At 42.8% G+C, this 279786-nt stretch overlaps 5 protein-coding genes and 1 pseudogene across 13 annotated transcripts; 3 read left to right on the top strand and 3 right to left on the bottom strand.

Annotated features, from left to right (window-relative positions):
- Positions 1-50110: 50110 nt before the first annotated feature.
- LOC135508441 (platelet-activating factor receptor-like) lies at positions 50111-108209 on the bottom strand. 2 transcript variants are annotated; one of them, XM_064928626.1, is made up of 3 exons: positions 108041-108209; positions 68968-69049; positions 50111-53992 (listed from the first exon to the last, which is right to left on the bottom strand). In XM_064928626.1, the coding sequence occupies exon 3, from the start codon at positions 53948-53950 to the stop codon at positions 52826-52828; it is 1125 nt and encodes a 374-aa protein (XP_064784698.1). In that variant the 5' UTR covers positions 53951-53992; positions 68968-69049; positions 108041-108209; the 3' UTR covers positions 50111-52825. The 2 variants fall into 2 exon arrangements, with proteins under 2 accessions (XP_064784698.1, XP_064784697.1); XM_064928625.1 differs by lacking the exons at positions 68968-69049; positions 108041-108209 and adding an exon at positions 55889-56174.
- On the top strand, positions 82108-85463 carry LOC135508440 (uncharacterized). Of its 6 annotated transcripts, none has more exons than XM_064928620.1 (7): positions 82108-82249; positions 82616-82681; positions 82813-82887; positions 83742-84038; positions 84481-84627; positions 84838-84865; positions 85001-85463. In XM_064928620.1, exons 1-7 carry the CDS (start codon positions 82207-82209, stop codon positions 85128-85130), a joined length of 786 nt encoding a protein of 261 aa, XP_064784692.1. In that variant the 5' UTR covers positions 82108-82206; the 3' UTR covers positions 85131-85463. The 6 variants fall into 6 exon arrangements, 5 of the variants coding, with proteins under 5 accessions (XP_064784692.1, XP_064784696.1, XP_064784693.1 ...); XM_064928624.1 differs by having other exon boundaries at positions 82109-82249; positions 82813-82891; positions 83742-83930; positions 84485-84627; XM_064928621.1 differs by having other exon boundaries at positions 82110-82249; positions 82616-82891; positions 83742-83879.
- Positions 90419-91598, bottom strand: LOC135507427 (platelet-activating factor receptor-like; annotated as a pseudogene).
- Positions 108210-121720: 13511 nt separating the features above from the next.
- LOC135508439 (leucine zipper protein 1-like) lies at positions 121721-184830 on the top strand. 3 transcript variants are annotated; one of them, XM_064928618.1, is made up of 5 exons: positions 121721-121955; positions 144519-144609; positions 166448-169662; positions 178210-178484; positions 184069-184830. In XM_064928618.1, the coding sequence occupies exons 3-4, from the start codon at positions 166681-166683 to the stop codon at positions 178441-178443; spliced, it is 3216 nt and encodes a 1071-aa protein (XP_064784690.1). In that variant the 5' UTR covers positions 121721-121955; positions 144519-144609; positions 166448-166680; the 3' UTR covers positions 178444-178484; positions 184069-184830. The 3 variants fall into 3 exon arrangements, with proteins under 3 accessions (XP_064784690.1, XP_064784688.1, XP_064784689.1); XM_064928617.1 differs by lacking the exons at positions 121721-121955; positions 144519-144609 and adding exons at positions 121982-122280; positions 142175-142684; XM_064928616.1 differs by lacking the exon at positions 144519-144609.
- An 8008-nt stretch (positions 184831-192838) lies between these two features.
- kdm1a (lysine (K)-specific demethylase 1a) lies at positions 192839-219328 on the bottom strand. The gene is given in 22 exon segments (XM_064928615.1): positions 192839-193928; positions 196225-196371; positions 196635-196762; positions 198712-198826; positions 203528-203604; positions 203607-203714; positions 203826-203958; positions 204510-204621; positions 206221-206294; positions 207884-208018; positions 208156-208246; positions 209162-209304; positions 209687-209704; positions 210699-210793; positions 211575-211656; positions 211943-212049; positions 216381-216552; positions 216849-216982; positions 217104-217269; positions 217508-217807; positions 218371-218422; positions 219259-219328. Coding segments are annotated over 21 exon segments (2568 nt in total). The 5' UTR covers positions 218416-218422; positions 219259-219328; the 3' UTR covers positions 192839-193742.
- A 1034-nt stretch (positions 219329-220362) lies between these two features.
- tmem30b (transmembrane protein 30B) lies at positions 220363-231716 on the top strand. The gene is made up of 8 exons (XM_064928613.1): positions 220363-220518; positions 228200-228392; positions 228770-228877; positions 228986-229093; positions 229192-229282; positions 229404-229541; positions 229974-230180; positions 230835-231716. The coding sequence occupies exons 2-8, from the start codon at positions 228204-228206 to the stop codon at positions 231011-231013; spliced, it is 1020 nt and encodes a 339-aa protein (XP_064784685.1). The 5' UTR covers positions 220363-220518; positions 228200-228203; the 3' UTR covers positions 231014-231716.
- The last annotated feature ends 48070 nt before the right edge of the window (positions 231717-279786 follow it).

The raw sequence follows: 279786 nt of genomic DNA, 5'->3' as shown, positions 1-279786 counted from the left end.
AAGATCACTGTAGTATAACAACAGGAGATAAGATCACTATAGTATAACAACAGGAGATAAATCATGCAGCAATCTGTAATCTGTAATCTGTTCAGGGCCCGTGATGCAGGCCATCTTTAATCTGTTCAGGGCCCGTGATACAGGCCATCTGTAATCTGTTCAGGGCCCGTGATGCAGGCCGTCTGTCATCTGAAGGTTATATTCCGTAGCGCTGGTCGGTAATTTGTTTCTGCTCTGTGAAGGGACAGTATCAGTAGTCCCTGACATCTGGTCGCCAGGATGGGCACAACGCATGTCAGCACCCACACTCAATGCGAGCCAGCCAGGGATGATGTCCTGAGCTGGATGGATGAGTTGGATGAGCTGGATGGATGAGTTGGATGGGTGCACACACACAAATGCACATGCACATGCATACACGCATGCAAACACTCACACTCAAACGCATTCAAAGACACTCTACCCAATCACACATGCACGTACAGATGTAAGAACTTAATTTGAGCCTGTTTGCTACAGCAGGAAATTAATCCAGTGGGTGAAAAGGGTTAATATCAGGGGATAACTTTATCTATGTATTTCCAGATATATTACATTTTATTATACAAAAAAAAAGTATAAACGCAGGATGCAACAATTTCAATAATTTTACTGAGTGTAAATCAGTGAATTGAGATAAATTCATTAGGCACTAATCTATGAATTTCACATGACTGGGCAGGGGTGCAGCCATGGGTGGTTCTGGGAAGGCATAGGGCCACACCCACTTGGGAGCCAGGCCCAGATAATCAGAATTAGTTTTTTTTTCCCCACAAAGGACTTTATTACAGACAGAAATACTCCTCAGTTTCATCTGGGGGCTGGTCTCAGACGAATGAAGAAGCCAGATGTGGAGGTCCTGGACTGGTGTGATGTGGAGGTCCTGGACTGGTGTGATGTGGAGGTCCTGGACTGGTGTGATGTGGAGGTCCTGGACTGGTGTGATGTGGAGGTCCTGGACTGGTGTGATGTGGAGGTCCTGGACTGGTGTGATGTGGAGGTCCTGGACTGGTGTGATGTGGAGGTCCTGGACTGGTGTGATGTGGAGGTCCTGGACTGGTGTGATGTGGAGGTCCTGGACTGGTGTGATGTTACTGGACATGGTCTGCGGTTGTGAGGCTGGTTGGACGTACTGCCAAATTCTCTAAAACAACGGAGGTGGCTTATGGTTGAGAATTAACATTAAATTCTCTGGCAACAGCTCTGGTGGACATTCCTGCAGTCAGCATCCCAATTGCACGCTCCCTCAAAACTTCAGACATTGGTGGTATTGTGTCGTGTAGCAAACTGAGCATATAGTGCTTTTATTGTCCCCAGCACAATGCTCACTACCAGGGATGTAAACTAACTTGTGCACAATACTTGAGAGAAATAAGCTTTTGGTGCATTTGGAAAATGTCTGGGAACTTTCATTTCAGCTCATGAAACATGGGACCAACACTTCACATGTTGTGTTTATATTTTTGTTCAATAGAACTTCACAGAGCTTGATCAAATCTGCAAAGAAGAATGGGAGAAAATCCCCACATCCAGATGTACAAAGCTGATACAGACATGCCCAAGACGAATCAAAGCTGATACAGATATACCCAAGACGACATAAAGCTGATACAGATATACCCAAGATGACTCAAAGCTGATACAGACATACCCAAGACGACATAAAGCTGATACAGATATACCCAAGACGACATAAAGCTGATACAGACATACCCAAGACGACATAAAGCTGATACAGATATACCCAAGACGACTCAAAGCTGATACAGACATACCCAAAACGAATCAAAGCTGATACAGATATACCCAAGACGACATAAAGCTGATACAGACATGCCCAAGACGAATCAAAGCTGATACAGATATACCCAAGACGACATAAAGCTGATACAGATATACCCAAGACGACTCAAAGCTGATACAGACATACCCAAGATGACTCAAAGCTGATACAGACATACCCAAGATGACATAAAGCTGATACAGACATACCCAAGATGACTCAAAGCTGATACAGACATGCCCAAGACGACATAAAGCTGATACAGACATACCCAAGACGAATCAAAGCTGATACAGACATACCCAAGACAACTCAAAGCTGATACAGACATGCCCAAGACGACATAAAGCTGATACAGACATACCCAAGACGAATCAAAGCTGATACAGACATACCCAAGACGACTCAAAGCTGATACAGACATGCCCAAGACGACATAAAGCTGATACAGACATACCCAAGACGAATCAAAGCTGATACAGACATACCCAAGACGAATCAAAGCTGATACAGACATACCCAAGACGAATCAAAGCTGATACAGACATACCCAAGATGACTCAAAGCTGATACAGACATACCCAAGATGACTCAAGGCTGATACAGACATACCCAAGTCGACTCAAAGCTGATACAGACATACCCAAGATGACTCAAAGCTGATACAGACATACCCAAGATGACTCAAAGCTGATACAGACATACCCAAGGCAACGCAAAGCTGTAATCGCTGCCAAAGGTGCTTCTACAAAGTATTGACTCCGGGTGCGAATACTTTTTAAAATTAGATATTTCTGCATTTTATTTTCAATACATTTGCAAAAATGTCTAAAAACATCTATTTCCTTTGTCATTTTGGGGTATTGTGTGTAAATGGTGAGAATTGTTTTTATTTAATCCATTTTGAATTCAGGCTGTAACAGAACAGAATGTGGAATAAGTCAAGGGGATGAATACCTTCTGAAGGCACTGTATAAGGATTAGTCGTGCTCCAGATACACATGTTCTTCATTTAAAATACGGAGCCAGGATATTCTCAGTAATGGGACAGTTTCTACATGCATCAATCTGGACCTCAGAAATCTCCCTTCTACTGTATGAGTCCAGGGAGATATCTGGGGTGAGATACATCTAAGACACACATCTGATGCACTTTGCACCCACTTACATATTTGATGAATATTCTGACTCAAATCTATGCCCTTATACTTAGGCATGAAGGAAGTCACATACTCACATATTTTCAGTAATGTACCATATCTTTAGTCATTACCTGATCATTTATGTATCCGTATAATTAAAAAAAAAATCTTAATTTGAATGGCTATCCTTACATGATATGTAATATTCATCCTCGTACTGTATGTGTGGTAGCATTAGCGGGAAACAACTGGATTCCATTCAAAGCAACACCCCACCAGGGAACCTTAAACCTCCAAGCATTAGACTGCCTGACTAGACAGCTGGGGAAGAGAAATTAGGAAACGTGGGATTGTCTCGCAATCCCTTCACAGCATCCCTCGTAGCTGCATGCAGAGAAAGAGAGTGAGAGAGAGAGAGAGAGAGAGAGAGAGAGAGAGAGAGAGAGAGAGAGAGAGAGAGAGAGAGAGAGAGAGACAGAGCGAAAGAGAGAGAGAGAGAGAGAGAGAGCGAAAGAGAGAGAGAGAGAGAGAGAGAGAGAGAGAGAGAGAAAGAGAGAGAGAGACAGAGAGAGAGAGACAGAGAGACAGAGAGAGAGAGATACAGAGAGAGAGATACAGAGAGAGAGATACAGAGAGAGAGAGATACAGAGAGAGATGCAGAGTGGGGAGAGGAGGAAGGGAGAGAGAGGAAGAGAGCTACAGAGGGGGAGAGATACAGAGATGCAGAGGGGGAGAGAGGGGGGAGAGATACAGAGGGGGAGAGATACAGAGGGGGAGAGATACAGAGGGGAGAGAGAGAGGGGGAGAGATACAGAGGGGGAGAGAGGGGGAGAGATACAGAGGGGGGAGGGAGAGAGAGAGAGAGAGAGAGAGAGAGAGAGAGAGAGAGAGAGAGAGAGAGAGAGAGAGAGAGAGATGATATTGACGGTATTTTAAATTAAATATACAGACCACAAATTCAATTTGGCTATACTCAAACTCTTCAACATTATCCTCACTACAGGTATTTTCCCCGATATTTGGAACCAGGGATTGATCACACCAATCTATAAAAATGGAGACAAATTTGACCTAAATAATTACAGAGGCATTTGCATTCACACCAACTTGGGGAATATTCTCTGCAGTATTATAAATAGCAGACTACATAATTGTCTTGACAAACACAACGTCCTGAGCAGAAACCAGATTGGATTTCTAAAAGATTATCGTACAACAGACCACATTTACAGCCTCCACACTCTAGTTGATAAACAAGTAAACCCAAACAAAGGCAACATCTACTCGTGTTTTGTAGATTTCAAGAAAGCATTTGATTAAATTTGGCACGAAGATGTTTTTTATGAACTAATAGAAAGTGGTATTGGAGGGAAAACATATGATTTTATTAAATCAATGTACTCCAAAAACAAATGTGAGGTTAAAATTGGCAACAAGCAAACAGACTTCTTCTCTCAGGGATGGGGAGTGAAATAGGGCTGCCCAATAAGTCCAACACTATTTAACATCTACATTAATGAATTGGCAAAAACATTAGAAGAATCGGCAGCAGCTGGTATCACCCTACACAACACTGAAATCAAGTGTCTGCTGTATGCAGATGACCTAACCCCTCTTTAGTGGGAGACAGCAGCACCTAGATCGTCTTCACAGGTTCTGTCTGACCTGGGCTCTGGCCGTTAACCTAAAAAAAACAAATATAATGATATTCAAAAAAAGGTCCGGAAATAAGGATGACAAATATAAATTCTATTTGGACACAGTTCTATCAGAACACACCAAAAACTACACAAATATAGGACTAAATATCAGCAACACAGGTAGCTTTCACATGGCTGTGAATGAGCTGAGAGACAAAGCAAGAAGAGCATTCTATGCCATTAAAAGGAACATCAAAATCGAAATTCCAATTAGAATCTGGCTCAACATTTTTCAATCAGTTATAGAACCAATTGCTCTATATGGCAGTGAAGTATGGGGTCCAGTCTCTAATAATGAATTTATCAAATGGGACAAACATCCAATTGAAATACTGCATGCAGAGTTTTGCAAGACTGTATTGCAAGTGTAAAGAAAAACTCCAAATAACGCATGTAGAGCAGAATTTGGCCAATACCCCCTCCTCTATCGAATAGAAAAAAGAGCCATCAAATTTTACAACCATCAAAAAACAAGTGACACCAAAACATTCCATCACACAGCTCTACAATGTCAAGAGATGAAACAAGAGAAGAGTCCCCTCAGCCAGCTGGTTCTGAGGCTCAGTTCACCAACCCAAACCAACCCCATAGAGCCTCAGGACAGCACTCAGAAAATCTGGCCCAAAACAAAAAGAAAAATATATCACCTATTGGAAAGACACCACAAAAAAATCTAAATAAACTTAAATGCTATTTGGCTCTAAACAAACAGTACATGGTGGCAGACTATCTGACCACTGTGACTGATAGAAAACTGAGGAAAACATTGACTAGGTACAGACTCAGTGAGCACTGTCTGGCTATAGAGACCGGTCGTCCAGACAAACCTGGCTGCCCAGAGAGGACAGGCTGTGCTTACTCTGCTCCAGGGGAGAGGTAGAGACAGAGCTGCATTTCCTATTACACTGTGACAAATACTCAGACCTAAGAGAATATTTCTTTCACAAAATTATAATTCACTACAAAGAATTTGAAACTATAAAAGATGAAGAAAAACTCAAATATTTTTGGGGTGGAAAGCCAAAATGTGCAGTTTTGGCAGCCAAATATGTGTCCTCCTGCCACAACTGAGGGACAGCCAGTGAAAAGTGCAAAGTAATGTCGATAATTTTTCCCATCTTGTTTTGTTTTGTCTTTCATACCACATCATGTGTCTTCTCAGTCATGTTGACACTGGTCTACTACCATTGGTTTAATGTATTGTCATTCTCATTAATATTGTTGTTGTAGTTGTTGTTAATTGTCACACCCTGACCATAGTTTACTTTGTATGTTTCTATGTTTTGGTTGGTCAGGGTGTGATCTGAGTGGGCATTCTATGTTGGATGTCTTGTTTGTCTATTTCTATGTCTGGCCTGATATGGTTCTCAGTCAGAGGCAGGTGTTAGTCATTGTCTCTGATAGGGAACCATATTTAGGTAGCCTGTGTTTCACTGTGTGTTTGTGGGTGATTGTTCCTGTCTCTGTGTTTATTGTCACCAGATAGGCTGTATAGGTTTTCACGGTCCGTTTGTTGGTTTTTTGTATTGTTAGTTTTCTTCATTATTAAACATGTCTCAAGAATACCACGCTGCATTTTGGTCCGCTTCTCCTTCACCAGACGAGAATCGTTACAGTTAATGGTAATCCCATGTCCTACTATTATTATTATTATATCTGTTGGTCCCACCATTTATTTATATATAAATATCTATTTGTATTTTTTTTTTTTTTGATATGTATAGTAATAATGAACTTGCCATGTCAATAAAGTCAATTGAATTGAATTGAGAGAGATACAGAGGAGGAGAAAGGAAGAGAGCGAGCGAGAAAGTATAAAACACACCTAAACGAATCCAAATCCAAAAGGGATGGAGTAAAGAATGCTAGCAGCCGTTGTACAAGGCTCCTGACCAATAGTGCTATTTTGTGGGGGGGGTTTTGTTGCGCTGATCGTAACTTTTTTTGTACATAATATTTACGCCATCGTTTTCTATGACCGAAAAGATATTCTGGACATCAGAACAGCTACAATGCCTTCAGAAAGTCTCTGAGAGCTTTACACACCTGGATTGTACAATATTTTCCCATTATTATTTTCTAAATTCCTCCAGCTCTGTCAAATCGGTTGTTCATCATTACTAGACAAAAATGTTCAAGTCTTGCCATAGATTTTCAAGTAGATTTAAGTCAAAACTGTAACTAGGCCACTCAGGAACATTCACTGTCTTCTTGGTAAGCAACTCCACTGTAGATTTGGCTTATGTTTTAGGTTATTGTCCTGATAAAGGTGAATTAATCTTACAGTGTCTGCTGGAAAGCAGACTGAACCAGGTTTTCCTCTAGAATTTTGCCTGTACTTAGCTCCATTCCGATAATTTTTTATCCTGACAAACTCGGAGTCCTTAACCTCTTGAAACTCCCCATCCCGGATCCGGGATCGTGACTAAAGCCTCAGGCTCATTAGCATAACGCAACGTTAACGATTTCTGAAAATCGCAAATAAAATTAAAATAATGCGTTTGCTCTCAAGCTTAGCCTTTTCTTAACAACACTGTCATCTCAGATTTTCAAAATATGCTTTTGAACCATAGAAATTGACTAATTTGTGTAAGAGTATGCAAAGCTAGCATAGCATTTTGTGTAGCATGTAGCACGCAACATTTTCACAAAAACCAGATAACCAAATAAATAAAATCATTTACCTTTGAAGAGCTTCTGATGTTTTCAATGAGGAGACTCTCAGTTACACACCAAATGCGCAGTGTTTCCTGAAAGCGTCTGTGTGTAGGAGAAATCGTTCCGTTTTCTACATTGCGCCTGGCTACTGAAACGAACCGAAAATGCAGTCACCTACAACGTAAAACTTTTTCCGGATTAACTACATAATATCGACCGAAACATGGCAAACGTTGTTTGGAATCAGTCCTCAAGGTGTTTTTTCACATATCTCTTCATTGACATGCAGTTCGTGGAAGCTTGCTTTACTCTCTGTATTGTTTGGAAAAATACTGGCAGGTGACTTTTGCGCACCAATTTCGGCGCAGGACACCGGGCGGACACGTGGTAAATGTGGTCTCTTATGGTCAATCTTCCAATGATCTGCCTACAAATACGTCACAATGCTGCAGACACCTTGGGGAAACGACAGAAAGGGCAGACTCATTCCTCTTGCGTTCACAGCCATATAAGGAGATCATGACAAACAGAGCCTCAACAATCCTTGTCATTTCCTGGATGCCATCTCATCTTGGTTTTGCCTGAAGCTCACGTAAAAGGGCACGCACAGAGAAGATCTTTGTATTTCTGGACACGTCAGAGTGATTTCTTTCGAACAGAAGCAATTATATGCATAGTCGAGCATCTTTTTGTGACAAAATATCTTGTTTAAAACGGGAACGTTTTCATCCAAAAATGAAATTGCGCCCCTAGAGTTCCAAAAGGTTAATGTCTACAACATACCCATAACATGATGCAGCCACCACTATGCTTGAAAATATGGAGTGGTACTCTGTGTTGTATTGGATTTTCCTCAAACATAACACTTCGTATTGAAGACAAAAAGTTAATTGCTTACCACATTTTTTGCAGTATTACTTTAGTGCCTTGTTGCAAACAGGATCCATGTTTTTGATTATTTTTATTCTGTACAGGCTTCCTTCTCTTCACTCTGTCAATTAGGTTAGTATTGTGGAGTAACTACAATGTTGTTGATCCATCCTTAGGTTTCTCATATCACAACCATTAAACTCTGTAACTGTTTTAAAGTCACCATTGGCCTTCCTCTCCGACAACTGAGTTAGGAAGGAGGTCTGTATCTTTGTAGTGACTGGGTGTATTGATACACCATCCAAAGTGTAATTAATAAGGGATATGTAAGGGATATGTCTGCTTTTTTACCCATCTACCAATAGGTGACCTTCTTTGTGAGACATTGGAAAATCTCCCTGGTCTTTGTGGTTAGATCTGTGTTTGGAATTCACTGCTCGACCTTAGAGATAATTGTATGTGTGGGGTACAGAGATGATGTACTCATTCAAAAATCATGTTAAACACTGCTATTGCACACAAAGTCAATGCAACTTCTTAATAAGCACATTTTTACTCCTGGACTTATTTAGGCCATAACAAAGGGTTCAATACTTACTGACTCAAGACATTTCAGCTTTTAATTGTATATGAATTTGTAAACATTTAGAATTGGCTAAATGAATACACCTCTGATCACCCACACACACAGTTAACTTTCGTAGCAGACACATACAAAGAACATCATCACTTTACTCCTTGCATAATTCTTTCTCGCTTCTACACACTCTCCTCCTCTCACCCTTTTCCCTTCACTTGTGAAATTCAGTGCACAACACAACAGCTGTCTGTGACCAGGAGGAAAACAAATCCAAGTTAAACATTCATACCATAACCGTTAACTGGCACCATTAACATTCATACCATAACCGTTAACTGACACCATTAACCTCTTGAAACTCCCCATCCCGGATCCGGGATTGTGACTAAGCCTCAGGCTCATTAGCATAACGCAACGTTAACGATTTCTGAAAATCGCAAATAAAATTAAAATAATGCGTTTGCTCTCAAGCTTAGCCTTTTCTTAACAACACTGTCATCTCAGATTTTCAAAATATGCTTTTGAACCATAGAAATTGACTAATTTGTGTAAGAGTATGCAAAGCTAGCATAGCATTTTGTGTAGCATGTAGCACGCAACATTTTCACAAAAGCCAGATAACCAAATAAATAAAATCATTTACCTTTGAAGAGCTTCTGATGTTTTCAATGAGGAGACTCCCAGCCACATACCAAATGCGCAGTGTTTCCTGAAAGCGTCTGTGTGTAGGAGAAATCGTTCCGTTTTCTACATCGCGCCTGGCTACCGAAACGAACCGAAAATGCAGTCACCTACAACGTGAAACTTTTTCCGGATTAACTACATAATATCGACCGAAACATGGCAAACGTTGTTTGGAATCAATCCTCAAGGTGTTTTTTCACATATCTCTTCATTGACATGCAGTTCTTGGAAGCTTGCTTCTCTGTCTGTGCCCCATGGAAAAATACTGGCAGGTGACTTTTGCGCACCAATTTCGGCGCAGGACACCGGGCGGACACGTGGTAAATGTGGTCTCTTATGGTCAATCTTCCAACGATCTGCCTACAAATACGTCACAATGCTGCAGACACCTTGGGGAAACGACAGAAAGGGCAGACTCATTCCTCTTGCGTTCACAGCCATATAAGGAGATCATGAAAGACAGAGCCTCAAAAATCCTTGTCATTTCCTGGATGCCAAGTCATCTTGGTTTTGCCTGAAGCTCACGTTAAAGGGCACGCACAGAGAAGATATTTGTATTTCTGGACACGTCAGAGTGTTTTCTTTCGAACAGTAGCAATTATATGCATAGTCGAGCATCTTTTTGTGACAAAATATCTTGTTTAAAACGGGAATGTTTTTCTTCCAAAAATGAAATAGCGCCACCATAAGCGCCACCATAAGTGTAAGAGGTTAACATTCATACCATAACCGTTTACTGCCACACACAGGCTACATCATTGTCAATGTCACCATATTAGCTAACTTCATAGTCAACATAGCTACTAGAACTAACGTGTTAGTAAACCCGCTACAATCACACAGTACAGTGTACAGCATCCGTTTAGCAGTTACACCGGCAAGCCCTGGTGGGAGTACATTTATAAAACTAAAAGCTTACCTTGACTTGGAAGAGTTCCAGTGTTGAATAGCTTTTGCCAGCTAGCTAACATAAATAGCATTCCTCCCTGTTTGAGCTGGGTGTTTGAGTAGGCTAGCTTAGTGAAACTGAAAGTGAACAAAATACAACGCAATAAAGCTAACACTCTCACTCTCTGCTGCTTCTCCTTCATTTTTTAATTCATTAACTTGTTCAAAAACTGTTCAACAATGGTCTTTCTCTCTCTTTGAGTCAACTAGTCACCACATGTTATGCTCTGCAGTGTTAGCTAGCTGTAGCTTATGCTTTCAGTACTAGATTCATTCCCTGATCCTTTGATTAGGTGGACAACAAGTCAGTTCATTCTGCAAGATAGGTTGGAGGACACTCTCCAGAAGTCGTCAGATTTACTGTGTAAGTCTATGTAAGGGGTTGAGAACCATGAGCCTCCTAGGTATTGTATTGAAGTCAATGTACACAGGGTAGGATGGTCAATAGCTGTCCTCTGCTTACATCATGGTGCTACCCCAGAGTGCTGTTGAGGCTACTGTAGACCTTCATTGCAAAACAGTGTTTTAATCAGTTATTTGGTGACGTGAATATACAGTATTTAGTATAGTTTTATCTAAAAAGGATAACTTTTAAAACATTTTATTATTTACATTCGTATGAAATTCACTGAGTAGGATGGTGTCCCCCTTCCTCCTCTGAGGAGCCTCCACTGGTGTAGATGAAGGGGGGGGGGGGGACAGGTTAACCCCTAGAGTCAATTGACAAACCGGTGCATCAAACTAACTAACATAATAAAACAATCCCCAACAACATCTGTCAGTTTAAGCGAGACGTGTTTTTTTTTGCATCAGATGCATCTCAATCTTCTGTGTCACGTCTCCGTCTGCGGTGAAAGGTGAAAGGTGAAAGGTGAAAGGTACAGAGGTGTTTGTCAGACCATGAGACGTCCCGAAAACCATTCTTCTCACAACAACGTCTGTGGCGTCTGAACGTTTGACCTACAAAACTATACACTAATTGAGACTCACAAACACAATAGTGTTATCCGTTTTAGTCTACGATACTCACAAGCGTCTCAGGAATCCTCTGAAGGTAATCGGTGCTGGTTTAAACAGATGTTGGTTTGGTGCCAAACCAAAAAGAGGATAAATATGTGTAAAAAAAAAATAAAAATTCCTGAGCTTTCTCCGAGATAATGGAAAAACACTTCAAGACCTTGTCTCTGATTATACATTTTTGACTCTCTTTTTTTTTGCAATTTATGAATGCGTTACTCAACGTTTCTTTGGGCTATAGTAATGGCCAAATGCAATCATTTTTTAATACCTTAAAGGGGTCCTAAAATGTTTAATCAAATAGATATATAATCCATACTATGACCATCTTAAAACAATTCCAGATGTCAACGTAGAACCCCCCCCCCCCCCCCAATAGCCTAGACTTTAAAGAATTAAAGAATTAAGCCTTGAAACAATTGATGTTTATGTGTGCCATTCCGAGGGTGAATGAGCAAGATGAAAGATTTAAGTGTCTTTGAACGGGGGATATGATAGTAGGTGCCAGGCTCACCGGTTTGTGGGGGGTGGGGGAGGGGGGGTTTGCAACGCAATATTAAGTATACTCAGTGTAAATACGCTCACACACACAAAACACACACACACACTCATGTTGACGCCACACACATGCATGCATATTGATGCTACACACACACACACACACACACACACACACAAACAGACACACACACACACACACGCACACACACACCAACAGACACACTGTGATACTCTACACACACACACACAAACAGACACATTGTGACACACACACACACACACACACACACACACACACACACACACACACACACACACACACAAACAGACACACTGTGACACTTCACACACAATGCAACAACTCTGTTTATTATCTATCCTGATTGCCTAGTCACTTTTATCCCTACCTACAGGTACATAATACCTCAATTACCTCAACTACTTCGTATCCCCGCACATTGATTCGGTACTGGTAATCTTTCAGAGTCTTCAACCCTCCTGTTGTGTTCGTTTCAAGTTAATTCATTCTGTGATTCCGGTCCAAAATGACCGTCCCGTTATAGCTGATTATAAATCCATAATAATACATATATTATCACCTAATGTTGTGTTACATCTTTTTCTCAACTTAAAGTTCTTAAAGTTTTGAACTTCTATTTGCTATTTATGAACTGTAGGCCTCGTTGACCTGAGCTCATACAACTCGTTTTTGAGTTTAAAAAAAGCAGAATGTATGGATTATTTAGACTATAACAAATAGTCAGATGAAACATATTGTGCTTTTGATGATAATCTACTTTGTGTCAAAGTTAAACAAGGAATCTCTCCTCCTCACCAGTGTCATGATCAAAGATATGATCAAGAGCTTCACATACAGTATATTGTTTGGTCATTGTGCTGCTACAGAATGAATTGTGAGAAAGGCTTCAAAAAAACTTTATATACCAGAGCTGCAAGAAAAGTTATATATATTATTGAAACAATGTTGCGACTGTTTGTGAGAATGCCAACACGTGTGGTTCCCATGGGGGAAAGATTCTATTGGGGAAAGGTTCCCGTGGGGGTTGCCATGGAAGCCAAGAAGGGGAGTGAGGTGTGTGTGTGTGTGTGTGTGTGTGTGTGTGTGTGTGTGTGTGTGTGTGTGTGTGTGTGTGTGTGTGTGTGTGTGTGTGTGTGTGTGTGTGTGTGTGTGTGTGTGTGTGTGTGTGTGTGTGTTCAAACACACATGCATGTGGGGGTCTGGGAGAGGAAGTGTGTCCATCTGATGAATGGGAATGTGCCTGAACTCAGTTTAATACACTAATTGTAGTCTCATCCATTCATTTCTAATGACTGAACACCACAGGTGTACAAAAGTTAAATTAAACACCCGAAATGTAATGAAAATTACGATTCAAATTGCGATTGCGAAAATTGCGATTCAAAACCAAACAGTTGAACATAGCTCATGGGCATTTAGAAGTTATATTCTTGAAAAATCAATAATTTAAAAATAACAAAACGGATGTACCAATCATGTATTGGTCCCTATCTTTCCTGGCCTTTTATCCAGGTAATCACCATAATGCATTTTATTTTTGTAATAGCCAAATAACTATTACACCCGCGGGTATAATGCTCGCAAAAAAATGTATGCTTGAGAGATAGAACAGCTATTCAACTGTAAACTAATAATATCAAGCTGAAGGTGTACACAGTCATAGGAGCACAAGAGGGTGGTATTTGGAGCATCAGAGGGTGGTATTTGGAGCACAAGAGGGTGGTATTTGGAGCACCAGAAGGTGGTATTTGGAGCTCCAGGGGTGGTATTAGGAGCACCAGAGGGTGGTATTTGGAGCACCAGAGGGTGGTATTTGGAGCACCAGAGGGTGGTATTTGGGGCACCAGAGGGTGGTATTTGGAGCACCAGAGGGTGGTAGTAGGAGCACCAGAGGGTGGTATTAGGAGCACCAGAGGGTGGTATTTGGAGCACCAGAGGGTGGTATTTGGAGCACCAGAGGGTGGTATTAGGAGCACCAGAGGGTGGTATTTGGAGCACCAGAGGGTGGTATTTGGAGCACCAGAGGGTGGTATTTGGAGCACCAGAGGGTGGTATTAGGAGCACCAGAGGGTGGTATTAGGAGCACCAGAGGGTGGTATTTGGAGCACAAGAGGGTGGTTTGGAGCACCAGAGGGTGGTATTTGGAGCACCAGGGGTGGTATTAGGAGCACCAGGGGTGGTATTAGGAGCACCAGAGGGTGGTATTTGGAGCACCAGAGGGTGGTATTAGGAGCACCAGAGGGTGGTATTAGGAGTACCAGAGGGTGGTATTTGGAGCACCAGAGGGTGGTATTTGGAGCACCAGAGGGTGGTATTTGGAGCACCAGAGGGTGGTATTAGGAGCACCAGAGGGTGGTATTTGGAGCACCAGAGGGTGGTATTAGGAGCACCAGAGGGTGGTATTAGGAGTACCAGAGGGTGGTATTTGGAGCACAAGAGGGTGGTATTTGGAGCACCAGAGGGTGGTATTTGGAGCACCAGGGGTGGTATTTGGATGCGCTGCTCACACAGTGCTCAATTTATTAATTCATTATATGGAGATAAAGTCGTACCCACCTCTAGATGCTTACTCTACAGACTTTAGTTATTTATTCAACCCTTATTTTAACCAGGAAATACCCTAGAGGTTGGAAACACCTTTAATGAGCGTGACCTGAGAGTTAAATCTTTAAAATATATATAATACATGTAATATATCTAAACCAAATGATGTCGTCAAAAATGGATAGAACATATGTATTGTATTTCCAGTATTCTATTATATCAGAGACAGACAATACAATACCAGAAAGACACAATACGACAACCGAGAGAAACAATACGACACCCGAGATACACAATACGACACCAGAGAGACACAATACGACACCAGAGAGACACAATACGAAACAAGAGAGACACAATACGACACCAGAGAAACACTATACGACACCAGAGAAACACAATACGACACCAGAGAGACACAATACGACACCAGAGAGACACAATACGACACCAGAGAGACACAATACGACACCAGAGATACACAATACGACACCAGAGAGACACAATACGACACCAGAGAGACACAATACGACACCAGAGAGACACAATACGACACCAGAGAGACACAATACGACACCAGAGAGACACAATATGACACCAGAGAGACACAATACGACACCAGAGAGACACAATACGACACTAGAGAGACACAATACGACACCAGAGAGACACAATACGACACCAGAGAGACACAATACAACACCAGAGAGACACAATACGACACCAGAGCAACACAATACGACACTAGAGAGACACAATACGACACCAGAGAGACACAATACGACACCAGAGATACACAATACGACACTAGAGAGACACAATACGACACCAGAGAGACACAATACGACACTAGAGAGACACAATACGACACAATACGACACCAGAGAGACACAATACGACACCAGAGAGACACAATACGACACTAGAGAGACACAATACGACACCAGAGAGACACAATACGACACTAGAGAGACACAATACGACACCAGAGAGACACAATACGACAACAGAGAAACACTATACGACAACAGAGAGACACAATATGACACCAGAGAGACACAATACGACACCAAAGATACACAATATGACACCAGAGATACACAATACGACACCAGAGAGACACAATACGACACCAGAGAAACACAATACGACACCAGAGAGACACAATACGACAACAAAGATACACAATATGACACCAGAGAGACACAATACGACACCAGAGAGACACAATACGACACCAGAGAAACACAATACGACACCAGAGAGACACAATACTACACCAGAGAGACACAATACGACACCAGAGCGACACAATACGACACCAGAGAGACACAATACGACACCAGAGATACACAATACGGCACTAGAGAGACACAATACGACACCAGAGAGACACAATACGACACCAGAGCGACACAATACGACACCAGAGAGACACAATACGACACTAGAGAGACACAATACGACACAATACGACACCAGAGACACAATACGACACCAGAGAGACACTATAAGACACCAGAGAGACACAATACGACACCAGAGAGACACAATACGACACCAGAGATAAACAATACGACACTAGAGATACACAATACGACACCAGAGATACACAATACGACACGAGAGATACACAATACGACACTAGAGAGACACAATACGACAAAATAGAGACAGACAATACAATACCAGAGAGACACAATACGACACCAGAGAGACACAATACAATACCAGAGAGACACAATACAACACCAGAGATACACAATACGACACCAGAGAGACACAATACAATACCAGAGAGACACAATACGACACCAGAGATACACAATACGACACTAGAGAGACACAATACGACACCAGAGAAACACAATACGACACTAGAGAGACACAATACGACACCAGAGAGACACAATACGACACCAGAGAGACACAATACGACACCAGAGATACACAATACGACACCAGAGAGACACAATACGACACTAGAGAGACACAATACGACACCAGAGAGACACAATACGACACTAGAGAGACACAATACGACACCAGAGAGACACAATACGACACCAGAGAGACACAATACGACACCAGAGAGACACAATACGACACCAGAGATACACAATACGACACTAGAGACAAACAATACAATACCAGAGAGACACAATACGACACCAGAGAGACACAATACGACACCAGAGATACACAATACGACACCAGAGAGACACAATACTACACCAGAGAGACACAATACGACACCAGAGAAACACAATACTACACCAGAGAGACACAATACGACACCAGAGCGATACAATACGACACCAGAGAGACACAATACGACACCAGAGATACACAATACGACACTAGAGAGACACAATACGACACCAGAGATACACAATACGGCACCAGAGAGACACAATACGACACCAGAGATACACAATACGGCACTAGAGAGACACAATACGACACCAGAGAGACACAATACGACACCAGAGCGACACAATACGACACCAGAGAGACACAATACGACACTAGAGAGACACAATACGACACAATACGACACCAGAGAGACACAATACGACACCAGAGAGACACAATACGACACCAGAGATACACAATACGACACTAGAGATACACAATACGACACCAGAGATACACAATACGACACGAGAGATACACAATACGACACTAGAGAGACACAATACGACAAAATAGAGACAGACAATACAATACCAGAGAGACACAATACGACACCAGAGAGACACAATACAATACCAGAGAGACACAATACAACACCAGAGATACACAATACGACACCAGAGAGACACAATACAATACCAGAGAGACACAATACGACACCAGAGATACACAATACGACACTAGAGAGACACAATACGACACCAGAGAAACACAATACGACACTAGAGAGACACAATACGACACCAGAGAGACACAATACGACACCAGAGAGACACAATACGACACCAGAGATACACAATACGACACCAGAGAGACACAATACGACACTAGAGAGACACAATACGACACCAGAGAGACACAATACGACACTAGAGAGACACAATACGACACCAGAGAGACACAATACGACACCAGAGAGACACAATACGACACCAGAGAGACACAATACGACACCAGAGATACACAATACGACACTAGAGACAAACAATACAATACCAGAGAGACACAATACGACACCAGAGAGACACAATACGACACCAGAGATACACAATACGACAACAGAGATACACAATACGACACCAGAGAGACACAATACGACACCAGAGATACACAATACGACACTAGAGAGACACAATACGACACCAGAGAGACACAATACGACACCAGAGAGACACAATACGACACCAGAGAGACACAATACGACACCAGAGAGACACAATACGGCACCAGAGATACACAATATGACACTAGAGATACACAATACGACACCAGAGATACACAATACGACACCAGAGAGACACAATACGACACTAGAGATACACAATACGACACCAGAGATACACAATACGACACCAGAGATACACAATACGACACTAGAGACAAACAATACAATACCAGAGAGACACAATACGACACCAGAGAGACACAATACGACACCAGAGATACACAATATGACACCAGAGATACACAATACGACACCAGAGACACAATACGACACCAGAGAGACACAGTACGACACCAGAGATACACAATACGACACTAGAGAGACACAATACGACAAAATAGAGACAGACAATACAATAGCAGAGACAGACAATACAATACCAGAGATAGACCGTATGATGCAAGAGAGACACAAAACATACTGAGCCTTTGTTAACCTTTGCTGTCTTTCCCTGGTGAACTTGAGTAACTCAGAAGCCCATACAGTGTCCATATTGGACAGGTAGGAATCTCAGCCAATAGGAGATGTGTGTGCTCTTTATTCTGCCACTTATTGCTGATCGGGTAACTGTCTATATTGATGAGGATAGGGCACCACCTAGTGGCCAAATCCATACGATTCTAGAAAAGGGTGGTTAATTACCTGTGTTGTCTTAAGTTGTCCTTTGTAGAACACATCACTGTGGAGACATAGACATGGCTCTCTCAGAATGACTTGGTGAGCTTGGAAATACCCTACAGTCAATGGTTTAACTGAAATGACATTCAAAAATGCCTAGTAAGAAATCTAAAACAGAAGCAGAAAGATGAAGCCATTGAGAAGTTATCATTGCATGTGAGTCTTGTTCTTTAAGTTGAAGTAAGTAAGTAAGGCTTGTCTGAACCAGAATGGTCCATTTCCTGTAGCATGAGCTTGATGTACACCTCCTGAAGAGAATGCTAGTCTATCACATGACCTTAGGACCAATCCAATACCAAGCAGAGAGGTATCATGTCCCAAATTTAGACTTTGTCATGACAACTGGTAGTTGGACCACCAACCTTCCAAATGCAGGGCAGACACTCTCACCACAAGGCCACTGGTCTGGTTTCTTCTTTTAGTTCCTACCCCTAAAGAGACCCACAGACATATTTTTGTGCATTCTTTCATAAATATTTAATCTTGAACATATTACTATGTTGACTAAACAGGTCAAGAGGTTCCACTGAATGATGTGATCCGACCTACTCATGTCATGGGAGGGGACAGAGCTACCGGAGCAACGCAGAACACATCACGTTTCCATTTGCAGAGCTCACACAGTGGATGCATTCCCATGGAATTTATTTATCCATTCTTAGCTGCAGCATAAATAGAAGTTGCACTTAGGCCTATTTACAATGAGCTAGTTGAGTTTCCATGAGTTTATGAGAACCCATTCACACCAGCAGCATACCACCCTGCATACCACTGCTGGCTTGCTTCTGAAGCTAAGCAGGGTTGGTCCTGGTCAGTTCCTGGATGGGAGACCAGATGCTGCTGGAAGTGGTATTGGAGGACAAGTAGGAGGCACTCTTTCCTCTGGTCTAAAAAAAAATGTCCCAGTGATTGACACTGCCCTGTGTAGGTTGCTATCTTTCAGATGGGATGTTAAACACTCTCTAAGGTCATTAAAGATCCCATGGCACTTATTGTAGGGGTGTTAACCCTGGTGTCCTGGCTAAATTTCCAATCTGCCCCTCAAACCATCACAGTCACCTAATAATCCCCAGTTTACAATTGGCTCATTCATCCCCCTCCTATATCAATTCAACAGGTTGTTGCTGCAAATGAGAATGTGTTCCCAGTCAATGTACCTGGTAAAATAATGACAAAAAAATATTTTTTCACATTTTCATGCTGCGATAGGAACTACATATTAACAGGGAACCATCCCCATGACAACAGAACTATTTACAGCCGGCCACTGGGACCATGGAGAGACAGTCAGAGACCTCTGGGTGAAATGTGGTAGTGGCTGACAGTGTGGTCCCCATAGCAACAGCCAGGACTGTTGTAGGTAGGAAGCAGGCAACGTAACGTCAGTGGCACAGACAGAACCATTTCAACCTTGGAGGGAAGACAGTCTCACACACAAACACACGTTTAAATTGAATATTATTAAAGAATCAACAGCTATAAATAATTCATTTAAAAGTAAAAAAATGTGATATACCGATTCCGGATTTCCCCTTCAAAAGGAAGCATGACAATGCAGATACAGGGGAGATAAGAATTACCATCTTTCAAATCTCTCACATTGGAAACATCTGCTTTTTTTATTTTCATAAAATCTCCAGTACAAGTGGCCCTGTACCATGTGGTAGGGGAAGAAGCACACCACGAACACCCCCACCACAGCGCAGCGTCTGCAGGACCCTTCACCCCCCGGGGCTTGGATGATTTGGAACCCCGAGTCTGGGTAGGGGACTGAGTGAGCAGGGCGCGGGAGATGAGCAGGTTACAGACTACTACGAGGAAGAAGACCAAGATGAAGCAACCCCCGTGCTAGGTGCTCAAGACCAAGGCTTTTTTTTTATTATTGTTTAATGACCGGCTATTGTTCAGCACCCAATTAAAAGGCTCCAACAGTGATAAAACAATCTGACTATATGCACCATATCAATTTTATCTAACCATCTAGTCTTGTGGCTTGGAACTGAGTTTATATAGCTATCGTGCTATCATTTATAGCAGCTCCTGTTCCCTGTACAACGTCTGCTGATTACACTAGAAAAACAGGAAGGAACAGCAGTGATGAAATTGAAGTCGCAAGTCAGTCACAAGACCAAAGTGTAAGATGCATTGTAAGATAAAATGTACAGTACATCTGAAATGTGAAAACAAAGAATCAATGGTCCAGATTTTTTAAAGCATTGATTATAGCTGGCACAGTGGCCAGGACAAATCCCTACAGGAAGGAAATCTAGAGGGGAACCATACTCTGGGTGGGGCTGTGTGGTGGTGCATCTGTTCATGTGATGTGTCTGAATGAACATGAGGCTACATAGCAGAGTGCATGTTCTGCACTGTGTTCATTGTTAGGTGTGGGTGTGATGGAATGAAGCATCCTGAGGATGTGGTTACTAACAACAGTATTAGCATTAGACACAATATCTACAATACCATGTCATCTAGAGATTTAAACCTTCAGCTGCTGCTGTTCGCTATGGAGCCGCTGGCTCACATTCTTGCACTCCAACATAGAAATGTGTGTGATGGCTGTTTCCGAGCATCCTTCGCCCCTCCCCACCTTTTTCAGATTGTCCTTGATGTACATGCGGAACTTCCTGGTGGCGAAGCAGTACACCACAGGGTCCAGGAGGCAGTTGAGCCCCATCACCATCAAGGTGACCTGGTGGGCGTCGTTAAGCCACTGCCTGGTCCGCTGGCCCCAGTCCATTCTTCCCCAGCCCAGGTGGAAAGTTGTAAGTTCCTTGGTGTACATATCAACCAACAAACTGGTCTACGTACACGCAACAGCACCACTTCAACCTCAGGAGGCTGAAAAAATGTGTCTCACTAACTTTTACAGGTGCACAAACGAGAGCATCCTGTCGGGCTGTATCACCGCATGGTATGGCAACTGCACCGCCCACAAACGGAGGTTTCTCCAGAGGGTTGTCAGGTCTGCACAACACATCACCGGGGGCAAACTACCTGCCCTCCAGGACCCCTACAACACCCGCATTCACAGGAAGGCAAAAAGGTAATGAAGGACAATAAGAACCCGAGCCACTACCTGTTCACTCCGCTTCCATCCAGAAGGTGAGGTCTGTACAGGTGCATCAGAGCTGGGACAGAGAGATTGAAAAACAGCTTTAATCTCAAGGCCATCAGATTGTTAAACAGCAACCACTAGCACAGAGAGTCGACTGCCTACCCACAGACTTGATATCATTGGCCAATTTAATAAATGGAACACTAGTCACTTTAATAATGCCACTTTAATAATGTTTACAGTTGAAGTCAGAAGTTAACGTACACATTAGCCAAATACATTTAAACTCCGTTTTTCACAATTCCAGACATTTAATACTAGTAGAAAATGCCCATTAGGTCAGTTAGGATCACAACTTTATTGAAAGAATATGAAATATCAGAATAATAGTAGAGAGAATTTGATATTTTAGCTTGAATTTATTTCATCACATTCCCAGTGGGTCAGAAGTTTGCATACACTCAATTAGTATTTGGTAGCATTGCCTTTAAAATGTTTAACGTGGGTCAAACATTTCGGGTAGCCTTCCACAAGCTTCCCACAATAAGTTGGGTGAATTTTGGCCAATTCCTCCTGACAGAGCTGGTGTAACTGAGTCTGGTCTTTTGGCCTTCTTGCTCGCAGCAACACGCTTTTTCAGTTCTGCTCACAAATTTTCTATCGGATTGAGGTCAGGGCTTTGTGATGGCCACTCCAATACCTTGCCTTTGTTGTCCTTAAGCCATTTTGCAACCACTTTGGAAGTTTGCTTGGGGTCATTGTCCATTTGGAAGACCCATTTGCAACCAAGATTTAACTTCCTGACTGAGGTCTTGAGATGTTGCTTCAATATATCCATATAATTTTCCTACTTCATGATGTGAAGTGCACCAGTCACTCCTACACAAAATCGCCCCCACAACATGATGCTGCCACCCCCGTGCTTCACGGTTGGGATGGTGCTCTTCTTCTTGCAAGCCTCCCCCTTTTTCCTCCAAACATAAAGATGGTCATTATAGCCAAACAGTACTATTTTTGTTTCACCAGACCAGAGGACATTTCTCCAAAAAGTACGATCTTTGTCCCCATGTGCAGTTGCAAACCGTAGTCTGGCTTTTTTATGGCGGTTTTGGAGCAGTGGCTTCTTCCTTGCTGAGCGACCTTTCAGGTTATGTCGATATAGGACTCTCTTTACTGTAGATATAGATACTTTAGTACCTGTTTCCTCCAGCATCTTCACAAGGTCATTTGCTGTTGCTATGGGATTGATTTGCACTTTTCGCACCAAAGTACGTTCATCTCTAGGAGACAGAACGCGTCTCCTTCCTGAGCGGTATGACAGCTGTGTGGTCCCATGGTGTTTATACTTGCATACTATTGTTTGTATAGATTCATGTTTTACAAGGCGTTAGAAATTGCTCCCAAAGATGAACCAGATTTATGGGGGTCTACATTTTTTTGTCTGAGTTCTTGGCTGATTTCTCTTGATTTTCCTATGATGTCATGCAAAGCGGCACTGAGTTTGAAGGTATGCCTTGAAATACATCCACGGGCCCAATTGACTCAAATTATGTCAACTAGCCTAACAGAAGCTTCTAAAGCCATGACATAATTTTCGAGATTTTTACGAGCTGTTTAAAGGCACAGTCATCTTAGTGTATATAAACTTCTGACCCACTGTAATTGTAATACAGTGAATTATATGTGAAGTAATTTGTCTTTAAAAAATTGTTGAAAAAATGACTTGTGTCATGCACAAAGCAGATGTCTTAACCGACTTGCCAAAACTATAGTTTGTTAACAAGACATTTGTGGAGTGGTTGAAAAACAAGTTTTAATGACTCCAACCTAAGTGTATGTAAACTTCCGACTTCAACTGTATATACTGTATACTGTGTCCTTCACTATCTTTTCTTTACTATCTATTGCATCTTAGCCGCTCTGTCAATGCTCATCCATATATTTTATACTTATATATTCTCATCCAATTCCTTTACTAGACTGTGTGTATTAGGTTTGTTGTGGAATTGTTAGATATTACCTGTTAAATATTGCTGCACTGTCGGATCTAGAAGCTTAAGCACTTCACTACACTCACAACAACATCTGCTAACAATGTGTATATGACCAATAACATTTTATTTTATTTTATTTGACAATGTGAGAGGGACCATCCCAGTACATTACCTTTTCTTTTGGTACATTGTCACTATCACACCACCATTACCACACATCATCGTCATCAGCTCAGTTCTCTACTAATGGAACAAATCTCATTATCGTTCATCATTTCCTCAAACTGAGCTGTTCTCCATCTTGGGCTGAGAGGAAGCTAAATGTGTTGGACTCATATGAGAAATAAGGTGGATGTTGTGATTGATGAGTAGATTACCAGTCATGGGGAAGTAGACAATATAGACTGTGTGGGACGGGCTTTGTTGCTGCTGCATTCAGGACAGAGATGTTGCTGTAAGCCTGGACAGCAGACTGGGATAGAGATTGATTGAATATGTCTGTAAACACACCATCCAGCTGGTCTGTGCGGGCTCTTAGGACGCAGCAAGTGATGCCATCTGGGCCGGCAGCCTGGTTAACACGATGGTTAACACGATTAAATGTTTTACTCACGTTGGCCACGGAGAAGGAGAGTCCACAGTCTTTGGTAGCAGGAGGGATTGGTGGCACTGTATGGTCCTCAGAATGTGCAAAGAAGTTGTTTAATTTGTCTGTGAGCAAGATATCAATGTCTGCGACGGGGCTGGTTATCTTTCTGTATTCCGTGATTGACTGCAGACCCTGCCATATACGTCTTGTGTTTGAAGAGTTGAATTGCGACTCCACTTTGTCTATAAAGTGACACTTTGCTTGTTTGATTGCCTTACGGAGGGAATAACTACACTGTTTGTATTCGGTCATGTTTCCAGTCGCCATGCCATGATTAAATGCGGTGGCACATGCTTTCAGTTTTGCAGGAAAGCTGTCATCAATCCATGATGTCTGGTTCGGGAAGGTTTTAATAGTCACAGTAGGTACAACATCTCCTTATAAACTCATTCACTGAGTCAGCATATACGTCAATGCTATTGTCTGAGGCCACCCGGAACATATCCCAGTCCACGTGATCGAAGCAATCTTGAAGCGTGTAATCCGATTGGTCAGACCAGCATTGGATAGACATGTTTTAGTTTCTGCCTATAGGAGGGGAGCAACAATATGGAGACATGGTCAGATTTGCCAAAAGGAGGGGAGGGCCTTGTATGCGTTCCGGATGTTAGAGTAGCAGTGGTCGAAAGTGTTACTCGCTCGTGTACTGCAATCGATATGCTCAGAGAATTTAGGTTGCCTTGTTCTCAGATTAGCTTTGTTAAAATTCCCAGCTACTATAAATGCAGCCTCGGGATATATGGTTTCCAGTTTACATAAAGTCCAGTGAAGTTCCTTGATGGCCGTCTTGGTATCCGCTTACGGGGGGATATACACGGCTGTGACGATAACCGAGGAGAGTTCTCCTGGGAGATAATACGGTCGGCATTTGATTGTGAGGAATTCTAGGTCAGGTGAACAAAAGGACTTGAGTTCTTGTATGTTGTTACAATTACACCATGAGCCGTTAATCATGAAACATACATCCCTGCCCTTCTTCTTACCAGGGAGATGTTTGTTCCTGTTGGTGTGATGCACTGAAAATCCTGTTGGTTGTACGAACTCCAACGCCATGTCTCCAGCTAGCCATGTCTCCGTGAAACAGAGTATGTTACAATCCCGGATATCTCTTTGGAAAGCAACTCTTGCCCCGATTTTGTCGACTTTGTTAACCTGTTGCTTTGCGCAATCCCAGATCCGGGATTCTATTTATAGCCTCAAGCTCATTAGCATAACGCAACGTTAACTATTCATGAAAATCGGAAATGAAATAAATATATTTGCTCTCAAGCTTAGACTTTTGTTAACAACACTGTCATCTCAGATTTTCAAAATATGCTTTTCAACCATAGCTAAACAAGCATTTGTGTAAGAGTATTGATTGCTAACATAGCTATAAGCCTAGAATTCAGCCAGCAACATTTTCACAAAAACAAGAAAATCATTCAAATAAAATAATTTACCTTTGAAGAACTTCAGATGTTTTCAATGAGGAGACTCTCAGTTAGATAGCAAATGTTCAGTTTTTCAAAAAAATATTATTTGTGTAGGACAAATCGCTCCGTTTTGTTCACGTTTGGCTATGAAAAAAACCTGTATCCAGTTATAGCCTCAAGCTCATTAGCATAACGTAACGTTAACGATTTCTGAAAATCGCAAATAAAATGAAAATAATGCACCTGCTCTCAAGCTTAGCCTTCTCTTAACACTGTCATCTCAGATTATCAAAATATGCTTTTGAACCATAGCAATTCACTAATTTGTTTAAGAGTATGCTAAGCTAGCTTAGCATTTTGAGTAGCATTTAGCACGCAACATTTACACAAAAACCAGATAACCAAATAAATAAAATCATTTACCTTTGAAGAGCTTCGGATGTTTTCAATGAGGAGACTCTCAGTTACATAGCAAATGTTCAGTTTTTCCTGAAAGAATCTTTGTGTAGGAGAAATCGCTCCGTTTTGTACATCACATTTGGCTACCGAAAACGAACCGAAAATTCAGTCACCAACAACGTCAAACTTTTTCCGAATTAACTCCATAATATCGACCGAAACATGGCAAACGTTGTTTGGAATCCATCCTCAAGGTGTTTTTTCACATATCTCTTCATTGATATATCGTTCGTGGAAGCCTGCTTTCTCCTCTGAATTCCATGGAAAAATACTTGCAGCTGAGGTTTGCGCACCAATTTCGGCGCAGGACACCGGGCAGACACCTGGTAAATGTGGTCTCTTATGGTCAATCTTCCAATGATATGCCTACAAATACGTCACAATGCTGCAGACACCTTGGGGAAACGACAGAAAGGGCAGGCTGATTCCTCTCGCGTTCACAGCCATATAAGGAGACAATGGAAAACAGAGCCTCAAAAATCCTGCTGATTTCCTGGATGCCGTTTCAACTTGGTTTTGCCTGTAGCTCACGTTCTAGGGCACGCACAGAGAATATCTTTGCAGTTCTGGAAACGTCATAGTGTTTTCTTTCCAAAGCTATCAATTATATGCATAGTCGAGCATCTTTTTGTGACAAAATATTGCGCTTAAAACGGGCACGTCTTTTTATCCAAAAATTATATAGCGCCCCTAGAGTTTCAAGAGGTTAACTTGGGACTGGACACTAGCGAGTAATATCCTCGGAAGCGGTGGGTGGTGTGCGCACATCTGAAGCCTCACTAGAAGACTGCTCCGGCACCCTCTCCTCCGAAGGCGTTGTTTTGGGTCGGCCTCTGGAACCAGTTCAAATGCCCTGGGAAGTGCAGACAGAGGATCCGCTTTGGGAAAGTTGTATTCCTGGTCGTAGTGCTGGTTGTGCTGGTTAGTTGACGTCTCTCTGATATCCAATAGTTCTTCCCGGCTGTATGTAATAACATTTAAGGTTTTCTGGGCTAACAATGTAAGATATAATACATAAAAACAAAATACTGCACAGTTTCCTAAGGACTTGAGCTTAGCTGCCATCTGTATCGGCAGCATATTATGCCATTATTCTGTTTTTATAACTTTGGATTGCATGTATCAATTGTTTTATGTTGTCAAACCCTGCTGTTCAATGTATGTATCAATATTTGATGCACATCAGTACTTTATAGCATAGGTTTGTAAAGCTTAAGATTTTAGTGTAAGCCTTTGGCACATCAATACAGTTCATTTGACTGTTCCTCCTCTCCCCTTAGGCAGTGTGTATGCAGGAGTGGCAGGGTTGGTGCTGGTTGTCCTTGCTGGGGTCTTACTGCCCTTGTTGCTGCTGTGGCTCTGGAGGCAGCGGGCCAAAGAGAAGGCCGGTCAAGAGACCTTGGCCACCAATAGTGCACCGGCCAAAGGTGAGTGACACTGTCAAGTGTACTGCACTGTATCAACAGTTCTACCAAGTCTTCAGCTATACTGCAGTTATAATTATAACATGTTGGCTACTGTAGTTACAGGAAGTAATGTGTAGGACTCTAGTAGGTTTCTGAAAAGCCTACAATGTTCATTCAGACATTGTGAGTGTTGGTTTGATGTACTGTGATGTATTTTCCATGTACTTCCAGGATATACTGGACCTGCAAAAGCACCAAAGTAAGAGCATGATGAACAAATTATATGTGCGTGTTTTACATTTGTCTTCCTGTGTATGAGATTATAATTAGCTGATCACTATGTTGATCACATGTCTGCTGTCACCACCAAGGGGAGGAGTCAGGCCCAGGCTGGGAATGAGGGAGAAGTCTACATGAACTGTTGTGAAATCAACCAAGCCTACAGGGACCTGTACCCCACCTACATGACAGGGGATGATACCTACGCCACCTTGGGATGATTGTTATACCTTGTCATGAGAGAGGGTGATGGGACTTAACCAAGGACAGGAACAACATATGCATATGTGACATGAATGTAAAACTAAAATAACCTGCTTGATAAACCACATACTGAAGATAACAGAATAGTTAAATCCTCCTTTGCTCATTGTAAAACACTGTGGGGCAGTTTCCCAGACACAGATTAGTCCTGGACAGATGAAACTCTTTCAAGAGATACTCTATTGACCATGCTTTTTCATCCAGGACTATGTTTAATCTGTGTCTGAGGAACTGTCCTTAAGAGAGTTAGATTGTTTAATATTTAAAGAGAAGCTAGACTTGATCTCTAAAAAGTAAAGAGGTTTGAAAAAAGTCTTCTTTTTCTTGTTTGTCTGCATTCATCCACTCTGTATCACATCCGGCCATGAATGGGAGTCCAATAGGGCAGCACACAATTGGACCAGCGTTGTCCGGGTGTGGCCGGGGTAGGCCGTCATTGTAAATAAGAATTTGTTCTTAACTAACTTGCCAAGTTAAATAAAGGTTCAATTTAAAAACACATATAAAAAAAATGTGCTGATGTGATATTTCTCAGGAATCTTTTAATGGAAGCTTTGAATTAAAAAAATATTGTGAAACAAAAAACAGGCATTTCAATAACAATATACACTACCGTTCAAAAGAAATAGAATAGAAATGTCCTTGTTTTTGAAAGAAAAGCCAATTTTATGTCCCTTAAAATGACATCAAATTGATCAGAAACACAGTGTGGACATTGTTAATGTTGTAAATGACTATTGAGACTGGAAATGGTTGATGTTTAATGGAATATCTACTTAGGTGTACAGAGGCCCATTATCAGCAACCGTCACTCCTGTGTTCAAATGCCACGTTGTGTTAGCTAATCCAAGTTTATAATTTTCAAAGGATAATTGATCATTAGAATACCCTTTTGCAATATGTTAGCACAACTGAAAACTTTTGTCCTGATTAAAGAAGCAATAAAACTGTCCTTTTTTGGACTAGTTGGACACGCCTCACAAGTCCTCAACTGACAGCTTCATTAAATAGTACCCGTAAAACAACCAGTCTCAACGTCAACAATGAAGAGGTGACTCCAGGATGCTGGCCTTGTAGGCAGAGTTGCAAAGAAAAACCCATATCTCAGACTGGCCAATAAAAAGAAAAGATGGGCAAAAGAACACAGACACTGGACAGAGGAACTCTGCCTAGAAGGCCAGCATCCTGGAGTCGACTCTTCACTGTTGACGTTGAGACTGGACAGAGGAACTCTGCCTAGAAGGCCAGCAGCCCAGAGTCGCCTCTTCACTGTTGACGTTGAGACTGGTGTTTTGCGGGTACTATTTATTGAAGCTGCCAGTTGAGGGCTTGTGAGTTGTCTGTTTCTCAAGCTAGACACGAATGTACTTGTCCTCTTGCTCAGTTGTGCACTGGGGCCTCCCCACTCCTCTTTATATTCTGGTTAGAGACAGTTTGCGCTGTTCTGTGAAGAAAGTAGTACACAGGTTTGTACGAGATATTCCGTTTCTTGGCAATTTCTCGCATGGAATATCCTTCATTTCTCAGAACAAGAATATTATTTGTTTATTATTATTTTTTAATATTTATTATTTGTTTCTGGCCATTTTGAGCCTGTAATCAAACCCACAAATGCTGATGCTCCAGATACTCAACTAGTCTAAAGAAGGCCAGTATTATTGCTTCTTTAATCAGAACAACAGTTTTCAGCTGTGCTAACATAATTGCATAAGGGTTTTCAAATGATCAATTAGCCTTTAAAAATGATCAACTTGGATTAGCTGACACAACGTGCCGTTGGAACACAGGACTGATGACTGCTCATAATATGTAGATATTCCATAAAAAAATCTGCCGTTTCCAGCTACAATAGTCATTTACAACATTACCAATGTCTACACTGTATTTCAAATCAACTTGATGTTATTTTAATGGATTAAAAATGAGCTTTTCTTTCAAAAACAAGGACATTTCTAAGTGACCCCAAACTTTTGAACTGTAATGTATCTGTTAAATCATATTTATTGAGAATGCAGTACAGCGTATTACACAATATGTTTTGAATGCATCACACACATAGAGTTACAGTTACTGCAACATTTACACCAGAGGTCTATTAGCTTCATAACCGCCACGTCTCTGTTAATACTTCAGTAGCTGGAGGTTGAGAAGTCATCAAGTTCATCACATGGTTACCAGCCTCTTAAAAAGGGCAGTGAAATATATTATTCCCTCATTCTGTGCAATAAGTAGCTGTAACAATAATATCACTAACATTTCAACTATCCACTAGCACTTAACCCTAATCTTAAACATAACCCTTATCCTAACCTTAACCCTTAAGCTAACACTTATTCTAACCAGAAGCGTAACCTTAGCAAGCAATTTCTTATCAACAGATAGTTTATTCATAGTATGTACAGAATCTCTAGATGGGATATCCAGACTGTCCAAATAAAGTGTCACCCAAAGTACTTTTTGCCTCACAGTATTTCATTTGCAATCTTACAAAAATTGCAAAACGTATACAATTTCACATCATACCACATGTGAGAGTAGGCTAAAATAATCTGTAGGCTAAAATCAACGCAATCCTTGCATAGCTCATTTGGCAATTGCAGTTTCATTTCATTACAAAGGTTAGCTTTTCCCAAAATGCATGAACTTTACGGAGAGCCAGCATCCTAAAAAGCTCATTGTTATTAATATGTATCCATATTAGGTGCTCAAGAACAAGGATTTATTTTATTCCTTGCTCACGCCCAGCTATTGTTCAGCACCCAATTTAGAAGGCTCCAACAGTGGTAGGACTATTGTTTGTTAAGGGCTTGTAAGTAAGCAATTCACTGTATGGTCTACCTACACCTGTTGCATTCAGTGCATGTGATATTTAAAATGTAATTTGATATCCATTTTATCTAAGGATCTAGTCTAGTGGCTTGGGACTGAGTTTGTAGAGCTATTTTGCAATCCTTTATAGAAACATCTGCTTATCTTCTCTGATTACACTAGAAGAACAGGAAGAAACATGATTAAATTGAAGTCACAATAACAAAGTGTGAGATACAATGTAGAGTATGTGAAAACAAAGAATCAATGGTCCAAAGCTTCTTTAAAGCACTGATTATAGCTGGCACAGTGGCCAGGACAAATCCCTACAGGAAGGAAATCTAGAGGGGAACCATACTCTGGGTGGGGCTGTGTGGTGGTGCATCTGTTCATGTGATGTGTCTGAATGAACATGAGGCTACATAGCAGAGTGCATGTTCTGCACTGTGTTCTTTGTTAGGTGTGGGTGTGATGGAATGAAGCATCCTGAGGATGTGGTTACTAACAACAGTATTAGCATTAGACACAATATCTACAATACCATGTCATCTAGAGATTTAAACCTTCAGCTGCTGCTGTTCGCTATGGAGCCGCTGGCTCACATTCTTGCACTCCACCATAGAAATGTGTGTGATGGCTGTTTCCGAGCATCCTTCGCCCCTCCCCACCTTTTTCAGATTGTCCTTGATGTACAGGCGGAACTTCCTGGTTGCGAAGCAGTACACCACAGGGTCCAGGAGGCAGTTGAGCCCGATCAGCATCAAGGTGACCTGGTGGGCGTCGTTAAGCCACTGCCTGGTCCGCTGGCCCCAGTCCATTCTCCCTCAGCCCTCCTTGATCTCCAGTACAGCCAGAGTCCAGGGGGCAGTTGAGCCCCATCAGCATCAAGGTGAACTGGTGGGCGTCGTTAAGCCACTGCCTGGTACGCTGGCCCCAGTCCATTCTGCCTCAGCCCTCCTTGATCTCCAGTACAGCCAGAGTCCAGGAGGCAGTTGAGCCCCATCAGCATCAAGGTGACCTGGTGGGCGTCGTTAAGCCACTGCCTGGTCCGCTGGCCCCAGTCCATTCTGCCTCAGCCCTCCTTGATCTCCAGTACAGCCAGAGTCCAGGAGGCAGTTGAGCCCCATCAGCATCAAGGTGACCTGGTGGGCGTCGTTAAGCCACTGCCTGGTCCGCTGGCCCCAGTCCATTCTGCCTCAGCCCTCCTTGATCTCCAGTACAGCCAGAGTCCAGGGGGCAGTTGAGCCCCATCAGCATCAAGGTGAACTGGTGGGCGTCGTTAAGCCACTGCCTGGTCCGCTGGCCCCAGTCCATTCTGCCTCAGCCCTCCTTGATCTCCAGTACAGCCAGAGTCCAGGAGGCAGTTGAGCCCCATCAGCATCAAGGTGACCTGGTGGGTGTCGTTAAGCCACTGCCTGGTCCGCTGGCCCCAGTCCATTCTGCCTCAGCCCTCCTTGATCTCCAGTACAGCCAGAGTCCAGGAGGCAGTTGAGCCCCATCAGCATCAAGGTGACCTGGTGGGCGTCGTTAAGCCACTGCCTGGTCCGCTGGCCCCAGTCCATTCTGCCTCAGCCCTCCTTGATATCCAGTACAGCCAGAGTCCAGGAGGCAGTTGAGCCCCATCAGCATCAAGGTGACCTGGTGGGCGTCGTTAAGCCACTGCCTGGTCCGCTGGCCCCAGTCCATTCTGCCTCAGCCCTCCTTGATCTCCAGTACAGCCAGAGTCCAGGAGGCAGTTGAGCCCCATCAGCATCGAGGTGACCTGGTGGGCGTCGTTAAGCCACTGCCTGGTCCGCTGGCCCCAGTCCATTCTTCCCCAGCCCAGGTGGAAAGTTGTAAGTTCCTTGGTTTACATATCAACCAACAAACTGGTCTACGTACACGCAACAGCACCACTTCAACCTCAGGAGGCTGAAAAAATGTGTCTCACTAACTTTTACAGGTGCACAAACGAGAGCATCCTGTCGGGCTGTATCACCGCATGGTATGGCAACTGCACCGCCCACAAACGGAGGTTTCTCCAGAGGGTTGTCAGGTCTGCACAACACATCACCGGGGCAAACTACCTGCCCTCCAGGACCCCTACAACACCCGCATTCACAGGAAGGCAAAAAAGGTAATGAAGGACAATAAGAACCCGAGCCACTACCTGTTCACTCCGCTTCCATCCAGAAGGTGAGGTCTGTACAGGTGCATCAGAGCTGGGACAGAGAGATTGAAAAACAGCTTTAATCTCAAGGCCATCAGATTGTTAAACAGCAACCACTAGCACAGAGAGTCGACTGCCTACCCACAGACTTGATATCATTGGCCAATTTAATAAATGGAACACTAGTCACTTTAATAATGCCACTTTAATAATGTTTACAGTTGAAGTCAGAAGTTAACGTACACATTAGCCAAATACATTTAAACCCCGTTTTTCACAATTCCAGACATTTAATACTAGTAGAAAATGCCCATTAGGTCAGTTAGGATCACAACTTTATTGAAAGAATATGAAATATCAGAATAATAGTAGAGAGAATTTGATATTTTAGCTTGAATTTATTTCATCACATTCCCAGTGGGTCAGAAGTTTGCATACACTCAATTAGTATTTGGTAGCATTGCCACTAAAATGTTTAACTTGGGTCAAACATTTCGGGTAGCCTTCCACAAGCTTCCCACAATAAGTTGGGTGAATTTTGGCCAATTCCTCCTGACAGAGCTGGTGTAACTGAGTCTGGTCTTTTGGCCTTCTTGCTCGCAGCAACACGCTTTTTCAGTTCTGCTCACAAATTTTCTATCGGATTGAGGTCAGGGCTTTGTGATGGCCACTCCAATACCTTGCCTTTGTTGTCCTTAAGCCATTTTGCAACCACTTTGGAAGTTTGCTTGGGGTCATTGTCCATTTGGAAGACCCATTTGCAACCAAGATTTAACTTCCTGACTGAGGTCTTGAGATGTTGCTTCAATATATCCATATAATTTTCCTACTTCATGATGTGAAGTGCACCAGTCACTCCTACACAAAATCGCCCCCACAACATGATGCTGCCACCCCCGTGCTTCACGGTTGGGATGGTGCTCTTCTTCTTGCAAGCCTCCCCCTTTTTCCTCCAAACATAACACTGGTCATTATAGCCAAACAGTACTATTTTTGTTTCACCAGACCAGAGGACATTTCTCCAAAAAGTACGATCTTTGTCCCCATGTGCAGTTGCAAACCGTAGTCTGGCTTTTTTATGGCGGTTTTGGAGCAGTGGCTTCTTCCTTGCTGAGCGACCTTTCAGGTTATGTCGATATAGGACTCTCTTTACTGTAGATATAGATACTTTAGTACCTGTTTCCTCCAGCATCTTCACAAGGTCATTTGCTGTTGCTATGGGATTGATTTGCACTTTTCGCACCAAAGTACGTTCATCTCTAGGAGACAGAACGCGTCTCCTTCCTGAGCGGTATGACAGCTGCGTGGTCCCATGGTGTTTATACTTGCATACTATTGTTTGTATAAATTCATGTTTTACAAGGCGTTAGAAATTGCTCCCAAGGATGAACCAGATTTATGGGGGTCTACATTTTTTTGTCTGAGTTCTTGGCTGATTTCTCTTGATTTTCCTATGATGTCATGCAAAGCGGCACTGAGTTTGAAGGTATGCCTTGAAATACATCCACGGGCCCAATTGACTCAAATTATGTCAACTAGCCTAACAGAAGCTTCTAAAGCCATGACATAATTTTCGCGATTTTTACGAGCTGTTTAAAGGCACAGTCAACTTAGTGTATATAAACTACTGACCCACTGTAATTGTAATACAGTGAATTATATGTGAAGTAATTTGTCTTTAAAAAATTGTTGAAAAAATGACTTGTGTCATGCACAAAGCAGATGTCTTAACCGACTTGCCAAAACTATAGTTTGTTAACAAGACATTTGTGGAGTGGTTGAAAAACAAGTTTTAATGACTCCAACCTAAGTGTATGTAAACTTCCGACTTCAACTGTATATACTGTATACTGTGTCCTTCACTATCTTTTCTTTACTATCTATTGCATCTTAGCCGCTCTGTCACTGCTCATCCATATATTTTATACTTATATATTCTCATCCAATTCCTTTACTAGACTGTGTGTATTAGGTTTGTTGTGGAATTGTTAGATATTACCTGTTAAATATTGCTGCACTGTCGGATCTAGAAGCTTAAGCACTTCACTACACTCACAACAACATCTGCTAACAATGTGTATATGACCAATAACATTTTATTTTATTTTATTTGACAATGTGAGAGGGACCATCCCAGTACATTACCTTTTCTTTTGGTACATTGTCACTATCACACCACCATTACCACACATCATCGTCATCAGCTCAGTTCTCTACTAATGGAACAAATCTCATTATCGTTCATCATTTCCTCAAACTGAGCTGTTCTCCATCTTGGGCTGAGAGGAAGCTAAATGTGTTGGACTCATATGAGAAATAAGGTGGATGTTGTGATTGATGAGTAGATTACCAGTCATGGGGAAGTAGACAATATAGACTGTGTGGGACGGGCTTTGTTGCTGCTGCATTCAGGACAGAGATGTTGCTGTAAGCCTGGACAGCAGACTGGGATAGAGATTGATTGAATATGTCTGTAAACACACCATCCAGCTGGTCTGTGCGGGCTCTTAGGACGCAGCAAGTGATGCCATCTGGGCCGGCAGCCTGGTTAACACGATGGTTAACACGATTAAATGTTTTACTCACGTTGGCCACGGAGAAGGAGAGTCCACAGTCTTTGGTAGCAGGAGGGATTGGTGGCACTGTATGGTCCTCAGAATGTGCAAAGAAGTTGTTTAATTTGTCTGTGAGCAAGATATCAATGTCTGCGACGGGGCTGGTTATCTTTCTGTAATCCGTGATTGACTGCAGACCCTGCCATATACGTCTTGTGTTTGAAGAGTTGAATTGCGACTCCACTTTGTCTATAAAGTGACACTTTGCTTGTTTGATTGCCTTACGGAGGGAATAACTACACTGTTTGTATTCGGTCATGTTTCCAGTCGCCATGCCATGATTAAATGCGGTGGCACATGCTTTCAGTTTTGCAGGAAAGCTGTCATCAATCCATGATGTCTGGTTCGGGAAGGTTTTAATAGTCACAGTAGGTACAACATCTCCTTATAAACTCATTCACTGAGTCAGCATATACGTCAATGCTATTGTCTGAGGCCACCCGGAACATATCCCAGTCCACGTGATCGAAGCAATCTTGAAGCGTGTAATCCGATTGGTCAGACCAGCATTGGATAGACATGTTTTAGTTTCTGCCTATAGGAGGGGAGCAACAATATGGAGACATGGTCAGATTTGCCAAAAGGAGGGGAGGGCCTTGTATGCGTTCCGGATGTTAGAGTAGCAGTGGTCGAAAGTGTTACTCGCTCGTGTACTGCAATCGATATGCTCAGAGAATTTAGGTTGCCTTGTTCTCAGATTAGCTTTGTTAAAATTCCCAGCTACTATAAATGCAGCCTCGGGATATATGGTTTCCAGTTTACATAAAGTCCAGTGAAGTTCCTTGATGGCCGTCTTGGTATCCGCTTACGGGGGGATATACACGGCTGTGACGATAACCGAGGAGAGTTCTCCTGGGAGATAATACGGTCGGCATTTGATTGTGAGGAATTCTAGGTCAGGTGAACAAAAGGACTTGAGTTCTTGTATGTTGTTACAATTACACCATGAGCCGTTAATCATGAAACATACATCCCTGCCCTTCTTCTTACCAGGGAGATGTTTGTTCCTGTTGGTGTGATGCACTGAAAATCCTGTTGGTTGTACGAACTCCAACGCCATGTCTCCAGCTAGCCATGTCTCCGTGAAACAGAGTATGTTACAATCCCGGATATCTCTTTGGAAAGCAACTCTTGCCCCGATTTTGTCGACTTTGTTAACCTGTTGCTTTGCGCAATCCCGGATCCGGGATTCTATTTATAGCCTCAAGCTCATTAGCATAACGCAACGTTAACTATTCATGAAAATCGGAAATGAAATAAATATATTTGCTCTCAAGCTTAGACTTTTGTTAACAACACTGTCATCTCAGATTTTCAAAATATGCTTTTCAACCATAGCTAAACAAGCATTTGTGTAAGAGTATTGATTGCTAACATAGCTATAAGCCTAGAATTCAGCCAGCAACATTTTCACAAAAACAAGAAAATCATTCAAATAAAATCATTTACCTTTGAAGAACTTCAGATGTTTTCAATGAGGAGACTCTCAGTTAGATAGCAAATGTTCAGTTTTTCAAAAAATATTATTTGTGTAGGACAAATCGCTCCGTTTTGTTCACGTTTGGCTATGAAAAAAACCTGTATCCAGTTATAGCCTCAAGCTCATTAGCATAACGTAACGTTAACGATTTCTGAAAATCGCAAATAAAATGAAAATAATGCACCTGCTCTCAAGCTTAGCCTTCTCTTAACAACACTGTCATCTCAGATTTTCAAAATATGCTTTTGAACCATAGCAATTCACTAATTTGTTTAAGAGTATGCTAAGCTAGCTTAGCATTTTGAGTAGCATTTAGCACGCAACATTTACACAAAAACCAGATAACCAAATAAATAAAATCATTTACCTTTGAAGAGCTTCGGATGTTTTCAATGAGGAGACTCTCAGTTACATAGCAAATGTTCAGTTTTTCCTGAAAGAATCTTTGTGTAGGAGAAATCGCTCCGTTTTGTACATCACATTTGGCTACCGAAACGAACCGAAAATTCAGTCACCAACAACGTCAAACTTTTTCCGAATTAACTCCATAATATCGACCGAAACATGGCAAACGTTGTTTGGAATCCATCCTCAAGGTGTTTTTTCACATATCTCTTCATTGATATATCGTTCGTGGAAGCCTGCTTTCTCCTCTGAATTCCATGGAAAAATACTTGCAGCTGAGGTTTGCGCACCAATTTCGGCGCAGGACACCGGGCAGACACCTGGTAAATGTGGTCTCTTATGGTCAATCTTCCAATGATATGCCTACAAATACGTCACAATGCTGCAGACACCTTGGGGAAACGACAGAAAGGGCAGGCTGATTCCTCTCGCATTCACAGCCATATAAGGAGACAATGGAAAACAGAGCCTCAAAAATCCTGCTGATTTCCTGGATGCCGTTTCAACTTGGTTTTGCCTGTAGCTCACGTTCTAGGGCACGCACAGAGAATATCTTTGCAGTTCTGGAAACGTCATAGTGTTTTCTTTCCAAAGCTATCAATTATATGCATAGTCGAGCATCTTTTTGTGACAAAATATTGCGCTTAAAACGGGCACGTCTTTTTATCCAAAAATGATATAGCGCCCCTAGAGTTTCAAGAGGTTAACTTGGGACTGGACACTAGCGAGTAATATCCTCGGAAGCGGTGGGTGGTGTGCGCACATATGAAGCCTCACTAGAAGACCGCTCCGGCACCCTCTCCTCCGAAGGCGTTGTTTTGGGTCGGCCTCTGGAACCAGTTCAAATGCCCTGGGAAGTGCAGACAGAGGATCCGCTTTGGGAAAGTTGTATTCCTGGTCGTAGTGCTGGTTGTGCTGGTTAGTTGACGTCTCTCTGATATCCAATAGTTCTTCCCAGCTGTATGTAATAACATTTAAGGTTTTCTGGGCTAACAATGTAAGATATAATACATAAAAACAAAATACTGCACAGTTTCCTAAGGACTTGAGCTTAGCTGCCATCTGTATCGGCAGCATATTATGCCATTATTCTGTTTTTATAACTTTGGATTGCATGTATCAATTGTTTTATGTTGTCAAACCCTGCTGTTCAATGTATGTATCAATATTTGATGCACATCAGTACTTTATAGCATAGGTTTGTAAAGCTTAAGATTTTAGTGTAAGCCTTTGGCACATCAATACAGTTCATTTGACTGTTCCTCCTCTCCCCTTAGGCAGTGTGTATGCAGGAGTGGCAGGGTTGGTGCTGGTTGTCCTTGCTGGGGTCTTACTGCCCTTGTTGCTGCTGTGGCTCTGGAGGCAGCGGGCCAAAGAGAAGGCCGGTCAAGAGACCTTGGCCACCAATAGTGCACCGGCCAAAGGTGAGTGACACTGTCAAGTGTACTGCACTGTATCAACAGTTCTACCAAGTCTTCAGCTATACTGCAGTTATAATTATAACATGTTGGCTACTGTAGTTACAGGAAGTAATGTGTAGGACTCTAGTAGGTTTCTGAAAAGCCTACAATGTTCATTCAGACATTGTGAGTGTTGGTTTGATGTACTGTGATGTATTTTCCATGTACTTCCAGGATATACTGGACCTGCAAAAGCACCAAAGTAAGAGCATGATGAACAAATTATATGTGCGTGTTTTACATTTGTCTTCCTGTGTATGAGATTATAATTAGCTGATCACTATGTTGATCACATGTCTGCTGTCACCACCAAGGGGAGGAGTCAGGCCCAGGCTGGGAATGAGGGAGAAGTCTACATGAACTGTTGTGAAATCAACCAAGCCTACAGGGACCTGTACCCCACCTACATGACAGGGGATGATACCTACGCCACCTTGGGATGATTGTTATACCTTGTCATGAGAGAGGGTGATGGGACTTAACCAAGGACAGGAACAACATATGCATATGTGACATGAATGTAAAACTAAAATAACCTGCTTGATAAACCACATACTGAAGATAACAGAATAGTTAAATCCTCCTTTGCTCATTGTAAAACACTGTGGGGCAGTTTCCCAGACACAGATTAGTCCTGGACAGATGAAACTCTTTCAAGAGATACTCTATTGAACATGATTTTTCATCCAGGACTAGGTTTAATCTGTGTCAGAGAAACTGTCCTTAAGAGAGTTAGATTGTTTAATATTTAAAGAGAAGCTAGACTTGATCTCTAAAAAGTAAAGAGGTTTGAAAAGTCTTCTTTTTCTTGTTTGTCTGCATTCATCCACTCTGTATCACATCCGGCCATGAATGGGAGTCCAATAGGGCAGCACACAATTGGACCAGCGTTGTCCGGGTTTGGCCGGGGTAGGCCGTCATTGTAAATAAGAATTTGTTCTTAACTAACTTGCCAAGTTAAATAAAGGTTCAATTTAAAAACACATATAAAAAAAATGTGCTGATGTGATATTTCTCAGGAATCTTTTAATGGAAGCTTTGAATTAAAAAAATATTGTGAAACAAAAAACAGGCATTTCAATAACAATATACACTACCGTTCAAAAGAAATAGAATAGAAATGTCCTTGTTTTTGAAAGAAAAGCCAACTTTATGTCCCTTAAAATGACATCAAATTGATCAGAAACACAGTGTGGACATTGTTAATGTTGTAAATGACTTTTGAGACTGGAAATGGTTGATGTTTAATGGAATATCTACTTAGGTGTACAGAGGCCCATTATCAGCAACCGTCACTCCTGTGTTCAAATGCCACGTTGTGTTAGCTAATCCAAGTTTATAATTTTCAAAGGATAATTGTTCATTAGAATACCCTTTTGCAATATGTTAGCACAACTGAAAACTGTTGTCCTGATTAAAGAAGCAATAAAACTGTCCTTTTTTGGACTAGTTGGACACGCCTCACAAGTCCTCAACTGACAGCTTCATTAAATAGTACCCGTAAAACAACCAGTCTCAACGTCAACAATGAAGAGGTGACTCCAGGATGCTGGCCTTGTAGGCAGAGTTGCAAAGAAAAACCCATATCTCAGACTGGCCAATAAAAAGAAAAGATGGGCAAAAGAACACAGACACTGGACAGAGGAACTCTGCCTAGAAGGCCAGCATCCTGGAGTCGCCTCTTCACTGTTGACGTTGAGACTGGACAGAGGAACTCTGCCTAGAAGGCCAGCAGCCCAGAGTCGCCTCTTCACTGTTGACGTTGAGACTGGTGTTTTGCGGGTACTATTTATTGAAGCTGCCAGTTGAGGGCTTGTGAGTTGTCTGTTTCTCAAGCTAGACACGAATGTACTTGTCCTCTTGCTCAGTTGTGCACTGGGGCCTCCCCACTCCTCTTTATATTCTGTAGTACACAGGTTTGTACGAGATATTCCGTTTCTTGGCAATTTCTCGCATGGAATATCCTTCATTTCTCAGAACAAGAATATTATTTGTTTATTATTATTTTTTATTATTTGTTATTTGTTTCTGGCCATTTTGAGCCTGTAATCAAACCCACAAATGCTGATGCTCCAGATACTCAACTAGTCTAAAGAAGGCCAGTTTTATTGCTTCTTTAATCAGAACAACAGTTTTTAGCTGTGCTAACATAATTGCATAAGGGTTTTCTAATGATCAATTAGCCTTTAAAAATGATTAACTTGGATTAGCTGACACAACGTGCCGTTGGAACACAGGACTGATGACTGCTCATAATATGTAGATATTCCATAAAAAATCTGCCGTTTCCAGCTACAATAGTCATTTACAACATTACCAATGTCTACACTGTATTTCAAATCAACTTGATGTTATTTTAATGGATTAAAAATGAGCTTTTCTTTCAAAAACAAGGACATTTCTAAGTGACCCCAAACTTTTGAACTGTAATGTATCTGTTAAATCATATTTATTGAGAATGCAGTACAGCGTATTACACAATATGTTTTGAATGCATCACACACATAGAGTTACAGTTACTGCAACATTTACACCAGAGGTCTATTAGCTTCATAACCGCCACGTCTCTGTTAATACTTCAGTAGCTGGAGGTTGAGAAGTCATCAAGTTCATCACATGGTTACCAGCCTCTTAAAAAGGGCAGTGAAATATATTATTCCCTCATTCTGTGCAATAAGTAGCTGTAACAATAATATCACTAACATTTCAACTATCCACTAGCACTTAACCCTAATCTTAAACATAACCCTTCTTACAAAATCTTACAAAAATTGCAAAACGTATACAATTTCACATCATACCACATGTGAGAGTAGGCTAAAATAATCTGTAGGCTAAAATCAACGCAATCCTTGCATAGCTCATTTGGCAATTGCAGTTTCATTTCATTACAAAGGTTAGCTTTTCCCAAAATGCATGAACTTTACGGAGAGCCAGCATCCTAAAAAGCTCATTGTTATTAATATGTGTCCATATTAGGTGCTCAAGAACAAGGATTTATTTTATTCCTTGCTCACGACCAGCTATTGTTCAGCACCCAATTTAGAAGGCTCCAACAGTGGTAGGACTATTGTTTGTTAAGGGCTTGTAAGTAAGCAATTCACTGTAAGGTCTACCTACACCTGTTGCATTCAGTGCATGTGATATTTAAAATGTAATTTGATATCCATTTTATCTAAGGATCTAGTCTAGTGGCTTGGGACTGAGTTTGTAGAGCTATTTTGCAATCCTTTATAGAAACATCTGCTTATCTTCTCTGATTACACTAAAAGAACAGGAAGAAACGTGATTAAATTGAAGTCACGATAACAAAGTGTGAGATACAATGTACAGTACATCTGAAATGTGAAAACAAATCAATGGTCCAAATATTCTTTAAAGCACTGATTATAGCTGGCACAGTGGCCAGGACAAATTCCTTCCATTTAGGAAATCTAGAGGGGAACCATACTCTGGGTGGGGCTGTGTGGTGGTGCATCTGTTCATGTGATGTGTCTGAATGAACATGAGGCTACATAGCAGAGTGCATGTTCTGCACTGTGTTCTTTGTTAGGTGTGGGTGTGATGGAATGAAGCATCCTGAGGATGTGGTTACTAACAACAGTATTAGCATTAGACACAATATCTACAATACCATGTCATCTAGAGATTTAAACCTTCAGCTACTGCTGTTCGCTATGGAGCCGCTGGCTCACATTCTTGCACTCCACCATAGAAATGTGTGTGATGGCTGTTTCCGAGCATCCTTCGCCCCTCCCCACCTTTTTCAGATTGTCCTTGATGTACAGGCGGAACTTCCTGGTTGCGAAGCAGTACACCACAGGGTCCAGGAGGCAGTTGAGCCCCATCAGCATCAAGGTGACCTGGTGGGCGTCGTTAAGCCACTGCCTGGTCCGCTGGCCCCAGTCCATTCTCCCTCAGCCCTCCTTGATCTCCAGTACAGCCAGAGTCCAGGGGGCAGTTGAGCCCCATCAGCATCAAGGTGACCTGGTGGGCATCGTTAAGCCACTGCCTGGTCCGCTGGCCCCAGTCCATTCTGCCTCAGCCCTCCTTGATCTCCAGTACAGCCAGAGTCCAGGAGGCAGTTGAGCCCCATCAGCATCAAGGTGACCTGGTGGGCGTCGTTAAGCCACTGCCTGGTCCGCTGGCCCCAGTCCATTCTGCCTCAGCCCTCCTTGATCTCCAGTACAGCCAGAGTCCAGGAGGCAGTTGAGCCCCATCAGCATCAAGGTGACCTGGTGGGCGTCGTTAAGCCACTGCCTGGTCCGCTGGCCCCAGTCCATTCTGCCTCAGCCCTCCTTGATCTCCAGTACAGCCAGAGTCCAGGAGGCAGTTGAGCCCCATCAGCATCAAGGTGACCTGGTGGGCGTCGTTAAGCCACTGCCTGGTCCGCTGGCCCCAGTCCATTCTGCCTCAGCCCTCCTTGATCTCCAGTACAGCCAGAGTCCAGGAGGCAGTTGAGCCCCATCAGCATCAAGGTGACCTGGTGGGCGTCGTTAAGCCACTGCCTGGTCCGCTGGCCCCAGTCCATTCTGCCTCAGCCCTCCTTGATCTCCAGTACAGCCAGAGTCCAGGGGGCAGTTGAGCCCCATCAGCATCAAGGTGAACTGGTGGGCGTCGTTAAGCCACTGCCTGGTCCGCTGGCCCCAGTCCATTCTGCCTCAGCCCTCCTTGATCTCCAGTACAGCCAGAGTCCAGGAGGCAGTTGAGCCCCATCAGCATCAAGGTGACCTGGTGGGTGTCGTTAAGCCACTGCCTGGTCCGCTGGCCCCAGTCCATTCTGCCTCAGCCCTCCTTGATCTCCAGTACAGCCAGAGTCCAGGAGGCAGTTGAGCCCCATCAGCATCAAGGTGACCTGGTGGGCGTCGTTAAGCCACTGCCTGGTCCGCTGGCCCCAGTCCATTCTGCCTCAGCCCTCCTTGATATCCAGTACAGCCAGAGTCCAGGAGGCAGTTGAGCCCCATCAGCATCAAGGTGACCTGGTGGGCGTCGTTAAGCCACTGCCTGGTCCGCTGGCCCCAGTCCATTCTGCCTCAGCCCTCCTTGATCTCCAGTACAGCCAGAGTCCAGGAGGCAGTTGAGCCCCATCAGCATCGAGGTGACCTGGTGGGCGTTGTTAAGCCACTGCCTGGTCCGCTGGCCCCAGTCCATTCTTCCCCAGCCCAGGTGGAAAGTTGTAAGTTCCTTGGTGTACATATCAACCAACAAACTGGTCTACGTACACGCAACAGCACCACTTCAACCTCAGGAGGCTGAAAAAATGTGTCTCACTAACTTTTACAGGTGCACAAACGAGAGCATCCTGTCGGGCTGTATCACCGCATGGTATGGCAACTGCACCGCCCACAAACGGAGGTTTCTCCAGAGGGTTGTCAGGTCTGCACAACACATCACCGGGGGCAAACTACCTGCCCTCCAGGACCCCTACAACACCCGCATTCACAGGAAGGCAAAAAAGGTAATGAAGGACAATAAGAACCCGAGCCACTACCTGTTCACTCCGCTTCCATCCAGAAGGTGAGGTCTGTACAGGTGCATCAGAGCTGGGACAGAGAGATTGAAAAACAGCTTTAATCTCAAGGCCATCAGATTGTTAAACAGCAACCACTAGCACAGAGAGTCGACTGCCTACCCACAGACTTGATATCATTGGCCAATTTAATAAATGGAACACTAGTCACTTTAATAATGCCACTTTAATAATGTTTACAGTTGAAGTCAGAAGTTAACGTACTCATTAGCCAAATACATTTAAACTCCGTTTTTCACAATTCCAGACATTTAATACTAGTAGAAAATGCCCATTAGGTCAGTTAGGATCACAACTTTATTGAAAGAACATGAAATATCAGAATAATAGTAGAGAGAATTTGATCATTTAGCTTGAATTTATTTCATCACATTCCCAGTGGGTCAGAAGTTTGCATACACTCAATTAGTATTTGGTAGCATTGCTTTTAAAATGTTTAACTTGGGTCAAACATTTTGGGTAGCCTTCCACAAGCTTCCCACAATAAGTTGGGTGAATTTTGGCCAATTCCTCCTGACAGAGCTGGTCTAACTGAGTCTGGTCTTTTGGCCTCCTTGCTCGCAGCAACACGCTTTTTCAGTTCTGCTCACAAATTTTCTATCGGATTGAGGTCAGGGCTTTGTGATGGCCACTCCAATACCTTGCCTTTGTTGTCCTTAAGCCATTTTGCAACCACTTTGGAAGTTTGCTTGGGGTCATTGTCCATTTGGAAGACCCATTTGCAACCAAGATTTAACTTCCTGACTGAGGTCTTGAGATGTTGCTTCAATATATCCATATAATTTTCCTACTTCATGATGTGAAGTGCACCAGTCACTCCTACACAAAATCGCCCCCACAACATGATGCTGCCACCCCCGTGCTTCACGGTTGGGATGGTGCTCTTCTTCTTGCAAGCCTCCCCCTTTTTCCTCCAAACATAAAGATGGTCATTATAGCCAAACAGTTCTATTTTTGTTTCACCAGACCAGAGGACATTTCTCCAAAAAGTACGATCTTTGTCCCCATGTGCAGTTGCAAACCGTAGTCTGGCTTTTTTATGGCGGTTTTGGAGCAGTGGCTTCTTCCTTGCTGAGCGACCTTTCAAGTTATGTCGATATAGGACTCTCTTTACTGTAGATATAGATACTTTAGTACCTGTTTCCTCCAGCATCTTCACAAGGTCATTTGCTGTTGCTATGGGATTGATTTGCACTTTTCGCACCAAAGTACGTTCATCTCTAGGAGACAGAACGCGTCTCCTTCCTGAGCGGTATGACAGCTGTGTGGTCCCATGGTGTTTATACTTGCATACTATTGTTTGTATAGATTCATGTTTTACAAGGCGTTAGAAATTGCTCCCAAGGATGAACCAGATTTATGGGGATCTACATTTTTTTGTCTGAGTTCTTGGCTGATTTCTCTTGATTTTCCTATGATGTCATGCAAAGCGGCACTGAGTTTGAAGGTATGCCTTGAAATACATCCACGGGCCCAATTGACTCAAATTATGTCAACTAGCCTAACAGAAGCTTCTAAAGCCATGACATAATTTTCGCGATTTTTACGAGCTGTTTAAAGGCACAGTCAACTTAGTGTATATAAACTTCTGACCCACTGTAATTGAAATACAGTGAATTATATGTGAAGTAATTTGTCTTTAAAAAATTGTTGGAAAAATGACTTGTGTCATGCACAAAGCAGATGTCTTAACCGACTTGCCAAAACTATAGTTTGTTAACAAGACATTTGTGGAGTGGTTGAAAAACAAGTTTTAATGACTCCAACCTAAGTGTATGTAAACTTCCGACTTCAACTGTATATACTGTATACTGTGTCCTTCACTATCTTTTCTTTACTATCTATTGCATCTTAGCCGCTCTGTCACTGCTCATCCATATATTTTATACTTATATATTCTCATCCAATTCCTTTACTAGACTGTGTGTATTAGGTTTGTTGTGGAATTGTTAGATATTACCTGTTAAATATTGCTGCACTGTCGGATCTAGAAGCTTAAGCACTTCACTACACTCACAACAACATCTGCTAACAATGTGTATATGACCAATAACATTTTATTTTATTTTATTTGACAATGTGAGAGGGACCATCCCAGTACATTACCTTTTCTTTTGGTACATTGTCACTATCACACCACCATTACCACACATCATCGTCATCAGCTCAGTTCTCTACTAATGGAACAAATCTCATTATCGTTCATCATTTCCTCAAACTGAGCTGTTCTCCATCTTGGGCTGAGAGGAAGATAAATGTGTTGGACTCATATGAGAAATAAGGTGGATGTTGTGATTGATGAGTAGATTACCAGTCATGGGGAAGTAGACAATATAGACTGTGTGGGACGGGCTTTGTTGCTGCTGCATTCAGGACAGAGATGTTGCTGTAAGCCTGGACAGCAGACTGGGATAGAGATTGATTGAATATGTCTGTAAACACACCATCCAGCTGGTCTGTGCGGGCTCTTAGGACGCAGCAAGTGATGCCATCTGGGCCGGCAGCCTGGTTAACACGATGGTTAACACGATTAAATGTTTTACTCACGTTGGCCACGGAGAAGGAGAGTCCACAGTCTTTGGTAGCAGGAGGGATTGGTGGCACTGTATGGTCCTCAGAATGTGCAAAGAAGTTGTTTAATTTGTCTGTGAGCAAGATATCAATGTCTGCGACGGGGCTGGTTATCTTTCTGTAATCCGTGATTGACTGCAGACCCTGCCATATACGTCTTGTGTTTGAAGAGTTGAATTGCGACTCCACTTTGTCTATAAAGTGACACTTTGCTTGTTTGATTGCCTTACGGAGGGAATAACTACACTGTTTGTATTCGGTCATGTTTCCAGTCGCCATGCCATGATTAAATGCGGTGGCACATGCTTTCAGTTTTGCAGGAAAGCTGTCATCAATCCATGATGTCTGGTTCGGGAAGGTTTTAATAGTCACAGTAGGTACAACATCTCCTTATAAACTCATTCACTGAGTCAGCATATACGTCAATGCTATTGTCTGAGGCCACCCGGAACATATCCCAGTCCACGTGATCGAAGCAATCTTGAAGCGTGTAATCCGATTGGTCAGACCAGCATTGGATAGACATGTTTTAGTTTCTGCCTATAGGAGGGGAGCAACAATATGGAGACATGGTCAGATTTGCCAAAAGGAGGGGAGGGCCTTGTATGCGTTGCGGATGTTAGAGTAGCAGTGGTCGAAAGTGTTACTCGCTCGTGTACTGCAATCGATATGCTCAGAGAATTTAGGTTGCCTTGTTCTCAGATTAGCTTTGTTAAAATTCCCAGCTACTATAAATGCAGCCTCGGGATATATGGTTTCCAGTTTACATAAAGTCCAGTGAAGTTCCTTGATGGCCGACTTGGTATCCGCTTACGGGGGGATATACACGGCTGTGACGATAACCGAGGAGAGTTCTCCTGGGAGATAATACGGTCGGCATTTGATTGTGAGGAATTCTAGGTCAGGTGAACAAAAGGACTTGAGTTATTGTATGTTGTTACAATTACACCATGAGCCGTTAATCATGAAACATACATCCCTGCCCTTCTTCTTACCAGGGAGATGTTTGTTCCTGTTGGTGTGATGCACTGAAAATCCTGTTGGTTGTACGAACTCCAACGCCATGTCTCCAGCTAGCCATGTCTCCGTGAAACAGAGTATGTTACAATCCCGGATATCTCTTTGGAAAGCAACTCTTGCCCCGATTTTGTCGACATTGTTAACTTGGGACTGGACACTAGCGAGTAATATCCTCGGAAGCGGTGGGTGGTGTGCGCACATATGAAGCCTCACTAGAAGACCGCTCCGGCACCCTCTCCTCCAAAGGCGTTGTTTTGGGTCGGCCTCTGGAAGCAGTTCAAATGCCCTGGGAAGTGCAGACAGAGGATCCGCTTTGGGAAAGTTGTATTCCTGGTCGTAGTGCTGGTTGTGCTGGTTAGTTGACGTCTCTCTGATATCCAATAGTTCTTCCCGGCTGTATGTAATAACATTTAAGGTTTTCTGGGCTAACAATGTAAGGTATAATACATAAAAACAAAATACTGCACAGTTTCCTAAGGACTTGAGCTTAGCTGCCATCTGTATCGGCGCCATCTTATGTCATTATTCTGTTTTTATAACTTTGGATTGCATTTATCAATAGTTTTATGTTGTCAAACCCTGCTGTTCAATGTATGTATCAATATTTGATGCACATTAGTACTTTATAGCATAGGTTTGTAAAGCTTAAGATTTTAGTGTAAGCCTGTGGCACATCAATGTCAATACAGTTCATTTGACTGTTCCTCCTCTCCCCTTAGGCAGTGTGTATGCAGGAGTGGCAGGGTTGGTGCTGGTTGTCCTTGCCGGGGTCTTACTGCCCTTGTTGCTGCTGTGGCTCTGGAGGCATCGGGCCAAAGAGAAGGCCGGTCAAGAGACCTTGGCCACCAATAGTGCACAGGCCAAAGGTGAGTGACACTGTCAAGTGTACTGCACTGTATCAACAGTTCTACCAAGTCTTCAGCTATACTGCAGTTATAATTATAACATGTTGGCTACTGTAGTTACAGGAAGTAATGTGTAGGACTCTAGTAGGTTTCTGAAAAGTCTACAATGTTCATTCAGACATTGTGAGTGTTGGTTTGATGTACTGTGATGTATTTTCCATGTACTTCCAAAGTAAGAGCATGATGAACAAATTATATGTGTGTGTTTTACATTTGTCTTCCTGTGTATGAGATTATAATTAGCTGATCACTATGTTGATCACATGTCTGCTGTCACCACCAAGGGGAGGAGTCAGTTCCAGGCTGGGGATGAGGGAGAAGTCTACATGAACTGTTGTGAAATCAACCAAGCCTACAACGACCTGTACCCCACCTACATGACAGGGGATGATTCCTACGCCACCTTGGGATGATTGTTATACCTTGTCATGAGAGAGGGTGATGGGACTTAACCAAGGACAGGAACAACATATGCATATGTGACATGAATGTAAAACTAAAATAACCTGCTTGATAAACCACATACTGAAGATAACAGAATAGTTAAATCCTCCTTTGCTCATTGTAAAACACTGTGGGGCAGTTTCCCAGACACAGATTAGTCCTGGACAGATGAAACTCTTTCAAGAGATACTCTATTGAACATGATTTTTCATCCAGGACTAGGTTTAATCTGTGTCAGAGAAACTGTCCTTAAGAGAGTTAGATTGTTTAATATTTAAAGAGAAGCTAGACTTGATCTCTAAAAAGTAGAGGTTTGAAAAGTCTTCTTTTTCTTGTTTGTCTGCATTCATCCACTCTGTATCACATCCGGCCATGAATGGGAGTCCAATAGGGCAGCACACAATTGGACCAGCGTTGTCCGGGTTTGGCCGGGGTAGGCCGTCATTGTAAATAAGAATTTGTTCTTAACTAACTTGCCAAGTTAAATAAAGGTTCAATTTAAAAACACATATAAAAAAAATGTGCTGATGTGATATTTCTCAGGAATCTTTTAATGGAAGCTTTGAATTAAAAAAATATTGTGAAACAAAAAACAGGCATTTCAATAACAATATACACTACCGTTCAAAAGAAATAGAATAGAAATGTCCTTGTTTTTGAAAGAAAAGCCAACTTTATGTCCCTTAAAATGACATCAAATTGATCAGAAACACAGTGTGGACATTGTTAATGTTGTAAATGACTATTGAGACTAGAAATGGTTGATGTTTAATGGAATATCTACTTAGGTGTACAGAGGCCCATTATCAGCAACCGTCACTCCTGTGTTCAAATGCCACATTGTGTTAGCTAATCCAAGTTTATAATTTTCAAAGGATAATTGATCATTAGAATACCCTTTTGCAATATGTTAGCACAACTGAAAACTGTTGTCCTGATTAAAGAAGCAATAAAACTGTCCTTTTTTGGACTAGTTGGACACGCCTCACAAGTCCTCAACTGACAGCTTCATTAAATAGTACCCGTAAAACAACCAGTCTCAACGTCAACAATGAAGAGGTGACTCCAGGATGCTGGCCTTGTAGGCAGAGTTGCAAAGAAAAACCCATATCTCAGACTGGCCAATAAAAAGAAAAGATGGGCAAAAGAACACAGACACTGGACAGAGGAACTCTGCCTAGAAGGCCAGCAGCCCAGAGTCGCCTCTTCACTGTTGACGTTGAGACTGGTGTTTTGCGGGTACTATTTATTGAAGCTGCCAGTTGAGGGCTTGTGAGTTGTCTGTTTCTCAAGCTAGACACGAATGTACTTGTCCTCTTGCTCAGTTGTGCACTGGGGCCTCCCCACTCCTCTTTATATTCTGGTTAGAGACAGTTTGCGCTGTTCTGTGAAGAAAGTAGTACACAGGTTTGTACGAGATATTCCGTTTCTTGGCAATTTCTCGCATGGAATATCCTTCATTTCTCAGAACAAGAATATTATTTGTTTATTATTATTTTTTAATATTTATTATTTGTTTCTGGCCATTTTGAGCCTGTAATCAAACCCACAAATGCTGATGCTCCAGATACTCAACTAGTCTAAAGAAGGCCAGTATTATTGCTTCTTTAATCAGAACAACAGTTTTCAGCTGTGCTAACATAATTGCATAAGGGTTTTCAAATGATCAATTAGCCTTTAAAAATGATCAACTTGGATTAGCTGACACAACGTGCCGTTGGAACACAGGACTGATGACTGCTCATAATATGTAGATATTCCATAAAAAAATCTGCCGTTTCCAGCTACAATAGTCATTTACAACATTACCAATGTCTACACTGTATTTCAAATCAACTTGATGTTATTTTAATGGATTAAAAATGAGCTTTTCTTTCAAAAACAAGGACATTTCTAAGTGACCCCAAAGTTTTGAACTGTAATGTATCTGTTAAATCATATTTATTGAGAATGCAGTACAGCGTATTACACAATATGTTTTGAATGCATCACACACATAGAGTTACAGTTACTGCAACATTTACACCAGAGGTCTATTAGCTTCATAACCGCCACGTCTCTGTTAATACTTCAGTAGCTGGAGGTTGAGAAGTCATCAAGTTCATCACATGGTTACCAGCCTCTTAAAAAGGGCAGTGAAATATATTATTCCCTCATTCTGTGCAATAAGTAGCTGTAACAATAATATCACTAACATTTCAACTATCCACTAGCATTTAACCCTAATCTTAAACATAACCCTTATCCTAACCTTAACCCTTAAGCTAACACTTATTCTAACCAGAAGCGTAACCTTAGCAAGCAATTTCTTATCAACAGATAGTTTATTCATAGTATGTACAGAATCTCTAGATGGGATATCCAGACTGTCCAAATAAAGTGTCACCCAAAGTACTTTTTGCCTCACAGTATTTCATTTGCAATCTTACAAAAATTGCAAAACGTATACAATTTCACATCATACCACATGTGAGAGTAGGCTAAAATAATCTGTAGGCTAAAATCAACGCAATCCTTGCATAGCTCATTTGGCAATTGCAGTTTCATTTCATTACAAAGGTTAGCTTTTCCCAAAATGCATGAACTTTACGGAGAGCCAGCATCCTAAAAAGCTCATTGTTATTAATATGTGTCCATATTAGGTGCTCAGGAACAAGGATTTATTTTATTCCTTGCTCACGACCAGCTATTGTTCAGCACCCAAGTTAGATGGCTCCAACAGTGGTAGGACTATTGTTTGTTAAGGGCTTGTAAGTAAGCAATTCACTGTAAGGTCTACCTACACCTGTTGCATTCAGTGCATGTGATATTTAAAATGTAATTTGATATCCATTTTATCTAAGGATCTAGTCTAGTGGCTTGGGACTGAGTTTGTAGAGCTATTTTGCAATCCTTTATAGAAACATCTGCTTATCTTCTCTGATTACACTAGAAGAACAGGAAGAAACGTGATTAAATTGAAGTCACAATAACAAAGTGTGAGATACAATGTAGAGTATGTGAAAACAAAGAATCAATGGTCCAAAGCTTCTTTAAAGCACTGATTATAGCTGGCACAGTGGCCAGGACAAATCCCTACAGGAAGGAAATCTAGAGGGGAACCATACTCTGGGTGGGGCTGTGTGGTGGTGCATCTGTTCATGTGATGTGTCTGAATGAACATGAGGCTACATAGCAGAGTGCATGTTCTGCACTGTGTTCATTGTTAGGTGTGGGTGTGATGGAATGAAGCATCCTGAGGATGTGGTTACTAACAACAGTATTAGCATTAGATACAATATCTACAATACCATGTCATCTAGAGATTTAAACCTTCAGCTGCTGCTGTTCGCTATGGAGCCGCTGGCTCACATTCTTGCACTCCACCATAGAAATGTGTGTGATGGCTGTTTCCGAGCATCCTTTGCCCCTCATCACCTTTTTCAGATTGTCCTTGATGTACAGGCGGAACTTCCTGGTGGCGAAGCAGTACACCACAGGGTCCAGGAGGCAGTTGAGCCCCATCAGCATCAAGGTGACCTGGTGGGCGTCGTTAAGCCACTGCCTGGTCCGTTGGCCCCAGTCCATTCTGCCCCAGCCCTCCTTGATATCCAGTACAGCCAGAGTCCAGGGGCCCTGGACCACGTGGTGGGGGAGGAAGCACACCACAAACACCCCCACCACGGCACACAGCATCTGCAGGGCCTGGCCCTTCACCCCCCGGAGCTGGGATGAACTGGAGCCCCGATGCTGGGTAGGGGACTGGGTGAGCAGGGCACGGGCGATGAGCAGGTTACAGATTAATACGAGGAAGAAGACCAAGATGAAGCACCCCACGATGATGAGGTGGGTGGTGGCCACAGTCCGCTTCTCGTCGTCAGTCTTGTCATGGTAGCCCTCAAAGCAGCGCGCCTCGTTGCCGTCGTCCACCTGGATGCCCGTCTCCAAGAGGTACGGCACGGACATGGACAGAGTGAGCGCCCAGATGACCGCTGTGATGGCCACCCCGCGGCGCCAATGGTTAGACGAGGCGGCATCCAGCGGGCGCGTGATGGCCCAGTAACGGTTGACGCTGATGGCGGCGAGGAAGAGGATGGAGCAGTAGGTGTTGATGAAAAAGAACGCGCCGGTGACGCGGCACAGGAAGTCGCCGTAGCGCCAGTCACCGCGGTGGTAGTAGTAGCCAATCCAGAAGGGGAGGGCGCACACGAAGAGCAGGTCGGCAACAGTCAGGTTGGCCATGTAGATGCGGATCTCATTCATGGCCTTGGCGTTGCGCAGGCGCTGCAGCACGAACAGCACGTAACTGTTGGCTATCAGACCAAGGACGAACACAACACCGTAAAACACTGGGAAGAGGGTGTAACGGAACTCAGAGTCCAGAAAGGTTATTTTACCGACTGTCGATATGTTCACTGTCGTGTTCACTGTCATGTCCTCTTGCATCCCCATGGTCGACTCCACTGTTGGTTCTGCTAAAGCAAGCAACTCCCTCTGTCAGAAAAATATTTCATATTAGACTCATATTTCAAGAATCACTCTGTCATGTTCACTTTGGTACAACTGTAGTCAGTAGGAGGACTCTGGACATGTCTATTTTCACTGTCAGGTGAAATGAATAGCTATATCCCTATCCAGTCTGTGCAGTTGTTGATTCACTGAATCCATATTTGAGAGTTTCACAACTTACTGTAAAATCTAAATAAAATACAGTTGTATCTATAGAAACCATAAAACACACATCAACTATGACACATACAGGAAGTGTCTTACAACACTTGTGTCACCAGCCTATTCTGGTTTGCTATTAAGCAGCAATACATGCTTGTCAGACATTTCCGACTTGCTGATTCATTGAACGCGACTAGAATGTGAACATGGTAACTGCGCTTTGTTTATGGTGATTGCTGTTTGATGACCATATTTCCAGTCACATCTAGACTGATGTCATTAGTATAGCAGACAATAACAAAAGGAGTGCCACTTTATATTAACAACAAATGAGGCTATAAATCTTTATAGAGATTTTATGAAGTCTTCATCAACCCTACTTGATGGCTTTACATTGCATTTATTAGCAAAGTCATGTAAACGGTGCTACATAAGAGATGATATGATACAACATTCCCGGGGCCACCAATACATCAAATGTATGACTGTAAAACACACATGACTGTAAGTCACTTTGGATAAAAACGTCTGCTTAATGGCATATATTATATTATCTTATATACATTTCTATATTATTATATGACATGACATGATATCTTAACTGGTGCTTTGCCAAATGTGATATAACTATTTTGTCACCCTAGTGACATTCACTTAGGAATGGGAAGCCACTGAGACCAAGCGGAAAGGGAGATTGAACTGAATTTACCCTGGCCAGTTCCATATTATGGGATTCCCACATTCTGGATGAACTACGTCACTAAAAATGGTCCTGGTTACAGTAAATTCCACACTATTTTCAAGAAAAAGGACAATAAATACTTAATATGTGAAATATTCACACTCATTCATACTTGAAATGAAAAAGAAGCCAGTTACAGCCCTAGATTAGAATAGGTTAGAATATAATATATGTTTCCAGCGGGAACCTCCATTGTGTCATGTCTGATAAGATAAATAAAAAGAATAGAGTATAGTAAACTTACAACAGCAACATTAACACATGACCAGTGGTGTAAAGTAACTAAGTAAAAATACTTTGAAGTACTACTTAAGTCATTTTTGGGGGGTATCTGTACTTTAATTTACTATTTATAGTTTTTACAACTTTTAATCCACAACATTCCTAAAGAAAATATGTACTTTTTACTCACATACATTTTTTCCTGACACCCAAAATACTTGTTCCATTTCGAATGCTCAGGCAGGACAGCATTATGGAAAATTCATGCACATATCAATAATGCATTTTCATCTCTACTGCCTCTGACCTGACTGACTGGACATGCTCCTCTCTTCCTCTATTGTTCCCGCATATCGTTTTTTAATAGGAAAACGCTTTATAGCGTTTCTCTACAAACAATAGTGGGACCTTATTTTTCATAAAACATATCTACCGCTTCTTAGATGTGCTTTCAATGAGAATGACAGATCGGTAACTCTATAACTCTATAACTATGATCTATAAGTATGTGAATTTGTTTGGTTAGCTCAAGAATTTACATATTGCAGCTTTAACTCTGGCTCTAGTAGAGACTCATTACTAATGCAATGAAAGATGTTAGACGTGTACATTTGTTTAAACTTTGAAACAATAAATATTTATAAACATTTTCACAGGTAGGCTAATAAAGAAATGCAAAACATATTTGACATTTCAAGCAAAAAGTTAATGTGGATCCTAGAATTTGCTAAATGTACTAAAACATTTGCGCTTACCCGAGCGCGTGGCTCCTTCCTCGTTTCGTTCTGTATTTCTGTGTGTGTTCTAGATAAACGCTATTAGGTTATCTTGAAACCAGCGTATGTTAGGCTACATCGTAAACAGATCTATAGCCCAATACATGTGCGCGAATATACATACTACAATAACGTTTCTAGAAACAATGTGAACTCCTGAAATGAATCGACCATGAAGAACTGATGCGTGCGTCTGACAACTTGACATACTCGTTGAGCTACCTGCTATGTGGGGTGATAAGAGACGTATTTAAGCCTAGGCAACAGTACCACAATGTGGCTGTTACCTAGCATTGAACGTCTGACTGACATGACATAATACCAACACCTTACTAACATCTGAGTGCCGCCTGTGTTAATGAATGCCATAATGTACCTAGTTTTAATATATATATATATTCAATCTCAAACATAAATGTTAGAAACGTACAATTTTTCCCATGCAAGCACACATTCCCGAAGTAGCCACTTTGAGCTATGGTGTAGCCTACGGCTTGTGTATTTCCTGTTATCGACAATGGCCTAGAAAAGATTATGTCCAATCTATAGGTATTTGTCTTTCTTTCAACACCTCATGGTATGGTATGTTATCTTATCTCGCTGAATACAGATCTAAATGTTGTTAACAGTTCCCAGTAGTACATCAGACAACCAATAAGAGTTGTGTCCATGGCTTTCAGTTGAAAAGAGGAGTTCATAGGCGCTATTTGGAATCCTTGGGATGTCCATTCAGTCAAACAGAGGATTTAGTTTAGGACGTGTTAGTTTAGGACGTCCCAAGGAATCCGGAGAGCAGTGACCGTTCATAGAGAGAGAGACTGGCATGGTATCTGAGAGCTCGGTGACGACACAGACATTTTTTTTTTTTTATTTACAAACGGCAGAAGCGATTTTTGAGTGTACTTGAGATGTACTTGCTATCTCTGGGAGTATGTTAATGACGGATTTTCAGCTGTTGAACTATGGTAATGTCGAACTCATTTCTAAATCTCTTTCTTTTAGTCACGATGTGAGGAGCCAGGGCAACCAATCAGCTTCACTGCAGCTGCTCAACCCACCACCCTCACTGTTCTCCCTCCACAAGTAACCACATCCTCTTCTCCACAACACTAAAAATGACTGTACATATACCCCTGTACCCATATATGTCCAAGTAAAGACATTAGAAAATGGCAAAGCAGATAGTGATGAGAGAGAGCATACAGTATGAAAATAAAGACCACTTGGGATCTAAAATGAGTGTGGGGTGCCTTGTGTCTGTCTCCTTTTTGTCCATTTGAGGATATTGCAGTCACCCCTGGTGGAGGTTCTTGGAACACTGCGATTTAAGGCTGAGCAGAGCTTGATGACAACCTTCAAAGGTGGTGGTGCTATTTTGCATGTCATCTTGAATACCAGGCAGATGTTTGAGTACAGAATCAAATGGTGTAAACTTAACAGGCTAAACTTGTTGAGTACACTCTTTGAGAAAGGGGTTCCAACAGGGTTCTTTGGCTGTCACCAGTGGGGAGAACTTTTTGGTTCCATGTAGAACCCTCTGTGGAATGGAGCCCAAAACGGTTCTACCTGGACACAGAAGGGGTTCTAACCAAAAAGGGTTCTCCTATGGGGACAGCGAAAGAATCCTGTTAGTTTTTAGATAGCACCGTTTTATCTGAGTGTAGGCCTACTGTATATTGTTAGTTTTTAGATGGCACCGTTTTAACTGAGTGTAGGCCTACTGTATATTGTTTGTTTTTAGATGGCACCGTTTTATCTGAGTGGAGGCCTACTGTATATTGTTAGTTTTTAGATAGCACCATTTTATCTGAGTGTAGGACAACTGTATATTGCAGTGGTGGTTACGTGGTTTTCTGTAAAAAAACATACATTCTTTGGTGGTGGTGAGTTTGCTAGCAGGCAAAGTCACCTTCTATGTGTGCTGAGGCATGTGTGACCACTCAACATTGACAGGACCAACAAAAAAGACATGCTTGGAGCTCCCGAGTGTTGTAGCAAGTGGTGCAGCGAGTGGTGCAGCGAGTGGTGCAACAAGTGGTGCAGCGAGTGGTGCAGCGAGTGGTGCAACGAGTGGTGCAGCGAGTGGTGCAACAAGTGGTGCAGCGAGTGGTGCAGCAAGTGGTGCAACGAGTGGTGCAGCGAGTGGTGCAGTGAGCGGTGCAACGAGTGGTGCAGCGAGTGGTGCGGCGAGTGGTGAAACAAGTGGTGCAACAAGTGGTGCAACGAGTGGTGCAGCGGTCAAAGTTTCAACTGTTTTAACTGCGGCTATGGAACCCTGACCTGTTCACCAGACGTGCTACCTGTCCCAGACCTGCTGTTTTCAACTCTCTAGAGACAGCAGGAGCAGTAGAGATACTCTGAATGATTGACTATGAAAAGCCAACTGACATTTACACCTGAAGTGCTGACCTGTTGCACCCTCTACAACCACTGTGGTTATAATTATTTGACCCTACTAGTCATCTATGAATATGTGAACATCTTGGCCATGTTCTGTTATAATCTCCACCCGGCTCAGCCAGAAGAGGACTGGCAAACTCTCATAGCCTGGTTCCTCTCGAGGTTTCTTCCTAGGTTTTGGCCTTTCTAGGGAGTTTTTCCTAGCCACTGTACTTCTACACCTGCATTGCTTGCTGTTTGGGGTTTTAGGCTGGGTTTCTGTACAGCACTTTGTGATATCAGCTGATGTAAGAAGAGCTTTATAAATACATTTGATTGATTGATTGATTGATCTCAGTACTAGAGGCTTCCCTACAGACTCTGGTTCGTTTCCAGGTTGTATCACAACCGGCTGTGATTGGGGGACCCATAGGGCAGCGCACAATTGGCCCAGCGTCATCCGGGTTAGGGTTTGGCTGGGGTAGGTCGTCATTTTAAATAAGAATTTGTCCTAAACTGACTTCCCTAGTCAAATAAAGGCTAAATAAAAAACATGCTAAATTTATTGAGGCAAGCAGACCAGAGATGTCAAGGTGGTACTCAAGCATATGCCATGTGTATATGTGACACACACGTATGTATGGTCATATTTTTTATGTTTTATTTTGTTTATTCTGCCTCCCAGGTATTTGCATTTAATGTATGTACAGTTGAAGTCAGAAGTTTACTTACACCTTAGCCAAATACATTTAAACTCAGTTTTTCACAATTCCTGACACTTAATCCTAGTAAAAAAAAATCACTGTCTTAGGTCAGTTAGGATCACCGCGCTATTTTAAGAATGTGAAATGTCAGAATAATAGTAGAGAGAATGATTTATTTCAGCTTTTATTTAATTCATCACATTCCCAGTGGGTCAGACGTTTACGTACACTCAATCAGTATTTGGTAGCACTGCGTTTAAATTGTTTTGGGTAGCCTTCCACAAGCTTCCCACAATAATTTGGGTGAATTTTGGCACATTCCTCCTGACAGAGCTGGTGTAACTGAGTCAGGTTTGTAGGCCTCCTTGCTCGCACACGCTTTCAGTTCTGCCCAATGTTCTATAGGATTGAGGTCAGGGCTTTGTGATGGCCACTTCAATACTTTGACTTTGTTGTCCTTAAGCCATTTTGCCACAACTTTGGAAGTTTGCTTGGGGTCATTGTTAATTTGGAACACGCATCTGCGACCAAGCTTTAGCTTTAACTTCCTGATTGATGCCTTGAGATGTTGCTTCAATATATCCAAATAATTTTCTTTCCTCCTGATGCCTATTTTGTGAAGAGCACCAGTCCCTACTGCAGCAAAGCACCCCCACAACATGATGCTGCCACCCCTACAACATGATGCTGCCACCCCTGTGCTTCACGATTGGGATGGTGTTCTTCGGCTTGCAAGCCTCCCCCTTTTTCCTCCAAACATAACAATGATCATTATGGCCAAACAGTTCTATTTTTGTTTCATCAGAACAGAGGGCATTTCTCCAAAAAGTACAAACCTTGTCCCCAAGTGCATTTGCAAACCATATTCTGACTTTTTTATGGCGTTTTGGAGCGGTGGATTCTACCTTGCTGAGCGGCCTTTCAGGTTATGTCGATATAGGACTCGTTTTACTGTGGATATTGATACTTCTGCACCTGTTTCTTCCAGCATCTTCATAAGGTCCTTTGCTGTTGTTTTGGGATTGATTTTCACTTTTTGTACCAAAGTACGTTCATCTCTAGGAGACAGAACGCATCTCCTTCCTGAGCGGTATGACAGCTGCGGGGTCCCAGGGTGTTTATACTTGCATACTATTGTTTGTACAGATGAATTTGGTACCTTCAGGCGTTTGGAAATGGCTCCCAAGGATGAACCAGACTTTTTATGAGATCTTGGCTGATTTCTTTTTATTTTCCCATGATGTCAAGCAAAGAAGCACTGAATTTGAAGGTTGGCATTGAAATACATCCACAGGTACACCTCCAATTGACTTAAATGATATCAATTGGCATATCAGAAGCTTCTAACGCCATAGCATAATTTTCCGGAATTTTCCAAGCTGTTTAAAGCAACAGTCAACTTAGTGTATGTAAACTTCTGACCCACTGGAATAATGATACAGTGAATGTTGCGACTCTAGGGGCAGTATTTTCATTTTTGGAGAAAAAAAAATCCCGTTTTAAAAGGGATATTTTGTCAGGACAAGATGCTAGAATATGCATATAATTGACAGCTTTGGATAGAAAACACTCAAATGTTTCCAAAAATGTAAAGATATTGTCTGTGAGTAAAACAGAACTGATGTTGCAGACAAAAGCCTGAGAAAAAAATCCAACCCGGAAGTGCCCCATATTTTGAAAGCGCTGCGTTCCAATGAGTCCCTATTGAGCTGTGAATGCCCTATCAACCAGTTTACGCTTTCTACGTATTCCCCAAGGTGTCTACAGTATTGTGAGGTAGTTTTACGTATTTATGTTGAAGAATAGCCGTAGGCGGCTACATTGCGTAAGTGGTCACCTGATGGCTCCCAGGGTGACTCTCGTGTAAAATACAGAGGTAGCCATTACTCCAATCGGTCCTACTGAAAAACTAATTATGGATTATGGATATTATGGAGCTAATTTGGAATATTTTTCGCAGTATTCGTGACTGCAATTTCCGGGTGATTTCTCAGCCAAACGTGAAGAACAAACGGAGCTATTTCACCTACAAAAATAATATTTTGGGAAAAAAATTTACTTTGGCTATCTACCTGGGAGTCTCGTGAGTGAAAACATCTGAAGTTCATCAAAGGTAAACCATTTAATTTGATTGCTTTTCTGATTTTCGTGACAAGTTTGCCTGCTGCTAGCAAGGCGTAATGCTATGCTAGTCTATGATAAACTTACACAAATGCGTGTCTAGCTTTGGCTGTAAAGCATATTTTGAAAATCTGAGATGACAAGGTGATTAACAAAAGGCTAAGCTGTGTTCCAATATATTTCACTTGTGATTTTCATGAATAGGAAGATTTTCTAGGAAGATTTATGTCCGTTGCGTTATGCTAATTAGTGTCAGGCGATGATTATGCTCCCGGACCTGGGATGGGGAGTCACAAGAAGATTTATAAGTGAAATAATCTGTCTCTAAACAATTGTTGGAAAAATTACTTGTGTCATGCACAAAGTAGATGTCCTAACCGACTTGCCAAAACTATAGTTTGCTAATAAGAAATGTGTGGAGTGGTTGAAAAACGAGTTTTAATGACTCCAACGTAAGTGTACGTAAACTTCCGACTTCAACTGTATATCATTACTGCCGCTAGGGGAGCTGTGTCATCAACGGAGTGTGTTAGTGATATCTTTGACATTCCTCTTCTTGATTCTTGGAGAATGACTATGGTGAGACATTTCTACATCTCCATTTCTCCATCTCTCAAGTGCAATATGACTCAAATTATTGAGGTAACATGGTTAATTACGTAGTCCATGGGTTTGATGATGTTTGAAGGCAGTTGAAGGGAGTGAAAAACTGGTTGCTATTTTCCCTATTGTATGTTAATGGAGGTTGTAAATGGATTACATGAAAGAGAAGTGATTAACATGCCGTCCGAACCTTTTGTACTTTTTTTCAACAGATTATATCCAATTTGTTTTATTTTCTATGAACAAAGGCTCAGTTTACTTTAGGCAATATATGTAAATATGTGATGTCACAATAAAATGTGTTAATGTTAATATTTGTAAGAAAATAGCGTTTAATAGTTCGCTAACTTGATGCTAAACAAATGTAGCTTCACTAAGCGCTAGTTAGCGCTAGCTTAGTTGGTTTTAGTCAATGTCATCTTACATGTTAGTGGTTAATAAGGTAATGGTTGTAGCTTTGTTTCGCATAGGCGTCCAGTAATTTAGAGTTTTTTTCTAAATTGACACTGATAGTACAGTGAGTTATAGATCATGTGATTGTGTAGCTGTATGGTGACTCCACGTTTGGATGAATGGACCAATGGGACTGCCATGGGCAAGTTGCTTGATGGGTACCAGGAATGGTGGAATGACAATCTGAAGGTAATTATCTTTGCACAACACAGCAGTGTCCAGGCCTCTAGAGTACTCACCCTATCACCTGCTTTACGGAGGGAAGCCGCAGCAGTTTACTGACATAAACAATGCAATTGTATATAACATTATTGCATACACTGTAGTATAAAAAATATAATTGCATTTATTATCTATAATCAATCAAGGTGAGACTGAACATGGACAAGGCGCATGAGAAAAAGGAGAGCCACCGGAGAAGAATCAAGGGGACCAAGTGCATCGACCGACATCCGGGCGAATGACTTGACTTGGAAGAAGGACAAAAGGAAGGCGAGACCTGGGAAAGCTTGGTGCTCCTAGCTGGGGTCACCATCCGTTAAGGTGGTGACCCCAGTACCCACACTGGCTGAGGGGTTTCTCCAAATAGTCAATCTCAAGGCTAACCACTGGGTCACGTTACGTAACCGCCACTTCCAGCTGCATGAAAGACTATTGAGAGTAAATATTAGTTCATAGGCGAGCTGTAGCTCCCCCCACCGGTGATGTGGAGCAAAGCATGCTGGGCGACACTTAAAGTAACACGTGACGCGTAACACATTTAGACCTTTTTAATAAAGGCCTTTTTAAGGCATTCATGGTAAGATCATTCATAATAAACTTACACGCAAACTGACACATGACGTGTCAGTGACACGTTATGCGATGTGAACACTACATGAACACTACATCTACATAACCTGTATGTGTCACTTGATGTGAACGCGTCAGTAGTTTGCCTTAGAAACAAACTTGTCTCCATTGACAGTCCATGTTAATTTATGGCGGTATTTTATGGCGCTATGAAGGTGACTTGGTGAGAGGTATCAGTAGCTTCACAAGGCTTTAATTATGGCATGAATCACCCCCCATAAATCAAGAGGTTTGAACAAGCATCAACTTCAATGAAAAAACCCAAGTATTGTTCACGTGCTGTACGTGCACCCCTGGTGGTATTTAGAATTGAACAACTAAGGATCCTAAGTTACGGTGGATAGGGGTTGTTATCTTTAGAAAATAACAGAAAGGCCTGCACACTATTAGGCTTATACTACTACAGTAATTACCACCTTTTAATATGGAATCCTTAATTGGTGAAACTGCCACATCCATTTGGGCTATTAGAACAACAAATAACTTTGTCTTCCCTGTAGCGCACAGCATTGAGATTGCATGCATTGACAACAAGCTCAGTCCGATGATGCTGTGACACACCGCCCCAGACCATGACGGACCCTCCACCTCCAAATCGATCCTGCTCCAGAGTACAGGCCTCGGTGTATCGCTCATTCCTTCAACGATAAACGCAAATCCAACCATCACCCCTGGTGAGACAAAACCGTGATTCGTCAGTGAAGAGCACTTTTTTACCAGTCCTGTTTGGTCCAGCGGCGGTGGGTTTGCGCCCATAGGCGACGTTGTTTCCGGTGATGTCTGGTGAGGACCTGCCTTACAACAGGCCTACAAGCCCTCAGTCCAGCCTCTCTCAGCCTATTGCGGACAGTCTGAGCACTGATAGAGGGATTGTGCGTTCCTGGTGTAACTCGGGCAGTTGTTGTTGCCATCCTGTACCTGTCCCGCAGGTGTGATGTTCGGATGTAACGATCCTGTGCAGGTGTTGTTACACGTGGTCTGCCACTGGGAGGACGATCAGCTGTCTGTCCTGTCTCCTTGTATCTCTGTCTTAAGTGTCTCACAGTACGGACATTGCAATTTATTGCCCTGGCCACATCTGCAGTCCTCATGCCTCCTTGCAGCATGCATAAGGCACGTTCACACAGATGAGCAGGGACCCTGGGCATCTTTCTTTTGGTGTTTAACAGAGTCAGTAGAAAGGCCTCTTTAGTGTCCTAACCTGTCATAACTGTGACCTTAATTGCCTACCGTCTGTAAGCTGTTAGTGTCTTAACGACCATTCCACAGGTGCAAGTTCATTAATCGTTTACGGTTCATTGAACATGCATGGATTTTTATGAAATATCTTTGAAAGACAGGGTCCTGAAAAAGGGATGTTTATTTTTTTTTATAGTTTATATAAGGTCACACACACAGTTGTCCTTGAGTGACTCACACAAGTCAACAAAGTCTGTTTTTTTAACATCCATTGCAAATTAAAGTTCCTCAGTATTTGAAAAATTGTTCCAACACTCCCGGCCTCGATAATCACCAAGCCTCTGTGTGAACGAACAAAATATCATGATCTGATGATCCCCTATATACAGCTGTCTGTCCCAAGCTAACTTGCACAGGAAACTCTGAGGGTCTGGAATAGGCTCGTTGATACCATGTTGCAAGTTCACTAGGGACAGCTTCAGCCAAAACCAGTGATGATTTGATACAATGTTGCACTTCTCTAGCAATATATCAAGCGAAGACTGAGAGAAATATTTGGTTTTTACCTGCTTTGTTTAATATGGTGTGACTCTAGATAGAGATAACATGAGGAATAGAATAGACATGTTATTGTTTCTAATCATCTTTGCTTCTGAGAAACCTGGTCACGTGGCCAAAGACAAAGAGTCTTTGAGAGTGACTGCAGCTCTTCAGTCCACCCTGTTCTTATTGTATCTTTCAAGGGAATAACTTTGTGGAGATATGAAGAGAACCGAGTCTGGCTTGAGAAAAGGGCATAACGGAACTGGCGTTATCACTTGTTTGTGCATTATGATCTCACACACCCGATAGTTTATGATGCCCTGCTCTACCGGGAGGGGTGGTACCATCCATGACAGTATTTTTAGGTCTACTGTATAAGAGTTCTGCATTTTCGGTATTGTTGAACTCTCGGTCCTACACTCAAGAGTGTGTGGCCGACCAGCTTCATTATTGCAATTCTTATTAAATGACTGTTTGAAGAAATGACAATAAGTCTCTCTCACTTGTTAGAATTTCCATGACAAGACATATAGAAAGGGAGGCAGACAGGCGGAGTGGAGAGATGGTTGTGATTGAAACAGTGGCGACCCATCATTCAGGGCAGTTGGGGCAGAGCCCCACTTGTTTTGAGCCCCATATTTTTTGCACAAAAATATGTATATATATTTTTTGATTTTTTTTTTGGGGGGGGCTTGCCTGTTTTGCATGTTATTTTGGCATTAATACATGTTACATATCAGTTTGTAAACAATGTAAAAATATATATATACGTATCATTGAATTAAAAAAGCAGCATACAAACAGGCAGCTCCAAAATGCAGGTGTTTCAGCCTAGCTCAGTGCTTTCTGTGGTGTGGGGCAGGCCAGCAGAAAATAGGAGCATTGCTCCGTGATTGGCTCAGTATTGCACCGTGATTGTCTCAGATTTCTGTCACTCATGGCCCTCTATGTCACCTGCCTTTAGTAAGGGGAGACATCAAGAAAGTGAGCCCTCTTGTGTCCTGCCATAGACTTAGATTAGAAGTCCCCTTCCAAGAAGTCTCAAGGTCATCGGCCACAACAATGACGTCAAATCACGTTATATGTACAGTTGCTTTGATTGGACTTTTCATGTCAACATCTTACTTTCATAATCTTAGCTAGCAGTCATCATCATGATTCATGAATCAAGTCTACTGACAAATGATGAAATGAGAAATGATGAAGAGAAAATACAGATAAAACGTATCGGTGCTCATCGGCCATTGGACATAAACATTACACAACAATTTGGAGATCGCAAATTCAAAGGACTCGGTAATAGTGGCTAACTGCAAGCATTGCATCTGGGAAAATACATTTTGAACGGTCATTCAACTTGGAATTGTAAATCCGGCATCTTTCTCTTTGATGACAAAATTTGCCCGCGAAGGACTGCCGCACCACTTTCCTGTTCAAACACATCACAACAACCGAGTCCAAAAATGTCTTATGCTGCTTCATAAATTACGTTTGTGGGCACCACAAAACAAAACATGGGTTTGCCCCACCAAGATTTACATGCTAAAATTGCCACTAGACTGAAAAAAAACTGAATTTCAACAAGATATTCTACAGTTTTTATTTGTCGGGTTTAGGCCTAAGTATTTTTAATCAAGAATCATATCACCTCCACCCTACCTGTCACCTTAGACCCACACCAATTTGCTTACCGCCCCAATAGGTCCACAGATGACGCAATCGCCATCACACTGTACACTGCCCTATCCCATCTGGACAAGAGGAATATCTATGTAAGAATGCTGTTCATCGACGACAGCTCAGCATTTAACACCATAGTACCCTCCAAACTGATCATTAAGCTTGAGACCCTGGGTCTCGACACCGCCCTGTGCAACTGGGTCCTGGACTTCCTGACAGGCCGCCCCCAGGTGATGAAGATAGGAAACAACATCTCCACTCCGCTGATCCTCAACACTGGGGCCCCACAAGGGTGCGTTCTGAGCCCTCTCCTGTACTCCCTGTTTACCCACGACTGCGTGGCCGTGAACGCCTCCAACACAATCATCAGGTTTGCAGACGACAATACAGTGGTAGGCTTGATAACCAACAACGACGAGACAGCCGACAGGGAGTAGATGAGGGCCCTCGGAGTGTGGTGTCAGGAAAATAACCTCTCACTCAATGTCAGCAAAACAAAAGAGATGATTGTGGACTTCAGGAAACAACAAAGGGAGCACCCCCATCCACATCGACGGGACAGAAGTGGAGAAGGTGGAAGGTTTTAAGTCCCTCTGTGTACATATCACCGACAAACTGATATGGTCCACACACACAGACAGTGTGGTAAATAAGGCTCAACAGTGCCTTTTCAACTCCAGGAGGCTGAAGAAATGTGGCTTGTCACCGAAAACCCTCACTAACTTTTACAGGTGCACAATTGAGAGCATCCTGTCGGACTGTATCACCGCCTGGTACAGCAGCTGCACTGCCCACAACCGCAGGCTTCTCCAGAGGGTGGTGCGGTCTGCACAACGCATCACCGGGGGCAAACTACCTGCCCTCCAGGACACCTACAAGCACCGATGACAAAGGAAGGCAAAAAAGATAATCAAGGACACTAACCACCCGAGCCACTACCTGTTCACCCCACCTCCATCCAGAAGGCAAAGTCAGTACAGGTGCATCAGAGCTGGGACAGAGAGATTGAAAACAGCTTCAATCTCAAGGCCATCAGATTGTTAAACAGCCACCATTAGCACAGAGAGGCGGCTGCCTAGCTACAGACTTGATATCATTGGCCACTTTAATAAATGGAACACTAGCCACTTTAAGAATGTTTCCATATCTCACATTACTCATCTCATATGTTTATACTGTATCCTTCACTATCTATTCTTTACTATCTATTACATCTTAGCCGCTCTGTCACTGCTCATCCATATATTTTATACTTATTCTCATCCCATTCCTTTACTAGATTGTGTGTATTAGGTTTTGTTGTGGAATTTGCTAGATATTAGGTTTTGTTGTGGAATTTGTTAGATATTAGGTTTCATTGTGGAATTGTTAGATATTACCTGCTAGATACTGCTGCACTGTCAGATCTAGAAGCTGATGCATTTCGCTACACTCGCAATAACATCTGCTAACCATGTGCATGTGACCAATAAAAAATGTATTTGATTATAAAGATTGTTTTCCCATGTGTTCCAGTACCTCAGAGCCCCCTCTCATGCTCATTTTTTGTTCCGGCACCTCCAGATTTACAAATTAAGCACTTGTGTTACCTCTTCAGAACCCTGTCAGTCATTGTATCTAGAGCACTGTATAGGAATTTCAGAGGGGTTACTTTTATTGAGCCCCATGTCGCAGTTCAGCTGGTGGATAGGCAGACTATAGCTTTAAGCCATTGATATTTGGCTGAATTATTCCCAAGAGAAGCAGAAGAATAATAGCCATTAATGACCAATGGAACAAGAAAGCTATTTGTTCTTGTAACATATACGATAGGAGTCAGGAAGCAGGTGCAGAAGGTAAGTTTAACAATGAGAATAAGCAGATAAACAAAACAGGAGACGCATACTGAATGTGAACAAAACCAATACTGCCTGAAGACTGAGACTACTGAGGGCTAAATAAATGGGAAGTAATTAAGGTAATGATGAAGTGCATAATGATGGGGAGCAGATGTGCGTAATGATGGTTGCCAGTTGTGAGTAATGATGGTTGCCAGTTGTGCGTAATGATGGCTGCCAGTTGTGAGTAATGATGGCTGCCAGTTGTGCGTAATGATGGTTGCCAGTTGTGCGTAATGATGGTTGCCAGTTGTGCGTAATGATGGCTGCCAGTTGTGCGTAATGATGGCTGCCAGTTGTGCGTAATGATGGTTGCCAGTTGTGCGTAATGTGAGTTGCCAGGAGCGGTGGTTAGTCGACCGGCGACATTGAGCGCCGGAGAGAGGGAACGGGAGTAGACGTGACAGTTCACCCCCAACACGTGGCTCCAGCCGCAGGACGATGTGGCCAGGAGGACAGCCCTGAGGGTGAGGATCAGGCCAGATTAAAATCCCGGACAATGTTGGGGACCAGGATGTCGGCCACCGGAACCCAAACAAGCCCCTCTGGACAGTACCCCTCCCAGTCCACCAGGTACTGAAGCTGACACCCATGATGTCAGGAGAGAACCACCGGCATAAGGAGGGAAACATGACAATAGGGTGAGCTCTGGTAGTTGGTAAGTTACCTCATTAACCTTCTGGAGGACCTTGAAGGGCCCCACAAACTGGGAGCTCAGCTTCCGGCAGGGCAGGCGGAGCAGGAGGTTCCTGGTGGAGAGACATATATTCTTTTATTTCACCTTTATTTCAGATAGGCCATTTGAGAACAAGTTCTCATTCACAACTGCGACCTGTCCAAGATAAAGCAAAACAGTCTGACAAAAACAACAACACAGAGTTACACATGGGATAAACAAACGTACAGTCAATAACACAACAGAAAAAATAAAAATATACAGTGTGTGCAAATGTAGTAAGATTATGGCCTATTTATTGCCTTGCCTCAACTAATGGCAAAATAATTACAATGTAGCATTAACACTGGAGGGATAGATGTGCAGATGTTGATGTGCAAGTAGAGGTACTGGGGTGCAGAAGAGCAAAAATAAATAGCAATATGGGATGAGGTAGTTGGGTGGGCTATTTACAGATGGGCTGTATACAAGTGCTGTGATCGGTAAGCTGCTCTGACAGCTGATGCTTAAAGTTAGTGAGGGAGATATGTCTCCAGTTTCAGTGATTTTTGCAATTTGTTTCAGTCATTGGCAGCAGAGAACTGGAAGGCAAGGCAGCCAAAGGAATAGTTGGCTTTGGGGATGACCAGTGAAATATACCTGCTGGAGCGCGTGCTCAGGGTGGGTGTTGTTATCGTGACGAGTGAGCTGAGATAAGGCGGGGCTGTACCTAGCAAAGACTTATAGATGACCTGGAGCCAGTTGGTTTGGCAACAAATATGATGCGAGGTGCCAGCCAATGAGAGCATACAGATTGCAGTGGTGGGTAGAATATGGGGCTTTGGTGACAAAGTGTATGGCACTGCAATAGGCTACATCTAATTTGTTTACCAGAGGGACAGGGCGCATAGTAGACTAGCTAGACTAGCCTGCTGTTGTTACTGTTGATCAGACTGAAAAATAGTCTTGTTTCCAAACAATACAGATCGCTAATGTTTAGGTGTATAGGCTCATTAGGCTGCTACATTTATGTAAGAGTTGTTGCTTGTGTCTGTCAAGAGTGGTGTTATCATGAGGTTAAATAAATACCAAAGGAAAGTGGAGGGCGCGCCTTGAGCGTTGTATCTGCCCCGCGTGACATGTGATTTCTTTGAATCTGATTGGTCATGACAGGCAATGAGCCTGCAACAGCACTCTGACGTGAAAGAGTGAGGCAAATTGGTCCCATCGAATAACATAACTTTGCCACTTTTTTAAACATTTTGCATCAATATATTTTATTAAACTAGATCAAAAGTGCTGTGGCTGATTGAAAAGTGCTGTGTCAAATGCCGCCTCGCCAAACGTTTTAGGACGGGCCTGATGAGAAGAAGCTGTGGTATCTTCTATAAAACTGTGGAAGAACATCACTCCTTAAAGCTACAGTCTGCAATTAAAAAACAACAAAGTGGACGCCCTACCACTTATTTTGGTATACCGCTGAGGGATAGGGATAGGGAAAGGGAAAAGTAGGTTAACCCCTTTCAAATTAATGAACAGAGCACCAAAAATGTATCTACCAATCCCAGACTGTAGCTTTAATTGTGACAGTCTTATAATAAGGACATTCACCAGCTGATACAAGCTATATTCATATGGCTTCAGATCAAAACGACCTGATGTGATCCTCAAAGAGGGAAATGTTGTCATTAAAGTAGGCCTAGCAACCTTACCCAGTCTGTTTGAGCTTTCCGTCAACGTCATTGCATTTTGGTACTCCGGAAGTACATTCATTTCCAATGGAACGCTGCGTTTGCCTAGCAGTGTTGTGTTGCAGAGGCAAAGGCAGTGTCAGTGCGTTCTATGTTCTATGTGTGGTGTGATTTATCCAACATATGCATCAAATTGTTTTACGTAGACTTGACAGAAACAGTAGCAAAAGGTGATTGTGGAACTTCTGTTGCACACATATCCACAGAAAATGTTGGGTTACATAATGAAAAAAGTTTTACTGCAATTTTTTTTACACAGCATTGATGTATTGATGCTATCGGTCTGATCGAAGTGTTAGCCAACTCATCTCTCTGGTTGTTAATTCTATTCATGGTATGATAACAAAAACAGTAGTACAGGATGAGGCTTGTATGCTGCAACCTGGACTCAGGGGTAGGCGTAACTATGAGACCTGGCTGAAAAAAAAGATGCCTATTGTCGTGTCTTTGGCATCATTAAAACTGAAGACTTATTTCTCAAATAACTCTCTGTAATTATTATTAAGCAATTAAACTGATTAATCATGTAACTGTAATTAACTAGGAAGTCGGGGCACCAAGGAAAATATTCAGATTACAAAGTTATAATTTTCCTAATATAACTTTCAGATATTTGAATAACTGATCACTTAGACTTTGAATTAATGAATTATTATTTACCTCACGTTAGTCTCATTCCAAACGTCGTAAATTGTTGGTTATCTGCACGAACCCAGTCTTCACTATGAGTCATCCATACATCAATTGTCTTAAATCATTTATTTAGTGACTAAGTAATTCACAGAAATGCAGAAACAAACAGTAGATAGTTACAAGGAAATGATAACAGAGTTTCCCTAGTGGGATAAACCGGTAGCGCGGCTTGGTGGACAAAAAGGGAAGTGGGGGTCAACTGAGATGAGACACGACAAAGTTGATAATTATAACAATTTAAATGCTAATCCTTTGCACATAAATGCTCACAAATTCGGGAATAATTGCAATCAATATATATATATTTACGCTCAGTGTGTCGTCGGGATCTCTGTTGAAAAGTGTGTTTCTGTTGGTGAGTTTGTCCGCCCTCTCGCTGTTGTGGTTAGAATGGATAGTTCAAAGTGACATTCATTCATGTCTTATAGAATTGATGTTTCGGCGGTTCTCGGTCTTCGCGTTCAATGATACCGAATTCCTAGCTGCAGACTAGTAATTAATATCAAAGACTTGTTCTATTCTGTCGTGATCGATAGTCTAAGAGTTTAACCACGTGGTATGGCTAAAAGATTCAGCCATCTACTCAAACCTTAAGCTCGGTCTCCTCTCAATCCTTGGCCCTCTCGTTATCGAGGTAAGCTGGTCTCAACCTTAGTCCTCTCGTAATTGAGAGAAACATGGTCTGGTGATAGAAAACCCTGGTGGGGGTTTTATTCGGAAGAGCAGAAAAGGGTCTGTCCCAGGACGCCGACCATAACTATGTTCATGGGCGGTTTAGTTAAACTCCAAAGGGAATTGGAGTTTCCTTCATTTTTAAACAGTCCAAAATCACATTACACAATTTCACAAACAGTATCATCCTTACTCATTCATCTAATACAACAATTAGAGGTAAGCCTCATATATGAGGCTATTATATAAACAGCGTTATGGTATTATGGCCGTATTGCCTCCCATGAGTTTCACAAAATTGTACCAAATGGACCAGTAAGTAGCTGGATTCTTCACCGATCTTTTATACCTTCTCCAGAACATAAATGTTGTTGGGTTCTCCAGTTCTATGAGGTGGAAGAAATTCCTTAGTTCTCTCTATGAAAACTCACTCTCTCTATATACTGTGGCCATGAGGAGATAATCTCCTCCAGGAATTTACGACCTGAGGTCGCAGCAGCCTGAGTCAGGGGGATGATGCTCGCTGTACCCAAAGAGGGCAACGTCATGACATTATGCTACAGGTGGTTATATTGGTCCGATAATACAGGACTAGTAAACGCCCAGTGCACTACTTTTGTGAAGATAATAAATATTATATTTTACTTTTTTTATTATATATTTTTGTATTCATATTTTTCTGCACCCCTACTTCCCACAGCTATGGTTAGGAGGGAGGTAGTGTCCGGACCACCCTCTCATGGACATTAATTAGACTAAGGAACAGTAGCAACAGACCAGGGCCTGGTTTCCCACAAGCATTTCTCTCTTTTTATTTTCTATTCACCCTCTTAAAATGTTACTCTCTAACCAAGGCGTGTTCTCTTTCTCTCTAACCAAGGCTTGTTCTCTTTCTCTCTAACCAAGGCATGTTGTCGTTCTCTCTAACCAAGGCATGTTGTTTTTCTCTCTAACCAAGGCATGTTGTCGTTCTCTCTAACCAAGCAAGGCATGTTGTCTTTCTCTCTGTACAGATCTTCTTTATCATTCTATCCCTTTCTTTAATCTTTATTTTCCTTGTTCTCGCATTCCTCCTGTTTATCTCTGTATCTCTACATTTAGCACTCTGTGAATACTCCCATCCTCCCCCTCACATACTGAGAGGGAGATAGATATGGCCGTTATGGACGAGCCTCCACCACTTCAGAGTCAGTCTATTCTCTCCTCCGTCCCCAGCCGATCTTCTTCTCTTCTCTATTTTCTCTCCTTTCTGCATTTCTGATGTAATAATAATTCTAAAAATAATAAAACCTAATAAAGGACACCTAATCAGTTGAACAACTGAATTGTGTCTTTCAAATTTAACACAACCCCTCTGACTCAGAGAGGTGCAGGGAGCAGCCATAATCAACCATCCATGTCTTTGGCCCCGGGGAACAGAGTTAACTTCCTTGCTCAAGGGCAGAAAGACAGATTTCAACTTGTAAGTTCTTGGATTCGATCCAGCAACCTTTCGGTTAACAATGAGCTAACCACTAGGCTACCTGCTGCCTGGTGGAGAGAGGAGAGAGAGGAGAGAGAGAACAGGGAATATTTCCAGAGGCTGAGCATGGCTTGTTGCCATGTGACCTCTGTGTCAAAGGATCAAATGAGCCGGGTTCAGTTATTTCTCTTTCGAAAAAATTTCATTTTTACAAATGAATTAAAAACGAAAAGCTGAAATGTCTTCAAGTATTCAACACCTTTTCTTATAGATAAGTGGGTGGGGTTAAATCCTTCCTGTTTGGCCCTGTCTGGGGGTATCATCGGATGGGGCCACAGTGTCTCCTGTCTCAGCCTCCAGTATTTATGCTGCAGTAGTTTGTGTCGGGGGGCTGGGGTCAGTTTGTTATATCTGGAGTACTTCTCCTGTCTTATCCGGTGTCCAGTGTGAATTTAAGTATGCTCTCTCTAATTCTCTCTTTCTCTCTCTCAGAGGACCTGAGCCCTAGGACCATGCCTCAGGACTACCTGGCATGATGACACCTTGCTGTCCCCAGTGCACCTGGCCATGCTGCTCCTCCAGTTTCAACTGTTCTACCTGCGGCTATGGAACCCTGACCTGTTCACCGGGCATGCTACCTGTTCTTGGCCTGTTGTTTTCAACTCTCTAGAGACAGCAGGAGCGGTAGAGATACTCTTAATGATCGGCTATGAAAAGCCAACTGACATTTACTCCTGGGGTGCTGATTTATGAACATTTGAAAATCTTGGCCATGTTCTGTTATAATCTCCACCCGGCACAGCCAGAAGAGGACTGGCCACCCCTCATAGCCTGGTTCCTCTCTAGGTTTCGGCCTTTCTAGGGAGTTTTTCCTAGCCACCGTGCTTCTACACCTGCATTGCTTGCTGTTTGGGGTTTTAGGCTGGGTTTCTGTACAGCACTTTGAGATATCAGCTGATGTAAGAAGTGCTATATAAACACATTTAATTTGATAAGTGAATGAGTAAATATTTGCTAAACAAGTCACCTAATAAGTTGCATGGACTCACTCTGAGTACACTAATAGTGTTTCCCTTATCTCTCTACCCCACACATACAATTGTCTCTAACATCCCTAAGTCGAGTAGTGTATTTCAAACACAGATTCAACCACTAAGGCCAGGGAGGTTTTCCAATTAAAAGGGTAAACAAAGACCTGTGCATGGTGAAGTTATTAATTCAACTTTGGATGGTGTATCAATTCCCCCCTTTACTACAAAGATACAGGCGTCCTTCCTAACTCAGTTGCCCGGAGAGGAAGGAAACCGCTCAGGGATTTAGATCCACTTCTCCTTAATGCAACCACTGTCTCAGATTTTTGTTTTTTTTACTTTACGGAAAAAAGCAAACCATGCAATAATACGGCGCTCAGACGACAAATCCAGCCAAATTGACATCCGCCATGTTGGAGTCAACAGAAGTCAGAAATAGCATTATAAATATTCACTTATCTTTGATTATCTTCATCAGAATGCACTCCCAGGAATCCCAGTTCCACAATAAATGTTTGTTTTGTTTGATAATGTCCATAATTTATGTCCAAATAACCCACTTTTTATTTTGCGCGTTCAGTACACAATCCAATCTCACAATGCTAGGTCACTAGCAGCAGACGAAAAGTCAAAAAGTTCCTTTACAGCCCGTAGAAACATGTTAAACAATGTATAGAATCAATCTTTAGGATGTTTTTAACATAAATCTTTAATAATGTTCCAACCGGAGAATTCCTTTGTCTGTAGAAAAGCAATGGAACGCAAGCTAACATTCACGTGACCGCTCATGGTCTGCTCGTGGCTCTTGGCAGACCTCTGACTCATTCCCTTCTCATTTGCTCCTACTTCTCAGTAGAAGCCTCAAACAAGGTTCTAAAGACTGTTGACATCTAGTGGAAACATTAGGAAGTGCAAGATGACCAATATCCCAATGTATCTTCAATAGGGAATGAGTTGAAAAACGACCAACCTCAGATTTTCCACTTCCTGGTTGGATTTTTTACTCAGGTTTTTGCCTGCCATATGAGTTCTGTTATACTCACAGACATCAAACAGTTTTAGAAACTTCGGAGTGTTTTCTATCCAGATCTACAAATTATATGCATATTCTAGGTTATATGGCTGAGTAGCAAGCAGTTTAATTTGGGCATGCTTTTCATGAAATCTTCCCAATGCTGCCCCTTACCCTAGAGAAGTTAACTACTCATGGTGTGAATATGATAACGTACAGAAACAATTCCTTTTGTTCACTCAAACTAAATTATCTCACAATCAAATGCTGATCATTTTACCTCCCAAGAGAATTCTCTTCAGTTATAGTCACAGCTGTGTATATTCCCCCTCAAGCTGACACCACAATGTCCCTCAAGGAACTACACTGGACTTTGTGCAAACTGGAAACCACATATCCTGATGCCACATTTATTGTAGCTCGGATTTGAATGAAACAAAGATGCGTTACACAACTGAAGAGTCATGTCACTGCTCTACACAACAAGGTCCCAGTGTCACACAAACAAGTTAACAATGAACAATGTCATGCCTCACACTCCTCTTTTGCTCCTGTTCCTACTCAAAGTCAACAGGAACACGTTCCACATAATTCCGTAACTCCTGCCTTGGTTCAACATGCACAGCACCAGCCAGGTGAGATGTGCATGTTGGAACTAATGATGGAGAAAGCGCAGCGACAAAACAGTGGTTCCCGTGAACACAACTACCCTGCACACAACCCCAGGTCTCAACGTTTTCCCAGAGAATAGGCCAGCAGGGTCTGTAATGATAAATACCACATATTCTAAGTCAGAACCGTCCAGAGTAGTGATGGTAGTCGGGCGGGCGGGTGCGGGCAGCGAAAGTTTGAAAAAGAATGCATTTGGTTTTACTAGCATTTAAGAGCAGTTGGAGGCCATGGAAGGAGAGTTGTATGGCATTGAAGCTCGTTTGGAGGTTAGTTAAAACCTCTTAGAGATCGGGCTACTTTTTTCAACATTCTGTTAAAAATCGCGCAACATTTCAACGTCCTGCTACTCATGCCAGGAATATAGTATATGCATATGATTAGTATGTGTGCATAGAAAACACTCTGAAGTTTCTAGAACTGGTTCAATGGTGTCTGTGACTATAACAGAATGAGTTCCGTGGTCAAAATCGCCAGAAAACCTTGTCACTAAATCGACAGAGAAAAAATCAATCCTTAAGGCTGAGGATACAGTTCCTATAGCTTCCACACGATGTCGCCAGTGTTGTGATTTCGATTCAACTAAATCGTTGGTCATCTGAGTAATAGCCACATCCGGTTGTCAAGTCCACAGCTGTAAACATTGGAACCGGAAAAGTTGACTACGTTTCCCAAACTTGTGCCTATTGAATACAGATCGCTCCGTGATCAATTTGATCGTTTATTAACGTTTAGTAATACCTAAAGTTGGATTACAGAAGTAGCTTGAAGTGTTTTGTCAAAGTTTATAGGCAACTTTTTTAATTTAAAAAAATAACGTTGCGTTTAAAAAATGTGTTTTTACTGGATCTGACCGTCTTCATAAATGGACATTTTGGGTACACAAGGACTGATTTAATCGAAAAAAAGACCCAATTGTGATGTTTATGGGACATATCGGAGTGCCAACAAAGAATCTTGTCAAAGGTAATGAATGTTTTATATTTTATTTCTGTGTTTTGTGTAGCGCCGGCTACGCTAATTCCTTTGTTTACGTCCCCTTCTGGTATTTCGGCGTGTTGCCTGCTATCAGATAATAGCTACTCATGCTTTCGCTGAAAAGCATTTTACAAATCTGACTCGTTGGCTAGATTCACAATGAGTGTAGCTTGAATCGAGTACCCTGTATGTGAATTTTAATGAACGTTTGAGTTTTAACGAGTGCTATTAGCATTTGGCGTAGCGCATTTGCATTTATTGTTGGCAGGGGGTGCGGTTGCGTCCCGGGTGGGCCAGACAGGTTAACACAGTGTCCAAAGAAGGACCAGATCTATACAGAATGGTGTCGTCTGCGTAGCGGTGGATCAGGGAATCACCAGCAGCAAGAGCGACATTGTTGATATATACAGAGAAAAGAGTCGGCCCGAGAATTGAACCCTGTGTACCCACATAGAGACTGCCAGAGGTCCGGACAACAGGCCCTCCGATTTGACACACTGAACTCTGTCTGAGAAGTAGTTGGTAAACCAGGCAAGGCAGTCATTTGAGAAACGAAGGCTATTGAGTCTGCCGATAAGAATACGATGATTGACAGAGTCAAAAGCCTTGGCTAGGTCGATGAAGACGGCTGCACAGTAATGTCTTTTATCAATGGCGGTTATAATATTGTTTAATACCTTGAGCGTTGCTGAGGTGCACCCGTGACCAGCTCGGAAACAAGATTGCACAGCGGAGAAGGTATGGTGGGATTCGAAATGGTCATTGATCTGTTTATTAACTTGGTTTTCGAAGACTTTAGAAAGGCAGAGCAGGATGGATATAGGTCTATAACAGTTTGGGTCTAGAGTGTCACCCCTTTTGAAGAGGGGGATGACCGTGGCAGCTTTCCAATCTTTAGGGATCTCAGACGATACGAAAGAGGTTGAACAGACTGGTAATAGGCGGCGGATATTTTTAGGGGCGGCAGGGTAGCCTAGTGGTTAGAGCGTTGGACTAGTAACCGGAAGGTTGCAAGTTCAAATCCCTGAGCTGACAAGGTACAAATCTGTCATTCTGCCCCTGAACAGGCAGTTAACCCACTGTTCCTAGGCCATCATTGACTGACTTGCCTGGTTAAATAAAGGTAAAATAAATCAAATAAAAATTTAGAACGAGAGGGTCCAGATTGTCAAGCCTGGTTGATTTGTACGGGTACAGGTTTTGCAGCTCTTTCAGAACATCTGGATTTGGGTGAAGGAGAAGCTGGGGAGGATCGGCAAGTGGAGTCAACAGAAGTTAGAAATTACACCATAAATATTAACTTACCTTTGATGATCTTCATCAGAAGGCACTCCGAGACATCCCAGTTCGACAATAAATGACTGATTTGTTCCATAAAGTCCATAATTTATGTCCAAATAGCAACTTGTTGTTAGCGTGTTCAGCCCAGTAATTCATCTTCATGAGGCGCAGGCACTTCATCCAGACAAAAACTCGAATAGTTCCATTACAGTCCTTTAGAAACATGTCAAACGATGTATAGAATCAATCTTTAGGATGTTTTTAACATAAAACATCAATAATGTTCCAACAGGAGAACTTCAGAACTTTGTCTGAAGAAAAAGCACGGGAACGGGAGGTAACTCTTTCGGGAGCGCGAGTCATGAGACCAAGGCACTCTGCCAGACCACTGACTCAAAGAGGTCTCATGAGCCTCTCCTTTATAGTAGAATCGTCATCTAAGGACATTCAAAAATGCCTAGTAAGACATCTAAAACAGAAGCAGAAAGATGAAGCCATTGAGAAGTTATCATTGCATGGAAGTCTTGTTCTTTAAGTTCAAGTAAGTAAGTAAGGCTTGTCTGAACCAGAATGGTCCATAGGGCAAGAGCCTTTTTCCTGTTTCGGTAACGTGAGGTAGCTTGATGTACACCCGCTGAAAAGGACACTAGTCTATTGCACGGCCTTAGGCCCAATCCAGTATCAAGCAGAGAGGTATCATGACCCAAATTTAGACTTTGTCATGACAACTGGTAGTTGGACCACCAACCTTCCAAATGCAGGGCAGACACTCTCACCACAAGGCCACTGGTCTGGTTTCTTCTTTTAGTTCCTACCCCTAAAGAGACCCACAGACATATTTTTGTGCATTCTTTCATAAATATTTAATCTTGAACATATTACTATGTTGACTAAACAGGTCAAGAGGTTCCACTGAATGATGTGATCTGACCTACTCATGTCAAGGGAAGGGAGCTAGTGGAGCAATGCAGAACACATCACATTTCCATTTGCAGAGCTCACACAATAGATGCATTCCCATGGAATTTGAGGCACTACAGACACCCTGGTTTGATTCCAGGCTGTATCACTACTGGCTGTGATTGCAAGTCCCATACGGCAGCACACAATTGGCCCAGCGTTGTCTGGGTTTGGCCAGAGCTCCTTGGTCTTCATGGTGCCGCTTGCTTGGTGGTGCCCCTTGCTTCCTGGTGTTGCAGATTCTGGGGCCTTTCAGAACAGGTGTATATATACTGAGATCATGTGACACTTAGATTGCACCCAGGTGGACTTTATTTAACAAATAATGTGTGACATCTGAAGGTAATCGGTTGCACCAGATCTTATTTAGGGGCTTCATAGCAAAGGGGGTGAATACATATGCACACACCACTTTACTGTTTTAATTTTTAATTTTTTTAATTTTAAACAAGTAATTTTTTTCATTTCACTTCACCAATTTGGACTATTTTTGTGTATGTCCATTACATGAAATCCAAATAATAATCCATTTAAATTACAGGTTGTAATGCAACAAAATAAGAAAAACGCCAAGGGGGATGAATACTTTTGCAAGGCACTAGGTCTGCATCCCAAATGCCACCCATATTCTCTATATAGTGCACTAGTTTGGACCAGAGACCAGGACCTGGTCAAAAAGATAGAGAACTGTATAGAGAACAAGGTGCCCTACCTGAGGACAGCCTGCTCTCATACTGTGAGGTTAACTGAAAAATTAAATAAACTTCTCCTTATAACCCAATGTCAGGAATTCTCTAAAGCCAAGACTAACCCAGAAAAGAGTTATTTTCCACATGTCATAATTCCTGCAGAGTACAGACAGTGAACCCAACGTCAACGGAGAGAGGATGCATTAAACATCCCCCAGAGCCCCAGTCACCTGTCATATCCTAGGTCTGTGTTCCAAATGGCACCCTTTTCCCTTTCTAGTGCATTACTTTCACACCCCTTGGCTTTTTCCACATGTTGTTGTGTTAAAGCCTGAATTTAAAATTGATTGAATATATTTGTTCTGTCACTGGCCTACACACAATACCCCATGACGTTGAAGTGGAATCATGTTTGTAAAAATGTTCTTCAAAAATGTATAAAAAATGAAAAGCTGTCTTGAGTCAATAAGTATTCAATCCCTTAGTTACGGCAAGCCTTAATAAGTTCAGGAGTAAACATTTGCTTAACAAGTCACCTAAGTTGCATGGACTCACTCTGTGTGCAATAACAGTGTTTAACATGATTTTTCAATGACTACCTCATCTCTGTACCCCACACGTACAATTACCTGAAGGTTCCCTGTTAGTGTAATTTAATTATGCCAAAAGGCTTTCATTAATTGAAAACCCTTAATCTATGTTATGAGAATTTGTAAGATTCTTGTTTGCATAAAATAGATGGAGACCAGTCTTTTTAATAATAGGTAAAAGAATTTATTCTCGGAGCGCGCTCCCACTTAACCACGAGGAACAGTTTATATACAGATCATGACGTCATTTCATTGCTTTACAGAAACTCCTCCTCTCGACAGGGACAAAGTGAGGTGAAAGTTCATTCTAACTTACTAACACACTCCCAGGTAACTTTTGACCCCTCAACATTAATCGATCACCACTGAGCTGACAGTTCTAATTAACAGAAAACCTAGGAATGCACTCACTGTCTTATCTAAAAATCCCAGAACTAAGTTTCTGTAGGTTCAATCATAGGTTAATGACCTTATGTGTTTACACAGTCCCCAACCCATTTGTTTCTTCCTAGTTGGAATGGAGTTCATTAATTTTAATTACTCTTTGTCCGTGTCACTCAATCCCATCGTATGAAATCATATTGTTAATCAGATATAATAAAACAAGAGTATAAAACAGAGTATTTTATTTGTAACTAAGTTTACTTAAGTTTACTTAGTTACAGTTCCATTTAAAATGATTTATTCAGTCATTTAATCATTATTTTACCAACAGTCCCTCAGTCAAGCAGCGAATTTCCTACTCTGATTCAACCACAAAGAGAGGAGGAGGTTTTCCAATGACTTACAAAGAAGGGCACCTATTGGTAGATGGGTAAAAATAAAAAAGCAGACATTGAATATCCGTTTGAGCAGGGTGAAGTTATTAATTACACTTTAGATGGTGTATCAATACACACAGTCAGTACAAAGATAGAGGCATCCTTCCTAAGGAAATCGCTCAGGGATTTCACCATGAGGCCAATGGTGACTATAGGAGAAAACTGAGGACGGATCAACAACATTGCAGTTACTCCACAATACACAGTATATAACATGGAACCTAGCTAATCAAGTTCAGGGTGAGATTGAAGTTGGCCAAGCTTTGTGAGGTGAATGAAATGGCAACTCACAGAGGCCTCAAGAGATTAGAGTGAGTTGAGTTGTAGTGAGTTATTACTAAATCATTGAGAACAGATAGTAGAGATGTGGAGAAACAAAGCTGCTTGGACAGATACCTACAGAAAGGTTATCTAAACCATAGACATGGCAACAATATTGTTCCAGTTCAATCCGAGGATGGAACTCTGTTAACAGATTAACAGTCAGGAGGAAGCTCAAAGTTCCTGTCCCTTTTGTTTCCCATTTTAAACTTCCCCCATCAGGACTTTAAGACAGAGTAAAGCACAACACCTTAAACATACAGGTCCAGGGTGTCATCGTATCAGTCATCAACGTATATCAAACAACTACAGCTACTAAACATGCAACTTCTTTTTCTTCTGCTCTGTTTGTTTGTTAAACCAGGTAAGACCTCTCATTATGTCAAACTGTATATTGGTTAATATTAAGTATGTACTGTATTAGGGCTGAATCCAAACTGGAGATCTGCACCCGTAACTCAATGTGTTTTGCATTTACCAACCATTTACATAATTTATGCAAAAGTCGAAGTGCATGGATCTCAAATTAGGATTTGAACCTTTAATGATTACAGTCATCACAACAAATGAATCTGCCAACACTACCCATTAAAATATACATTGCGTCACCAGTTGGTGAGTACAGTGTAGTTAAGGCTAAAAGTGTCTATTTCGTGTAGTAAGTGTTCCATTTACAAGCAGGGCTTTTTTAATTGCCTTCTCTAACCATTGTCTCTGTCTCTTTTGACAGCTTTTCTCCAGGAGAGCCAATGGGCCAAATTGATCTTCCAGATTGGAGCACCGGTCATGCCTGCTGGTCAGACCGTCAAAATGTTTTGTATGGTATCATTTGTTGTGAACAAATACACCTGGTACCGTCTGAACCAGACCACATGCACAGCTATGAATATTAACAGCAACTCTGTGACTCTAATTGTCACCACTCAGGACTCTGGAGAATACAAGTGTTCAGGTTATTACAATGGAACAAGGTACGACAGCAATGCAGTAAACCTGACTGTGGTAGGTACGTGACTGGAACTTATTTTAAATCATAAAACTCCCGTTAACTTCATAGTTATCACGAAACAAATGGTTAATTGTCATGGCATGTTTGTGGATGCTTGAATAGGGGATTGTGTATTTCAACTTTTTTCACCCACTAATTATTTTCCCGTCCCAAGGGAACAAACACAGCCAACACCAAGGCAACGCCAAATAGCTTCCTGGACTTATGCGAGAAAACCCTACTCATGTAGAGACACAAAGAGATGTCAGGGACTGAAGTTAAAGCTGCCTGTTGGAAAATCAATAAGACAACAGAAGCATAGCAGGCAGGGAGAGTTAAGTAGTTCAGCCAGGCTGAATTATTTTGACTTGTTTTTCACTGGAGCAAAACCCAGCACAGTTATGTCAGTGTTTATAGTAACAGCCCCCCCCCCCTCCCTCCGGCTAGGATAATGACCCAGCAGCATTGTAGTCTGTCTGCTTCCACCCTTCAACACCCCCCTCCCTCTATTCTATCCTTCTACAATCTACACGCCCCTCACACTCTATTCTATCCTTCTACAATCTACAACCCCTATCCTACTCTATTCTATCCTTCTAAAAATCTACTCCCCCCTCTCCCACTCTATTCTATCCTTCTACAATCTACACCCCCCTCTCCCACTCTATTTTATTCTTCTACAATCTACACCCACCTCTTCCGCTCTATTCTATCTTTCTACAATCCTACCTGGAACCAAAATGGGTTATCCTATGGGGACAGGCAAAGAACCCTTTCGAAACCTTTTTCTAAGAATTTAGTCTGGATCTGTAATCTGTGTTTATTTGAGTAACACAAAGTAGTTTATCATGTCCCCTCCTCTCTCTAGAGAGACTCTCCAATGTGTGGGTGTCATCCACACCCAAGGACTTGGTCACCATGGAGGGGCAGAGTGTCACCCTGTACTGTCAGGCCACCTCCCACCCCCCCTCTGTCATCTGGAGCTGGAGCAGGTTGGACGAGCAGGGTGGGTGGCAGAAGGTGGACATGGGGCGAGAGCTGACCCTGAGCATGGCAAGTGAGAGTGGGCAGTACTTTTGCCAGGCTTACAGCAACATCTCTTCCCTGACGCAGCAGCAACAAAGCCCGTCCCACACAGTCTATATCGTCTACTTCCCCATGACTGGTAATCTACTCGTCAATCACAACATCCACCTTATTTCTCATATGAGTCCAACACATTTAGCTTCCTCTCAGCCTAAGATGGAGAACAGCTCAGTTTGAGGAAATGATGAACGATAATGAGATTTGTTCCATTAGTAGAGAACTGAGCTGATGACGATGATGTGTGGTAATGGTGGTGTGATAGTGACAATGTACCAAAAGAAAAGGTAATGTACTGGGATGGTCCCTCTCACATTGCCATGTCATTATTGTTTTTATAACTCTGGATTGCATTTATCAATAGTTTTATGTTGTCGGACCCTGCTGTTCAATGTATGTATCAATATTTTTTGATGCACAGTAGTACTTTATAGCATAGGTTTGTAAAGTTTAAGATTTTAGTGTAAGCCTGTGGCACATCAATGTCAATACAGTTCATTTGACTGTTCCTCCTCTCCCCTTAGGCAGTGTGTATGCAGGAGTGGCAGGGTTGGTGCTGGTTCTCCTTGCCGGGGTCTTACTGCCCTTGTTGCTGCTGTGGCTCTGGAGGCATCGGGCCAAAGAGAAGGCCGGTCAAGAGACCTTGGCCACCAATAGTGCACCGGCCAAAGGTGAGTGACACTGTCAAGTGTACTGCACTGTATCAACAGTTCTACCAAGTCTTCAGCTATACTGCAGTTATAATTATAACATGTTGGCTACTGTAGTTACAGGAAGTAATGTGTAGGACTCTAGTAGGTTTCTGAAAAGCCTACAATGTTCATTCAGACATTGTGAGTGTTGGTTTGATGTACTGTGATGTATTTTCCATGTACTTCCAGGATATACTGGACCTGCAAAAGCACCAAAGTAAGAGCATGATGAACAAATTATGTGTGTGTGTTTTACATTTGTCTTCCTGTGTATGAGATTATAATTAGCTGATCACTATGCGGATCACTATGCTGATCACTATGTTGATCATGTGTCTGCTGTCACCACTAGGGGGAGGAGTCAGGCCCAGGCTGGGAATGAGGGAGAAGTCTACATGAACTGTGGTGAAACCAACCAAGCCTACAGCGACCTGTACCCCACCTACATGACAGGGGATGATACCTACGCCACCTTGGGATGATTCCTCTTAAATCCTCCTTTGCTCATTGTAAAACACTGTGGGGCAGTTTCCCAGACACAGATTAAACATAGTCCTGGACTAAAAAACTATTTAGACAGATACTCTATTGACCATGCTTTTTCATCCAGGACTAGGTTTAATCTGTGTCAGAGGAACTGTCCTTAAGAGGGTTAGAGTTTGTTAAATATTTAAAGAGAAGCTAGACTTGATCTCTAAAAAGTAAAAAGGTTTGAAAAGTCTTATTTTTCTCATTTGTCTGCATTCATAGTGATATTTGTCAGAATCTTTTAATGGAAGCTTTGAATAAAAAAACGAGTGTGAAACAAAAAAAAGAGGCATTTCAATAACAATATATCTGTTAGTTCATATTTACATTGAGAATGCAGTACAGCGTATTAAACAATATGTTTTGAATGCATCACACACATAGAGTTACAGTTACTGCAACATTTACACCAGAGGTCTATTAGCTTCATAACCGCCACGTCTCTGTTAATACTTCAGTAGCTGGCAGCCTCATAAAAGGATTGGGAAGATTATTCTTTACAATAACAATAATCCCACTGGGCAAAACCTGGTTGAATCAATGTTGTTTCCACATAATTTCAACAATTATATCATTATTTTTTTATTTTTTACATTTGTTGATTTCACATTGAATTCACGTTAGTTGACAACTCAACCAAATGTTAATCAATACTAGACGTTGAACTGACATCTGTGCCCAGGGGGATAGCGATGCTTCACATACTTAAAAAAGCTCCCAGTATGTGTCTTTGCTTTGTTACAAAATTAAATTGCAAAACAAATACAGTTTCACATCTCACCACACATGAACATTTTGCAATTCCATATGTGGTGAAGACCATGTAGGCTAAAATCAATGCAATTCTTAGTTTCACAATTACAGTTTCAGTTCATTACAAAGCTTAGTTTATCACAACATGCATGAACTTGACAGACATCCAGCATCCTGAATATTTTTTTTTATGTGGGAATATATGTCCATATTAGGTGCTCAAGAACAAGGATTTTTTTTAAATTAATTGCTATTGTTCAGCACCCAATTTAGAAGGATCAAACAGTGATAGAATATATATGGTGCATATAGTCAGATTGTCCTATCACTGTTTGAGCCTTCTAAATAGGGTGCTGAACAATAGCTCTATAAACTCAGTCCCAAGCCACTAGACTAGATGGTTAGATAGAATATATATGGTGCATATAGTCAGATTGTCCTATCTAACCATCTAGTCTAGTGGCTTGGGACTGAGTTTATAGAGCTATTGTTCAGCACCCAATTTAGAAGGCTCCAATAGTGATAGGACTATTGTTGGTTAAGGGCTTGTAAGTAAGCAATTCACTGTACGGTTGTGTTCGGCGCATGTGATATTTAAAATGTAATTTGATATCCATTTTATCTAAGGATCTAGTCTAGTGCCTTGGGACTGAGTTTGTAGAGCTATTTTGCAATCCTTTATAGAAGCTCCTGTTCCCTATAAAACATCTGCTTATCTTCTCTGATTACACTAGAAGAACAGGAAGAAACGTGATTAAATTGAAGTCACGATAACAAAGTGTGAGATACATTGTGAGATACAATGTAGAGTACATCTGAAATGTGAAAACAAAGAATCAATGGTCCAAAGATTCTTTAAAGCACTGATTATAGCTGGCACAGTGGCCAGGACAAATCCCTACAGGAAGGAAATCTAGAGGGGAACCATACTCTGGGTGGGGCTGTGTGGTGGTGCATCTGTTCATGTGATGTGTCTGAATGAACATGAGGCTACATAGCAGAGTGCATGTTCTGCACTGTGTTCTTTGTTAGGTGTGGGTGTGATGGAATGAAGCATCCTGAGGATGTGGTTACTAACAACAGTATTAGCATTAGACACAATATCTAAGTTACTTCCGGCGCCTCGCTTTGCGTTCCTAGGAAACTATGCAGTTTTTTGTTTTTTTACGTGTTATTTCTTACATTAGTACCCCAGGTCATCTTAGGTTTCATTACATACAGTCGAGAAGAACTACTGAATATAAGATCAGCGTCAACTCACCATCAGTACGACCAAGAATATGACTATAGCGTAGCGGATCCTGTGTTCTGCCTTTCAACCAGGACAACGGAATGGATCCCAGCCGGCGACCCAAAAAACCGACTTCGTAAAAGAGGGAAACCAGGCGGTCTTCTGGTCAGACTACGTAGACGGGCACATCGTGCCCCACTTCCTAGCATTCTCTCGCCAATGTCCAGTCTCTTGACTACAAGGTAGATGAAATCCGAGCAAGGGTAGCATTCCAGGGGGACATCAGAGACTGTAGCGTTCTTTGCTTCACGGAAACATGGCTCACTGGAGAGACGCTCTCGGTGGCGGTGCAGCCAGCGGGTTTCTCCACGCATCGCGCCGACAGAAACAAACACCTTTCTGGTAAGAAGAGGGGCGGGGGCGTATGCCTTATGGCTAACGAGACGTGGTGTGATCACAGAAACATACAGGAACTCAAATCCTTCTGTTCACCTGATTTAGAATTCCTCACAATCAAATGCAGACCGCATTATCTACCAAGGGAATTCTCTTCGATTATAATCACAGCCGTATATATTCCCCCCCAAGCAGACACATCGATGGCTCTGAACAAACTTTATTTGACTCTTTGCAACCTGGAATCCATACATCCTGAGGCTGCATTCATTGTAGCTGGGGATTTTAACAAGGCTAATCTGAAAACAAGACTCCCTAAAATGTATCAGCACCAGGGCTGGCAAAACCTTGGATCACTGTTATTCTAACTTCCGCGACGCATATAAGGCCCTGCCCTGCCCCGCCCCCCTTTCGGAAAAGCTGATCACGACTCCATTTTGCTGATCCCTGCCTACAGACAGAAACTGAAACAAGAAGCTCCCACGATGAGGTCTGTCCAACGCTGGTCCGACCAAGCTGATTCCACACTCCAAGACTGCTTCCATCACGTGGATTGGGACATGTTTCGTATTGCGTCAGGCAACAACATTGACGAATACGCTGATTCGGTGTGCGAGTTCATTAGAACGTGCGTTGAAGATGTCGTTCCCATAGCAACGATTAAAACATTCCCTAACCAGAAACCGTGGATTGATGGCAGCATTCGCGTGAAACTGAAAGCGCGAACCACTGCTTTTAATCAGGGCAAGGTATCTGGTAATATGACTGAATACAAACAGTGCAGCTATTCCCTCCGTAAGGCTATCAAACAAGCTAAGCGTCAGTATAGAGACAAAGCAGAATCTCAATTCAACGGCTCAGACACAGGAGGTATGTTGCAGGGTCTACAGTCAATCACGGACTACAGGAAGAAATCCAGCTCAGGACCAGGATGTCTTGCTCCCAGGCAGACTAAATAACTTTTTTGCCCGCTTTGAGGACAATACAGTGCCACTGACACGGCCTGCAACGGAAACATGCGGTCTCTCCTTCACTGCAGCCGAGGTGAGTAAAACATTTAAACGTGTTAAACCTCGCAAGGCTGCAGGCCCAGACGGCATCCCCAGCCGCGCCCTCAGAGCATGCGCAGACCAGCTGGCTGGTGTGTTTACGGACATATTCAATCAATCCCTATACCAGTCTGCTGTTCCCACATGCTTCAAGAGGGCCACCATTGTTCCTGTTCCCAAGAAAGCTAAGGTAACTGAGCTAAATGACTACCGCCCCGTAGCACTCACTTCCGTCATCATGAAGTGCTTTGAGAGACTAGTCAAGGACCATTTCACCTCCACCCTACCTGACACCCTAGACCCACTCCAATTTGCTTACCGCCCAAATAGGTCCACAGACGACGCAATCTCAACCACACTGCACACTGCCCTAACCCATCTGGACAAGAGGAATACCTATGTGAGAATGCTGTTCATCGACTACAGCTCGGCATTTTACACCATAGTACCCTCCAAGCTCGTCATTTGCCCTGTGCAACTGGGTACTGGACTTCCTGACGGGCCGCCCCCAGGTGGTGAGGGTAGGCAACAACATCTCCACCCCGCTGATCCTCAACACTGGGGCCCCACAAGGGTGCGTTCTGAGCCCTCTCCTGTACTCCCTGTTCACCCACGACTGCGCGGCAACGCACGCCTCCAACTCAATCATCAAGTTTGCGGACGACACAACAGTGGTAGGCTTGATTACCAACAACGACGAGACGGCCAACAGGGAGGAGGTGAGGGCCCTTGGAGTGTGGTGTCAGGACAATAACCTCACACTCAACGTCAACAAAACTAAGGAGATGATTGTGGACTTCAGGAAACAGCAGAGGGAACACCCCCCTATCCACATCGATGGAACAGTAGTGGAGAGGGTAGTAAGTTTTAAGTTCCTCGGCATACACATCACAGACAAACTGAATTGGTCCACTCACACAGACAGCATTGTGAAGAAGGCTCAGCAGCGCCTTTTCAACCTCAGGAGGCTGAAAAAATTCGGCTTCTCACCAAAAGCACTCACAAACTTCTACAGATGCACAATCGAGAGCATCCTGGCGGGCTGTATCACCGCCTGGTGCGGCAACTGCTCTGCCCACAACCATAAGGCTCTCCAGAGGGTAGTGAGGTCTGCACAACGTATCACCGGGGGCAAACTACCTGCCCTCCAGGACACCTACACCACCCGATGTTACAGGAAGGCCACAAAGATTATCAAGGACAACACCCACCCGAGCCACTGCCTGTTCACCCCGCTATCATCCAGAAGGCGAGGTCAGTACAGGTGCATCAAAGCTGGGACCGGGAGACTGAAAAACAGCTTCTATCTCAACGCCATCAGACTCTTAAACAGCAACCACTAACTTTGAGTGGCTGCTGCCAACACACTGACTCAACTCCAGCCACTTCAATAATGGGAATTGATGGGAAAGGATGTAAAATATATCACTAGCCACTTTAAATAATGCTACCTAATATAATGTTTACATACCCTACATTATTCATCTCATATGTATACGTATATACTGTACTCTATCATCTACTGCATCCTTATGTAATACATGTATCACTAGCCACTTTAACGATGCCACTTTGTTTACATACTCATCTCATATGTATATACCGTACTCGATACCATCTACTGTATCTTGCCTGTGCTGCTCTGCACCATCACTCATTCATTTCTTTATGTACATATTCTTTATCCCCTTACACTGTGTATAAGAAATTAGTTTTGGAATTGTTAGTTAGATTACTTGTTGGTTATTACTGCATTGTCGGAACTGGAAGCACAAGCATTTCGCTACACTCGCATTAACATCTGCTAACCATGTGTATGTGACAAATAAAATTTTATTTGATTTTTTACAATACCATGTCATCTAGAGATTTAAACCTTCAGCTGCTGCTGTTCGCTATGGAGCCGCTGGCTCACATTCTTACACTCCACCATAGAAATGTGTGTGATGGCTGTTTCCGAGCATCCTTCGCCCCTCCCCACCTTTTTCAGATTGTCCTTGATGTACAGGCAGAACCTCCTGGTGGCGAAGCAGTACACCACAGGGTCCAGGAGGCAGTTGAGCCCCATCAGCATCAAGGTGACCTGGTGGGCATCGTTAAGCCACTGCCTGGTCCGCTGGCCACAGTCCATTCTTCCCCAGTCCTCCGTGATCTCCAGTACAGCCAGAGTCCAGGGACCCTGGACCACAGGGTGGGGGAGGAAGCACACCACGAACACCACGAACACCCCCACCACGGCTCACAGCATCTACAGTTCCTGGTCCTTCACCCCCCGGGGTATGTATGAACTGGAACCCCGATGCTGGGTAGGGGACTGGGGCGAGCAGGGCCCGGGCAATGAGCAGGTTACAGACTACTACGAGGAAGAAGACCAAGACGAGGCACCCCACGATGTTGAGTGGTGGCCACAGTCCGCTTCTCGTCGTCAGTCTTGTCGTGGTAGCCCTCAAAGCAGCGCGACACGTTGCCGGCGTCCACCTGGATGCAGTTTCAAAGAAGTGCGGCATGGACATGGACAGAGTGAGCGCCCAGATGACCGCCGTGATGGCCACCCCGCGGCGCCAATGGTCAGACGAGGCGGCATCCAGCGGGCGCGTGATGGCCCAGTAATGGTTGACGCTGATGGCGGCGAGGAAGAGGACGGAGCAGTAGGTGTTGATGAAGAAGACGCGGCACAGGATGTCGCCGTAGCGCTAGTCTCCACGGTGGTGGTAGTAGCCAATCCAGAAGGGGAGGGTGCACACGAAGAAGAGGTGGGCCACAGTCAGGTTGGCCATGTAGATGCGGATCTCATTCATGGCCTTGGCGTTGCGCAGGCGCTGCAGCACGAACAGCACGTAACTGTTGGCTATCAGACCAAGGACGAACACAACACCGTAAAACAATGGGAAGAGTGTGTAACGGAAGTCTGAGTCCAGGAGGGTTCTGTTGATGACTGTCGATAAGTTCACTGTCCTGGTCACTGCTAAGTCCTCTTGCATCCCCATGGTCGACTCCACTGTTGGTTCTGCTAAAGCAAGGAACTCCCTCTGTGAGAATACTTTATAAATGACTCATATTTCAAGACTCACTAATTTTCACTTCAGTGCTTCTCTTACTGTAGTCACGAGGGCTTTGGACATGTCTAGTAAAATCACTTTATTGGTCCATCCAAAGATTTACTTCTGCTTTTAAAGACAAACATACATATACAGGTTTTAAGAGAGGTGCCACACTGGGTGCCGAGGTAATGTTGTTGTGGGGTGTTAAGTTCCTTGTGCAAGGGCACAATGGCATCTAAGATTTTATACAATCAACCATGAAGTTACCAGCTCACTTCCCGTTGCCTCTCTAACCGCTAGGCTACCACCTGCCACCCAGAATAGCTATAGGCCTATCTAGTCTGTGCAGTTGATATCTGATATGACAGGAAGTGCATCACACACCAGCATATTTGAGAGTTTCACAAAATACTGTAAATGTAAATCAAATACAGTCAGCTATAACACATACAGTTGAGGTCGGAAGTTTACATACACTTAGGTCGGAGTCATTAAAACTCGTTATTCAACCACTCCACAAATTTCTTGTTAAACAAACTATAGTTTTGGCAAGTCAGTTAGGACATCTACATTGTGCATGACACAAGTCAATTTATTCCAACAATTGTTTACAGACAGATTATTTCACTTATAACTCAATGTATCAATATTCCAGTGGGTCAAAAGTTTACATACACTAAGTTGACTGTGCCTTTAAACAGCTTGGAAAATTCCAGAAAATGATGAAGCTTCTGATAGGCTAATTAACATAATTTGAGTCAATTGGAGGTGTAACTGTGGATGTATTTCAAGGCCTACTGTCACGTTCTGACCCTAGTTATTGTGTTAATTGTTTGTTTTAGTTGGTCAGGCCGTGAGTTGTGTGGGCATTCTATGTTTTGTGTGTCGAGGTTGTTTTTCTGTGTTCGGCCTAGTATGGTTCTCAATCAGAGGCAGACGTCATTAGTTGTCTCTGATTGAGAATCATTCTTAGGTAGCCTGGGTTTCACTGTTGTTTTGTGGGTGATTGTTTCCGTGTCTTACACCACACGGTATTGTTTCGGTTTTCGTTATTCACAGTGTGTTTATTGTTTTGTATAGAGTGTTCAGTTTATGTGTTTAATAAACAACCATGGACACTTACCACGCCGCATATTGGTCCTCCGATCCTTCTCGCCTCTCCTCTTCAGACGAAGAGGAGGAAAACCATTACACCTACCTTCAAACTCAATGTCTCTTTGCTTGACATCATGGGAAAATAAAAAGAAATCAGCCAAGACCTCAGAACTAAACAAGTCTGGTTCATCCTTGGGAGCAATTTCCAAACTCCTAAAGGTACCACGTTCATCTGTACAAACAATAACACGCAATTAAAAACACCATGGGACCACGCAGCCGTCATACCGCTCAGGAAGGAGACGCATTCTGTCTCCTAGAGATGAAATTACTTTTGTGTGAAAAGTGCAAATCAATCCCAGAAAACCGCAAAGGACCTTGTGAAGATGCTGGAGGAAACAGGTACAAAAGTATCTATATCCACAGTAAAACGAGTCCTATATCAGCATAACTTTAAAGGCTGCTCAGCAAGAAAGAAGCCACTGCTCCAAAACTGCAATAAAAAATCCAGACTATGGTTTGCAACTGCACATGGGGACAAAGATTGTACTTTTTGGATATTCGTCCTCTGTTCTGATGAAACAAAAATAGAACTGTTTGGTAGAGGTCGACTGATTAATGGCCGATTTATTAGGGCCAATTTCAAGTTTTCATAACAATTGGAAACCGTTATTTTTGGGCGCCGATTTTTTTCTTATTTTTTATACCTTTATTTAACTAGGCAAGTCAGTTAAGAACACATTCTTATTTTCAATGATGGCCTAGGAACGGTGGGTTAACTGCCTTGTTCAGGGGCAGAACGACAGATTTTCACCTTGTCAGCTCGGGTGATCCAATCTTGCAACCATACAGTTAACAAGTCCAACGCTATAACCACCTGCCTCTCCTTGCACTCCACAAGGAGCCTGCCTGTTACGCAAATGCAGTAGAAGCCAAGGTAAGTTGCTAGCTAGCATTAAACTTATCTTATGAAAAACAATCAATCAATCATAATCACTAGTTATAACTACACATGGTTGATGATATTACTAGTTTATCTAGCATGTCCTGCGTTGCATATAATCGATGCAACGCTGGGGGATGATTTATCAAAAGCGCATTTGCAAAAAAAGCACAATCGTTGGACGACTGTACCTAACCATAAACACCAATGCCTTTCTTAAAATCAATACACAGAAGTATATATTTTTAAACCTGCATATTTAGCTAAAAGATATCCAGGTTAGCAGGCAATATTAACCAGGTGAAATTGTGTCACTTCTCTTGCGTTCAATGCACGCAGAGTCAGGGTATATGCAACAGTTTTGGAAGCCTGGCTCATTGCGAACTAATTTGCCAGAATTGTACGTAATTATGACATAACATTGAAGGTTGTGCAATGCAACAAGAATATTTAGACTTAGGGATGCCAGCCGAACGGTTCCGCATTTCACTGAAATAATAAACGTTTTGTTTTCGAAATTATAGTTTCTGGAATCGACCATATTAATGACCAACGGCTCGTATTTCTGTGTGTTATTATCTTATAATTAAGTCTATGATTTGATAGAGCAGTCTGACTGAGCGATGGTAGGCAGCAGGAGGCTCGTAAGCATTCATTCAAACAGCACTTTCGTGCGTTTTGCCAGCAGCTCTTCGCAAGCACAGCGCTGTTTATGATTTCAAGCCTATCAACCTAATGGCTGGTGTAACAGATGTGAAATGGCTAGCTAGTTAGCGGGGTGGCGCTGATAGCGTTTCAAACGTCACTCGCTCTGAGACTTGGAGTAGTTATTCCCTTTGCTCTGCAAGGGCCGCGGCTTTTGTGGAGCGAAGGGTAACGCTGCTTCGAATGTGTCTGTTGTCGATGTGTTCCTGGTTCGAGCCCAGGTAGGGGCGAGGAGAGGGACAGAAGCTATACTGTTACACTGGCAATAATATAGTGCCTATAAGACCATCCAATAGTAAAAGGTATATGAAATACAAATGGTATAGAGAGAAATAGTCCTATAAATACTATATTAACTACAACCTAAAACCTCTTACCTTGGAATATTGAAGTCTCATGTTAAAAGGAACCACCAACTTTCATATGTTCTCATGTTCTGAGCAAGGAACTCAAACGTTAGCTTTTCTTTCTTCTCCAACACTTTGTTTTCGCATTATTTAAACCAAATTGAACATGTTTCATTATTTATTTGAGGCTAAATTGATTTGTATTGATATTTATTGGTATTATATTAAGTTAAAATATGTGTTCATTCAGTATTGTTGTAATTGTCATTATTACAAATATATATATATATTTTTTAATCGGCCGATTAATCGGTATCGGCGGTTTTTGGTCCTCCAATAATCGGTATCAGTGTTGAAAAATCATAATCGGTCGACCTCTACTGTCTGGTCATAATGACCATCGTTATGTTTGGAGGAAAAAGGGTGAGGCTTGCAAGCCGAAGAACACCATCCCAACTGTGAAGCACGGGTGTGGCAGCATCATGTTGTGGTGGTGCTTTGCTGCAGGAGGGACTGGTGCACTTCACAAAATAGATGGCATCATGAGGAAAGAAAATGATTTGGATATATTGAAGCAACACCTTAAGACATCAGTCAGGAAATTAAAGCTTGGTCGCAGATGTTTGTTCCAAATGGACAATGACCCCAAGCATACTTCCAAAGTTGTGGCAAAATGGCTTAAGGACAACAAAGTCAATGTATTGGAGTGGCCATCACAAAGCCCTGACCTCAATCCTATAGAAAATGTGTGGGCAGAACTGAAAAATCGTGTGCGAGCAAGGAGGCCTACAAACCTGACTCAGTTACACCAGCCCTGTCAGGAGGAATGGGCCAAAATTCATCCAACTTACTGTGGGAAGCTTGTGGAAGGCTACCCAAAATGTTTGACCCAAGTTAAGGCAATGCTACCAAATACTAATTGATTGTATGTAAACATCTGACATTTACATTTACATTTAAGTCATTTAGCAGACGCTCTTATCCTGACCCATTGGGAATGTGACAAAATAAATAAAAGCTGAAATAAATCACTCTACTATTATTCTGACATTTCACATTCTTAAAATAAAGTGGTGATCCCAACTGACACTAAGACAGGGAATTTTTACTAGGATTAAAACTGAGTTTAAATATATTTGGCTAAGGTGTATGTAAACTTCCGACTTCAACTGTACATGACGTGTCTTACAACACTTGGGTCACCAGCATTTTCTGGTCTGCTACCAAGCAGCAATACTGCTCTCTGTGTTCAAACAGCTAAATCATTTCTTAAGTGCCAACAGTATTTTTGAAAAATTCCAATCTGGTTTTCGTCTCCACCAGAGCACAGAGACAGCCTTACTTAAAGTGGTAAATGATCTTAGAGCCAACACAGATGCCAACCAGCTCTCTGTCCTCTGTCCCTGATTTAAGTGCTGCATTCGACACTGTTGACCATGATGTCCATCTGGACAGACAGGGGAGGTTGGCCTCTCTGGTCCAGTTCTAAATTGGTTTAGGACCTATTTAACTGGTTGAGAGTTTTTTGTCACCCTTGGTGAATATAACTCAGAGAAAATACATATCACGTGGGATTCCACAAGGGTTTATTTTGGGTCTGGTACTGTTCAGTTTATATATAAATTCTAATTAAATCAAATTGAATGTTATTGGTCACATACACATACAGTGGGGCAAAAAAGTATTTAGTCAGCCACCAATTGTGCAAGTTCTCCCACTTAAAAAGATGAGAGGCCTGTAATTCATCATAGGTACACTTCAACTATGACAGACAAAATGAGGGGGAAAAATCCAGAAAATCACATTGTCGGATTTTTTATGAATTTATTTGCAAATGATGGTGGAAAATAAGTATTTGGTCAATAACAAAAGTTTATCTAAAATACTTTGTTATATACCCTTTGTTGGCAATGACAGAGGTCAAACGTTTTCTGTAAGTCTTCACGAGATTTTCACACACTGTTGCTAGTATTTTGGCACATTCCTCCATGCAGATCACCTCTAGAGCAGTGATGTTTTGGGGCTGTTGCTGGGCAACACGGACTTTCAACTCCCACCAAAGATTTTCTATGGGGTTTTCTATGGGGTTGAGATCTGGAGATTTTGACCTGTCCCCAGGACCTTGAAATGCTTCTTACGAAGCCACTCCTTCGTTGCAATCAATTGTCAATCCATCAATTCAAGATTGAACTGTGTCATTCACTGAATATACTGCAAAATTCACATGAGCTCCATAGACTGGTCTTCCCTGGCTGTCTGACCCTTCTAGGACCCCTGTCACCATCTGATCCTGCTAAGACATGATGAACATAGTGTTGTGTACTGACTCCACTGTGGTCAATTATTTAGAAACGATCCTCTTTCTGATTTGTATGCTGTTAGCCTACCTATTGTATTAAAAGCCAATATTTCTCGCATTATTCACACAGTCAGAATTCACTGCTTCAACTTCAATAGCCTACCTCTCCTAGATGGGAGAGAGGTTTCATGTGTGCCTAGAATGCGTGGTCTCAATGAAATACATGGGCAGAAAATCATGTGGCAGTTACAGTGTCTGTAAATAAATATTGATAATGAAAATAAATGGAGGGCGCTCAACTAACGTGAGTGGAAGTGCAATCAAAACATGTAATCATGATTGAAAAGGAAAATGCACAACGCACACATACGTTTCTATATGACCACATGAGCTTAGGTTACTATGGTGAACACATACGTTAGGTTTCTATGTGACCACATGAGCTTAGGTTACTATGGTGAACACATACGTTAGGTTTCTATGTGACCACATGAGCTTAGGTTACTATGGTGAACATATACGTTAGGTTTCTATGTGACCACATGAGCTTAGGTTACTATGGTGAACATATACGTTAGGTTTCTATGTGACCACATGAGCTTAGGTTACTATGGTGAACACATACGTTAGGTTTCTATGTGACCACATGAGCTTAGGTTACTAAGGTGAACACATACGTTACAGGCTGACCACACCGCTTGCTTCAGATGCGCGAGCGTTGCATAATACATTTAGAAATCTATATTATTAAATTATTGCACCCACACTGCTCACGAGCGTCTGCGTTACCAAGGGCTAGCGTTGTGCTTTCTCCCTGAGTGCTGCGCTACAAAGCACCTCTCACTCACATGAAGAAGACAGTCTACAAGTGAAGACAGATACATCGGTCACGCAACTGCTTGCGTCCTTATCCAATTCCGAGGTCCATATTGGAAGAACGGTCTACATTTACTTTTCGTCAGCCAACAAGATGAGTAGGCCTAACGAACAGCAAAAGCACTAGCCTATGTCAATCTACTATCCCCATATTACAAAAGTTGACCTATTCTGTGCGAGAAATAAATATACCAAAAAATAGTACAGGACAGTTGTGGGATGCGATATATCTCAAATTAATACACCTTATCAAAACATATGGCCTATGGGCTAGGCTACATGAGGTGTGATACAAACCTTATCAAAACATTTGGCCTATGGGCTAGGCTACATGAGGTGTGATATGAACCTTATCAAAACATATGGGCTATGGGCTAGGCTACATGAGGTGTGATACAAACCTTATCAAAACATATGGCCTATGGGCTAGGCTACATGAGGTGTGATACGAACCTTATCAAAACATATGGCCTATGGGCTAGGCTACATGAGGTGTGATACAAACCTTATCAAAACATATGGCCTATGGGCTAGGCTACATGAGGTGTGATACGAACCTTATCAAAACATATGGCCTATGGGCTAGGCTACATGAGGTGTGATACGAACCTTATCAAAACATATGGCCTATGGGCTAGGCTACATGAGGTGTGATACAAACCTTATCAAAACATATGGCCTATGGGCTAGGCTACATGAGGTGTGATACGAACCTTATCAAAACATATGGCCTATGGGCTAGGCTACATGAGGTGTGATACGAACCTTATCAAAACATATGGCCTATGGTCTAGGCTACATGAGGTGTGATACAAACCTTATCAAAGCATATGGCCTATGGGCTAGGCTACATGAGGTGTGATACGAACCTTATCAAAGCATATGGCCTATGGGCTAGGCTACATGAGGTGTGATACAAACCTTATCAAAACATATGGCCTATGGGCTAGGCTACATGAGGTGTGCGACTATGATTCGAAAAAGTCGCAAAAAAGGCATTGTTTCTTAAGCTGAGCATCATTGTCATGTTGTCGAAAGGAGCGGACCAAGGCACAGCGTGCATATAGTTCCACATACTTTATTTCAAAGTTAAACTTAACAAAAACAACAAAGAAAAAACCAACGTCCAGTTGTTGGGAATTTTATGAATAATGACTAAACAATATCTACATTATAAATAGAACTATAACTAAATGAAAATTATAATCTGTTTTATTATATCTGATTAATAATATTAATTCATAAGGGAGGGGTTGTGGAGCATGAGACAAGGGGTAATTAAATAAAATAAATACCATTCCAGACAGGTTGGAGAAGACTGGAATTGTGGGTTTTTAACCTCTTGATGCTCTGGGGGCGCTATTTCATTTTTGGATGAAAAACGTTCCCGTTTTAAACAAGATATTTTGTCACAAAAAGATGCTCGACTATGCATATAATTGATAGCTTTCGGCACTCTGACGTGTCCAGAACTACCAAGATATTTTCTGTGCGTGCCCTAGAACGTGAATTTCAGGCAAAACCAAGATGAGACGGCATCCAGGAAATGAGCAAGATTTTTGAGGCTCTGTTTTCCATTGTCTCCTTATATGGCTGTGAATGTGAGAGGAGTAAGTCTGCCCTTTCTGTCGTTTCCCCAAGGTGTCTGCAGCATTGTGACGTATTTGTAGGCATATCATTGGAAGATTGACCATAAGAGACCACATTTACCAGGTGTCCGCCCGGTGTCCTGCGCCGAAATTGGTGCGCAAAAGTCAGCTGCAAGTATTTTTCCATGGAATTTAGAGAAGAATGCAAGCTTCCACAATATATCAATGAAGAGATATGTGAAAAAACACCTTGAGGATTGATTCCAAACAACGTTTGCCATGTTTCGGTCGATATTATGGAGTTAATTCGGAAAAATTTGACGTTGTAGGTGACTGAATTTTCGGTTCATTATAAATGCGATGTACAAACGGATTTCTCCTAACACAGACGCTTTCAGGAAAAACTGCGCATTTGGTATGTAACTGAGAGTCTCCTCATTGAAAACATCCGATCTTCAAAGGTAAATGATTTTATTTATTTGGTTATCTGGTTTTTGTGAAAATGTTGCGTGCTAAATGCTACTCAAAATGCTAAGCTAGCTTAGCATACTCTTACACAAATTAGTCAATTTCTATGGTTCAAAAGCATTTTTTGAAAATCTGAGATGACAGTGTTGTTAAGAAAAGGCTAAGCTTGAGAGCAGACACATTATTTTCATTTTATTTGCGATTTTCAGAAATCGTTAACGTTGCGTTATGCTAATGAGCCTGAGGCTTTAGTCACAATCCCGGATCCGGGATGGGGAGTTTCAACAGGTTAAGTAAACAGAAAGGGTCGATAACCTATGGTTGAACCAACTCAACTTAGCTCTGGGATGTTTAGATAAGGCAGTGTGTGTTTTCTTAGGTTTTCCATTAGCTGGAACTGTCTGCTGAATGGTGATGGATGAAAACTTCTGAAGTTTTATCTTGATTTAACTGTGTGTCTGGAGTGAGAGAGCGAAGGGGTGGGAATAAACCTTTCAACTTTTGTTGGGTCCTGGTTGATAGGAGGAAGAACATTTTATGCCCTATGACATCACATTTTGTATATAAACTGTTGTTCGTGGTTACATGGCAGCGCGCTCCGAGAATAAATACTATTATCTAATTTTGATAAGACTGGTCTCTGTCTATTTTATGCAAATAGGAATCTTACAAATTCTTATAAAATAGACTGAGCGATTTAATTAATAGGAATTATGAAATTCCAGCGACACCAGTACAGCGCGCACTTAGACACTAACTGAAAATAATCTATCCCACAACACAGGTGGGAACAATGGGCAACTTAATTAAGTATGATCCCCAATTAGAGACAACGATAATCAGCTGCCTCTAATTGGGAACCATACAAATACCAACATAGAAATAGAAACGCTAGAATCCCCCCTAGTCACGCTCTGACCTATACACCATGGGGCGTGACAATGATTCACAAGTGATAATATATAATTGGCTAATATTGTCACCCCTCAGACTATTCTTGATTAAATCTTGTCTTTACATGTCCTAAATCATATATGTGTGACATTTGTTTTGATTTAGAATGGACCATTATCATGCACCTATCACAAAACAGGGGCAACAGGTAAAAACACATGTTATATATGCACTTAAATAGTGAATGGAGGACCCTTTCCCCGTGGTTTATTTTCATGTCAGTCAGGTAGGCTCTACTCCTGTTGTAAAGATAAACAATGTGCTTAATATTAATAAAGTTGAGAAATAAATACAGTAGGCTCCCTCTCCGGCCTCTAGGTCACCAGGCTGCTCGTTATGGCGCACACCAGTCACCATTGTAATGTGCATCTGCGCATAATGACACTCACCTGGACTCCATCACCTCCTTGATTACCTGCCCTTTATATGTCACTCCCTTTGGTTTCTTCCCCAATTGTCATTGTTTCTGTTTCTTAAATGTATTCACTCCCTGAACTTGCTTCCCAACTATCAGCGTACAACGTTACATAGGCCTAGCCTATAGAAAGCTTGAAGAGGCCATCACTCTGTTTTCTTGTGCAATTGCATAGCCTATACAAATGTTGCGCAACATGAGATCTTGGGCTCTCATGAAGTGTTTGATTAGATTTTCGATTACATTTGCATTGATGTCAGAGTGACGAGAGGGACAATATAGTGCTGAGTACCAGGCAGTTAGCAAGTTTGGTATGCTACTAATGACCATCAGCAGCATCAGAGCTTGGAGAAGCCTAATTACTGTGACTAAAGGGTCACATGGAATTTGACTGCCTTCATGACTCGTGACCGCCGGTATGACGGTAATATGGTCACCACAACAGCCTTAAGTGGGATGAAGAAATCGTCCCAGACAATACTTCTAATGTACACCGTGACAGTGAAGCCGGCGAACATTAGAGCTGTTTATTACTATGTCAGTGTGAAAAGTAGATAATTAGCTGACACATCAATAACGTTACATTGACATACTGACTAATACAACTCACATTGCACTGAAAAAACATCAGAATATCAATCTTCAATCATTTTGCCGATGGTTTCATTGTTTAATTCAGGTCTACTTTGATTGAGGAAAAAAATAATAGATAATGTAAGCCAACTTTTGGCCAGCTCTCTCTCTAACAGTACGTCAACTAGCAAAAACGTTCATTTCATGAAATGGACATACACAAAATAGTCCAATTTGGTGAAGTGAAATTCTAAAAAATAACTTGATTCAAAAAATTCTACAAAATGGAGAAGTGGCGCATGCATATGTATTCACCCCCTTTGCTATGAAGCCCCTAAATAAGATCTGGTGCAAATTACCTTCAGAAGTCACATAATAAATTAAATAAATTATACATGTGTGCAATATAAGTGTCACATGATCTCAGTATACAGTGCCTTGCGAAAGTATTCGGCCCCCTTGAACTTTGCGACCTTTTGCCACATTTCAGGCTTCAAACATAAAGATATAAAATGTATTTTTTGTGAAGAATCAACAACAAGTGGGACACAATCATGAAGTGGAACGACATTTATTGGATATTTCAAACTTTTTTAACAAATCAAAAACGGAAAAATTGGGCGTGCAAAATTATTCAGCCCCTTTACTTTCAGTGCAGCAAACTCTCTCCAGAAGTTCAGTGAGGATCTCTGAATGATTCAATGTTGACCTAAATGACTAATGATGATAAATACAATCCACCTGTGTGTAATCAAGTCTCCGTATAAATGCACCTGCACTGTGATAGTCTCACAGGTCCGTTAAAAGCGCAGAGAGCATCATGAAGAACAAGGAACACACCAGGCAGGTCCGAGATACTGTTGTGAAGAAGTTTAAAGCCGGATTTGGATACAAAAAGATTTCCCAAGCTTTAAAGATCCCAAGGAGCACTGTGCAAGCGATAATATTGAAATGGAAGGAGTATCAGACCACTGCAAATCTACCAAGACCTGGCCGTCCCTCTGAACTTTCAGCTCATACAAGGAGAAGACTGATCAGAGATGCAGCCAAGAGGCCCATGATCACTCTGGATGAACTGCATAGATCTACAGCTGAGGTGGGAGACTCTGTCCATAGGACAACAATCAGTCGTATATTGCACAAATCTGGCCTTTATGGAAGAGTGGCAAGAAAGAAAGCCATTTCTTAAAGATATCCATAAAAAGTGTTGTTTAAAGTTTGCCACAAGCCACCTGGGAGACACACCAAACATGTGGAAGAAGGTGCACTGGTCAGATGAAACCAAAATTGAACTTTTTGGCAACAATGCAAAACGTTATGTTTGGCGTAAAAACAACACAGCTCATCACCCTGAACACACCATACCCACTGTCAAACATGGTGGTGGCAGCATCATGGTTTGGGCCTGCTTTTCTTCAGCAGGGACAGGGAAGATGGTTAAAATTGATGGGAAGATGGATGGAGCCAAATACAGGACCATTCTGGAAGAAAACCTGATGGAGTCTGCAAAAGACCTGAGACTGGGACGGAGATTTGTCTTCCAACAAGACAATGATCCATAACATAAAGCAAAATCTACAATGGAATGGTTCAAAAATAAACATATCCAGGTGTTAGAATGGCCAAGTCATAGTCCAGACCTGAATCCAATCGAGAATCTGTGGAAAGAACTGAAAACTGCTGTTCACAAATGCTCTCCATCCAACCTCACTGAGCTCGAGCTGTTTTGCAAGGAGGAATGGGAAAAAATTTCAGTCTCTCGATGTGCAAAACTGATAGAGACATACCCCAAGCGACTTACAGCTGTAATCGCAGCAAAAGGTGGCGCTACAAAGTATTAATTTAAGGGGGCTGAATAATTTTGCACGCCCAATTTTTCAGTTTTTGATTTGTTAAAAAAGTTTGAAATATCCAATAAATGTCGTTCCACTTCATGATTGTGTCCCACTTGTTGTTGATTCTTCACAAAAAGACAGTTTTATATCTTTATGTTTGAAGCCTGAAATGTGGCAAAAGGTCGCAAAGTTCAAGGGGGCCGAATACTGTCGCAAGGCACTGTATATACACCTGTTCTAAAAGGCCCAAGAGTCTGCAACACCACTAAGCAAGGGGCACCACCAAGCAATCAGAAATATGAAGACCAAGGTGCTCACCAAACAGATCAGGGACAATGTTGTGGAGAGGTACAGATCAGGGTTGGGTTAAAAAAATATATCCAAAACTTTGAACATCCCATGGAGCACCATTAAATCTGTTATTAAAAAAATGAAAGAATATGGCAACACAACAAACCTGCCAAGAGAGGGCCACCTACCAAAACTCATGGACCAGGCAAGGAGAGCATTAATCAGAGAGGCAACAAAGAGCTGCAAAGCTCCACAGCAGAGATTGGAGTATCTGTCCATAAGACCACTTTAAGCCATACACTCCACAGAGCTGGGTCAGAAAAGTGGCCAGAAAAAAAGCCTTTGCTTAAAGAAAATTACAAGCAAACACGTTTGGTGTTCGCCAAAAGGCATGTGGGAGACTCCCCAAATATATGGAAGAAGGTACTCTGGTCAGATTAGACAAAAACGTATCTTAAACTCTATGTCTGGTGCAAACCCAACACCTCCCATCACCCCGAGAACACCACCCCTACAGTGAAGCATGGTGGTGGAGAATCATGCTGTGGGGATGTTTTCATCGGCAGGGACTGGGAAAATGGTCAGAATTGAAAGAATGATGGATGGCGCTAAATACAGGGAAATTCTCGAGGGAAACTTGTTTCAGTCTTCCAGAGATTTGAGACTGGGACGGAGGTTCACCTTCCAGCAGGACAATGGCCCTAAGCATACTGCTAAAGCAACACTCGAGTGGTTTAAGGGGAAACATTTAAATGTCTTGGAATGGCCGAGTCAAAGCCCAGACCTCAATCCAATTGAGAATCTGTGGTATGACTTAAATATTGCTGTACACCAGCGGAACCTATCCAACTTAAAGGACCTGGACAGTTTTGCCTTGAAGAATGGGCAAAAAATCCCAGTGCCTAGATGTGCCAAGCTTATAAAGACATACCCCACGAGACTTGCAGCTGTAGTTGCTGCAAAAGGTGGCTCTACAAAGTATTGACTTGGGAGAGGTCAATAGTTATGCACGCTCAAGAACAGTTTTTTTGTGTTATTTCTTGTTTGTTTCACAATTAAAAATATTTTGCATTTTCAAAGTGGTAGGCATGTTGTGTAAATCAAATGATACAAACCCCCCAAAAATCAATTTTAATTCCAGGTTGTAAGGCAACAAAATAGGAAAAATGCCAAAGGGGGTGAATACTTTCAATACTTCTGTATTTTGGATGGTTGTCCTTTTGCATCACCTAACATCTGTTGAGCTTCAAATGGCGGACAGATAGCCTTACATTCTCCTGCAAAATGTCTTGATAAACTTAAGAATAAATGTTTATGTGGACGATAGCAAGCTGTCCAGGACTTGAGGCAGCAAACCAGCCCCAAACCATAATGCTACCTCCACCATCATTTACAGTTGGGAGGTTTTTATGTTGGTGTACTGTGCCTTTTTTTCTCCACACATAGTGTTGTGTGTTCCTTCCAAACAACACAACTTTAGTTGAATCTATCCACATAATATTTTGACAGTAGCGGGTGCACTTTTGCAAACTTCAGATGTGCAGCAATGTTTTTTTGGACTGCAGTGGCTTCTTCCATGATGTCTTTTCAAGAACACCATTCTTGCTGAGTGTTTTACGTATTGTAGACTCATCAACAGAGATTTTAGCATCTTCCAGAGATTTTTGTAAGTCTTTAGCTGACACTCTATGATTCTTCTTAACCTCATTGAACATTCTGCGCTGTGCTCTTGCAGTCATCTTTACAGGATGGCCACTCCTAGAGAGAGTAGCAACAATGCTGAAATTTTTCAATTTATAGACAATTTGTGTTATCGTGGACTGACTTTTAGAGATACTTTTGTAACCCTTTCCAGCTTTATGCAAGGCAACCATTCTTAATTTTAGGTCTTCTGACATCTATTTAGTTTGAGGCATGGTTCACATCAGGCAATTATTCTTGTGAATAGCAAACTCAAATAACTCAAATTTTGTGTGTGTTTTTTACGGGGCAGGGCAGCTCTAACCAAAATCCCCAATCTGGTCTCATTGATTCGTCTCCAGGTTAGATGACTCCTGACTCCAATTAGCTTTTGGGGAAGTCATTAGTCTAGGGGTCCACATACTTTTTCCAACCTACACTGTGAATGTTTCAATTATATATTCAATATAGACAAGACAAATTAACTAATAACAAACAAATTATTGTAAGCACACTGTGTTTGTCTATTGTTGTGACTTAGATGAAGACCAGATCAAATTTGATGTCAAATTTATGCAGAAATCCAGGTATTTCCAAAGGGTTCACATACTGTTTCTTGCCAAAGAGTAGCCAGTGTCTGTTCATTTTACAACTTGGTGAAAGAGCGCAACGCATAACTCATTCAAACTATCTGCACACTTCCAGTCAGATGCAAATGTACTTTAATAGAGGCTAAACTGTCGGTCAGATTACCTCCATTAAAGACCCACTCCAGTTTCCATAGAACCTCTTTAATCACCTGATTTCCTCTGACATAGTACAAGTGGGTGGAGGGGGTCTTTCTGCGCTTTTACCCTGAATTGGTCCTCTATTGTTCCCACAAGGAAGGCGGGATGCCAATTACATCAGAGTGCACCATCAGACCAACGCACTGAATTGGTCCTCTATTGGGATGCCAATGCCAATTACGTCAGAGTGCACCATCAGACCAACGCACTGAATTGGTCCTCTATTGTTCCCACAAGGAAGGCGGGATGCCAATTACGTCAGAGTGCACCATCAGACCAACGCACTGAATTGGTCCTCTATTGTTCCCACAAGGAAGGCGGGATGCCAATTACGTCAGAGTGCACCATCAGACCAACGCACTGAATTGGTCCTCTATTGTTCCCACAAGGAAGGCGGGATGCCAATTACGTCAGAGTGCACCATCAGACCAACGCACTGAATTGGCAAACACTTGCATTTCGCAATTGTGTCTAAAAGACACTATTTTACTCAAAACATGATTTTTTTACCCTTCAGTGTGTGTACTTTACTGTAGTTATACTTGTATTCTCATTTTTCAATAGGGAAAGTAAAATAATATGTTCCTTTTTTCCAGTTTAGCATTTAGCATCCAGCACCTTCACTAACCATTTTTTTGGGGGGTTTATGGAAGATTCTGCCAATTATGCCTACCTGGGGTGGCAGGTAGCCAAGTAGTTATGGCGTTGAGCCAGTAACCAAATGATTTCTGGATTGAATCCCTGAGCTGACAAGATAAAACCTGTTGTTCTGCCCTGAACAAGGCATTTAACCTACTGTTCCCGGGTAGTTAGTCATTGTAAATGAGAATTTGTAATTATTAGTATTATTAGCAACAAAGCAGTTACCCCACCATTTTTGGGGGGGTAAACAGCTGAGGGATGTTGCTGGAAAAATGAAACCACTCTCAAATTCCTTGACGGAGCTATGGATGCATGGACTGACCATCCATGAGATCACAATTATATTTGAACCATTTGTAAATGTTAGAAATACACTAGTGTCTTATTCCATTGTATACAAACAACGGAATAAAACATGTTTAGGCGATATTTTGGGTTCTGATGGGGTTGGAAAGTTGAACTAAACTCATGAGTTATTTATAAATTCTTCAAGAATGAATGGCTATATGTAATTCATAGAAAAGTCCATGCATAGACGTACCAATCCCAGATTTCCCTTTAAGAACGGCTTGTTCAATGTTTTCTAATACTGTATAATATCATTTAGGTTTCTTGGCGTCAACTCTGGCTCTAGTAGAGACTCATCATTAGTGCAGTGAAAGATGTTAGACGTGTACATTTGTTTAAACATTTTAAACACGAAATACTTGTAAAATAACGAAAATGTTCACAGGTAGGCTGATAAAGAAAAGCTAAATATATTTTAAATCTAAATCAGAATGTTAACGCGCATTCTAGTCTGTGTAGAGCATATACTCTATTTAGCTACTTTTCCTGTGAAAAAAAAATGAATACATACATTTTCTAAGAAAACAGCAAGAAATGTGTTCTTACCTGAGCGCGTGGCTCCTTCCTCGATGCGTTCTGTATTTCTGTGTGTGTTCTAGATAAACGCTATTAGGTTACCTTGAAACCAGCATATGTTAGGCTACATCGTAAACATATCTATAGCCCAATACATGTGCGCGAATATACATACTACAATAACGTAATCCACCATGAAGCACGGAGGCGCGCGTCTGACAACTTCGGCTGCGTGTACGAGACAGACGCAATGATTTACAGGATATCCTGCCCTACCCATTCAAAGAGGTGTGAATTTGTGTCAACTTTTGCACCACTGGTTGAACTTGGGAAGCCCATGAGCATAGACCTACTGTCAGTGAAGTAAAGTAACTAAGTATACATATTTGAAGCAGTACTTACATCGTTTTGGGGGGTTTCTGTACTTTACTATTTATGTTTTTGACAATTTTTACTTCACTACATTCCTAAAGAAAGTACTGTATTCACATTTTTCTCCAATACATTTTCTCCGACACCCAAAAGTACTCATTGCATTTTAAATACTCAGATTGGACAGAAATATGGTCCAATTTACGCACCTCTCAATAAAACGTGTTTCATCCATAATGCCTCTAATCTGGTGGATTTAGTGTGATTGGGTCAACTCAACATGACAACTGACAGGTGCACCATCCCATCCAACTCAACATGACAACTGACAGCTGCACCATCCCATCCAACACAACATGACAACTGACAGCTGCACCATCCCATCCAACTCAACATGACAACTGACAGCTGCACCATCCCATCCAACTCAACATGACAACTGACAGCTGCACCATCCCATCCAACTCAACATGACAACTGACAGCTGCACCATCCCATCCAACTCAACATGACAACTGACAGGTGCACCATCCCATCCAACTCAACATGACAACTGACAGCTGCACCATCCCATCCAACTCAACATGACAACTGACAGCTGCACCATCCCATCCAACTCAACATGACAACTGACAGCTGCACCATCCCATCCAACTCAACATGACAACTGACAGCTGCACCATCCCATCCACAACATGACAACATGACAATCCAACTCAACATGACAACTGACAGCTGCACCATCCCATCCAACACAACATGACAACTGACAGCTGCACCATCCCATCCAACTCAACATGACAACTGACAGCTGCACCATCCCATCCAACTCAACATGACAACTGACAGCTGCACCATCCCATCCAACTCAACATGACAACTGACAGCTGCACCATCCCATCCAACACAACAGTCAGGAACCTTGGTGTTACATTTGACCACACTCTGTCATTTGAAAGCAACACCCTCTCTCACTGACCCCAGTGCTGAAACCCTCATTCACGTCTTGGTTTCATCACACCTGGACTACTTCAACGGCCTTCTCTACGGACTCCCCGCCAAAACACTGGACAGACTTCAACATATTAAAATTCAGCTGCGGGAGTCCTCACACACACCAGACCTTGGGCCCACATCACCCCCACCCTCATCAAACTCCACTGGCTCCCACTTCAATACAGGATCATCTTCAAATAGCTCATGCTCACCTACAAAGCAATCAATGGACTGGCACCCACATACCTTACTGACCCCCTGCACTCCTACACAAGAGTGGTGTAGTCTTATCCCTGAGCCACATTTCAGAACAAATAGCTTACTTGTTTCATATACAGAGCTCTAGATACAAGGACTAACAATCCATGACATATAGAAAACAAGTGTGTATTGTGGGTTCTGATGGGGTACTGCAGCACCACCTGAAAAATCAGAATGTACAAATTACCAGAAAAGTAGTGCACTGGGCCTTTACTAATCCTGTATTACCGGGCTGATATAGCACTCTGTAGCGCAGACAACAAAATAAATTCATCAGTTAAATGCAACAACAAAACATTTCTACAAATAAATCTATTCATATATTTTTTAAACACTATAATTTGTTTACAAGCATGATGGCTGTACTTTTAGATTGAATGCATCCAACTGGTATTTACAACTTCACAACTGGTAATTACCATCTTCCCACTTGGTTATGAATGCAGCATCAGGTACATTAAACGGGCAATCCAGGATTGGTACATACAATTGTTTACTTTTTAAATTGATGATAATTAGCCATGGATTCTTAGAGAACATAACTTATAAATGCATAATGAGCTTAGTTCTACTTTCCTCTGAGCAGATTGCCCTTTTAATATTTGTTTATGACCTCAGTAATGTTGCTAACATTCCAAGAGTCCCTCAGGGCTCTACAGATGCACTTTGCAGCTGCCTTTCTCTGAACAAACGTTTTAATAAATTAGTCCATTGTGGTAATGACTGCCATTCCACATTATAACCACAGGGTGGCTCAAAAGATTTCCATACAAGCTCTGTGACTTCATCTTTTTTTAAACTTTCTCTCCTCAAATAAACTATATTTGAGTGAGCGTATGGTAGAGTGAGTTTGTGAGTACTAATGTAACCAGTGTGTGTGAGCGTTATACTACTTCTACCCAGAGGCTTGGGCTTTTGTGGTATAGTCCGTATGATGCTTGGCTCTGCATTGTAGGAGTAAGGTTCGAGTCCCCGTTACAGCTCGAACTTTCTCCTGCTACACTATTGCCTGATTGGCACTGTAGAACAGACCTGATCTATATGGTGCTGGCTCAGATACTGTCTTTTCACATTGTCCTCTTTTAGCATGGTTCCGGCAACTATGATGTATGCTTAACCAGGCCAGCCCAGTACAGCTCTGCTTTGAATGGCTCGTTTGGCCCTAAAGTCTGAATCAGGCTTATGACTGGGGTTATTGTTTCCCCATCCAGATCACAATAAAAGCAGGCCAGATAACCTAAGACTAATTGATAGCCATTTACAGTTACTGCCTTCCCTGGTGCCTGCGGCTGCCTACAATGTTGTGCAGAGTCACAACAGAAATGATGAAATGCTGTGTGTCCCACTGTGTGAAGTCCTGTTTTATGACCCTGAAAACTGCCTGGATTTCTCTCTGTGGTTAATGTCAGTCTCTTTACACTTTCCCCTGTTTTCATATCAAAGTCTATGTTTAACTACATTGGTCCACACAGGCACCATATGTACCAATATACCCAGCATCGCGGTGCCCAACTGCCAACAACATCATTCCTGCGTTAAGGTTAAAGGTACAATGCAGCCATTTTTATCTCAATATCATTTATGGGTAACAATTAAGAACCTTACTGTGACTGTTTTCAATTAAAATGGTCAAAAATAGCTTTTTAACAAAGAGCAATTTCTCAAGCAATAATTTAGCTAGGACAGTCTGGGAGTGGTCTGAGTGAGGGGCATAATTGGACGAGCCGAATGGGAGGGATATGTAACCAGACAACTATCTGTTATTGGCTTAATTTATACTGCCAGGTGATGTTACCAGGCAGGCCAAAACTCCATCCCACCTAAACAGGCAGACATTTCAGGTGGTCTTTTCAAACAACTTTTACACTAAAAAGGGAATTATCATCAGTTTGAACAAATTCACAGTATTATTCAAACCTCATAGTGTGGAAATATATATAAAACACAGGAAATCAAGTTTTTGACTGCACTGGGCCTTTACCGATTGGCGCTAACCACATTGCTGTTATTAAGGTTTGCAGAGAACACGATAAAGAGACTTTGTGGTTATCCAGGCAGACATACTCCGAAGCCTAGACTGTATACAAGTGAAAGAGCAGTGCTTACTACGTCTTGAGAGTGAACATTGGGTGTGGAGCGACATTTTTGAAGGGAGTTAAGATGGGGCTTGGAGGGCTTAATATTTTTGGTGTTTAGGTGGGAATAGAATTATCTACCAACACTAATGCTTTGAGGTCAGCTCTGTCTGATGATGGTATACATTGTTACACAGGTCAACCTATGGAATTCACCACCATCTCCCAACCTCCCAAACCCTTTGGACAAGTCGAGGGCGCCCCAACTGGGCCCAGGTGTGCAGCGCACCGGGAGAATGTTGGCAGGAGCCCAGAGGTTATATGGGCTAGCGTGGAGACGGTCAGGAGACATTTGGGGTTACATTCCAGAGGGAGGCTATTGGAGGCACCTGGTGAACACCTTTTACGGTCGCTGCCGTTTCATCCACAGTCTTTCCTTACTGAAAGACATGAAGGTCTAGCAATACATTGTATCTCCACGGCCCTCGACATAAGCACAGGCTCACTTAAAACGAAGGAAGAAAAAAAAGAAGATAAATGGATAGTACTTTGCTTTGCCTGGCAGTAGCACGCTGGGCCTGGGATGAAACGTTTTTGGCAGGCTATATACTGTAGTTGCCAAGACAGATTTACCACAATGGAATGTGCTTCAATAGTGATAGGGCATGCGAGGGCAAACTGTTAAAGACTGATGTGCCTTCATCTCCAGATAGGAGCTGACACTGAGGTTTACTGTACATACCTCAAGAGTAGCCAAGCTACATACCTACACATGTACAACCCCGGAGTCAGAGTTCGATCCCCGTCTTCCAACCTTCCCACTGTTTCTCCCGTAGAAACAGAATGAATAGAACGGGCGTCCCCATTCAAGTCAATGACGGCATAATGGGTCGACTGGCGGCCATTGCGAATGTACCCGTAGGACCAAAGCAGGAAGTGTGTACAAATCAATGTGTGCTGTGATTGGAGAATTCAACTCAACTGACATGACAAACAATATATTCCATTGCATGAGCCACACAGTTAATTAACATAATTTGAATCAACATTCTACATTACCATGGGAATTATTGCATAACATTACCAGCCAGCCATTGCGAGTGTACCCATGAGTTTATCAGTCAAATTGACAGGGTTAGAGGTTCCAAGCCAGTTCTATTCATTCAATTTCTATGGTCACTCCCACTTGCTAATCTCCACCTTTGAGTTCATAAATCATCCAAATACGAGAAGGAGATCAGAATTCCAATGTCCTTTATACTAAATAAGATAAATCAACGTGCCTTCAATATTCAATTCAACTGGTGTGAAATTATCAAAGCTTTAAAGTAAGGATATGATTTTACTCCATTGCTGTATTACAGTGCCTGTTGGAAAAATGTTGAGATTTCCTAACACAAATGCACGTTTTGCCTATGTAATGTAAATACATGAGCGCATTTAAATCCTGAATATTAAACAGTGTTTGACTGCAAAGTACATTCTAATCCTTTTAATCCTCTATGATGACAGGCATACAGAGAGCAGAGTAACAGAATCATGTCCTCTTTCTACAATATCGCTTAACCTAGCCTGCAGGAATAACGCATCATCATGCAGTTATAGTATATTACATTGTATGACTTGTGCAACCCACGTACAGTACCCGTCAAAAGTTTGCACACCTACTCATTCAAGGGTTTTTCTTTATTTTTACTGTTTTCTACATTTTAGAATAATAGTGAAGACATCAAAACTATGAAATAATACATATGGAATCATGTAGTAACCAAAAAAGTGTTAAACAAATTCTTCAAATAGCCACCTTTTGTCTTAATGACAGCTTTGCACACTCTTGGCGTTCTCTCAATCAGCTTCATGAAGTAGTCAGAAGGAATGCATTTAATTTAATATGTGGGCCTTATTAAAAGTTTATTTGTGGAATTTCTTTCTTGTGACTAGGTAGGGGTGGTATACAAAAGATTTGGTAAAATACCAAGTCCATATTATGGCAAGAACAGCTCAAATAAGCAAAGAGAAATGACAGTCGATCATTATTTCAAAACATGAAGGTCAGTCAATCCGGAACATTTCAAGAACTTTGAAAGAGACTTACTTGGGCCAAGAAACACAAGCAATGGACATTAGACCGGTGGAAATCTGTCCTTAGGTCTGATGAGTCCAATTTTGTGATTTTACAACCGTCTTGTCTTTGTGAGACACAGAGTAGGTAAATGGATGATCTCCGCATGTGTGGTTCCCATCATGAAGAATGGAGGAGGAGGTGTGATGGTGTAGGGGTGCTTTGCTGGTGACACTGTCTGTGACATATTAAAAAATTCAAAGCACACTTAACCAGCATGGCTACCACAGCATAGTGCAGCGATACGCCATCCCAACTGGCTTGCGCTTAGCAGGACTATCATTTGTTTATCAATAGGACAATGACCCAAAACACCTCCAGGCTGTGTAAGGAGAGTGATGGTGATACATCAGATGACCTGGCCTCCACAATCACCCGTGCTCAACCCAATTGAAATGGTTTTGGATGAGTTGGCCGCAGAGTAAAGGAAAAGCAGCCAACAAGTGCTCAGCATATGTGGGAACTCCTTCAAGACTGATGGAAAAACATTCCTAATGAAGCTGGTTGAGATAATGCCAGAGTGTGCAAAACTGTCATCAAGGTTGGGAGGTGACCAAGGTTGCTATTTTGAAGAATCTCAAATATAAAATATTTTGATTTGTTTAACACTTTTTTGGTTACTACAGAATTCCATTTGTGCTATTTCATAGTTTTGATGTCTTCACTATTATTCTACATTGAAGAAGATCGTAAAAATAAAGAAAAACCCTTGAATGAGTAGGTGTCCAAACTTTTGAATAGTACTGTATATACAGTGAATTCGGGAAAGTATTCAGACCCCTTCCCTTTTTCCACATTGTGTTACATTACAGCCTTATTCTAAAATTCATTCAATTACATTTTTCCCTCATGAATCTGCACACAATACCTACCCCCTAATGATGAAGTGAAAAAGAAAAAGAAAAAAATATTACAAATAAAAACAGAAATATTATTTAAATAAGTATTCAGAAGCTATGCTATGGGTCTCTAAATTGAGCTCAGGTGCAACCTGTTTCCGTTGATCATCCTTGAAAGGTTTCTATAATATAACTTGACAGAAGTCTACCTATGGTTAATTCATTTGATTGGACATGACTTGGAAAGGCACACACCTGTCTATATAAGGTCCCACAGTTGACAGTGCATGTCAGAGTAAAAATCAAGCTATGAGGTCGAAGGAATTGTCCCTAGAGCTCTGAGGCAGGATTGTGTCGAGGCACAGATCTGTGGAAGTGTACCAAAAAATGTCTGCAGCATTGAAGGGCCCCAAGAACAAAGTGGCCTCCATCATTTTTAAATGGAAGAACTTTGGAACCACCAAGACTCTTCCTGGAGCTGGCCACCCGACCAAACTGAGCAATTGGGGGAGTACAGCCTTGGTCAGGCAGGTGACCAAGAACCCGATGCTCACTGACAGAGCTCCAGAGTTACTCTGTGGGAGTTGGGAGAAACTTCCAGAAGGACAACCATCTCTGAACCTCTCCAATCAGGCCTTTATGGTAGAGTGACCAGATGGAAGCCACTCCTCTTTAAATGGTGGCCAAAAGGCACATAAAGGATTCAGACCATGAGGAAAATTCTCTGGTCTGATGAATTCTGTGGTCTGATGAAACCAAGATTGAACTCTTTGGCCTGAATGCCAAGTGTCATGTCTGGAACAAACCTGGCACCACCTACGGTGATGCATGGGGGTGGCAGAGACTAGTCAGGATCAAGGGAAAGATGAATGGAGCAAAGTACAGAGAAATCCTTGATGAGAACCTGTTCCAGAGCGCTCAGGACCTCAGACTGGCGCAAAGTATCACCTTCCAACAGGACAACGACCCTAAACACACAGCCAAGACAACGCAGGAGTGACTTCGGAACATGTCTCTGAATGTCATTGAGCAGCTCAGCCAGAGCCTGGACTTGAACCAGATCGAACATCTCTGGAGAGACCAGAAAATCGCTGTGCAGCGAAGCTCCCCATCCAACCTGGCAGAGCTTGAGAGGATCTGCAGAGAAGAATGGGAGAAACTCCCTAAATACAGGTGTGCCAAGCTTGTAGCGTCATAGCCAAGAAGACTTGAGGATGTAATCGCTGCCAAAGGTGCTTCAACAAAGTACTGAGTAAAGGGTACTCACGAGTACTCATGCAAATGTGATTTCATTTTTTTTTTATATACATTTGCACAAGTGTATTTAAACCTGTTTTTGCTCTGTCATTATGTTGTATTGTGTGTAGATTTGATATCCATTGTAGAATAAGGCTGTAAAGTAACAGAATGTGGATAAAGTCCAGGGGTCTCAATACTTTCCGAATGCACTGTATAACTTGTATTTTAATTCATGAGTAATTTTTCATCAGTTGACTTTTGATACATAGATATATATCATATCTTACGGCCTCATTATAAGACATTATAAAGGCTAATTCAGGCGTATAACAAGTTATAAAGCATTATGCCAGCAGACTTTCAGTATTGTTACCCAGGTTTTTTTTGTCTTCTACCTCTCTCCAGTCTTACTTTCACTCCCCCTCAGTCTCCCTCTCTCTCTCTCGCTCTTTTCTCTCAGTAATTTTCTTTCTCTCTATTACTGTTGTTCTGCTTTTCTTTCTCTCCACCTCTTCTCTCGTTTCTACTGGGCTGTCATCCTCCTTCCTTTAGCCCTCTCTGACTGTGGAGGACACCAGTCCCTACGGGTTTTGATGCATATATGCCCTATCTGATGATTTTCTAAGTGCATCCTCTCTTTCCCTCTACACTCACATGCACATAAACACACATATGCACACACACAGTCTTACACTCATATACCATAGACACACACCCATGAGCGAGCATACTCACATACACACACACACACACACACACACACACACACACACACACACACACACACACACACACACACAAAAATGTATGAGGATTCTTTCATGCAATGGTTGTCTGGGTATGCCTGGTGTTTCTCATCCAATAGTTTATTAGACATAAAATGGGATTTAATTTATCTTTGATCATTTTTCATTCAAGGCCTTTTAACCTATTTGGTGTCTTCAGCATACACAGCTAGTCAGCTTAAAGTATGAATGTTGCATTCACCTCCCCTTGTGTTAAACAATATGATCACTCACAGCAATTTATACAATCTACTGAGAGCATCTCATTTATACGGGGTTGAATGCAGCTTGGATTATCTGTGAGATTCTATCAAGATGTGTTTTTATTACACAACAGTATATAGTCACCGCAGCCTCATGCAAGGTCATGGATACGTGGGGACTGTGAATATGACATTTTTTCCACCCACGCTGTTTCACAGATCATAATGATGTCCAACCACTGGTTTTTAATTACACTATGCTAGAATGAAGGACTTTGTTTTTTTCCTGTTCAGGTGAACAACAATTAGAAGGAGAAAATAAATAGTGCCCTTCCCTACTCTTCTTTGACCTCTGTTTGAAACTCATGTTTGAAACCCACGTTTGAAGCCCTTACATGAAAATGACTCAAAAAATAAAAACTCCCGATACACAATTTTTGATATACATCATGTCTAGTCTACATATCCAACTGAGAATTCCTGTTGGCTGAAAAGTAGGATGTACTGCTGAAATAAGTCAATATTAAATGCAGACGGAAGGCGAAACACTTTCCACAGATAAAATACTTGATCCACTTTATTTCCTGGTTAAGTTACAGTCACAACAACTGGACCTTAATTAGAACAAGGTGTCACCATCTGGTGCTTTTGGTTAATAAATACCCAATCAAATGCTTGTGGTGGTCAATACTTGAGCCAAGACTATGGGCAGTGGGAGGAGTCAAATAGCACTTTGTGGTTAGGTACATTGTTATTGGCCCTATTGTCACATGATTACAGTGAGACACAGATGTACTTTGGCCTCTGCTGTGTGATGACAGTTGATTATATAAGTCTAATGGAGATGACAGTGTTGGGGAAGTTACTCTGAAAATATAGTTTACCAAGCTACCAACTACCTCACACTGGGGGAGAAGTTATGCTACTGGGAGAAGTTAAATCTAATTAAATCAAGCTTTATTTATACAGCAAATTTCAGACATGGAATGCAACGCAATGTGCTTTACAGGAAGAAGATATATATATATAAATTTACATAAATTTACATCCCAACAAACATAAGATAAAAAACAAAAAAATTACACTGAAGCTACCATTAAGAAGCATATAGTTTACTTAACTAAAGTTACTTTGAAAAAGTAGTTCACTACATCCAAGCTACTGTGTGATAAATTATCATATCTACATATGAAATGTCATAGACTACATATTGCAAGAATAGATCCCTCTGGTGTCAGATGTTAACGTAATGTGCATCAATCTAAGTAACATAGTTTTAAAAATCCTATCAAAATCTGTCAGTTTAAGATAAAGTTATATATGTTTTGTTGTTGCATGGGCTGCATCTCAATCCACCTATGGTGGTCTTTCTGCATCTGTGGGGGAAGATGACCGAACTAAAGCATCGTTTGTCAGACCATGAGACATCCCGAAAATCGGTCTCTCATGAAAACATCTGTATCGTCCACTCTATGGAAAGGGAAAATTCTCACAAACACCATTTTTTAAATGTGTACCTTTATTTAACTAGGCACGTCAGTTAAGAACACATTCTTATGTACAACGATGGCCTAGGAACAGTGGGTTAACTGCATTGTTCAGGGGCAGAATGACAGATCTTTACCGTGTCAGCTCGGGAATTCAATCTAGCAAAAGTTCCTGGCCCAATGCTCTAACAACTAGGCTACCTGCCACCCCACAATGGTATTCTATGTTTTTGCTCTACAACCCCCACAAGTGTTACACCATCCTCTGAAGGTAACCAATACCAGTTTTAAAAATAGAATGAACGTCTGGAGGTGGTTTTGTGCCTAAACATGTTGAATTTGTTTTTAAAGATATAATTCTTGAGTTTTCTTATATCTCCTAGATATAGGACAGACACTTCAAGACCTTATTCCTTATGGTTTATTGCCATTGCCACTTTTTTTGCCATTAATGAAGCTGATAAGCAATGCATTTCTATGGGCTATAGTAGTAAAGGCCAGATTCAATATTTTATCTAATATATTTCTTTCTTTCATAAGCTAAATTATCCATAGTATAGCCATCTTAAAACAATTCCACATATCAAATTCGAACAATATTGATATCAATATCGACAATATATATATTATTATTTTTTTAACGTTCTTGTTGAGCAAAATCCATAATCCACACACTCATGAACCACATGTCAGAGCATGCGCCCTCAGAGCATGCGCAGACCAGCTGGCTGGTGTGTTTACGGACATATTCAATCAATCCCTATACCAGTCTGTTGTTCCCACATGCTTCAAGAGGGCCACCATTGTTCCTGTTCCCAAGAAAGCTAAGGTAACTGAGCTAAACGACTACCGCCCCGTAGCACTCACTTCCGTCATCATGAAGTGCTTTGAGAGACTAGTCAAGGACCATATCACCTCCACCCTACCTGACACCCTAGACCCACTCCAATTTGCTTACCACCCAAATAGGTCCACAGACGACGCAATCTCAACCACACTGCACACTGCCCTAACCCATCTGGACAAGAGGAATACCTATGTGAGAATGCTGTTCATCGACTACAGCTCGGCATTTAACACCATAGTACCCTCCAAGCTCGTCATCAAGCTCGAGACCCTGGGTCTCGACCCCGCCCTGTGCAACTGGGTACTGGACTTCCTGACGGGCCGCCCCCAGGTGGTGAGGGTAGGCAACAACATCTCCACCCCGCTGATCCTCAACACTGGGGCCCCACAAGGGTGCGTTCTGAGCCCTCTCCTGTACTCCCTGTTCACCCACGACTGCGCGGCAACGCACGCCTCCAACTCAATCATCAAGTTTGCGGACGACACAACAGTGGTAGGCTTGATTACCAACAACGACGAGACGGCCAACAGGGAGGAGGTGAGGGCCCTCGGAGTGTGGTGTCAGGACAATAACCTCACACTCAACGTCAACAAAACTAAGGAGATGATTGTGGACTTCAGGAAACAGCAGAGGGAACACCCCCCTATCCACATCGATGGAACAGTAGTGGAGAGGGTAGTAAGTTTTAAGTTCCTCGGCATACACATCACAGACAAACTGAATTGGTCCACTCACACAGACAGCATCGTGAAGAATGCACAGCAGCGCCTCTTCAACCTCAGGAGGCTGAAAAAATTTGGCTTCTCACCAAAAGCACTCACAAACTTCTACAGATACACAATCGAGAGCATCCTGGCGAGCTGTATCACCGCGTGGTACGGCAACTGCTCTGCCCACAACCATAAGGCTCTCCAGAGGGTAGTGAGGTCTGCACAACGTATCACCGGGGGCAAACTACCTGCCCTCCAGGACACCTACACCACCCGAAGTTACAGGAAGGCCACAAAGATCATCAAGGACAACACCCACCCGAGCCACTGCCTGTTCACCCCGCTATCATCCAGAAGGCGAGGTCAGTACAGGTGCATCAAAGCTGGGACCGAGAGACTGAAAAACAGCTTCTATCTCAACGCCATCAGACTCTTAAACAGCAACCACTAACTTTGAGTGGCTGCTGCCAACACACCAACACACTGACACTGACTCAACTCCAGCCACTTTAAAAATGGGAATTGATGGGAAATGATGTAAATATATCACTAGCCACTTTAAACAATGGTACCTTATATAATGTTACTTACCCTACATTATTCATCTCATATGCATACGTATATACTGTACTCTATATCATCGACTGCATCCTTATGTAATACATGTATCACTAGCCACTTTAACTATGCCACTTTGTTTGCATACTCATCTCATATGTATATACTGTACTCGATATCATCTACTGTATCTTGCCTATGCTGCTCTGTACCATCACTCATTCATATATCCTTATGTACAAATTATTTATCCCCTTACACTGTGTATAAGACAGTAGTTTAGGAATTGTTAGTTAGATTACTTGTTGGTTATTACTGCATTGTCGGAACTAGAAGCACAAGCATTTCGCTACACTCGCATTAACATCTGCTAACCATGTGTATGTGACAAATAAAATTTGATTTGAGATTCACTCCAGATCTTGTATTTAGAATCATGTACAATGTAGAAAATAGTAAAAAACCCTTGAATGAGTAGGTGTGTCCAAACGTTTGCCTGGTACTGTATATATATATATATATATATGTGTGTGTGTGTGTGTGTGTGTGTGTGTGTGTGTGTGTTTTATTGTCACATACACCAAATATGTGCAGTGAAATGTGTTGTTTTACAGGATCAGCCATATTATTACGGTGCCCCTGGAGCAAATTAAGAGTAAGTGCCTTGCTCAAGGGCACATCAACAGGTATTCAAACCAGTGACCTTCCGGTTACTGGCTTGACAGACTAAGCTCTAGGCTACATGCTGCCCTGTACTGCAACAACTTGCTGTGAGATATTAGCCAGTACAGGGGGACTTTATACATAGGCATCTAAGGGACCCTATTTATGGAAACAGCCTGTTCCTCTTCCCAAAAGCCCGATACAAATATTTATATTCTTCATGAAATATTTTTTTTTATTATATGATATACCATATTGTCCATTGACAGGCCAAATGCAGTCAAGTTTTTTCTGCAAAGTTTTCTGAAACGGCTGACTTCCTTAGGCTACATTCCCTTTACTGCTCTGACATTCTTTTTTAGGTCATTGCAATGTGCGGAAACCGAAACTCTAATATTCAAAGGCTCAAGTCATTTTCTCTCTGAATTCGACGTGTTTCGTTCTATATCCATGGGCGAGACTTGAGGAGAGGCGGGACTGTACAGCGGGGAAGGGCGTTCTTGCTGAGGTCAGTCCCAGACTCGTCACACAAGGGGTGGGTCTTCCGGCGCAAAGGAAAACCCACCTTTTTCATTGTTAGGGACAAGGTGGAATGTGTTGGTTTGATCCTACAGCTCAGGCGGGGAATAGAGGGAAGAAACAACGAACGCAGTTAAGTAGGAAAAAAAGTCTTCTGCCGCTGGTGTACCAGAAATCTGTGAAATAACTTGTCTTTGGTTCAAACCTAGTCATCTAATCGGCACTAACCGAATGAATTTGGGGACTATCGCAGATTCTTTCATCGCAAGGTAGGTGAACTAGCTATTGTAAAACTACACATATTACTACATGGAAACATTTAACTGTGCTAGGATGCGGTAACTTCCTGAGTTCGACACGGGCAGACTCTGAACTGCGGCAAGTTTGGACCCCTCCTCCCTCTGCTCTTCTGCTGGCGCAGCCAAAAGGAAGCCTCCACGAAACACCAGACTGCGGTTAAAAACCTGGGCCACGTTCAGTAGGAAAACGGGGTGGAATGTTGCAGAAATAAATATAACGACGAATAGAACTGACTTGATTCCATATTCATCAAGTCAGACATGTTTGTCCAGTGGTACATATTTCCATAGCCAGGTATTTGCCTATTACTGTCTGAACTTTCTACAACGTTGTGTCCTGCTGAGCGGCCAGGTGGTTAAATTGTGTAACAGTTTGAAGTTTTCCTCTTTCGTAGCTCGCTAGTTGACCGTTTCATAATATTACGAGTTGCTAGGCTACTTTTGCGTTCAGTGGCGACGTAACTTTACCGCTATCAGGATGTGATGTTGGGGGTTTCTGAACAGGACATTTTTATGTTTTCCTCGAGAACAATGTATCCGGATCGAACGATTTCTTGAAATGAATTCGCAACACTATTAACCACTCACCATAACACAAATCGAAAAAGTCCAATTGTTTTCTTAGTCAACTACACAGTCCACTGTCACCTTAAATATTTAGTAGCCTTAATTAGATAGACCGCTTTTTTTTACAGGTCAACTGTCAAGGTAAATAACGATCGCAACGTTCTGATGAAGATGGCGGTAAAAACCCTTTCTATATTGATACTTGACAGATAATATTTTAGCTGGCTCCCAAGTTCTCTGTGTTGACACAGCCATGGGTAATGTTCTTCAACTGGATGTCTATGGATAAATCATCAAATGCATTTAGGTCAATGCTGAAATTGTGAAGACAGCAGGGAAATATCAGCCTGATACAATTGGAGATTGTCTTGATCGTTGGCAATATTTTTGCAAAGATCCACTTGACTTGGGAAGGGAGTTTCCCCAAAGATAGCTATTTTTAATTTCACTGCACCAATATGGGAATTGGGCAGTGATACAGAAATCTGCAGGTCTCGTCAAAGTGAACACGGAATGGCAGAGAATCCTTTTAACACAGTACATTTGGATAGTCCAGCATTGATTTGCCCTCATGTTGGCGCGAGCAGGCTAGGTAGTGCTAGGTATCTACAGCCAATCCAGTAGGGTCTGGAAATTACAGTGAGCTTTGTTTGGTCAATAGCAATGTGATGTCGCACAGTATTTGCATAAAGTTCAGCTTTCCCCAATTTTGGTCCCACTCTATTCACACTCTCCCACCCATGTTTGCGTCGCCCAATGGTCCCCCGCCCACTTTGCTTCAGATGTTGGCTCCGTTGTTTCATTGCCCCAACGTTCTAGGTGGATTTCCGGTGAAACAGCTGAGATCCACAAATCACGTTGGGGGTGACGAAACAACCATTGGGCGTGAGCATGGGTGAGAGAAGTGAACAGGGTGGGACCAAAATTGTGGAAAGCTGAACTTTATGCAAATACTCTGTGACATTGCCTTGCTATTGACCAATCGAAGTTCACTGTAGTTTCCAACCCATCCTGGATTAGCTGTTGATACCTAGCACTGCCGAACTTGCTTGCTAGTGCCAACATGAGGGCAACACAAGTGTGGCTATCCGAATTCACGCTTGAAAGGGATCTCGGCTATAAGAGGGGTGTGTGTGTGTGTAATGGCAGGGGTGTGTGACTCGGGTACCTGTGAAAGTTTGTTGCTGTATGTGTACATGGACCACATACATAGCCCACATATAACGAGTGTCAAAGCAATGAGATGCAATGCTGAGTCTGAACATCACATTTTATTGGTCACATGCTTGGTAAACAACGGGTGTAGACTAACAGTGAAATGCTGACTTACGGGCCCTTCCCAACAGTACACAGAGAGAAATAGAAAGATAATAACCGCCTGGTATAGAGGTCCTGGATGGCAGGTAGCGCGTCCCCAATGACATACTGAGCCGTAGGCACTACCTTCTATAGCGCCTTGCTGTCGGATGCCAAGCAGTTGCAATACCAAGCGGCGACCCTGCCAGTCAAAATGCTGTCAATGGTGCAGCTGTAGGACTTTTGGGGGGGGTCTGAGGGCCCATGACAAATCTTTTCAGCCTCCTGAAGAGGCGTTGTCGTGCCTTCTTCATGACTGTGTTGGTGTGTGTGTGTGGGTGAACGGGAGCAATGCTCCTTCAGCAGTAGTAGTAGTAGCAGCAGTGGGGAGTAGTAGTCTGGCAGGTTGGACCGTGGGATATAAATGGAGCTAGGGAGAAAGATAGAGAGGGGATCTGTTTCAGACATGAAGGCAAATCACTGCTGGCTTTCCAGTAAGTCCCAGAGCCAGCTACTAACTCTGCTACTGCTTCCACCCCTTCTGATGGTGGAAACAAGTACAAGATAGTTAGCCTGCGAGATAGGCACAGATAGTGAATCTCCAATGCATGTATTTGTGCATACAGGGGAATAATATATCCATTTCTGCCTTAGTAGGATTCAGAAGTACATGGTCATTAATATTGTCGATACAAGCTGCTTCCAGCCAAGGAAAAGGCCATTTTACGACATCGTGCCAAACCATTGAGAGGTTACAATGCCAAACAAAACAAGCTTCACACTTGAATTGCAATCCCTTCATATTCTGTCTGTGCGAACATTGGCCAAGTGGATGTGTTGGCCCAGTGGAGAGTACAAAAACTAGAGTGCTGTCCTATTCCACCTCCTATTTGGCCACTTTACCTTCAACTTTGGCTGGTCACTTGGTAGGTCTCTGGTGTTTTTCCTTTGGGGTTATGTCACTCTTTACTGCTTGATAGTGTACATTACGTTGTCTGAAGAATATTTTCAGGGGATTGGAATTGGAAGCCCATCCGCAGTTAACTGGCGCTGAAGAAGTGAGAGGAAGAGGAGGTGAAGAGCAGTGACGCACGCTCTAGCAGGGACCGCGCTTTGTGTGTCGGCTAGTGTGAGCGAGTGACACGAGAGCAGGGAGGGAGAGACCGCAACCAACCAAGCCGACTTGTGCTATAGTAGACTAATATCTGCCATAGCTAGGCTATTTATCATTCAATATGAGTACTAGTACCCGTCTTGACTGCATCAAACTGGGAGAAGCTAGCTAGCTAGGCTAATTGAGGTTGCATGCTCTTTCTGGTCTTACACAGTTACGTTATAATGTGAATGGAGTTGTTTGTAACGGTCTACTTGTTGGCTCTCGGTCGTTGTACCCTATCCGTCTCGTTTAACTTTTAATTCCGTCTTCCATTGATTAGATATCTCCTATCTTTTGCCCCACACGGAGGCCCTTTGACTGTAGCCTATTGCCTCTTTGATGACTTTTGATTGGCCAACAACAAGCTACATGTGCCCCTCGTAAAATGTCTCTCTCGCTCTCCCCCGCAGCAGTCATGTTTGGATCTACAGTATATAGGTCCTTCCAGACAAGACAAATTACACATACCCGTGACAATCATATCAGATCCGACCTGCTCGGTCCCAAATCGGATCTCGGGTATCTGGGTACAGGTGGATCTGTGAAAACCTCTAATTGGAATCGTGTAGACAATGTAGGAGTGCCTGTGAACTTAGCCATTCCAAATGGACTTTTTATGATCAAGAGTGAAAGCAAGCAAAGGTGCAGAGTTTGTTCAGTCGCCAAAGTAATAATCCCCCCCCCCCTCCTATTTTTACGACCTGAGTTTACACATGATTCATTTTCCACTTGAAGGAAGCATGTCATTTCATTGCATGCTTCCTTCATCTGTTGCCTTTAGCTGAAACCAATGTGTAATCATATGGGTGCCCAATAGGTGTAAATATCAGAGTTACTAGCTGGACCTGAGGATTACAGAATGGCTGATTGACCAGTCTGGTGATTAAATGGAAAACGTTAGTTTAAAAACCATCGGGCAGTTCAAGTGTTCCGGTGTTGTGTATTTCATAGAACTGTAATGGTCTATAGCCCTCGATTATATATGTCTGAAAATACTTAGTCTTCCGGGATAGCAAAGTCAACGATGTAGAGAATGATGTTCCATGTTTCTTTAATAAGGACCTTGTTGAAATAGCGCAGATGATTGTGTTTAGTAAAGCAGACAGCCCACGTTTATTGTGATAATGAAATAATGGTCTGAGTATCCGGGACAGTGTCTCGTGTTGATGCTACGCAGGCCAGATGGACACTGCAGCCTGAGCGCAGGCAAAGGGTACGTACTATAGGAGAGTTCTAAATGCTTCTATGGAGTCTGCTAACACTAGCTTTGCCTTTTTGAGGTGTGTTTATTGGTGGGGTTTTTTCCCCCCAATCCTTCCTTTAAGACCCTGCAAAGTGGTAGTGGTCCTCAAACCTTTCTCCCCAGCCACACTTTTATCAGTGGTGGGTGACGGTCTTGTCTCTGTGATTTCAGCTGGAGTTCAAACCAATTGTCCGCTGTCTGTACTTTCTTACAGCACCACTGATCTGATATCAGTAAAGCGTTCCCAGTTCACACTGTTCATGCTGTTCACTCACTCATTAAAGAACGCCCTTTGACCTACTGGAGGAGATCTGTTGTCACTCCAAAGACGGCAGCTAGGGCAAAACCAGGCTATATTTATCCCGTACAGAGCAACATTATATTCCTGTGTAGGGCAGGGTGCCTTTGGCAATGGCAAGACTTATTTAGAATTATTGTTTTCTTACTATGCGTTCTTTTACCAAACAAACCTGGTTTGTGTTATTTTAATGTTAAATTCCATTTCCACTACAACACAATGAACTAGCCTTTGGGCACTGAAACCCTAGCCCACATCCGCAAAATCTTGAGCGTCCATAGAGTCGTGCAAAAGACTTCAGGTATCAAGTATTTGTTCCCTTTCTCCAGGTGCACAGGATTCATTTGAAGGGGACACAATTAAGCTACGGCTTAATGAAACTCTACTGTCACTGTTGTTACGCTGTAAGCATGGGTGGGCGTCTCCAGTAGAGCAGGGCACTGTATGGTAAATCCCGGGGGTAACTTAAGTTCCACTTGGTGTTTGTCTGTGTCTGTGCATGTTCATGTTTGCCTTCTGAACTTAAATTTGGGGTTGGGTATGCCACATGTGGACGGATAGTGTGTGTTGGCAGGAAGATGATGGGTACAGTTGAAGTTTCCAACATGATTAGGTCTTGAGTTGCTTTGCGTTGATCCTTTTTACCAGTGACTCGTTTTGGCCTCCTTAGTGTCAAACGGGTGCAAAATGGGCAGCTCATTGTTGGATGCTTCGATTGGATCTGGCAATCGGAGCGAAGAGTGGCGTTTCCTTGGTGGTCTTTTTTGTTGGAGCATGTGGCTATGTGATGGCAGCATTCATGTTATCAATGGGATGTGCCTCAGATCGTCCCCTAGGATACTGTCAGTATGTAATGTCTCAAAGGCTATATTTTTCTGTAGCCAATTGTTATAGTAAATATTTTCTTGTTCTTGTAGGTGATGAGCAGTGGGCTGGCTGGCTCAGCTAAATAAACTCGTAGCATTAGCTGGATGTTGATAAATTTACCTACACCTCTTTCCGAGGGAAAAGATATAAACACACTTGAGATTAAATTCCTGAGCCATGAAATATTTCATTTGTGTGAACTTTGTAGCCTTTGTTTCCAGACCTCAAGACAGTGCACTTGGGAAAGTCTCTCCATGGCTGCCACGTTTGTATTGTGAGTTGATATGAGCTTGGAGGCTTTTGACAGATCCGTTAAAGAGTGTTAGAGGCTAGCATAGGAGGTGTGCCGGTGAAGGAATGTGTTGGAATATGAGCAATTGGTCAGAACAGAGACCATCAAAAAAGACCATTCTGAATGATTTACCCATATGGTCCACTATCTCTAAACCTATTGTCGCTTGCTCTTGTCTCTACCTCACTTGTCTCATACTGTTTAATATATATTTAGAATATTCAGGTTTGTAATGCAAGCTTTATTAAGTCCTCCATTTTGGGCAGCACAAGTAGGCTACAGAGGTGATTTAAACACTGCTTCAGATTAGTGGTCGACCGATTTAATCGGCATGGCCGATTTAATTAGGGACGATTTTCAAGTTTTCAAAACAATCGGTAATCTGCATTTTTGGACGCCGATTGCATTCCACGAGGAAACTGTGTGGCAGGCTGATCACCTGTTACGTGAGTGCAGCAAGGAGTCAAAGTGGCTAGCTAGCATTAAACTGGTGATATTACTAGGTTAACTAGCTTGTCCTGCGGTGCCTGTTAATTTATCATCGACTCAGTCTATTTCGCAAAACGGGGGATGATTTAACAAAAGCTCATTTGCAAAAAAAAAGCACAATTGTTGAACGAATGTAACTAACCATAAACATCAATGCCTTTCTTAAAATCAATACACAGAAGTATATTTTTTTTAAACCTGAACATTTAGTTAAAAGAAATTCATGTTAACAGGCAATATTAACTAAAGAGATTGTGTCATTTCTCTTGCGTTCATTGCACGCTCTCAGGGTATATGCAACAGTTTGGGCCGCCTGGCTTGTTGATAACTAATTTGCCAGAATTTTACATAATCATGACATAACATTGAAGGTTGTGCAATGTAACAGCAATATTTAGACTTAGGGTTGCCGCCCGTTCGATAAAATATGTAACGGTTCCGTATTTCACTGAAAGAATAAATGTTTTATTTTCGAAATGATAGTTTCCAGATTTGACCATATTAATGACCATGGCTCGTATTGCTGTGTTATTGTATTATTAATTGATTAATTGATATGATTTGATAGAGCGGTCTACCTGTGCGATGGTAGGCGGCAGCGGGGATGTAAGTATTCATTCAAACAGCACTTTCCTGCATTTGCTAGTAGCTCTTTGCTGTGCTTTAAGCATTGCACTGTTTATGACTTCAAGCCTATCAACTCCTGAGATTAGGCTGGTAATACTATGCTATAAGAACATTCTATAGTCAGAGGTATATGAAATACAAATGGTATAGAGATAAATAGTCCTATAATTCCTATAATAATTACAACCTAAAACTTCTTACCTGGGAATATTGAAGACTCATGTTAAAAGGAACCACCAGCTTTCATATGTTCTGAGCAAGGAAATGAAACGTTAGCTGTCTTACATGGCACATATTGCATTTTTACTTTCTTCTCCAACACTTTGTTTTTGCATTATTTAAACCAAATTGAACATGTTTCATTATTTATTTGAGACTGAATTGATTTTATTAATGTATTAAAATAAGTGTTCATTCAGTATTGTTGTAATTGTCATTATTACATATATATATATTTAAAAAATCCGATACCAGTTAGTATCGGGTTTTTTGGGCCCTCCAGTAATCGGCATCGGCGTTGAACAATCATAGTCGGTCGACCTGTTAATGATTCAAATCGTATCTAACCGAATTGTTTCAAACTATGTTTCAGAGATGAGTATCGAATCGTCTTGAAAAGGAAAGATGCACATCCCTACTGCTGAGCCATCCTCCATTTCCTTGTCTCTGAAACGGAGACTGATTTTGTCATTGCTGCAACACCAAAATATTAAAATGTTCCTGCTTAGTTGCATGATGACCTGTATTAGTTTTCTGTTTTTCTGCAGAGCCATCATAACATCCTGGTATGCATGATTCTTTGGACTGCGATTGGACCATAGAAAAACAGTTTTGTTAACTTCTCTTTCTCCTAGTCATCCACTAGAGAAAGCCAACATGATCATTATTGTACTCATGCCAAGAATTGTGTTGGTGGCAAAGTGTTGAAGGCGATAAGTTCTCTCATGTTTAATCAGTTGCCCCTCGCCACTTTGGATCAACATTTGGTTGGCACAAAGAAGCAGCCACTCCATGTTTTGAGTACTTTCTCCCACGGTAATGGACTGACTTGGATGGTTATCATGGACATCCACGCCCTGTTGTGACTTTGAACCCAGATGGGTCCTGTACAGATACAGTAGGCTACACTGTGCCTATACAAAAGGCTTCTCAAGAATGACCCACGAAATGCAATCCTTTTGATTAAAAGAAAAGGAGGTAAGTGCTCAGAAATCATGTAGAGTCACAGTGGGTGAACTGGGACAGAGGGATGGACGGGGAAGTTAACAGGGAGAAAAAAGTTATGAGATTTCTCCTTAATTCCTCAGCTACAGTTCTTTTGTGTGTCCCTTGAATCTTCTGGACAGGCCAATATTTCTCAGCGTGGGCTCCCAACGATTCTTATCTATGGTTTCTCGACGAGTCCCTCGGCTGTTCTCACATGAGTCCTCCTCTCCGGCCCGCTGTTCTCCTATGAGTCCTCCCTCCTCTCCGGCCCGCTGTTCTCACATGAGTCCTCCCTCCTCCTCTCCGGCCCGCTGTTCTCACATGAGTCCTCCTCTCCGGCCCGCTGTTCTCACATGAGTCCTCCTCTCCGGCCCGCTGTTCTCACATGAGTCCTCCTCTCCGGCCCGCTGTTCTCACATGAGTCCTCCCCTCATGAGTCCTCCTCTCCGGCCCGCTGTTCTCACATGAGTCCTCCTCTCCGGCCCGCTGTTCTCACATGAGTCCTCCTCTCCGGCCCGCTGTTCTCACATGAGTCCTCCTCTCCGGCCCGCTGTTCTCACATGAGTCCTCCTCTCCGGCCCGATGTTCTCACATGAGTCCTTTCTCCTCTCCGGCCCGATGTTCTCACATGACTCCTCCCTCCTCCTCTCCGGCCCAGTTCCAGGGATATTTTTGGAAGTTAATGAAAAGATATCTGAAGTGCTTACCCTTAAAAGGGATGTCTGGGTCAGGGTGGGAACTTGTGTTGTGTTTAACATTGTGTGTGGTACCAGTGTTGAAAACACTGGAATGTCGTGCGTTAGTGGGCTGGAAAGAGTGGGAGTTGGGGGGGGGGGGGACACTTTCGGGAAAAGGGAGAAATATTTGTCATTTTTCAGAATCCATTCCAGTATGGTTCAAGGTGCATTCTTCATGTGGGAAAATGACTAGTGAGGAAGGTGAACATCGGACTCTAATTCGCAGGATATCTTCTCTATCCACAGCAAATTCTTATTACAGGACTGTACCTGTCTACATTACATAACCTGTTTTTGAATGATCGTCTCAGATGACTTCATGTACCACACACTGGTACTTTGCACAGTAGGCCTATCTTTGAAGTCAAAAGTATCTCAAAATCCTGTAACTTTTACCCCTGAGTATTCCATTTAAAATCCAGTCAATTCAGAAAAGTAAACCAAATTCCAAATCCACATTTTCCTCATTGAAAAATAATTGGAGTTGAAATTTCATTGTACTTCCTGAATTGAAATTGGGCTGACATGCATTTTATAGCCATTTCTACTCTGACTTTTGTACTACTGAGTATTGTAATGGGTCTTTCAACTCCTGTACCATGGTAGTTGAGTGAGACACATTTTCCTAAGCATCTTTTTCTTCACTCGCGGGATTTAAGATGGGCCTCTTATTTTCTGTTGCTTTTTCGGTCGAGACGGTCCTCTGTTTTTAGTTCTCTAGGCCTGTGGTTGGCAGATGGCCGGCTGGTCCAGCCTGGCCTCGCCAGCATACCACAAGCTACAGGAGTTCATCCCAAGGGCTCTTGTTGACGTTTGGTCTCCCAGAGCGATAGCTTGCTGCTGTTCTAGGAACTCTGAGATGAGAAGACGTTGACAGCAAATGTGTGGTTGACAGACTTTGCCAGAGGTGTCTCTCGTACTCACACTTCAAAGTGTGTGAGGGGAGGATGGATGATGATGAATAGGGAGAGACATGGGTAAAAAGTGTTATTTTCTGTTCTTGGCTGTTCTTTCTTAACTCGTAACTAGCCTTGCTGCTATGTTTTGTTTTACTTCTTAACCAGAGAAAGAGGGAGTGTTGGAGTGCGAAAGAGAGGGTATGGGGGAGGAACCGCAGGCTGCTTGTTAAACATGACCTCTAGAAGGATCGGGAGCTGTGATTAGCGTATTTGGTGTCAGTGAGAGGGCATCTAGGCAACAACCTGGAGCACCTAGCAACCAAAGCCACCTCATTTGTTCAGAGAGTGACAGCCCTGCCTGCTGTAGCCAATTATGTCATAAGAAATATAATCTAGTAATTTATTTTTGAAGTAAGCCAACATAAGCACCAGGCATAAGACTACTGTAACTTGACTGTCCTGGGCCAGTATCCACAAAGCATCTCAGCAGGAGTGCTTATCTAGGATCTGTCCATATAATCTTATTAATCTAATAGGTTAAACTGATCCTAGATCAGCACTCCTACTCCGAGACTTTGTGAATACAGGCCCTGATCTTACACTAGGAGTGTGAACATTTTAAACTGTAAAATATTTGACTGAAATTGGGACGTTAAAGCTTAAGAACAAAAAGAAATCACTCACCGAAAACCTTTTTTTTTTATCACAGTGCAGTTATCACAAAACTACCACTAAAACGACCTGATCATCATAAAGGGAAAAATGTAAATTGAACAAATACCTAACGCAACAATGCTGTAACATTAGGAGGAGATATGGATCTTTCATATGATTTGTCACAGATGTAAAGCACTCCACCTCATCGTAGTTAAGTTTGAAAAATTGCGCAAGGTAAGCTGTCAAACTGCCGTTAATAAGTGACAAGTGGCATGCTGTTTATCAGTGCCGTGCCCAACATCCTCAACTAGCTGACTAAAATTCCATCCCTGTGTTTATCAGTAATGCAGGCGACAACAAGCTAAATCAGCTGATTTACATCACTAGCAACCACTATACTTACACATAATTTGTGCAGGAGTCAGGCCTGGAATTTCGTGATGTTATGGGCAAGGCCATTTGGTCCCAATCTGGTGAGGTGCCCAATCTGCCAGCGCGCCAAGCCATTAAATAGCCAATTGCAAAAAAACACTAGTTATTCTGTTAAGAAAGACATGTGTATGCAAATGTACATAAATAATTAGCCAACCTTTTTATTGTTCTTTTTGTTTTTTCCTCTTATGTTTGTTGTGTAGTAAATGTTTTTATTTTCATAGTTTTTTTAAATGTTTTTTCCTGTGAAGCACATTGCGCTGCAATCCATGTCTGAAATGTGCTGTATAAATAAAGCTTGATTTGACTTCAGTGTAGGTGATGGCCTGTGTATATTGGCTACAGTCAGTCATGTCCAGACCAACTCTGACAGGAGGGAGGAGCCAAACCGCACCACAACATCCACCCACCTTGCAATCTGAGCGGAGGCGGTCAACATTGTGAAACTATTTTACCATAAACGCAATTGTTTAAAATCTGGATGTTTTTATTTATTTATGATGCATGTCTTACCATGTTCCGACCATAGGATTGTTTTGTAAACACTTCCTCATATGCCATTGAAACCAGCATTTCTCTCGTGTTAACTTAATTTAGTTTTACAGCAGCCAAAGACACAATCCTAGTCATATTAACAACCCATGCGGTGTGCTTTGGAGAACAGTGTTTGCCCGCTAATTGCAATTTGGAACATTCCTGCTTATAGCCTTACTGCAGTGTGCACATTGCTGTGCTTATAATGTGAAGAAATAGCCTTAATAGTTTATCAACATTTTAAGCTGAACTTTCTGATCTGTTGCATCAGCCTCATTGCTTTTATTAAAAGGTGTTTTGATTTACTGTGGTTGTATTAATTTGGGATCTATCGCCCCACAACTGTCCCAGAGTCTGTTTTTGGAAGAGTTATTTCTGGCACAGAACGACGAGCTGACCAATAGAATAGGTCAACTTTTGTCAAATTGGGGAAAGTAGAGTGACATAGGCTAGTGCTTTTGCTGTTCGTTACACATCTTGTTGTCTGACAAAGTAAATGTGGACAGTTCTTCTACCATCTCCAATGTGCACCTGGGAATTCAACGTGTGCTGTTGCATCCCCGATGTCTGTCTTCACTAGTTGCCTACTTCGAAGTTGCGATTCCTGTGAGAAGGGCATGAACACGTGACTGTCATTGGCTAATAAGAATTGCGATATCTGAGAGAGCCATGTGAGTGAGAGGTGCTTTGGAGCAGGGCGATTTGGCAGCCTGGAGTGGGGAATTATAATTATTATATTCGGGCATGGTTTTTTGTTGTTGTAGGAATTACATCCACACTCTAGGGGCCATCGTCTGCCATGTCAATTCAAGGCCTGGCAGATGTAGAATAAAAAAATTTAAAAAAGTTTTTACAGATTTCTCAGTCTATTTCTGCCCCAGTGCCTTTGTTTCATAAAGCCAGGGGCGCGGAAGACCATGTTTCATAGAGCGAGTCAAGTCAGGGGTGCGGGTGACCATGTTTCATAGAGCGAGTCATGTACAAGATGGGGGCGCGGGAGACCATGTTTCATAGAGCGAGTCATGTACGAGACGGGCGCGGGAGACCATGTTTCATAGAGCGAGTCATGTACGAGACGGACGCAGGAGACCATGTTTCATAGAGCGAGTCAAGTCAGGGACGCAGGAGACCATGTTTCATAGAGCGAGTCAAGTCGGGTGCAGGAGACCATGTTTCATAGAGCGAGTCAAGTCAGGGGCGCGGGAGACCATGTTTCATAGAGCGAGTCATGTACAAGACGGGGGAGACCATGTTTCATAGAGCGAGTCAAGTCAGGGGCGCGGAAGACCATGCTTCATAGAGCGAGTCATGTACAAGACGGGCGCAGGAGACCATGTTTCATAGAGCGAGTCATGTACAAGACGGGGGAGACCATGTTTCATAGAGCGAGTCAAGTCAGGGGCGCGGGAGACCATGCTTCATAGAGCGAGTCAAGTCGGGTGCAGGAGACCATGTTTCATAGAGCGAGTCAAGTCAGGGGCTCGGGAGACCATGTTTCATAGAGCGAGTCATGTACAAGACGGGGGAGACCATGTTTCATAGAGCGAGTCAAGTCAGGGGCGCGGAAGACCATGTTTCATAGAGCGAGTCAAGTCAGGGGCGCGGAAGACCATGCTTCATAGAGCGAGTCAGGTCAGGGGCGCGGAAGACCATGCTTCATAGAGCGAGTCATGTACAAGACAGGGGCGCAGGAGACCGTGCTGGCGAATAGATTTAGAATTTTGGAATATTGATAAACTCCCGTTGAGACGTCAAGTGTGCATCGTCTCAATGCTAATTTTAGCCAAAACACTTGCAAACTAGAGTTATCACTATAGAACACAACTAGAAGTGGCCCCTCGATAAAGGACTTTAGGAGCCAGTTGTTCAGCAAAGAGATTCAGCCTATTACTGCGGAAGATAGAACTTAATTCTCCCCTTAAGTGGTCATACGCAGTAGGACCATACTCTGCATTGTGATTTTTCAAGGAAAACTGTTTTATTTTTTTTAATGGTTTTTAAACGGCATGGAATATTGTCCATTTTTCACATCCCTATCTTACAGCCACTCTCCCTCTGGTCCTCTCTCTATTTTCAGCCCGAAGAGAGAGGGGGAGGGAGAGACCTGCTGGACTACATGTGAATGAGTCCTCACTGAGTGATGTCACTCAGACCCTGAGATAACAGTCTTGGCCTCTGTCTAGCCTTGATATCCATGAGTGGGGGCGTTGGAGTTTAATGACCCGTTGGCTCACATTGCTGTGGCAACCACCAGGCATGTTTTAAACATCCCGCTCTGGCCCCCTCTCTCGGTGTCTGACGGTTGACTATAACGCATGCGTGTGAAAGAGCGGGCGCGCTCCTGGATGGTTGCTTAGCCTTTCTGAATGACAGACAGCCTCCTCTCTGGTCTGCCCCCACAGATAGAGGGAGAGAACAAGAGGAAAGGGAGGGAGAATGGGGACGAGGAGGAGGGTGAGAAAGAGAGCGGGATGACGGACACCTGTATCAACATCTCTGCTGATTCAAAATACACCTTGTGTATTCTGCTATTCTAACTCTCCACTGTAAGTTGAGTCCCAGACTGAGTTCCTAAAAATACATTCATTTTTTTATTTTTTTATGACCGAGGCCTCGACCTTGGTGTTCTCATGTGTAGTTATGGCACCGCAGGCAGGTACTATGGTCTGTGTGCTGGTTGCCTGGAAGTGAGTGTGGGGCAGTAAGTAACAACACTGAGAAAGCACAATTCCATGGTAAAAGAGTGATGCTGAGACAAAAACCAATGATTGCTAAGTTAAACAAAGCATACAACTTTATGCACTAGGACTACTTTTAACAATTTCCACCGAAAAAGGAAGGAAGTATTTTTTTTAAACAATCCCCTTAACATTCCTATAGTCAACACTGTAAGCCTCATAAATAAATAAAAACATCCAGATTTTAAACAATTTGTGTTTATGGTTAAAAGAATGTACAAAAACACATTTTACTTGAACAGAGCATATGCAATGTTTGGTAACAGAATGATGGCACCAACAGCACCAAACTTTACGTCTGCACTTGTTCTTCAAGTAGATGTGTTTTTGTAGAATCTTTGGTGTAAATGTACCTTTGCAATCATCGGTATTTGTTTGATATATACAGTACCAGGCAGAGGTTTGGACACCTACTCATTCAAGGATTTTTCTTTACTTTTACTATTTTATTCATTGTAGAATTATAGTGAAGACATCAAAACTATGAAATAATGCATATGGAATCATGTAGTAACCAAAAAAGTTTTAAACTGTTGGAAAAGCATTCCAGGTGAAGCTGGATGAGAGAATAACACGAGTGCAAAGCTATCATCAAGGCAAAGTAGGCGACTTTGAAGAATATCAAATATTAAATATGTTTTGATGTCTTCACTATTATTCTACAATGTAGAACATAGTAAAAATAAAGAAAAACCCTTGAATGAGTAGGTGTCCAAATGTTTGACTGTTGCTGAGACTGATTTTTCACTTTAAAAATGAACAGTGCCACCCTATTACCATGGAATTGCCGCAGCACCTTCAAAGATTGAATAGGATCTTCCCTCTTTCTTCCTGTCATTTGTAATACTCCCACTCCAAAACCACACATTTTTATTATAGCCTGGATGTGAATGGTCTAAAACTAGCTTTGGGTGATTGTGTCAATTATGTTTACTGTTGCCTCTGGCCGTGCTTCTGTAATTCTATGTGGATAATTACTATGGGCCTGTATTTCTGTCGATCCTTCTGCACTGTACTGTAGAGCGTACATGTGGAACCACTGCTCCCCTCTGCCATCTCTCCCGTCTCTCTCTCCTCTCCTGCGTCCTAAAAGCCTAGGATCTAACAGGCGGCTTTCAAAACAAAATTCCTTCTGGATTATTCTTGTGATCAGAAAATGTACATGTTCTCTGGGTGACGAACGTTTAGACGCTAGGCTTCCCTTTCCTCCCCCCTCTAGAGTATACTCTATTTCCTACTGATGCAACCAAAAAAGTGACTACTATTTTACTTTCCATAATCATACGTGCTAACATGTCTGGATGGAAGCTTTCGTCAGTGTTATTTTTCTGCCCGTTCTATTGCAAACTCCATCAGCTCTTTGAAAAGGGGCAGTGCGCGAGTGGGTTGGGTGTCCCCCCCCCCCCCCCAGCCAGCCAGCCGGTTGCTTTTGGAACTCCTCATGCTAGCAGTCTCGTGATGCAAAATAGCTGTAAAAATAGAAATGTTTGAAGAATTTTGAAGCCTCGTTTCAAGTCGCTAGGTCCCGTCTGACTGCTGTATCCAGGCGCTAGGGGGATAGAAATAGGGCCGTCCTCACTGTTTGATCCGTTCTCTCTAACCTCTCTGGTTGGAGTGCCGTGTTGTCTTTGGCCTGGTCTAGCGAAGGAGTCTGCTGAGGAGACACACACACGGCCCATGTGTGAGGCATCATCGTCCTGCCATCTGGAAGGCCCTCATGCAGCCTCATTTATACCCGTCCTTCTCATTTTTCCATGCCCATCGGTAGGTCACTCGCCCACATCACGGCACATATGCTGTTTTATGGTTCCATGTTAAGCTTCCAATGTCCTACTTAACCCAGAGTTCAGTGTGAAATCTCTGTTTATAGGGCTGGTTGCCCGGATACAGATTAAGCATTTATCCTGGACTAAGAAGGACATTTAACTGGAGAATCTCATCGAGTTGCGAGAGCGATTGTGTTTTCTTCAGTCGTCTTGCTAGTAGGTTTGAAATGCTTACCAATCACCGTTTCCCCTGTATAGTAGGCAACTTTCAATCTGTCACAAGGTGATTTACTCTGTGGTTATGTAAGCATTTCGTTACATGTATATCATGTCCCGTACCACTAATAAAACTTGGAACCCTTTATTGGACCTGCATACAGCCATAATAGGATAAGTAAGGCACTTCCTTGTCTGGCGTCCCTGCCCCTCACACCCTCCCTGCCTGCCTCGGTGACATGGGCCTTCCTTTGTCCTGAGTAATAAGGCTACAGGAAGACCTGGTTCCGCGGCAGCTCGCTCCACAGGAATCCTTAACACTCCTAGACCTGACTAGCTCATTTGTGTTCTGGAATACTCTGCTTATTTTTTAATTTTTTTAGGATCCAACATTCTGCCCTTTTTAATTATGTTCTTCTCCTGTGTCTGGATTTATTTGTCTAGCTAAGCTGGCCCTCCTCTACTTTGCTGTGAACTGAACAATTCCCTGTCATGGTTCTACACGTTGGGTTCAATTACTTGATTGAGCCAAAGTTTGCTCATTTTCTGACTGGCGTGCAGCTTCACTCAGCATCCTCGGGTCCTTCCCTCCCCACTGACAGACGTCAGCCATTTTACTGTGTTGGTGCTCTTGATGACTTTGATAACTCACATCTGGCACTTAGAGCCACATGTTTTTCTCCTCCCTGGTCAAACAAGGGCACAACAGTGACTGTGGTGGTGCCAAGGGCCAAGAAAATCCTTCGCCCACCCACTTGGACCGACCAACTCATTGTAATTCTCCCTTTTTCACAATCTCCCTTCATTTCCCTTTCTCCTTCCCTCATGCTGGTCTGAGGATGCGTGTGGATAGGTGGGCCCCAGCGTTGGCCATGAAGAATGCAGTTGAAGTCCTGTTTTATCTGCTCTCCCTCCGAGCTGGAGGTCTAAGAAGCATCTGGCCCCTCCGACATGCCAAACACAAAAGACCTGAATGGGCAGCAGACCTTATAAGGAAGCAATACGAATCAATTCAAGTCCAAGAAATACCTTCTTTTTTTACCCAAGTGAGTCACCTTATTGTGTGGGTTGGCCTGGGGAATGTTCTGTAACTATTTTAAAATGACGAGGAGCAGCAGTAGTAGGAAGCTAGTATTACTGCTTTTTGTGATAACGATGACAATTGTCAAGTAACTACATCGTTTAGCTGCTTTTACTCCTTTCCATTCTGCAGTGTAGAACGAAAGCCGGTTGAAAAAGGGGGGGGAAAAGACTTCTAGATATACTTCAGCATTTTGGCAATGAGATCCATATTGGCTCAGATATTACAAATGGTACCCACGAGTTCATCTGACTCTGGGGAAGTAGATAAAATCCCGAAGTATCCCTTAAAGATGTCCTCCTGCTATTTTTGAGCTTTTACTTTTGAAAAGCAATATCCCAAGTATAAAAAAATAATAAAATACAATAAAGTACACACACTAAAGGGTCATAAGCATATGTTTTGAGGAACTGCAAACTTCAAGGAGTGAGTCTAATGGGAATCCGTGCCTCGGCCTCCCCCCTTGCTTCAGGAAGAATAGAGGAACAATGAAGAACAAAAGAGGAAAGCCTCCCCACTTGTGCTTTGTCATGACTGAATTAAAAACAAAATGTAAAGCGGGTGTTAAATGAGGTGAAAAGGAGACTGGAGTGCCATGTTAAGGTTGCTTTTCATCTTGGGATAAAATATTATAATACATCAAATCAGTTTATTGGTCGCATACACAGATTTGCAGATGTTGTCGCGGGTGCAGCGAAATGCTTGTTTTTCTAGCTATAGCAGTGCAGTAACACCTAGCAATTACACACAAAATCCCCAATTAAAGAAAATAAATGTCGCAACAAATCCAATTAACAACCTACTGTAACAGTAATCCAAAAACAATCTATACGTATCTGCACCTGATGAATTTACACAAGATATACTTGGAATGATATATTAGTGAGCTATGTTATATTCCGTGTATAAATATGCTATGTGTATTTAACGGTAACTAAAATGCAATGTACAGTAGTAGAAATATTAGAATGGGCCATGTAGTAGTATACAGGGCATTCAAAGGTTTCAGACCACTTCAATTATTTTCACATTTTGTTACATTTGTTACGTTTAAAACCATATTATAAAATGTATTAAATTGTTCCCCCCCCTACAGCAGCCAATGAGTCATGTTCTATCCCATGCTTCCCACACCTGTTGTTGGCGGTTCTCCCAAGTGATGTTTGCGAGTAGCTTCGTTCATTAGCGAGGGGGAAATGAACTAAGTTGAGGGAAATGAAGTCCCAGAAATGCAAGAACAATTACTGCCAAAGAAAGATGGTGTGTCTGTTGTTTGGGCTTATGTTGGTTTTAAACTTAGTGATATCGAGCAGAGTGAGGCAGTGTGCTTGAACTGTTGCAAAAACTATAACAACCACTTGCAGTAACACAAGCAACTTACTCTACCATTTGAAACACAGACATGTAAATACAGCATGACGAATGCATGGCGAATAAAAATGTGGCCAACAAGTGTCATGACGAGCAAAGCCCATGCAACAATCCATTACGGAATCGTTTGCACACACAACTCCCTATGCAACACACTCACCGACGGAATTAAATAACATGGCCCTAAATTCAAGTTTTATTTATTTGACCTTTATTTAACCAGGTAGGCAAGTTGAGAAGTTCTCATTTACAATTGCGACCGGGCCAAGATATAGCAAAGCAGTTCGACACGTACAACGACGCAGAGTTACACATGGAGTAAAACAAACATACAGTCAATAATACAGTAGAAAAATGTGTCTATATACAATGTGAGCAAATGAGGTGAGATTAGTTGAACAAAGTAGGTTCCAAAGATGGTCCTCTTTTCACCGTTTCACTGTCTGTGTAAAGGGACCAGTTCAGGTCATCAGTGATTTGCACGCGGAGAAACTTTTCACCCTCTCCACTGGGGCCCCATTGATGTGGATGTGGGCATGCTATCTCCTGTAGTCCACGATCAGCTCTTTCATTTTGTTGACGTTGAGTGAGAGGTTATTTTGTTGGGACCACTCCTCCAAGGCACTCGCCACCTCCCCTGTAGACTGTCTTCATTGTTGGTAATTAGGCCTACCGCTGTTGTTGTCAGCAAACTTGATGATTAAGTTGGAGACGTGCGTGGCACCACAGTCATGGGTGAACAGGGAGTATAGGAGGGGACTGAGCACGCACCCTTGTGGGGCCCCCATGTTGAGATCAGTGTTGGTGAGATGTTGCTTACCTTCCTCTTGGTCATCCCATCAGGAAGTCCTGGACCCAGTTGCACAGCGAGATATTCAGGCCCTGAGCTTAGTGATGAGCTTGGAGGGCACTATGGTGTTGAAGGCTGAGCTGTAGTCAATGAACAGCATTCTTTCAGAGGTATTTCTCTTGTCCAGGTGGGATTGTGCAATGGTGATTGCGTCATCCGTGGATCTGTTGGGGCTGTATGAAAATTGTAGTGGGTCTAGGGTGTCGGGTAAGGTGGTAATATGGTCCTTAATTAGCCTCTCAAAGCACTTCATGGTTACAAAAGTGAATGCTATGGGGCGATAGTCATTTAGTTCAGCAACCTTCTCTTTCTTGGGTACAGGAACGATGGTAGACACCTTGATGCAAGTGGGGACAACCGACTGGGATAGTGGGAGATCTTAATGTCCTCAAACACTCCAGCCAGCTGGTCTGCGCATGCTCTGAGGACACTGCTTGGGATGCTGTCTGGCCTGGCATCCAGAAGGTGTTTAGATTGTCTGTCTGGAAGTGAGGCGTCAATTTCCACGAAGTGGCTGGCTTTCCCTTTGTATTCTGTCTACAGTCCCTACAAGTTGTTCAGGTTTTGAGCGAAATAAAGGATGTTGCGGGCTTCTTCTGGCGGGGCGTATGACTGCTCTATCAACAAGGTACAACATTCCTGTGCACCATCCCTATCTGATGGAATGTGAATATGAGTGGGTGGCATGCACTTGCGGGTTTGTTGTCTGAAATTGACAATTTCTATTTGGTGTTCTATTCTTTTCTTTGTTGTCTTCCGCTTCCCTCCCTTCACCCCCCCTCCCCCTTCCACCCTTCCCGGTTTCGTACCTCTCTGGGCATCCTGTTCAGCATGTTTAATTTGGGCATTCCTTTCCTTTGCTCGCAGACAAAACAATCCAAGAACTCTCCGAGCGAACCACAGCCCCCTCCTTATCCATTTCCCTGCTAATCACTCACAGGAAATGGGCTCCCATGCAAACTAGCTCCAGCGCAGAAAGAACCCTGCATGTATTTTAATGCCCTGAAATGTTGCGGTAAGGAAATTAAACATGAGCTCTCCCCCCGCTCACTTTCTTTCTCCCTTGCTCTCTCCCTTGCTCTCTGTCATTACATAGCTGTCTGGCTTTCAATCCTTTCTTTATATACATTTCCCCCCCCATATTGTTTTGACTGATCTAGCCTTTTTCTTCATCTATTTCTTTCATAATTGTTGCTCAAACCTCTGCTTCACAGGTTCAATCCTCTGGCTTTCTGATATCTTGTATCTTATCACTGTTACCATCATTCCATGCCAGAGTCCATCCATAACATTCCCCGACTGGCATGTAGAACGCAATTTCTGTTCCATCTGTCATGGGCTGATTTACTTTGGACTCCAGAGATCTGCCCTTTACCAGTAAGAAAAATCCAGAAACATTTGATCACATGGTATCAACAAATATGTCTCCTGGTTTAAGCTAAAACTGTACAGTGTCAGATGACCGATGAACGAGGAGAGGTCATTTTGTAATGGCCACCCACAAACTACATGAGGTGTATTCGTTGTTACGTGTAAATTCTTTGTGATTTGCTGCTCTGTACTCGAACACAGTACGACGAGATTAGAAACCCGCTCGCTGTGCCAGCTTGCTCTGAAGGAGGTAGGGGTAGCAGGGTTTGCACGTTTGGTAGTTATTGGTACCGGCCGTGACAATATTTGGGTCAAATCTCTACCCAAAGGACTCACGCCAGGTGGGTCAGAGGGTTTGGCTGGTTTGATGTGCACGGGGAAATGTGTGTGTGTTTGTGGGAAAGACGAGGTGCTTAGAGATATACACACTGGTAGAGGGCTTTATCAGCCTGGATTTGACTTGTGTTGATAAGTTCTTCAAGGCGGCTCAATGTTGTTTATTAAAGGTCCCAAACTGGGGTGGTTCTAGCTCTGTACATCGTGCTGCCGGCTCTGTACATCGTGCTGCCGGCTCTGTACATCGTGCTGCCGGCTCTGTACATCGTGCTGCCGGCTCTGTACATCGTGCTGCCGGCTCTGTACATCGTGCTGTACTTTGCCCCCTTGTGTAATCATAGAAAGGGAACATTTTTTAAGAAATTGGGTGAACTGTCTGTAGCTGTCTTTCCGCTAGTGGTCGTAGTTTAAATTGTAAACAGCATGATAATAGTCCCTGCTATTCAACTGACCTAAAGGATCCATGTCTATGAGTGTAAAGGTAGCAAGGCCTGTTGAGCCCCACAACTTGGAGTCAACGTTGAGACAACGCTGTGTGGTCATTTGTGTGTTTGCTGGGCTCCTTGTGACAAACTGACCTGATGCATTACCTTACAGTTAAACAGAATGTCCAGTATGCATGCCATTATTCAGCAGATCTGTTTGTTTATTCAATGACTACTGTGTGACAGCTCATGAATGTACCATGAACTGCCCAATACTAAGGGTTTATCCTTGAATTAGCAACATCCCTGTAGCGAAGGGTGTACTGGAATAGTCCTACTGTAGGCACGGCGGGGGTTTACATTAAATAAGTATGTCTGCAGTTACCAGTGTACTGTAGCGGGGAGGGGGGGGGGGTCCTCCTGTTATTTCAGTCTCTCTTTCGTCTGTCTGTGATAACTTGTGTTCCTTCAAACTTTCCTCTCTTTTCACTGACATATTTTCATTTTCTACGTCACTAAAGGGATGTTTCCCCCTCTTCCCCACTTGAAAATCCAGATATATAGTCTTAACGGTGGATTCTTTGTGCTTAATGAAACACATGGAATGCTACTGCACAAAACCGGTTCATGTGTCAGAAGAAAGAAACAAAATATCTCCTGGTCTTCTGTGGCAACCCGTGTTTGAGAGGAGAAGTAGTGCTCGACGTAGGGCCAGAATGGAATGAATGGAGCACTGTTGTTGGGCCAGGCCAGCCAAAAACGATTGTCTGGTCATGCATGAGACAATTGCTGAGCAACGAGATGTGGTACATATCTGACTGACTTCTCAGTCCTCAGACCACCTCTAGTCAATGGCTGCATTTGCAGAGACAGCACAATGCTGATCATTTTCCCAGATCTATTGGGCTACCTGTGTAAACACAGGTAAGATGCCTTCGTATGAGTGGTTCTTTTTTACAGTGATCCCATTGTCAGTTGACTACCAAGCACAACAATGGTGAAAGGATGCTATGAATCATTACTACGGTAGAATGTGAGAAACTCATATTATGGTTTGCCCTGTGTGTGTTCTCCCTCAGGTTATAGGGCTTGTGGATAGAGCTCCATGGTGAAACCACCTGGAGACAGAGGCCTTGTTTACCAGCTTCTTAGCACCCAAATAAGCAGCAGGTAAATTGTCTGTGTCAAGACTGTACACTTAAGATTACAGTATCTACATCCTAGTTCCTGTATTTGTTCAGTGTGTGTGTGTGTGTGTTTGTCAAGACTGTCTTTCCATACCCTTACCGGATCTACATCTGTAGAGATTGTATTTTTGTGTGCGTACTGTGCCCAAATGTTTGTGTATTGGCACTCCTGTGCCCATATGTGTGCGGCAAATTAGTTTTTTCATCCAGCTGCTCAGTTGGAATAGTTGGAAGAGGAAACGCAGTGTGAATTTGGTAGGAAGGTTCCGGATTCCAAGGCCGGTTCTTACCTCTGAACCCTTTGTAAGCCTGTTTCCTGGCGGGCCTGGGCAGTGTTGCACTAAAGCCGGCGTTGTGCTTCCTTCCCTATACCCTTAGGTCAGCGAGGAGTGGCACACACACAGTGCAGGGTTTCCAGGTCAAATACACACAGCCCAAAGACCACTCAGAACCCACAAGGCCTGAAAACTGTTGCAACATTTATCCAAACCTTTTCTCATAACGTTATCGAGCTAATTAAGAAGCAACATTTGGTTTTCCATCAATTTATTGCGAGCTATAATAAATAAATCCCTTTTGCCCTTGTACATAACTCTAGATAAGTCTGACAGGAGGGTTTGTGATGGAAGTTGGACAGAGGATCTCAATCTCTGTGCAAGAAACACTTGGACGAACTTAAAAAAAACTACTGTTAGGAGGCTATTTTGTGGCAATTTTGCCGTTATGTGCCAGATGTTAAGACTACAAAGTACAAACTGCTATAAATGGCCTATTTGCGAGATTGACTTTTAATAGACTATTAAATCTGGGTTTATGATTGTAATTAAACGTTGCCATGGTTTGCTTAGCTAGATGCAGGTAGCCTATGTATATTATTTTATTTGTTTATTTAAAAATACAACTGCTAATTCTATCTGTTTTTTCTGAAAAATAGTAGTCTGTATCTAATTTCAGATAGCTTACAGTAGCCTAGGCAAGATGTAGTAGGTAAGCTGAATGATTAGGCAGCTTGCTTAGTTCAAATTGGTAGACTCATTTATCGAGGTAAGAAGTGCTTGTGTTTCCCAATAGCCTGCTGGAATACTGAGGATGGATGTCATTTCAGTCACTGAATTATATATTATATGTACAGTACCATTTTTCAAGGCTTTTTCTTAATTTATTTCACTGTTTTCTACATTTTAGAATAATAGTGACGACATCAAAGCTAGGAAATAACACATGGAGTCATGTAGTAACAGAAAAGTGTTAAACAAATCAAAATAGATTTTAAATGTGAGATTCTTCATTTGCCTTGATTACAGCTTTTCACACTCTTGGCATTCTCTCAACCAGATTCATGAGGTAGTCACCTGGAATGCAGTTCAATTAACAGGTGTTCCTTGTTAAAAGTTCATTTGTGGAATTTCTTTCCTCTTTAATGCTTTTGAGCCAATCAGTGGTGACAAGGTAGGGGTGGTACACAGAAGATGGCCCTATTTGGTAAAAGACCAAGTCCATATTATGGCAAGAACAGCTCAAATAAGCAGAAAAGGAATGACAGTTCCTTACTTTAAGACATGAAGGTCAATCAATATGGAAAATTTCAAGACCTTTCTTCAAGGGCAGTTACAAAAACCATCAAGGGCTATGATGTAACTGGCTCTCATGAGGATCGCCACAGGAAAGGAAGACCCAGAGTTACCTCTGCCTCTAAGTTCATTAGAGTTAACTGCACCTCAGATTGCAGCACAAATAAATGTTTACAGAGTTCAAGTAACAGACACATCAACTGTTCAGAGGAGACTGCGTGAATCAGGCCTTCATGGTCGAATTGCTGCAAAGAAACCACTGCTAAATGACACCAATAAGAAAAAGACTTGCTTGGGCCAAGAAACACGCGCAAAGGACATTAGACTGGTGGAAATCTGCCCTTTTGGTCTGAGTCCAAATTTGAGATGTTTGGTTCCAACCGCTGTGTCTTTGTGAGATGCAGAGTAGGTGAACAGATGATCTCTGCATGTGTGGTTCCCACCGTGAAGCATGGAGGAGGAGGTGTGATGGTGTGGAGGTCTGTCTGATTAATTTAGTATTCAAGGCACACTTAACCAGCATGGCTACCCACAGCATTCTGCAGCGATACGTCATCCCATCTGGTTTGTGCTTAGTGGGAGTGTAATTTGTTTTTCAACAGGACAATGACCCAACACACCTCCAGGCTGTGTAAGGGCTATTTGACCAAGAAGGAGAGTGATGGATTGCTGCATCAGATGACCTGGCCACCACAATCACCCAACCACAACCCAATTGAAATGGTTTGGGATGAGTTGGACCACACATTGAAGGAAAAGCAGCCAACAAGTGCTCAGCATATGTGGGAACTCCTTCAAGACTGTTGGAAAAGCATTCCAGGTGAAGCTGGTTGAGAGAATGCCAATCGTTTGCAAAGCTGTCAAGGCAAAGGGTGACTACTTTGAGGAATCTCCAAACTAAAATATATTTAGATTTGTTAAAGTGTTTTGTTGTCATTGGTTACTACATTATTCCATATGTATTATTTCATGGTTTTGATGTCTTCACTGTTATTCTACAATGTAGAAAATGGCAACCCTGATGCAGTGGCACACAGACGGTCACACACGGAGTGCCAGCTCACACGGTTGCCCTCAATAACACCCTCCCAGTAATGTGCTCTCTCTGTAAAACTTACTCAGTACTGGGAAAAGCCACAAAAAATGTGTCACGGACTGTCCAAGTCAACTCAGGCTGCGGGCACCGTCTGCTTCAGCATGCTAGTAACTTTGGATAATATCTATGAACACTTATCTATGGAGAGTGGTACATTTAAGCAATTTGGCAAGAGGGGTGTGGTATGTGTATGTATATATATATATATATATATATATATATATATATATATATATATATATATATATATATATATATATATATATATATATATATATATATATATATATACTTATCTATGGAGAGTGGTACATTTAAGCAATTTGGCAAGAGGGGGTGTGGTATATGGCCTATATATATATATAAAAATATAATGTATGTATATATGTGTATATATGTGTATATATGTGTATATATGTATATGTATATTTTATATATATATATTTTATATATATATATTTTATATATATATATTTTATATATTATATATATATATTATATATATATATATTATATATATAATATAAAAATATATAATATATATATATAATATATATATATAATATATATATATATAATATATAATATATAATATAAATATATATATATAATATATATATATATATAATATATAATATATAATATATATATATATATATATATATATATATATATATATATATATATATATATATATATATATATTATATAATATATATAATATATATATATATATATATTATATAATATATATAATATATATATATATATATTATATAATATATATATATATAAAAAAAAATACCCGTGATTTACTGTCTGATATACCACTGCTGTCAGCATTCAGGCCTCGACCCACCTGGTTTATAAAATCAAGTATCCAAAGGTGACTGTTTAAACCCATAGACTTGATTAATTGGTCCTCCCATTCGGTTGTATTCTTTCTTCAGGTGTAAATTAGAACGTGGTCAATGTGGGTCGTTGTCATGGAGGTAGACTGTATTGTTGTAAATAGTGCAGAAGTATTGAGAAGAGACCATATGAATATGCTGTATCATATCTCCCAGTGGTAGTGCCTAGAGCTACTGTATCCATTCCAAACATACAGTAATGAGTCAGTCAACAACCCAGACGTATTTATGGGTCTTTCTGTCTCTGTAGACTCAAGCAGCAGGCACATACACTGTAAGATGAATCCTCCACCTTCTCACTCTGTATAGTTCCACCCCTGTCCTCCGTTTATCTCCATAGGTTTATTCCTTTGTCTTTTTTAAATACTGCTGCATTATAAGGTAAGAGAAAGGGGAGGAGGAATGAGGCACCAGTCTCTGCTCTGTGACAAAGCTACACCGGGCGGTGTGATGTCTTCCTCTGACTGCAGGCTGGATGTACCTCCATCCACCACCCAACCTCTTCTGTTTATCCTAAACAACATTACATTACTCCCACTCTGTTTCTCTCTCTCTCTCCTCTTATCACTCTACTGCCTCGTTTTTTTTCTTCTCTGCCTCACTTTCTCCATTTCTCTCTTTATTTCTCTCCCTCCCCCACTCTGTGTCTCTAGCCTGGGATGATGATGATGATGATGATGATAAGTGCTGGAGAGTGCTGCATTCCAGCTGCATTGTTCCGGTCTGGCAAAGCCCTGCTCATCATTCTGTGGGCTCACTCCCCATCACTTTGTAGCTCTTTCTCTCTCCCTCATACCCCGTCTCTCTCATACCCCGTCTCTTTCATACCCCGTCTCTCCTACTTAGTTACTCATCCCTCTGTCAGCCTCTCACACAAGAGACACAGTGAATCTGAAGCTCCCACAGTGCCGTCTTGCAGCCGCTGTGGGTATCTAATGCCAACACTCTCGCTGCCAGGCTGTGCCAACCGGAGAGGGCTGGCATCCAGACGGACTGACGGGAGGGAGAGAGGATGCCCGAGGGCATCTGTTCTGGCTGTTGCTGACACACGAGAGCACACTCACAGACGTGCATACTTACCGTCTACTTGAGAGACACACACACACACACACACACACCTTCTCAACAGTTGTGCACTGTACTACACTCATATGACATACCCCACAAATGTTCCATAAGAATTCAATCTGGGCCTTGGTCCCAATCGCCATCTCACTGGGCTCCTACTAGCAGGGGTGGGAAATTCCAGTCCCCGGGGGTCTGATTTGATGTCACAGTTTTGCCCCAGCTAACACACCTGACTCCAATAATCACCTAATCATGATCTTCAGTTTAGAATGAAATTTTATTTAATCAGCCGTGTTTTGTTAGGTATGGAGGAAGTGTGCCACCAATCAGGCCCCTGAGGACTGGAGTTGCCCACCCCTGTTCGAGGGTCCTCTCACTGTCCTATTGTATTGTCCCTGGCTCATGTATTGTGTCGTAACCTTGAACTGGTGGAGTGCTGTTAGGCCTTGGTGCCAGTGTGCATACCCTCCCGGTCTTCTCTGACCTTGAACATGGATGATAGTCAATAGAGGAGAGAGCAGAGATCATTCTTGGATATGAAAAACCAATGGACCGGCTCAGTTTAAGGAATGTATTTATTTGACAGGGACAGTGGACATTCATCAACAGCATTTGTCTTCGCATTAAGTCCAGGATACTAAGTACCAGTTAGTATTGTTATAGCCTCACTTAATTATTATTATTTTTTTACATTTACAATTGGTTTGGAGTTAATGTTTTATGTGAAAATGCTTGTGTATTTCATTATAGTGGATTTATGCTCCATCTTGTAAGAGACGTGTAATTTTGGAGCTGTGAGTTAGTATCTAGTCTGATTCTATGAGACCTAATGGTATGGAGCTATATGTTTAGTATCTAGTCTGATTCTACGAGACCTAATGGTATGGAGCTATATGTTTAGTATCTAGTCTGATTTTACGAGACCTAATGGTATGGAGCTATATGTTTAGTATCTAGTCTGATTCTACGAGACCTAATGGTATGGAGCTATATGTTTAGTATCTAGTCTGATTCTACGAGACCTAATGGTATGGAGCTATATGTTTAGTATCTAGTCTGATTCTACGAGACCTAATGGTATGGAGCTATATGTTTAGTATCTAGTCTGATTCTACGAGACCTAATGGTATGGAGCTATATGTTTAGTATCTAGTCTGATTCTACGAGACCTAATGGTATGGAGCTATATGTTTAGTATCTAGTCTGATTCTACGAGACCTAATGGTATGGAGCTATATGTTTAGTATCTAGTCTGATTCTATGAGACCTAATGGTATGGAGCTATATGTTTAGTATCTAGTCTGATTCTACGAGACCTAATGGTATGGAGCTATATGTTTAGTATCTAGTCTGATTCTATGAGACCTAATGGTATGGAGCTATATGTTTAGTATCTAGTATGATTCTACGAGACCTAATGGTATGGATGAGTTTCAGTGCATGCTGTAGCTTGGAGCTTGGCATGTTCATGTATGTGTGTTAATGGTTGTTGGGCAGTCTGTGTGGGGGTAGAGACTGAGTCATAGTTGTAGAGTCTGTGGGGGTAGAGACTGAGTCATAGTTCTAGAGTCTGTTCTACCCCTCACAGACTCTAGAGACTGAGTTATATAGTAGTTCTAGAGAAGGGGGAGAGAGAGGGGAAGTGCTCCCGATTGCTTGCTGCTGACCAAAGTAAACAGTAGGTTGCAAGTTGGAGTGGGACACAGTGTGTGTGTGTGTGTGTGTTCACGAACGATCATGTGCATGTATTAGAATGTGCATTATATACAGTCTGTTCCTAGCATCTGTACAATGTGCTCAGACAAGTAGCCAAATGTGAGTGACGCAGGACAGGAACATGCTCTGTCTCCCTCCCTCTGCCCATCTGTTCCCACTCAGTGAACCTGCCTGTTGCCTAAGCTCTTCTCTTTTATCTGCCCAAGGCTGCCTGTTTCTGATGACATCATTACTTAGTGAAGGGGAGGGGTGGGACTCACAATGGCTGGCCCATGTCTTTCACAACAGGACTTCCCTCTGATCAACACACTCACGCAACTACATTCCGAACACTTCCATTTATTTTTATATAACCTTTTATTTAACTAGGCAAGTAAGTTCAGAACAAATTCTTCTATATATAAAGACTGCCTACCCCGGCCAAACCCGGATGACGCTGAGCCCTGTGGGCGAGTAATAAAAGGTATCTTTATTATGCTGATCATCCTCATTTTGTTACAAAGGAGCCCTTCTCTAATGAATCATCAGCAATAATATGAATCGTCATCACACTTCTTCCTTCTCGTAATCGATGACCACGTTTACGTGCACACACATTTTCCATTATTATTCAGGATACTCAAGTATTCTGTGTTTGAGTTGAGGGCGTGAACATCCTGTCCTGTTTACAATAACCTGAAAAGGCTTGTATCCCGGTTATGAGAAATCCGGATAAGATGCCTGGGATATGCTGATCTTAGACGGGATACTGTGGCAGGTAAACATCCTATCCCGTTTACTGTTGTTTTTTACGGTCTGCTCAGGCTCGGTTTCCCATATCATCTGAATGTCAAACAAATCACTTCAAAAAGTAGGCTACCTGCGCAGTTCCATCCACATTAGTTCCATAATTAATTTTCTTGATACTCCATACTGGATCATATAGCCTACTGGCTACTTTCACCTGTTAACTTTCTGCTTATAATTTCTGACATTTATTTGTTTGTCAACTATAGTTACATACATGCAACTTCTCTTCTGTCATACCTTGTTGTCCCAGAAGACTAAATAATGTAGTGCTCACCAGAATGTCTTACGTTGCTAGAATGAATTAGCAATGTAGTTACAACTATTCAAGTTGTCTGTGTTATTTAGAGACCGGGGAGAGAACTCAAACGGTTTGACCAGTTTTAAGGAAATTAAAAGCTGAGAGTTAGGAAACGTTTCTGAAAAGACGACTTCGTCTTGGGTGAATATTTTATGTGGTTGAAATACTGTCTGCTCAGCATCTTGCGTCAGTGTCAAAGATAACACTAGGATTGGGTTGTATTCAGAGTTTCATATCATACCGTTTTTCTCTCATCTTGGGATTTACTGTGTTACCGGTTTAGTACACAAGGGGTGTAAAAAAACAGAACAAAGGCCCCTTGTGTGTCGATTTACCAGAATGCTAACAAAATCAAAATAAAGAAACCCTTGAATGAGTCGGTGTGTCCAAACCTTTAACTGGTACTGTATATACAGTGCATTCAGAAAGTATTCAGACCCCTTCACTTTTTCTTTATTTTGTTACATTACAGCCTTATTCTAAAATTGATTTTTATTTTTATTTTTTTATCCTCAAATCGACACCCCATAATGACAAAGCAAAAACAGGGTTTTTAGATATTTTTGCAAATGTTTTAAAACAAACATGTGAAATTTACATAAGCATTGACTTTTTACTCAGTACTTTGTGGAAGCACCTGAGGCAGTGATTAGAGCCTTGAGTCTTTTTGGGTATGACGTTACAAGCTTGGCACACCTGTATTTGGGGAGATTCTCCCATTCATCTCTGCAGATTCTCTCAAGTTCTGTCACGTTTGATGGGGAGCGTCGCTGCACCGGTATTTTCAGGTCTCTCCAGAGATGTTCAATCGGGTTCAAGTCTGGGCTCTGACTGGGCCACTCAAGAACATTGAATACCGAAGCCACTCCTGCTTTGTCTTGGCTGTGTGCTTAGGGTCGTTGTTCTGTTGGAAGGTGAACCTTCACCCCAGTCTGAGGTCCTGAGTGCTCTGGAGCAGGTTTTTATCAAGGATCACTCTGTACTTTGCTCTGTCCATCTTTCCCTCTCCTGACTTGTCTCCCAGTCCCTGCTGCTGAAAAACATTTCCACAACATCATGCTGCCACCATCATGCTTCACCATTTGGATGGTATTTGCCAAGTGATGAGCGGTGCCAGGTTTCCTCCAGATGTGATGCTTGGCATTCAGGCCAGAGTTCAATCTTGGTTTTATCAGACCAGAGAATCTTGTTTCTCATGGTCTGAGAGTCCTTTGGGTGCCTTTTTGACAAACTCCAAGCGGGCTGTCATGTGCCTTTTACTGAGTAATGGCTTCCGTCGTACGACTCTACCATAAAGGCCTGATTGGTGGAGTGCTTCAGAGATGGTTTTCTTTCTGGAAGGTTCTCTCGTCTCCACAGAGGAACTCTGGAGCTCTGGCAGAGTAACCATCGGGTTCTTGGTCACCTCCCTGACCAAGGCCCTTCTCCCCCGATTGCTCGGTTTGGCTGGGCGGCCAGCTCTAGGAAGAGTCTTGGTGGTTCTAAACGTTTTCCATTGAAGAATGATGGAGACCACTGTGTTCTTGGTACCCTTCGCCACATCTGTACCTCTACACGTGGATTCCAAGTTGTGGAAACATCTCAAGGATGATCAACGGAAACGGGATGCACCTGAAATAAATTTCAGGTCTCATAGCAAAGGGTCTGAATACGTATGTGAATAAGGTATTTCTGTTAATTTTTTTTATTTTTTATTATTTTTAACATTTTTAAAAATTCTAAATACCAGTTTTCGCTTTGCCATTGTGGGGTATCATGTGTACATAAGTAGTTTAATTCATTTTAGAATAAGGCTGTAATGTAACAGTGTGTGTTTGTGTGGGGTTCTTAATACTTTCCAAATGCACTGTACAGTAGGTAGGAGCTTATTAATGCTATTTTTGGTGAGTTTGGACATTTACATGCAAAATGTAAAGAGACATTGTGCAAATGAACAAAATTGACGCATGCTTCTCTTAAGGAAGAACAGTACTGACTCTGGAGCAGCATGTGTACACGCTGTGTCTGTTTGGAGTTTGACTCTATGGGCAACAGACCTGCCTGTTTTGCTCAAGGGGGGGCTTTAGCTTACAGATAAAGTTCTTTGGATGAGTTAACTTCTCAAACATGGCAGAAAGTTAATATAATGCCCCGTCACCTTATTAATTCAGCCACTTGCAATGTAACTTGCTAGTTATCTAAGTAAGTTAATTTACTTGTGTGGCTGCTAGCCAAAGAGCATTGCACTTCTATTTTCAGCTGAACGTGCTGCACTAATGTATTTTCTGTGTAGGAAAACTATATTTGCATGTCCCTGATCACTCTATTGAATACAATTCTTGACATTCAATATAAAATGTAACCGGAGTCAATACACAACTGGACTCACCTGCTCCTGCTTTCTCACGTTGCGCCATTTATAAACAAACATGAGACTGGCTCAGCCATTTGGGGAACTACAGTAAGCTTCATAATGTAAAATGTGACATGTGAAGTGAGGAACACGATCTGCGTTGTCTCCTAACATATTGCACAAGTTGACTGCAGGTTTGGCGGCAGGGTAGCCTAGTGGTTAGAGCGTTGGACTAGTAACCGGAAGGTTGCAAGTTCAAACCCCCGAGCTGACAGGGCAAAAATCTGTCGTTCTGCCCCAGAATAGGCAGTTAACCCACTGTTAAGCCGTCATTGAAAATAAGAATTTGTTCTTAACTGACTTGCCTAGTTAAATAAAGGTCAATAAAAAAAGTAGATACAAATATAAAAATGTATTAGAAAACTTTAAAAAAAATTGTTCAACCTTTTTGACATTTAAAAAAAACAAACATCCTGTGGCTATTTCCAAATACCCCGGTATACAGTATAGAACCCAAGCCTACATTACACACACATTTGTATTTTTTCAAGAGATGCTGAAAGAAATAAATCATATTTTTCCACTCCTGTTCACAAGACAACATTAGCGTTTGTATAATTCTACTGCGAGAAATACATAATTCTGCAGGAGTTCATATTACACGATGCTACAAGGTGAAAGGTTACAGGCCGACAGTCAGTGGCCACATTTCAGTTACTATTCCATATGAACGTCAATGAGGAATATTATGTTTTCATGGATCCAGGGAAACTCGTGAGCAGGATATCAAAGATGCATGTAAACATCGTTTCCCGAAATAACACCTTAAGCGGGATATGAGCTACTATCCAGAATACTGTGCACATGTAAATGTGGTCAATGCGTCTGTCCATAACTCCAACCTGAGGACAAGGGCCTAGTAATTGTGTTTAAATTAAATTGTCTTTCACTGGCCCTTCAATTCCAGACAGTGTTAGTGCCCAACTCTACAACTATATCTCAAAAGACACTAACGCCATGTCACCCTGCACAGCACTGTGAATAAGTCTAGGGTTAATTCAGATTTAAGCACGGACCCTTACTGCACCCTAGACAAAGTGCGCTGGTACATACAGTTTGTCCTATCCCACATACTAATTAAGTGTTTACTTTGTTAATATTACACTAAAGGGCCGACGCTGAAGTCACTCACTCCAGTTGCTGTTCGTTTTTCAGCCCAATTCCACCGGACAGTTTTAAGTTTTTCGAGCACCTTGGCTGTCATTTCAGACATGGTTAAAGTATGGGCGGACAAATATTTTGAATTGCAGCTGCGAGGCCCTGGAAAACGGTGGCCATTGTTGTCGCTGGAGGTAGCTGTGAACACATCCCATTAGAGACTACAGCCGCAGTCGCCCGCAGATGCTCGCAGGCTGCTGTGACTGGCGTGCGAACAGGAGGAGTGGTGGTCGTGTCAGTGGTATTCATATCCTCCCCCTCCCCACTTGATCAAGATCAGATCCCCGTATCTCTTCCCAGTGTTTTCCCTAAGGACATGGAGTAGCCAGCCAAATAGTCTACTCTTTCAATTTAGTTTATTGTGGCACAAACCTAAGAAAAAAGGTTGTGTTCTGTCAAGGTAACATTGATTCCCTGTTGAGAAACTATATATAGAATTGCAAAAAATAGTTTTAGAAATGCAAACATTTTCATTAGCTTTAATAAACTTCCATCTGTTTTATTTTATCGTTTTGGAGCGGAATGATGCGCTCCACTACCTATTGATCAGCAGACAAAAACCAGCAGTAGCCTACCAGTATGCAAATTAGGGAGCCAAATGAACTGCTCTCTCACCGATGCGGTTGCCGACATTGACCTCACAGATCCGTTCAACCCATGACGAGTCACTTTAGCGGTCACTGGCAAGTCGTAAAACACAACAAAAATTAAATGGATTTCAACTCATCGTTACCACTTACATTACATGACAAAGAATCATCATGCGCTCCCTCCGCTGTGAAAATATCTTACTGCTTGTTTTTAGACTGACAGGTGCCTTTCCTATCAATAGATCACGAGAAGATGCATATCTTAGCGGGAGAAAGCGACACACTTCTCACGAGCGTATTGACACTTTGAAATGAAAACAAGCCTAGGAAAAGGCGCTTAGAGAGAACAACACTTTCTTCCTCTATGGTCTTCTTTGCCAGAGGGCTAGCTAGCAACGGGATATTGTTTTGGTTGTCTTTTGATGGCTAATATTGTTTCTGTTCAGTTGCCAGCCGTGCTGCTAGGGACTCTGAGTTATATTGGTGCTGTTTTAAAGTCATATCCCTGATCAGGTCGTACATTTCGGAGGGACAGAATAATCTCTAGCATGAAAGCTGACGTGGCTCTTGTTATAAGTCCCGCTTAAACCCCTCTCCAAAGCTCCCCTGAAGATACTCTCTGTTCATCTCTTTCTTGCTTTCTCTCTTGCACCATTTCTTACCTGCCTCTATCGCTCACTCTCCTGCTTTTACTCACTGTCTGTCTCTGTGTGATATTCTGCTGGCAGATGGAGGCAGGGCCTGGGTGTATCTGTGCCAGGGCCTGGGTGTATCTGTGCCAGGGCCTGGGTGTATCTGTGCCAGGGCCTGGGTGTATCTGTGCCAGGGCCTGGGTGTATCTGTGCCAGGGCCTGGGTGTATCTGTGCCAGGGCCTGGGTGTATCTGGGTGTATCTGTGCCAGGGCCTGGGTGTATCTGTGCCAGGGCCTGGGTGTATCTGTGCCAGGGCCTGGGTGTATCTGTGCCAGGGCCTGGGTGTATCTGTGCCAGGGCCTGGGTGTATCTGTGCCAGGGCCTGGGTGTATCTGTGCCAGGGCCTGGGTGTATCTGTGCCAGGGCCTGGGTGTATCTGTGCCAGGGCCTGGGTGTATCTGTGCCAGGGCCTGGGTGTATCTGTGCCAGGGCCTGGGTGTATCTGTGCCAGGGCCTGGGTGTATCTGTGCCAGGGCCTGGGTGTATCTGTGCCAGGGCCTGGGTGTATCTGTGCCAGGGCCTTGGTGTATCTGTGCCAGGGCCTTGGTGTATCTGTGCCAGGGCCTGGGTGTATCTGTGCCAGGGCCTGGGTGTATCTGTGCCAGGGCCTGGGTGTATCTGTGCCAGGGCCTTGGTGTATCTGTGCCAGGGCCTTGGTGTATCTGTGCCAGGGCCTTGGTGTATCTGTGCCAGGGCCTGGGTGTATCTGTGCCAGGGCCTTGGTGTATCTGTGCCAGGGCCTTGGTGTATCTGTGCCAGGGCCTTGGTGTATCTGTGCCAGGGCCTTGGTGTATCTGTGCCAGGGCCTGGGTGTATCTGTGCCAGGGCCTGGGTGTATCTGTGCCAGGGCCTGGGTGTATCTGTGCCAGGGCCTGGGTGTATCTGTGCCAGGGCCTGGGTGTATCTGTGCCAGGGCCTGGGTGTATCTGTGCCAGGGCCTGGGTGTATCTGTGCCAGGGCCTGGGTGTATCTGTGCCAGGGCCTGGGTGTATCTGTGCCAGGGCCTGGGTGTATCTGTGCCAGGGCCTGGGTGTATCTGTGCCAGGGCCTTGGTGTATCTGTGCCAGGGCCTTGGTGTATCTGTGCCAGGGCCTTGGTGTATCTGTGCCAGGGCCTTGGTGTATCTGTGCCAGGGCCTTGGTGTATCTGTGCCAGGGCCTTGGTGTATCTGTGCCAGGGCCTTGGTGTATCTGTGCCAGGGCCTTGGTGTATCTGTGCCAGGGCCTGGGTGTATCTGTGCCAGGGCCTTGGTGTATCTGTGCCAGGGCCTTGGTGTATCTGTGCCAGGGCCTTGGTGTATCTGTGCCAGGGCCTTGGTGTATCTGTGCCAGGGCCTGGGTGTATCTGTGCCAGGGCCTGGGTGTATCTGTGCCAGGGCCTGGGTGTATCTGTGCCAGGGCCTGGGTGTATCTGTGCCAGGGCCTGGGTGTATCTGTGCCAGGGCCTGGGTGTATCTGTGCCAGGGCCTGGGTGTATCTGTGCCAGGGCCTGGGTGTATCTGTGCCAGGGCCTGGGTGTATCTGTGCCAGGGCCTTGGCCATAGACATGGAACACAGCAGGGAGGCTGCATACCCAGATTTATGTGGGACCCAGAAAAGGCTCTGTTTTGCCGGGGAGGTTTTGGAGGGGAGTGATGAGCCTGGAGCAAATACATTTCATAACCATGTAAGGACTTCACCAGGCTGTTTTTGCGTGTTTTTTTTAAATTTTATTTTACCTTTTTATTTAGCCAGGTAGGCCAGTTGAGAAGTTCTCATTTACAACTGCAACCTGGCCAAGATAACGCAAAGCAGTGTGAGAAAAACAACATTGTTACACATGTATCAAACAGACGTACAGTCAATAACACAATAGAATGTTTATATACAGTGTGTGCAAATGTAGTAAGGAGGTAAGGCAATAAATAGGCCATAGTGGCGAAGTAATTACAATTTAGCAATTAACACTGGAGTGATAGATGTGCAGATGAGTCTGCTGAGTGGAACTGTGAAAGACCCAAGTCAAACAACACAAGAATGTTCTTCAAGTTGTTTGTCTCTTTTGTTCGGTCTCTCACTGTCAACGCTCTTGTGCTTTTACAAATTATTCTTCACACACTGGCGCACACGCGTGCACAAACACAGTGATGCGCGTGTGCACACATTGTCGCTCATTTGATTCTGCATTGGTCTGTAGCACGGACGGACGGACCTGTGACTATGTGAAAGGAGAACTTATTGTACTTTTCTGAAAAGGCAAAGCGAATACTGTAATACTGGCACAATTGTGTAATCGCATAAACAATAATTATGGACTATAACAGGGAACTTCAAAAACAATCCTCTTAATGTATTTGTTTTAGAGGAAGAGGGATTGAACTTGATATTCAAGTAGATATAGTTTACCCATTAGCAGTTTTTCACTTCTATATGAAGTGGGAAATTTTGGTAATAGTTTTATGGGCAGAACCTGCAAGGTCCGGAGGAGAAGCTTCATTTCCAAAAGTTCCAAGTGGTTTAAAACCATTCATTTTTGAGACCGGTGTGTCGGATTCATTAGGTATGTCATAGCTAGTTTTCAAATATGCATTATCATACAAGCTCAAAACATGTTTTTACAATTAATAACCGTGGCTATTTGTATGACAATGAATCATTACCTAAAATTCCATAATCATTACAGCCCTAACTGCAACATTGCAGTTTAACGATTGCTGACATTGCGCAATCAATATTGTTAAGGGACGTGTCCACTCTTGTCCCCCCTACAGGCTGTTATCAAGTCTTTGTTACCAGGAAGGAAAGAAGTAAACATGGTTGATTTGTCATTGATTTTCAGGTCCATCAAGTTTGTTTTATTCTGTCTGTTGGTTCCATCCTTTAGTTAACCTAGCATATAACCAGGGACAGAAAAACACAGTGAAGTGTTTGGCTCATTCACAGAAACATTTTGGATTTCCAATAGGGTACGAGAAAGCCACAAAGACTTGGCAGAAAGATTGCAATTAAACACCTAAATTGGTATTGATGGCAACCCAGAAAGGGGCATCTGCTTAGTTGCTATGTGGTCCGACTAAATTTACTTAAGTATCAACAAATTCTTGAGCAATGTTTTATGTACACTGTATTACACCACATTTCATTACTTATATTAAGCAGTCATTTCTCCCATTTCTCAAGAAGGAAAGCAAAGAACATGTATTTAGTTTTTGCTGTAAAATTTCAGTTCCCTTTTATGAACTCCTACTACAGGCTTTCAGTTTAAGAGTCCTGAGTCGTGGCTCTATTGAAATGTCAAACTTCCTTTCATTTATTTAAAAATGTTGCCACAAAAAAAGAAAGCAAGGAAAAGTGACATGACAGGAAACGACAGAACCGAACATTATACGATGGTTTTCTTTCTTGGAAAAACAAAAAAAAATGCAGCACAAGCATCAGGTTGCCGCCATCTTGTGGCTTCCACTGGCCTGCCAGTATCCAGCAGCACAACTGAGGACAGCCAAGAAAGAGTCCAGCAGTTTGAGTCCTCAGTGTCTAAGCTAATAATATTACAGACACAGACACACACAGACCATCTAACGATGAGGTCAAAGCCACTCATTGGCTAGGGGCACCGAGCCGACGGTTATTAACAAATGTTTACGAGGAATAAGAACCCGAGGCTAGACTTCCAAATAAGGTTGCAAAATTGAAGGAACTTTCAATAAATTCCCTGGTTTGCCTGAAAACCTGGTTGGAGGATTTCTGGAATCAGAAGCAGGGAATCTGGATCCTCCAACCAGGATTCCTAGAAAACCAAGGAATGTATTGAAAATTCCCAGAATTCTGCAACCCTACCTCCGAAGTAACATCAAGTACAGGAGAAAGTTGTCCTTTTTTTTCTCTCCCTTTCTATTCTTCCCTCTTTCATGGAGGGAACAGAATGTACTGGGAGCTGCAGGCAGGAAGAGTGGCTAAGGCCCTAATGATATGGTGCATGATTGTAACCTTGGTACAGCACAGCGGCCCACTTTAGTTCACCGGTGGCTGGGAGTGCTTTCACTTCCAAAATGCTTTGGCGTCGTTGGCGGCAGTACCCGATCTGGCCCCTCTCTCTTACCGTCTCTCACTACTCCTCTCACGTTTTATTTCTGTCCCTTTCCTGGACTCTCTTGCTCCTCCATTTTCTGTTTCTTGTGTGTTTTCTACTCCCCACTTCTATCTTTTATAATCTCTTTGTCCGGTTCTCTCACTGGCTTCTTTTCACCTTTCTGCTGCCTCCTTGTGAAATCTTCAGTGAATCTTGTCCTCTGCCACTCTGTAGGCACCGATCCTTACAGAGCCCCCTCCCTACCCACCACACCGTAGACAACCCTGTATCCCTCTGACCTAGACCCTTTCAACCAGGGAATTTCAAGGCTTTTATTTTACCCAGAAGTTTCAAGTTTAGTCGTACTTTTGGTCATGTAGTGTATGTGGAACATCTCATTTCAAAGTCATGGGCATTAATATGGATGCATCAGGGAAGGGTGGATTGGGGGTGTTTTTATTTGAGCAGTATTAGCATAAGTAAATAATCAGCAGTTGTGTGGGGTGGGTTTGTGTGTGGTTGGGTGGGGTTGTGTGGGGTGGGGTTGTTGGGGTTGTGTGCGAGGGTGCTAAGGTGTGGAGAGTAGGCAGGTCAGCTGTAATACAAGTCCATATTCAACATACGTCTATGTCAAATCAAATTTTATTTGTCACTTACACATGGTTAGCAGATGTTAATGCGAGTGTAGCGAAATGCTTGTGCTTCTAGTTCCGACAATGCAGTAATAACCAACAAGTAATCTAACCTAACAATTCCACAACTACTACCTTATACACACAAGTGTAAAGGGATAAAGAATATGTACATAAAGATATATGAATGAGTGATGGTACAGAACGGCATAGGCAAGATGCAGTAGATGGTATCGAGTACAGTATATACATATGAGATGAGTAATGTAGGGTATGTAAACATTAAGTGGCATTGTTTAAAGTGGCTAGTGATACAATTTTTACATCAATTTCCATTATTGAAGTGGCTGGAGTTGAGTCACTATGGTGGCAGCAGCCACTCAATGTTAGTGGTGGCTGTTTAACAGTCTGATGGCCTTGAGATAGAAGCTGTTTTTCAGTCTCTCGGTCCCTGCTTTGATGCACCTGTACTGACCTCGCCTTCTGGATGATAGCTGGGTGAACAGGCAGTGGCTTGGGTGGTTGTTGTCCTTGATGATCTTTATGGCCTTCCTGTAACATTGGGTGGTGTAGGTGTCCTGGAGGGCAGGTAGTTTGCCCCGGTGATGCGTTGTGCAGACCTCACTACCCTCTGGAGAGCCTTACGGTTGAGGGCGGAGCAGTTGCCGTACCATGCGGTGATACAGCCCGACAGGATGCTCTCGGTTTGTGCATCTGTAGAAGTTTGTGAGGTTGAAGAGGCGCTGCTGCGCCTTCTTCATGATGCTGTCTGTGTGGATGGACCAGTTCAGTTTGTCTGTGATGTGTATGCCAAGGAACTTAAAACTTACTACCCTCTCCACTACCGTCCCGTCGATGTGGATAGGGGTGCTCCCTCTGCTGTTTCCTGAAGTCCACAATCATCTCCTTTGTTTTGTTGACGTTGAGTGTGAGGTTATTTTCCTGACACCACACTCCGAGGGCCCTCACCACCTCCCTGTAGGCCGTCTCGTCATTCGTCGTTGTTGGTAATCAAGCCTACCACTGTTGTGTCGTCCGCAAACTTGATGATTGAGGTGTGCATGGCCACGCAGTCGTGGGTGAACAGGGAGTAGAGGAGAGGGCTCAGAACACACCCTTGTGGGGCCCCAGTGCTGAGGACGTCGGGAGAACGCGGAAAACCGGTTACTAGGGACACCAAAGTAGGCTTTGGTTTTGCTTGGGCGTTGTGGAGGGGGGGGGGTGCATGGGCGTAAGCGTCCGCCTCTCATTCCAAAGGTAGCATGTTCAAATCCAGCAATAGATAGGCATTATAACAACAAAATCAACTATCTCAAACCTTAACCCTTAACCATGTTGGAGTTAACTCCGAATTTTTAAGGTTCGGCATTAATGCCCAGACATAACCATAAACATCCAAAGTTAATGTCTGAACTTAAACACTTTGACATTTGGAATAAATTTGACGTTCTGAGAAACATGGATGAACATCTAATTTTGACGTGAAACTGTGAGAGCTTGTAGAGGAGAGTCAGTGCAGGTGGTCAGTCCAGTTCAAGTGTTCAGCAGTCTTGTAGATACCAACAGGCTCGGAGACCATTTCTGTCAGACCTCATGCTCCAATACCATCTGCCCGACCGGTAAGGAAGAAATAAAAATGCAAATTTGGTCACACATATTTAGCAGAGGTTATTGCGTGTGTAGCAAAATGCTCGTGGCTGGGTTGTGTAGGCTCCTTGATGATCTTGTAAGTAATGAGTAATAATAATAATAATAATAAGTAATGTACTTCCCCTCCAGATTTTAGGAAATGGAGGGAGCCTAAGTGGGAGCTGAGTTAAGGTGACCTATTTTCAACTTTTTCCTCTGTTGTTCAGAGTACAGTAGAGAAGCAACGCAAGGTCTGGACATGTTTTTCTAGAAGGGTTGTGAGAATGGATGCACTTGTCGACACATTGACCTGAAATGACTTCAAGTGGTGGGACCTCTGTCAATCAAACGCCCGGCACAGTAAGGATGCTCGTTCTGTCTGTCCCTCACAGGCTCACATCCCTCTTGTCGCAATGCTTTCGTTGGTTCTGAACAGACATATTTGTGAGAAATGTGCTCCGGAAAACAGGCATTTGTCGCTGACCCCTCCAGGTTTTTCATAATCGACAAACAAATGAAATGGCATGGCATGTTCCTTTGTCTCACCACCTCCTTCCAAACCTGTTCTTGCCCAAACAACTCCACACCTGTGGCATTGTGCCATGATAACGAAGACACATTTTGTGATCACATTCGAGCAACCATTCAGAATCCTTGGCATTTGGTACAGGCATCTAGAGAAGCCAACATATGAAAGGGTGCAGCTTCTCTCGTTCCTCGTGGAACCCAGGGGTGTGCAGTCTTGTGGTTTCACGTTGTGCCTGAGAGACTCATTCCTTTGCCTCTCCACTGGACTGGCATGATGCAGCTAATGAGGCCATGGCTTTGATAAGCGCAGGTATGTTGATTGCCTTGGCAGAGGTCGTCGTGCCAGAGTCGCTTTGCACACACTGCTGGTTCTGAAGTCTTCCGTTGGCATGGTTGGCATGCGTGTCTAAGAGAGGAGGCAGGGACCGACCTGGCACCGCGATTGGGGTGCCAAGATGGGAGTCTGGCCCCTGGGGCCATTTGGACCAGGCCTGGACTGCGATCGGAGTACTTTCATCTGTCCTGACCCAATAGACTTGACTTTGAGAGATGCTCAAGAGGGAAGGGCATAAGTGAATACCAGACTTAACAGGCTATGTTACATGAGAGAGTAAATAGTTGTATTTCATAAGGTGTTTTGGCACAGGACAGGCAGTTCTCGGAATCCTTGCTAATACGTTGTGCCTTATTTTCCATTTGAAAGCTAAAATATTTTTATAGACTCTCAGCAATCCCTAAAAGATTACAAAACTACCAGACCTCATGAAAGCGGAGAATAATTAAACCTCCGTAGCAAAATGCTTTGATTTTAAAATGTGATGTGTTACGGAATAATCATTGCCATATTTACATTATGGGAATGTTGAACAGGCCGTTTAATGAAATGTTCAGTGGTTGTGGAGCATCACACAAAATGAAAGAAATTGGTCTCTGTTGAAATGGGCCTGTTTTTAAAACGTTTTACAGTAGGCCAACATTCAAAAGACAGATGTAAGGATTCAAGTTAGGCCTACGAGTGTTACTCCTAAGGGTTATTGTAGTGTGAGGACTAGTTTGTTGGATAAATGGCATTCACGGGTCTTCGTCATTGACCTTGTGGGATTCACAAACTCAATCCCTCCAGTATTCATTTTCCTGTACTACCAAGTTCAGCCCTCTTATTTTGATGTATCACTTTCCTTCTCCTTGCTCCCTTACTGTTAGGAACAGCTGTGCTTTTAGAAAGGCTAATTGAATCTGGAGGAGGGGCGCAAAGGAAAGGTATGGATGTGGGTTCTGTGGGGTCGATAAGGGATTGTGTGCGCAGATGACGTCTGCTCCTGGTTCGATATTCCCAGTGGGGGAGGGGAGAGATGGTTTTCGACAAGCACCTGAGTCATGCATTGGAGGAAATCATCGACGATAAGATTTCTAGAAGACGTGCTGCCTGACAAGCTGGTTCTTTGTGTTAATGTCTCGCATTAACATCATCAGAGAGGGTTACGATTACCAGGTGCCTGTTCAGTCCTCCAGGGGGTTAGCAGGTGGACAGTAGCTTTGTGTAGGTGGGGATTATTTCATATAAACAGTGCTGTTGTAAATGGTAATAGGTTGAGGACTGATGTCCCCATTTTATAGTTTGAACATCCAATAGAAAAGGATGCCTGCTGATATTCCTGGTCTGACTGTGAAATATGGACTGTTTTTATCTATGTTGTCCTAATCATGAGTGGTGTGTAGCAATGCCCTATGGCCGTTGCTGTCAGCAGAAACACCAGGGAGAAATCCATGCTGGGACATTGGAGGCAGCAGGATGCAACAAGGAGGGAGTAGCGTTCTTTTGAATTGCAGTTGGAGCATATTTTTTAACTTCCATGGTCTGTCAGTTTGGTTGTTGTGATCTTGTTAATCTTCAGTCTAGGTTACTGTGTACATTTGACTATATAAGCACCTGCATGTGTGTTCGTGCAGAATTACGTTGCTGCTCTTCTCACCCATCTGCTGGCCCTTTGCGTTACGGTGTGTTTGCCTGGGCCCAGCTCTTCTCATGGTTTGTGTTGCAGTAATCAGGCGGAACTGTGAAATCAATTACAGGCAAACCAGCCCTCTCACTGTCTCTCTCGCACTCCCTGTTTCTCTCTCTCCCTATTGCTCTTTCTAACCTCTCTCTGTCTCTCTCTCTGTCTCTCTCTCTGTCTCTCTCTCTGTCTCTCTCTCTGTCTCTCTCTCTGTCTCTCTCTCTGTCTCTCTCTCTGTCACTCTCTGTCTCTCTCTGTCACTCTCTGTCTCTCTCTGTCTCTCTCTGTCACTCTCTCTCTCTCTCTCTCTGTCTCTCTCTCTGTCTCTCTCTCTGTCTCTCTCTCTGTCTCTCTCTCTGTCTCTCTCTCTGTCTCTCTCTCTGTCTCTCTCTCTCTCTCTCTCTCTGTCTCTCTCTCTGTCTCTCTCTCTGTCTCTCTCTCTGTCTCTCTCTATATCTCTGATCTACATGCTTTCACCATACTCAGGCCTCTTTACATCTCAGCAAACTGGACTTAATTATGTTAGTGTGTGATGCCTGCTAATGAATGTGGGAAAATTAGGGAATTTCTTGTTACGTGTTGTTTCTCAAGTTACATTCAGTTTTGCTCATACTCTGAATCACTTCGATGACATTGGGTTCAGTGAGTAATAATCCGATACTGTGGTGAATTCTGTTATAACTCTGGTCCTTTTTTTCTCTTTCAGATGATCGACACCCATGTTAACCATCAAGCTGAGGGAAGTTGAAGGAATAAGACCCAACCAAAGGAAAAGGGAAAAGACATTGTGGGGAAAGGATTAAGGACTGGACACAACCCAACATTACAAGCTTGTGACATTTTAACCAGAGAAGGACTGCCATACAAATGTGGACCTCCCAAAAAGTGTTCAAATAATTTCCCCTTTGCATCAAGAGGACAACAACAATAATCTCTGCGATGTCTGAAAACAAAGACATAACGAGTCGCCATTTGCAGCACAAGCTGCAGAGCCTGGGACGACGGCTGGACGAGCTTGAGGAGGCTACCAACAAGCTCCAGAAGTCAGAAGATGAGTTGCTCGATCTGCAGGACAAGATTATCCAGGCAGAAGGCAGCAACTCCTCCATGTTGGGCGATGTTGAGGGACTGCGCAAGCGCCTGCTGAAGATTGAAGGCAAGGACGAGGAGGTGTGCAAGGCAGAGGACCTCTGCCGTATGGTGCGGGAGAAACTGGAAGAGGAGGAGAGCTTGACCCAGGACCTCAAGTCTGAGATTGAGTGCCTGCAGAGGAGAATGGCTGAGCTGGAGAAGTTGGAAGAGGCCTTCAGCAAGAGCAAGTCGGACTGCAGCCAGCTGTGCCTCAGTCTCAACGAGGAGAAGAATCTGACCCGGAAGCTGTCCTCAGAGATGGAGGCCCTCAAGGACCGCGTGAAGGAAGTGGACACGTCAGAGGTAAGGCTGGACCGGGCAGAGATGTTCCTGGCAGGGGAGCTTGAGAAGCTCAAGGGCCTCACTCAGACTTTTTTGAGTGAGAGGAAGAGACTCCTGGAGAAGCAAAAGGAGGATGAGAAGCTTATACTAAAACTGACAGAAAAGCTGGAGCGTCAGAACAGGATTGACCCGGTAGATCCCAGACGAATTGAAGACAACCTCTCATCCGGCCTGACCGGCAAGCTGGGGTGCAAGAAGAGCCTGGATTACCTGAAACTGGGCGACGACTTTGGGCTAAGGAACAAGTCAGAGAATGAGAAGAACAGACTTGATGGCCAGGAAGACAACAAAGTCAAGGAACTCACCCAGGAAGTGGAGAGGTTGAAGAACCGGCTGAAGCAGCTGGAGCTGGTGGAGGAGGATCTTAAGAACACAGAGTCCAAGAATGGAGAGCTGCAGGAGAAGTTCCAACAGGAGAGATCCCGTAGCCGAGCACTCAACGATCAGGTGGAGCAGCTTAGAATGCAGCTGTGTGGAGGCAGCAGTCATGGCAATGGAGGACCTAGCAGTCCAGCAAAGGTCCTTGAGAATGGCAAGGCAGAGAATGAGGAGATCAATGTCCGTGGTGGGTTCAGGCAGGTCAAGCCCAAGTATAGGCCTGCCGCAGAGCCAGCCACCCCCAAGTACAAGAGCAGAGAGCTGTCCCCGCAGCACAAGATGGAGACCAAGCTGAGGAGCAAAGAACTGAGCAACTCTGAGGAAAGTTCTCCAAAGTCTGTCAGTAGGGCACTCAGTCCTGCACACAAGAGCAGGAGGACACCCAAGACTGGAACATCAACTGTCTCTGACAATGGAGTGAAAGAAATAGGCAGAGGGGTAGAGGAGAAAACAACAAGAGGAGCAGCCCATACTCCTGTCGGCACATCTTTGAGTGACCGCAAGAAGCTCTCTGTTCTTAGTCGCTACCCTCCAGCAGCTAATGACCAGAAGCCATGGAAGATATCTCAGAAACCAAGTGAGAGTGAAAGCAAAAAATGCCAAGTTGATACGTTTTCTAGATTGTATGTCGGTAGTGACAGTGAGTCGAACAATTCTGATGTGGTGCCTGAAAGCTCAAGCAAGAGCAACAGTGTCTCCCCACTTGAAAAGGATGCATTTGCGTCGGACCTGGAGTCTGTGGACCAGGTTCAAGAGGCTCTTCCAGTATCAAACCTCTCCAAAGCCAATGGGTCATACATTGCCTACAAGTCCCATGTGTCCCCAATGTTCAGTGATCATGGCTCTGAGGGCCACTCCTCGGCCTCTGAGACTGAATCACCTGGGTCCAGGCCCTCGGAACCAGAACCTGTACCTGAGGTGACTGCACTGAGTAGCAGAACCTCCACCACTCCCAGGTGCTCCAGATACTCTCGCATACAGGACTCCCAGTCAGAGTGCTCCTCCACCAGGAGCTCGATTGACGAGGAGCAGCACAGGCTGTTGGTGGCAGAAGGAGAATCCCTGGAGCCCACTCAGACCCCATCAGGTATAGAGCTCCGCAGGGTCTGCAGCCCACGGGAAGCCCTGAGGTCAAAGGCAGTCATCAAGCCAGCCATCGTGGAAATTGATAGGAAGGAAGTCATGATATCCGGTGGGGCAGAGCCCTTGACCTCCTCCAATGGCAAGCCCAAAATTTCCACAAAACCAGTCCTGACCAGTAGCATCACTATCTACCCCAACGATCCCAACTCTTCCAGGACCAGCAGCCGCAGCAGCAGTGTATCCAGCGAGCCACCAGTCAAGGAACGCCACACGTCCACCAGCAACATAGTCATCGGCCCCAGTGAGCACAGGGGAAGTATCTCCATCCCCTATGAGATCTCCATCCCCAAGAGAGAGATCACACCCTGGCCGTCCATGGATGGCCCTGACGAATCAGGGGTGCTAGGGATGGCCTGTGCAGAGACACACCTACTCCCCCGAAGCAACTTCAGCCTCCAGTCACCGGAGACCACATCCGACTTCAACAACGACACAGAGTCGGGTTTCGAGAGCAGCAGTAGCAGCACTACCACCGTCACCAGCTGGAGAAGCCAACACCATGGCCACCACACCTCCCAGGACGACAGCCTCCCAGAGATGAGAAATGTGACGGTGCGAAGCACCTGGAAGAACAGGGGGGCGGCATCTGTGGACGAGCCTGGCCGGGGGGCCAGGATATACGGGATGGGCTCTGAGGACGAGGCAGAGTCTGCCACCACGTGGAGGGCTTACCGCGCCACCACCATTCTGGACACGGAGGAGACGGTAAATGCCACAAGGGCTGCTACATCACGGACAGCCAAGCCTTCCCCAGCAGAGCTGTATATGCGCAGGATCAACAACAGTGTGGTGACCACGAGGGACATCGCAGAGCCAGTGTGCCGGAGCAAAAGCTCCCTGTCGCCCACTGAAGGAGGTCTGCGGATGAGTATCCCCCACGAGCCTGTCAGCTCTCAGAAGCTTGTTCCCTGGCGGACCCAACCCATGGTGAGGACAACTTCTGTACTCTTTACAAACCTGTTTTTAAGAAAACTAGTGTTCTTATACTTCCACCATTTGCTTACAATAGCTCTTGAACCTGTTGCATATCTGGTCATTGAGTCTAGGCAAGGAAATGTTCAGAGATATTTGTCTCTATTTATATGATTAGAATGTCTTTGCAGTGATGCTCAACATATATTTGCATAAGGTTTACGTTGGATGTCTAAGCTTGGTCTTGACACATTACATCTGGAACTTTGACATGAGGACAGATCATTTGTAAGCCTCCAACAAGTTTGTTGTTGTTATTTCTAAGGAGTAAGAGGGGGATGTTTTTACTGGAACTAAATCTCTGAACATGTTGGGCACCAAACGTCCTTGAGTCTTGGCTCCGAGTGCATACCTACATTTAAAAGTGCTCTCTTTACTTGTACTTTGCCAATGGCAATACAGCATATACATGTGTGCTTACATAGCTAATCTTTGGAAAATATACTCCAGAAAACACCAACTGTAGCTTTCTGGTGTGTCCACTTTGAATGAGTGTTCAGATGCAATTTTTTTCACTGACGCCAGGCCTGAAACTTTAAGCTTAGCACAGCAGTTATCTGAACCTGATTCCTCATGCCGAAGTAAGCACAAAGAGAAAAGGGTAGGACAAAAAAAGAGAGGGAGCATGAAAATGAAAAGACCTAAACAGGAAAAAGGTTAGAAAAAAACTCAAGGGAAGGAAATAGCTGGCTTGAATTTTTTGTGCCTGATCTTACCAACTGTGCCCTGCCAAGCTGTGCCCTGTCCTATTCCTGACATAATTGAGCATTGTTCAAAGGCTCACCTCCATGTATCTCGCCTCCATTTGACTCCATTTCCCACAACGCACTGCAGGCGACTGTTTTTCAAAGTTTTCTTCATTGGAATTCAATTAAGTCTCTGGTGTCAGATTTTCAGATTAATATTTTAAGCATGACTTGTAGTCTGGTCGATTTATGTGTGAGAAGTCCTCGTGTCAGCTGTTTTGACAAAGACGCTTGGTCATTCATCTGTCTAACACCTCTTTTATTAACGCACAGATGAGATATATGAGCTTGTTCAAACTAACTGGTAGACAGTGAGTCAGTCAGTCTGACATGTACTGGGACAGCGAGATAAGAATGTATTTGACGTGAAGAAAAATATGCGTTCTTATGTGTATTTTGAGAATGCAGAAAAGTGGAAGATTTAATCGCATTGCTGACTTTTTTTTGAATCAATGTGAATGTACCATGCTGAGTACCATGCATACGTGAGTCTACCCATCAATGGTTAGCTCTGTCCACACTTCACTCTCCCCACTACATGGAATAATAAGCTTTTAGTTTCACATACAGTTGAAATGCATGTCTAGAACTGTCTGAATACTCTCGAGGCAAAAGGGCCTCATCATTCCTCTCTTATCCACAGCCACTTAGTGGGGAGATTTACAACTCTAGACGTGTTAAAGATTATACAGGGCATAGAATAGATGAGGTAAAAATGACAACTGCCTCACAGTAAAATTACTTGTCCAATAGTGTGCTGTTTGTCAAGTGGCTACGCTAACACTAGCAATCCTAGAGAACTGGCTACAATAACATCTCAATTTGTCACACTGACAAACTAGCCTAGTGGATGGGAATCTAGTGTTTTCCTGCAGATAAACCGGACATAACCAGAGATGAAGATTGATGTTGCCAGTCACAACCCCCCCCATGCCCCTCACCCCTACCATCCATCAGCCACATTCCTATTGATCTTCCTTGGGGCATATCCTATGGGGGGGGGAGCTTATTGATGAAGTTGTCATCAAAATCGTCTTCCTGGGCTGTTTTGTGTCATTCTTAACTGCTTCATAAACTGAACTAGTAGGAGTTATCTAATACAAGCAATAGGCAGGATTGTGTAGATCTGTTTTTATCACACAACAGTGATGCTTGTTGTTGTCGTAGTCACTGAACTGTACTTTTCTGTGGTCCAGCTTATTAGGAGGGGATTAGGGGTCGCAAGTGACCTGCCTGGTCAGGGGTCAGGATTCCCTGTTTTAACAAATCTGCAGATGGGCCATTGTCACTCTGGGTTATCTGGTTGGCCGATGGGGTTCGGTTTGATACTGCAACACACCCAGCTCCACTCAGTCAGAACAAACAAAGAGGGCTCCAGCCCCAAGCCCTCCACCAAGCCTTTCATCTCCAGCCAAGCGAGCCATTAAAAAAATAACATGACGGCAACATGGCACTTAGATCTATAATTACAGTCATTCTGCCTTATAAAGCCCCTCCCCCTCCTAACCATCATTATAAACTGTGGTTGGAGCCCTGAATGGCTAAAGCTGTCGTATGTCAGCCAGTATACCCCGGGTATGACAAAACATTTTCTGTACTGCTCTAATTACGTTGGTAACCAGTTTATAATGGCAATTAGGATCCACGGGGGGCGGGGGGGGGCAATATACCCCGGCTAAGGGCTGTTCTGAGGTACGACGCATCGCAGAGCATCACTACAGACACCCTGGTTCAGCGGTCTAAGACACTGCATCTCAGTGCTAGAGGTGTCACTACAGACACCCTGGTTCAGCGGTCTAAGACACTGCATCTCAGTGCTAGAGGTGTCACTACAGACACCCTGGTTCAGCGGTCTAAGACACTGCATCTCAGTGCTAGAGGTGTCACTACAGACACCCTGGTTCAGCGGTCTAAGACACTGCATCTCAGTGCTAGAGGTGTCACTACAGACACCCTGGTTCAGCGGTCTGAGACACTGCATCTCAGTGCTAGAGGTGTCACTACAGACACCCTGGTTCAGCGGTCTAAGACACTGCATCTCAGTGCTAGAGGTGTTACTACAGACACCCTGGTTCAGCGGTCTAAGACACTGCATCTCAGTGCTAGAGGTGTCACTACAGACACCCTGGTTCAGCGGTCTAAGACACTGCATCTCAGTGCTAGAGGTGTCACTACAGACACCCTGGTTCAGCGGTCTGAGACACTGCATCTCAGTGCTAGAGGTGTCACTACAGACACCCTGGTTCAGCGGTCTAAGACACTGCATCTCAGTGCTAGAGGTGTTACTACAGACACCCTGGTTCAGCGGTCTAAGACACTGCATCTCAGTGCTAGAGGTGTCACTACAGACACCCTGGTTCAGCGGTCTAAGACACTGCATCTCAGTGCTAGAGGTGTCACTACAGACACCCTGGTTCAGCGGTCTAAGACGCTGCATCTCAGTGCTAGAGGTGTCACCACAGACACCCTGGTTCAGCGGTCTAAGACACTGCATCTCAGTGCTAGAGGTGTCACTACAGACACCCTGGTTCAGCGGTCTAAGACACTGCATCTCAGTGCTAGAGGTGTCACTACAGACACCCTGGTTCAGCGGTCTAAGACACTGCATCTCAGTGCTAGAGGTGTTACTACAGACACCCTGGTTCAGCGGTCTAAGACACTGCATCTCAGTGCTAGAGGTGTTACTACAGACACCCTGGTTCAGCGGTCTAAGACACTGCATCTCAGTGCTAGAGGTGTTACTACAGACACCCTGGTTCAGCGGTCTAAGACACTGCATCTCAGTGCTAGAGGTGTTACTAAGACACCCTGGTTCAGCGGTCTAAGACACTGCATCTCAGTGCTAGAGGTGTTACTACAGACACCCTGGTTCAGCGGTCTAAGACACTGCATCTCAGTGCTAGAGGTGTTACTACAGACACCCTGGTTCAGCGGTCTAAGACACTGCATCTCAGTGCTAGAGGTGTTACTACAGACACCCTGGTTCAGCGGTCTAAGACACTGCATCTCAGTGCTAGAGGTGTTACACAGACACCCTGGTTCAGCGGTCTAAGACACTGCATCTCAGTGCTAGAGGTGTCACTACAGACACCCTGGTTCAGCGGTCTAAGACACTGCATCTCAGTGCTAGAGGTGTCACTACAGACACCCTGGTTCAGCGGTCTAAGACACTGCATCTCAGTGCTAGAGGTGTCACTACAGACACCCTGGTTCAGCGGTCTAAGACACTGCATCTCAGTGCTAGAGGTGTCACTACAGACACCCTGGTTCAGCGGTCTAAGACACTGCATCTCAGTGCTAGAGGTGTCACTACAGACACCCTGGTTCAGCGGTCTGAGACACTGCATCTCAGTGCTAGAGGTGTCACTACAGACACCCTGGTTCAGCGGTCTAAGACACTGCATCTCAGTGCTAGAGGTGTCACTACAGACACCCTGGTTCAGCGGTCTGAGACACTGCATCTCAGTGCTAGAGGCATCACTACAGACACCCTGGTTCGAATCCAGGCCGCGAGTGAGAGTCCCATATGGCAGCGCACAATTACTCCAGAGTCGTCCTGGTTTGGCCGGAGTAGGCCGTCATTGTAAATAAGAATTTGTTCCTAACTGACTTGTCTAGTTAAATATTGGTTAAATTTAAAAATTAATTTAAAAAAGGACATGTGGTGATACATTACAGAGAAAGGTTCAAATAGACAGTCCAAGGTTTAGCAGAGAAAGGTTCAAATAGACAGTCCAAGGTTTAGCAGAGAAAGCCTCAGATATCACAATTAAGTCTCCGTCTCCAGGTTACTCATAGTTCCTTATTGCTTAAATATCCTTCATTATATCATCTTGACGCCTAACCTTTCTGATGAACGGCCTAATTTGTTTTGCTTTCTGTGTATGTTTCAGTCACTCATTGTTGCCTTGCCCTTGGCACCCTCCTGCAGGCAATGGGATTATAAGTAAACCGAGCTTATTTCCAAGATGTTTCTCTGTGAACTTCACTACAGGCAGTTGTCCTCTCATTCCAGTTGTGTATTTCCTATTCGTTAGTAAAGGGCTCGAGGCATCAATACCACATTATTGTCAAATGGTAGTGCTTTTACAGTTATGATTAGTCATGGACAGTGATTGCAGTGTCAAAGGTCAACTGTTAGTGAGATGGGCATTAAAAAGCACCATGGACATCTTTGTCATTGTTCGTCTGTACACAGTTCTGCTGTCTAAGTTTATTTCCATGTTTACAGGGACAGTGCACATTGAATCAACGTTTCAATAAAAGTGCTGGTTTGCCATATCAATCAGTGTTTGACAACAACAGTGTATGGCAGGTTTGCCATATCAATCAGTGTTTGACAACAACAGTATATGGCAGGTTTGTCATATCAATCAGTGTTTGACAACAACAGTGTATGGCAGGTTTGTCATATCAATCAGTGTTTGACAACAACAGTGTATGGCAGGTTTGCCATATCAATCAGTGTTTGACAACAACAGTGTATGGCAGGTTTGTCATATCAATCAGTGTTTGACAACAACAGTGTATGGCAGGTTTGCCATATCAATCAGTGTTTGACAACAACAGTGTATGGCAGGTTTGCCATATCAATCAGTGTTTGACAACAACAGTGTATGGCAGGTTTGTCATATCAATCAGTGTTTGACAACAACAGTGTATGACAGGTTTGTCATATCAATCAGTGTTTGACAGGTTTGTCATATCAATCAGTGTTTGACAACAACAGTGTATGGCAGTGTTTGACAACAACAGTGTATGGCAGGTTTGTCATATCAATCAGTGTTTGACAACAACAGTGTATGGCAGGTTTGTCATATCAATCAGTGTTTGACAACAACAGTGTATGACAGGTTTGTCATATCAATCAGTGTTTGACAACAACAGTGTATGGCAGGTTTGACAACAACAGTGTATGACAGGTTTGTCATATCAATCAGTGTTTGACAACAACAGTGTATGACAGGTTTGTCATATCAATCAGTGTTTGACAACAACAGTGTATGGCAGGTTTGACAACAACAGTGTATGACAGGTTTGTCTATCATGAAGCCTCTCATCTCCCATCATTGATCAGCCAAAGTTTTTGTACCCACGTTATTATAGAAATTGAATTTGACTCCTTAACCTCTGTCTGTTATTACCCTAATTAAGTTAGCCAGGCTCGCCCCACACAATCAATAGTCACTTCTTCAGAGAAGACACAGCACATCATGTCCTTGGGTACCTAGGATGACTTTCTATCAGTAAATAGCTTATTGATTGGCTATTCATCCCATATAACAGGAGTACTCCAGCACTATTTATGGCGGTCCGGTCACACACATTTCCTAGGTGGTAAAAGTCCGGATGGATATTGTCATTTATCAGTGTAGTAATACATCCCCACCTGTTCACAATACTCTTGTTGGCAGAGAGAACATTTTGCTGTTATAAAGCAAATCTCCTGCAATTCTACACATTTTGCATGGGGTTTTAACGGTCCTTTCCTGCAAATCTACAAAATGTTCCATGTCTTGTGTGTTTATGATTTCATGGGAGGTCGCCCGACTGAGTTCCCAACCATTTTTATTTTTGGTAGTTGACTTGCAGCCCGTTTGGATCCAGTTCTGGGTCCAGATCTGGACCGCTGTCTGCCAATTGAGTATGGAGGTCATATAGAATTTATATGGTTGTCATTTGTTTGACCCCCTCTTCGTAGAGAGACATCTCTTCATCCATTGAAATGTCAGTCATGACCGCAGTATAGCATCAGATTATAATGGTCTCTGTGGTTTTAATGTTGACTGGCTGCACACAGCCTCACTAACCCTCCATTCTTACCTTCAGGTACAGCACAGAACATCAGTGTTGTTTTTTCAGCCTATTGTAAAACTTAGAAACCTCAGATGGGTATGTGAATGGGCTGTGAACTTATGGTTGGCTGTGGACCATTGGTCGATCTGGCTGATCGAGATACAAAAACATCCTTTGTGCAAGTCAGTCAAACCCAGTGGCAACAAAGTGAAACGCAGGGCCCTTGTGGTCATTCTGGTTGGTTTTCGACCCCGACTTTAACCTAAAAGTCTGGAAAAACAATCTGTACTGGAGTTGAACTTGGAAGATTCCACGGACAAGAGCTGGTAGGTGGTTAAAACGTCAGATGGAGGAGATGCCAATGGCCTGTAAGAAAGGTTTTGAGGAATGGTTTCCACAAGGTATGTTAGAGCTATTAAATTCTTTCCTGGACAAGGCGCTCGAAAACATTCATGTTAATAACCATTTTGAATTAAGGCTTCTCTGAAACATATTACCTTGGGTGCAATGAGCATTGTCTCCTTGTAGCCGAGCTTTGGCACAGTTCGCTTTTAACAGGGAACACAAGTCGTGGACTTTTAAAAAACAACCAAGACAAGACATAATTCATGTCGAAGCAGTGGTTGTTCTGCAAGGCATGTAACAGTCCAGTTGTGTTGTCCTCGAAGGTAAACTAATTCTATGATGGTTGGCCTTTTGATTCCGTGCTGTATTTTAAGACAAACATGTTGTCATGAGAGACTACTTCCTAAAGGGTTGTTTTTAGAACTGAGTGAATTTGAGGCTTTGTCAAGTCTGTTTTAACTCAAGAAAACCAATGTACTATTTTCCCTAACACACACGGGATTAGCAAAGATCTGCACAAGGAGAAACTTTTTCACTTCATCTCAAAACAAAAAGTGAGTGGATTTGATGTATTTTTTTTGTGTTACTTTCTATAAAATACCAGTCCCCAATCATAAGATATTTGAGTGAAGTGTGAACAAAGCAGGTTTGTGAGGGCTTCATCACTTGGCCTTCCTAGGACATTTCCTCTGCTCATGTGGCAGATCAAATTGCCTAACAACGTTTAAAATGTGACATTCATCCAGCAGAAATATTTTCTGAATTTAAGATTTAGTAATGTCCCTAGTACCTCACACAGAGGGAATGAACTTGGAGAATGTCCCTTCTGGTATTTTTGCACACATTGCTTGTTTAGGTCACTGAACTGGAAGACTAAGACTTTAGTGTAGGTCCACCCAACCCGGAAACTTTTTCATACACTTTTGTTAGAATAAGGAGTCATATCATCTATCCGAATCCACAGGAAAAAGTCAAGACGGCTCAGAAAATAATGCTGTGGTTTGGATTACATTTGGTGTTCCATTATACATTTGGTGTTTATGAAGCCTAATTTACATACGATTACACTCGAAGTACAGCGGGGCCCAACTGTTTGGTGGTAATGCTGTAACAATGCAGAATGTACTCTGGCCATTTCCTCCCTTTGGGGTGAAGGGAACAGGAAGTTGCCATGTTTGACCTGCCCTGCATGTTTGGCAGCCCCTCGCGTTGTCGTGGGCTTCCTGTCTGCCTGCCCGTCGTCCCTGGGAAATGCAGAGCGACCATTACGGGTAATTGGCAACGTTCTGCAGCGGCAGGAAGGATGGGATTCCAGCCAACTGTTACTAGTTTCAGTACTGCAGTCTTTTTAAACGGAAATCATAGGCCTTCGCTTTCAGACGTTTACTGTCATCTATCACTTTCCTAGAACAATGTCATTTGAGGTTGCGTGAAAGTACGCAAGTAGGTTTTATAGGGGGCTCATTTGCTAGTTGAGCCCCATGTAAATGATATCACTTTTTTTCTCCCCATGTTTAGAGGCCATATCCACAGTCGCCTTGGCTTGCTAAGATTTCCCTTCTCACGGGCTGTTAACTTAATGATCTAAGTGTTGTTTCTGTTTCGCTGTGAATAGGCCGCTGACGACACAGACCCCAACCCTGGGTCGTGGAGGACGAGGCCGGCGCCCGGTGACCTAGATCCCTATGAGAGCGAGAGAAGCTCCAGGACCGATGTAGGGTCCAGCAGAGGGATGAGGACCACAGCTTCCAGACCAGCGCTCTTGTCCAATAGGGGTCATGCTGGCCTGGCGGAGGGAAGGACCGGGCGTGGCAATCGACAGTGGAGCAATCGTCAGACCGACGACTAAACCGGCCAACCATCTTAGTCTCTCTACTTCATAATATCCAGGTAGGATATGTCAAAGCAAAGTCCCAGGAACCTGCTGTCTGGCCTAGCATTGCTTATTGATAAGAGTATGTTTAATGTCTGATGAGGTTGATATATATTGTCTGATAAAGTTTATATAGTAGGGGTGTAATGATACACGAACTCGTCCCAAACCGTTCTGTATGGGGAGCTCGGTTCGGTCTGCACTGTGAACCCGACTGACTGAAAGAATGAGATATATATTTTACTGACTCTGAAAAACACCAAAAGAAAGATACCCAGGGTCCCTGCTCATCTGTGTGAATGTGCCTTAGGCATGCTGCAAGGAGGCATGAGGACTGCAGATGTGGCCAGGGCAATAAATTGCAATGTCCGTACTGTGAGACGCCTAAGACGGTGCTACAGGGAGACAGGACGGACAGCTGATCGTTCTCGCAGTGGCAGACCCCGTGTAACAATACCTGCACAGGATCGATACATCCGAACATCACACCTGCAGCACATGTTCAGCATGGCAACAACAACTGCCCGAGGTACACCAGGAACGCACAATCCCTCTATCAGTGCTCAGACTGTCCGCAATGGGCTAAGAGAGGCTGGACTGAGGGCTTGTAGGCCTGTTGTAAGGCAGGTCCTCACCAGACATCGCCTGCAACAACGTCGCCTATGGGCACAAACCCACCGTCGCTGGACTGGCAAAAAGTGCTCTTCACTTACGAATCACGGTTTTGTCTCACCATGGGTGAGGGTCGGATTCGCGTTTATCGGCGACGGAATGAGCGCTACACCGAGGCCTGTATTCTGGAGCGGGAACGAGGTGGAGGGTCCGTCATGGTCTGGGGCGTTGTCACAGCATCCTCGGTCTGTAATGACAACAAGCTATCTCAATGCTGTGCGTTACAGAAAAGACATCCTCCTCCCTCATGTTCCCTTCCTGCAAGCTCATCCTGACATGACCCTCCAGCATGGCAATGCCACCAGCCATACTGATCATTCTGTGTGTGATTCCCTGCAAGACAGGAATGTCAGTGTTTTGCCATAGCCAGCGAAGAACCCGGATCTCAATCCCATTGAGCACGCCTGCGACCTGTTAGATTGGCAGTTGAGGGCTAGGGCCATTCCCCCCCAGAAATGTCTGGGAACTTTTTCTGAAAATAAACTCAGTTGACAGTGAGAGGACATTTTTTTTATATTTTGTTTTATATGTATACAGACACTACCTTTCAAAAGTTTGGGGTCACTTTGAAATGTCCTAGTTTTTTAAATTAAAGCACATTTTTCATCCATTAAAATAACATCAAATTGATCAGAAATACAGTGGAGACATTGTTAATGTTGTAAATGACTATTGTAGCTGTAAACGGCAGATTTTTTATGGAATATCTACATGGGCGTACGGAGGCCCATTATCAGCAACCATCACTCCTGTGTTCCAATGGCACGTTGTGTTAGCTAATCCAAGTTTATCATTTTAAAAGGCTAATTGATAATTAGAAAACCCTTTTGCTATTGTTAGCACAATTAAAAACTGGCCTTCTTTAGACTAGTTGAGTATCTGGAGCATCAGCATTTGTAGGTTCGATTACAGGCTCAAAATGACCAGAAACCAAAAACATTCAGAAGGCCAGTATCCCGGAGTTGCCATTTGCCGTTGAGCCTGGTGTTTTGCGGGTACCCACAAATGCTGATGTTCCAGATACTCAACTAGTCTAAAGAAGTCATCTTGCCAATTTTATTCAGTACTTCTTTAATCAGGACAATCAGTTTTCAGCTGTGCTAACATAATTTTGGTTCAAAAACCCACAAATGCTGATGTTCCAGATACTCAACTAGTTTTTTTTCAGCTGTGCTAACATAATTGCAAAAAGTTTTTTTTAATGATCAATTAGCCTTTTAAAATGATAAACTTGGATTAGCTAATACAACGTGTCATTGGAACACAGGAGTGTTGGTTGCTGATAATGGGCCTCTGTACCCCTATGTAGATATTCCATTAAAAAAATCGGCCTTTTCCAGCTACAATAGTCATTTTCAACGTTAACAATGTCTACACTGTATTTCTGATCAATTTGATGTAATTTTAACGGACACAATGTGCTTATCTTTCAAATACAAGGACATTTCTAAGTGACCCCAAACTTTTTAGTGTGTGTATTTGAGATTCTTCAAAGTAGCCACCCTTTGCTTTGATGACAGCGTTGTACACTCTTGGCATTCCCTCAACCAGCTTCACCTGGAATGTTTTTCCAACAGTCATGAAGGAGTTTCCACATATGCTGAGCACTTGTTGGCTGCTTTTCCTTCACTCTGCGGTCCAACTCATCCCAATCCATCTCAATTGGGTTGAGGGCTGGTGATTGTGGAGTCCAGGTCATCTGATGCAGCATTCATTACTCTCCTTGTTCAAATAGCCCTTACACAGCCTGGAGGTGTGTTGGGTCATTGTCCTTTTGAAAAACAAATTATAGTCTCGCTGAGCGCAAATCTGATGGGAAGGCGTATCGCTGTAGAATGATGTGGTAGCCTGCTGGTTAAGTGTGCCATGAATTAGAAATAAATCACTGACCGTGTCACCAGCAAAGCACCCCCCCACCACACACACACCTCCTCCATGCTTCACGGTAGGAACCACACATGCGAAGATCATCCAGTCACCTACTGTGTCTCACAAAGGCACACCTGTTAATTGAAATGCATTCCAGGTGACTACCTCATGAAGCTGGTTGAGAGAATTCCAAGTGTGCAAAGCTGTCATCATGGCAAAGGGTGGCTACTTTGAAAAATCTAAAATACATTTTGATTTGTTTAACACTTTTTTTTTTGCTTACTGCATGATTCCATATGTGTTCTACAATGTAGAAAATAGTAAAAATAATGAAAAACCCCTGTGCATTCTTTTGACTGGTTGTGTGTGTGGAATAGAAACACTAGGCCTGTAGACTATGCCAACACTGCCTCTTGAGTAAATCTGAGCTGAATTTTGTTTTTCAGGCTTTTCCATTAAAACAACTACAGCCTTAATTGGCGCATTTCAGACTGTCATTTTGTGAGACGCAGTCGGGAACTAGTTCTACACGATGGTGAAGTGAATGGTGGGGTCGATAAACCAGGAAGATTCTCCATCGTTTAAATCTCCAGCTTGGGAACATTTTGGCTTCCCAGTAGATTTACAACGGTGATGGACAGAGAGTATATGTCTCCACTGCTCAACCAGAATAGCCTAGGCAGCTGCCAACACCTCAGACATGTTGACACATTTACGTCGACTGGAGCAAGACGTAAACGCTTCAAGCAGCTTCAATCTACAGACAGCCCATCACATTACCCTGGAGCCCATCACATTACCCTGGAGCCCATCACATTACCCTGGAGCCCGTCACATTACCCTGGAGCCCGTCACATTACCCTGGAGCCCGTCACATTACCCTGGAGCCCGTCACATTACCCTGGAGCCCGTCACATTACCCTGGAGCCCGTCACATTACCCTGGAGCCCGTCACATTACCCTGGAGCCCGTCACATTACCCTGGAGCCCATCACATTACCCTGGAGCACGAAATGAGAAGTATCTTGCTGAAGATGCCCCCTTTATGAGAGTCAGTGCACATATTGTTCTCTTTGTAAGGAAACATCATAGCATAGACACAAAATGTCTGAACCATGTTCACATGTTGATTTCACATGCATATTGAACTTTATTTTTATGAGTAATTGTGTTTTTCCATTTAAAATAATACCAAGTGTTGGTACTCCTGTCGGTGCTCTCATCGGGCATTATATAACTTATGATCATATATGGAGTTAGGAATACCAACTCTTTGGATTTTCTTAAACTCAAATTAACTACAGCGACTGTTGGCATTTCATTTTCCTGCTCTACCGTAACTGAACCGTAATCCCAAAACGGCAATAAGTACAGAACCACGACCCCAAAACCGCAAAATGTACCGAGCCGTGTGTGTGGTTATTGCTGTATAGTGTTTAAACTGACTAGACAACAGGAAGGATCATCATCTCACTGAAGCTCTGTAATAGCCATGACTACTACAACAGGAAGGGTGATCTTCTCATCTCACTGAAGCTCTGTAATAGCCATGACTATTACAACAGGAAGGATCATCATCTCATCTCACTGAAGCTCTGTAATAGCCATGACTATTACAACAGGAAGGATCATCATCTCACTGAAGCTCTGTAATAGCCATGACTACTACAACAGGAAGGGTGATCTTCTCATCTCACTGAAGCTCTGTAATAGCCATGACTACTACAACAGGAAGGGTGATCTTCTCATCTCACTGAAGCTCTGTAATAGCCATGACTATTACAACAGGAAGGGTGATCTTCTCATCTCACTGAAGCTCTGTAATAGCCATGACTATTACAACAGGAAGGGTGATCTTCTCATCTCACTGAAGCTCTGTAATAACCATGACTATTACAACAGGAAGGGTGATCTTCTCATCTCACTGAAGCTCTGTAATAGCCATGACTATTACAACAGGAATGGTGATCTTCTCATCTCACTGAAGCTCTGTAATAACCATGACTATTACAACAGGAAGGGTGATCTTCTCATCTCACTGAAGCTCTGTAATAACCATGACTATTACAACAGGAAGGGTGATCTTCTCATCTCACTGAAGCTCTGTAATAGCCATGACTATTACAACAGGAATGGTCATCTTCTCATCTCACTGAAGCTCTGTAATAGACTATTACATGACTATTACAACAGGAAGGGTGATCTTCTCACTGAAGCTCTGTAATAGCCATGACTACTACAACAGGAAGGGTGATCTTCTCATCTCACTGAAGCTCTGTAATAGCCATGACTATTACAACAGGAAGGGTGATCTTCTCACTGAAGCTCTGTAATAGCTATTACAACAGACTATTACAACAGGAAGGGTGATCTTACTCATCTCACTGACTCATCTCACTGAAGCTCTGTAATAACCATGACTATTACAACAGGAAGGGTGATCTTCTCATCTCACTGAAGCTCTGTAATAGCCATGACTATTACAACAGGAAGGGTGATCTTCTCACTGAAGCTCTGTAATAGCCATGACTACTACAACAGGAAGGGTGATCTTCTCATCTCACTGAAGCTCTGTAATAACCATGACTATTACAACAGGAAGGGTGATCTTCTCATCTCACTGAAGCTCTGTAATAACCATGACTACTACAACAGGAAGGGTGATCTTCTCACTGAAGCTCTGTAATAGCCATGACTACTACAACAGGAAGGGTGATCTTCTCATCTCACTGAAGCTCTGTAATAACCATGACTATTACAACAGGAAGGGTGATCTTCTCATCTCACTGAAGCTCTGTAATAACCATGACTATTACAACAGGAAGGGTGATCTTCTCATCTCACTGAAGCTCTGTAATAGCCATGACTACTACTGTATTTCTATGGTGGGAATCTTTTTAGAACTCGGCCAGAGGATAACAATATGATTTGACTGAGCCACTGGACTGCTTGACTGCACTCGTTACTTTAATCAAAGGATGTGCTAGTTTAATTACTCCTACTCTAATGATGCCAGCCAGCCCTCTCTGAGTGTATGACTTGTGCTCTCTTTTCTTCCAGAGCTCTCCATACCCCCCAAACTGCACAACAAGAAGGAATGTACTGCGTCCCACATCTCTAATCCCCCCTCCCCAGCAACAGCAGTGGCAGGCAAGTTCCTGCCAAGTCCCTGTCCAGCAACAACCCATGCTTCTGAGTCTAAAAACAAGATGGCCACCTGTAAAACCTTCCACCACAACGTCCATGTATAAACCCTGGATGACTAACTGGGTGCTGTATTGAAGCCACCGCGCAGTCATCTTGATTTTTGGAAGCTATGGAAATGCATTTATTAATGTCTACATATGTTTTTGACATTCTATTACAGACACCTTTGGCAATACTTTTAAAATATATTATGTGAGCTAAACGTAAAAATAAAAAATGTGATGAAAAAATATCCCATTAAGTATTTTTTTGTAGAGTACTAATGTTTACTCTCCCCACTACACAACAAAATACTTAAATACATGTAATTTTGACCTTAAAACATTGCATTGAAGTACTCTAGAATACATTCCTATGGAGGGCTGCTCATTCTAGGGAGTGCCAATATGGCCGACCGGTGGTTTCAAAGTCTCTCAGTGGTTTATACAGAGTGTCAGCAATCCAGGGTTTATACACTTCATTGATCTGCACAGACCACTTCAGTTGTATTATAATATGCCCATATACAGTGTCGAGATGGAGTGGTCCTCACCACCCTCTTCCGCTTCTTCTCCTACCTGATGTATTATAATGTATTGCTCCGACTTGACAAGGGAGAGACGCTCATTCGGGTGACTGGGGGGGGTGGGGTGGGGGGGGGGCGAGAGAAGAGGGGGAGTGACACAGGAAGGAAGGATTTGTTGTCTTTCAGAATGGACCGTTACAAGACCTCACTCTTCTCAGCGGCGCTCCCCCAAGCTGCACCAAGATGTGACCAAAAACAGGGAGCAAATTACTTTGATTTTTTTTTTTTTTTATGTCTTCTGATCTCGGAAATGTGTATATATGTTTTTTGCTTAATTTGGTGAGCTTTTGTCCATGTGTTTGCTTCATACTGACAACCATACCAGTTTTTGCAGGGTTTTATTTTGCACATCGTACACATACACCTATATCTATTTTTAACCTACAAACATGACTATCGTCCCAGAGAATGCATAATGTGGGCCTAAAAGAGGGTTGACTGTAGGGCTTTGGGGAAGTTTGCATGTTTCAACATAATGTATAAGAGGAGGATTTTGGAGTCATGTGCTTCCAGTTTCCCAGCATGTTGTTGTCTGTGAAGCAGACAAAGACAAGGACACTGTCACAGACACGTTCTTTATTTTCTTATAGGCTGCAAACTCAATATCCTCTTCAACATCTGTCCCTATGCAATAAGGAAGATAAATGCCAAGTACTTTGATCAACAACCTTCAATTGTGCTTCATTTGGTTCCTCAGTAATTCGCTCCCTGTTGCCCTCCGTCTCTTCCCCCTGCTCAACTGGACTTTAGAATGTGTCTATTGTGACACACAGCAGAAAGGAAGGTCCACCCCCTTTTGTCTGCACTCAATGAATGATGGATTGCACTTATTTAAGCTTGGGGGACATGCATTTGTCATCTGGAACAGGACTACTATTCCTATGGTGCTCTGCTTCAGTGCACTTTCCTCCAACTGTAACTGATGCCCTGGATCTAGCAGTAAAATGTGCTGCGCTGCTGTGAACAGCCAATCGGACACAAAAATTCTCCAATCACCAAAAGGAACAATCAGTCCAGATACACGCAAATGTGCTTGCGGTGCGATTCGTCTCAACTTCTCCCTGTTTCTGTAGAAGTGTATTTTGTTGTAATATTTAAACTGGACTTTTCATTGTTGGATTAGGGAGGTTTCTCTGTCACTCTGGACAGAAACAGAGATCACTGGGTTGCCATAGAAACACAAGTAGTCTGGCAGGTGGTGAGACCTGATGTACTCATAAAGGCAATACTCTGTAAACTCTGAACTACAAACTCTGGTAGGAAGTTTCCCCTTGATACTGGTCAGTCATTGTCATTTAGCATTGCCTGTGTAGTAGCTGCCGACCAGCCGTTTCACTGTTAGCTTTCATATTTATTTGTTATTTACCATAAAATGCATATAACTATTTTTGTCATTGTGAATGTTGCAATTTGGTGATGGGGACCTACCATTTACAGTCCTTTAGATTTCATAGTGTATTGATTATGGGAAATGGAAGAAGTCAATTACACACAAAGAATGCAAATATAATCACCCCTAACCCCGAAATCACCACGTTGTATTCCTCTAGCCTTGTGGAAATGTGAGGTGCAATTCCCCTCCTGCTGGCTCCACATTACTAAGCTATTGAGCCTAGGCTGTGTGAATTACTCCCTAGTATTTCCATTGTTGGTCTAAAGATTGTGTGGACAAGTATAATGAATGCAGTCATTACACATTTACAAAGATTTTCACATTTGTAGAGAATATTTTATAGAAGACCATTGTGGTTTCAATTGAAGAAAAATCTACTGACGAGTAAAAGACCCCCAATCTTTTTGAATTGAATCATTTTTTGTTTCTCCTCCCAAAAAAATCTTCAAAGGACCCATTAAAATAATGTTCGCTGCCCAAAATGTTCTGATCTTTCTATTTGCCGGTCAGAAGTGCTCCAGCTCGGCATCATAAAGCATTAGTGTTGCCATGTGGCCCCTTACACGGCTACTGGCCCATCCTGTGAACATGTGTTCAGTGCAAACACACACACCGCTTGATGTTGTTCAGAAGCCCGGTGCTGATGTGCCAAGGGCTACGTGATGACTTATCCACTTCAGAAGGCTTCTGTTGTTGACCAGTCCTTGGTTACCAGGATGACAACTGCCAGAAGGCCACTCGTTCCAAATCTGTATTTCCGACCTCATCCCTTCTTTCCTGCAGTGGTTCCAGTTTCCCTCCTTCCTTCCTCCCTCCTCCTTCCCCTCCAAGAATGCCTTGATTCTTAACAACCGTGATAAGTATTGCTAGGTCTGAGAGCCGTTTTACAGTCTGCTAAAGCTTGCCGGCAGACACTGATATATACAGCCCCCGGGTAGCCCAAAGGTCAAAGGTCAAGGCTGGAGCTAATCGCGTCTTTCCCTTGGACTTTGGGGGTTATACTGTGAGGAAAGCAAAATGATTTGGCAGCAGCCAGCACTAACCCAAAATGGAGGCAGTTGATGAGTGCCAGTCAGAACTGGCTCGCGCCGATGTGTAAACCAAAATCCACGTGCTGGTTGTCCATCATAGCCAAAGGGTTTATGTGTGATGCTCATATAAAAGTGTCTGTGCAGACTCTTGTTTCGATTCACTCACTGGGGACAGTTTGATGGGCTGGAGTTCACTAGCCAACTGCAGACGATCTTAATGAGATGCTGATTTCAGAGGCCCGTGTCAAAGTTGAGCCCAGGAACATCACAGGCTGTCATTCCCATTAGACCTACATCACCATGGGTCGGCTATCATCATATTTCATTGATCCTATGATGCAAGGCCAGCACCCCTGTCTGCTCAGATAATCCAGAGTTATCGCTGCTGTAGGGAGATTGACCTTCTCCGATCATACCTAATCTGACAGAGGGAGACTAGGTTTAGACAGGAAAAACCTCAGCCAATTTTTGAGATGAGAACTAAACTCTTAACATTCCTCATTATGTAACTTCTGGTGTATAAACATCTGTTATTTCCGAGCCATTGTTTTTTTCCCTCTCTTACACGGTAGCGTAGAATGTAGTTAGTGGAGCGGGACCAGAGAGCAGAAATGGCTCTTTGGAGTGACTTGCCATTCGTCCTGTAAGGCCTCTGGTAAGGTGAGGGTTCATGGTGTCTTTGTACATCAGAAACCGGTAATCTGCACTTAACCAGCACTTAAAGTAAGACCCTACATAAGTAAGACCCTACATAAGTAAGACCCTACATAAGTAAGACCCTACATAAGTAAGACCCTACATAAGTAAGACCCTACATAAGACAGACCCTACATAAGACAGACCCTACATAAGACAGACCCTACATAAGACAGACCCTACATAAGACAGACCCTACATAAGACAGACCCTACATAAGACAGACCCGACATAAGACAGACCCGACATAAATAAGACCCGACATAAGACCCTACATAAGTAAGACCCTACATAAGTCAGACCCTACATAAGACAGACCCTACATAAGACAGACCCTACATAAGACAGACCCTACATAAGACAGACCCTACATAAGACAGACCCTACATAAGTAAGACCCCTTTTAGTCGCCCTTTTGTCAAACATTGCATTTGCGTTTATCCCTGAGAATTGTATTCCACTTTTTGATTTATTTTCTTCGCTGAATGTATGGTCATCAAAGATGTATATATATATGTTTATATATATATATATATATATATATATATATATATATATATTAAATGTGTGTTTCTGCACCGGCCAAATTGAAAAAGTTGCTTGGAGCAATTGCAAAACAACTTGTCTTATAATGTGAGGAGTTGTGGACTGTCACGTTTATTGTACAGATTATTATAAAGTCTTTTTTTCTTTTTTTACAATTGATTTCCTGAGCACTTTGTGTCTCTGCCTTCTAAAACTGTGCCATAATCATTCCATAGCATGTCCAGTTTACAGTCTGAGACAGCGCCAGTGTTTTCCAGGATGGAGACCCTGTCTCTTCAACTATTTGTGCTGAAATAAGGGGAAATATTACATTTGAGGTTTTCTTTTGTTTTCAACTCATGTATTTTTTTGTTTCAGTTTTGTAAAACAAAATATGTCTTATTTTGGAAGCTGTATCGGATAGATTTTATTTAAGAAAATCTTGTAATTTTGTAAAGTGGGCCTTATTGAAATATATGTAGGATTTTGTTGTTGCTAGATATGCATCTTTCTCATTAATGCACTCCTGGAGAGTACTTCCTGTTTTGTTTTGTTTTAATGTGAGAGATGTCATGATCTCGAGCTATGACATGAGATGGCAAGCCAACAGAGACTTGTGATAGTCTCTGTCGATTTGAGAGTAATGTACGTTTTATCAAGAGCGTGTCTGCTCTGTCCACGCAGTCTGAAGTCGTTCTCCATGTGGCGTCCTGTTATTAGTGGTTCAGGAATCAGTCATTCTAACAGGTTCTCTGTTTTCTCTCTCATGCATTCAGGGTTTATTCATCTTGTGTGCTGTATGTAAGTGCTGCCAAAGAAAGAGATGTTCAGGCCTCGAGACACACACACCTACGCACACTCCAACATGAACAACTGGATATTCTCCACACACACCTACTCACACTCCCACATAGACACACAGAGGAATTTCGTCCTGTTCGATCAAGTTGCAAATCATGTATTTTATATTGCAGTGTGTTTAGAAATGACTCTTAAGCGGCTGGAGGGAACCTATGGTCATATCAAAGAGAAACATTTGTTATGAAATCAGATCAAAAGGGTTATTGTGTATGTCGCTGCTCTGAGCTTCAGAGATACACGGCAAACTGTGGGGGATGCTTTTTCTGTCCTAGGGTAATATACGTTTGTGCATGTTTAACCTTACCGCATTCTGCATGTAGGTCTCTCGAAGCTGCCAACTGTACAGTGGATTATGTATTCCAATCAAATAAAATAAACTACCTGTTTGTAACCATGTTTTTGTGTCTATCTTGACTATACTTTGTGTTATGGGAAAGTGGGAAACTCAACCAACTCATTTTAGTTTAACGATTTGACAGCACCTTACGTGTGTGTGTGTGTGAGCAACACTTCCATTGCTTTATACCACCTGCAATTGGCTTGTCTAGAGAGAGGCGTTTGACTGTGTGCAAGATAAGCAAACTAGCAGATAAATTAGGCAAATACATCAGGAGATGGTAAAACTCGTGGAATGCCTAGTCAGCACACACCTCTCCACCAGCTCCACCAGGTAGTGAAAAGGCTAAGCTTGTTCCCTGACAGTCTTACGGCCAGCAGGTCGAGTAAACCCTTTTACTCGACCTGCTGTCCGTAAGACTGTCAGGGAACAAGCTTAGCCTTTTCACTACCTGGTGGAGAGTTGTTCTGGAGACTTGGATGAGTAACAGCAGTTGGCCCAGTTCACACAGTGCATTTGATAGCATGCATATTTGTGATAGCATGTTGTGATTAGCATGCATATTTTTTACGAGTTTGTCTAAAAATTATTTTAAAATGGTTGTGAAGACACCCAGCACAGCACATTTGTACAAACTGAGTGTGAATTATCCCATTAATTGAATTCTGGAAATGTGCTACATGGCTTTAGTTTAGGTCACGATGCAGAAAAGGTTTAGGGAACCACTGTGGAGGTTGAATCAGATCATAATCACCAGGTCGTCTGCTGGATAGGGACTTAACTGTGAACCACTGAGCATGGTACACAGGTCCCATCTGGAGTGGGTGACCTAAATGTTGTGTGTGTCAAGAATACAAATTAATCATCCTCTATGCAAAATTGTAATCTGTGCAAATTCGTATGGTGTGAAAGAACTGTTTCAACATCCAACTTTTGAATATATAAACCTAGGAATATTTACTCAATCGGTAGAGCATGGAACTTGCAGCGCCAGGGTTGTCGGTTCGATTCCCACAGCAAACAAATATGAAAATGTATGCACTCATTACTGTAAGTTGCTCTGGATAAGAGTATCTGCTAACTGACAAATGTAAGACAAAAAAACAGGATGCGGATGTCGGTGCAGTACTTTCCTGTATAGACAGATGTGATTTATGTTTCAAAGTGGTTCTAGAACAATAAGGAACACAAGCTTACATGACTCGCTACCTGTTAGGGCCTGCATTTTGACACTTTATGTGCCCATAGATTATTTTCCATTAATTCTGTCATCCTGACTTTGGTCCGAGTACCTCGTCTATGAGTTGATTCTTGGAACTGCTGTCACATCTTGTGACTGGCATCTGCTTTTCTTTGTTCTTTTTTTTTGTGTGTGTGTGTGTACACATTTTCACCCCCCCTGTGACGTCTGTACAGGCTGCAGTGTGAGTCACAAAGCTGTTGGAGGAGATGCGTTCAGACAAGCCTCAGCCTTGTGTAACTAACTTCGACCAGCAGGGAGACATACACCTGCCAGTAGGAGAGCAAAGTGGTGTTTGAGAACTCCAATGGAAACTGTTGTGTGTGTGTATAATAACGTAAAGCCCACTAGCCACCAAATTCTACCCTGGCCCCATGGTGAACCACACATGGAAATAACCCAGTGCCAACCTTGATGAGAGCTATTTCAATATATTTCCCAACCAAAGTTACTATAGTTAAGTCAAACCTTCCTACTGTGGTCGAGGGGCCCTCATGCCCAGGGAAAATCTCACTAATAATATAGGGGTACTGGTACTAAACTATGTTCCCAAACCACCTAGTGCAATTTCTGCTTTGGTCCATCAGACCCCAACAATGGTGTTAGTTGCCAAAGCCTTGCCCGGCCACCACACACATGCTCCAGGGAGCAGGCCAATGGTCAGAAGGGTCAGAGGACTGGGAGAATCAGTGCTACATAGAGGCCACCCAGATCGGACATGTGCGGCGTTATCCCAATTATCTCTCTTTCTTCCCAAAGTGTGCACTTGTTCACTACCCTTTACTGATTTGAAATGAAATGACTGCTATAAAATCAGGCAGGTCACCCATGATACAAATCAGGATTCAACATGGAAACCCAACGTGGTCTCAGAGCATTTTGTATTATTCTGTATGTAAATCCGAGATACTCCATTTAGTATGTTTCATTTTGTACAGTATGTATTCATTTGTGGATGTACAGTTGGAGTCAACTTCATTTTCAAACACTCCACAAATTCATTAGCAAACTATAGTTTTAGCAAGTCGGTTAGGACATCTACTGTGCATGACACAAGTCATTTTCCCAACAATTATTTATAGCACTTATTAAATGTCCGGAATTGTGAAAAACTGAGTTTAAATGTATTTGGCTAAGGTGTATGTAAACTTCCGACGTCAACTGTACGTACAGAACGTTACGGATTTGCAAAAAGTTCAATATGTTAAATTCCAAATTGTGTCAAACGTTAGCTAAAATTGTCCGTGATGAGATTCAAACACGCAACCTTTGGGTTGCCAGATGTTTGCATTATACAACCAACCAACCTCCTTTTTGTTTTTGCCTTCAGTAACCTATTCCATGTAACCATACCAAATTTCTGGATTTATGTTTACCATGTTACATCTAGTCTGGGAAACCAGCCACTAGGGGCAACAGTGAGCATTGTTGGAGGTAGGAAACACAGATGAACGTCTCAGATGTATGGTGGAAACGCCCATGCCTCCACTAAACCAATGGATTTGTTGGAAGTAGCCAAGCGAGAGATTTACTCCATCCAAAATATGTCTGAGATAAGCCCTTTTTTTGTATGGAGGTCTATTTGATCAAATGGAAGTTTCCAGGCTGTTACAAGTGAATGCATGTGGCATTCTGGCAACTTTGAGACAAACAATTTACATGTGTGAACTACAGGCACAACTATCTGCCCTCTCATTGGCTAGAATGGTCTCACCTGCTCTTGCCTTCCTTGAATCATTGACATCTATTTCCATGGTTAGAGCAGTCACCTCGACTAGCTTCTCAATTTAATAGATCATCTTTGAAAGTGTGTACACTTCAGGAGATGATTGGGAAGCAACCTCTGTGTTTGGACACAGGAAGCAAGTCATTGACCATCTCCTCCACTCATAATTGCCTGGGTTGTGTTCACTAGGCATGAAATGGAAGAAGTGAAACAGGGAGGTACTATCTGAACCTGTTCAATAACAAACCCTTTTTTTGGGACACACATGCATTTATTAGATTTGTATACCCAAATGTTGAAAACATATCAAAAGGGTATGCAACGCCGACAAAATACACCAAGACAAGCTGCTAAATACAATAAGTAACAAAAACATTCACAACACAAGTCATAGTATTTATCTTTTCCCCCACTACTCCATGCATCATACCCTACACGGTACAGGTCCTATTCAGTAGGAGGCATACAACTAACATTATCCTTAAAACAATCAATACAATGCACTGTAGGCTACAACATCGTAGCAGCTAGAATGTTTCATAGAAAAATACATCAGGAGTGAAACAGTGCTAATGCTAGCTAGGGATGGATCAGCGAGTGATTGGCTGTCCTTTGTGGCTTATTGGCTGCTGATCCTTCTCTTCAGCCCCTCCATCCATGTAATGTTAGGGAGGTGGACCAGTAACAGGAAGGTCGCTGGTTCAAGTCCCGGGCTGGGCGACGATAAAGTGGACCAGGATTAGCATTACACCTAGTGTAGTGTCTTTCTACTGGAATAAGACTGGGAACCAGATCTGTCCTCCCAAAGAGGCTTTCATTACCTTCAACAACCAGATCCTAGCATGAGCCTGTTCAAACAGCACTATGGTTAACTAGTGGTGCTGGAAGGGACACGAAACCAGCTGAGAGTTCCACTTAACTGCATTGACTGTTGAGGGATGAGGGGGAACGATGCAGGATAAGAGATGTGCCCGAGACATGACTGGTGCTGTCTCGGTCCTTTGGGAATGTGCAGTTTGTTTGTCCAGTAACATCGATGGTGGTTAAACATTAACACAAAATGACAGGCACATTTTTTTTTTTTACACCTTAGTTAGCGGGAGTCACCGACATCACTTGAACATAGAAGGACATTGGTAAAAGGGGCAGGGTTCTAGACACTGGGGGAGGGCTGAGGGGCGGCAGTCGGCGTGGCTTGTCGGGGGAGGGTGTACATGGCGCCCAGGAACTGGTCGGCGATGCGTCCCGCCTCTCGCAGGCCGCTGAGCAAAGCGCCGTGCACCGTGGCCGGGTAGTTGCGGATCGTGTGCTCGCCGGCGAAGAACAGACGTGGGACGGGCTGCGAACGAAGGGGGGGATGACAAACATATCAACCAACACAGAAATATGAGTGTTCCCATGTCAGAACGTCTTGGGTTTGCTAAGGAGGATGAGATTTTGCAAATATGCTCTGGTGGTTCCGGGTATGATTTTTAAATATAAACTTGCGCTAATATCCAGTGTTCTCATTGGCTTAGAACAAGGTGAAGGTTCTGATGATGTAATAGATTGGGCTTAACACTCTTTATTCATAAGGACAACATGCATGTATGCAAAATAATGTCGGGTTCGGGCCTTTGCCACTCCATTCACTATATACGAATCAAAAGTGGGATGCCAGTACAGAAATAAGTAGTGGAGTGTGTTATTAGGGGTTCAGCAGTGATGGTGACACCTTATCATATTTGATCTGGTTCATTATTATTATACTTATTTCTCAGGTCTGCCATTTTAAGAAAACCGCTACTCTTCTGGCAACAGATTATTGCGTTTGAAGATGTGCATCCATAGATGTAATATACCAAAGTTGGTGCCGATTGGTCCAGTGGTTCTGGATAAGAATACTTTGAAAGTAGTCAACCTCATTGAAAATGATCAAAAATACATCAAATTGAATTCTGATATTTGGCAAGCGTGGTAAACATTACATAAGTAACTCGTCCTAGGGCAAAGTGACATTTTTCCTGATCGTGGCACAGTGGGCACATGACTGAACCCTGGCATTGCTGCTTGCAGCTATATTTATATATGCAGTGTTCACAGCTTCTTTGGGATAGGGGGGAGCATTTTCACTTTTGGATGAATAGCGTGCCCAGAGTAAACTACCTCCCACTCAGTCCCAGATGCTAATATATGCATATTATTAGTACATTTGGATAGAAAACACTCCTGAAGTTTCTAAAACTGTTTGAATGATGTCTGTGAGTATAACATAACGCATATAGCAGGCGAAAACCTGAGAAAAATCCAACCAGGAAGTGGGAAATCTGAGGTTTGTAGTTTTTCAAAGCTTGGCCTATCGAATACAGTGTCTATGGGGTCAAATTGCACTTCCTAAGGCTTCCACTAGATGTCAACCGTCGTTTGAGGCTTCTACTATAAAGGAGGGGGGAATGAGGGCTCATTGAGTCAGAGGTCTGGCAGAGTGTCACAGGCTCATGACGCACGGTCACGAGAGAGTTAGCTCTCGTTCCATGGCTTTTCTACAGACAATGGAATTCTCCGGTTGGAACATTATTGAACATTTATGCTAAAAACATCCTAAAGATTGATTCTATACAACGTTTGATATGTTTCTACGACCAGTAATCTAACTTTTTGGAATTTGTGTCCGATATTTCCGCTGGAAGTTGCATTTCGATTTTTTTTTTACCAAACGCCCTAACAAAAGGAGGTATATGGACATAAATTATGAACTTTATCGAACAAATAAAAAATTGATTGTGGAACTGGGATTCCTGGGAGTGCATTCTGATGAAGATCATCAAAGGTAAGTGAATATTTATAATGCTATTTCTGACTAATGTTGACTGCGCAACATGGCAGATATTTATTTTGGCTGGTTTGGGCTCTGAGCTTCGTACTCAGATTATTGCATGGTATGTTTTTTTGAAATCTGACACACCGGTTGCATTAAGGAGAAGTGTATCTAAAGTTCCATGCATAACACTTGTATTTTCATCAACATTTATGATGAGTATTTCTGTAAATTGATGTGGCTCTGCAAAACATTACTGAACATAACACGCCAATGTAAAATTAGATTTTTTGGATATAAATATGCACTTTATCGAACAAAACATACATGTATTGTCTAACATGAAGTCCTATGAGTGTCATCTGATGAAGATCATCAAAGGTTAGTGATTCATTTTATCTCTTTGTGCTTTTTGTGACTCCTCTCTTTGGCTGGGTTTTTCTGTGACTTGGTGGTGACCTAACATAATCGTTTGTGGAGCTTTCGCTGTAAAGCATTTTTGAAATCAGACACTGTGGCTGGATTAACGAGAATTGTATCTTTAAAATGGTGCCTACTACTTGTATGTTTGAGAAATTTGATTTATGTTGATTTGTATTTGGCGCCCTGCAATTTCATTGGCTGTTGGCGAGGGGTTCCCTGTTCCCAGACAGGTTAATCACAAAGCAGAGTACTGCACAGAAGTAGCCTATTCCTGGACCTGAAAGCACTTTGAATGGAGATTTTCCACTGAGTGTACTTATTGACCCAGGACTGGGCTTAATTTGTATTTGGGAAACTGTCTCGTAATGTATCGTATTTCTTAGTGGTCAGATGTGTTAGTAGTCCCATGTGTTACCTGTGATGCTCCGGGGATGGCGGGACCGGGGGTGATGGGCTGGGCCATGAGGTCATAGTCGTTACCGGAGGAACCGGCCGCCACGTACGAGTAGGAGCCCCGTGCCCAGGGGTCGGCACGCCAACGCGTCACCACCGTTTCCTTGGGCTGCCGTGACAACAAAGAAAAGACAGTTTCCATACCGATATTAGATTCCAGTAAACATGGTTGGGAAACACTAGACAGTTCCAACACGAATAACTACATATGAACCATTTTTTCATGATGTATTTGACTGGTGATTGGAAAGGACTCAAACTATAGAAATGGATATTATGATTCAAGTTTACGTTACGTGGTGGGAGGACCGGTGGAGGCCATATTGAGTGTTATTCTATTTTTATGTACAAAACAAGCAAATTCACACATACCTGAGGTACAGCGCTGCTTCCGAAGATACCTTTGAGGATGGCGAGGCAGCGTCCGACAATGACGTCGTCGCTGATGTTCTCCATGATGCCGGCCGCCTCTCCGGCCATCAGCGCCAGCAGTATGGGGGCTGGGAACACATGGGTCAATTTCGCAGTAACACTGTCAAAAAGGCAGTTGTGTAAAGTAACTACGTAAAAATACTTTAAAGTACTACTTAAGTCATTTTGTGGGGTATCTGTACTGTATTTTATTTAACTAGGCAAGTGAGTTAAGAACAAATTCTTATTTACAATGATGGCCTAGGAACAGTGGGTTAACTGCCTTGTTCAGGGGCAGAAGGACAGATTTTTACCTTGTCAGCTTGGGGATTCGATCCAGCAACCTTTCAGTTACTGTCCCAACACTCTAACCATTAGGCCACGTGCTGCCCCAACCTTTACTCCCCTACATTCCTAAAGAAAATCTGTACTTTATACATTTTCCCTGACACCCAAAAGTACTTGTTACATTTCAAATGCTCATGCAGGACAGCTATATGGTCCAATTCACCAACCTATCAATATATCGCTATGACAGACTTACTAAACACAAATACTGCGTTGGTAAATTATGTCTGAGTGTTAGTGTGCCCCTGGCTGTCTGTAAATAACAAGCAGCAAGACAAGTGTACCATGTGGTTTGCTTAATATGAGGAATTTGATGGATGGCATTTACTTTTACTCAAGTATGACATTTAAGTAATTTTCCCACCACAGTTAAGTACATTTAAAACCAGATACTTTTAGTATTTTAATGCGTGACTTTCACTTTTACTTGAGTCATTTTCTATTAACATATATTTGAGTAAAAGTAAAGATGACAATTGAGTAATTATTCCTCCACTGAAAATGTCATTAATTTAGAGAAGGAAATTCTGTCAAAAAAACAATGTGTGACTATATCCAAATATCAATGTCTCTAACTCAGTTGCTTATAAATCTATCCTCTCCTTTATCTGCCACGGGAGAAGACTTGACAATTGAAAACCACATAGTCGAAGAAGCTTATCATCAGGCTGGCTTTCACCTGATCAGTGCAATGAAGGAGATCAAAACAGAGTCACAGTTCAGAGTCAGAGTTCAGAAAGAACTGACTAGTTCACTGTGCTCACCTTTGGGGCTGGGTGGTATACTGTATTTTACATGGACTGGTTTGAGTTTTTACTTTACCTTCTATAATGGTATTTCAATGATTGGTTAAATGTGATATGCTGTGTGTAATGTCCATTTTTATAGTTGACTTTGCTACTGGAGTCATCTCTCTCTCCATGCCGCTTTCCATAGATTTAACCCCGCCCCCTGACACTCAAGGAGCACATTAGTTTTTCCTTGAGCACGAGACACTTTTGCGTTCAGTCTGCATGGTCAATGCAGCACATGCAACAATGTTGATGACAACAATGCTGTTTTCACTTTGCTGCTTAATATAATTACACTGTAAGTTGGGCCTAAACCTTGTTAGCCGCTAATACTAGTCGCTAGGTAGCTAATAAATGTACTGAGTCAGAGCAAACATAACTAGCGATACAGCCTGATAATACCAGTGAATGTTTTTTGTGCAACAGTATCTTCTAAATCAAAGACGAATATGTGAAGCAAGAATGTTAGCTACATGAAGTTGCTCAGAGAAAACATTCAATGTAGCCAAAGATTAGAGTCCCCTAGGAAACACTTGTCAACACTTTGGTTCCTACCCTGTCACAATAACTCCTCCCTGGCATTTTCATTTGTTGCCAAGTCAAACACTGTATTCAAAGTGCCCACTATTATATTCTAAATATAGAATTTGAATAATCATTCAATTTCAAACGATTCCAACAGTTCACCCAAGTGTTTTGCTCTAAATCACAATGCAATTGCAACATTTGGAGAAAAAAAAAATAAGGCCTAGATTGTTTGCCTATATCTAGCAGCACTACGTGTCAGTGTGGAAATTCTCAAATGAGTGCAGGAAATTGTGAACTTATTATTATTAAAAACATAACTATTTTTTTGACCATGAAATTATATTTTGTCCATATCACCCAGCCCTACTCACCTTTGTAAAGGTTCCAGAAGAGGAAGAGTTCTCCCCTGCTGGCTGTAGTGCTGCCCACATGGCCAAACAGGTTCACACTGGGGTCCCAGAACACACGGTCAAAACACAGCACCACCTGGTGACGGGAGGAACATACATCAGCATGAGTGACTCAATACACCCCACAGACACCAGTCTAGTCACTCTATTCAGGACAGTTTCTCAGACACAGTTTGGAGTTGAGCAATGAGTCAATATATTTGGCAGGGAGCCAGAGATTGAGGGAAATTCTGAGCTCTAGGCCTTTCTGATGATGCTAGTGATCAGAACGAAACCAGAAGTGTCAGAAATCAGAATTTAACTGTTTTATAAGGAGACACCAAAGGGAAAGTTGGAACCGGACCAAATGTGAAGTCTGAGCAACTGCATTTCAACATCGTTCTGACCCTCAGTATTAAACACAACTGAATTATATAAATCTCTATTGTTCCAACTGCCTGTTCTATATTTATGAGAAGTTGTTTAAGATTCATTTCACGCACAATAATCTTTTCATATGCAAACGCTGTCATTAGAAGCAGATTGCTCCATTCAAGTGATCCAGAGACGGAGCTCCCTCTGGTGGCCACATGGTGCCACAAACAGGTCTCATTGCATAATAATGCAGCATTTTCTGCTGCAGCCGAATTAGCAGATTGAAACTCTGCAGTAGATGATGCACATCAGGGCTCAGGAAGAAAAAAAGAGGAGCGAGAGAGAGTGGAGGAGGACTCTTATCTGATTACTAACAGATTTCCAAAACACTCACTCACCCGCACACATTCCTCTCTCCCTGAATTGCTATAAAGCAGGATAAATAGCTGTGTTGGAGAGAGAGGTAACCTTGTACTTTTTCTTTTTATTTTTATGAAGCCATAAAGAGTTGGTTACAATTCCAATTTCATCCTTCAGAAAATGTCAAACAAATAAAAGAGCAAATAATATGGCTAACATCCAATGTACTAATACAAATGTATAAGGGAGGTATCATGTTTATGAACAACATCGTAAATAAGGACTGTGAAACTTACACCAGCAATTCAAGGTGTATGGAGGTGTATAACCAACTCATCGCAGCTCTGGCACAAAAATGGAAGAGGCAATTGCTCAAAGTAATGAATTGGTTTTGTCTGCCTCCAATGAAAAACCATCCATGGCTTAAAATGACTAGTATAAATCATCAAATGTATCAGTTAAGGTCGATAGGTTTGACAACTATGCTGCATAAAATCCATGACAATTGGGAACAAGTCTAAAGGTCCCAATACCATGGCTACGGGTTTATGAACTGATTTACAAGTGACGCATCGAGCCGTTCTTTTCAATTTAAACTGTTGTATAAAATTCTCGCCACAAAAGGAATGCTTAATATATGGAGCTTTGGACAGTCAGCTCTGTGCAGACTGCCATGAGGAAACAGAATCAATAGATCATCTCTTTTGGCATCAGGTCAAGGAGTGGTTGTTAAGTCATAATGTCTGACCTATAAACAGTACTGTTAGGAGATCCGGAAAACTATAATCAATCAATGGGAAATATGATTATACTCTTAGGTAAAGTGTTTATTTAAAGAGGCAATCTCTGTAGAAATGGTCCAAATAGAGGTTCAAGACCCTCGTAAGACATCAGTAAAATAGAAGGATGTTGTTGCAAAAGTAAAACGGTAATGTACTGTGAAAGATGGGTTTGTCTAAACTATGACCGGAGTGATTCAATGATGGGCCGATACACTTGGAGTCCAGTCCAATTAAGAAAAAAAACATACATAAATACATATATATATATATATATATATTTACTTACACACACACACACACACACACACACACACATATATATATATATATATTTATTTACACACACACAGGACATCTACTCATTCCAGGGTTTTTATTATTATTCTTTTTTTTACTATTTTCTATATTGTAGAATAATAATAAATAATAATGAAACCCTAAAATATGAAATAACATTTGAGATTCTCCAAAGTAGCCACCCTTTGCACACACTTGGCATTTTCTCAACCAGCTTCATGAGGTAGTCACCTGGAATGTATTTCAATTAACAAGTGTGCCTTGTTAAGAGTACATTTGTGGAATTTCTTTCCTTCTTAATGCGTTTCAGTTGTGTTGTGACAAGGATGGTGTGGTATACAGAAAATAGCCCTATTTGGTAAAAGACCAAGTTCATATTATGGCAAGAACAGCTCAAATAAGCAAAGAGAAACAGTCCATCCTTATGTTAAGACATGAAGGACAGTCAATCCGGGAAACTTTTAAAGTTTCTTCATGTGCAGTCGCAAAAAACAAAGAGGGGCTCTCATGAGGACCGCCACAGGATAAGAAGACCCAGAGTTACCTCTGCTGCAGAGGATAAGTTCATTAGAGTTACCAGCCTCAGAAATTTCAGCTCAAATAAATGCTTCAGATTTCAAGTCACAGACACATCTCAACATCAACTGTGCAGAGGAGACTGTGTGAATCAGACCTTCATGGTCGAAATGCTGCAAAGAAACCAATACTAAAAGGACACCAATAAGAAGGAGACTTGCTTGGGCCAAGAAACGACGAGTCCAAATGTGAGATTTTTGGTTCCAACCGCCATGTCTTTGTGAGACACAGGGTAGGTGAACGGATGATCTCCACATGTGTGGTTCCCACCGTGAAGCATAGAGGAGGTGATGTGATGGTGCTTTGCTGGTGACATTGTCTGGCACACTTAACCAGCATGGTTACCACAGCATTCTACAGCGATACACCATCCCATCTGGTTTACGCTTAGTGCTATTTGACCAAGAAGGTGAGTGATGACGTGTTGCATCAGATGATCTGGCCTCCACAATCACTCAACCTTAACCCAGTTAAGATGGTTTGGGATGAGTTGGACCGCAGAATAAAGGAAAAGCAGCCAACAAGTGCTTAGCATATGTGGGAACTCCTTCAATACTGTTGGAAAAGCATTCCAGGTGAAGCTGATTGAGAGAATGCAAAGGGTGGGCTACTTTGAAAAATTTGATATGTTTAATCCTTTTTTAGTTATTACGTTATGTCATAGTTTTGTTGTCTTCACTATTATTCTAAGATGTAGAAAATAGTAAAAATAAGAAAAACCCTGGAGTAGGTGTGTCGTTTGACTGGTACTGTATATCCACAGTGCCTTCAGAAAGTATTCACATCCCTTGACTTGTTCTACATTTTGTTGTGTTACAGCCTGAATACCCCATAATGTCAAAATTACATTTTCTTAAGATTCTTTTTTTTTTTAGATACACTGAACAAAAATATAAACACAACATGTAAAGTATTGGTCCCATGTTTAATTGAGCTGAAATAAAACATCTTAGATTTTCCATATGCATAAAAGGCTTATTTCTATCAAATGTTGTGCACAAATTTGTTTATATCCCTGTTAGGGATAATTTGTCCTTTGCCAAAATAATTCCTACACCTGACAGGTGTGGCTGATTAAACAGCATGATCATTATATAGGTGCACCTTGTGCTGGGGGCATTAAAATGTCCAGTTTCGTCACGACGCGACAGAAGTTGTTGAGGGAGCATGCTGTGATGAAACATTTTATGTTTGTGCTTTTCTAATAACCAATTCGACTGTGTTCTTGCAAGTGACTGATTGATCGTGCCTTGGAGGGAATCCTCACTATCAGTATCTGCAATCTGGCAATACGCCCAGAACATTGTTTGAGAACGAAAGGGATATTTCAGTTTCAAGGTCTCAGCTAGGAGAGAGGTATTGTGAGGTATGGGTCCTGTGTGGCTCAGTCGATAGAGCATGGCGCTTGCAACGCCAAGCGTCGTGGGTTCGATTCCCGCTGGGGCCACCCATATGCAAAAGTAGTGGCCCCAGCCGACTTGTAAGTCGCTTTGGACAAAAGCGTCTGCTAAATGGGATATATGGGATAGGTATTGGTCGGTCACATGCATGAACCAAACATGAATGATGAATAAGCTAAATCATGCAAATATAACTTGTCTTATATACTGCTTACAAAGACAGCTAACGGGACTGCCCCGGCAGAGCTCACTTCAGACAGGTACTTTATGCATCTCCAGCATGCTGTTAATAAAGAATGATTCATTTAAGATTGACTTTGAGTGTCCCTGTGTAGAATTTCCATGACAATGTAATTGTAAATTCTCAAAAATCTATTTAAATTACAGGTTGTAATGCAACAAAATAGGGAAAAACACCAAGGTGGGGTGAATACTTATGCAAGGCACTGTATATATTTCATTCCCATTTTTCAACAAGTCCTCCAACCAGGGGAGAGTGGTGCAGGGGCATAATAAGAAAAACCTTGTTCTCTCGTCCAAAACACCCAGGCTGAATAATGCTTGATACAATGTAATAAAATATGCTCATGTAAATTGATAGGGCGACTGAATGAGTGAAATACATGTCTTGACAGCAGGAGAGATTATCAGATTTTTACTTCACTTCCTGGTAGTTTAGTATCAAGTGAGCCAAGAGGCTTTTTTTTCTGTATAGACATCCATTTTTACAGCAGCAGGCTTCTCACTGAAGGTCAAGTTCCTTCTTCAAGGACACAGCAGCAAGACTTCAAAATGAGTCTTCCATCCATCTCAGTCCAGATGGGTAGAAACACCAAAAATAACAGACACACACCAAGACAACAGAGACACAAGATGTCACAGCCCCCCCAGTGAGGGATTTTCAGTACCTTGTTTTAGCAGCAAGACTCCCAAAGGACTTGTACTTCAGGACAAACACCAAACAGAGACGCAAAGTGTTACAACGCCAATTGGAGGGGTGTCCTGTACCTTGTTGAGGTTTCCAAAGCCCATCCTCTGGATAGCTGCGGTCTTCCACTCAGGCAGGGGGGGAACAAACTGCACGGCGGGGGCTGTTGTTTCATGACACCCAGGGGTAGGGTGCACAGCACCGCGTCACACTTGTATATGAACGTCTGGGTGGTGGAGCGCGTGTTGACTGCTATCACCTCACAGCCTGGAGATATACACATGATATACACATGGTCTAGTTTAACACACATAAACAAAAAGAGACGCACAGATTGACAATCAGAGACAGCTACTCACACACATCCTGAAAACGTACCAGAGGCTGTGTACCGGACCTGCCGTACTGCAGTGTTCAGTTTGATGTCCAGGCCCTCGGCCAGAGCCACAGGGACACAGGAGTAGCCGTTCCTCACTGTCAGGTGGCTGCCTGTGAACTCAAAGTCGTCGTCCTGGACAGGAGAGGGAGGGAGAAAAAAACAACAAGATGTGGGTTATATATGGTTTACAGGGACTAGAAAACATTCAGGCTCAATGTCAGTTATGTGTGGTTTATGGAGACGAGTCTGGTGGTTTGAATGGCCTTGATTCAACTGGACCTGGTGTCTAATAGCAATTTATAGTTAGTGCATACTGATGTCATCATCTGATCTAGTGTGGATGTGCTTACTAGGAGAGAAGTGCCAGGACAAGACAGATTGGTTTAGTGGAAGGGCAAGAAGAAATCTTAAAGGTAGACTCAGCCAGATGACGTTGCAATGAGCAGCACCGTAGATAATGAGATGCGCGTGATTCAATCCTTTGCTCTCACACAGTCACACAGTATCTGCGCTTCACGCTGCTACAACCTGGTAGCTACTGGAGCAAAAGAGCTGACAAGTTTAGCCTCGAGCTTCAACGCTCTTAGCTGTTGCCAAAATTCACCCGATATTGTGTTTACTTTTAGCATGCAACTCATCTCGCTAAGTCAACCTTTAATGAGTGAGTATGAGTGGGAGTGTACCTGGTCCCAGTGCTTGAGCGAGAGGGTGGAGAGGGGTGTGGCGTTGGCGAACTCCAGGTTGGCAAAGTGCCAGTCGAGGATCTGTCTGTCCCGGGACGACAGGTACACGTCACTGTGGAGAGATTATCAGAGGGTTAGATAAGAAAGGATGGATGTGAACACATTTAGCCCACTCCCAGACCCACCTGTAGCCCGCTCCCAGACCCGCCTGTAGCCCCGCTCCCAGACCCGCCTGTATCCCCGCTCCCAGACCCGCCTGTATCCCCGCTCCCAGACCCGCCTGTATCCCCGCTCCCAGACCCGCCTGTAGCCCGCTCCCAGACCCGCCTGTAGCCCCGCTCCCAGACCCGCCTGTAGCCCGCTCCCAGACCCGCCTGTAGCCCGCTCCCAGACCCGCCTGTAGCCCGCTCCCAGACCCGCCTGTAGCCCGCTCCCAGACCCGCCTGTAGCCCGCTCCCCAGACCCGCTCCCAGACCCACCTGTAGCCCGCTCCCAGACCCGCCTGTAGCCCGCTCCCAGACCCGCCTGTAGCCCGCTCCCAGACCCGCCTGTAGCCCGCTCCCAGACCCGCCTGTAGCCCCGCTCCCAGACCCGCCTGTATCCCCGGCCGCAGACCCGCCTGTAGCCCCGCTCCCAGACCCGCCTGTAGCCCCGCTCCCAGACCCGCCTGTAGCCCCGCTCCCGGACACGCCTGTAGCCCGCTCCCGGACCCGCCTGTAGCCCGCTCCCGGACCCGCCTGTAGCCCGCTCCCAGACCCGCCTGTAGCCCGCTCCCAGACCCGCCTGTAGCCCGCTCCCAGACCCGCCTGTACTTCTTGCCTACTCCAATGTCATTGTAAAGCCAAACACTGGCATGACATTCCATAAATCGGTGTCCCTAAACCGGGACGGTTGAGCTAACATGCGCTAATGTGATTAGCATGACATTTTAAGTAACAGCAAACCTTCCAGGACATAGACATGCATTATATGGGCAGAAAGCATAAATTTTGTTAATCTAACTGCACTGTCCAATTTACAGTAGCTATTACCGTTGAAAAACACCATGAAATAGTTTGAGGAGAGTGCACAACAACAAGAAAACGTATCACGGCAACTGGTCTGATACATTCACCTCTGAAGGTAAATAATGTACATACATTCAGTAAGCTTTCTCTGATTTGTCATCCTGAGGGTCCCAGAGATAAAATGTAGCATAGTTTTGTTTGATAAAATCTATTTTTATAGTCAAATGTAGGAACTGGGTTCTCCAGTTTGAACCCCTGCTGTCTCTGGCTCTACATCCACCCCACCCAGCCATCTAGATGTGTGAAAGTTAGTATATAAGCTAATGATCCATCATGTATGACATTCCTGGGAAAGTGTAAACAAATGTTGTATTTACATATCATTTTTGTATGATCTCTATAGTTATGTACTTGAAAATGTGTCAATTGACCAATTCGGCACATTTGGGCAGACTTGATACAAAATATTGTCAGGTTTTGCAATGCTTCCTTCACTGGATCTATCTGAAACATTGCACACACTGCTAAATTGAGCCTAAACTGCAATATTATATTATGGCCTTCTGCGTTTCAAATATGATGGACCAAAAAAATAGAAAACGGGTCCGATCCTTAAGAGGTCTTAAGAATACGCTGGAGTTCAGGGGTTAAGAAATAGGGCCACAACAGGCCTTTACACTGGAGTTCAGGGGTTAAAGGTTTACCTGGGTGGGTTGGCCTCTAGCTCCTGGAGCTTCTCCTCCAGTTTGACCTGCGACTCCACCAGCTCATCATACTCCTACAGGAGACAGGGGACAGCAAGGTATAAACACTGTGGGACATCCAGAGGTGTGTGTGTGTACTGTACGCTAAGTGATATTAAGGGAAACAGCGGGGTGTATGTTCTGCGCTGCATACACCCCCAAAGAGGTTCTAAGTCAAGTAGGAAGGACAGCAGCTTAGTCAGTTAAATGGGCTGACTCACCCTTTCCAAATTTCACCACTTACCCCTGCAGCCACCAGCCGGCTGACACGGCCTAACAAATATGCCCAACTAAAACGAAAACCCCACAACCTTCTGCCCAAGGCTTCCCCGACCATGACCTAGCCTCTACGTGTGTATCAAACACGCTCTCAGTATGTGTGTGTGGACAATTTCCAACCAGACAGACCAGCCTGAGTCACGCCTTAGAAGTGGCTTTTTCAGGAGGCAGTCGACCGAGGCAGTCGACAAGTTCAGACAGCAGCTGTGTTTAAACTTGCCTCCTGAAAGTACACGTCTGAGGCTTTATCCGTGTCTTTAATGACACACCAGACAAGGCATTAGACCAGGCAAACACGTGCTGCTGAAACTGTCCGTTTTGCTCAGAGATAATGCCATTGTCACAACTTATAGCATATTTTCGTCTCTATCCTAACATTCTATTTAAGTCGAATTCTCACTTAGTCGTGTGTTGATGTCAATAGGAGGCTGAATGAAAGTTGGACTTAGGTATCAAGTACACTTCTTTGTCCTTGGCTTAATGGCCCAAATCCAATCTCTCCATTTGTTACGTTAACATTATTTCTGTTAAAGCTCTTAGGCTGCGTTTAAACAGGCAGTCCGACTCAGATTCTTTTTCCACTAATTGGTCTATTGGGCAAACGATCTAAATTAGGCTGCCGTTGTAAACGCAGCCATAGTGTGACAGGCAGCAGTCTATAGTCCTTAGTCTCTATATTTCTCCTTGCAAATCAGTTTACTCATATGAAGAAAATACTTGAATGGAGGCGATCCTTGCTACATAACAACCACAAAAATTACAATGGAAAGTCTTTATGAGTTGATGGAAAGTAATTCAAGAGTGAGTGGTAGAGAGACTAGGCCTTTACTGTAGCTGCAGGCCATTCTGCTAGTCAAGCTGCTATTTGGAGTTCCAGTGCACAGAAAACATACTCTGATGATTACATGAAAGTGGCTTAAAATAGGTGCGATTCAAAACGCATAAGTTGATTACGCCTTTAATTGAATCAAATTGTGTCTGGAGCCTAGAAATAGATGATTGCTCCTGCTAACAACTCCAGCTGTTAGATTTATAGCTATCCACGTGGTGTGTGAGTCGAGAAAGTACCACACCTCAGAGGAATGGAATTAGTTTGTTTTGGAAAAACAAATAAGTAAACAGGACAGTAATCAAAGTAACGTGTCATTAACTGCTTGCAGCTTGAAGTCATTTGTATGGAACAAGTCAATTGAGGTGATGAAGATTTCATTCACATTTTGTTCCTATCCACTTCAAAAACCAACATTATCAATCATCCCTTAATCCAATTTCATCCATACCTCTACTCTGCCTCTACTGTAGGGTGGTGTGACTGAGAATGTGAGTGGTTGACTTGTGGTCTCACCTTGCAGAGTGCAGTCAGGTCGCGGTGCTTGCTCTTGACCAGGAACTCAGCGGTGATGTCTCTTGGGGGCTTGACCTCGCTGGCCTCCTTGTGCTGCTGATGCAGCTCTTTGACCCTCTCCTTGGTACCCACCATCTGAGGACATGAGGGAAAGCGAGAAAGGTAGATATACAAAAGAGGAGAAAAAATATTAAAAAGGAGGGACAAAGTACATCTACAAGCAAGCTACTCTTGTTGTTATTTTGACCTGAGATAGTGGCTCTCATGGTCACCTTGTTCAACAGCTCCTTGAGATCCTCTTGGGTCTTGACTATCTTCTTCCAGTGTTCTATCTGCTCATCTTTCACATGTTTCTCCTGCAACCTATTGGATGATACCAGACAAAAAACACCTCAGCCTATTGGACGTTACCAGACAAACAAACACCTCAGCCTATTGTACATTACCAGACAAACAAACACCTCAGCCTATTGTACATTACCAGACAAACAAACACCTCAGCCTATTGGACGTTACCAGACAAACAAACACCTCAGCCTATTGGACGTTACCAGACAAACAAACACCGCAGCCTATTGGACGTTACCAGACAAACGAACACCGCATCCTATTGGACGTTACCAGACAAACAAACACCTCAGCCTATTGGACGTTACCAGACAAATGAACACCTCAGCCTATTGGACGTTACCAGACAAATGAACACCTCAGCCTATTGGACGTTACCAGACAAACGAACACTGCATCCTATTGGACGTTACCAGACAAACAAACACCTCAGCCTATTGGACGTTACCAGACAAATGAACACCTCAACACCAAATGAACACAGCCTATTGACGTTACAAATGAACAGACAAACGAACACCGCAGCCTATTGGACGTTACCAGACAAACGAACACATCAGTGATAATAATGTGCCATTGAGAAAGAGGGATACTTTTTAAAATTAAAAACAAAATACAACCACTATCACAGAATTTGAACAAGTTACTTGGCCGCTAATCTCTAGTGGGCAGATTCAGCACGTAATCCGAAGAATCTGTCGCTACGGGATGCGTAGGGTTTGGGTTTTTGACGATTATTTGGGTATATCAGGATTGGGTGAAAGTGGTGCTTAAACTTGAACTGCTTCGCACGTGTGGTGAAATTAGTGAAGGGAACTCCCAATTTCTAGCACGTATGGACCCAGAACTAAATCATGCAGCTCACCAAATTGCCCAAGATTTTATTTCTCGGTTAATTGAGATGACCTGGCCAAAGGGCCAAACACTTACTGAATGACCACCTCCAGGGCCTGTCCCAGAGACACAGGCTTGTTGTTAAGGAAGTTGAAGTCCAGCTGGTGGCTGAGGTAGGAGGTGGCCTCCAGCAGACGGTTAAACTCCTGCTCCACCATCTCATCCTTCTCCTTGGGCACCTGGGGGAGCAGTCAGTCATACAATGACATGTTAAGAATCAACCATAGGATTACAACATTTGATACAAACAATTTGATGTCAATCATGAACATGAAGTCAGCAGGGAGGGCAATCCAATTTAGAAAGCAATCCTTATTTTCTCTACAAAAAGAAATTGACCTAAAGGAAGTATCGTTTACCATTAAGGTATCGGATTGGAAGGGAAAAAAATAGCTGAAATAATAGCTGACTACAAACATACTACAGCCAATTGAACCATAGACACACTCAAGAACAGACCCGGTCTACTACACAGTTGCTTCAGTGGGAACTGACAGCAGATTTGACATTAATTATTAACAATAGATGAACAATGTTATCATGTAGTAAAACAATACATACACTTGTGCATCGTTCGCCCTTTAGCAGTCAGCCAGGAGATGATCCAGGAGGTGAACAAGGGAGGGATTGAGGCCAGGGGTCAAAGAAATAACCAATTAGATAAACAAAACACAAACTTAACATTGAACAGATTTACATACACTTGAAAATGACAATTAGCGTCCCCTGCAGGAAAGGAAAACAGTTGCACGTGGTGTGGGAAGCAACCGTACGCATGTCTACCACCTCTGTGAACTTTGTCATATTCATTAGGTACAAAACAGAAGAAAATGGACTGAAACAGGGAGGGACTACCTCAACATGTCTAATAAGAAAGGCTTGTTTAAATTGTCCTTGGGGTTTTGCCCTAATGAATACAACTCTGGCCTGAAAATAACCCCAAACATCATACCGCTGCATGACAGAGAGGAGGGAGAAAATAATCGTTCAGAAAGGACACTGCTGTTTATTTCCAGTCTAACAGTATTACATTGGGAGAGTCCGGTCTCAACCTGGAGAGGGCTGAGCTATTGGGCAATGCTAGGCTAAGCGCTAACTGAATCCACCCTGTTAAGCGGCTAACTGAATCCACACTGCAGACAAAGTGAAGGGCTCTGCTAACACAGCACATAGTTGTGTCCTGAATAAAATCTAAACATCTTCAGCACAAGAGGTAAATAACAAATGGAGCAAGTTAACATAGGGGAACGAGAACCAAATAGTGATGTACCCAAAAAGTGATGTGTACAATAGCAGTAGGTTCCAATGGTAATAGGTTCCAATAGTAATAGGTTCCAATGTTAGAAAGTTGCATCTGGAGTAAGCAGACATTTAAACTGCTGAAACCGAGCACGCTTGCACGAGACACCAGCACGCCAATGTAGGCCTCATAGAACATTATACCAAAATGTATTGTCATATCTACACACAGGCATTCCACTCCAACTGCACTTCATTGGCATCAACGGGGAGCGTGGCCTAAACCTCATAATGCAAAGTAAGTTAACTAAATAGTTAGCGATGCAGCACTCACAGCTTGACCGTTTGCTTCGTACAGAGGGCACTTCTGTTTAATCTTGGCCAGCTCCATGTTGACCTGCTTACTGACCACTGCCATGGGATTCCCTCCTAGAACACACCAGATAGAACATCAGGATATAGGCCTACACAACCATAGAACCATCACATAGCCTCCATTTCATCAATTTCAACTACAAGGCATGTCACTGTTTACTAGCCTGACAGATCACTTGATGATAACTATTGTGTACATATTATGAACACACAACAAGATGAAAACTTGATATCTAATTAAAACACATCCTAGGAATCTCATCGTCCTGATATTCAGTAGTCGTTTTTGTATTGTTTTTAAGAAACTGGAGAAAAGTGGTGAACAAGTATTGTTTTTGCCTCTCCTGTCCTATTTATTCAGACGACATTTGATTAGACGACATTGAAATGGTCAACACCACCCTCTGCTGGTGAGAAGCTGTCCTAACAGGAACACTGACAAATTCAAAGTAGAGGTATCATGAAGTCAATAGATACTTCAGAGTAAATTGTTCCTTGATAATAGGTGAGAGGAATGAGGCAAATTGGAAATTACTGTTTAAAGTGAGTTACAATCATCTACATCCTCACCTGTACACGTATGTAATTGTTTGTGTTAAAAAAAAATGCACGTCTCTGTTCATCCTTACTAGGGTTGCAAAACTCCGTTAAATTTCCCAGAATTTATAAAAATCCCAGTTGGAGGATTTCCTGCTTATTCCCCACTGATTCTGGGGATCTTCCCATCTGGATTTCCTGCTTATTCCCACTGATTCTGGGGATCTTCCCATCTGGATTTCTGGAAAACATGGTCTTTTTGGGAGAGTTAGCAGAATTTTGTAACTGTAATCCTTACCCAGTCCTGTCACCACCATGGCCCCCAGATCAGCCACATAGTTGCCCTTCCGGAAGGTGGCCACTCTCCCCCCAACGCGGTCCTGAGGAGACAATAACCATATGATACAACTACCATAGTGAAGAGGAACACCTTAACCATTAGCTGTTATACCAGGTCAAAACAGGACACAAGGCCGAAAATAATATATTACTGGTCAGTTCAGTGTATTAGCTAATGGGTAGATGTAGGTTGTGTTCAATTAGCACAAAACAGAAGAAATCCATCAGAGGCAGAGTGAAACAAACTTTCCGAGCTTGTCCAATAATAATGATTTGTTTTTCTACGGTTATTGAGCTCTGTTGACAAGCAATGTTCTGTTGACCCACCCTGGCCTCCAGTACGGTCACGTCCATGCCGAAGCTCTGCAGCTGCCGCGCGGCTGCCAGCCCAGACACACCCCCTCCGATGATTATTACCTTCCCCGTCTTCTTCGCTGCAGGGACACAGGAGAACCAGAGTGGTTGACAATCACATCATAGTGATGTGGTATGACATCGAGAGTTGCATATCGCAATCTTATTTTTGACCGATATTAAATGGATGCTTTGGCTCCAAGTATCAATTTATTTATTTTTGCTAGGTAGCGTTAGTTAGCACTAGCCGTTTGTACCTGAGCCAAAACTGGTATTTTTCATCCCATCGCTTGTTCTCTATGTTCTTTTTAAATAGTGAGTCCACATGTTTTCAGCATTTTTATTTCCCTGACTGATCAAAACTCATTATAATACCATCTTGTCTCTCTGCAACAGACGTATAGTAAGCAATACGTTTTGAAAATTAAATCGCCATAAAATGAGTATTGAATCGCAACACATATAGAATGCTGAGAATTGCAATACATATTGTATCAGCATCTATGTATCGTGATAAAATCGTATCGATAGGTCCTTGTCAATTTCCAGCCCTATCACATAAGTTCTTTTGACACACACATTGCTAAAAAAAAATAGACTTAATTTCATGAGGCATTTTTATCTTGTTACAATATCCCTGTTACACCTAGAGAGTTTGCCATAGTCTGATGCTATTCCATCTGGAACTGTCATGTTGTTTAGAGGTGTAACCAGACCTCACCTTCTTGACCTGCCCTCGCTTAATCCAGTTGACTCTCCAATAGAGAAAATGTGTTTCTCCCTACTACCTCAGAACAACAGATCTATACGTGCTTTATTATCCATTCCTTACGTCACAACTTACTGGAATACATTTGTCAATAATATCTGTTGGGAAAAAGTATGTTTATTACTACACAAATATCTGCTTGTTAATAAGGTCAAAGAGGCCTCTTTCAGAATGATCCATAATATTACCCATCCTGAAACAGTTTTGCATTTACTTTGGCATTGTCTACGTGTAAAACAAAATACGGAAAGACATTCATAGTTTTATAACTGTTAATATTCTTGATGACTTTTGTTTGTTATGGGAGAACGTGCTGCTCGGTTTCCTTTACTATAATAAGGATATTGTTATGGGAGAACGTGCTGCTAGGTTTCCTTTACTATAATAAGGATATTGTTATGGGAGAACGTGCTGCTTTTCCTTTACTATAATAAGGATATTGTTATGGGAGAACGTGCTGCTAGGTTTCCTTTACTATAATAAGGATATTGTTATGGGAGAACGTGTTTATTGTTATGGGAGAACCTTTACTATAATAAGGATATTGTTATGGGAGAACGTGCTGCTCGGTTTCCTTTACTATAATAAGGATATTGTTATGGGAGAACGTGCTGCTAGGTTTCCTTTACTATAATAAGGATATTGTTATGGGAGAACGTGCTGCTAGGTTTCCTTTACTATAATAAGGATATTGTTATGGGAGAACGTGCTGCTCGGTTTCCTTTACTATAATAAGGATATTGTTATGGGAGAACGTGCTGCTCGGTTTCCTTTACTATAATAAGGATATTGTTATGGGAGAACGTATTGTTATGGGAGAACGTGCTGGTTTCCTTTACTATAATAAGGATATTGTTATGGGAGAACGTGCTGCTAGGTTTCCTTTACTATAATAAGGATATTGTTATGGGAGAACGTGCTGCTCGGTTTCCTTTACTATAATAAGGATATTGTTATGGGAGAACGTGCTGCTTTACTATAATTCCTTTACTATAATAAGGATATTGTTATGGGAGAACGTGCTGCTCGGTTTCCTTTACTATAATAAGGATATTGTTATGGGAGAACGTGCTGCTAGGTTTCCTTTACTATAATAAGGATATTGTTATGGGAGAACGTGCTGCTAGGTTTCCTTTACTATAATAAGGATATTGTTATGGGAGAACGTGCTTTCTTTACTATAATAAGGTTTCCTTTACTATAATAAGGATATTGTTATGGGAGAACGTGCTGCTAGTTTCCTTTACTATAATAAGGATATTGTTATGGGAGAACGTGCTGCTAGGTTTCCTTTACTATAATAAGGATATTGTTATGGGAGAACGTGCTGCGGTTTCCTTTACTATAATAAGGATATTGTTATGGGAGAACGTGCTGCTCGGTTTCCTTTACTATAATAAGGATATTGTTATGGGAGAACGTGCTGCGGTTTCCTTTACTATAATAAGGATTTCCTTTACTATAATAAGGATATTGTTATGGGAGAAAACTATTTTTGTTACTTGCAATCTAATAATAAGGATATTGTTATGGACACTGCTACACTATAATAAGGATTACACTGCCTTGCTTTATCTTGGTCATGTTTGCAGTTGTAAAATAAGATATTGATGGGAGAACTTGTTCTCATAATAAGGATATTGTTATGGGAGAACCTGGTTTGTTATGGGAGAACGTGCTGCTCGGTTTCCTTTAATAAAAGGTGTTTTTACTTGCAACTAGCAATAATGGACTACCTGGTTAAATAAAGGTGTTCTCAACTAGCCTACCTGGTTAAATAAAGGTGTTCTCAACTAGCCTACCTGGTTAAATAAAGGTGTTCTCAACTAGCCTACCTGGTTAAATAAAGGTGTTCTCAACTAGCCTACCTGGTTAAATAAAGGTGTTCTCAACTAGCCTACCTGGTTAAATAAAGGTGTTCTCAACTAGCCTACCTGGTTAAATAAAGGTGTTCTCAACTAGCCTACCTGGTTAAATAAAGGTGTTCTCAACTAGCCTACCTGGTTAAATAAAGGTGTTCTCAACTAGCCTACCTGGTTAAATAAAGGTGTTCTCAACTAGCCTACCTGGTTAAATAAAGGTGAAATTAAATACAAATATTCATAAACGTAAATTTCAAAAATAACTATTTTGTGTTTTCTATAATGAATTTGAGCAGTACATTAAGACCATTCTACAATCTTCTAATAAGAAAGCTGTTAAAACAATCAATGTGTGTTTCTTCTAAGGTCTTTGTATAATCTGTAATTTGTTGTACCCTGTAGAATATGTTAGTTTTTCTGTAATAAAATAAAAAATAAAAAAAATATACGAAAAATAAGTCAGCAATAAGTCAAGCTCTCTTTTGGACCTTCTGTCTTAAAAAGGGGCAGCGTCCTATTTTCAAATCTTCTCAAAATGACATACTTCACAAACAAAAACAAGGTAATTAATACAAAGCTAATCTAATGAATCGACTAATGACTTGCATTGCTAAATTATTACACAGCTTTTAAATACATTTCATAATAACCAAATGTAGCCTATGAATAGCTGAATATAGAGAGAAAACATGCCAACCTATAGGCCCTGCATGATCCCAATGCATTTAACAACTACACTATGTCCGGGCCTGTAGAAATTCTGTTTGGGCCAGCAGATTTTTGGCCAACTGGACCGACCAGGCCAGTGAGGAAAAAAAGTTAACATTGGATTCTGGCATGTTTCATATGTAGCCATGAAGTGGTGACGTAAAGGCTATATACTGTGCTTCGATTGACAAACAGCAAGCTTGAACTCGTTTATAAAAAAGTGTTGAACTGACTGAATGAAGTCGATCTCATACAACCTTCCCATTCATAAATCTTACAATGCAGTTATATATCCACTGTATCGCATTGGGACAACTAAAGATCTTGTTTGCATTTTCCATATAAAGTCCATCAGGACTTGCCAGACAGTGACGTTAAAGTGAGGGACTAGTCAGTATCCTACTGAATTGTATCGGTAAGAGAGCTGTTCATTTGGCTCACCCATTTGCATACCGGTAGGCTTTTTGGTGGTGATCTACAGATAAATGATGAAAACATTAGATGCAGACGGTGAATCCTCCTCACTGCAGAAACAATAGGTAGGCTAGTGGAGAAAGAACCTCACTCTGGTCCAAAATATTAGAAAAGACAACAGATTGAATTGTTTTAAAACCTAATGATACATATATGGAATTTTCAGATATTGATGCAGGGTCTACTGATTTAAATCAAAGTGCTGACAATGGAGTAATCAACTGCTGCTTTCTGTGTAGCAAAGCTTACGTTAAACACCTTCTTCATTCTTTAATCATCCCTGTATTGCAGATAGCTGAGAAAATGAACATTTGATAGTTGCTGATTGAAAATACAATCTAGCATTAGAATGTACCAGAGGACACCAAAATAAAGCTTGTTCAGCAAAAATCTCTTAACCCCTGATGTCTTAACCCCCGCTGAGCGGCTACTTTCTCTTTGTCGGGCTACTCCATGTGCTTGTGGAAAACATTGTATATGCATGCCTAAATACCTATAAGTACTACTGGTGTGTTTAATATGCACATATCTAAATGAGTATAGGCATTGTACATAAAGTTTATGTATCACGCAGATAGTGGAAAGCTAATATACTCACTTGGTAAAGGCTTGACTCTTTTGTAGATGCCAAAGTTGATGAGGCCGTGTCTCTCCAGGTAACTGTGTATCCTGTGCACCAGCACTGTATCACTGTTGTATGGCGCTTCAAGTTGCTGTGCTGTGGCTTCGAAGGTCAGCTGGATTTTCGGGTTATCGAGCCAAAGTTGGAGCTAGAATGGAGAATTCGCCACTACTTCAGACCAAAGCCCAAAATGTACAATATTCTCCAGAATGAAGCAAGTCGTGTTGGGGCATATGGGGCGGCAGGTAGCCTAGTGGTTAGAGCGTTGGACTAGTAATCGAAAGGTTGCAAGATCAAATCCCCGAGCTGACAAGGTGAAAATCAGTCGCTCTGCCCCTGAACAAGGCCTAGGAACAGTGGGTTAACTGCCATCGTTGAAAACAAGAATTTGTTCTTAACTGACTTGGCTAGTTAAATAAAAATTAAAATAAATAAAATTCTCACTGTGCGGTTGCGGATGTACAGGAACACTTTCTGCGTCTGCTGGGGCCCGCTGATGATGTCCGGGAAGCAGGCGGCCTCCTGGGAGGTCATGCGGTCATGTGGGAGGCGGCTCTGGAACGCAGCTCCCTCCACGCCTGAAAAACCACAAACACACACTCACTACCTGCCCTTACACATACACACACACCTTTCGCTGCCCAATGTGACATTCACGCTCGCAGACACACACTTTCGCACAGTCCGACTCACACTCACCAGAAGGCTCCTCAGGCTCGCTGTCCGGCTCCTCCTCCACGGGCGGAGCAGGCGGTGGGATCACCTGCTTTCTCTCTTTTTCTGCCTTGGCGTTGCGCTCCTCCTCCGAGTAGTATTCGTCCTCAGACAGATTGGCCAGGCTTTCGTCCATCTCGCGGTACTCCACCTGCAACAATGGGCACAATAAACGCTCCATTAAAACCATGTTCCGGCTCACCTGAGATGAGGTCAAAGGTCAAGCTCCCTGTGTTCCTCTGGTGTTGTTCACCACTAATTAGATGGCCATACAAAGATTGCTGTATTTTCAATAGTCATTCATTGTGCTCCTGGTCTAGGCATGTGCTTGTAGTGACTTATTCTATTTCTCTCTAAGATGGGGGGGACATGAGTAATAGGTTTTTTACTTTTGATCGCTTGCGACGGCTTGTCCTGCGGCCCTCGGCCGTGTCCGGGTCCACACCCCCGAGTCCAGGAGGGTGGGGCAGCGGGGGTCCGCCAGGCTCCCCACTTGGGGAGGCCCGCTCTTTCTTCTTGATCTCCATGGGGCCTGGTGCTGAAGCAGGGGCCCCAGCCTGGGCAGTAGCCTGGGCTTCAGGGGCCCGTTCAGCTCCCCCTGCCGCCGAGGAGGAGGAAGATGCGGAAGAAGAGGTACCTGCATCCGACTTCTTATTTGACAGCATAATGGAGGAAGACAGAGGTCTCTCCTGGAAAGTGGAACCACAGAAATCGGCATGAGACAAATCCATTCAGTGCTCTAGAGTTACCGTTGGTGATGTGATGCTCTAGGATGGCCAGTGTTTTAGTTTTTTTACAACGTTGATCCATTGTGGTGTGATCAAAAATAATAAATGGCTATGAAGTTGCACATTAGTTGCATTTCGCAAATGAAAATGACTATGACTTGCTGTTCACAAATGTTTTAATTAGATAATTTTGTAGTTTACCAGCTCAACTAACATTTCCCAGTCTAACTGAATGTTACATTTTTATTCCAGGTTTCATAACTTTATTTGTCTGATTAAATGCATTCACATTCTCACTTTCTACATGGATAATATCCATATCATGATGAAAAAAATATGGAAAAGTGTTCTGAACAACTCCATAACAGCTAGCTAAATACAAGTATATAATGTGTATTGTTGGGGCTTTAAATGCACCTGCTAGTCACGGGAATTGTAACGTTAGCGTGCCTAAGAACTGCACTACTAGCAAGATGCGTTGACAGATGGGCATGATGACAAATGTAAGAGGACGCCACAATAACCTTGTCTTGTTTTACCCATTTCTCCGGGCACCTGGTAATATCCATTCAAACACTAAGAAATAAAGACAGAATCAGAAATATGGTCATGAACAACAGAAACTGAGAAATAGTTAGCTAAATCCACCCAGCCAGCCAATCAGCCTGGACCCGGTTCCCCAAAGGCAATTTAAGGCTAAGTTCATCCTTAGAAGGTTCTATCTAGCTAACGATTAACTTAGCCTTAATAAATTAAGATCTCCAGTTGTATTAGCTAGCTAGGAGTTAGCAATTTAGCTAGCTAGCCATGTATCTAGCTAGCTATTTTTAGGTAGCTAACTACTTCAGGTATTGTCATTGTATTTTAAACATGCAGAGAAAAACCACCGTTGGTATTAGTAGTTAGGCCAGCTAGCTATCTAACATGACTTTGTTCAACCATTCGCCTTTTTCGCAACTAAACAAACATGTCGACGTACAGCAGCCAGTCAGTCGAGCTAGCAAGCCATTTGTATGGCCACGGTTAGCAAGCTAGCCATCTTATAAAACCCAGTCTGACATTATTACTACCTAGCTAGCTTCTCTGACTTAACAAGGTCGATATTCCGGGTGTTGTATGTTGTACTACCCTCATCGGATTCACAAACGAATCGATGTATGTAGATAACTAGTTACCTAACGTTAGCAGGCTAACAATGAGTCTCAGCAGATGAACTGGGGTCTGTATGAGCTAGTTAGCAACTAGCTCATATAGCAACTAGCTAACGTTACCCGTGTCCGTGAAAACATTGCAATCCAATGACATGTTAGTTACGCTATAAAATAATATCGCATTTCACTATTCATGCAATACTGGGCCATGAGATGAAAAGTAAAACAGAACTAGCTATATGCATAATATGATCATTTTACCTCTAGATCTTCGCAATTTGTCAACACAAAGACAACTCGTCCTCTCCCGTTGAACGATATGACCCGCCCCTCACTATCATCATATTGGTTAAGGAGGAGAACGTCTAAAAGCTCGTGAACACAATGATTGGTTTTGGACATTGTCAATTACCAAGGAAGAGACGATTTTTTTCAATAACGCCGAAAACTAACATGAATTGCATATTCTGTAGGCTACTAGTGCATTTGTTTTCATAGTTAATTAAAATAATGAATTAATTGAAGTCCATGTAAATTCCATAGAGAAAGAAACCCACACTATGTGCACATAGGGTAGGTCACCAACAAAAAAATGGAGCAAATGCATCCCTTTTACTATCACTTGATCTATGCTGCTCAAGCAAAAGCATTCCATGAAATCATTACTCAAGCTAGAGTAACCGAGGGCATCCTGTCGGGCTGTATCACCGCCTGGTACGGCAACTGCACCGCCCTCAACCGCAAGGCTCTCCAGAGGGTGGTGCGGTCTGCGCAACGTATCACCGGGGGTAAACTACCTGCCCTCCATGGCACCTACAGCACCCGATGTCACAGCAAGACCAAAAAGATCATCAAGGACAACTACCACCCGAGCCACTGCCTGTTCACACCACTACCATCCAGAAGGTGAGGTCAGTACAGGTGCATCAAAGCTTGGACCGAGAGACTGAAAAACAGCTTCTATCTCAAGGCCATCAGACTGCTTAACAGCAATCACTAACTCAGAGAGGCTGCTGCCTACATTGAGACCCAATCACTGGGCACTTTAATAAATGCCACTTTAAATAATGCCACTTTAATAATGTTTACATATCTTACATTACCCATATCACATGTATATACTGTATTCTATACCATCTATTGCACCTCAGCCATCGCTCATCCATATGAATATGTACATATTCTCATTCACCCCTTTCGATTTGTGTGTATTAGACAGTTGGGGAATTGTTAGATTGCTTGTTAGATATTACTGCACTGTCGGAACAAAAAGCACAAGCATTTCGCTACACTCGCATTAACTTCTGCTAACCATGTGTATGTGACCAATAACGTTTGATTTGAAATGACGTCACTGAGGAACACCATTGATGCAGGAAGAGAAAGGAAAAGGGAAGGAACCGTCAGTCAGGTAAAGGTGTTAGCCGTAGGCAGCGCCCTGTTTATTTCCAATTGACTTTACGCTACATATTTTGGATATTCCTGAAACAAAGATAAAGATTTTCTTCTTCGTTAAAACGGGTAAGTAAGCTAGTTTGCAGTTACTTACTTTCCAACTTATCAGAGTGAAGAATGGGGTGGTTCATTGTCTCTTGAATAAACGTAGGCGACAGGCACGCGGAAATATTACAACTATTCTTAAATTCTGCCAGTGGAGAATGCCTTGTTGGCCAAATGCTAGTCAATAATGTGATACCACACTCGGAATACTATCCTGTATTTCATTTAACAAAATAAGAAATGCTCTCATTTTACCTCAAATCGTCCCTTTTGAAAAGACAACTAGTATTCATAAGTGCAATCATTCAGTTGTCCATACACCATTTCTCCATACTAGAAGTAAAACAAAAATACAGTTGACATAGAAATAATGAGCATTGTTATGTTTATCAGCTGTTTGAGGCAAATCAACATACTTGGATTTATATAAAACCCAATATCAAAGAAGCTGTACTGGTATTTAAAGGTAGCCTCAGCGATATGACGTGATGGAGAAAGTAAACAGCATAGTGGTTCATGCCCCATTCAAAACAACTGGGAACTCTTACATTTCCAACTTCAGTGTGTTCAGGACAAATTGGAATGAGAATAGGGTGAGAAACGAGCTCCAAATGGTTATCCAACTCGGAATTCCATATCGAGAACTTGTGCCTCTTTCTAAAGCTCTAACTTAACAACTTGAAGATCACTGACGTCATGATTTGACCTCGTTTTTTTTTTATTTTTCCCAGTTGTCTTGTAAGCACGATCAATTTCTAAAGGCTTCCCATTGGTGGCGGCCACTGATTGGCTGAATACACTGGGTGAGAGGTGGTTGGAGTTGTCATTAAAGCAGCATGATCAAATTATGATGCACATTTTTTTAACTACCTGTAGTTTCTTTGAAAATGTATAAAGTGATCTGTGTATTTAAACAACCATTATGAATACACCTGTTTCACTTTTGCAGGTCAAAAACCGAATCACCACTGCTGCACATGCTGCCACTGTTTTGAACAAATTAGATCATACCAAAGATGGTACAGTGGGAAGATGGGCATAAACTGCTTCTCCAGTAGAATGTTGGTTAGCTAAGCTCATTAGCATAAACATTGTCAATGGTTCTTAACGGTCGCCAAACCTGCGCATGTGCAGGCTGTCAAATCAGTCAGTTTGTCACTTTCCTGTCGTTAAAGTAATAACATGTTCAACTACTTAAGACATTGGCTCGAATCTAGGTTGTGCCTTTTTTTAGATTTTAGAGAACATTTAAATAAAGAAGAATTGTTCACTTCTCTCATTGACTTCTCAAACCCTGGTCTGTTTTGCAAGCATTCCTGGAAGTTTGAGATGTTCCGGCCTCTGGGTTTAGAAACTCGAATGAGCAGCCAGCTCACAAACGAACGAGTGCACCAGGGCAAATGCAACAAGCAGCATGCAGATGCAATAAGTGAAAACACATGATCTAACTGGGTATAGTTAGCTAACATAATGTCACAAAGCATGTTGCACTAGCCAGTTAACTTTCATTCTGAAAGAATACACCCGGTTTGATGCTGTTTAGTGTACACATGTCGCCCTGTCAGTAGAACCTGATGATGAAAAACATGGGAGGACGAGACAAATGGCCATGTTGTTTTTCTCCCCCAGATCTGTGACGAGAAGGTTATAGCTAGTAGTGGATCCCTCTGTCCTGTGACTCTTTTTGGGTGTAGTTGTCCAGTTTATCAGGTACCATGCTCTCATAACTTATTATTTATTTATTTACAAGCTTATTACAATTTGCTTTATACGCCATCTGTACCTGATATAGCGGATCTAGTCTCACGTGAGGAAGTAAGCCGTCTGGTGCGAGAGACTCATTGGGAGGAGGAGACTAAAGTAGACCCAGAAGTTCTGACTGAACATTTGAGCACCCCAAGATGGTCCATTTTACTTTGTGCTGTTAGAATTTCTGCTATGAAATTCTGCGATGTCATTGGTGCAGTTCCCCCTCATAGCAAATAGCTGGCAAAGCAATCCAAGCAATGTTCTCATGGCCTATGCGCCCTTGAGGAGGCGCTGCCTGGCTGTCACTGAGGAGCAGAGTGATAACTGAACATCTTGTTTTGAACCATTTTTTTAACAAGAAAATGTACACATTTACCTGGCTTTTTTTGATGTCATGGCTTTAGACGTTTCAGATAGGCTAATTGACATCATTTGAGTCAATTGGATGTGTACCTGTGGATGTATTTCAAGGCCAACCTTCACAATTAGTGCCTCTTTGCTTGACATCATGGGAAAATCTAAATAAATCAGCCAAGACTTAAGGACAACAAAGTCAAGGTATTGGAGTGGCCATCACAAAGCCCTGACCTCAACCCTATAGAATATGTGTGTGCAGAACTGAAAAAGCATGTGCGAGCAAGGAGGCCTACAAACCTGAGTTACACCAGCTCTGTCAAGAGGAATGGGCCAAAATTCCCCCAACTTATTGTGGGAAGCTTGTGGAAGGCTACCTGAAATGTTTGACCGAAGTTAAACAATTTCACAGCAATGCTACCAAATACTAATTGAGTGTATGTAAACTTCTGCCCTACTGGGAATGTGTTGAAAGAAATAATAAATGAAGCATGTTCTCTAATATTATTCTGACATTTCACATTCTTAAAATAAAGTGGTGATCCGAACTGACCTAAGACAGTTAATTTTTACAAGGATTAAATGTCAGGAATTGTGAAACTGAGTTTAAATGTATTTGGTTAAGTTGTATGTAAACTTTCGACTTCAACGGTGTATGTATGGAACCTTTTTTACCAATCACAAGTGGGGCACTGGCCCCTAATGGGCGGGCTGCCGCTGGATCCCAATCCGAAACCGTAATGAACAGGTTTTTTGGGGCGTTTTTGGGGGGCTGTTCGTGCACACACCACTTTTTCTCGAGGCAAGCCAAAGTTCGTAGCTGAAGTCTACTCCTCTTCATTAGACAACAGTAGGGATGCTTCAATGAAGTGTTTGTCATTCAACGAGGATGACTCGTTTCATGCAAATCTTCACTTGAGAAATACTGCACCAAGCATCTTAGTTAGATTTAAAATTATGCAACTAAGATCTCTGCGAAAACTTGATTCTTAGATTAATTCAGACTTTTGATGAAGTGGCTACGACATCTCAAGATGGACGCAGTACCATTGCAACTTTTTTTTCTTGTTTTTCAAGCAAAGGTATTTTAAGGGAGTATGTGAGCTCACTCATTGGGTTCGCCTAGCGGAGTTTGGCTAGGTGCCAGCTGAACATTTACAGCGTTGAAGCACAATGCTCAACTTCTCCAACGTTTTGGTTTCCTGGCTACCAGCGGGAGATGAACCCATGCACCTGCGAAGATACTGTGTGAGAGCGAAGTCTTACATCTCGCTCATCTCAATGGAAGCGTTCGAGCTGAGCACTTTTGTCAAGACCATAACCAACGTTGGTCACCACCTTTTGTTTTGCATTATGGGTATAAAAAGGATCCGACTTGCAACTGCATGACCTCAACAACCATGTGATCAAAGGTCATGAACTTTCGACTGCAGTTGACTAGAGTTTTCTGCAGTTGCTCCTCACCAACTGCAACTTGAAGTCGTAGCCAAAGAATTGTGGGAGACGAACTTCTGGGTTTTTTGGAAGCAAAAAGCAGAGATGGCGCCATACTGGATGGCCACCGTTTTGCAAGCGCCAACCCAACTTTACTATTTTTGTGATTCTTTTGTAGTTTATTTTTACTTTATTTTCACAATGTATCCGCTTCCATTTCTTACAACCTTTTGAACATCAAGTCAGCAGTTATTTGCCTTAATTCCATCTTTAACCTCGACCCATCTGCCCTGGGCTCCTTGTGTAATTCCGACCCAAGTTTCGGGCTTCTCAAGAGGAAATGCAGGCATTAGAGGCAAGAGATGGGGGAGATCCTGGTGAGATTAAGGTGAAGGCAATACCGGGCCACCTCTCCCCTCCAGTCTACTGGCCAATCCATTGCTATTAAGATCACTGGTTTGCTACCAACGGCACCCTCGACTGCAATATTCTCTCCTTATCTGAAACATGGCTCTCGGACAAGATACACCCCCCCATGGCTGACCTTAATGAGCAAGAAACCCAAACAAATCAAATCGAATTTTATTTGTCACATACACATGGTTAGCAGATGTTAATGCGAGTGTAGCGAAATGCTTGTGCTTCTAGTTCCGACAATGCAGTAGTAATAACCAACAAGTAATCTAACTAACAATTCCAAAACTAATTTCTTATACACAGTGTAAGGGGATAAAGAATATGTACATAAAGATATATGAATGAGTGATGGTACAGAGCAGCATAGGCAAGATACAGTAGATGGTATCGAGTACAGTATATACATATGAGTATGTAAACAAAGTGGCATAGTTAAAGTGGCTAGTGATACATGTATTACATAAGGATGCAGTAGATGATATAGAGTACAGTATATACGTATACATATGAGATGAATAATGTAGGGTATGTAAACATATTAGGTAGCATTGTTTAAAGTGGCTAGTGATATATCTTGGGGTCAAAATCAAGTGTATTTGACTGCTTGACATAGTGTTTACCCAGTAACTTATGTGAACTGACATGTATTGTCTAACATGCTGACCACACCGCCCATGTCACAAAAATACATTTACACGTACATGTTATTTAATCTTTCCACCTACACTGCTCGCACGCGTCAAAGGGCGTCTGCGTATCCAGGCACTAAAATAAATGTGGTTCTATTTGTGATGCTTGACGCGCTGCAAGTCCCGCCTCTCCAATCTTCTCATTGGTTTTGAGGAGCATATACCCGCTTGGGTGATTGAAAGATGAACTGAGGTCCACACTCCAGTCCGGTTGGTAGTGGTAATGCACCTTTTTAAAGTTTGTTGTCAACCGCCATATAAAGTCTGAAGAAGAAGCCTGAAAGAGACCGCAATGGGAGATTTGCAAATCTGAAAATATTGCGGAAGCAGACAATGAAGTGGATTCTGAATCCAATGGTTGTAGAATCAAGGAGAATTGGAGTATTGTCCAAAATAATGGAAAACTGAGAAAAAAATATTGTACAGTGATGAAAGTGACCCTTCATATCTAGTAGGATTATGGTTTGTTAATGAGTAGCTGAGCAAAGTACCAATTTTGAAGAATCCATTTGAGTTATCCAGACATGGGGCAGAGAGTGCTGGGTAAAGCGAAGGCTGTGATGATTTATAAGAGGCTTGTTTTGATTTTTTTTTTTTTTGTGCTTCTGCGGATCAGAAGGAATGTGCGTTGCATCTCACACTATTTTGATACGTTTGAAGTGTCGTGTGTGTCTTTGGAACAAGGCACCCTTCAAGGGGGCTATATCTGGCGTCTCGTGGGATGTCAATTTTGAAGAGATTAAAAATATTCCTGGAGTGCTTGATGCACTTCAGTTGAATCGTATGGTGAAAAAGGGAAGTCTCTGTTCTTTTTGAGTCTCCCTACTTGCAGTTGGTATATAAACTACAGAGTCAGAGCATTTGTCCCAAGACCAATGCAGTGTGATCATTGTAAAGCTTTTGGTCATGTTTCAAGTGTTTGCAGAAGGGAGAAGCCGAGATGTCCAAGTTGTGGAAAAGATTATGTGTTGAAAATGTGACATATTGCAATTGTGGTGGGAACCATGAAGCTACATCTTTCGATTGGCCACCTCATTCTCTTTTATCCTTGTCAGGCAAAGTCAGACTGTCCAGAGCATTTCATATGCAGCAGCTGTTAAAAGGGTTGAGGTTTTTAATGGTGCTCCTGAAGAGTCCATGGTGGTGGATAGGCCTTCGCTGCAGGGGTTGCCTTTCACCAGCATGACCCTGGCATTTTAAAGGTTAAGAAGGAGGCCTTCATAGCTATGGGGTTAAAGGGCACTGCCAAGGTGGAGAAAAGGTCCAGGAGGATAGAAATTGTGGCTGCGGCGGAGTGGTTCCTGGGCCTGAAAGATTTCTCGGCGGAGGAGTTACATGGAATATTGTCTCAAGCCATACCACCCTCAGGCCCTAGAGTCTGAGAAAGGAGATATGGACATTTGAAAGAAGGAAGAAGTGGGAGTTGTTTTGTTGTCAAAGTGCTATTGTTATTTGAGTGGATTATGTAAAGGGAAACATGGATTTTCTTTTCACCTTGTTTTGGGTTTTCAACCCGTCCAGTTGGTGGCCGCAGCACACAGTTTATTTGGGTTGTAGTCCGCCATAAAACCCACAGAAGAAGAAAGCCTGAAGGAGGAGAGATTACTAGAAACAAACTCAGTTTACCCTTTTATCTGTCTATTTAATTGTCGGAGTAAAGGACTTGCATTTCAAGTACAATAACAACCCAATGTTTATATCCCAGCACAAATTAGCTAGCAACAGCAAGCTTGCTGGCTAAATTGCCAAAAATGTTTCATGATTTTCGACCGGTCCCCAAATTAATATAATTGGTTCAGAGTTAATTTTGATAATTCAATCTGCATGTCCTGATCGTGTCTGGTGTGGGTGGACAAAATCAACGTGCGTGTGATGGCGCACGCACATGAGCGGTGTGGTAAACATGTAATCTTTTTCTGTACATTGAGTGTGTTGTCCTTCATGTGATTGACTCAAATTCTGCAAACTGACAACAACATGAAGGTTGAGAATTAAAGAAATACACTGGAGGTTGTAGTGAAGCTGACATGAAATCAATTAACATACAGTAAGAATCTTTGTACTCTGTTTAATCACGATCTGTTACGATTCCATGTTGCACAAACACAATAAGGTACAAGGGCATGAAGTAATGGCAACAACAGAGCATATGCTGAAAAAACACCTATGTTCTCATTCTAGTAGCCTATGCACTCATTAACTGGTTATATTTTGGGAAGACCAATACAAAACAAGTCTTGTGAATGTTAGAGCTCGGGCTGGTATCTAATTTCCTTCCCAGAATATTCATTCTTTGGACCATGTTGATCATGTTCGGCTTCATGTTGGAGAAGTGGAATTCCGACTGTATCCACTTCATCGGCAATAACAAAGGCAACTACAATGTCTGCCATAGTGGCGTTTCCTACAAACGGCAGAAGGTAACCGACTTGCTGAAGGTGAATATGTGCCTCCCCTGACTTTACTCCTCGACATCCGTCTACAGTCGACTACTTTAAGTTTACCACTCAAATGCGCCCAACCTCTGCTGTGCTGCTCCTGGCAATTGGTCATTTGGCTGAGTCTACCTTTTTAACTTTACAGTTGTTTTACTTATTTTGCCAAAGGTTAGGGTTTATCATAATTGGATTATAATGGTGCTGGGACAGTTTGATAAAAAAGCTTTAAGTAAAGTTAAATATCTGTCACATGATTGCATGAAACACCGGGCCCTAATCATGTCAGTGCAACTGCATAGTATTATTTAGGTTTTTCCTTAGGAATTCCTGCAAGGAGAAACTCTGAGGCCTACATGTTTCAAGTCAATTAAAATTGAAGGTAGTCAATTCAGGAAGTAAACTTCAAAAACAATTCAATGTGATCTGCATCTATGTTCAATTACTTCTCAATAAACTGAGTAGAAGCTATAGTATTTATTTCAAATATTTTTGAATATTACACTTAAATCACTTCCTGAATTTATTGCCTTCAATTCGAATTGACCCCAGCCCTGATCTACTGGGCCACAGCTCCCTGAATTAAAAAAAATAAAGTCCCTCCCTATTGTTTCTTACTAACAGAATCATGATGAAAGAAGAGCTAGAAACGGCCAACCGGCCAGACAACACAGCCTTCACACAGCAGAGACTCCCTGCTTGGCAGCCCATGCTGTCGGCTGGTATCGTAATCCCTGGGTTTGTGCTCATTGGCCTGGCATTCATTGGCATAGGTGTTGCCCTCTTCATCACCTCACAGAACATCACAGTGTTGGAGGTAAGAGTATGACTGACAAGGGCATCACTGGTCAAAAGTGACTCCTAGTTTCAGGATTTATGATGTCCATTTATTGTCCATTTGCATAAAATGTCATATTGTCCAGTTGTATGTTCTCAATTTAGTTATGAACTTCATCAGAGTAGCTCGACTTTTACTAGTTCAAATTAGACATTGCCTGTAACTCTTTAGGTACTTGTGTGCATCTTCTCCTTGAATCTTACTCTTGCGATCTGTTCAAGCTTGTTAACAAGCTCATTCGGACACACAGGATGAAGATGATGGTTTCTGGCACACAACATAATGGAGGTGTGAGTTGTGGTTTTATGTTAATCGTTGCTGATCAATATTTAATGCAATGCTTCATGTTAACGCAGAAAGATTACACCGGAGTAGAGACCACCTCAGACTGCTACAAGTGCTCCAACCCCAGCGACAAGAACTGTACGTGCAAACTGGAGTTCTCCCTCTCCAATCTGTTTGAGGTAACGTGAAATTCGTACCCCTTCGCTTATTTAAGTTATCACAGTAATGTGAGGTCTGCTCATTACATGTAGCAAAGAGCTGGTTCTAACTCACTTTTTGTTCTTCAGGGTCCTGTGTTTTTCTACTATGGTCTGTCCAACTACTTTCAGAGCCAACGCTCATATGGGGCTTCAAAAGATGAGTACCAGCTCTCAGGGGATCTGGCCTACTTTAAGGTGGGAAGAGATGTGAATGTGTGACAAATGATCCATGAACAGCCTCAAATGTTGTGACTGACGACCTATCACCAACTGTTTTGCCCTCTTTGTTGCAGACACCTATTTCTGCATGCTCTCCCTATCAGTACGATGCCAACCAAAATCCAATTGTGCCCTGTGGAGCATTAGCAAACAGCATGTTCAATGGTACAAGCCCATCATTCATTAATCAGAACTCCAGTAGACTGTTTTATTACCACACTGCACTTGGAGTAAATATTCTGTTCAACGTTGTCCAGTAATTAAATCTCTGCATTGTTTTTTTTAGACACCTTTAAGCTCTATCAGATCGTGAACGGTACCAAGAAGCTTGTTCCCTTTGATGGAAAAGGAATAGCATGGTGGACTGACTACAACATCAAATACAGGAACCCCTCTGTTACGCCTCTAAAGAACGCATTCAATGGTAATGAGCTCCATCCAGAGACCATGACATTAATGTATACAGTGACATCCTAACATGAGATGCCTAATCAATAGTACCCTACATCCACATGTCTTAACACGCTGACCTAGGAGTTTTTCAACTTAGCTTCTATTGAACATGCTATACTAATAAAGGCATTTATAATTCATTATATGAAGAGTGCCTTGGTCCTCCTTTCTTTTTGATAAACAATTCACCCCTTTTACTAAAGAGCCCCTTCTATCTACCAAAATCTGACTTGTGTACCTCCGCACCTTCTGTTTACAAAAACCAACTATTGTGTACCTTAGCAGCTTCTGTTTACAAAAACCAGCTACTGTGTACCTTAGCAACGCTTCCCTTCCTGCATTTTTTCTACACTAACCTAGAAGTTGGCCATTACATCAACTTCAATTTGCTTTCCTCACGTAGGTACTGTGAAGCCATCCTTTTGGTCCAAGCCGGCTTATGAGCTGGACACCTCTGACCCATCCAACAACGGCTTCGTGAACCAGGACTTCCTGGTGTGGATGAGAAGGGCTGCCCTGCCAGACTTCAGGAAGCTGTATCGACGAATCACAGAGGGTGACTACGCCAGGGGCCTACCTGCAGGGAACTACTCCCTTGAAATCGCCTACAGTATCTTTCACTACAATATGTATAGGTCTATGGAAATGTCTATAAGTCAGTGGGCATGTGTGAAAGGGCGCAGGCTTAAGTCCGTATGAAGCGTTTGTTTTGCCTGAAGACAGAAGAACTGAGCAGTTCTGTAATTACATACGGAATGACAGATGATTCAAGCATTACAATGTCATATTACGTAATTCAATGACCACTCCTGTAAATTGATGAGTGCTTATTTAATTCTAATCCAATTGGCATTTCCACTCACTCATTCACCAGAGTGAGTGGAAATGAGAACATAAACTGCATGTTGATGCTATTATTCCAGCTAAATGCAAGCAACTGTAATAATACTTTTTTTTACTCCGCTCGGAGTGAGTTGTATTTCACTCCCATGGGGCTAGTGTCTCGTGTTACAACAGTTTGTTGCTCAATGGTTTACACCTGCATTTCAGCTCAACTGGTCTTACCAGTTGGGTGGGACTCTGCTATTCAAACAGAGGAGAATGGCAGACATGACGTGGTATTTTTTCGGCCTTGGAGAAAGCATATGCGAGGGAAAGCATAAATCTTTCTATATAAATATTACCAATGGTGTCTAATGTGTTGTATGGTCACTCTCAAATGGCACTCTATGTCCTGTTCGACCTTAACACACTCCTCCTCCAGACTATCCCGTGTTGAGCTTCGGTGGGAGGAAGAAGGTGGTCTTCAGCAACGTGTCCTGGATGGGTGGAAAGAACCAGTTCCTGGGCATCGCTTACCTGGTGGTTGGATCTTTGTGTGTTGTCATGTCAATGGTTATGCTCATTGTGTATGCCAAGTTCAAGTTCCCTGAGGATGATTAATGTTCGGGCTCCATTTGACCTTTTAGAGGTTAGTCATTATCTGGGTAAATTTAATCACTTTAAATTACTTGATTATACTGCCATGTCTGTCCAATATTGAATCTCATTGAGAGAATTATGATTTACTGGGAGAGTTGATAGAGGGCTCTTTGCCTAGTTCATTAAGGGTTTTAGTTAAGATGTGAGTGAGGTCAAGTTGGACATTTTAAAGTTTTAAAAGCTATGTAATTTGATACTCTGGGAAAGCTGCATTTGAATCTTCTTGTATAGTTTAAGACCTTAGGATGAAAAAGCCATTCATAAAAACAAATTTTTGTTGCATTACGTCACATTGGTAACTGCAGCTTTTATCATGGGTCAGAAAAGACCAATCTGTTCATACTGTTTGTTATAGATTTCTGAAAAGTAGAGGATCATTTACAAACATGGAGTGATTGTTATTTTTAGACAGGACATGTAAGCCATAGAATTGTAATTGCCATTTGTTATTGGATAAAATGTCTGAATTTCTGTATCTGAAATGTTTTGCTGTAACCTTTTCTAATGAACATATCTCAGGGTTGTATATACTGCACATAACTCAACATCCTCTTTTAAATATGTTTTTATTGCAGTATGTTTCTTGTAATGGAATTTAGAAAATTCCTTGGTGAATTTTAATTTGTTTTCTCTGAAATAATAAATGTACAACTTGAGGAATGAACTGATAGCTCTCTGCCATCCCTTTGTTGAGTTGATATGGAATTAAGGTTGCATCATCAATGATTGTCAAAGAAGGCTCTGACAGTTCCATGGTATTGTCACAATTACAGCTCTGAGTGGAATGTTGCCAAAGATTCTATGCTCAGTTTGTTACATTATACATGTCTAATGCCTGTCTCAGCTTCACTGTGTATGGTTTAATCTGGTGAAGATGGTCTTTTCTATATGGCCCTTCTCCAGTCCCCCACCCCCCAAAAATTCAATTTTCCCCAGCCTGCCGGCATGGGCAACGGTTGGGATAGATATAACTCCAGAGGAACTTGCTGCATTTTTCCGACCCAGTACCAGTGGGATTAGCCAAATTTTCAGTGCAATAGAACCTGTGCTCCCGTACCTGCTGGTGATCTTCTTGCCATTTTTTGCCTTTAATATTCTTTACAAAATATACAAGAGGAAGCTGATCAAGACATTACTAGTAAGTAACATTATCATCCACTTTCACATCAGGGCAACATTTTAGATTTTTTGAGAAGCGTCACTAGATATGTAAGTCTGCTTCTATATTGGTGCTTGTCCAGGTTAAGTCTCAAAAAAGCTGGTGCTAAACAGACATTTCTGCCCCAAAACATTGAGGAATACTAAGGATTTAACTTATCAAAATGGTGGTTAAAAAAAGTTAAAAGAATCCAGGAGGGGGGGGTCATCTCTGAAATGTGTTTTTCCTGCAGAAGTCTGATATGCTTAACACGTCTGCCATGCTGTCAGAGCATCTCCAACAGCTGAAGGGCGTGGAGGTGAGGCTGCTAGCCCTGGAGAAGAAGCTTCAGGTGGTGGAACGTAGGAGATGGGGGAAAGCACCTCGAAATAACAGGGGCCGAGAACTAACCCGCTGTGACGCTGTGGAGTCTTCCACATGTTGCTGCTCATCAGGAGAGAGTGAAGACGAGGGCAACCAATCAGGAGCTTTGACAACCAAAACCGCGGAGCGCTGACAACCAGCCCTCGGGAGCGTTGTCAACGAGACAGGACTTGGAGCCTGTTCTGTTCTTGAACCTAAAATATAACTAAGTTCTGAACAAAATGTTGCCTTCTTGTGTGTTGATATACCTCTGTACTGTGTTTGTTTTAAGAAAACTATTAGTGTTAGAATAATTAGAAAATGGTATAATTCATTATTTAAGATGCATTGTGCTTGTTGCACTTGTTTTGATGAGCACACCAGGGTGCTATTTTCACAAATGATTAATTTCCAAAGTTGGTATAGTTGTCACTTGGCTGTCATGATGCAATCACGGCACAGATGATGTAATAATGGGGCTGCTGAGCTATTCTGAGGTTGCACTGGCTCAGGTCCTCATTCGTTACTCAGACACGATTGGATTCACATCTCTGGCCTCCAAAGATAAGAACCCAGATCTGTTTTTTGAACTACATTATCTGAAGATGGTCTGTGTTGGTATTGGCGTGGGGCACTGCAAACACCCAACCTGGTCAAGGGTTGGGATGGAGATCACACCCGATGAACTGAGAAAGGTAGTGGAGAGCAAGGAGTATGACACCTCCTTCTTGGACATGGCCCTGCACAATGTTGGCTGCATGATCCTAGCTCTCTGCATGGCCTTTCTGGTCGTCTCCATGATTTATCTGTGGATCAGCAGGAAGAAGAGCCCTGGACAGGTTAGTGAATAGTTACTCTTTGTCAATTTGTGAATCCAGTTACATCATTTTTGGTGGTAATAAAATCTCTGCCCTAGTTTTACATATGGTCTACATTGAAAATATGCACCTCTGTGTACTTAGCTACATAGCTAGCTTACGTTGCTTAGATAGCTTACAAAGGCCTGCTGGGACAGGTTGGTGAAAAGTCCTGAAATCATCCTGCTCTCTATGTATTGCTGTGTTACTGTTTTTTGAAGGACACATTTTTGTTTTTTGAATGTATGTCTGCCAACATTTCTGTCAGGGCAAAGCAGGATTCCTCCAGTGCAAAGGCAGCATGCAGAAGCTGCGCCAGGGATTTGAGATGCAGGAGCAGGTCCTGCTCAAGATGGATGGCATGGAGCAGCGTATGGTTTCCCTGGAGGGTTTCCTCAGATCCATTTGGAGGAGGAGATCCAGAGGCGATTGCAAACAGGAGGCCGCTGACAAGTACAGAGATGTCCCGGGCTTCTCTGACCGCTCCGACTAATACCTGATTAACCGCTCAACACCTGAAGACCCGGTTTATGGAGACTGTTTTATGTCTACTGATTTTGGGATTCTGTTTTATGGACAGTTTTAGTGCATTTGGTAAAATAAGCATTTTAAAAACATGATTTAAAAATAAAATGTGTGAAATTGCATCAGAATTGTTTGCCTTTTATTAAAGGTTCATAGAATATGATTGTAAACCAAGGATATATGCTTTATATATATATATATATATTTAAAAAATTGAAATTGGAAATTAGGTAAAGCAAGATATATAAATCACATCAAAAAGGTGATGTGATTTTGAGGATTACTGGAAATTGTTTGACTTTGGATACATTATCCAGCATTTGACAGTTTGATTTCCAAATCAATAGTGACATATAATTGAGAAAAAACGGGTGGAAATTGTAAATAAGTACTTTATTTGACCAATCGCTGTGATTTATTATAATTGAATACGTGTGATGTTCCCATACGAGATATGACTACATTTTAATTAAATGAATACTTTGGCATATTTGTGATGAGATGAAATGATGCTCCCACATTGGAGGACAGGTAAACTATTTACGTCAAAATGGTCCCACGAAATGATGGCGGTTCTGTTCCATCACTGTTCATGTTGATTAAGATGTTTCTTTCCTTCCGTAATCTGGGACTATACTAAATATAATTCAAGTAATAGCAAGGGAACCAATTCTCCATACATAGGCCCACCTACCTGTCAGAAAAACTAAAGAAAAGCACTTGTATCGAAGCACCCATTCTACTATCTTTGACCATGGTTTTCTCAAAGTGGAATAAAAAAATGTACATGTCTTTTGCCTCTCGTTTACATTAGCGAATCAATCAATTCGTTATTTGTATCTAAACGTGAAAATACTGCATTGACTGCATTGAAGGTGAACGGAAAGGCTCTGGAGCAATGAACCGCCCTTGCTGTCTCTGCCTGGCCGGTTCCCCTCTTTCCACTGGGATTCTCTGCCTCCAACCCTATTACAGGGGCTGAGTCACTGGCTTACTGGTGCTCTTTCATGCCGTCCCTAGGAGGGGTGCGTCACTTGAGTGGGTTGAGTCACTGATGTGATCTTCCTGTCCAGGTTGGCGCCACCCCTTGGGTGGTGCCTTGGCGGAGATCTTTGTGGGCTATACTCGGCCTTGTCTCAGGATGGTAAGTTGGTGGTTGAAGACATCCCTCTAGTGGTGTGGGGGCTGTGCTTTGGCAAAGTGGGTGGGGTTGTATCCTTCCTGTTCCTGTCCAGGGGTATCATCGGATGGGGCCACAGTGTCTCCTGACCCCTCCTGTCTCAGCCTCCAGTATTTATGCTGCAGTCGTTTATGTGTCTAGGGGCTAGTGTCAGTTTGTTATATCTGGAGTACTTCTCCTGTCCTATCCGGTGTCCTGTGTGAATTTAAGTATGCTCTCTCTAATTCTCTCTTTCTCTCTTTCTTTCTCTCTCTCGGAGGACCTGAGCCCTAGGACCATGCCTCAGGACTACCTGGCACGATGACTCCTTGTTGTCCCCAGTCCACCTGGCCGTGCTGCTGCTCCAGTTTCAACTGTTCTGCCTGCGGCTATGGAATCCTGACCTGTTCATCGGACGTGCTACCTGTCCCAGACCTATTATTTGACCATGCTGGTCATTTATGAACATTTGAACATCTTGGCCATGTTCTGTTATAATCTCCACCTGGCACAGCCAGAAGAGGACTGGCCACCCCTCTTAGCCTGGTTCCTCTCAAGGTTTCTTCCTAAGTTTTGGCCTTTCTAGGGAGTTTTTCCTAGCCAACATGCTTGGAAAAACAACTGCAATGCTTGCTGTTTGGGGTTTTAGGCTGGGTTTCTGTACAGCACATTGAGATATCAGCTGATGTACGAAGGGCTATATAAATACATTTGATTTGATTTGACATGTGTGCCTCTGCCATACATACATTTCTGAACGTAGGCTGCGCTACATCCTATGCTGAAATTTTGCTCTGAAGACTGCAATTGTTATACTTGTCCAGTAGATGGCACTGTAGCACACCTTTCTCTCTAACATCAAATAAAATTTTATTGGTCACACATTTTTAGCAGATGTTATTGCGGGTGTAGCGAAATGCTTATGTTCCTAGCTCCAGCAGTGCAGTAATATCTAACAATTCACAACAATACACACAAATCTAAAGTAAAAGAATGGAGTTAAGAAATATATAACTATTAGGACGAGCAATGTCAGTGGCATTGACTAAAATACAGTAGAATAGAATACAGTATATACATATGAAATGAGTAAAGCAGTATGTAAACATTATTAAAGTTAATTACTAATAACGTTCCATTATTAAAGTGACCAGTGATTCCATGTCTATGTATATAGGGCAGCAGCCTCTAAGATGCAGGGTTGAGTAACTGGGTGGTAGCCGGCTAGTGATGGCTATTTAACAGTCTGATGGCCTTGAGATAGAAGCTGTTTTTCAGTCTCTCGGTCCCAGCTTGATGTACCTGTACTGACCTCGTCTTCTGGATGGTAGCGGATTGAACAGGCCGTGGCTTAGGTGATTGATGTCCTTGATGATCTTTTTGTCCTTCCTGTAACATCGGGTTCTGTTGATGTCCTGGAGGGCAGGCAGTGTGCCTCCGGTGATGGGTTTGGCAGACTGCACCACCCTCTGGAGAGCCCTGTGGTGGCGGGCGGTGCGGTTGCCATACCAGCCAGTGATACAGCCAGACAGGATGTTCTCAATTGCGCATCTGTAAAAGTTTGTGAGGGTCTTAGCGGCCAAGCCAAATTTCTTCAGCCTCCTGAGGTTGAAGAGATGCTGTTGTGCTTTCTTCACCACACTTTCTGTGTGGGTGGACCATTTCAGAACGGCGGTGATGTGTACGCCGAGGAACTTGTATGTATAGACTTCATAAGGGACGGTTATTGTGAATCAATTGGGAAGTGGCTGCATAATTTGTGAGTAACAAAACATCTGCCCCACATTGAAATGATGCACTACAGTGCATCTCCATATTCTATAGATTGCACTGTAATCTCCTGGGTTTGTTGGATGTAGTTTAGGCTTTTCTTGTAGTTTGTCAAAAAGCAGTTGGTCCATGTCAATGCCGTATATTATAAGCTAGATTTTGTTGACTTGCCTTTGATTTGATACAACAGGGGGATTGATATCCATATTTAATATAAACCATGATTTTCCAGTAACCTATCCAATGAATTCCCTGGCTGTACGCCTGTGTAGCCCAACTCAACGTCTTTGAAGGAGATAGTGACAAGCACACCATGGAGTAGCTTGTCAATTGTTCATCTGAGAAACCACTCTAAATGATGTTGTTGAATGCTAATTTGCATATTTACACCGCATGAGATTATGCTAATTGTATACCTAACTAGAATTTGCTTTACTTTCTCACATGACAGTGTAAGAGGCAGTAGCGATGCATGGCTAAAATCACTGGGGAAGCCAAGCCAGGGAAAAAAAGCCAAATTACAACCTGTGTGTTGTGATAATTGCGTTATTTGCTCTATAATCTGTTATATCAATATGGCAAGGCATAATGAACTATAGGCCTAAGGCCGAGACAATAAGAAGACACAGTGGCAGAATAAATTCAACCACACCTTTGTTTCATCACAAAACCGGAGAGCAACATCTGTCTGGTGAAGCCCCAAAAGTGTTTTAAATAAAATAATAGGCAATTACAATTTTATCTAGCTAGCTAGCCACCAGAGGACAAAGACACAACGGGACACAATTAAAGTTTTTTTCTGTAAGTTACGTTCTGCTTTTGATGTGATGTGATTGGTGTGAAGCCAAACCCTAACTGGTTCCCCTTTACATTTTTTTTTGGTGCGCCACGACCATTTACAGTTGAGCACGCTCAGTATAGCACGCTCACTTGAGCTCAACACTGATTGGCTATTATTTTATTTTTTAAATTATCAAGGGAGTGCAAATGCTCGCTGGCTTCCCTTGCATTCATTGCTGTGGGCGGCAACAATACCATACTCTTTTTGACCATACAGCATCAGATAGAAAGGCTACACATACAGAGAAAGAGGGGTGCTGTTTTGCTTGCCGGAATCTTTCTCCGGTGATAAAAAATTATGAAACACAGAGACGAAAGATACCACATTTTTGCAATTGTATTTTTTATTTTTTTTTATTTTGGAGGGAGGGGGGGCTTCCCTTGGTATCCATGAGTACATGCCAGTGGTGAGAGAGAGAGGAAAAAAATAAAAAATGGCTGAAATCCCACATGGCCTACCTGTGCTCACGTCATGTCTATCCAGCCTGCATGTGATCATGACGAAAAGGAGAAGTGTGGAGAAGATGAGGAAATAATAAATCCATGCTGAGTGAGTTAATCAAAGTCCATCATCTTGAAGCAGGGCCGGACCCCTCATTAGACAGGATTAGGCGGCCACCTAGGGTGGCAGATTAGTGAGGGTGGCATTTTCTGAGCTAAACAGTGCCCACTTTGTCAAAGGCAGGGGCGCAAAATATTTAGTTTCTTCATTCCCAGCGCACCTCTCCAGGGTGCTGTTGGAGAGACACATTGCTGCAGCACTCCAACGTAAAAAAAAATGATCTAACATAAATCATGTAGCAGATACAGTCTATGGTAGAAAGAGTAGGTCATGGCCTTTTCTGTAGCCTTACAGGCTGGAGATAAAATGTATGACATTGTAATGAGATTGACCCTTTTTAAACATCATGCACATTTCTCAGATCAAATAGACTTACCTAAATGACGCAAATAAAAAATAAAAAATGCGCTGACACGTTAACGAACCCCATATCCTAAAAACAGGACAGATCAAAGTAAAATTAACAATATGGAATGGACAATCAGGCTACTTACAACTGCTGTTTAACCCATGGGCTACAATGTCATGATCAGTGGTTTCAAGTTTGTATCCATCAGCCGATCAGAGCGAAAAATAAAATACTTATGCATTTCCTGCTGTGTAAACAAATTGATTATCATTGAAAATAAACTCAGGATAACTCCTGATAAAGTTGGATAGCTGATATTCCGAACTTAAATTTGATACTGTGAGATTTCAAAACTTTTAAAACTATCACTAGAGAGAGACTCAATGAATACAGCAAAGAGCTGCTGTTTTTATAAGTAAGTTAATGTTTAAGTTGTTTTTCAGCACTTTGTTCAACACTTTTATAAGCCATAAAATGCTAGTTCTCCCTACTTCCACTCACGCTACAACCAGCACTGCAGCTGCAATGACTGATTCTAGCAAGGTGTTTCCATAAGCTTGTGTTGTTATTAATAGCGGCTTGTGTCTTTTTCAATATTGAGGAATAGAGCCAGTTTCATCATATCGCATGATGGTTTTTGCGACTGCACTCGAAGAATCTTTCAAAGTTCTTGAAATGTTCCGTATTGACTGACCTTCATGTCTTAAAATAACGATGGACTGTCGTTTGTCTTTGCCTGTTTGAGCTGTTCTTGCCATAGTAATAGCCCTATATGGGAAAAATAGGCTATCTTCTGTAAACTAACCCTACCTTGTCACAACACAACTGATTGGCTGTAGCCTTACAGTGCATTTCCACATAACACAATGGGGGATTTGAAACAATGGAGCCCAATTCATTTTCAGTGGAGGGAAGTGAAGTGGGTGGGGGGATCATTGGGCGACGCGAGCATGGGCGAGGGAGCGTGAACAGAGCAGCACCAAAGATGAGGAAAGCTGAACTTTATGCAAATACTAAGCAATATTGTGAAGTGATTGACCAATCGAAGCTCCCTATAGCTTCCCCTACTGGATTTGCTGTTGATACCTAGCACTACGTAGCCTACTTGCTACCTTGCTAGCACCCACATTAGGGGTGGCTATCTGAATTATTGTGTTATGTGTCAGCGTGTGCCCATTTTCCCTGCCTATAGTGCCGAGCCTCATCATCTGTGTGGTGTTATTACTCTGCGATACGGCTCCCTTCATTTCCTGTTTCTCCAGCCGTGTGAAGGCAGAACGGCAGCGTTATTGAAAGGGAAGGGTAAAGGAGCAGAAGCCGTCTCCTGTCACAGCTGATTGTAAGACATATTGCACTGTCACTGTGTCGCACACACACACACGCACACACACACACACACACACACACACACACACACACACACACACACACACACACACACACACACACACACACACACACACACACACACACTGGGTGCAATATGTCATATCTTTTCAAAATAAATGAAATAAAGCAATCGATGGTGAAGCATGACGATGATGCAGACGCCAGTCTGTATTCCTCACACCACAAAAATATCAATCAACAATTTGGTCATGTCAATTTGTCCAAAGTACACCCCCACAAAGACGCAGGGTCATCATTATTAGAGTGAAAGTAGTTCCTCTCTTGCACCATACGTTCATGAATACTGGCTCATCTTGTGGTAGCCTGTACCCACATGACTTTTCATCAAGCAAAATGTTATTTTTCCTGGGCTAATTATGATTCGTGTTGATGTTGGACAAGTTCACACAGTAATACCTGGTAACCCTACTGTTGTACATCACATTATTATTGATGTGGTGGGAGTTGTCATAACAACAGCTGCTTTATCGTTAGCGAGCTGTCGGGCAAGCTGGACCCCAGAAGAAAGTTGGTTTACTGCTCAGAGAACCAGAGTAAAGAAAGAAAGGGAAAAATAGAGGGAGAGTGAGCGTGATGCTGTGTTGGTCCAGATGTTTTACAGGAATGAAGCGATTGAAGCGGGGTGAGGCTGAGTTGTTTGTCAGGTGGAAGCTTGATAGAGTGAGAAATAGAGTCAGCTCAGCGCCATCAACTCTTGATCAGAGTACGGTCCCCACACCCCTTTATTTCCACGCCAGCACAAATGAGCAATTTCTTTACAGTTTGGATTTAGTTTGAGTCATTTCAATGTCAATTAAGATCGTCCCCCCCCCCCATTTAAATATATTTTGGATTGAATGAATCAATTTGTAAGTCGCTCTGGATAAGAGCGTCTGCTAAATGACTTAAATGTAATGTAAATGAATGAGCTCGCCGTATGGTTAACACCCCTGGCTTACTGTATTTATACTTGGGATATCATTTTTCATTGGGAAAAGTAAGTTTTAAAAAGCTGAATCTTAATATCTTAATTAAGCTTTCAGCAGCGGGATTTTGTTGTTGTTGAATGACTGAGTATATTGGCCAAACCAGTGACCTATTCTGTGGACCTGTAAAACCACTGAATAGATGGGAAGTATTGGAAAAAGCAATAGCCTAATGTTGATACTATCTGTGATTTGACCTTTTCATACCGTCATTGTTATGAACTTGAGTGAAGACCCAAAAGCGGTTTTAACAGAAAACAGAGTTCTTTAATGAAAAACAGGAATGGCATAAATCCTCTTCCAACGTTGTCAGCGGAACAAAAAGAACGTTAGTATAGTGCAGGATGCACCTGCCAGGCAGACTCCGACAGGACAGGACAAGGTGGAAGCAAACGAGACGACAGCTTGCTTCTGGCATCAAAAACACAAACAAGAATCAGACACTGAAAGTAGCAGGAACAGAGAGAGAAATAGAGACCTAATCAGAGGGGGAAGAGAGAACAGGTGGGGAAAGGGTGAATGAGCTAGTTAGGGGAGATGTAGAACAGCTGAAGAATGAGAGACAGAGAAGGTAACCTAAAAAGACCAGCAGAGAGAGACAGAGTGAAGAGAAAGGACAGGAACAGACATAACAAGACATGACAGTACCCCCACTCACCGAGCGCCTCCTGGCGCACTCGAGGAGGAAACCTGGCGGCAACGGAGGAAATCATCGATCAGCGAACGGTCCAGCACGTCCCGAGAGGGAACCCAACTCCTCTCCTCAGGACCGTACCCCTCCCAATCCACTAGGTACTGATGACCACGGCCCCGAGGGCGCATGTCCAAAATCTTACGAACCCTGTAGATGGGTGCGCCCTCGACAAGGATGGGGGGAGGGACGAGCGGGGGCGCGAAGAACGGGCTTAACACAGGAGACATGGAAGACCGGGTGAACGCGACGAAGATAGCGGGGAGAATAAGTCGCACTGCGACAGGATTAATGACCTGAGAAATACGGAACGGACCAATGAACCGCGGGGCCAACTTGCGAGAAGCTGTCTTAAGGGGAAGGTTCTGAGTGGAGAGCCATACTCTCTGACCGCAACAATATCTAGGACTCTTGGTCCTACGCTTATTAGCGGCCCTCACAGTCTGCGCCCTATTACGGCAAAGTGCCGACCTGACCCCCTTCCAGGTGCGCTCGCAACGCTGGACAAAAGCCTGAGCGGAGGGGACGCAGGACTCGGCGAGCTGAGATGAGAACAGCGGAGGCTGGTACCCGAGGCTACTCTGAAAAGGGGATAGACCGGTAGCAGACGAGGGAAGCGAGTTGTGGGCGTACTCTGCCCAGGGGAGCTGTTCTGACCAAGACGCAGGGTTACGAAAAGAAAGACTGCGTAAAATGCGACCAACAGTCTGATTGGCCCGTTCGGCTTGACCGTTAGACTGGGGATGAAAGCCGGACGAGAGACTGACGGAAGCCCCAATCAAACGGCAAAACTCCCTCCAAAATTGAGACGTGAACTGCGGGCCTCTGTCGGAAACGACGTCAGACGGAAGGCCATGAATTCGGAAAACATTCTCGATAATGATCTGAGCCGTCTCCTTAGCAGAAGGGAGCTTATCGAGAGGAATGAAATGAGCCGCCTTAGAGAATCTATCGACAACCGTAAGAATAACTGTCTTCCCCGCTGATGAAGGCAGTCCGGTGATAAAATCTAAAGCGATGTGAGACCACGGTCGAGAGGGAATGGGAAGCGGTCTGAGACGGCCGGCAGGAGGAGAGTTCCCAGATTTAGTCTGCGCGCAGACCGAACAAGCGGCGACAAATCGACGCGCGTCACGTTCCCGAGTGGGCCACCAGAAACGCTGGCGAATGGAAGCGAGCGTACCCCGAACGCCGGGGTGGCCGGCTAACTTGGCAGAGTGGGCCCACTGAAGAACGGCCGGACGAGTAGGAACGGGAACGAACAGAAGGTTCCTAGGACAAGCTCGCGGCGACGGAGTGTGAGCGAGTGCTTGCTTTACCTGCCTCTCAATTCCCCAGACAGTCAACCCGACAACACGCCCCTCAGGGAGAATCCCATCGGGGTCGGTGGAGACCTCAGAAGAACTGAAGAGACGAGATAAAGCATCAGGTTTGGTGTTTTTTGAGCCCGGACGATAAGAAATAACAAACTCGAAACGAGCGAAAAACAGAGCCCAACGAGCCTGACGCGCATTAAGTCGTTTGGCTGAACGGATGTACTCAAGGTTCCTATGGTCAGTCCAAACGACAAAAGGAACGGTCGCCCCCTCCAACCACTGTCGCCATTCGCCTAGGGCTAAGCGGATGGCGAGCAGTTCGCGATTACCAACATCATAGTTACGTTCTGACGGCGATAAGCGATGAGAGAAAAACGCGCAAGGATGGACCTTGCCGTCAGAGAGAGAGCGCTGAGAAAGAATGGCTCCCACGCCCACCTCTGACGCGTCAACCTCAACAACAAACTGTCTAGAGATGTCAGGTGTAACAAGAATAGGTGCGGATGTAAAACGATTCTTAAGAAGATCAAAAGCTCCCTGGGCGGAAACGGACCACTTAAAGCACGTCTTAACAGAAGTAAGGGCTGTGAGAGGAGCTGCCACCTGACCGAAATTACGGATGAAACGACGATAGAAATTAGCGAAGCCCAGAAAGCGCTGCAGCTCGACGCATGACTTAGGAACGGGCCAATCAATGACAGCCTGGACCTTAGCGGGATCCATCTTAATGCCCTCAGCGGAAATAACGGAACCGAGAAAAGGGACAGAGGCGGCATGAAAAGTGCACTTCTCAGCCTTCACATAAAGACAGTTCTCCAAAAGGCGCTGGAGGACGCGTCGCACGTGCTGAACATGAATCGAGAGAGACGGTGAAAAAATCAGGATATCGTCCATGTAAACGAAAACAAAAATGTTCAGCATGTCTCTCAGGACGTCGTTAACTAGTGCCTGAAAGACAGCTGGAGTGTTAACGAGGCCGAAAGGAAGAACCCGGTATTCAAAGTGCCCTAACGGAGTGTTAAACGCCGTCTTCCACTCGTCCCCCTCCCTGATGCGCACGAGATGGTAGGCGTTACGAAGGTCCAATTTGGTGAAAAACCTGGCTCCCTGCAGGATCTCGAAGGCTGAAGACATAAGAGGAAGCGGATAACGATTCTTAACTGTTATGTCATTCAGCCCTCGATAATCCACGCATGGGCGCAGGGACCCGTCCTTCTTCTGAACAAAAAAAAACCCCGCTCCGGCGGGAGAGGAGGAGAAGACTATGGTACCGGCGTCGAGCGAAACCGACAAATAATCCTCGAGAGCCTTACGTTCGGGAGCCGATAGAGTATAATCTACCCCGGGGGGGAGTAGTTCCCGGAAGGAGATCAATACTACAGTCATACGACCGGTGTGGAGGGAGAGAAGTGGCCTTGGAACGACTGAACACCGTGCGCAGATCGTGATACTCCTCCGGCACCCCTGTCAAATCGCCAGGCTCCTCCTGTGAAGAAGAGACAGAGGAAACAGGAGGGATAGCAGACATTAAACAGGTTACATGACAAGAAACATTCCAGGATAGGATAGTATTACTAGACCAATTAATAGAAGGGTTATGGCGCACTAGCCAGGGATGACCCAAAACAACAGGTGTAAAAGGTGAACGAAAAATTAAAAAAGAAATGGTTTCGCTATGATTACCAGAGACAGTGAGGGTTAAAGGCAGCGTCTCACGCTGAATCTTGGGGAGAGAACTACCATCTAAAGCGAACAAGGCCGTGGGCTCCCCTAACTGTCTGAGAGGAATGTCATGTTCCCGAGCCCAGGTCTCGTCCATAAAACAGCCCTCCGCCCCAGAGTCTATCAAGGCACTGCAGGAAGCAGATGAACCGGGCCAGCGGAGATGGACCGGAAAGGTAGTGCGTGATCCAGAAGGAGAGGCCTGAGTAGTTGCGCTCACCAGTAGCCCTCCTCTTACTGATGAGCTCTGGCTTTTACTGGACATGAGGTGACAAAATGACCAGCGGAGCCGCAGTAGAGACAGAGGCGATTGGTGATTCTCCGTTCCCTCTCCTTGGCCGAGATGCGGATACCCCCAGCTGCATAGGCTCAGCATCCGAGCCGGCGGAGGAGGGTGGCAGTGATGCGGCAGGTGGCAGTGATGTGGAGAGGGGAGCAACGGAGAACGCGAGCTCCTTTCCACGAGCTCGGCGACGAAGATCAAACCGTCGCTCTATGCGAATAGCGAGAGCTATTAAGGAGTCCAGACTGGAAGGAACCTCCCGGGAGAGGATCTCATCCTTAACCTCGACGAGGAGACCCTCCAGAAAACGAGCGAGCAAAGCCGGCTCGTTCCAGTCACTAGAGGCAGCGAGAGTGCGAAACTCAATAGAATAATCCGTTATGGATCGATTCCCCTGACATAGGGAAGACAGGGCCCTGGAAGCCTCCTCGCCAAAAACAGAACGGTCAAAAACCCGTATCATCTCCTCCTTAAAGTCCTGATACTGGTTAATACACTCAGCCCTCGCCTCCCAGACTGCCGTGCCCCACTCACGCGCCCGTCCGGTAAGGAGAGAAATGACGTAGACGATGCGGGCTGCGCTCCTGGAGTAAGTGTTGGGCTGGAGAGAGAACACCACATCACACTGAGTGAGGAATGAGCGGCACTCAGTGGGCTCCCCAGAGTAACACGGCGGGTTGTTGATCCTGGGCTCCGGAGACTCGGAAACCCTGGAAGTGGGCGGTGGATCGAGGTGGAGTTGGTGAACCTGTCTTGTGAGGTCGGAGACTTGGACGGCCAGGGTCTCAACGGCATGTTGAGCAGCAGACAATTCCTCATCGTGTCTGCCTAGCATCGCTCCCTGGATCTCGACGGCGGAGTGAAAAGGGTCCGGAGCCGCTGGGTCCATTCTTGGTCTGATTCTTCTGTTATGAACTTGAGTGAAGACCCAAAAGCGGTTTTAACAGAAAACAGAGTTCTTTAATGAAAAACAGGAATGGCATAAATCCTCTTCCAACGTTGTCAGCGGAACAAAAAGAACGTTAGTATAGTGCAGGATGCACCTGCCAGGCAGACTCCGACAGGACAGGACAAGGTGGAAGCAAACGAGACGACAGCTTGCTTCTGGCATCAAAAACACAAACAAGAATCAGACACTGAAAGTAGCAGGAACAGAGAGAGAAATAGAGACCTAATCAGAGGGGGAAGAGAGAACAGGTGGGGAAAGGGTGAATGAGCTAGTTAGGGGAGATGTAGAACAGCTGAAGAATGAGAGACAGAGAAGGTAACCTAAAAAGACCAGCAGAGAGAGACAGAGTGAAGAGAAAGGACAGGAACAGACATAACAAGACATGACAGTCATACTAACAAATAGACTATCTGTTGCTATTATTAGGTGGATTTAGCAGTAACTGCTTTCACTAATTGAGACTAGTACGCACTGCACATATTTCAAACATAGCCAACTACAGTATGTAAACTATCAACAGCTGACACTATTTCTTATGTTATTGAAGTCATAAATCTTCCAGACAGAACTGGGTCAAGCCTAACAGTACAGTTTGATGACCATAAGACAGAAGACAAGATACCAAGGGCATGGTGTTCTTTGATTTGGAATCTCAACACATCTCTCAATTTTTTTCTCCCTTTTAAACCTCCTATAGTTGATGTCCTCGTCCTGTGGAAACCTAATTTGCATAGTAAAAAAATCACCTCTAAAGATGTGTCAGTTTAAGCTATAGATACACTACATGACCAAATGTGGACACCTGCTTGTTGAATATCTCGTTCCAAACTCATGGGTATTTCAACTAGATTTTGGAACATTGCTGCGGGGACTTGCTTCCATTCAGCCAAAAGAGCATTAGTGAAGTCGGGCACTGATGTTGGGCGATTAGGCCTGGCTCGCAGTCGGCGTTCCAATTCCTCCAAAAGGTTTTCGATGGGGTTGAGGTCAGGGTTCTCATGGAGACATATTCTTAACCATCAGACTGTGTAGCTTCTAGAGATGGGGGGGGAAAATCGATTCAGAAAAATAATCTATTATTTTTGACTATATTATATATATTCCATGACTCTAAGTATCGATGCTCTAAATAATAATACCAATATATATATATCTTTTTTACCAGGTAGTTAATGTTAGCTAGCGCTAATCGGCTGTAGCTGTGTCAAAACTTTTGTATTTCTCCTCCTATAACTTGACCTCAATCTTCTTTTTAAATGATGAGTCAACATGTTTTCAGCACTTTTATTTCCATGACTGATCAAAATGTGTTTTTATTATGGCTTTCTCTTGTCCCTCTGCAGCAGATACTGTATATCGTGAGCAATATGTTTGGAACATTGAATCGCAATAAAATCGCAGTATCGAATTGCAATACACATAATTGTGATAAATGATAATATATATGGAATCACAACACATATAATTGTGATAAATCGAGATACATACTGTATGGAATTGCAACACATACAGTGCATTTGGAAAGTATTCAGACCCCTTGACTTTTTCCCATTTTGTTACATTACAGCCGTATTCTAAAATGGATCACATTGTTTTCCCTATCATTGGTCTACACACAATATCCCATCACGACAAAGCAAAAACATATTTTTTTTTGCAAATGTATAAAAACCTGTTTTTGCTTTGTCGTTATGGGGCATTGTGTGTAGAATGATGAGGGGAAAATTTGACTTAATCCATTTTAGAATAAGGCTGTGACATAACAAAAATAAAAATTCAAAGGGTCTGAAAATTTTCCGAATGTACTGTAATTGGGATAAATCATAACACATGCACTGAGTATACCAAACTTTAGGAACACCTTTGCTCTCAGAACAGCCTCAATGTGGACTCTACAGCGTGTCGACAGATGTACCACAGGGATGCTGGCCCATGTTGACTCTAATGCTTTCCACAGTTGTGTCAAGTTGGCTGGATGTCCTTTGGGTGGTAGACTATTCTTGGTACAACAGGAAACTGTTTAGTGTGCAGTTCTTGAGACAAACCAATGTGCCTGGCACCTACTACCATACCCCGTTCAAAGGCACTTAAATCTTGCCCATTCACCCTCATCCTATGTCATGGAAAGAGCATATTTGTATATTTCAGTGCAAAACTTTTGAAAAGGTCGAATTAGATCTTTGTTTTTATTCTGTGTTTAAGTTGGAGCTGGCCGGAGGGTTTTCATGTACTCTTGAAAGTTCCCAAAATATATATTTGAAAAAGATGAATGTGCTTTAGCTCAGTTCATTTCAATGTCAGAGGTCGCTGAAGGTTTATGCCGACTGACTAGACGGGGGCACAGTCTAGTAAAGGTCAATCTTTTTAGTCTGCTATGCTATTTAAAACCCACTCCATACCAATCAGGGAAACTATTCAGTTCTGAAATGGAGACTAATGACCCCACTGATGTACAGCACCTATACATTTAATAGATGTACAGCACTTATACATTTAATAGATGTACAGCACCTATACATTTAATAGATGTACAGCACTTATACATTTAATAGATGTACAGCACCTATACATTTAATAGATGTACAGCACCTATACATTTAATAGATGTAGAGCACCTATACATTTAATAGATGTACAGCACCTATACATTTAATAGATGTACATCACCTATACATTTAATAGATGTACAGCACCTATACATTTAATAGATGTAGAGCACCTATACAGTTAATAGATGTACATCACCTATACATTTAATAGATGTACAGCACTTATACATTTAATAGATGTACAGCACTTATACATTTAATAGATGTACAGCACCTATACATTTAATAGATGTACATCACCTATACATTTAATAGATGTAGAGCGCCTATACATTTAATAGATGTACATCACCTATACATTTAATAGATGTACAGCACTTATACATTTAATAGATGTACAGCACTTATACATTTAATAGATGTAGAGCACCTATATATTTAATAGATGTACAGCACTTATATAGTTAATAGATGTAAATCACCTATACATTTAATAGATGTACAGCACCTATACATTTAATAGATGTAGAGCACCTATATATTTAATAGATGTACAGCACTTATACATTTAATAGATGTACATCACCTATACATTTAATAGATGTACATCACCTAGACATTTAATAGATGTACATCACCTATACATTTAATAGATGTAGAGCACCTATACATTTAATAGATGTAGAGCACCTATACATTTAATAGATGTAGAGCACCTATACAGTTAATAGATGTACATCACCTATACATTTAATAGATGTACAGCACTTATACATTTAATAGATGTACAGCACTTATACATTTAATAGATGTACAGCACCTATACATTTAATAGATGTACATCACCTATACATTTAATAGATGTAGAGCGCCTATACATTTAATAGATGTACATCACCTATACATTTAATAGATGTACAGCACTTATACATTTAATAGATGTACAGCACTTATACATTTAATAGATGTAGAGCACCTATATATTTAATAGATGTACAGCACTTATACAGTTAATAGATGTACATCACCTATACATTTAATAGATGTACAGCACCTATACATTTAATAGATGTAGAGCACCTATATATTTAATAGATGTACAGCACTTATACATTTAATAGATGTACATCACCTATACATTTAATAGATGTACATCACCTATACATTTAATAGATGTACATCACCTATACATTTAATAGATGTACAGCACCTATACATTTAATAGATGTAGAGCACCTATACATTTAATAGATGTAGAGCACCTATACATTTAATAGATGTACAGCACCTATACATTTAATAGATGTACAGCACCTATACATTTAATAGATGTACATCACCTATACATTTAATAGATGTAGAGCACCTATACATTTAATAGATGTACAGCACCTATACATTTAATAGATGTACATCACCTATACATTTAATAGATGTACAGCACCTATACATTTAATAGATGTACATCACCTATACATTTAACAGATGTACAGCACCTATACATTTAATAGATGTACAGCACCTATACATTTAATAGATGTACAGCACCTATACCTTCAATAAACTCCGTCCTCACCTTTTACTCTTGTCCTGTCCATTTTATTCAATGTAATATTCTGTCAGGGACCATTCAACCCAACCATTGTGTCTTTCTCTTATAAAGGGGAATTAATCAAAAATCTTTGGAGAGAAACTCAATTCTCTGATGAAGTTGGTAATGAACTGTGGCTAAAAGAAACAAACGTCATGATTTCATTCAATAAGACAAAAAAGAAAGTGGAAAACAATTGCCCGAGGCTTTATTATTAGTTAAGCTCAACCAGAAGAGATATCTTCTCTTAAGCTTTGGACCCACTGTGAAGATGAACAGCTCAGCGGGTGACCGTCCTATCGTTTGCTGTTGCTGCAGTGTGTTCTACCAACCACTTGCTGGGTGTCAGCGGGCAGTGTCTATTGTCACGTACTCAACCTGTAGAAACATCTAAAAATTAACAGAAAATAACAATGTTCTGTTCATAGACACTCTTTTGCACTTGGCCGTCCATCATTCTGGTGTGTTTCCTCTGTAAGACATTTAATCTTTAAGAAATTGCTTTTGTGTCTCTATTTCATAGTCTTCTCAATAACAGTGCTTCAGTGCCATTGTTTGAGATGCAGATTGTGACTACTGCCTCTAAGCATGAGATGATGTAGGATTTATATTCGGATCCCCATTAGCTGTTGAAGGAGCAGCAGCTATTCTTCCCGGGGTCCACACAAAACATACAGAACTCTAAGGGACAAGAACAGCAACACAAATTAAATGTTTGCCTTTGATATTCATATGTACCGCTGCCTCACTGAATCCTCCGGTGTTGTGCCTCTCAATGCTCTCTCAACCAGATGTTCTGCCATTGACAGTTCCTGTCAGACCATATGTGGTGAAAAGCCTGTCCCAGTTCCACTCTCCACTAGCATCTTCCCATTGTGCTGATAACAGTATGTTCATCTTGCGTTTGTGACAACTCAGTATTCACCACACAGCTGCCACTGCCTTACAAGCCTCTCCCGTTTTTATTAAAAACTCTCCCTGGCGTTCAATGATCTCTGTCTGAGGTTGATCAGGGACCAGAATAGATACTGGAAATAAAGGGAGGAGAGAAGAGGTCTTTAAAAAAAGGCTTTTCGTTTCGGTCAAATTTATACACCACATTGCTTGTATTGTTCTGTTATTGACAACGTCTTCTTGTTGGAGCTAGCTGGATCAACCCGGTTTCCATTGTTTAGCCAGACTCTCCATAATCTCATTGTTTGCTATGTATATATATTTCCCAGGGTTACATTGTAATGTTGTCAGAGAGGTTTAATGCAGGCTGCTCCAACGTGCCTCTTACGTCAAGTTTTATGTTACTGGAATGCAATGCCCATTGGACTTGAGAAGCTGCACTGACTCTTGTACTTTTCAGTTTGAATTGAAAACATGGCTAAAATCTATCCAAACCTGTACACCTGAGTTATCTGTGCTCCTCATATGTTAGACGACAGTTGATGATAGTGTTGTTGTTGTTAGAAAGATATATTATTGGATGTAATGTATTGGTATGTTGTATTGTTTTAGTGAGTATGTGTATTGTTGTTGTGTAATTGTCCTTAGCTGTCCTGAGACTACGGGTGCAAATTAGTTTTTGGCTAAACCCCGGCACATTTACATGGATGTTGCATTATTGTAATATTGATGTTGATTTATGTGCATTGTCGTCTGTTAATAAATAAATCAAATAAATGTTTGGCTATGTGGATATCCTTGGTGTTTATCAGTTCTATTATTACCAAACACTGCCAGCCTAAAGCAGTTTCAACATCTGGTTTGATTGACAGAGCGATATGTGTTGTAGACAAGGTGCTGGGACTGACACCTCACATATTAGTGCTGGACATGGCAATTTCTATTGCTGCAGTGATGCCAGCTGTGCAGTAGAGGGTCAAAACACACATAAAGACTGTTTACGCACCTTTTGTGGTGGGAAAAAATGCTTTGAAAGCATATGGAACCTCAGAATTGACCTACCATTTGTTTTACCACTACATCACTGAATGATGCATATCTTACATCGTATTACAAAGCACCCTGTTATGTCATCCAACAAGGTTATGAAAGAAACAATATATATTTTGGGGGGGATTAAAGCTACTGTTTCGCTTACCCAATATATCTTGCGAGCCTTACCTTCCTTTTTTGGGTTGGCTACTACAGCATGAGAACATTTTCCATAATAGATTTGACCAGCCACCATTTTCAGTATTTCAGCTAACGAAATTCTGCTTATTTGGCACTGCTGATAATACAGCCTTTCCCTGAGGGTTATTGTAAAGATCTGTGTGTGTCGACCTGTCACAAACATTCACAGAGGATCTGACCTCACCACACACAATGAAACTACCACTAGTCAGTCAGACAGCCCAGCTAGCCTTGGAATTTTTTTGGTTTTATATTGGTTGTAGGAACAAAGCCAGACGCTTCATGACTGTTTTTTAAACGTGAACATTTTGCCTTTTCTGGGAATGTTTATGTTTTTTATGTTGCAGGGAGGTTGAACGTTTTGAGAACGTTTTATTATTGTTCCTTAAATGTTTTCCTGGAAGGTTTTATTCACGCTCTGAGAACGGAAATTATGTTATCATGAGGTTTTTGAATAACTTCCACTAAATGTTTCAATAAGATTTTTAATCACACTGCAAGCTTATTTTGGGTTAACTTTTTTGAACTCCAAGCACAGATAGGACACATAGAAATTAACACATTAACTTTTTATTGTACGACTACATCTGTTTCCATGGAATTAGTCCACTGTGCCACCAGGATGGAGCTAGCATGCCATGTTTTTTTTACGCATACAACACTTTCCAGAGGAGGAAAGAGAGAAGAGAGGGATTAAAAAAGCCTGTTTTGAGAGGGATGAGAGGGAGTCCATCGACTGGAGGAGGTATGACTGACACCTCCAAAGACTACCACTCCACTTGAAGATATCAAAGACTACCACTCCACTTGAAGATATCAAAGACTACCACTCCACTTGAAGATATCAAAGACTACCACGCCACTTGGCACACAATGGTTGAATCAACATTGTTTTCATGCCATTTCAATGAAATGACGTGGAACCAACGTGGAATAGACATTTAATTGACGTCTGTGCCTAGTGGGGCTTCCATGCCACTCTTTCCTATCTGTGGAGTTCTGACTGTGTTTCATGTCAATGTCTGCCTGCGTGAGCGAGAGAATTTGTTTGTTTGAGGATACCCCTCTTTTTTCAATGAGAAAAGCAGATTATGCTGATGGCCTTTAGAGGAAAACCTCAATCTTCCCTTGGAGTGTTCACCAAGGCTTTGATACGCCACATATCATTTGTGATAAAGTCCTGTGAGAGAAGGGCCAATGGATGCCTTTTGAATTCAAGGCTCCTATAGTCCTCTGATCCCCCTAATACACTTCCTCTGCCTCTCCTGTCTCGGGTTTCCCTGACACATTCATTCAGTCTCTCTCTCTCTCTCTCTCTCATCCCCCGTTCCTCTTTACCCGTGTGGACCTTTCAGACTAAAACATTAACCTGCGTTTTTGCCTAACCTGGGAGGTACAGCTGGCTGGAGAGAGGTTGAAGCAAAGGCCAGATAAATAAAATAAATAAAAGCTCTGAATGTGTGTTGAACCAGAGATAGTCCAACTTCACCTATAAGCATACCTTGGTTGCCGCTACGTCTGGAGAATGTTCATGTCACGTTTGTTATAAGGATCGGACCAAGGCGCAGCGTGGTATGTGTACATTCTTATTTATTAAAAGAATGAACACTGAACAAAATAACAAAGTGTGACACTATACAAACGAGTGCTGACAGGCAACTACACATAGACAAGATCCAACGATCCATATGATCCCCAATCAGAGACAACGATAAACAGCTGTCTCTGATTGAGAACTATATCAGGCCAACTCTAGATATACAAACACCCTAGACAATACAAAAACTAGTGTAACCACCCATGTCACACCCTGACCTAACCAAAATATAAAATATAAAGAAAAAAGAGAGAACTAAGGTCAGGGTGTGACAGTACGCCCCCAAAGGTGCGGACTCCCGGCCGCAAACCTGAACCTATAGGGGAGGGTTCGGGTGGGCATCTACCCTCGGTGGCGGCTCCGGTTCTGGACGCAGCCCCCCATCTTTATGCTGATCTCTCTGCCTTTGTAGAACCGGACTGCGAATCATCGCCAGAGGCTCTGGACTGCGGATCATTGCCGGAGTCCCCGAACTGGGGACCATTGCCAGAGGTTCCGGACTCTGGACCGTCTCAGGAGGTTCCAGACTCTGGACCGTCTCAGGAGGTTCCGGACTCTGGACCGTCTCAGGAGGTTCCGGACTGTAGACCGTCTCAGGAGGTTCTGGACTGTGGACCGTCTCAGGAGGTTCCGGACTGTAGACCGTCTCAGGAGGTTCTGGACTCTGGACCGTCTCAGGAGGTTCCGGACTCTGGACCGTCTCAGGAGGTTCCGGACTGTAGACCGTCTCAGGAGGTTCTGGACTGTGGACCGTCTCAGGAGGTTCCAGACTGTGGACCGTCTCAGGAGGTTCTGGACTCTGGACCGTCTCAGGAGGTTCCGGACTCTGGACCGTCTCAGGAGGTTCCGGACTGTAGACCGTCTCAGGAGGTTCCGGACTGTAGACCGTCTCAGGAGGTTCTGGACTGTGGACCGTCTCAGGAGGTTCTGGACTCTGGACCGTCTCAGGAGGTTCCGGACTGTAGACCGTCTCAGGAGGTTCTGGACTGTGGACCGTCTCAGGAGGTTCTGGACTCTGGACCGTCTCAGGAGGTTCCGGACTGTAGACCGTCTCAGGAGGTTCTGGACTCTGGACCGTCTCAGGAGGTTCCAGACTCTGGACCGTCTCAGGAGGTTCCGGACTGTAGACCGTCTCAGGAGGTTCTGGACTGTGGACCGTCTCAGGAGGTTCCGGACTGTAGACCGTCTCAGGAGGTTCCGGACTCTGGACCGTCTCAGGAGGTTCCGGACTGTAGACCGTCTCAGAAGGTTCCGGACTGTAGACCATCTCAGGAGGTTCTGGACTGTGGACCTTCTCAGGAGGTTCTGGACTGTGGACCGTCTCAGGAGGTTCCGGACTGTAGACCGTCTCAGGAGGTTCCGGACTGTGGACCGTCTCAGGAGTTTCCGGACTGTAGACCGTCTCAGGAGGTTCCGGACTCTGGACCGTCTCAGGAGGTTCTGGACTGTAGACCGTCTCAGGAGGTTCCGGACTGTAGACCGTCTCAGGAGGTTCCGGACTGTAGACCGTCTCAGGAGGTTCTGGACTGTGGACCGTCTCAGGAGGTTCCGGACTCTGGACCGTCTCAGGAGGTTCTGGACTGTAGACCGTCTCAGGAGGTTCCGGACTGTAGACCGTCTCAGGAGGTTCCGGACTGTGGACCGTCTCAGGAGGTTCTGGACTGTAGACCGTCTCAGGAGTTTCCGGACTGTAGACCGTCTCAGGAGGTTCCGGACTGTAGACCGTCTCAGGAGGTTCCGGACTCTGGACCGTCTCAGGAGGTTCTGGACTCTGGACCGTCTCAGGAGGTTCTGGACTGTGGACCGTCTCAGGAGGTTCCGGACTGTAGACCGTCTCAGGAGGTTCCGGACTCTGGACCGTCTCAGGAGGTTCCGGACTGTAGACCGTCTCAGGAGGTTCCGGACTGTGGACCGTCTCAGGAGGTTCCGGACTGTAGACCGTCTCAGGAGGTTCCGGACTCTGGACCGTCTCAGGAGGTTCTGGACTGTAGACCGTCTCAGGAGGTTCCGGACTGTAGACCGTCTCAGGAGGTTCTGGACTGTGGACCGTCTCAGGAGGTTCTGGACTGTAGACCGTCTCAGGAGTTTCCGGACTGTAGACCGTCTCAGGAGGTTCCGGACTGTAGACCGTCTCAGGAGGTTCCGGACTCTGGACCGTCTCAGGAGGTTCTGGACTCTGGACCGTCTCAGGAGGTTCTGGACTGTGGACCGTCTCAGGAGGTTCCGGACTGTAGACCGTCTCAGGAGGTTCCGGACTCTGGACCGTCTCAGGAGGTTCCGGACTGTAGACCGTCTCAGGAGGTTCCGGACTGTGGACCGTCTCAGGAGGTTCCGGACTGTAGACCGTCTCAGGAGGTTCCGGACTCTGGACCGTCTCAGGAGGTTCCGGACTCTGGACCGTCTCAGGAGGTTCCGGACTGTAGACCGTCTCAGGAGGTTCCGGACTGTGAAACAATGCCGGAAGCTCTGGACTGGGAACTGTTGCCGGAAGCTCTGGAGTGGGAACTGTTGCCGGAAGCTCTGGGGTGGGAACTGTCGCCGGAAGCTCTGGACTGGAAACTCTAGCCGGAAGCTCTGGACTGTGGAAGCTCACTGGAGGACTGATGCGTGGGACCAGTACATGTGGTACATGTTATACCGGGCTGAAGAGGAAATGTCAGGAAATAACATGCTACAATTTGTTAATGGAATATCATCATTTCACTATAATATAACCACATGCTGCTGCAGGGGCATCATGCACCCCAGAATTTTGAGGGGGCACAAAGTACATTAGGATGGCTGGGGGGGTGTTCCCCTGTCTGTCAATTGGAGAATTTAGAGTTTTTCAAACACCTGAAACAGCTTTTTTTCTGCAATCCAGAGCCATAATCATTATGCTTAATTCCATGTTTATTTTTATCTAAGCATACCTCTTGAGCTGTCTGTATCCTCCTGACTACTGGTTATTTTTTTAAAGACACAAAGTATCCTTCTTTGCATCTCAGCAAAAATCTGGGTTAAAGATTGAAAGATTCAGTACATTTAGTAATTGCTTGTTTTTTGTAGTCTACCAACCTTGCCAGCAGGCATGCCACCTAAGATTGTCCTACTTGAGTAAAAGTAAAGATACCTTAATGGAAAAGGACTTATGTAAAAGTGAAAGTCACCCATTAAAATACTACTTGAGTAAAAGTCTTAAAGTATTTGGTATTAAATGTACTTAAGTACAGTGGTGGAAAAAGTACTAAATTGTCATACTTGAGTAAAAGCTAATCAAATTAAACATATTAATCAAACCAGACATACAAAAACTTTATTTGTGTTTATTTAATAATAATAATACATTTTATTTGAAGTGCTTTTCACAACACCCAAAGTCACATTACATACACAATAAAATCAGCAGGATACAAAGTAATACAATCTCATTTTAAATAAGTATATAAAAGAACACTAAACATGAAGACAGACTGACCATGGAGAACACTAAACATGATGACTGTCACGCCTTGGTCTTAGTATTTTGTGTTTTCGTTAATTAGTTGGTCAGGCCAGGGTGTGACATGGGTTTATGTTGTTGTATTTCGTAGTGAGGATATTTAGTTATTGGGATTGCGGCTGAGTAGGGGTGTTGCATAGGTTTGGCTGCCTGAGGCGGTTCTCAATCAGAGTCAGGTGATTCTCGTTGTCTCTGATTGGGAACCGTATTTAGGTAGCCTGGGTTTCACTTTGTATTTCGTGGATGATTGTTCCTGTCTCTGTGTAGTTTCACCAGATAGGCTGTAATTAGGTTTCACGTTCCGTTTGTTGTTTTTGTATTTGTATAGTTATTTCATTCGTCACTTTTTTCATTAAAGTCATGAGTAACCACCACGCTGCATTTCGGTCTGACTCTCTTTCTACAAACGAAGAATGTCGTTACAATGACAGACTGACCATAGAGAACACCAAACATGATGACAGACTGACCATGGAGAACAGTAAACATGATGACAGACTGACCATGGAGAATACTAAACATGATGACAGACTGACCATAGAGTACACCAAACATGATGACAGACTGACCATGGAGAACAGTAAACATGATGACAGACTGACCATGGAGAACACTAAACATGATGACAGACTGACCATGGAGAACAGTAAATATGATGACAGACTAACCAAGGAGAACACTAAACATGATGACAGACTGACCATGGAGAACACTGAACATGATGACAGACTAACCATGGAGAACAGGAAATATGATGACAGACTGACCATGGAGAACAGGAAATATGATGACAGACTGACCATGGAGAACACTAAACATGATGATAGACTAACCATGGAGAACAGTAAATATGATGACAGACTGACCATGGAGAACAGTAAATATGATGACAGACTGACCATGGAGAACAGTAAACATGATGACAGACTGATCATGGAGAACAGTAAACATGATGACAAACTCACCATGGAGAACAGTAAACATGATGACAAACTCACCATGGAGAACAGTTAACATGATGACAGACTAACCAGAGAAGTGAACTAGACAGAGGTTAAAGCTAAGACAACAGAGAATCTGTGTAAGCCTGTGTGAAGAGGTGTGTCTTTAGTGTGGACTAGAATATCTGTATGGATTGTGAGGTTCTGACATGGAGATGGAGGGAGTTCCAGAGTTGGGGAGCTGCACTGCTAAAAGCCCCATCTCCCATGGAGTGGAGGCTGGTGAGAGGGAGGGTGAGGAGGCCAGTGTCAGAGGAGCGCAGTGAACAGGTGGGAGTGTAGGGGTGCAGGAGGTTAGTAAGGTATGTGGGCGCCAGTCCATTGAGTGCTTTGTAGTTAAGCATGAACAATTTACAAGCATTTCACTACACCCACAATAACATATGCTAAACACATGTATGTGACCAATAACATTTGAATTAAAGATGCTCCTGTATTGAACTGGGAGCCAGTGGAGTTTGATGAGGGTGGGGGTGATGTGATCCCAAGGTCTATTATTGCTGTCCTGTCTGAGCATTTAAAGTACTTTTGGGTGTCAGTGAAAATGTATGCAGTAGTGTTGCGTGGGTAAAATCACTGGGGAGTGAGTAAAAAAAATCCATATTCCAACCTCTGTTGTGATAATTGTGTTGTTTGCTCTATAACCCATTCGTTCATACACCACCATGACATACAATAAGGCTGTGTGTGTGTGTGTGTGTGTGTGTGTGTGTGTGTGTGTGTGTGTGTGTGTGTGTGTGTGTGTGTGTGTGTGTGTGTGTGTGTGTGTGTGTGTGTGTGTGTGTGTGTGTGTGTGTGTGTGTGTGTGTGTGTGTGTGTGTGTGTGTGTGTGTGTGTGTGTGTGTGTGTGTGTGTGTGTGTGTGTGTGTGTGTGTGTGTGTGTGTGTGTGTAAGTGAGTAAAACAAAAAAATGTTGACTCACCCTTTTCTAAAACAATTCCATTTTTTTATTTAACCTTTATTTAACCAGGTAAGCTAGTTGAGAACAAGTTCTCATTTACAACTGCGACCTGGCCAAGATAAAGCAAAGCAGTGTGACACAAACAACAACACAGAGTTACACATAGAATAAACAAGCGTACATTCAATACACAATAGAAAAAAATAAAGTCTATATACAGTGTGTGCAAATGGCGTGAGGAGGTAAGGCAATAGATAGGCCATAGTAGCGAAGTAATTACAATTTAGAAAATTAACATTGGAGTGATAGATGAGCAGATGATGATGTGCAAGTAGAAATACTGGTGTGCCAAAGATCAGAAAGTAAATATGGGATGAGGTAGGTAGATTGGGTGGGTTATTTACAGATGGGCTAGGTACAGCTGCAGCGATCGCTTAGCTGCTCAGAAAGCTGATGTTTAAAGTTAGTAAGGGAAATATAAGTCTCCAGCTTCAGCAATTTTTGCAATTAATTCCAGTCATTGGCAGCAGAGAACTGGAAGGAAAGGCGGCCAAAGGAGGTGTTGGCTTTGGGGATAACCAGTGAGATATACCTGCTGGAGCGCGTGCTACGGGTGGGTGTTGTTATCGTGACCAGTGAGCTGAAGGCGGAGCTTTACCTAACATCAAGCCAGTAGGTCTGGCGACGAATATGTAGCGAGGGCCAGCCGACTAGAGCATACAGGTCGCAGTGGCGGGTGGTATAAGGGGCTTTGGTAACAAAACGGATGGCACTGTGACAGACTGCATCCAGTTTGCTGAGTAGAGTATTGGAAGCTATTTTGTAAATGACATCACTGAAGTCGAGGATCAGTAGGATAGTCCGTTTTAAGAGGGTATGTTTGGCGCGTGAGTGAAGGAGGCTTTGTTGCGAAATAGGAAGCTGATTCTATATTTAATTTTGGATTGGAGATGTTTAATATGAGTCTGGAAGGAGAGTTTACAGTCTAGCCAGACACCTAGGTATTTGTAGTTGTCCACATATTCTAAGTCAGAACTGTCCTGAGTAGTGATACTAGTCTGGCAGGTGCGAGCAGCGAACGGTTGAAAAGCATGCATTTGGTTTTACTAGTGTTTAAGAGCAGTTGGAGGCCACGGAATGAGTGTTGTATGGCATTGAAGCTCATTTGGAGGTTAGTTAACACAGTGTCCAAAGAAAGGCCAGATATATACAGAATGGTGTCGTCTGTGTAGAGTTGGATCAGGGAATCACCAAGAGCAAGAGAGATATCATTGATATATACAGAGAAAAGAGTCGGCCCATAAAGACTGCCAGAGGTCCGGACAACAGGCCCTCCGATTTGACACATTGAACTCTGAGAAGTAGTTGGTGAACCAGGCGAGGCAGTAATTTGAGAAACCAAGGCTGTTGAGTCTGCCAATAAGAATACGGTGATTGACAGAGTCGAAAGCCTTGGCCAGGTCGATGAAGACAGCTACACAGTACTGTATTTTATCGATGGCGATTATGATATCGTTTAGTACCTTGAGCGTGGCTGACGTGCACCCGTGATCAGCTCGGAATCCAGGTTGCAGAGCGGAGAAGGTACGGTGGGATTCGAAATGGTCAGTGATCTATTTATTAATTTGGCATTCAAAGACTTTAGAAAGGCAGGGCAGGATGGATATAGGTCTGTAACAGTTTGGGTCTAGAGTGTCACCCCCTTTGAAGAGGGGGATGACCACGGCAGCTTTCCAATCTTTAGGGATCTCAGACGATACGAGAGAGAGGTTGAACAGATTGGTAATAGGGGTTACAACAATGGCGGCGGATCATTTTAGAAAGAGAGGGTCCAGATTGTCAAGCCCAGCTGATTGGTATGGGTCCATGTTTTGCAGCTCTTTCAGAACATCTGCTATCTGGATTTGGGTGAAGGAGAACTTGATTACTAGTTGAATGCCAATGCCATCCTCCTCTCTTCATGTTGGCTAAATGGTCTTTGCCTCTGTCATACTTTTAGTTTTTGTTGTCATAGGCTACCTAGCTAAAATGTCTGCTAGCATAAGTTCCTCTCATGGGCAACAATGAATCAGGTAAGTTAGCTAGCTAGTTAACATGAGCCTACTAGCCTACATATTGAACTTCAATCATCTCAGGCCAGTGGCACAACATATGCATTTCTGGTTAGATCAGAATCACTGTCATAATCATTGTACAGAGAATTAAGTCAAAACCACAAGTCCAAATACCCATCTCCATCCAAGCTAGCTACTGCAGGACATTAACACAAGCAGAGCAGAAACAGACATGTTTTTCTGGCAATTACTTTTTGCTTAGGAGGGGGGGGGGGTGGTTTGCTGCACCAGGTCAACCCATAGCTGAGATCAGCTCAATGCTGATTGGCTAATTATATCGGGGTTTTTTTAATCAATGAGGCCAAATGCTTGCTGGCATCTATCAATCAAATGCTACGGCGGCAACATGTCCTACTCTTTTGGTCCAGACAGCATCAGATACATGGGCTACACATACAGAGACAGAGGGAATGGTTTCTATGGTGAGATTCAGCCACATGTGAATTGTTGGGGAATTATGAAAGCACAGAGACGGATGAAACAATTTTTTTATTCGTCAAATATTTGGGGAAGCCACTGGATGTATGGGAGTAAAGATTATTATTATTCATTTATTTGTATTCTTTAGGAATGTCGTGGAGCAAAAGTTAAAGTTGTCATAAAAATATACTGCATATAAATAGTAAAATACAGCTACTCCAAAAAAATGACTTAATTAAGTAGTACATCAAAGTACTTTTACTTAGTTACTTTACACAACTGGTTACATAGTATTGAAGTCAGGGAATGGAAGGTGGAATGATGGATCAAGGACTTACGTTGATGGCATGGATAGAGGAGGAACTTCAGGCATGGATGGTCATGCAGAATGGAAGTGGTCAGAGTCAGTGAGTCAGTGAGCAGTAAAATGACCGGAACACTGACGTTGGGGTCAGCAGAGGCTCTGCAGCGCACTCTGCTGACCCCAACGTCAGTGCTCCGGTCATTTTAGCCTGATGGTTAGCTACCTATCTGTCAAGTTACTCCTCACCACTAAGTCTGTGGAGATACTACTGCTGTCACAGATGCATTAAGCTCCCCACAGATAATTAACAGTCAAGATTATCTTCACTAGAACAAGCCAACTCTGTATGCAGTCCTTTACTTCAGGCTTCTCATGAAGCCGCCCACTGGGCACACACTGGTTGAATCAATGTTGTTTCCACATCATTTCAATTAAATTAAGTTGAACCAATGTCAAATAGAGGTTGAATTGACATCTGTCCTCAGTGGGCAGTGTTGTGGCGTTCAAATCCAAACAGTTCAAACTGTTACGTCTCTCGTTGGTGGAATGACCGGACCGAGGTGCAGCGTGGTAGGCGTACGTCGTTCTTTTTATTGATGACACCAAAAGCAAAATAACGACGTCAAAAACGAAAGCGCACAGTTCTGTAAGGCAAAATAAACTATACAGAAAACAAGATCACGCAAAACCCAAAAGGAAAATGATATATATGATCTCCAATCAGGGACAACGATAGACAGCTGCTTCTGATTGGGAACAATACTCAGCCAAAAACACAAAGAAATAGAAAACATAGATTTTCCCACACGAGTCACACCCTGACCTAACCAAACATAGAGAATAATAAGGATCTCTAAGATCAGGGCGTGACACAAACAGTCCAAACAGTCCATAGCTGCTAGCTAGCTGAGCCAATCAAGACAACATCAGTCTTGAATCACTGTCGAGATGACCCATTACAACAAATTCAAAAGAGCAATCAAAAACAAAAACACTTATAAACAAGAAAATCGTAATAAATATGCAAAAAAATATTGGAGCGATCTGCCATTATCCTCCATGTTACACGGAACCCAAACCGGCTGCGCCATCGTGCGCGCTATCATGCATAAATACATTTTGTCCCCCTACACCAAACGCGATCACAACACACAGGTTAAAATATCAAAACAATCTGAACCAATTACATTAATTTGGGGACTGGTCGAAAAGCATTAAACATGTATGGCAATTTAGCTAGCTAGCTTGCACTTGCTAGCAGATGTGTCCTATTTAGCTAGCTTGCTGTTGCTAGCTAATTTGTCCTGGGATATAAACATTGTGTTGTTATTTTACCTGAAATGCACAAGGTCTTCTACTCCGACAATTAATCCACACATAAAACAGCCAACTGAATTGTTTCTAGTCATCTCTCCTCCTTCCAGGCTTTTTCATCTTTGAACTTATATGGTGATTGGCATCTACACTTTTACCACGACAACAGGCAAAACATTTCGTCTTTCAATCACCCATGTGGGTATAACCAATGAGAATATGGCACGTGGGTACCTGCTTCTATAAACCAATGAGGAGATGGGAGAGGTAGGACTTGCAGCGCGATCTGCATCAGAAATAGGAATGACTTCTATTTTAGCCCTTGGCATCGCAGACGCTCGTTGGCACGCGCAAGCAGTGTGGGTGCAATAATTGAATAACATGGATTTCTACATTTATTTTGCGATGCTCGCGCACGCGACGTGTCCGGTCTGGTCAGCATGTTATAGTACGGCGCCATTACTTTCTTTGTGTGTTGTTTTTAAGAGGTTGATTTTTACAGATTTGTTAGACTCGCCATACACACGTAATTTGTCCTTATATTGACTCATATTGTTAAAAACACCCAGTTAATGGGGCTTTTCAGGCGTGCTGTAAACCAAACCCTTTATTGCATTTTCTATGTTAATTAGTCCCACGGTTAGTTTAAAGCATCACAGCAATTATGGATATGACCACTAAGCACTTAATGCCTGCCCATGGCTTTATAACCACGATAAGAAATAGATCTGATTTCAGCATCAACAGCTGGGAATTATAGAATTGTGGTTAAACATGGGGGATGTTTAGACCCAGGGTTATGGATCATTTTAGGTTCTCTTAGGTTTAGTTTTGTTGAGAAAGAGTTCCAATATCCCAGTGATCGTTTTGATATTTTCATAAAAAAATCAGCATCTCAGCAAAAGCCATGCACATGGTTTAATTAAAGCCATCCGTGAAAAAAGATCCATAGAGCCGTCCTAACTAATAGAGAAGAGAGGGCACCTGGAGTTATAAAGCATTCAGTAGCTCTGTTGGCACTGGTCAGGGGTCATGGGTTCAGGCAGGTGGGAATCTATCTACCCAGCAGGCTTAGAGTCACTGGCCATCTAGTCCCTGCTCCCCAACCTACTTCTACTATTCATCATCTTCCTCCTCTGTCATGGTGTAGCCCAACCCAACTCCCTTCTCCACAGACATTGCATAATCCCTTCACTACGTGAGCTGGAACTGGAAGTGAGTTTGGCTTCGATCCATTTTCTTCCTGTTTTCCGGCTTTAACATTCCATGCTTTAATTAATGGAATTATGAGAGAGTCACAAAGTATGACTCAATAGCTCCAGCAGTGCTGACGCGGAGATGTACAACATTGGCCCCATAACAAATGCAGATTACTTCTAAGGAGTCCAAAGAGAAGGGCACCGTATTCAACATAAGATCAACTGTGCAAAGTCAGATTAGGCTTTGCAGACACTGTGAATATATAGTACCAGTCAAACGTTTGGACACACCTACTCATTCAAGAGTTTTTCTTTATTTAAACATTTTTTTGTTGTTGATTACTACATAATTCCATATGTGTTATTTCATAGTTTTGATGTCTTCACTATTATTCTACAATGTAGAAAATAGTAAAAATAAAGAAAAATCATTGAATGAGTAGGTGTGTCCAAACTTTTGACTGGTACTGTTTAAATACTGAACTAGAATATCAAAGCAAAATGCAACAATTTCAATGATTTTACTGAGTCACAGTTCATAGACGGAAATTAGTCAATTGAAATAAATTCATTAGGCCCTAATCTATGGATTTCACATGACTGGGCAAGGGCGCACACATGTTTAGGCCTGGGAGGGCACCCAGTGGTGAGCCAGGCCCAGCCAATCAGAATTATTTTTTCCCTGCAAAAGGGCTTTATTACAGACACAAATACTACTCGGTTTCATCAGCTGTCCGGGTGGCTGGTCTCAGAAGATCCCGCAGGTGAAGAAGCCGGATATGGAGACCCTGGGATAGTATGGTTACACATGGTTACACACAACCTCTACGGGACCAGTGTATAGTGCCTTGCGAAAGTATTCGGCCCCCTTGAACTTTGCGACCTTTTGCCACATTTCAGGCTTCAAACATAAAGATATAAAACTGTATTTTTTTGTGAAGAATCAACAACAAGTGGGACACAATCATGAAGTGGAACGACATTTATTGGATATTTCAAACTTTTTTAACAAATCAAAAACTGAAAAATTGGGCGTGCAAAATTATTCAGCCCCTTTACTTTCAGTGCAGCAAACTCTCTCCAGAAGTTCAGTGAGGATCTCTGAATGATCCAATGTTGACCTAAATGACTAATGATGATAAATACAATCCACCTGTGTGTAATCAAGTCTCCGTATAAATGCACCTGCACTGTGATAGTCTCAGAGGTCCGTTAAAAGCGCAGAGAGCATCATGAAGGCACTGTATGTCGTGTGTGTGTGTGTGTGTGCGTGTGTGTGCGTGTGCCCCCCCCCCGCGGGACGCTTGAGCTAAAGTAGGCTAATATGATTAGCATGAGGTGAGGTTGTAAGTAACAAAAGCATTTCCTTAAATTCTAGTTAATCTAACTGCACTGTCCAATTGTTATTATTACAAGTCAGTTATTTTCTATGATGGCTTTGGGACAGTGGGTTAACTGCCTTGCTCAGGGGCATAATGACAGACTTTTACCTTGTCAGCATGGGGATTTGATCTTGCAACCTTACAGTTACTAGTCCAACACTCTAACCACTAGGCTACCTGCCGCCCAATTTACAGTAGCTAGTAGAGTGAAAGAATACCATGCTATTGTTTGAGGAGAGTGCACAATTATGATCTTGAAAATGTATTAATAAACCAATTAGGCACATTTGGGCAGTCTTAATACAACATTTTGAACAGATATGCAATGGTTCATTGGATCAGTCTAAAACTTTGCACATACACTGCTGCCATCAAGTGGCTAAATTACGCCTGTGCTGGAATAATACATTATGGCCTTTCTCTTGTATTTCAAAGATGGTGGTACAAAAAAAATGTTTTTTTCTTTGTATCATCTTTTACCAGATCTAATGTGTTATAATTTCCTACATTTCCACAAACTTTAAGAGGTTTTAAGGCCCGTTGGACGTACTGCCAAATTCTCTAAAATTACATTGTAGAGCTTAGCTTATATAGAGCAATTAACATTCAATTCTCTGGCAACATCTCTGGTGGACAATCCTGCAGTCAGCATGCCAAATGCACACTCCCTCAAAACTTGAGACATCTGTGGCATTGTCTTGTGTGACAAAACTGCACATTTTAGAGTGGCCTTTATTGTCCCCAGCACAAGGTGCACCTGTGTAATGAGCATGCTGTATTACTCAGATGGAGGTAGAATCTTTTCCAAGAGAATGACTCATTTTCAGTAGAAAGTTGGATATGGCTTAGAATTATTATCTGATTTTCTAATTTAATTTAATTTAAATCAGCTTTTATTACAGGATAAGAGTGCATATGTCTTTGAAGAATGGTGTTGGAATGTACTGCGGACGTTTTACGCGCTCCTGAACAATTCTGCTATTTTGTGTGTTTTTTTTGCACGTATCTTTACTTTTTTGGACATAATGTTTCCATTATCGTTTCCTATGAGCAATAAAAGCTTCTGGACATCAGAACCACGACTACTAACCTCAATCTGGATTAGGATTTCTACTTCAATGAGTCAGTGGCACAGGACATGCTGCTCACCCCAGATCAGGCCCTAATCCCCGACACTCGGAAGAGAAAGACAACACCGATATAGAGGCCGACGTGCGGGTACCCTGATGAAACTACGGCAGTGAGTAAATCCTTTGCCTCTACCCTCTGTTCTATTAGCGAATGTACAATCACTGGAGAACAAACTAGATTAGCTCTGTTCAAGACTTTCCCACCAATGGGACCTGAAGAACTGTAATAACCTATATTTCTCGGAAACTTTACTGTTTTTTTTATGCATCGGCAGGACAGAATGGCAGCGTCGCGTAAGCTATAACCATGAAATGTTTTGAAAGGCTGGTCATGGCTCACATCAACACCATCATCCCAGACACCTTGGTGCCACACCAATTCACATACCGCCCCAACAGATCCACAGATGACGCAATCTCTATTGCACCACACATTGCCTTTTTCCACTTGGAGAAATGGAACACCTACATAAGAATGCTGTTCATTGACTACAGCTCAGCGTTCAACACCATAGTTCCCGCACACGACTCCAACACCATCATTAAGTCCACCGACGACACAACGGTGGTAAACCTGATCACCGACCACGATGAGACAGTCTATAGGCAGGAGTTCAGAGACCTGGCCAGAGCAACAACCTTTCCCTCTACATCAGCAAAACAAAGGAGCTGATTGTGGACTACAGGAAATGGAGGGCCGAGCACGCCCCCATCAATGGGGCTATAGTGGAGTGGGTCAGGAGCATCCAGTTCCTTGGTGTCCACATCATTAAGGATCTATCGTTGTCATAACACACCAACACATTCGTGAAAGGGGCACAACAATGCATCTTCCCCCTCAGAGAACTGAAAATATTTTGCAGAAAGTTCTCCAGCTGCACCATTGAGAGCATCTTGACTGACCTCTTGGTATGGCAACTGCTTGGTATCCGACCGCTACAGAGGGTAGTGCTGACGGCCCAGTACAACACTGGGACCGACTTCCCTGCCACCCAGGACCTCTATACCAGGCAGTGTCAGAGGAAGTATGGAATCAATTGGACACTGAACAGCTTCTACACCCAAGCCATAAGACTACTCAATAGTTATTCCAGGTAGCTATTTGGTTAACTATTTAACTATCTACATGGATCCTTTTCTGCTAATTCTTTTGACTCACATACGCTTCTGTTACTGTTTATTATCTGTCACTTTATTTCTAGTTCTATGTCCATATCTACCTCAATTACCTTGTTTCACTGCACATTGACTCTCTACTGGTGTCGCTGGTACATAGATCATTACTCATTGTGTATCTCAGTGGTTCACAAACTGTTTGGCCGGGGAATTTTGTTATGGGCCTGCGCTACAGACAGCTATATCAGTCCACTAATACAGGAATAGTCAAGGCCCAGTGCACTACTTCAGTGAACAAAACATTTTTTTGTGAATTATTTTGCTTTATTTTTAATTAATATATACTGTATATAGTAATACAAAATAAAAATAAATGAAAAATAAATTGTTCACTGAAGTAGTGCACTGGGCCTTGACTAGTTGTCACGACTTCCGCCGAAGTGGGTCCCTGTCCTTGTTTGGACGGCGGTCGACGTCACCGACCTTCTAGCCATTGCCAATCCACTTTGCATTTTCCATTGGTTTTGTCTTGTCTTCCATCACACCTGGTTCCAATTCCATCAATTAAATGTTGTGTATTTAACCCTCTGTTCCCCTCCATGTCCTTGTCCGTAATTGTTTGTTGTAATGCTTGTGCACGTATTGCTGGTGTGTACTGGGTTTGTTTGATCCGTTTTTTTTAAATTGACTTTACGGTGGTTTATTGTTATTATTGTTTCCGCTCTCCTGCACCTGACTTCTCTGCTGCCAGTAGCATCGCATTACCGAATTACGGATCCCTACTATGGAATAAGCAGGAGCAGGTAACCCGGTATTAGAGGTGGAGGAGCGCGTCCGGGAGCACACAGCAATGCTCCAACATCTTGGCAACGCAATTGACCGCGTTGTCCAGACAATGGACCGCTGGGAGAGACAGGGAGTTCTTCCAGAGCCTCCACCTGCACAAGCGGGGTCTCCACTGAGCACCCCTCTTCATCCTGGTCCCAGTGGGATTAGTCTCTCCCTGCACCAGGAATACGATGGGAAGGCTGCGAACTGCCAGGGGTTCCTTCTCCAACTGGACCTGTACCTGGCCACCATCCACCCGGCTCCGTCGGACCATGAGAGGGTGTCCGCCCTTGTCTCGTGCCTCACCGGGAAAGCCCTGGTGTGGGCCAACACCGTATGGAGAGAGGGAGATGCGGTGTTGGACCAGTTTGAGGAGTTCACCCGACGTTTCCGGGCAGTCTTCGACCACCAGCCTGAGGGTAGAACGGTGGGTGAGCTCCACTTCCATCTGAGGCAGGAGACGAAGAGCGCCCAGGAGTTTGCCCTGGAGTTTAGGACCCTGGCTGCCGACGCGGGATAGAACGTCAGGGCCCTGATCGACCAATACCACTGCATTCCGCGTGAGGACATCCGTCAGGAGTTGGCCTGCAGAGATACCACCCTTACGTTTGACCAGCTGGTGGACCTGTTCCTAGAATTCTGGGCTGAGATGGCACAGAATTCGCTCCCCCACTCCTTCACTAACCTCTCTCCCTTCCAGTGCATACTGGGGTACCACCTTGGCATCAGGGTCAGACCGAGGTTCCTACGGTGGACGACTGGTTCAGGCGCGCTGAGGTGACATGGGAAGCCGTCCGTGTCTACCTTCAGCAGGCCGTGATGCGACAAAAGAAGAATGCAGATCACCACCGCACGAGACCCCGGTGTTCGAACCGGGGGACCGGGTCTGGCTCTCGACCCGAAACCTGCCCCTTCACCTACCCTGCCAGAAGCTGGGTCCGCGGTTTGTGGGCCATTTAAAGTTCTGAGGAGAGTGAACGAGGTTTGTTATAGGTTACAGCTTCCACCATTCGTTCGGCGGTCAACGTGACCGACCTTCTAGCCATCGCCAATCCACTTTTCATTTTCCATTGGTTTTGTCTTGTCTTCCGTCACACCTGGTTCAAATTCCATCAATTCCATGTTGTGTATTTAACCCTCTGTTCCCCCCCATGTCCTGTCCGTAATTGTTTGTTGCAGTGCTTGTGCACGTTATTGCTGGTGTGTACTGGGTTTTGTTTGATCCGTTTTTTGTATTGATTCTGTTTACGGTGGTTTATGGTTATTAAACTAAACCGTGGTAAATCAGTTTCCACTCTCCTGCGCCTGACTTCTCTGCCGCTAGTAGCATCGCATTACACTAGTCCTGCATTAGCGGACTGATAACCCTGGAATGTGCCCAAATGTTTTGACTGGTACTGTATTTAAAATGTCAATGTTTTTAGGGTATGTGACAGCACCCTCAGCACCTCTACTTCCTGCAGCACCTCTACTTCCTGCTGCTTCCTGCAGCACCTCTGCTTCCTGCAGCACCTCTACTTCCTGCAGCACCTCTACTTCCTGCTGCTAATTTCACACCTGTTTTTTACAAGGCATGTGAAGAACAAAATGTGATTGGATATGAAAGTGCCTGGCAAGAGGAAAAATACAAATGTTTGGGGAAAAGTTCAGCAAAAGGGAGTGATTGCAGCTTTGATAAAGCCTATGATCAGCCTATGCTTTTTCATATAAATCCATTATTTGCCACATCACTGCCTTTAATTACATGTTCCCTCATCCGTGAAATGGAACTTAGCCGTTGACCATCAGTTTGACAGCCTGTCTGAATTGGGAATCATATTCTCATTTATTCTTCATGATTTAGACTGTAATTTAGTCATTAATGCCTCATGCTTTATTCACTTATTTAAACTATAGTATTTTTTTCATGTGGGTTAGCCTTAATGTAGTCAGAAGTGTACATTGAGTGATTAAGTTTTAATGTTACATACACAAGTACAGTGAAATGTCTTTCTTTCTAAACCCAACAACACAGTAATCAATAACAATGTAATACTAAAAAATAACAAGTTAGAACAAAAGCATAAAAAAATCTGAAATAAGAAGAACACGATAAAGTAAGTAAGGATACTATATACAGAGTCAGTTCTAGTACCATAATTATAATGTGTAGGGCTACTGGAGTGACAGAGAGAGTGACAATATGTATTGGGGTAAGGTGACTAGGCATCAAGTTATATAATAAGCAGAGCAGCAGCAGCATATATGATGATTGTATGTGACTGGGTGTAAGTGTGTGCAGAGTCAGTATAAATGTATGTGCATATTATGTGTGTGTGAGCAAATAATGGAGTGAGTGTTTGTGTGTGTTGAAGTGTCAGTGTGCGTGAGTGTGTAGGGTGTGCATAGAGTAGGGTGTGCATTGTGAGTGTAGCCATTTCTAAGCTATTTAGTAGTCTTATTGCATGGGGATAGAAGCTGTTCAGGAGCCTGTTGTTGTCAGACTTGATGCACCGGTACCGCTTGTCATGCGGAAGCAGAGAGAACAGTCTATGGCTTAGGTGGCTGGAGTCTTTAATGATTTTCCACGTTCTTTGTTGCTTAGCGTTCATCGTTGCTTAGCATTAATCCCTTTCCTCTTCTCCCTTGCCGTTGGCTCTGGTCTTTGTGTAAGCAGCTAGATAGTTATGCTAAGCTAAGAGTCTCTGCTATGGGGACAGCAGTTGTGCGGCTGCAAAGGAATAAACCAGCTGCTTTTTTAATTGAACTGTAAAGGCCACAATGCTACATCCACCTAAAACGTTACCATTGTGAGGCTGTGTCTCGGAAGATTTAATGGTTCTGGTCTTCACCTGAATGAGGGCAGAACACCCTGCTATGCTGACAACTCTGCCAAAGCTCACACAGACCGTTGAGACTTTGGGATTTGGGGATTTTATTTTTTATATCTTTATCTCTCCACCTCCACCTCAATATCCCCCTCTCTCTTTCTCCCGTGCTCTTGCTCTCTCTTTTCTCTCTCTCTTTCTTTCTCTCCCTTTCTCTCTCTCTCTCTCTCTCTCCCTCTCTCTCTCGCTCTCTCCCTTTCTCTCTCTCTCTCTCTTTTTTTTCTCTCCCTCTCTCTTTCGCCCGTGCTCTCGCTCTCTCTTTTTTCTCTCTCTCTCTCTCTCTCTCTCTCTCTCTCTCTCTCTCTCTCTCTCTCTCTCTCTCTCTCTCACACTCTCTCTTTCTTTCTTTCTGTCTTTCTTTCTCTCTCACTTGTTTCTCTCTCTCTCTCTTTCTCCCGTGCTCTCGCTCTCTCTGTTTCTCTCTCGCTCTATCTCTCTCTCTCTCTCTCTCTCTCACCCTCTCTTTCTTTCTTTCTTTCTCTCTTTCTGTCTCTTTCTCTCTCTTTCTCTTTTCATTAAATAATACATAATTCATATCTCCTTCATTATAAGGCCCTTCCCTTTGGCTGTGGTAAGTGTCAGTTGTAATCATAGTAATGACAAAGTAAAAGAAAGAGAGATGGAAAACTTTCTCCGTAACGTCTGATGAATAAAGATGTGCTTTTAGGGAATGATTTTGAAAGAATAATGGCTTGGCTGTGAGCATGGAAAATGGGTGCAAATCAACCAAAAAAGTTGAACAAATGGGCAAACATTGTTAAAGTCTACCTTGGTTCTTAAGTCTTACCATGTCAAAATAATGCTATTGCTGGGAAGAAACTCTCTCTAAGAAATATTGCTGGTGCTCGTTCCAAGCAAGAGACAACACAACTGTGTGTTTTTATTTAGATTCAAAGTGCATGTCTCATCACTGAAAATATGACTTTCAGGCAATGTCCCTTTGGGAAATTAATGGTAGACGCAATGTGACGAGGTTCAGATCCCATCAGATCCCACTGTCAACTTCAAAATGCTAAATAGAAAATATATTCCATACGTACATCTATTGCTTTAGAAGATCAGGTGCTGGATATAAAACATGTCAATAACAAGGGAAAAGGGACTCTTCAAACTGCATTCTATGCTCCCGTGTGAATTTTGAAATGCTTGAAACGTTTTCTAATAAATTCACACGGGACCATAGAAATCAATGTGTCCCTTTTTCCCGTTCACATTGCTCGCAGAACACACCAATAATTGTTGTCATGGATGCACAAAATGCATTTGACAGAATTGAATGGCGCTTTCTGTTCCGAAATCGTTAAGAGAAACCAGTTCAATAGTGTTTGGACACCCCTTCAAATGAGTGGATTCGGCTATTTCAGCCACATCCGTTGCTGACAGGTGTATAAAAATCGAGCACACAGCCATGCAATCTCCAGAGACAAACATTGGCAGTAGAATGGTTTTACTGAAGAGCTCAGTGTCTTTCCCTTTCTGCCCTGCTATTGCTGCCCCGGTCAACTGTAAGTGCAACTATTGTGAAGTGTAAATGTCTAGGAGCAACAATGGCTCAGTTGCGAAGTGGTAGGCCACACAAGCGCACAGAACTGGACTGCCGAGTGCTGAAGTGCGTAAAAATTATCACTCTGTCCTCAGTTGCAACTCTCACCGGCGAGTTTCAAACGGCCTCTGTTTGTTGGGAGCATCATGAAATGGGTTTCCATGGCTGAGCAGCGGCACACAAGCCTAAGATCACCATGTGCAATGCCAAGCGTCAGCTGGAGTGGTGTAAAGCTCGCCGCCATCGGACTCTGGAGTAGTGGAAACGTGTTCTCTGGAGTGATGAATTACAGAGTGGGGAGACCCTCAGCAGATACAGTAAGTCTATCATTATAGGGATTGTCTACTGACTGAATGGGAGCAGGATAGGACATTTTCAGCACATGTTTTGTGACTTTTTATAAGAATTTATATGAGCAGGGACCATTGACCACTTTTGGATGTGTTTTAAATTATTCTGTTGAACTTCTCCGATGGCCATTGGTGTCTTGGTGGCCATCTCCCATGACCATCGGTGTCACATATTCAACAGTGAAGTTATGGGACCTTTCTGTTCACCACCGGTGGCTTTTATTTCAGGGATTGTGTACAGATGGGCAGATCTGGATTATAGATGTGGATTATACAGTAGGTCAGATCATTTATAAATAAACAGAGAACAGGTCTGTATGTCTGTCTGCCTTCCTGTGCCTGCCTGCCTGTCTGTCTGCCAGTATTCTCTTCCCATTGCCGTAGAAACCCTATCCAAAGTAAGTTGTTACAATTCCGTATTATGTTTTTGGGTACTTTTGCTTAGACTAGGTGGTGAATCTGAGCTAAAAATACCCACTTTATGACTTTCAACTTGTCCGTTCAAATCATAGATACTGAAATATAAACTGACACTTTAAAAGAAAATATGCAAACGAACAGTGACAAGTACATGTGTCTTAGGCTCATACATGTTTTAAACAAATGTCTTTATGGAATCTTCTTCCCATGGCTCCAAACACAATATATGATGGTTTGGCTAAGATGAGAAAACCTTTTGGCTATGCACTGTATTCACACTGATGTGTGTAGAAAAAGGAACAAGGTAATCTAAAGAACAAAAATAAAACAGAACGTTACTTATTCATTTGGGTCTTACACAATACACCTGGATTTTGGGTATCTCGATCTAATTTGACTGTTGACTGCTAATAGGGGCGGCAGGTAGCCTAGTGGTTAGAGCGCTGGGCCAATAATTGAAAGGTTGCTAGATTGATTCCCCAAGCTAACAAGGTACAAAATATGTCATTCTGCCCCTGAACAAGGCAGTTAACCCATTGTTCCTAGGCCGTCATTGTAAATAAGAATTTGTTCTTACCTGATTTACCTAGTTAAATAAAGGTAATAAAATAATCTCAGGTAAGACCAAGTTACTCTCCGACTGAAAGAACAAACTGTGTATTTGTATGTGACAGTAATATGCACTCTGTTTCGAGTGATTGCATAATTCTTATTTCCTCTTACACTTGCAACCTCCTTTTGGACACCAAGGAGCATTAGACAGTCTTATCTCCATGTGTGTGTTCACCTGAGGAATTTGATAACGGAGCCCCCCTTAAAGCACTGTTGCTAATTGGGATTTTAGACAGGTTTAAAAGCCATTGTGATAAACCATGAGCTCTTCATACCAAACTAATTTCTGAGCTCAAGAACCGGGCCAGTTTTGATAATGAGCCTTCTGCCCTCCCACTCTAAGGCAGTTGTAGGTTGGTACATGGACCTGAAAAGCAAAGCCGCCATCTTGACTCCCGTGAACACTGACAAACCATGACAGGGAATGCAGACCATGTTCGAGAATGGCATTGCATTCGTAGGCAGCATGGACGCCAGGTAGATTAGCTTTAATGTGATCTCTGGGTTCATGTTAAGTTTACAGTGAGGAATTTCATCCTAACATCATCAGGAAATGTGTGTAGGCAGATGGCAAGGACACACTTAAGATCACCCAGAAATAGACTTTGATTCGTAGAAGACAATTGTAAATTATCAAATCAAATCACAGTTTACTTGTCACATGCTCTGAATACAACAGATGTAATAGACCTTACAGTGAAATGCTTACTATCAAGCCCTTAACCAACAATGCAGATTTAAGAAAAATACCTAAAAACATAACTAAAAACAACAATAGCGAGGCTATATACAGGGGTAACGGTACAGAGTCAATGTGCGGGGCATGGGTTAGTCGAGGTAATTGAGGTAATATATTCATGTAGGTATAGTTACTTAAGTGACTTATGCGTAGATAATAACAGAGAGTAGCAGCAGCGTAAAAGGGGGGGCAATGCAAATAGTCTGGGTAGCCATCTGACTAGATGTTCAGTAGTCTTATGGCTTGGTGGTAGAAGCTGTTTAGAAGCCTCTTGGGCCTAGACTTGGCGCTCTGGTACAGCTTGCCGTAGTTTGTTGGTGATGTGGACACCAAGGAACTTGAAGCTCTCAACCTACTCCACTACAGCCCTGTTGATGAGAATGGGCGTGTGCTCGGGACTCCTTTTCCTGTAGTCCACAATCATCTCCTTTGTCTTGATCACGTTGAGGGAGAGGTTGTTTTCCTGGCACTACACGGCCAGGTCTCTGACCTCCTCCCTTTATGCTGTCTTGTCATTGTTGGTGATCAGTCCTACCACTGTTGTGTCATTGGTAAACTTAATGATGGTGTTGGAGTCGTGCCTGGCCGCGCAGTCATGAGTGACCATGGAGTGCAGGAGGGGACTATGGGGCCCCCGTGTTGAGGATCAGCGTGACGGATGTGTTGTTAGCTACCCTTACCATCTGGGGGCAGCCCGTCAGGAAGTCCAGGATCCAGTTGCAGAGGGAGGTGTTTAGTCCCACGGTCCTTAGCTTAGTGATGAGCTTTGTGGGCGCTATGGTATTGAACACTGATCTGTAGTCAATGAATAGCATTCTCACCTAGTTGTTCCTTTTGTCCGGGTGTGAAAGGGCAGTGTAGAGTGTAATAGAGATTGCATCATCTGTGGATCTGTTGGGGCGGTATGCAAATTGGAGTGGGTCTAGGGTTTCTGGGATAATGGTGTTGATGTGAGCCATGACCAGCCTTTCAAAGCATTTCATGGCTTTGATGTGAGTGCTACGGGTCAGTAGTCATTTAGGCAGGTCATCTTAGTGTTCTTGGGCACAGGGACTATGGTGGTCTGCTTAAAACATGTTGATATTACAGACTCAGACAGGGAGAGGTTGAAAATGTCAGTGAAGACACTTGCCAGTTGGTCAGTGCATGCTAGGAGTACACGTCCTGGTAATCCGTCTGGCCCTGCGGCCTTGTGAATGTTGAGCACTTGTTCTCAACTGGCCTAGCCGGTTAAATAAAGGTGAAATAAAAAAAATAAAAAATAAAAAATAAATGATTAAAGGTCAACCTGTCAACCTGTTTAAAGGTCTTACTCACGGAGTAAGTTGTTGTCCTGCGGAGAGCGTGATCACACAGTCATCTGGAACAGCTGATGCTCTCATGCATGTTTCAGTGTTATACTAACCTCGAAGAGACAATAGAAGTTATTTAGCTCGTCTGGTAGGCTCGTGTCACTGGGCAACTCTTGGCTGTGCTTTCCTTTGTAGTCTGTAACAGTTTGCCAGCCCTGCCACATCGACGAGCATTGGAGCCGGTGTAGTACGATTCTATCTTAGTCCTGTATTGACACTTTGTCTGTATGATGGTTCATCGGAGGGCATTGCGGGATTTTTTATACGTTTCCGGGTTAGAGTCCCGCTCCTTGAAAGCGACAGCTCTACCCTTTAGCTCAGTGTGGATGTTGCCTGAAATCCATGGCTTCTGGTTGGGGTCTGTTACGTACAGTCACTGTGGAGATGACATCATCGATGCACTTATTGATGAAGCCAGTGACTGATGTGGTGTACTCCTCAATGCCATCGGAAGAATCTCAGAACATATTCCAGTCTGTTCTAGCAAAACAGTCCTGTAGCTTAGCATCTGCTACATCTGACAACTTTTCTATTGACCGAGTCACTGGTGCTTCCTGCTTTAGTTTTTGCTTGTAAGAAGGAATCAGGAGGATAGAATTATGGCTAGCTTTGCTAAATGGAGTGTGAGGGAGAGCTTTGTGCGTGTCTTTGTGTGTGGAGTAAAGGTGGTCTCGAGTTTTTTTCTTCTGGTTGTACATTAAACGTGCTGGTAGAAATTAGGTAAAATGGATTTAAGTTTCCCTGCATTAATATCCTCGGCCAATAGGAGCGCTGCCTCTAGATGTGCGCTTTCCTGTTTGCTTATGGCTGTATACAGCTCATTGAGTGCGTTCTTAGTGCCAGCATTGTCTATGGTGGTATGTAGACAGCTACGATCCTCATAAGGCACCTCAATCTCCTTCTGCAATATCTTTTCCATCTCTTTCTCCTGTAAATGACTGGGATGAGGGCCTGTTTGGGTGTCTAGAGTAAATCCCTAACGCCCGACTCATTAAAGAGAAAAACTTTGTCCAGTTCAAGGTGAGTAATCACTGTTCTGATATCCATAAGCTCTTTTCGTTCATAAGCAATGGTAGCAGCAACATTATGTACAAAATAAGCTACAAACAATGCAAAAAAAAATAGCACAGTTGGTTAAGAGCCCATAAAACGGCAGCCATCTTCTCTGGCGCCTTCTTCTTCTTGAGAAACTATTGATAAACATTCGGTACAATGCCACCTTAGCTGCGTGAAGTAGGGGTGCTGAGGGTGCTGCAGAATCCCCCGAAAAATCATAATAAAAAAATGAAATATTAATTAAAAAAATATATTGTCTTAACAAAAATAGTGAACTGGGCCTTTATTAGTCTTGTATTAGCTGACCGATATAGCCATCTGTAGCTTTGGGGAAACATTCTCAGCCCCCCACCCACCCGTCAGAGAAAAAAATCGAAGCACCTCTACCCCCAAACATCTTCCCGCGGCAATAAATCCCACTGAAACATTTCATGAACATTGTTCACACAGGCAGTTATTGTAGCACAACTATTACAGATCTGTTCTAGTAGTTCAACTGTGTCTTTGAGCTCTCCTAACCTTTTTTTTACTCGTGTTTTTGATTTTCTTTGACATATCATCCACATGAGTGATAAACCCATGGAAAGGCATTGAGAATGTGACATCTGTAATGTATCACCTAGCATAAGTCTCTCTGCAGTTTCCTTAAAGATGGATATCATATCAACTATTATGTTGATATGATGTTTCCCATGAAGAGTAAATTATGTATGTCATTTAAACTATTCTGACATTTATAGACTCAAATGAATCTATAACATTAAGAATGGCATATCCAGTAATTCACGTTAAAAAGACAAGATGCAGATTTTCTCTCTCATTCATGGCATTTGTGACTTGCATGTTTGAGATATTTTCTTGATGGGATATTTAAGTTGCTTTAAGACAACGCTATTCATATGAGCTGATATAGTCCAGGCCAAACTTTCTCCTGAGGCTAATTTTGCTTGTTTGTGGGGCTGTCAGGGTTGTTCCCTCTCCCACCTCGCAGTCTGTTAACACGAGCCATGAAGTAACATCCTCCACCCAGGGAGCTTTTGGTTTTATGTCAGAGAAGCACCAATGCTATTCGAAACCATCACCCTCGTCTCAGAATAGAAGGTGGCAACTTATTTGGCCTTCTTAGTTATTTTTCCATTTCCCCTTTAATTAACAGGGACAGGTTTGGAACCCCTTGTGATTGCCGGAGGGGGAAATCAATTGCTGGACAGCTAATCAGGCCTTGTTTAATGCTGTGGGTTTTGTGATTGAGTTCCATTCATTTGTCTTCACTCTGAGACACGTGGACCACCTTGACATCCTGCAGCAACCTTCATTTAGCTCTGGGCTGCAAGGAGGTAATCAAGTGGCTGTTCTAACTGGACTCGAACAACACAATTAGTGTGACCCTCTCAAGGTCAGATAATTACCTTGGTAATTCATTATTTTATGCTAATCGATATACAATTGGTTTATTGGCTTTGTAGTTTTGCTGTTGGCAGGTTTAATTCCATCAATTTCCTTTATTTTTTATTTTTTATAGCAGGTCAACATAAATAGCCAGACATGTAGCAGTTGTGTCATTCGCCAACATTAACAAAAATAAATTGACCGTAAATAATGAATTGTCAGTATGTGGTTACCCACATCTGGTCCAGTCTTCCTCATGGTTTGGGTCTTGGTCAATCATGATGGTCTGAGTATCCCCTTTTGACACTTGTGACACTCGTGGTCAAACCATGTAAGAAGCACATAGGTATCATGAAGCAAGGTACATTTTTTTGGAAAGAAACTTGGCGGGAAAGCATGAAGAATTGATGACAGGCACAGATGGAGGTGCATTAGGTCTGCCTACAGTAGGCT

This window comes from Oncorhynchus masou, chromosome 21 (assembly GCF_036934945.1).
Source record: "Oncorhynchus masou masou isolate Uvic2021 chromosome 21, UVic_Omas_1.1, whole genome shotgun sequence".
Taxonomy (NCBI): domain Eukaryota; kingdom Metazoa; phylum Chordata; class Actinopteri; order Salmoniformes; family Salmonidae; genus Oncorhynchus; species Oncorhynchus masou.
This window is presented reverse-complemented; position numbering and strand designations above follow the sequence as displayed.

Coding starts and splice junctions, on each gene's coding strand:
- tmem30b (XM_064928613.1), top strand. CDS start 228,204: ATGATGAAAGAAGAGCTAGAAACGGCCAACCGGCCAGACAACACAGCC. Junction 228,878..228,985: donor CCCTCTCCAATCTGTTTGAG/GTAACGTGAAAT, acceptor TTTGTTCTTCAG/GGTCCTGTGTTTTTCTACTA. Junction 229,094..229,191: donor GGGATCTGGCCTACTTTAAG/GTGGGAAGAGAT, acceptor TCTTTGTTGCAG/ACACCTATTTCTGCATGCTC.
- LOC135508441 (XM_064928626.1), bottom strand. CDS start 53,950: ATGGGGATGCAAGAGGACATGACAGTGAACACGACAGTGAACATATCG.
- LOC135508439 (XM_064928616.1), top strand. CDS start 166,681: ATGTCTGAAAACAAAGACATAACGAGTCGCCATTTGCAGCACAAGCTG. Junction 169,663..178,209: donor CCTGGCGGACCCAACCCATG/GTGAGGACAACT, acceptor CGCTGTGAATAG/GCCGCTGACGACACAGACCC.
- LOC135508440 (XM_064928619.1), top strand. CDS start 82,207: ATGCAACTTCTTTTTCTTCTGCTCTGTTTGTTTGTTAAACCAG. Junction 82,892..83,741: donor AGTAAACCTGACTGTGGTAG/GTACGTGACTGG, acceptor TCCTCTCTCTAG/AGAGACTCTCCAATGTGTGG. Junction 84,628..84,837: donor CAATAGTGCACCGGCCAAAG/GTGAGTGACACT, acceptor ATGTACTTCCAG/GATATACTGGACCTGCAAAA.